At 38.7% G+C, this 288,358-nt stretch overlaps 4 protein-coding genes and 1 long non-coding RNA gene across 6 annotated transcripts; 3 read left to right on the top strand and 2 right to left on the bottom strand.

The window, feature by feature from the left end:
• Positions 1–86,471: 86,471 nt before the first annotated feature.
• CD96 (CD96 molecule) lies at positions 86,472–171,052 on the top strand. Its single transcript, XM_045540333.1, is given in 16 exon segments — positions 86,472–86,686; positions 88,630–88,980; positions 101,739–101,863; positions 109,278–109,324; position 109,360; positions 111,579–111,786; positions 115,942–115,994; positions 126,934–127,024; positions 128,916–129,104; positions 137,996–138,088; positions 153,449–153,517; positions 155,315–155,386; positions 165,330–165,395; positions 166,153–166,242; positions 168,788–168,911; positions 170,691–171,052. Coding segments are annotated over 16 exon segments (1,749 nt in total). The 5' UTR covers positions 86,472–86,625; the 3' UTR covers positions 170,800–171,052.
• Positions 121,560–122,702, bottom strand: ZBED2 (zinc finger BED-type containing 2). The gene is made up of 2 exons (XM_045540330.1): positions 122,473–122,702; positions 121,560–122,254 (listed from the first exon to the last, which is right to left on the bottom strand). The coding sequence occupies exon 2, from the start codon at positions 122,216–122,218 to the stop codon at positions 121,565–121,567; it is 654 nt and encodes a 217-aa protein (XP_045396286.1). The 5' UTR covers positions 122,219–122,254; positions 122,473–122,702; the 3' UTR covers positions 121,560–121,564.
• Positions 134,442–134,878, bottom strand: LOC123630559 (exostosin-like 2). Its single transcript, XM_045540332.1, is given in 2 exon segments — positions 134,442–134,845; positions 134,848–134,878. Coding segments are annotated over 2 exon segments (435 nt in total).
• A 16,287-nt stretch (positions 171,053–187,339) lies between the features above and the next one.
• PLCXD2 (phosphatidylinositol specific phospholipase C X domain containing 2) lies at positions 187,340–231,693 on the top strand. Its single transcript, XM_045540329.1, has 4 exons — positions 187,340–188,087; positions 218,855–219,315; positions 224,303–224,544; positions 231,273–231,693. Exons 1-4 carry the CDS (start codon positions 187,925–187,927, stop codon positions 231,430–231,432), a joined length of 1,026 nt encoding a protein of 341 aa, XP_045396285.1. The 5' UTR covers positions 187,340–187,924; the 3' UTR covers positions 231,433–231,693.
• A 10,923-nt stretch (positions 231,694–242,616) lies between these two features.
• On the top strand, positions 242,617–286,239 carry LOC123630556. Of its 2 annotated transcripts, none has more exons than XR_006732702.1 (3): positions 242,617–242,836; positions 246,762–246,831; positions 286,045–286,239. It is a non-coding gene; the product is annotated as an uncharacterized LOC123630556 (long non-coding RNA). The 2 variants fall into 2 exon arrangements; XR_006732701.1 differs by lacking the exon at positions 286,045–286,239 and adding an exon at positions 247,438–247,537.
• Positions 286,240–288,358: the final 2,119 nt, after the last annotated feature.

The following is a 288,358-nucleotide window of genomic DNA, read 5'->3' as shown; positions in this document are numbered from 1 at the left end:
AACAAGAGTCCATACTACTTTGCTCTTCCTGGAAAAGAAACTGCTAATGCATTATGCCTCCTAAGGCCCAGACCATCATGGTACCATGCCATTCCAGTGGCTAGAATTGCCACTGTGCTGTATAGCACCTTCAGGGTCCAAGCCACTGTGGTGCTGTGCCATATTAGTGGATGGAACCATCTCTGCACTCTTCTCTGTTCCCCAGAGCCTGAGTCTAAACTGTGCTATGCTGTCCCATAGGGTGGAACTGCTGCTACGCTGCACCCCAGATGCTAGCACCACACACTAGCTATAAGCAAGTGTGCCTGCACCTCAGAACCTACATTCTACAGTAGTTTCATGTGCCTCTGAACCCAGATCCTTACCTATGCAGCTGCTCTGAGAGCCTATGCCCCAAAACCCAGTGTTGCTGTGACTGCTTGCATGCCTGCATGCCAGACCCAGTGCCAAGAGAGATCTCCTCAACTAGGACTTCTCCCCAAAAGGTAAAGGAGAACATTAAGACGACTGCAGCCTTTGCCAGTGAGGTCCCCAACAACCCATGCCATCACTGCCACCACCACCAACACTCACAGCCTAGCCACTGAGGACTCAGGCTGTCTTCACTGATGTTGACCCCAGATGACAAAGCTGCAAGGAAACTATGCCACTGTCCTATACCCTGAACTGGAGCCACCACACTTATCCAGCCAGCACCCTTCCACCTAAGCAGATGTGAACATCTTTCCCCACTGAAAACAGTCTGTAAAGTCTGGAAGAGGTGACTTCCTCGTCAAATGTGCAGACATCAATGAAAGAAACAGGAAATAAAAAAAAACAAGGAAACATGACACCACCAAAGGAACACAATTAATTTCCAATAACCAACCAACATGAAATGGAGATATACAGATTGCCTAAAAAGAAATTCAAAATAATTATTTTATGTAACCTCAATGAAATACAAGAGAACCCAGATAGAAAACTCAGTGAAATAAGGAAAAGAATATGTGAACAAAACAAGAAGTTCAAGAAACAGATAAAAAATGAAAAGAACCAAATAGAAATCCTGGAGCTGAAGAATACAATGAATGAAATGAAAAATTCAGTAGAAAGCTATAACAACAGACTCAATCATGAAAAATGAAGAATCCATGAACTTGAAGCCAGGTCTTTTGAAATGATCCTATCTGGTGAGAGAAAAACAGGAATAAAAAAGATTGAAAAAACCTATAGGACCTACGAGAAATATTAAGTAAAACAATATATGCATTATAAGAGTCCCATGAGATGAGAGCAAAAGGGGCAGAAAGCGTATTTCAAGAAATAATGGCTGAAAACCTCCCAAATCTTGGAAGATATATGGACATTCTACTTCATGAAGCTCATAGGTTCCCCAAACAAGTATTAACTCAAAGAGGAGTTCACTGAGACATCTTATAATCAAGTCATCAAAAATAAAAGACAAAGAAAGAATTTTGAAAATAGAAAGAGAAAAGCAACTCATCAAATAAAAGGGAACTCTAAAAGACTATCAGCAGATTTCTCAGCAGAAGCCTTGCAGGCCAGAAGAAAATGTCATGGCATATTTTAAGTGCTGAAAGAAAAAAATACTCTGCCAACCAAGAATATCTGGCAAGGCTATCCTTCAGAAATCAAGGAGAGATACAGACTTGCCCAAACAAAAGCTGAAGGAGTTCATCACCACCAAACCAGCCTTACGAGAAATGTTAAAGAGAGATCTTTAACCTGAAATGATAGGATGCTAAGTAGTAACATGAAAGCATATGGAAGTATAAAATTCACTGATAACATCAAATTCAGAATACTCTAATACTTTAATGCCAGTACATAAATTATTTTAATTATACTATAAATGTTAAAAGACAAAATCATTAAAAGTAACTAGAATGACAATACTTTGTTAAGGGACACACAATATAAAAAGAAACTGTGACATCAAAAACATAAAATATGGAAAGGGAATAAAATTGTTGAGTTTTGATATACAATTGAAGTTAAATTGTTACCATCAGCTTAAAATACACTATTATAAGATATTTTCTGCAAGCCTCATGGTAACCACAAAGCAAAAACCTATAGTAGATACACAACAGATAAAGAGAAAGAAATTCAAACACACCACTAAAACAATCAGCAAAGCACAAATGAAGGCAAAAAGAGAGGAAGAAAGGAACAATAGGACTACAAAACACTCAGAAAACAATGAATAGAATAGCAATAGCAAGTTCTTACCTATCAAAAATTATTTTAAATATAAATGGATTAAATTTTCAAATAAAAAACATAGAAGGACTCTAAATAATAATAATAATAATAATAATAATAATAATAATAAAAACAAGATAGACTATATGCTACCTACAAAAAAAACCCAGTTTAGCCTTAAGGACACACATAGGCTCCAAACTAATGGATGTAAAAAATATTATATGCAAAAGGAAACCAAATGAAATCAGGGTAGTTATATCATATAAAATAGACTGTAAGTCAATAACCATAACAAGCAACAATAAAGATCATTAAATAATAATAAAGGGGCCAATTCAACAAGAAGATATAACAATTATAAATATATATGCATCCAACATTTGAGCACCTAGATAGATAAAAATATAGTAATATTAGGATACTTCAACACCCAACTTTCAACAATGGATAAATCATCTCGACAGAAAGTCAATAAGCAAACATTGGAATTGAATTACACTTTAGACAAGATGAACCTAACACATATATACAGAACATTTCATACAATAACAGCAGTATACATATTCTTCTCAAATGCACATAGACCATGATTCAGAATAAATCATATGTTAGGCCACAAAACAAATCTTAACAAGTTTAGAAAGACTGAAATCATTTCAAGGATATATTTCAACCACAATGGTATGAAACTAGAAATTAATAAATGGAGGGAATATTGAAAAATTAGCAAATATGTGGAAATTAAACACCATACTGAACAATCAATGGGTCAAAGAAGAAATCAAAAGGAAATCAAAAAATGTCTTTAGGCAAATGAAAATGGAAACACAATATACCAAAACTTAAGAGTTACAGCAAAAGAAGTTTTAAGAGGGAAGTTTATAGTGTTAAATGTCTACACTAAGAAAATTAGAAGGACCTTAAGTAAACAACTTAATTTTCTACTTCAAGCAACTAAAAAAAGAATAATGAAATAATCCTAAAGTTAGCAGAAAGGAAATAACAAAGATAAAAGCAGAAACAAATAAAATAGAGACTAGAAAAACAATATTAAAAAAATCAAATAAACTAAGAGTTGAGTTTTTTGAAAAGATTAAAAAAATTGACAAACTTTTACCTAAACTAAGAAGAGAGAAAACTCAAAATCAGAAATTTAAGAGGTGACATTCCAATTCATATGACATAAATACAAAGCATCATAAAAGAATACTATGAACAATTGTGTGCCAACAAAGTGGTTAATCTAGAAGAAATAGACATATTACTAAAAACATACAACCTAGTAAGACTGAATCATGAAGAAATAGAAAATATAAGCAGACAAATAATAAGTAAAGAGATGACTCAGTAATAAAAAACTTCCCAACAAAGAAGAGCCCAAGATGAGATGGTTATACTGGTGAATTTTACCAAAATCTTAAGGAAGAATTAATGCGAATCCTTCTCAAAGTCTTCTAAAACTTTGAAGAGGAGGGAACACTTACAAATTCGTTTTAAGATCAGCATTACCCTGATACCAAAGCTAGACAAGGACACTACATGAAAATAAAACTACAGGCCAATATCCCTGATAAACATAGAGGCAAAAATCCTCAACAAAATACTAGCAAACTGAATTCAACAGCACATTAAAAGGATAATATACCATGATTAATTGGATTTATACCCAGGATGCTAGGTTGATTCAAGATAGGCAAACCAATAAATGTGATATACCACATAACACAATAAATGTTAAAAATCATATGATTATCTCAATAAATACAGAAAAGGCATTTGACCAAATTCACCATCCTTTCCTGATAAAAATCTCTCAACAAATCAGGTATAGAAGGAATGTACTTCAACATGATAAAGACGACATATGACAAGTCCACAGCAAACATCATATTTAATGATGAAAATTTGAAAGCTTTTTCTGTAAGATCAGGAACAAGACAAGGATTCCCACTCTCATGATTTCTATTCAACATAGTACTGTTAGTCCTAGCCAGGGCAATTAGTCAAGAAAAAGAAATGAAAAGGCATCCACGTTGGGAATGAAGAAGTGAAATTGTCTCTGCTTGAAGATGACGAGAACTTATATATAGAAACCGTAAAGATTCCACCAAAAATCTGTTAGAACTAATAAATTCAGTAAAGTTGCAGGATATAAAATCAATACACAAAATCAGTAGTGATTTTTTACACTAACAATGAACTATAAAAAAATAGAAATTAAGAAAGCAATCTCATTTGTCTCAACAGCCACACAAAAAATTAAATACTTAGGAATAAATTTAACCAAGGAAGTAAAAGATCTGTATACTGAAAACTATAAAACATTGATAAAAGATATTAAAGAATACAGAAAATATATCCCCTGTCCATAGATTTGAAGAATTAATATTCTTAAAATGTACATACTACCCATAGTAATCTACAGATTCAATGCAATCACTATCAAAATTCCAATGACACTTTTTTCATAGAAATAGCAAAAACAATTGAAAATTTGTATGAAACCACAAAAGACCCTGAATAGCTAATGCAATCTTCACTAAGAAGAACAAAGCTGAAGGCATCACACTTTCTGATTTCAAATTATATTACAAGCTAAAGTAGTCAAAACAGTGGCATAAAAATAGACACATAGACTAATGGAACACAAGAGAGATCCCAGAAATAACATACACAAATACAATCAATTAACCTTTGACAAAGGCACCAAGGATACACAGTGGGGAAAGGATAGCCTCAGTAAATGGTGCTGGTAAATTGGATATCCATATGCAAAAAATGAAACTGGATTCTTATCTTACACTGTACTAAAAAACCAACTCAAAATGTGTTACAGATTTAAATGTAAGACCTGAAACTAAAACTCCTGGAAGAAAACATAAGAGTTAAAGCCCCATGACATTGGTCTTAGCAATGATTTTTGGATAGGACACCAAAAGCCAGGCAACAAAAGCAAAAATAAACAAGTAGGACTACATCAAACTAAAATGTTTCTACACAGCAAAGGAAGCAAGCAACAAAATGAAAAAGCAACCCACAAAATGGTAGAAAATATTTGTAATCCACATATAATACAATAAGGAGTTAATAATCAAAATATATAGGAACTTATACAACTCAATAGCAAGAAAAACCAAATAACACAATTTAAAAATGGGTAAAGAGCCTGAATAGACATTTCTCAAAAGAAGACATATAAATGGCCACCGGGTATATTAAAAGGTACTCAACATCACTAATCAGCAGGGAAATGCAAATCAAAACCACAATGAGGTATTACCCCACCCCATTAAGGATGGCTATTATCAAAATATCAAAAGATAGCAAATGTTGGTTAGGATGTGGAGAAACAGGAAACTTTGTACATTGTTGGTGGGAATGTAAATTAGTATGGCCATTATAGAAAACAGCATGGAAGTTCTTCAAAAAAATTAAAAATAGAGCTACCATATGATCTAGCAATATGACTTTCTGGGCATATATCCAAAAGAAATAAAATCACTATCTTGCAAAGATATTTGCACTTACATGTTTATTGCAGTATTGTTAACAACAGCCAAGAGAGGGAGGAAACAACCTAAGTGTTTGTTGAAAGATGAGTGGATAAAGTAAATGTAATGTGTGTGTATGTGTTCAGCCTTAAAAAAGGAGAAAAGAGGAAAAGAAGGAAATCCTGCTATTTGCAACATGGATGAACCTAGAGAACATTATGTTAATTGAAATAAGCCAGATGTAGAAAGACAAATACTGCCTCAGCTCACTTACATGGGAAATCTAAAAAAGTTGAACTCATAGTAACAGAGATTAGAACACTGGTTGCCAGGAGCTGGGTGGTGGGTGGGAGAAAATAAGGGGATGTCCGTCATAGGGTACAGACTTTCAGTTAGAAGATAAATAAGTTATGGAGATAAAAGTTTAGTATGGTGACTATAGTTAATGTACAGCTATGCATCATGTAGCATTTCAGTCATGATAGACCACATATATGACAGTGATCCCAAAAAATTATAAAGAAGCTGAAAAATTTTTATTGTCTAGTGACATCATAGCCATCATAAGGTCATAGTACAACACATAACTCACGTGTTTGTGGTGATGCTGGTGAAAACAACCTACTGAGCTGCCAGTCGTTTAAAAAGTGAAAAAAAATTAAAAATCTGAAAAACAGAAAAAAAGCTAATAGGATAAGGATATAAAGGCAGAAAATATTTTTTATACAGCTGTACAATGTGTTTGTGTTTTAAGCTTTGTTATTTCAAAGGAGTCAAATAAATTAAAAAGTTTTTAAAGTAAAAATGTTACAGTAAGCTAAGGTTAATTTATTACTGAAGAAAAATAATTTTATTTTTATCAGTTTAGTGTAGCCTAAGTGTACAGTGTTTATAAAGTCACAATAGTGTATTGTAATGACCTAGGTCTTCAATTCACTCACCACTCACTCACTGACTTACCTAGAGCAACTTCCAGTCCTGCAAGGTCCATTCATGGTAAGTGCCCTATACAGGTATATCATTTTTATCTTTTTTACCATATTTTTACTGTATCTTTTCTATGTTTACATACATTTAATTACTTAAATACTTACTATTGTGTTATGATTTCCTAGAGTATTCAACATGGTAACATGCTGTACAGATTTGTAGCCTAGGAGCGATAGCCTAGGCATGTAGTAGACTATACTACCTAGTTTTGTGTAAGCACACTCTGTGATGTTTGAGCAATGACAAAATCACCTAACAATGCATTTCTCAGAACATACCCTTGTCATTAAGCAATGCATGACTGTATAGTATACTTCAAATTTGCTAAGAGAGTAGATCATAAGTGTTATCACCAACAAAAAAAAAGGCAAATTTATGAAGTGATGGATAGGTTAATTAGTTTCATTGGGGAAATCATTTCATGATTTATACATACATCAAAACATAATGTTGTATGCCTAAATATTTACAATATTTATTTGTAAATAATTCTTCAATTAAAAAATTACATGATTTGTGCTTTCTTCACTTTCCTACACTGAATTTTAAATAAAAATAATGGATTGGGGCAAATGAAGAGTCAACCTCCCCTTTTCCAGAGCAAATGTAAGTAATATTTGTGTTTATTTAATTTATTTATTTTTCCTTTTTATTAAAAACAAATAAGGGTAAAATAAAGTGGCATTCATTACTGCTAATGTGATATGAGGACTTCATATTTAAACATGTGTATATATGTATTGTGCACATATATACAGTCATCCCTCCAGAACCTCCCTCAGGTACCAAAATTCATGTATGCTCAAATCGCTGATAAAAATAATGGGATAGTATTTGCATATAACCCATGCATATCGCCTGCATATTTTATTTATCTATTAATATCTATTTATTTATTTATTTTAGAGAAAGTTTCTCACTTTGTTGGCCAGGCTGAAGTGCAGTGGTACGATCATAGCTCACTGTAACTTCGAACTCCTGGGCTCAGGAGGACTACAGGGGGTGCCACCACACCCAGCTAATGTTTTTATTTTTTGCAGAGACAGGGTCTCACCATGTTGCCCAGCTCTATGGTCTCAAGCTATCCTCCCATGTTGGCCTCCCAAAATGCTGAAATTATAGGCATGAGCTGCTTCCCTTGGCCCCTTCATATACTTTAAATCATCTCTAGATTACTTATAATAACTAACATAATGTAAATGCTACATAAATAGTTGTTATACTATATTTTTAGGGAATAATGATGAGAAAAAAAGTCTGTATATGTTCAGTGTAGATGCAATTTATTTTTAATCTCTTCAATCTGCAATTGATTGAATCCATGGATGCAAAAGCCTTGGGTATGGAGGACTAAATATACATATATAATGTATTCTTTTAAAAAATGGTTAGCAGTCATCAATGGCTAACTTAATTCTACTTGACAATTAAGACTTTCATTTAACCAAGTCCCTTTTTACTGTATACACGGAAATACTCAAAACTTTCTTTCCCTACTGTGTTATACATGTAATATCTGAATTCGGGAATAATTTTGGTGATGCCGAAAATGTTTATCATAAATGTTATGAAAAGTTGAAGAATAGAAATCATGGCAACAATTTCTGAAGTTGTACTTTGTTTAGCCATTTTGTATATAGCATGTCATCAGATAATTAACTCATAACTCCTCAAGTTTGGTATTGTTATCTCCATTTTACTGATGAGGGATTTGAAACTCAGAGCGGTTAACTGATTTCTTCAAAGTAATAAAGATTATGATATTTTAATCCAAAACTCATTGGCCCCAATAACATCATTCTTTTTACTCTTCTACTATGATGCATTCAGTAGTCTATCTTTAAATGACTAAATAGTCATGGGCCTTGGAATGCCCAGTTTTAATTTTTCACCCAGTATTGTCTCACCTCTTAATTCAGTAAACATTTATTTATACCTATAGATACTGGGAAATGTAATAAAATCCAGTGTGGCTGGGCAAGTTGATTTTGTATGTACGCTTAGGTAAGTTAATTTGTTGGGGAGAAAACTTGATGGGGTCATTTGTTTATATCACCTAGTTCTGGCTGTAAGCATGTTTCTGGGATGGTTTTAGATATCAGCCTACTTAGACCCACAGGATAAAGTCCTGGTAAAACTTTAAAGTGTCTGTGTTCTTTTTCTCTCTATAAAAACAAAATGAAGTTATTCAAAGCCTGGGAGAAATTTTATGTTGCCAGACGTTGGGTGGAAACCTGTGTCCATTGGTAACCATCACAGCCATGCCCGAGTCCAGCAGCACTGACCATCTAGAGCAGTTCCGACATCGTCCATATCAGGTGATCACTGCCCGAGTTCACCCAGGAGAGAGCAATGCCAGTTGGGTGATGAAGGGGGCCTTGGAGTTCCTGGTCAGCAGTGATCCTGTGGCGAGGCTCTTGAGGGAGAACTTCATTTTCAAGATCATCCCCATGCTCAACCCAGATGGCGTCATCAACGGCAATCACAGATGCTCACTGAGGGGGGAAGATTTGAACAGACAGTGGCTGTCTCCCCAGGCCCATCTCCAGCCAACCATCTACCACGCCAAAGGACTCCTCTACTACCTGGGCAGCATTGGCCGGAGTCCCGTGGTCTTCTGTGATTTCCATGGCCACTCCCAAAAGAAAAATGTGTTCCTTTATGGTTGTAGCATCAAGGAGACCTTGTGGCAAGCAGAGTGCACGGTGGGCACATCTACTCTCCTGGAGGACGTCAGCTACAGGACTCTTCCCAAAATTCTTGATAAGCTAGCACCAGCATTCACAATGAGCAGCTGCAGCTTTCTCGTGGAGAAATCTCGAGCCTCCACGGCCCGGGTGGTGGTGTGGAGAGAGATGGGGGTGTCCAGAAGCTACACCATGGAAAGCAGCTACTGTGGCTGCAACCAGGGCCCATACCAGGGGAAAAAGGCTCCAAGTGGAGTCTGACCTCACTACCTTGTCTTGAAGAATTGGTTCAATGACTGCCTTCACCTTCAGCATTATCTGTGTTAATCCTGGAAGCAATGCATGTGTGCCTTCCAATTTGGTTCTTTTATCAGCTGCCCTCACCAGCAAGCAGCAGAGAGCCTCCCTTTGATGTGCAACTCCAACTTTTACAGAATCTCTGTCTGCCTGGCTGTATTCTATGCATGAAAATCTGTTGTTGCCTTTTGCAACCAGTGGATTAGTCCCATATGCATCATAAATGGCATAGCTTGGTCTATAAAAAAAAAAAAAAAAAAATGTTGGCACAGTAAATTGAGGGTAAAATGTGAATTCATTCATTTCCTACTCTCATTGAAAGGGCACCTGCAGGTTTTATTGATTAGGCATCTTAGCAATAACTCTGCTGCCTTAATTAGTTCTCTTACAATTATCTGAAGATTAATTTTCGCTCTGAGCATCAAATCCCAGCAATCAAATAAAAATATTTATTGAGTGTCTACTGAGTGTGAGTCATTGTAAAATAAGAATTGGAGAAACCTAATGAGGTTATCACATTTGTCCTCCATTTAAGAATAACATCATTAGTCTTTTCTAATATTTCTTCCAGAAACTTTCCTTATATAATTTGGACTATCTTATCCTAAATCACAAATTTTACCAAATAACTTTTTTCTTTCTCAGGTAACTAACCTGATTCTTTTTTCACCCATCTGAAAAACCCTCCTGTTCTTACCTGTAAAACTGTCTTGCTACTGTAAGCCCTAACATTAGGACTTAGTAAAGGCATATGTTGTTTTTGCTTATTTAGCTCTATTCCCTAATCTGTTAATAGCTCTCTGTTTTTTCTTTGGGGACTCTCTCTACATCACTCTCAGCCATGGAGTATAGTGGATCTGGCACTAATCCCAGGCTCCAGTAGAAACCATATAACCTAAACAAACCTGGGTAAAGCCTTGTCCACCATAATTGGTTTAGGGATGAGTACATGACCAACTAAGCCAACGAGAACACTTCCCCAGGATTTTTCTGGAATTACTGAAAGGAGAAATTCTCTTTAACCTTAGGAGATCTAAGTCTGGCTCTTCTGGAGGTCACTATGTAGATAAAGCCTGTCTGTGAGTGAAGCCAATACAGGAAAAGGTAGAGATCGGGATGTAGAAAAGAAAATGAGAGACCAGGTCTAGCCAATATCATTTCAGCCTTTGATTGGAACCACACCCACTCCTGGACTTTTCCAACACATAAACCAATAAATTACCATTCTGAAATAGTAAACTTGAGTTGGGCTTTGGTACTTATAACTGAAATATACATGATAAGTATATACATCCACCAAGCAAAATGCATCAACAGGAAGGAGGAATAAGCAGTTGCTCTCGTCCAATACTTGTTCTTCTGATCCAGTTTTGGCCCTTGTCATTTATATGATTTCCCTCTAACAAGTTTGCTTGCCTTTATCATCTTTACTAAAAGAATAAAGGGGAACTTAACTAGAAAAAGCCTCTTTTTATAATCTGTTCTAAATCTGAGCTACAATTAATTGAATATGAATTTGAGGCCTGTCCAGGCCACTGGAAATGAGGAGTGGTATAGGAATTGTATGTGTATGAGATCTTTCTATCTTGGAACTTTTGTCTTTAGTGCTTCTAAGCTATCTTTCATGTTACTTTGTTCCTATAGTTCACTGAATCTTGGCAGCTGTCAGGCAAAACTTAATACAGTGACAATACAATTAATTCATAGGCCTGCACAGGACTGGAAAGATATTGGATGCTTCCTAGCACCCAAGTTCACCTGTCTTCACCAAGCACTAACTAATTATTCTGTGTGGAGAGTACTCCCAAGACATAACAGAATACAAGGGCCTTCAGACAAGATTTTGATGAGGAGCTCTGTCTGGCTTGTCCAATTGTGCCAATATATCTCTTAGAGCTCTACCTTCCTCATGGGATTTGACATCACATCCACAGGCACAGCCAGATTCTATTATAACAGGCTCTCCTGGAACAGTGTTTCTTTCCTTCAGGGACCTTATTCCAGTTCGTGATTATGCACTGTGTGAATACTTGGAATGCTTAGCTACCCCTCTACACTGTCAGCTCCATGAGGCTAGCTCACCTTTGAATCAGCACTACCTAGCATAGTGCCTGGCATATGAAGACATTCCATGAATATTTGTTGAAAGAAGGAATGCACAAATGAATAAATGAACAAAAAGGGAATAAAGTCAAATTTCAGGAGATGCATTTATAAGAGCCAGGCCACAAAACTGGGGAGGACAGGAAGTAGAATACACATGCAGTGAAAAACAGAAGTCTCTTTCATTGAGAAAGAGTAACAACATCTCATCCATAGGACCCCATATGACTAGTCTTCTAAACTGGGTAGGAATTACCTCACATTAAAACTGCAATAGAGTTACAGTGCCCTTACCTCTCTGATAAGAGAGACTTTGTGAAAAAAGGAGGTTAGATTAGGCAAAAGGATAGTTTACAGATTCATAGGTCTTGGTGCTAGAAAAAGACTATAGAAGGACACCTCGTATAGCCTCCAGCCTTCAGATAGGGACGTTTGTATTTACAGATGTGGCATCCCTAGAAGTTTAGTGACTTTTTATGAAGTTCAGAACTACAATTATCTACAGAAAATGGTTTGAATCTATTTTAAAAACAAGCAAGTTTACACTTCTCCCAGAGTACAACCAGGCAGTTCCCTGTTAGCCCACAGAACTTCCTCTCCGAGAATGACCTAGAAGAGAGTGGAGCAAAGTTTATCCACTCTGGGGGAATTTCCCACAGCTGTGCTATGGCACTAATTGGAGATGTAGGGTAATCATGAAGGAAAAAAAGTATAGGACTCTAAGAGTCAAGTTGAACCCACAAAGGGGTTTCAGTCTAGGTCCAGTTGCTCCTTGCACAGAGATCCAATTATTGAGACAACGAGGATGCCAAGGAAAAAAGAATGTTTAATGTAACATGCATTTTCTCTCATCAGGAGAATGGGAGAAGCTGCCTCAAATTTGTCTCTCTGACTAATGGAGATCATAAGCTTTTTAACGAGAGGCCGCGTGCCTTGGATCAAGTGAAAGGGCATGGTGAATCTTGGCATGGGGAGTCTGCCCTGGGGCCTTGAAAATCTCAACTCCTTTGTCTTGCAGAAAATCCATCATTTCTCGGACACAACTCAAAAGGTCAAGTAGTTAAGGGAGAGGATTATAAGGGTCATTGAAAGCTGTTTATGGAGCCAGTTACAGTCACATAGTGAGCTCCAAATTCTGTCTTGAATCAGCAACAGCAACAACACCTGAAAACACAGAAACTCAGAAAACACAAACACAGAGACTTTCATTGCCTCAGAGAAAAGAGTTAAATTCATGTGCAGTAAAGTATGACCTGACTGGAGGGTTTCAACACTGCCGTGATGGAGAGCTCTCTGGAGGAACTCCTGGGGCCATGTCGCTGTTCCGTAAGATGGCTGTGAAAATGAGCTACATGCCATCTGTACCCTACTTCTGTGAAAGGATGCATGCAGCAGGAGGGGTACAGAAGCTTTTCTACCTGACTGAATCTTAAACAGAAAGAGCACATCCCAAAGGGAGAAGAGCAATGTGAGGACTATATGGTGAGGAACCGAAAACCTCTCTAGTCAGGAAAGTCAAAATTCCACAGGGGAATCAGAGGACTTACCTTCCTTTTTAACTCCAAGGCAATGTGGGTGCCAGAAACTGCCTTCTGAAGGGGCAGGAGGATCAGAGAGCTGTGTAGAGGGTCTGTCTCTGGGTCACGGGCGCAAGCAGTTGAGAGCAGCCCCCATGGAGCTCCACTCTTTCACCTGAGCAGGTCAGCAGGTCGAGTCAGCAGGTGGCTGATGCAAAGTGAAGAGAAATTCTACTGCAGTGCATCAACTTGCTGCTGTCCTTGAGGCATTGTGAAATGTGGCACAGCCAAGCTGCAGCTAATTAGGGATGGCCTCACCCAAGTGGGTCATCGGGCTGGTTATCTGTATTCAAATGGGCTCTAGAAGCAGGAACAGCAAGCGAAAGGGGGTGAGGGTACCACAGGGCCAGACCCACTGTTGTGGGAAGGGGTGAGGCCTGGAGGGCCCGTGGGGACAATGGCTTTCTTTCACTAGCTGGAATGCTCAGACAATAAATAAATGTTTTTTATTTAATAGTGACTATTAACATTCTTGCTCAAATGGCCAAGGGAAGAATTGCTCTGTACCCATCCCCTCACCATGCCACAATGGGACAAGAGACCAGATAAGCAACAAGCAGTGAAAGTGGACTCTTCTCATGGAAAGGCAGCTTTCACTGCAGGCCCACACCTGAAACTGATCACACCAGCCATGCCAGGGGAATGTGCTGCCAGCTTCCCCTCATCTCCACCTTCCAACTGCAGATTGAGTCTGCCTAGCTGCTTCTATTTCAGTGCTTCTTGAACTTTAATGTGCCCAGAAACCACCTGGGAACCTTGCTAAAATACAGATTCAGATTCAGTGGGTCCAGGCTGGGGCCTGGGATTCTGCATTTCCAAGTAGCTCCAGGGGGATGACCATATTGCTGCTCTGCAGACCACACTTTGAGCAGGAGTCTTAGGCTGCTGCTCCTCAAGGTTTAGTGTGCCTAAGAATCACCTGGGGAGCTAATAAAAATGTAGATTCCTGAACTCCACCCCTGGAAAATCTAATGAATGGTTCCTAGGAGTGTCTGGACATGCAAAGCTTGAAATTTTTTATTTCTATGAAATAGTCCATGAAAGTTATAATTAGGGGAGGAAACAAATGAATGTTGGATTTTTCAAAATATCTTTTTTAACTTACTCTATATTGTGACAATTTTTGCATACCTCTACTTTTTAACATTTTTATTAGATACTGGAGGTAGCCTGTCACGTAAGCAAAAAAAAAGTTGTCATTGGATGACATTACTGTCAATCATCTCAGGGTCAAGAGCAGGAAGCAAGTCACCTCAGCAGGAAGAGGTAGTGACCAAGTTGTGGGCTTTATTGAATAAAAAACTTTCTGAGTGATGAAACCCTTTGAGTTCTATTTTTTTTTTAATTATATAAGTAAAATTTATTTTATCCTTTAGAAGAACAGAGGGAATGAGAGAGAATGAAAGGGGGTGGGGGAGGGGGAAGAGAGCAGAGAGATGGCGTGGCATCCCAAAGAAAGAGAAGGGAGATGCCAGCAGCTAGGCCAGGTGGCTTGCTGCTTTTATGGGGACAAAGAGAAGAATAGTAATTGTTGTGAAGTAATTAGCAAGCAGTCACAAGAGCTCAAGTTGTCCACCTTTCCTGTTTCTTCTCTTCCTGGATACTTGGTTATCTCTGAGATGTAGTTGGGTCTATCACAGGGGATGTGATTCTTGCCCCTGAGATATAGTTTGGGGCAGGAAACAACGGCTTGGAGTTTATACACCGCCCCCACCCCCACAACCCTGCCCTGACTGTCAGTCTGGGAGCTTCTCTGGAACACCTTGAGGCTGTAAAACAAATTCTGAAGGCTGTGAGCTGGTGAATGTGAAGAGAAAGATTTACATTTCCTTTCTTCTGGTTCTTTTTGGATGTTTGTAAAAACAGAGTCCCAGCTGGTTGCCTGCTAGCTTGGAGGAGAAGCAGCCAGACAGTAGGGAGAGCTCAAGATCGATCTTTAGCTGTTATTAGAAAATTGGGAGATTCAAGGCCGCCCTAACACTAGATATATAGATACATATCTAAATATACAATCAAACTGAAATTAAGTTTTGTTCATGGAGTACAGAAAAATTGTTGGTTTTCTCTATTGTTTGTCCCTTTGTCTATTTCATGAGTTTCTTTTGTTTTTGTTATTGGCTTCCATTTATTTGTTAATACTTTGGGTTTAATTTACTCTTCTCTTTCAAGGTTCCGATGGTAAAAGCTTAGATAATTGATTTCACCCCTTTCCTCATTTTGGCTACAAGCATTTAAAACTGTAAATTTCTCTCTAAGCACTATGTTAGCTGCATCCCAAAGTTTGATGTATTGGGTTATTATAATTCAAGTGAAGACATTTTTAAGTTTTCCTTGTGATTTTTTCTGTGACCCAATTGTTATTCAGAAGAATGTTTATTTTCTAAAATTGGGGATTTTTTGGATATCTTATTGTTATTGATTTCTAACTGAATACTGTTGTGGCCAGAACATATACTCTGTATGTTTTTGATTCTTGGATGTTTGTTGAGACTGGTTCTATGGTCCAGCACATGGTCAATATAGGTGAAATGCCATATGCATTTGAAAAAAATGTTTTCTGCAGTTTTGGGGAATAATGCTCTATCAATGATTGGGTTTGACACCCTTTTCTGGGTCCATCCCTCACCACAGTTGTAGACATTCTCCTGTTCCCACTTGGAACCTGACTACCAGTGAGTCTAACGCACTTGCTTAAGAAAGACTGACCCTATGAACCAAGTGTAGCAGCTTGTTTTCTGATGGTATCTGTGCTAGCTACAGGCTCTTGACCTTGCTCAGACTCAGGGAGCACTGTCTGAGGCCACCCAGGTGCATCATACCCCTTTGGCTGCTACTGTGAATGCTGGAGTGTACCTTACAGATCCCCCATTGCCTATAGGACTGCAGTGCTCATTCCCTCTGCTACTGGGAGTGCTGGCGGCTGGTATATTTCAGCAAGTGTCTTTCCGGGAATTGCCTTCACCAAAGTGCCTATAGAGTCTGGAGTCTCTGAGTGGAAACAATAAATATGAACCCTAAACAAAGTGAGAAATAAAACAAGGGGTAAGGTCAATAAGGGCCACAATATCACCTTTCTTTCATTTTTAAACAGCTTTACTAATTGTTTAAATATGTTAGATATGATTTATGTGTCATAACATTCACCTGTTTAAATGTTTAATTATTTTTAGTAAAATCTTGGACTTTTGGAACCATCGTCACAATCCTGTTTTGGAACATTTCTATCACTCCCAAAAGATCCTTCATGCCCATTACCTGCCACTCCTTATTCCCATGCCTCAGCTCCAGCCAACCCCTGATTGACTTTCTGACTCTACAGATTTGCCTTTTCTGGACATCATATAAATGCAATCATACAGTATGCGGTATTTGGTATCTGGGTTCTTTCACTTAGCATAATGCACTTTCGACACTCGCCTATGTTGTAGAACGTATCAGTATTTCACCTATCAGTGTAGGTGCCAAATACTATTAAATTATATGGACATACCATATTTGTTTATTCATCCACCTGTTGGTGGATATTTGGAGTGTTTCCACTTTTTGGACTATTATGGATAAAGCTGTCATGAATATTCATATACAAGTGTTTGTGTGGATATGTGTGTTTTTTTTCCTCTTGGGTAGGTAGCTGGGAATGAAACTATTCGATCACATGGTAAATTTATCTTTAACTTTTTAAGAAACTGCCAAACTATTTTCCTTGATGGCTGCATGTCCCATCAGCAGAGCATTTCAGCTTTTTTACATCACTGTTTCTTCACATCCTGCAATTGTTATTGTCCGTCTCTCTCTTTTTTTTTCTTGTTAAACAGTCTTTTATTTTTTATTTATTTATTTTTTTTTTTATTTCAGCTTATCATGGGAGTACAAAAGCTCAGGTTATATACATTGCCCATGTCCCCCCCATCCCCCTGAGTCAGAGCCTCAAGCGTGTCCATTCCCCAGACAGTGCGCCTGGCACTCACCATGTAGTCATACCTCCATCCCCTCCCCCCACCCCCCCCCTCCCCGAGTCAGCACCTTCAAGCATGACCATTCCCCAGACGGTGCACAACGCACTCATCATGTAGGCATACACCCATCCCCTCCCCCCAGTTCTGAATCACTTTTTTCTCTTTTCTTTCTCACTCTGTTGCCCAGGCTAGAGTGTAGGGGCATGATCATAGCTCACTGCAGCTTGATCTCCTGTGCTCACACAATCCTCCCACCTTAGCCGTGTGTGTGTGTGTGTGTGTGTGTGTGTGTGTGTGTGTGTGTGTAAAAGCCTATGAATTATTTGTAACATGGCAAGAAATGGAAGTCTTCTAGATCTCTTTGGCTAATAGCTCCCCCAAATAGCAGGTGTGGACTGGGAAACAGGAATCCTCACTGTACAAATGGTTTATTTGATTCCTGTGCACACTTCGAGAAATAATAATTAATAAGTAATGCAGTAATTTTTAAATTCCTCCTAACAGCCTTATGGATCCATATGTGCGTGTAGAGCTACCCACCAGAAGCCAGCAAAGGGCCTAGAGGCCCTAGTTCTCTATTGTTTTCTCTTGCATCAAAATAGCTGAGCGTTTATTTATATACTCACTTAGAAAGGGGTAGCACATAATAGTGCACTTGAAAAAAAGCTACCATTGTTAACAGCAAAACAAAACAAAACATCACTGTGAGCAATAACTACATTTAAAAACTGCTGGACTAAACAGATTAATTGTAACCTCTCTCTGTTAGGCCCCTTTTGTCTTGCCAGCTGGCTGAAGGTAGGTTTTCTGTGAGTGTCACCTGCAGATCAGGCTGGCTGGTGCCACTGCCAATCCTGTCTGGGGCAGGGAGCCTCTCAGCTGCCTTAGCACCATCCTCTGATGGGACTTGGATCCAACATGCTGCCTGGGTCCTGTTGTTGCCAGCAGGTTGCTGTGGTCTCTGCTGATGAGCCTGGGTGGGTGCCCAGTTTCCTGGGGAGAGGCAGTGAGGCTTAAGGAAAAAAGGACAGGCTTTGAAGTCAGACTTAGAGTCCAGCCCTGACTATGCCATTTCTTAACTCTTTGATCTTAAGCAAACTGTCCCACATCTCAAGGTCTGCTTTCCCAATATGAGCATAACAGTATTTACTTTTCAGGGTTGTTACGAAAATTCAATTAAGCAAGGAAAGAGCCTAGTACCTGATATACATATTACCTGATATGTAGCAGGTACTCAATGAGTGGTAACTTTCTTTTTAATTGAAGGTTAAGGTTTATGCTGCCACAGTGTCCTTGTTGCTGGATATAACATCACTAGACATTCCAGACTTCCCAGGGGTTTCATATTTCATTCCAGATTGGAATATGAAGTTATTTGAAGATAAAAGATATTTTATGTGATGGCACTTAGTTAAGTGTCAAATATTTGACTAATGTCTCATCATAAAAAATCAGGAGGAAAAAATTAACCAAAATCTAGTTAGAGTTTAAGAAAAATAATGTAGAATTGTGGGGGAATCAGACAGCAAATAGGAGTTTATTGTCTATCACAAGTTAGAAAAACCTTTGCCTAAATTAGTGTCAATTTTAACTCTGTTGTGAAATATGTAGTGCCAATAATACTTCGTTTCAGTTTGAATTCACCGTTTTAAGCCCTTATAAGGAATTCTTCAGTGACATGAAACTTTTAGATCCAGATTGCAAGGTGACCTACTTATTATTGTCATTATCATTATCTAAATCTTATTGAATAGTTAGATCTGCTAGGCATTATGTTACGCATTTTGCACCCTAATTTCTTTTAAACACCCAGTGACTCTCTGTGTTAGGTGGTGTTACCATTCTTACCTTACAGGGTGGACACTGAGGCTTGGGGAGGTAAAGAACTTGCCCGAGCTGGCAAGTGGCAGGGTGGCGCTAATTCCAAGTCCACACTGGAAGTCAGTATATGCTGAGCCAACAAGCTATTAATACTTTCGGATGAGGCTCAATCAGAAAATGAAAATAGAGCTCTATCCTCCCCCCACCTCCCTCGCCCCCCAGCAATGGCCCCTCAGTGTCTCTCTTTTCTTTGGTTCATCTATTCTCCCAATTAGCAACAATTCAACTCTCAACGTTAAGGAAAGGCAAAACTATCATTAATCGATTTTGAAGGAGGAGAAAGAGTTCTTCTATTTCCAAGACTGAGATCAATTCCGTCAACATATAAAATAATAGCTATCATCATTGGATGCTCTCACCAAATAGCTGGCATGTGTTGTTGCATTGAGTACTCAAGTCACCCTGTGAGTTACCTTCACTGCCGTGGGAACCGAGGCATAGAAATTTTAGGTTCTTCAAAATGGTCACTTTGTTAGTAAGTAATGAAGCCAGGATTCGAGACCTGATAGATCTGATTCTAAAGTTGGTGCTTTTAACCACACTTTTTACTTTTTGTGCGGGGCTCATGTAATTTTTTTCTCTCTCTTTTTTTTTTATTCATATTTGTCTTCATTACAGAAGAACTTTGAAGACTCACTTTAAAAACAATTTCCTTTCACTTGCCTGCAGGATCTGGTATAAAGCAGTCCATGTGCAACTCTAAGGGACTCTAAGACCTTCCCCTATCCAAGGCTGGTGGAGGGACAGGCCTTTGTGAGCTGTGTAATACCATTAGCCATGTTTCTTTTGTCCTGCTGACTCTTGTTGACCAATCCTTTCCTACAGAGAAATCCCATAAATCTTCAAAGATGTGTGATCAATTCTTCATTGGGTGTGTAGTATATCAATCTGCTTTTCATCTTTTTTGATAAATATCATCCTGATTTGCATGATTATCTTTGAGGTTACTAAGAAACACAGAGAGTGACTTGAAGAGTTTTCTCTGAGTGGAAGCACTATGCTATGAGGAGGCTATGATCCATGTCATTTTGTTTACTCTTCATTATAAACATTCATCAGCTGAATGGCAGTGCTTTCGCTTTATACTGTACAGATGTTAGTGTCTCTGCATTCCTTAAATTCCTATGGTCCCGGTAAAAACACATGAGGCAACAAAGGAGGTGCAAAGTGTGAGTGCAACCCAGTTTCCTTCTAAGCTTTTGTTCTAGAAACTCTGCCTCCTCTTGAATATCTGTGTACAGTTATTGGTAGCAATTCATTCATTCATTTTTATTTCACTCAGCAAATACCTATAGAGTGCCAGATACTGGGCTAAACCCCAAGCTATTAATAAAAAGACAGACATGGTCCCGCCTTCATAAAACCCACAGGTTAGTCAATTCACTTGATAAACTTGCCTTCTGATGGCATTGAAACACACACACATATTTTATAGGGTTTATATTATTTTCATAGTGTTAGTAAAATTTGCTAAGGTTTTTGTACATAAATCATCTCCTGTAATCCTTAAAACAGCTCAAAAGTTAGAGATTTCTGTCAAACAATGTATAAATAAGGAAAATGAGGTTTGGGGGCAAATAATTCATGCAAGTAACATAGCTAGTAAGTGGGAGGGTCAGGATTTTTAACCCTGATCTTCAGCAGAAAAGGCCACTGTCCCTTCTCAATGCTACTGTGACATCACTTTAGTGTTGCTTTGAATTGCTATTTACATTTTTGCTTGACTTTTAAAATCTTTTCATCTTATTTCTCCATATTGTGTGTTTATAGATCTCTTATGAATAATTATTGACACAACACTGGGGAGCTAAAGCTTTTAGCCAGTTGAATTATCCTCTATTTTTCATACCAAAAATACCCTTACTGTAGCTCATCACAGCACGTCTTTGTGATCTATCAAATTCTTCTAGGACTTCTTGGATGATAGCTATGCTTACGACTATCTGTGGAAAAGATTTAAACCTTAAAGATTTAAAGTTGTTTGTTTAAAGTATGGCAAAATTCTCAGGTGAATTTAACAGTGTGATAAAGATGGTGGTCTTTTTTGGTTTACATTTGACTCATTTTAAGAATATTAGATTAGTTCAACAGAAAAAGGCCTTTATATATACAATAGAGAGGCAGGACGAGAAAATAGATTGGCAGATGATACTGTAAACCTTGTATAGTTTCTCTTGAGCCTTCTAACTTGACCATGTCTAGACAGTAACCATTATAGAGGATGTTAACATTAAAAAGAGATTTGTTAGCATAATAGTACAAATGTATCTGAAAACTTACTAATGATTGTAACATACTTAGAAATATAAAAGTGTTAACCTAATATAAATTATATGAAGTTTCTTACTTGTTCTTGCAATGGGATTTGATGACATTTACCAGGATTAGAATAAAAATATGGATTTCTTCTGCCTTAAATTCTTCTTGAAGCAAGATGGATATATAATAATTTTAAAAATTAATTTCTCTTGCAGTCAACCTGGCTAGCATAAGCCTGATTTAGAACATCCTTTGTTATTTTTGTAGCTCATGTGGAATAAATATTCTCTAATTGGAACTTGGCTTTTGAAGTATGTGATTACAAGTAACTGCTTTATAATACTTTAACTCAAGATCACTCTAGGTGATCTCAGTTATTGTGCAAATGCACGGCGTTTATTCAAAGAACATTTACTGTGCATCTACTATGGGCATAGATGTGACGTTTTAATTGTTTATAGTTTGGCTGCTGCCACCACACTCATCTTCCCATTGATTTGAGAGCTACTAACTTTAATCTTTCTACAGGATTAGTTCTTAGAACACTAACAAGTATAACCTATCACCTCTCTGGATACATTCATCTTCCTACTGGCATAAGTGTAATGTTCTTTTAAAAACATGTGGAGGACTTGCTATGACTACAGTTTCTGATCTCTGAAGGATCTATTGGCTCCATTCTTTCTCAGCAACTGTACTTTAAAGGAATCCAAACTATTTATGAGTTCTCTAGATACCCAGACCTTATCCTTGTTTCACTTCTAGTTTCTGACTTTCTTTAGTTCTGAATTATAGTTGGTGTGTTTTTTTTCTGTGTTGCTTCCCTTATTGCCATCCCTAGAGTTAAAGGGATCATTCATTCTTGACAATTGTCAACACCTTGGCTAACTCTGTGTAACCTTGTACCAAGAGTTACAACTAATGGCTACTAACCATTTACTGAAGGCTTATTATGTGCCAAGTTGTATACAAGGGAATTATAAATTTAGTAATAACATAATAATAATTTAAATTAATATATTATTTTATATAATTATCAAATATTTAGTATATATTAAATTACTAATATTATCATTAATTGTGAATTATATATCTAATCTACATAGTAATCTGGTGATGTGTACACTCATATAATTCCCATTTTACAGATTAGGAAACAGAGGCTAAAGAGATCAAGGTGACCAAATTTATGTCATAACCACTATACAAAAAGCACAATCTTTGTTTTTGAGAATCTCACTGTCTAAATTTAAAGAACTATGTAATTAGGAATTATTGACTATTATCCACAACAAAAATGACAAGAGTTCAGATGAGAGAGAATGTTTTGATCTTCTTGGTTTTGGAAAGCTTTTTGGAAGTGACAAAATTGAGTTGAGTTAAATGGTGGATATAATATATAGTCTTCATTAAAATTTTGCAGATTCATTCATATAAATCCTGCATATTTCTTGCTAAATTCATTTTGTTATTATATATAAATATAATATTTGTATATTTTATTGGAAATTTTTATCATTTTATCATATTTTTTCAACCTGTACTTGCTGGTATATAGGAAATCTATTGATTTTTGGATATTTATTTTATAATCAGCTAACTGAGCTCTGTTATTACTTCTACTACTTTTGATTACCTTAGGTTATCTGAGTAGACAACAATCACATAATCTGCAAATTAAGATATCTTTGGTTTCCCCTTTCCAAAATAGATGCCTCTTAATATAGAGATATCAAGTACAAAATTAAATAGTGTTGGCAATAGCCAGCATCTTCATTTTATTCTGACTTTTGATAGAAATAATTTTGAATTTTACTATTAAAATAAGGCACTATTGGTTTAAGATAAAGTCCTTCATCAAATTAGGGAAGAATCTACCCTGTACTAGATAATTAAGGTTTTTAAGCAGTAATGGATGTGAAATTTTATTTAAAAATGTATTTTTTTAGCATCAGATGGGTAAAATGTAGATAGGATAGAGTTGTTTGATTAAAGGCATACACAAAAGCGCTGCTGTGGAAATGCATGTGCAGGTCTGAATAGACAAGCCTGGTTAAAGAAGATTTATGCTGATGGGAGAGGTGAAGAGATGAGAGATGTGGACTTGAGTGGAAACCTTAAATTCTAGTCTGAGGGACTTAGACCTTATTGTATAGAATACAACACGGAAAGATAGTGGAGAATTTTGGAGGGAGGGATGATAGAAACAAGAAATGTTTTTTTAGAAGCTTAATCTCCCATTTTTGTTCAGAATCCACTGGCTGGGAATCTTGTGCAAAGGTCACTGTAATCACTGGGATGTGAGATAATAAGGGCCTGGCCAGGCAGTTTCCCAATCACCAGCCACTTGGGAAGAGCCTGAGCAGGAGACAAGTGCATTAATTCCATGAACATGGGTGGGTATAACCCTATGTGGTGCCAAAGCAGAAGTAGAAGAATGGTATCTGTTACATGGAAACGCCAACTTGAACCATGATAGGTTGTGATGGAAGCAAGGAGAACCTGGGGCAGGGGGATTACAGGAATACCTGTAAATATAAAAGAAGGTCAGAGAATCAAGGAAAATGAAACCAAGATATAACAAGTCAGAAGCAGAAAAATGAAAGGTGGTAACAAATGAGAAATCAAAATTTCTTAAACTGACTGAACTAAAACAGAATGGTCTTGGACAGAATTGAATAGAATTTGGCTGTGGCTCAGGAAAAAGGCACAGGCTGGTGATGCAGGTCTGTACAGGATCTAAACCATAGCAATAATTCAAATATTGAGAGTTAATGCACTTTCCAAGGGCCAGGGCCAGATAAATGAGCCACAAACTCAAGGACTTTTTCCTCGACAGAGTAGAAACCTGAACATTCTTGAAGATAAAAGAGAGAGTGAGGGTTACTAAAGAAATATTTTGAGCACATCAGGGATTATTGCTAGAAAAAAAATCTGAAGGGGTAAAGAGTGGGAGGGTTGGAAATGGAAAGGGGGAAGCAGGACCAGGAGGCAGATGTAGCAGTCAATCTGGGAAAGAGGATGAGCCTGTGGAATTATAAAGAAATATGCCCAAAGCATGTACGTAGATGTTTTCTGGGCTAGATAAAGAAAAATGGCCTCAAACTTCTCAGTGAAATAATAGATGAGGTTGTTGGTTCAAGACATGGAACTAGACATGAAGATAGAAGAAAAGCACAACAGCAATTATACTGTGGAATTTTCCAGAGAATTAATTAGAGGAAAATTTTCTGAACATTAATTAGGAGCAACTGTCTGAATCTATCAAGGGCTAGTGGTTAGAGAATGAAGTTCACTCAGTGTGTGACTGCCTCCAGCTGTTTTCCAGGGCATGGGTGACCTGGGGTGATGATGGCATGGGAAATGGATAGAAGTCAGAGGCAGCTAAGGAGTCAAGGGTCATAGCAATGCCTGCAGCAAAGGTCTGATCAAGGAATTAAGCCTGAGTAGAAATTCAACAATAATCCAATAGATTAGTATAAATTATATTTATTTAGCATCAATTATGCACAAATTAGCTGGACAGAAATGGATGTAATTGATAAAATCTTTAACTGTATACTCCCAATTTAGACACACACAAAAAGTCTGGTTTTGGGGCCACCCAATCTCAGCAGTAGCAGTTTAGTTAACCATGATTTATGTTTGAATATACTTTATTTTGTCATTGCTATATTTTTTTGTCTCCACCCATTGAAGTAAAAAGAAGAGCTAGAAATCAAGAGGTCTAGAGCTGTATGCCTAGGGGGAGACTGTATCACCATTTTGGATCTCAAGTCCCTCATTTGTTGAAGATAAGGGATGGGGAGACAGTGGGAGGGAGAAAAGTAGGGCAGGGGAGGGGACAGAAGGGAGGGAGACGATTAAAATGTATGTACTTTAAAGATGTCCGTCTAGTTCTAGCAGTGCACAATGATAAACCAATGAGCATTTTCTATGGTCTTAGAATGACTTTAGCATCCTTAGATCCTTTTCTTCCTCTTTAACTCTTCCCCATGAAAATTGTTCAGCTTGTCTCCAACCATTTTCTTCTTTATTTAAAAATATCCTTCTTCTCCTTGGTCTTCTTCACACATGCTTAAAAGGATTAAGACCATGATTTCTCCAATAGAAATCATTTCCACAATCTATCATTTTTCTTTTTCATGTTTTCCTCTTTGCTATTTTTAAAATATATAGGTATCATTTTATTACTACTATTATTACATGCCTTATATATGAAAATTATTATTATGTCTAATATCTCACTTAGTTAAGTTCCTCATAGAGACATTAGCAGAACTCTACAGAGGCCCCTGAGTTAAGTTTTTACTTCAAGAGTCACCCAATGAATGCTGCTGTTCTTCGATTAAGACAGAAAAAGCGAATTTGTTCCAAGTTCCAATTAAAAGCAAAAGAAATAGAACACTTATGCCCTATATGTGTATTTATTAAGGAACCATTGATTGATTGGTAATTTTATTATAGTGCATTGGGCAAAATATGTTCTATATCTTCAATGTTAAAGATAAATTGGTGACTATAGGTATATTCTTAAAGATTAAAGTTCTCAATGTACATGTGAAGAAACAGACAAAATATTTAGTCCACCTACAAAGTGCTAAGATCTAACCCAGCCAAAACAAGACCAAGGACCTGAATGCATTTTTTAATGTTATTTCGATGTATTTATTTATACCTTATGTTATATCCTCCTTCTCCCCCAGATAAGGCTTGAAGCAACCTATTAAGAAAGGTAAAAAAATACAGCATGATAAAATAAGTCTAGCTATTTATATACTCATACTGAAATATGTTAACAATGATTATCTGAGTGATAGGACAACCTTTAATTTTCTTGAAAAAAATATTGTCTATCTGCATTCTCAAAATTTCTCAACCATAAAGATCTAAGCAATATGATATAAATAATTCATATAAAGGTTAAAAGAAAGTAGTGATAACTTGACGTCAAAGTGAGATTAGAGTTTGGAATACATGCTATAAAGTTATATATACTTGTTAGATACCCAACACAAATTTAATTATGAGTTTTCTAGCATCCAATGCAAAAAGGGAAACACACCAATTTCATAATCCAACAGGTGCATACGGTTAAAAAATCCCATTTATTTCTCAAGAGAGGCACATTTAATCTTGTTGTTGATACTTGAGAAATATCCTATACCTGAATTGCATTGCATAATGTGAGAAATAATAAACTCCAACAACATTCTTCTAGAAAGCACAGTGATGAATTCCATAGAGTCCTTTATATATCTCTCAGTTCAGACCAATGGCATTTTATCAAAGAAGAATGCAGTATAAAGCAATTGACTAGAAGGTTAGCATGATAGCCATAACACACTGGACAGATCTAATGATCTGGCTCAACAAGACCTAGAGTTTAGAGTGCCTAGAAAAATGTATACGCTGCGTATCTTTCAAGTAATCCTCCATAAATATTTTTCCTTTATTTGAACTTTTAACTAACAAGCAATGATAAATGTGTTATTTTATCTTTCCTGGCAAACCTTGAGGATGCAATAATCTGATAAGATTAGTTAATACATATACATGCTTTTGTTAATCAATTAAGGTAGTAGAAGAACAAATACCCTTTTATAAAAACTTAAAGATCTCGGCAAGGACAGATGCTTGAATAGATAGCCATCCCATCACTCTCATAAGTTGTCAGAAGTACCTGTGGAGAGAACAGTGTTCTACTTTACAAAGTGACTTTGGATTTACTTTAACACCCACGAATGGGGGTTTGGCTTTATTTTGAATGTGCACAGACTTAAAACCTGAGTTTAAATATTTTTTAAAATTTAAACTCAATGCCATAATTTCATCCAGTTTCCCCTGATGTTAACTTCTTACATTACCATGGTACCTTTGACAAAACTAAGAAATTAAGCTCACCACATTATTAGCTAAACTACAGAATTTATTTGTATTTCAATAGCTTTTCCTCTAATGTCCTTTTTCTGTGAAGGATCTGCTCGGGGATAGTCATCATGTCATCTTAGTCTCTTCTAGTGTGTGACAATTTCTCAGTCTTCCCTTGTTTTGTATGTATCAAAAGTTTGAAAAGCACTGGTCAGATATTTTGTGGAATGTCCCTCAGGTTGGGTTTTTCTGATGCTGTTTCCTGATTAGACTGGGGTGTGGGTTTGGGGGGAAGATATGAGAGAGTAGAAGTGCCCTTTTTATTGCATCCTAGCATGTTGGGTACATATTATCAACATAATTTATCACTGGTGATTTTAACCTCAATCACTTAGTGAAGATGGGGTCTATCACGGCTCTTTACTTTAAAGTTATCATTTCTTTTTTCATACTCTATTCTTTGGAAGTGAATCATTAACTCCTGCTCACCCTCAATGGGAGGGATGTTAAGCTTTGCTTACACCGTCTAGGCAACTTTTGTATTCCATTTATTTCTTATTCAGTCCTTTGTTTACATTAGTATGGACTCATGGATATTTGTTTAATTCATTGAATTTTTATCCAGTGCTATAGTTATTTATTTTATTGTTCAAATTTCTCTAGCTTTGACCACTGGGAGCTCTATCAGGTTGGCTCCTGTGTCTTTTTCAAATCCATCTTTTTTCCTTTTCTTTTTTCTTTTATTCTTTTTTTCCTTTTATTTAAGAGCACCTTTTTTTCATTCTGTCACGACAAGATGCTTCATGCTTATCTTATATTTTCCCTACCCCAGTCCCCAAATGGGCCATATCTCCAAGGAGTTCTTTTAATTCACTAATTTTTAATTCATAAACTCTGAATCTTAAAATGAAGTTTATTTTCACTGAAGTGTCTGAAGGCTGGTGCAAATTTGCAGATGGTCCCTTTTATGCATATGCATCTCTTGCTCTTTTAGCTTTTACAGCATCAGAAATCATGTTGGACATGCAACTGAAGAACTTATCAGCTATCAGAAAGCTTATTGTGATTTTAACCAGATGGATGCCATCTATAGAAAGTCTGAAATGTTGAATATTATTCTTGTTCAATCAGATCTTTGGAGACCAGGAATGATTTAATTAAGATTTGCTGTAAGAAATAGTGCAATGGCAATTTATGTTTTTGAATCTAAAGGAGGAGATTAATGTAAATTTCTTAGCTTGCGCTTTCTAAATATATTTCCTAGTTTATCTGCCCTGAAATATGTTACTAACTTTGTTGAGTTCTGGACAGCTGGCCAGTGCTAAATGCAAGCTATTTTCCCCCATGAGCCATATGCTCTGGGAATCACTCTGCTGATAGATTTATAACCCTTTGCTGTGATCAGGAGAAAAGTAGGTATGTCTAAAATATGCTACACACAATCCAGGCACAACTAGGAAAAGCAACAATTTATTGCCACTTCTCTGTTCGTATGAATGCAAAGATGACAGAAAGTAGATTGTCAAGGTGGAAAAAGACAGACTATAGTGGTGTTTTTAGGAGATCACATTTCTCCTGAAATGTTCCTTTGTTTAATCCATTTGTTTCTTTAAAATATTACTGAAACTTTCCTAGACAAATTGAAATTTGCTTCTCTAACTCACACATCAAAATATCTCACAGGACAACATCCTAATATTGAAAAGTTAGGAAAAAAATCTTTTTCCTAATAAACTTTTTGTCTCCACGATACAATGTTTATCTGATTTAGTGCTACAATATGTTTCCTTTAATGATAAGTTGCTTTGGTAATGGTAAAAAAACAGTAGTTTCACTGTCATGTTTCTTAATTTTAATGGACCATATACTACTAGGTGACATAAACTGACATATATAATAGTAAAAATATGTTGGGAGAAGGAACTAATTCATGCTTATGTTTGAACATGGAGAACCAGTCTGGTCTTAAAAATCTTATTTATCAAAACCTTTGTTTCAACATTTCTGCTTTTGCATTATTGAAAGAAATCTCTGATAACCTCATTTCCTTTATAGTCTGAATGGGCCACACTGGTCAAGTTTCCATTCTACTTTATCACTCACAATGTCTTTAGCTCCATGGAAACAAGCAAACTAGAGAGAGGAGGAAAGGGGGGCTCTAATAATAATGAAGATAATATCACCAGTTGTTACACTATTACCAATTTCTCTCAGACACTGACTCAGGGAGAGCCTCTTGGGTGTCATTTCAAACACCTAAGTGCTTTCACTAATAGCAGCACTAGAGCACAAGCAGAGATGGATCTCCAGGTCACCTTTACACATCCAAGTTGTCTGAGGATTTCAAGGAAAGATAGCTCTCTCCTGACCCAGAAGACCTCCATAAAGTGCATTTAGTCAGAGATGCTAGAAAACAGGTGATGCACAAATATACTATAGGGTGTTGATGGGATGGCAGCAACTGCATTGAAGAACTCAAAATTAAGAATGGTCTAAATACAAGGATATTAAAAAGGCACAGTTTCTGCTATTGTTTCCAGTTTTATTAATTAGGTGCAGAGCCCAAAGAGAGATACTGACCATAGAACAGGTGGCAGAAATATCATGAGTAGCCAAGTGCCATCTAAACTCCCCCATTCCAACAGCACCAACTTCAGGCAAAGATACACTTAGTATGATAGAAGTATCCATTTTAAAAATTAGAAGGAGGCTCAGAGATTCTCCCATTTTACAAATGATGAAATGAGGTTAGAAGTTACTAACTTATTCCAGCTTTCTCCTACTTTAGAGCCTTCACAAAAAGATAACTGAACTCTTTCTTCTGTAACCCTTTCCAGAGCTTGTCATTGTTAACCATCATGATATTTCTCTTAATGTCTGGCTTTAATCACTCATATTGAAGGTTATGTCCTTCCCTCTAAGAAATAGGATGAAACAAAATACATATGTTCTTATTTGTGCAGTTACTATCTCAGAAACATTCTTGAACTTAAGGAGATGTGATTTGGGAGAATCAGTTTTCAGAACTGACAAAAAATTTTTCTTATTCACACACTCCATTAACCCTTCTTTTTAAAGAAGGTTCTATCTCCGTTTTTTCACTGAAGTTGAAGTACTGCTTTTTGAAAATTGTTCTACAACAATAATGTCATCTTTAAATGTTAAACATGAGTAACTCTTCATTTATGCAAGCTTTTGATAATCAAACCTATATTCAATGTATCAAAAAAGACCTAATTTTAAAATCTTTTCACAGCTTTGCTGATTATTGCTCTGCAGAATGACAACACTAACTTCATGGGATAATGAAAATTAAAACTCTACGGAGGAAATGTACCTTTGGAAAACTCTCCTTAAGATCACATCAGCACAGGGAATGCTTGGCAAAAATACATCTGTGGATAATGATGTAACACAATTATTACACACAGACTTGGCTATATAAGTTAAATTTCCCTTGTCAGAAATGTGTAAACCAATGAATCTAGTTATTAATAAGTTCACACATTAGACCATATGTTATTTAGAGTAGAAATAGGAGATTTTTTTTCCCTCCAGAGGGACTCTGCCAAGTTATAGAATGTATTTTAAAAAGTATATAATTGTTAAGCATGAACACATACAGTGCAGAGAGGACCTGTCTTGTGCACCTGCACACAGTAGGTATCCAGTGAAGGTGTGCTCCTCAAGTGGGCTTGTAGTAAGGGGAATCACATAGCTTTCAGTTACCAAATCATTGATGTATACAAAAGTGGCTACTTAAGCCCTTTGATGACTTTTTAATCCAAACTCAGGGTTATTGAGAACATCTTGTTGGCTAAAAGAATGACTTTGGAGCTTTGTGGGTGCTATTTCTCTCTTTGTCATTTTCCTCCTAGTAAAAGTTTAATATCTAGCATTATGCAGCCAATGCTAATTTAATGCCCAAGATGATGTGTTGAACATTTTTTGGCAACTTTGATAGAGTTCACCATTTTTAGGTGCTGCCATGGTTTCCTACTGCTGGAGTTGGAGAAGCCCATGGATGTCATTCAGTTCAGTCATCTCTTTTCTCAGATAAGAAACACAGTAGAGACAGATTGAGTTACTTGCTCAGGACGCCCAGCTTGTCAATGGTGGAGCTTCAAAGAAGTAAGCCAGGAACAGAAAACACTACATGTTATCACTCATTTGTGGAAGCTAAAAAATATTGATCTCCTAGAAGTAAAAAGTAAAGCAGAGGATACTAGAGGCTGGGAAGGGTAGGGGGTAAGGCAGGTATAGGGAGAGATTTGTTAAAAGAGTATAAAAGTACAGCTAGATAGGAGGAATAAGTTCTAGTGTTCTATACCACTACAGGATGACTATTGTTAAAATAACATATAGTTTCAAATAGCTAGAAGGAGATTATTGAACATTCCCAGCACAAAGGAAATGATAAAAATTTGAAATGATGAATATGTTAATTACCCAAATTGGATCACTACACATTATATGTATCAAAACATCACTGTGTACCCCATAAATATGTGCAATTATTATTTGTCAATTAAAAATTAAAATAAAACTATGAAATAAAAAAATTCCAGGTATTCTGACTCCCACCCTAGTGCTCTCTGGGTAGAGTTCACAATACTACCCCTTGAGCCTCTGAGCAGAAGGTGGGGGTGAGGGGAACTTCTGGTCCAAAGTCATGTTGTCATGGTAGCACCATGTAAAACTCAATGCACTATAGCCCCAAACACTGAAGGGGTGGAGTAGGGCCTGAGTCCCATATTGAATGAGTGCAAAAGGACTAGGGAGTGCTCTCCAGGAGATCCCATGGGGCTCTGGGTACTGGTAGAACAAAACAACTTCTCCGCCTGGGGAACATGTGACCAATTGCATTATACTAGAGGCCAATAAGGTCTCAGATAAGTCCTTCAGTGTTTACATTTCAGTGCCTTGGATGACAATTATAACAAGAACCTTATTACTGTGTGCCTATTATGTGTCAGAAACTATGTTAAACTCTTTAAACACCTTATTCAATTTAATAACCACGAAATTTCTGTGTAGAAGGTATCATTATTGCTCTTATCCACAGGCTGTGCAACCAACCTTCCATCCTAGAGTTTGCCTTCCCAGAGCTTCATATCTACTTTTTGCTCCTTTGTCTAGCAACTATATTGTGTTTTGTTCTGGCTCACCATGGACAATCATACTAAGGACACATCTCTCCCCAGTTCTGTATCCCACTCAAGCTCTACAAATCCTTCACTAATCTGGCCTTCAGATCAGATGGAAGTTTGTAGGTACATCCTGGAGAAAATAGCTTCTGGCCTTGGAGCTAGATTTCCATTGTGAAATTCCTTCTCCCTGAGATCTGGGAAAACCCATTTATCCCACTGTTCTTTGTAAGCCTTCATATAGGTGTGATTCGGTGTGAATTCTTAAAGTACAAAACTCTATGTCTGTTAGTGATGTGATGTGATGTGATAGCACAAAGTTCACTAGCCTAGGAGCTACCGCTTTAGGTTTGAATTTCTTAGAGTCCAAAACTAGCTATTTGAGCAAAATTCTGCAAATACTTCCTTCCATTTTACCTCTCTGTGACTTTGCACCTATTACTTTCTCTATTTACAACATCTTTCTTCCTTCATTTACCTGGAAATGTTACACTCATCCTTCAAGCGTCAGCTCAAATGTCCACTTTGTTGAGACTTTCCCAATCATTCTGTTCCTTTTCCACTGCTGACAGGCTGTATTTAAAGAGGAAGAAAAGATATGGTGAAAATATAGAATACTAAAGTTATGAGGGACCTTAGAGATCAATTAATACAAAGTGCTAATTTTGCAGGTAAAGGATTCAAGAAATATAGGAGCAGTAAGATGACTAATGAACAAAGGCTCTTTGGCGCAGAACAAAAATTATGACTCAGGTTTCCTTGCATCTAATCCAAGGCTGTTTCCATCACACTAGGTTATGGCTATATTAAATTCTGAATTTAATGTTCTATACAGAGGAGCTGCATTTGGTTGGCTACAGTGACAAGCCCCTGTGATCGCAGTGTATAGAGCAACAACTGCTCTTGATAATGAGGCTGAGATGACCATTCTACTTTGTGTTTCTGAGCTGAGGCACATTAATGGAGCAGACTGACAGTTTGATTGATATTATCAGAAAGAGGCAGCATAACCTGCTTTCCCAAGAGTATGTACAGCACTGAAGAATGATGAGAAAGAAGCAAGAACCAATGAGGACAGAGATAGTTACATAAGAAAAACAATGACATATTGGTCTTCTGAATTAAGACACTAAGGAAGGATTTTTGATATGCTAGTTCCACTATGGCTGGCAGTTAAATGTCTACCTGTTGGTAGAAAGGATATTCACTGGACAGCAATGTAACCAATAATGTTTGAAAAAATAAAAAGCTATTTAAAAGGAACAATAGCATCAAACAGGCAGTGAAAAATTCAGAGAACTCATCAGCAAAAAGCAAGCAAGCAACCTGCTAAAGACAACCCATTCTAAAATGTAGCTTTGCATCCAGAGGGCAAAAATTGAGAGCAAATCCTCCAACAACTGAATTTATGGTAATGGACTGTAAGCACATCAGCCCACCAGGACAAAGCACTCAACAAACAGAAGACAGGAAAAAAATAACTGTCCCCTTCAGAAATACATTTTTCAACTTTAGGTAGCAGAAGTGGAGAGATTTCTGGATGAAAACTGCCTGAAGTCCTGCTATCACATTAGCCTTTATGGCTGGGAATTGGAGGATTCGCTAAAAGCAGCCAGAGATCAAAGCAGAAGGTGAATGCCCTGAGTCTGATAGAGTGTCAGACACATGAGGAGAAGCAAAGGCAAATTTTCTGCAAATGCCAAGTTAAAAGGGAGGACAGCTGTTGAGTTGCTCCCTGATGGGGTTATCTTGACAAACTTTTTTTGCAGTTGTTTCATCTTTATGGCACCGTAAGATAAAAATAGTAATGTCTGTTAGGATGGTACAGTTTTTAAATGCTTCAAATTACAGGACTTTAATAGCCTATGCTCACAATCACCCTATTAATTAATGCCTTTTTATTGTCTGAGCTGATCTGTGGCAATTCACAGTCCCTTCCGCTTTGTCCCCAGCTGTCACCCACTTCCACATGATCCTAACCCTGTTCCCTCCTAAGTTAAGGCCTCAGTTGGTCTCTGAGCCTTGACTCTGACTTCTATTCTCTGATCTACCTCTGCTCCTGGAACTTTATAAAATGCTCATGGGTGCACAGACATTCCCAGTCCTCCAAAGCCTTGAAGTCACTCATCTAGTTCTTTATGCTTTTCATGCCTCTCCTCCCAGGAAATTCTCTCCTTAACCACTCCAGTAGGTTGGAAATAAGCCCTACTATTTCCCTGATAGGTCAGAATTCCAGCTGGGCTCATATTTTTAGATAAGGAAACAGAAGCTGAGATAAATTTCACTGGTCAAGATCATATACCTCATAAATGATTGAGTTACAACTCACATTCAGCCTATCAGCAATCCTCAATAGGCTAGCAATTAGCCATTCTTTTTTAAATTTTATTTTTTTTACTCACCATGTATCACTCAATAGCAAATGCCATTTTGGTGTGAATTAACTGTCTCTCCTTTAAGGATTTCAAGAGTGGAGCAACCTCTTGCTTATTAATTTTGCAGTTTTAGAGACAGTGCCATGGGCTCAGTTGTTTGGGCTTGGTAAAAGTAATGCAAAGGTCCAGATAGAGTTGCATAGTAAGACTATAACTATACTCTGAGTTCTATTAAAGTCTCCAAAATGGATTCAGTTGGTAGCAATGAGGACCAAGTCACTAGATACATAGGATGCATTGCGATCATAAAAGCAGTTAAAACACATGTCCTTAGAATTCTGGCTTTTAATGCCTTTGGCACAGACCAAGAAGAGTGCATGGCATAGAGATCCCATTGATGAAGCCTAAATGTGATGCCCAGAATAGATGAAGTCACAGTAGTTGTGTAACTTAGCCATAACCAAACACTCTGAAAATCTTCAGTTTGCTCTAAAACCTGGACTCATGTCGTCTCCACAATACATAAGATACATTGAATTTCTTTTTTATTTCTATTTCCTTTTCTATTAGGCACTTTGAGAAGCTAACTTTTATATTAAGTACTTTATAATACTGACAAGACTGTGAACGTATTTAATTTCAGCATCTTCCCATCTTTTGTCAAGTGCTTACTCTAATTTGCCTCCATTCCAGTCTCCCAGGTGACCGCCTCCCTCATGCTGCCATGGCTGTGCAGTGCCCTGTGATGGGCCTTCCCCATGAAGCTCACCTCCCTAGGACAACATCCCAGATGGTGGACTTACCTCTCCTAATCTATAAATCAAAAAGAAACTTTCCGCTGTCCCATTTCCTTCGGCTCTCTATTAGGCTATGTTAAACTGACTGATTCATTTAAAGTTCCAGAGTTCATCATGAGCAAATGTGATATCCTTTTCAAGGGAACTAATATTTCAACAGGAAATTTCTAAAAGCATGCCATCTTAAACCAAATGACTTAGGCTGAGCACGGTGGCTCACGCCTGTAATCCTAGCACTCTGGGAGGCCAAGGAGGGAGGATTGCTTGAGCTCAAGAGTTTGAGGCCAGCCTGAGCAAGAGTGAGACCCCATCTCTACCAAAAATAGAAAGAAATTAGCCAAAATAGAAAAAATTAGCCGGGCATGGTGGCACATGCCTGTAGTCCCAGCTACCCGGGAGGCTGAGGCAGGAGGATCACTTGAGCCCAGGAGTTTGAGGTTGCTGGAGCTAGGCTGACACCACGGCACTCTAGCCCAGGCAACAGAGTGAGACTTTGTCTTAAAAAAAAAAAAAAATGACTTAATCTCTACTGATGGAAATTTCAAGCACTGTGGCAGGTGGTTGGAGCAATAGGATCTTTCTCTTACCCAAAATACAAACACCCTGCTTAATCATAAGACAGGTCACGATCACGGTCAACAAATCTGTTACTCGTGCTCCATGTAATGCGGGGATTTTAGCTGAGAGTGTGTGTACTGATGTAAATTTTATTTTCACAAGACCAAAAAAAGCCCACCAAATTAGAGAATCTCTTTCATCTTCCCTAAGAGTAAGTGCAATACAATTATTCTTGCTCCATTGTGTACATAAGTATATATATATATATATATATATATATATGCATATAGGTTTTATGTGCAAAACTATATCTTTACAGAACCACAAATTTCTCCAGCACTCCAAAGAGAGAGATCACTGTCCAATTTAATTGCTGTCCTGGATCTATGTTCGCTCAACAAATGTCTGGGAATGGTCGTAGTGACATGCTACTTCTCCACATTAATGGTAATCTGTCTACTGACTTTGACCAAAATCAATCTAATTATCATTGGAGAGCAGTCTATATCAGTGCTTACACATTACCCTCATCTATCACCAACTCTGAATCGACTTCTGTCTAAACTGCATGGAGTGATCAAGTCCTGGGGCAGAAAAATGACTGAAGCTCCTCTTTATTAGAAAGTGTTCTCTTTGGAAAATGAGGAACTACTGCAGCACTTTTTGAAAGAAAAACTATGGTGTTCTGAACAGCATACCCTACCTAAAATTGCTATAATCTCTGATTTCAGCGTGTTTCCTATGCTGATCTATTATATAGATCACAGATTGGTCAGGGACTAGCTACTGGTTTTACTCAGTCACTTTTCATTGTCAATTGATTGATTGATTCATTCATTCATTCACCCATCGAACAGCTATTGACTGCCTCCCACAGTCCTACAGCCCAGATACTACCTTAGATCTCAAGATACGGCAAGAAAATTTAATTCCCCTACATTAATAAGGAGCTCACAGTTTAGGTGGAGGAGATAGATGAGTAAATCAACAACTACAAGCAGGATAATGAGTGTTATGGTCGAGATATGAATAAAGTAATAAGGAAGCACAGAGAAGGGACAAACTTGGGAAGTGATACTAGAGCTGAGTCTTTAAAGATAAAGAAAGATAAATAAACCATCTAGGCAGATAAAGGAGAAAAGGCCATTTGGGACAGAGAAAACACCAAAGCAAAAGGTACAGAAACATGATAGAACAAAATATTTCTGAGAAAATGTAATTAGGGTGTGTGTGTGCTCATCTGTGTGTGTATATGTGTATCTTGGAGGGGAAGTTGGGAAGTGGTGGTCAGTAATAAAATTTAAAAAGTAGTGAAGGGTCTGGATATGGTGGGTGTGTAGCACATTAAGAAATTTGGATTTTGTCTTGAAGATTAAAATGAGCCTTAGAATGATTTTAAGCAAGAGAGTGATGAAATCACATTTATATAGTTTATATTACAGTTTGTGGTTTCACCCTAATGTATACCACCTATACGCTCCCAACAGCTTTAAAAGCACGGACAAAAAGAGGTCTAGGTCCTGAGGGGCTTTTCAAACCATAAACAAGGCCAAAAGAATCATTTTACATCAAGCAAATTAATACCAGCATCTATGTTTTAGTCTTCTTGGAAATTTGTAAATTTTATACAAGACCAAGATTAAATTAAATTATATGCAGAAAAATATCTTAAATCAGATAACAGCTCCAGGGTTATTGAACCATTTTCCATCTCACTTTAGAATATAATTGAACAAAAGATATTCTGTGTGGTACACCATTTAATTTCTATTAATAATTGTACACTTTTGGAGATGTCCTTGGCTGACTTAGCATTGTCTCTCAAAAGCAGAAAGATAAATAGCAAGCGGATTATTCATCAAGTGACATTGCTTTTGTCTAGAAACATATCCCATTGCTGTCAGAGACTTAAAAAAAAGTTTAAAGTCCTAAATTGCATGAGTTGCAGTTTTCTCAGATGAATATATGATAAATCATCCTCAAAGCCTGAATGTATAAACAAATAGTTTCTGTTCTAAAAAGGGCTTGCTCTGAGGTCCAGAGAATCAAAACAACTTTCAGGAAAATGAAAATAATATTGTCAGCTTTTATAAATTATCTCTTGGATTGTAATAATAAAAAAAGCAATGCTTAGACCCAAGCAGTGGCATTTAAGTTGGTCTATACTTCTTACCAGGTCCCAGGAGTGACCGATAAAGCAAAATAATCGGCAAACCATGCAACCAATCCCAAAAAGGGAGAATATGGATAATTACTAGGAGCTGTCCAGCCCACAAGCATAGACACTTGACCCTAGCATAGGGAGGCCATGAAAAACTTCATTAATACTGAATAAAGTAGGAAGCCATCACTGGGTATGTCAAGAGCTATAATTTCATAAGAAACCTGAAGGACAGAGTTCACTATGTTAGGATATGAACCACAGAAATCTAAATTAGAACAAGTAATGCCAGGAGATGGGGATGTTCGAGAGCTTAGCACTGAAAACACTTGGCTCTCGTTGACTGCCCTTCTGTGTCACTACACAATTGAGGACTACTGTGATGATGACCAGATCACATCCTGTGCTTGTCCCAGACAGGATGTTGATATAAAACTGATATTTTTCTAAATCCTAGTTCATCATTTATTTATAAGGATGGCTCAGGTGTGGGAAGGAAGGAAAGGGAAAGAGAGACCCAGTGGCAGCCCCAGATTCTGTACTCCACTAGGCAAGTTAGAAGGCTGGAGTCAACTTGTTCCACCCTCCTTGGAAAGCAGTTTAGGGACCATTGTTGATACTGAAGCATATCCTTGGAGGGTCTATCCCTCCACACTAAGTGGCTTATCAAACTATTGCTCCCGAACACTCCCCATCTCTTCATACTCAGGAGGCCTGACAAAAAAAACTTTTTTTTTCTTTTTGTACATTTTATGTGACATTTCAGTGCTCCAGTTAACTGCCCAATTGACCTCCTCTGCTCATAGTTGGAAACCATCAATCTGAAGAATAGCTACACATAGCCAACGCAGCTTATTGCTTTATAACATATTTATAGTTTACCAAACTTATTCAAATACATTTCCATACTCTCCCGAGCATGAGAGAGAGTAAATGGCATGCCTAAAGTCATACAGGTCACAAATGGCAGAGCTTGAAGCTCAAATTCAAGTCCTCTGACTCTAAATTCCATAATCTATCTATTAAAGCATACTTCTAGTAGACGGGGCCTTCACAGCACTCCTCTGTGCCAAGTATTCATTGCAAAAAGTAAAAAGAAAAGTAGCTTTTACCTTAAGGAAGGTATTCTATAAGTGAAGGAGGACTTATAATACAGTTCCATAGGCATGGCATCTTTGATGATGTCGCAGAATGTGTGCTACAATCTAAAACAGACCCTATTATAATAAATATAATAACTATATTTACCTACAGGGCAACAGAACAGAGGATTTTGAATGTTTTCAATACAAAGAAATGATAAATATTTGAGGTGATAGTTATGCTAATTACCCTGATTTGATCATTACACATTGTATACGTGTATGGACATATCACTCTGTATCCCATAAATATGTGCAATTATTACATGTCAACTAAAACTAAAAGGGAAAAACTAGATCCTATAATACTAATTGTCATTACAGAATAGACAGATACTGATATGACGTAAAATAAACACTAAGATATTGGTAAGTAAAGTAGCAAAGACTGATAAGTAAAGTGAAATAAATTTATAGAATTCACTGTGTGATTTGGGCTCCATTAACCCCTGTATGTTTCTTGACAGTAGTGGAAATTTTGTAGTTAATTGGTTATTTAATAATATTATGATCACGCTGAATGTTTTACCATATGTTGTGAGCAATTTGGCACATTGAACTAAAGGAAACTTCATTTGTAGTTAACAAGAGTATAGCTTCTAAGTCTTTTTTAAGTCCCATTTATTTACATCAGGTTTTCTTTTAAAAAAATAGGAAATTTCAATCAGAGTAAGATTTGTACAAGTTAATAAAAATCTAAAGTATAGAAATATATTTTACATGTTATTTTTATCACTTTTATGTACTCATAGTATCTAGAGCTAGGCTAATATAAAGTTCATAATTAGCATACTAAAGTAAAAATTGAGGGCAGCTTAATTTTGATTTTATTCAGTTCTAAACCAAAACATGCATATTAGGCACTTAATAAAGAGCCCTGCAGATGATACATGAGGCCCTGCTCTCAAGGCACTTCGGGAGTGGCTTCATTATGTGAATATGGAGTTAATATGGTGGCAAGCTTGAAATGTTTATGACAGCTCTCCCAAATTCCTATTAAAATATTTCATAAAGACACAAAAACATTTTTTTAAAGCTGGAAACATCACTGTAAAGCTGAAGATAAGAGGAGACCATATGCCAAATCTGGGTGGAATTTCAACTAATTGCATCAGGCATGGGGGTCTCTTCAAGAAATACATTCTTTTTTTTTTTTTTTCCAAAGTATTATGGGAATATAAGGGCTTTGGTTACATAAATTGCCTTTTCACTGCCCAAGTCAGAGCTATAAGCATGCCCATCCAGACAGCGTGCACCACATCCATTAGGTGTGAATTTACCCATCCCCTCGTTCCTGCTCTGACCTGCCCGACATCCTATGAATGTGACTTCCCATATGTGTACATAAGTGTTGATCAATTACCACCAGTTTAATGATGAGTACCTGTGGTGCTTGTTTTTCCATTCTTATGATACTTCACTTAGAAGAATGCACTCCAACTGAATTCAGGATAATACAATAGGTAGTTCATTTGAACTGAACAACACACGCTCTAATCTCTGAACCAGAACAGACCAGATGAACCTAGTGAGGTTGGAAAACATTTTGATTCACCTTCTCTGTAAGTGCTTAACTCTAAAACAGCGAAGATTAACTAACTCAAAAAACAAGTAGCCATTCTCCAACCCCAGAGGAATTAATTTTATAGTTAGGCAAAGTCAAGGTCTTACCCCCTCCACATGTATTCCTATTATAGTCTTTTTATCATCACTTAAAAATAGCAATTCTCAGAACACGACACAGAAGAAAGAACATAGGGATAAGAAGAGACTCATTGAAACATAAGATGTTTAGTCCCCTAAACCTAGGCAGAGACAGGAAGAATGTTAGAAATGCAAGTTGGAAGCTATAGTCTTTCATGTAATTCCACTCTTCAAAAAATTATAAATTACATCATACCCTTTTGTTTAGTGAGAGAATCTGACAGAACAAGAAAAGATCTAGGAAACTTGCACTAACTTGCACCTGCCTTCTAACAAAAAAAAAATCGAGATAAGGACTAAACAAAGTTTATCTTTAAGAAAAATAATTTGGCCAGGCACTTTGTATTTGTAATCCCAGTACATTGTGAGACTTGGGCAGGAGGATCACTTGAGGCCAGGAGTTCAAGACTAGCCTAAGCAACATAGCAAGACCCCATCTCTACAAAAAATTTCAAAAATTTAGCCAGACATGGCGGTGCACACCTTAAGTCCCAGGTACTCAAAAGGTTGAGGCAAGAGGATTGCTTGAGCCCAGGAGTTCAAGGTTGCAGTGAGCTATGATTGCACAAGTGCATTCCAGCCTGGGCAATAGAGTGAGACTCTGTATCACAAAAAAAGAAAGAAAGATAGAAAAATAATTTCCTAGGCTCCCAGGAGATGGTGGTGGAGACCTAGAACATACCACCAATCCTTTGTGATGGCAAATTCTTAAGTGAATTGATATTTCCCCTGTCAGCAAGCAGAAAAAAGACCAACATTGAACTCATGAAAATGGAGCGGTAAAAAGAGCATTGCAGAGATTCACAAGGAAAAAGCTCTTAATATGATTTCCTATAATAAACCAAGGAAATTTTTTTTCATTTGCTTTGAATTTATTTTTCCATTGCTTTGAATCCTCAGAATATTGCAAATGATGAGTACTTTTAGTTTCAAAATGGCAGTAAAAGATTGTGGTTTCTCCTTTCCACTCTTAGATATCATACAAAGCTCAAAGAAAATAAGCAACTAGAGTACTATCTCTATATTCAACAAAATCAGGAGATAACTATAACTAACCAAAATTTCTGAGAAAGAACTACTGAATAAAGGTCTAACAGCATTATGGAAGATATGTAGAACATATGCTCATATCTATAAATGTCAGTCACAGCCATAATCCTGTCAGAGCACAGATCGCTAAAGTAATTGGTATGCCTATCTAATGAACTCTGGTTTGAATTATTGTAAATGAGAATGTTGCCCGGTAGCAATCACTTTTCTGGACTCATTTTGCCATAATATCTCAAGCAACAGGGAAATTAAGGATAAGTAAGAAATAGCAGAGAGAAGCTAAATTTGCTGGAAGATGTTTGTTAGTCAGGCAAGGGATCAAAGACTTTGCATGTCGTGAGCCACACTGCCAGGTTGATTAAATGGGTTAGGAAAAGTGAAGGTGAAAAAAGTCACACACATCCACATACACACACACAAAAAAATAAAAACCACACACACATACACACCTCTGGGTCATAAGGAGAACAGCCACAAGCTTGAAGCATCGTCTTTATCCTTAACCTATAGGAAGCTTCAAAGTGAATAGCAGGTCTAGGAAGTCTTAACTTCATTGAAATATGAATTGTAATAAAATCAAAAGAACTAACAAAAAACCATTACAAAAGTACTACAAAGGAAAGTAATATGGAAAGAACTGACAGATAAAATACACTCATTCTAAAAATTTTTGATGGGGCAAATAACAATTGTAAGCAAATGTATTACCATAAAAATAAAAATTAAAAATCAGAATAATTGCCTTCAAAGAATTTCTCTCTAAAATAAGAGGGAAGATATGATACAGCAATAAAAGGAGATAGAATTTGGTGAGTTTTCAGTTAGGCACAAAGTAAACAAAAACCAATTAAAACCATCTTGGAAATAAAGGACACATTTGAAGCAGAAATTAGATACACCAGAAAACGCAGTGAAAGATACAAATGATAGACTTGAGGAAAAGGAGAAAAGTAAAAGAAAAACAATACAATGAAAAATATTAGAAGATTAGATGGAAAGCAGACAAAAAAATCCAACACAGGTATAATTTATGTCTCCCTCTTCCCCTTTCCCAAAAATAAAGAGATCTGAACTAATGGGACAGAAAATATCTAAAAATATTTGTAATCTTTTTTTTTTTTATTTCAGCTCTTCATGGGGGTACAAAAGCTCAGGTTATATACATTGTCCATGTCCTGCCCATTCCCCTGAGTCAGAGCCTCAAGCGTGTCCATTCTCCAGACAGTGCGCCTGGCACTCACCATGTAGTCATACCTCCATCCCGTCCCCCCACCCCCCACATCCCAGAGTCAGCACCTTCAAGCATGACCATTCCCCAGACGGTGCGCAACGCACTCATCATGTAGGCGTACACCCATCCCCTCCCCCTACCCCCTGTCTCAGTCTGATATCCAATTGGTATCCTTCCCTGATGTGTATTTAGGTGATGATCAGGGAAACCAATTTTCTGGTGAGTACATGTGATGCTTGTTTTTCCATTCTTGGGATACTTCACTTAATATAATGGGTTCCAACTCTCTCCAGGAGAACCAAAGAGATGTCATATCACCGTTATTTCTTATAGCTGAGTAATACTCCATGGTATACATATACCACAGTTTACTAATCCATTTGTGGATTGATGGGCATTTGGGTTGTTTCCACATCTTTGCAATTGTGAATTGTGCTGCTATAAACATTTGGGTACAGGTGACTTTGTTATAGAATGACTTTTGTTCTTCTGGGTAGATGCCCAATAATGGGATTGCTGGATCGAATGGTAGGTCTACTTGAATCTGTTTAAGGTATCTCCATAATGCTTTCCACAGGGGTTGCACTAGTTTGCAGTCCCACCAGCAGTGTATGAGTGTTCCTGTCTCTCCGCATCCATCTGTGATCTATAGATAGTAAGGACACTTACTATGCTTTACTATGCCATGGGAAAAAAATGTTTATGTACTCATCAACACTAAGAAATATATTGTGGTAAAATTATCATATTCAAAGGTAAGAGAACAAAATTTTGGATTTAAAGCTAGTCATTTGTAATGGGAAAATAATAAGATTCATTTCAAACTTTTCCAAAGCAACTTTTAACTCTAAAAGTTGCTATAAAATCCTCAAGAGAAGAAAGTTTAATCCAAGGCTTTTATACTAGCTAATCTGTCATTAAGATATACAGACATATATACACACATAATGAGTGCGATGCATACTGTCTAGGGGATGGACACACCCGAAGCTCTAACTTGGTTGGGGCAAGGGCAATATACATAACCTAAACATTTGTACCCCCATAATATGCTGAAATAAAAAAGAAAAAATAAATAAATAAATTTATTTTGTAATGATAAAAAGAAAAGATATAAGGACAAATGACAAATAGTTTTCAACATGCTAAGTCTAAGTTCCCTTGAGCTTGTCTTGAAAACACAAAGAAAACTTTAGCCACAAAATATAAATGCAGACCCTACAACAAAAGATCTGGCAATGAGCATTCAATTCACTTAGCTATAAATATAAACCTAATGCAAATAGAGATATAATGGTATAGAACATAATATAGAGTTTGCAAGCTCAGACAATGTAGAAATTAAGAATCTAATTAATAAATTAGAAAATGAAATAGCCAACAAACAGAAAACTAACCCTAAGTAAATGAATAGGAATTAATGAGTTCAAAATCAGAATTTTGTAGAACTAATAAATCCAAGAGCTGATTATCTGATAATAAAATAGATAAATTGATAGGTCACTAAGTTAAGGAAAATGAAAAATAGGACAAATTTACAAAATAATTATAATAACTGCAAGGATGCTTTTATCAACTTTAAGAGAATACCTTTTAGGACTTAGATAAAATGGATAATCTTCTAGGAAATCATAAATATCCAAGATTGACCTAAATAAGAGAAAATCTAACAGACCAATTATCATAGAAGAAACAGATAAAGATGTTATAGAGCTAATTTTTAAAAATGCACTAGTTCTAAGATGGTATCACAAAGGAATTCTACTCAAGCTCTAAGGAAAATATAACTTCAATGCTGTTTAAATTGTTTACTAAAACAGAATAAAAAGGAAATCTCATTGTGATTTTGATTTGCATTTCTCTGATGATTAGTGACATTGAGCATTTTTTCACATGTTTCTTGGCCATTAGTCTATCTTCTTTTGAAAAGCTTCTGTTTGTGTCTTTTGCCCACTTTTTAATGGGGTTGTTTGATATTTTTCTTGCTGATTTGCTTGAGTTCTTCATAGATACTGGTTATTACCCCTTTATTGGATGCATGTATAGCATGCAAATATTTTCTCCCATTCTGTAGGTTGTTTATTTGCTCTGTTGATTGTTTCCTTGGCTGAGCAGAAGCTTTTGGTTTAAATAAGTCCCATTTTTTTATTTTTGTTGTTGCTGTGATTGCCCTTGGGGTCTTCATAAATTCTTTGCTTAGGCCAATATTTAGGAGACTTTTTTCCAAATTTATCTTCTAGAATTTTTATGGTTTCATATCTTATATTTCAGTTGGTGATCCATCTTGAATTAATTATTGTGAGTGGTAGGAGATATGGATCCTGTTTCAATCTTCTATGTGTGGCTATCTAATTTTCCCAGCACCATTCATTAAATATGGATTCTTTTCCCCAGTGTATATTGCTAACTACTTTGTCAAAGATCAGATAGCAATATGTGGATGGTTTTATATCTGGGTTCTCTGTTCTGTTCCACTGGTCTATGTCTCTATTTTTATGCCAGCACCATGCTGTTTTGGTTACTATAGCCTTGTAGTATAGCTTCAAGTCTGATAAAGTGATGCCTCCAAGTTTGTTCCTTTTGCTTAAGGTTGCTTTGGCTATTCAGGCTCTTTTCTGGTTCCAAGTGAAGCACAGAATTATTTTTTCTAGATCTGTGAAAGATGACATCAATATTTTGATGGGCATTTCATTGAATCTGTAAATCACTTTGGGCAGTATGGACATTTAAACAACGTTGATTCTACCAATCCATGAGCATGATATATTTTTCCATTTGTTTATATCATCTGCAATTTCCTTCCTCAGTGATTGATTAAATTAAAAAGCTAAGGGGGCCGGGCGCGGTGGCTCACGCCTGTAATCCTAGCACTCTGGGAGGCTGAGGCAGGTGGATCGCTCGAGGTCAGGAGTTCGAGACCAGCCTGAGCGAGACCCTGTCTCTACTAAAAATACAAATAAATTATCTGGACAACTAAAAATATATATAGAAAAAATTAGCTGGGCATGGTGGCACATGCCTGTAGTCCCAGCTACTCGGGAGGCTGAGGCAGTAGGATCGCTTAAGCCCAGGAGTTTGAGGTTGCTGTGAGCTAGGCTGATGCCACGGCACTCACTCTAGCCCGGGCAACAAAGTGAGACTCTGTCTCAAAAAAAAAAAAAAAAAAAAAAAAAAAGCTAAGGAAATAGACAATGTACAGAATGGGAGAAAATATTCACAAGCTATACATCTGATAAAGGGCTAACAACCAGAATCTACAAAGAACTCAAGCAAATCAGCAAGGAAAAAACAAACAACCCCATTAAAAAATAGTTAAAAGACATGAACAGAAGCTTCTCAAAATAAGATAGACAAGTGGCCAATAAACATATGAAAAAACACTCAATGTCACTAATCATCAGGGAAATGCAAATTGACACCATAATGAGATATCACCTTATGCCTGATAGAATGGCTTTTATTAAAAAGTGCCAAAACAGTAGATGCTGGTGTAGATGCAGAGACAAAGGAATACTTATACACTGTTGTTGGGACTGCAAATTAGTACAACCTTTATGGAAAACAGTATGGGGATTCCTCAAAGAACTAAATGTACACTTAACATATGATCCAGCAATCCCACTACTATATATCTATCCAAAGGAAAAGAAGTCATTTTATCAAAAAGACACTTCCACTTGAATGTTTATCACAGCACAATTCACAATTGCAAAGATGTGGAATCAACCTAAGTGTGTACCAAATAAAGTGTGGTATACATACACCATGGAGTACTGCTCAGCCATAAAAAGGAAGGAAATAATTTCTTTTGTAGCAACTTGGAGGGAACTGGAGGCCATTATCCTAAGTGAAGTATCTCAAGGATGGAAATTGGAAGCTAATAGCTCTCTAATAATTGGGAGCTAAATGATGGGCACACACAGGCACAAAGATATATAAAGGTCATTGGAATCCAAGAAGGAGTAGAGTGTGAGGGGGCTAGGGGTAAAAACTTACTTATTGGGTATACCGAACACTATTCTGGTGATGAGCATGCTGAAAACCCTGACTTAAGCATTATACAAACTATTCGTGTATCAAAAACATTTGTATCCCCTTAATAGAAACTTTAAAAAGTTTCTACAGAAATAAAGGAATTTCCAAATTAAAGAACATAGCTTTTCCTTTGCCCCCAAAATTTGCCATTATTTAAGAGAATTTTGTATTACTAAACCAACAGCAGAAAGCTCTGTTGAGGCAAGAACCCTAGTAAACCACCCAAACACTTTACCCCTTCGCATTGTGGCTGGTTGGAAAAAAATAAGACATTTCTGAATGAACAAAAAATGTCTGACAGTATCCATTTAAAAAACTGCTACAAGGAAAAAAATGAGAAGAAAATAATTTCTGTTGATGAAAATTCTCCACCGAAAAGCTAACTACAAAGCAGAGGAGATCTGTGTAGTGAATTCTTATAATTTTTATGTTGCCTTGGCATCCATTTTAAATTCAAGTCAAACTTTCTCATACCAGAAGCAGGGCTTAGTCATCCTTGACACAGTTTCCAGTCCTATACCACACCCAAATGGCTCAAGCCTGTGGCCAGAAATATGAACTTAGTGGCATCTTTCCTGCCTAGCATACCGGGCTTCCTGCTTTCCCACTGCTTCCTTTAAATGGACCTTTCAGGCATTTGCCTGTGAACTTAAAGTGCCCCACACCCTATTCCCTTACATATGCATGCGCTCTCTCTCTGTCTGACTCTTCATTCCGCCTTGCATGACCCGAGGACAGGACTGCTCTCCCAACTCATTACACCTCCTCAGCCAGGATCTGTAAGTAAAACCTTTGAACTTATTTCCTATTGTGATTGTATATTGAATTTCCACCTTCCATCTGAAAAACCAGGGGCTACCTCAGGCTGGGTTTTGTCCTAGAATGTGGCTATGAGGAGGTAGACACAAAGTCATAGTCCCAGCACCAGAGTGATGGCCAGGCAGACATAAACTGGAACAGGTCAGACAAGAAAGTCCACAAGGGCATGTGTTGGTATAAACAAGTTTCCTGTGTGAGGGACTCTCTTGGTCATGGGTTGGACAACTAGCTATTAGGCTGTCTGCCAGGTAAAAGAAACATCCCGTGAAAAGCACACTTTAACAATCACATTCAGCTCCCCTTCATTTCCAGTTAGAGCAGGGTTGCTAGCCACTCTGGTACTGGAACCCTACTTTAGCTGGAGGCTCTCAAAACAATCTGTACCACAACTCTCCACCCTGAATTAAATATTTTTAAACAAGCATTTTTCAGAAAGAAAAAGAATGTTGAATCAGAAAAGCAGAATTAAAACTAATAAACTAAGATGAAAAAAGGAATAAACTTTAGGAGAAAAATTGAAGAAAAAAGGGAAAATCATCCCCATTCCATATAGGAAGAATAATTTTTTTTTTGATCTTTAATACCACACAACTTTAATGGGATTGCAAATGTATAGTCTTACAGTTTGACTACATCCCTCTTCATTCCACATGCTATAGTTTATTGACAACTTCATGAATCAAGATACATATCATGTTCATAAAAGTTTATCCAAGCAAGAAAAACAGTTTTTGAAAGAAAATTTGGTATAATCAAAATTCCACTGGCTTAGGAAGAATAATTTTAAAGTGCTCAAGAGAAAATGGATTTCTCTGAAACTATAAGAAGAATTAGAAAAATATATTTTAAAATTTCAAGAAAATTAAAACAAACAAAAAGGTGAAAAGCATTAAAGAGAAAGAAGATTGTACATACACATATATAATTTTCTGAAAAAGAAAAACAATGGAACAAGAGAACTAATTATTAAACCCTAATCCAAGAAAAAATTCTTTAAAGAAAACTTAGATATATTTGAGTACCTGGGAAAACTAACCCAGAATGGTCAACTATGATATATAGACATACATCTAAGACATTGCCTACTAGCCTATTAGACATTATATATAGATAGGCAATCTTCTGGGCATCCAAGCAAAAAAGGCCAAGTAACTTACAAAGGAGGAAGATCATAATGCAACGTAAAGCAAGAAAATAGTGGAAGATCAGTTTTTAAAAACTCAAGAAAAGAAAATGTGAGCCAACGGTTTTATACCTAGGCAAGCTGTCTTTTTAAGTAACAAGCCTTTAGGGAAACAGTTTGATACAGATAAAACCCAGCAAACATTCATGAACTCTTCCTAAGATATTTACAAGATATAATTAAAGCAATGATTATAGGAAAATTCATAGCTCTACACACTTATGATACTTATATAAATAAAAATAGAAACTGAAAATAAATGAATTAAATTCCCAACTCAGGAAGGTATGTGGGAAAGCAGGACAAAGAAATTTTTAAAACTATGGAAGTAGAAATTACTGAGATAGAAAACAAAAATATAGTAAAAATAATATATCAAATTGTTGGTTCTTGAGGAAAAATTAACAAATTATATAAACCACTACCTAATATAACACAGAAAAAGAGGAGAATACACAGATATTTATAAGAAATGATGTAGGGGAAATAACCTTGAAAAAAAGTAAATTTTAAAAGTCATTAGGGACTATTTTGTACATCTCTATACAAATATATTTGAAAATTAAATTAATTAAATAGTTTCCAAGGAAAATGCAATATACTAAAATTGACCTCAGAAAGGATAAAAGGTTTAAACTTCTTTCATAGGAAAAATCAGTGATATATCAAAGGATTTCCCCAAAGAAGCACAAGATCAAGGTCAAGATGTATTCACAGGGGTAATTTAAAATCTCTGCTCCTGAGCATAGACAAAGAAGGGGAGATTCTAAATATGATCAAGTATGATTCATTTCAAGATGTTTTAATGTTAAGAAATCTATTAATATTGTTCACTATCCTTAATAGCTAAGGAAAAATAATATATTATTTCTATAAATACCAAAAAGGCTTTCTACTAAGTATCACAAGAATGGAAAAACAAACACCACATGTGCTCACCATCAAATGGTATTAACTTGTCAACACTTAAGTGCACATATAGTAGTAACATTCATCAAGTGTCTGGCAGATGGGAGGGGGAGGTGGGGATGGGTATTTCACACCTAATGGGTACAGTGTGCACTGTCTGGGGGATGGACACACTTGAAGCTCTGACTTGGGTGGGGCAAAGGCAATATATGTAACCTAAATATTTGTACCCCTGTAATATGCTGAAATAAAAAAATAAATAAAAACTAAACTAAAAAAAGGCTTTTGACAAAATTCAATACCCATTCCTATTAAAATTATACACACAATAAAATAGAAACTGATTTTACTCTAACACTAAATATGTATACTTCAGTTCTAAAGCCATATTTTTATTTAATAAGGACAATGTAGAGGTAATTCCATTAAAGTGGGAATAAGTTGAAAATGTCCACTATGTCTTCCATTGCTTAACAACATATTGCAGGCATTAGTCGATACAATTAGAGAAGAGAAAATGATTAGCCACATGAAAAACGAAAAAAGAAGAATCAAAACTACATTTTTTTTTGCAGAGACAATGATAAAATAGCTATAAAACTCAAAGGAAACCATGATAAAACTAACACAATAATAAATAACTTAATAAGATAGAAAGATACAAAATTAATATATGCAAATTAAAGATCCTTCAGATATACAAGTAATAACTAGTTAGATGATATAATCATATAATGGATGAGAAAATTCATTTTATATTAACAACAATTACAAATGAAATGCTTAAGAACAAGCTCTAAACGAAATAATCATACTGATTCCAATTCTGCCATGGTGGCATGTGTCCTCTACCGCCTACATTTCCAGCTGATTACAATTAGAAACCCTGGACAAACAAACAAACAAACATAAAACTACTTATGGTCCTAGAATTAAACAAAAGCAAACAGATTATGGAGGGAAATAAAAACCTGAAGAAGGAAACTACACAAAGTGAGTTTCCCAGTTTGTTTTCTGTCTCCCTTGCTAGGCCTCTCTCTGAGCACAGACCCTAGTTTGCTGAGCTGCAAGGTGATGAGGGCAGAGCACTGAAAGTCCAATAGAAACTCTATCTTTCTGGGCAGAGGAATCAGGAGAAAAAAGCACGGATGCTGGAGCATGAGGAAAATCTCAGATCAGAAAGAGCTACAGAAGGGTTCCTGTAATTATGCATATAAACCTACAGATCTCTGACTCGCCCCTGGGCTGTGCACGTATGGAACAGACCCAAACTAGCACAGCAAAACCTTAGAGAACTCAACTGAGATGTGAACACAGCCAAGGAAAAGTGAGGCAGCACTTAGGGTCAGAACATAAATGAGTTGAATGCCTGCTTAAACAAATCACCAACTTTCCCCAGAGGATTATACAGGTTTCAGGGGCTATACAACATGACATTCTGCAATGTACAGAACACAGTCAGTAACTACTCAAAAAATGTAACCAATTCTTAGGGGAGAAGACGATCTACAAGCATCAACTGCAAAATGACTTGGAGTTTAAAATATGAGACAAAGATTTTAAAGCAGCTGTTATAACTAAAATCCATGAGGTCATAGAAAATACATTTGAAAAGGACTGGAAAAATATGGAAGTAGAAATAAATGAAATAGGATATAAGCAAGAAGCAATAGAACCTAAGAAAATGAATGGAATGGAAGCATTAGACTTGAAAAATATAATTTCTGAAATTAAAAAATAATTACCAAAAGACCTCGATTAAAGCATGAAAATGACAAGAAAGAGTCAGTGAAAGATGTGAAGAAGAATAAGAGCAAACTTTGAAAGCAAATAAACAAAGCTACACTGACCTGTAGGACAACATCAAAAGTCAAATCCACATGTTACTGAAGTGCCAGAGAAAAAGAAATAGTGTGGCAGAAAAAACAATTGTTGAAAATTCCCAAATATGGGGAAAAACATAAATTTACATATTCAAAAATCGCATTGAACCCCAAACAGGATATAACACAACTAAAGGAAAAATAGCATGCCTAGACATATCATAATCAAATTACTGAAAAAACAAAGACAAAAATTTTTGAAGAAGTCAGCTTCAAAATCATGCACTACATACAGGAAAACACTGATTCTGATGACCACAAATTTCTCAATAGAAACTAGGGAGGCTAGAAAACAGCAAAGCAGTATCTTTAGAGTGCTAAAGGAAAAGAATTGTCAACTCAGAAGTCTATATCTAGTGAAGATAACCTTCAAAACAATAATATTTTAAGATGTAGGAAAACTAAGAGAGTTCATCACTAACCAACTATTTTTTACAAGAAATACTGAAGGAAGTTCTTGAGGTGGAAAGGAAGTGATAGCAGAGATGGACTTAGACCTTCAAGAATAAAGAATAAAATAAATGGCAATTATTGACTACATATAAAAGATTATTTCTCCCTTTGGGTTCTTTAAAATATGTTAATTCTGTCTAAAGCAATAATTATACCATTGTCTGGTTAGGTTTTCAAAATATCAAAATATGTAGATATAAACATAAGATTACTATTAACATAATATAAAGGTCAATGACAGGAGGAACATATGTGGTATAAGATTTATACATGTTATTTGGAGTAATACAATATTAACTCTAAGGTATAATCTGCAAGGTTAGGTTAGTATTGTAATCTCCAGGCCGGACGCGGTGGCTCACGCCTGTAATCCTAACACTCTGGGAAGCCGAGGCGGGAGGATTGCTAGAGGTCAGGAGTTCTAGACCAGCCTGAGCAAGAGCGAGACCCCATCTCTACTAAAAAAATAGAAAGAAATTATCTGGCCAACTAAAAATATATATAGAAAAAATTAGCCGGGCATGGTGGCACATGCCTGTAGTCCCAGCTACTCGGGAGGCTGAGGCAGAAGGATTGCTTAAGCCCAGGAGTTTGAGGTTGCTGTGAGCTAGGCTGATGCCACAGCACTCTAGCCCCGGCAACAAAGCGAGACTCTGTCTTTAAAAAAAAAAAAAAAAATTGTAATCTCCATAGCAACCAATATAAATATTATACAAAGAAACACAGCCATAGTAGGAGATTTTAACACCCTCTCTCAGCACTTCCTAGAACAATTAGGCAAAAAAAAAAGAGACATCTCTCATCATCAATCACCTTGATATAATTGATATTTATAGAACACTTCATGCCACAACTGCAGAATATAGTCTTTTTCAGTGTCTGTGGTACCTTCACTAATATAGAATACGTACTGCGCCATAAAATAAGTATCAATAAATTTGAAAGAATTGAAATCGTTCAAAGTACGGTCTCTGAACAAAATAGAATTAAATACAGAGCCAATAACAATAGGTAGAAAAGAGCAAATACCTAGGAATTGAATTTCTAAATAATTCGTAGATCAAAATAAAAGCACAAGGGAAATTAGAAATATTTTAACTGAATGACAATAAAAATTTGTGGAATACAGTTAAAACAGTGTTTAGATAAGAAAATATATAGTTTTAAATACTTATATTAGAAAAAAAGAAATATCTAAAACAATAGCCTGAGGTTCCACCTTATGAAACTAGAAAAAGAAGAGAAAAGTAAACCCAAGTTTAAAAAGATGAAATAAAGGTAAAAGAAGAAATCATTGATTTGGAAAACAGAGAGGCAATAGAGAAAATTATATCTGAAAGTTGATTCTCTGACTAGGTCAGGTCCAGAAAAGTACTTTGCATAAGATGAACCTGGCCTGATGCTTACTTTTTGTTTTGTTTTTTTTTTTCTTGTAGAGAATGAGTTGTTTCATAAAACAGCAACAATTTTATTGAGGTATAATTTACATGCTATAAAATTCACCCATTTACATGGATGATTAAATGATGTTTGATAAATTCTTGAGTTTTATAATCTTCAACATAATTATTTTAGACAATTTTTTATCACCCAACAATCTCTCTTGCTCATATATAGTTAATCCCCATTCCCACCCCCAGCTCCAGGCAAACTACTAGTATAATTTGTCTCTATGTATTTTCCTATTCTTTATACTTCATATAAATGAAATCATATAATATTTAGTCTTTTGTGACTTTGTTCACTTAGCATAATGTTTTCAATGTTCATTCATGTTGTAGCATGTGTCAATTTTTATTAATTTTTAATTGCTAAATATATGCATATACCTATACCACATTATGTTTATCCACTGAGGTTGTTTCCCCTTTGGGGATATTATGAATAATACTTCTATGAACATTCACATGCAAATCTGTGTGAGGACATAATGTTTTCATTTCCATTTCCATTTGCTGTGAGTGGAATTCTTGGGTTATATGGTAAATTTATGTTTACCTTTTAGGAAACTGCTAAACTATCTTCCAAAGTGTCTATAACACTTTGCATTCCAACCAGCAATGAATGAGCATTTCCCTTACTCAACAACAATGTGAACATTTGTTGATTTCTATGTTTTTTATTATAGCTATCCCAGGGGTTAGTCCACTCCTGATTTTGTAAATAAAATTTTCTTAGAACACAGCAACACTCATTTGTATGTGTATTGTCTGTGGTTGCTTTCATTTTACAATGGCAGACTGAGTAGTTGTAATGAAGACCATAAGGCCCACAAAGTCTATTATATTTGCCATTTGGCCTTTTATAGAAAAAAATTGCTGATCCCTGTTAGATCAACAAAATTTGCAAACTTATAGCTAGATTGATCAAGAACAAAGAAAGAACACATAAATCATCATTATGAAGAATGAAAAAGAGGTTAGCATTATAGATTTTTCAGGCATTGAAAGGATCATAATATAAAATCAACAAATGTCCTAAAAAATAGATCCTTCTAAAATTGACACAAGAAGAAAAATAAAACCTAAATAGTCCTACATGTGTTGAAGAAATTGAATTTATCAAAAACCTTCCCAAAATGAGTAATCTAGACCCAAGTAATTTTACTGGTGAATCTTTTCAAATTTTCAAGGAAGAAATAATGTCAATAATATATAGGTTTTTCAGAATATAGAGAAGGTGGAATTACTCCATGTTATGGGTTAATTTGTATCCCCTCATTCATATGTTGAAGTCCTAACCCTCCATACATCAGAATGTTACCCTTTTTGGAGATAGGGTCTTTACAGAGGCAATCAAGGTAAAATGAGATCATTAGTGTGGTTCTGATCCAATCTAACTGGTGTCCTTATCAAAAAAGAAAATTTCGAGACAGACATGCTCACAGAGAGAAGGCTTGCAGATATTGGGGTAATGCTTCTGCAAGCCAAGTAATACAAAATTGCCAGCAAACCACCCAAATCTCGGAGAGAGATGTGAATCAGATTTTTATTCACAGACTTCAGGAGGAACCAATCCTACCAATACCTTGAGGCTGAACTTCTAGAACAGTGAGATAATACATTTCTATTGTTTAAGCCACCCAATTTGTGTTACTTTGTTATGGCAACCCTAACAAATATTCTCTCCAACTTGTTTTATGAAGTTAGTGTTACCCTAATACTTGCCAAAACCTGCCAAAGCCATGAAAGAATAAAAGAGAAAAGGAAGGAAGGAAGGAAGTAGAGAAGAAAGAATGGAAGGAAAGAAGGAAGGAAGGGAGGGAGGGAGAAAGGAAGGAAAAAAGGAAGGAAGAAAAGAAGGAAGGAATAAAGATGGGGGGAGGGAGGGAGAGGGGAATGAAAAGAGAAGAAAGTTACAGACCAATATATTTTATGAATATAGATGGATGCAACAACCCTTGACAAAATATTAGCAAATTGGTTTCAACAATATATTAAGGAGACAATACATTATGACCAAGTTGAGTTTATCCCAAGTATACAAGGTTGGTTTAACATTAAGAAAATCAATCAATATAATTGACAATATTAATAGAATAAAGAAAAACTATGATTATTTCAGTAGATGAGGAGAAAGCATTTGACAAAGTTCAACAAGCCTATTCATGATTTTTTTTTTAAATCCAACAGATAGAAATTTTAGCAATTTCCTCAAATTAATGAAGGGCATCTACAAAAAGCTGAAATCTAACATTATACTTAATGTTGAATAAAAACTGTTTCCCCTAAGATGAGAAACAAGAAAAAAATGATCATTTTTACCTTCTGTTCAACATTGTACTGTAAGCCTAGTCATTGAAGTAAGTCAAGAAAAAAGAGAGCATAAAGATCACAAAGTAAAACAGTCTCTATTCATAGATAGTATGATTATTTATGTAGAAAATCCCAAAAAATCTTTTAAAACTCTACTAAAACTAATAAATTCTTTTAGCATGATCATATGGTACAAAGTTAATGTATAAAATTAAATGGCTATGTTCTAGGAACAAACAATTGGAAAATAAAATTTAAATAATCCCATTAAAATAGCATGAAAAAAATTAGAATATACAAAAATAGATCTAGTAAAAGACATCCAAAACCTCTACATTGAAAACCACAAAATATTGGTGAAATTAAAGAAATCCTAAAGAAATGGATAGATACACAATGCTCATGAATTAGAAGACTCAATATTGTTTAATTGGCAATTTATTCCCAAGTTGATTTATATGCAATCCCAATCAAAATTCCAGCAGGCTCTTTTTTTTTTTTCTTTCTTTTCTTTTCTTTTCTTTTTTCAGAAATTGACAGCTTGTTTTTAAATTTTATTTGTAAAGGTAATGGACGTAGAATAACTACAGCAATATTTAATAAAAGAACAAAATTGTACTTAACATATCAAATTTCAAAATTTACTATAATGACAGTTTGGTATTGGTATAAGCATAGAAATACAGTCAATGGAAGAGAAAAGTACAGAAATATCTCCATGTAAATATGATCATTTGATTTATATAATAAAAATGGTGCCAAGGTAACCCAATAGGGAAATAAAAGCCCTTTCATATAGCAGTCCTGAATCAACTGGTTATTTGTTTGGGGAAAAAAATGACTTTTATTTCCCATCAATGCAAAAATAACTAAAAATTAATTACAGACCTAAACAAAACTCAAACCTATAAAACTTTTAGAAAAAAATACAGGAAAAATTCTTTGCAATTTTGGAGTAGGAAAAAGACTTCTTAAATAGAACACAAAAAAGTAAAAACCATACCAAATGATTTGTATATCTCCTAAATTAAAAACTTGTGCCCTTTGAAATTCATAATCAAGGGAAGCCAAGCCATAATATGGGAGGATATATTTAAAATATATATATCAGACAAAAGACTTGTATCCAAAATACATAAAGAGCTCACACAACTTAATAGTAAGGCAAAAAACCCTTCCACTGCCATCACCAGTGGGTAAAAGGTTTGAATGGACACTTCACAAATGAAGATATACCAAAACCAGATAAGCACATGAAAAGATGGGTTCATTAGTCATTATGGAAATGAAAATTAAAACCACAATAAGATTCTATTACATACCCATTAGAATGACCACAAGTAACAAAACTGACCATACCAGGATTGATGAGAATATGAAGAAAGTAGAACTCTCAGACCCTGCTGGTGAGAATGTAAAATAGTAAAACCACTTTAGAAAATAGTTTAGTGATTTATGAAAAAGGTAAACACACAGCTACCATAAGGTCAAAGCCATTACACTCCTAGGTACTGACTCAAGACAAAAAGACGAAAATATGTCCACACAAAGTCCTATATACTTATGTTTATAGTACCTTTATTTATAATAGTGAACAACTGAAAACAACTCAAATGTCAATCAGCAGATGAATGAATAAACAAACTGGGGTATGTGGAATGCTACCCAGTAATAAAAGTAAACAAACTATTGATGCATATAACAATATGGGTGAATCTCACAACTATGTGAAAGAAGCCAGGCTCTTTTCCCTCCAAAAATTAGTACATACTATATGATTTTATTCATGTGAATTCTAGAAAATGCAAAGTAAACTATAATGACAGAAAGTAGATCGGTGGTTTCTGGTACCAGGTTGCAAGGATGGATAAATTATAAAAAGGTGTGATGACACACTTTGGGTGAGGGGTAATGGAAATGTTTTATATTTTCATTATGATCTTATTCTAGAGATCTGTACATGTCAAAACTGTTCAAATTATACATATTAAAGGTGTATAATGTATTGTATTCCAAGTATACCCCCATAAAGTTGTAAAAATGAAATAAGCAAAAACTATAAAAGGTGAACCTGAAAAGTTTCTTGAAAGACACAAAATGGATATAAATAAATGGAAAGATACTTCTTGTTCTTTAACAAGATGATTTAACATCATAAAAATGTTACTTATAAGTTTAATCTTATCTCAGTGAAATAGTGAGTTGCTTTCTGGAATTGCACAGTTTAATTTTAAAGTTTATATGGAAAAAAACATAAGGAACAACAGTTAGGAGAACACTAAACAAAACAATAAGGCAAGACTAGCCCTACCAGAAATCAAAATATACTCCAAATCCTCTGTAATTAAAACAGATGGTACTCACATATGACAAGGCAGGCTGACTAACAAAACACAGTGCAGAAATAAACACAAGCACATCTGGAAACTTAGTATATGAATAAATGACATCTCAAGTCACTCAGTTTAAGGTAGACTATTTAATAAATTATATTGGGACAACTGAATAGTCATTTTAAAAAAAGATAAAGACTGGGATTCTATATCTCAAATCACACACCAGCATAAACCCCAGATGGATCACATTTCTGAAGATAAAAATAAAACTATTCACATTTCTAGTATAGAACATTGATGAATTCATTTTTAATTTGGGTGTTGTTAAAGACTTTTAAAATATGATTCAAAATCTAGATTCAATAAGATAAAAAGTTATAATGTAATTACATAAAATTATAATTAAAACACCATAAGCAAAGCAAAAAAATAAATGACAAACTGGCAAAAATATATTTGAAGCATACATCTCAGATAAAGATAGGTAGGTAGGCAGATAGCTTAAAAACTTTGACTTTACAGAAAGCTGGTACAACCTCTATGGAAAGTAATATAGAGATACTTCAAAGAACTAAAAGTAGAACTACCATTTGATCCAGCAATACAATACCACTACTGGGTACTTACCCAATGGAAAAAAGGTCATTCTATAATAAAGACATCTGCACTTGAATATTTATAGCAACACAATTCACAATTGCAACTATGTGGAAACAACCCAGGTACCCATCAATACATGAGTGGATTAATAAAATGTGGTATATGTATACCATGGAATACTACTCAGTCATGAAGAAGGGTGACTTAATGCCTTTTGCAACAATCTGGATGGAAGTGGAGACAATTACCCTAAGTCAAGTATCTAAAAAGTGGAAAAACAAACACCATAACATTCACTATTAAATTGGAACTAATTGATGAGCCTACATGTGCACAGAAGGGAATAAAACTCAATGGAAATCAAACAGAGGGGAGGGGGGAGAATGGGATGGGTGAGAACCTACCTAATGGATACAGAGAACACTATCTGGATGACAGGCACACTTATAACCATGACTCAAGCATTATAAAGTTGATCCATGTAACCAAAAAGATTTGTACCCCCATAATACTTTGAAATAAAAAAAAAAGAAAAATCAAAAAAAGAAAAATACCCAAAGACCACAAGAAAGATAAGAACGAGGACACTAGAGAAAATTTTAGCTACTGACACCTACAGCTATAGCAAACCGTAAACACAGTTTAACTCCTTCACAATGAAACATAAAACCCCAAACTAAAGATCTTCACCGCAATTGCTTTTACTTATACATCATGTCCAGCTTTCAACAAAAACTTACAAGGCATGTTAAAAGGCAAAAAGTATAATCTTGAGAAACAAAGCAAGCTTCAGAACCAGACTTGGATATAGCAGAGATTTTGAAATTATTAGACCAGGAATTTAAAATAACTATAATTAATATGCTCAGGACTCTAATGAAAAAGGTGGATAACATACAAGAACAAATGGGTAATGTAGGAAGAAAGATGGAAAATATAAGAAGAATCAAAAGGAAATGCTAGAAATCAAAAACACTGTAACAGAAAAGAAGAATGCTTTTGATGGGCTTATTAGTAGACTAGACAAGGTTGAGGAAAGAATTAATGACCTGGAAGATAAGTCAATAAAACTTTCCAAACTGGAAAGGAAAGAAAAAAAAAAGAATAAGAAAAAAATAGAACAGAATATCCAATAACAGTGTGGCAGTTATGAAAGGTACATGAAATGGGACTACCAGAAGAAGAAAGAGAGAAAGAAACAGAAGAGATATTTGAAGTAATGGCTGAGAATTTCCCAAAATTAATGACACACACCAAGCCACACATCCAGGAAGGTCATAGAAAAACAAGCAGGATAAATACCAAAAAACCCATACCTAGGCATATTATATTAAAATTCAGACAATCAAAAAAAAAGAGAAAATCTCAGAAGAATTGAGAAGAAAATAAAACATACCTTACCTATGGAGGAACAAGGATAAGTATTACATTGGACTTCTACTCAGAAACCATGCGAGCAAAAATGGAGTAGAATGAAATATGTAAAGTGTTAAAAGAAAAAAAAAACCACCACCTAAAATTCTGAATCCAGTGAAATTGTCTTTCAAAACTAAAGGAGAAATAAAGACTTTCTCAAACAGGAATTTGTCACCAGTAGACTTGCCTTGAATGAAATGTTAAAAGAAGTTCTTCAGAGGGAAAGAAAATACTTTTTTTAACATAGACATACACACACACACACACACACACACACACACACCCCAAAAGGAAGCACATAAGAGCATTAGAGAAGGTAACAAGAAATCTTTTATTTTTCTTCATCTTAATTGATATAATATATAACAGTTCAAAATAACAATAGCAACAATGTACTAGGTGAATATAGCTTATAGATAAGTGAAGTGAATGACAATAGTGTAATAAGGGACAGGAGAGAGGAATTGGGAATGCTCTGTTATAAGGTACCTGCATTACTTGGGAAGTAATATAGTGTTATTTCAAAGTGGGCATGGTATTTCTGCTGTGTGTATTTATCTGCACTGAAAAGCTAATTCTTTTTCGTTTAGATGCCACAATGGATTTTATATCATGATGTCTTTTTTATTTTTATTTTTTGAGTGGGAGTAGTAGTAAGTTAAAATGTTATACCATGATGTCTTATTCCATTTGCTATACCAAAATGCCACAGACTGGCTAATTTATAAAGAACAAAATTCATTCTTTCACAGGTCTGGAGGCTGGAAAGTCCCAGATGAAATCACTGGCATCTGGTGAGGGCTTTCTTGCTGTGTCCTCACCTGACAGAAGGTGAAAAGGCAAGAGAGAGCAAATCCACTCCTGCAAGCCCTTTTCATAGTGGCATTAATCCATTCATGAGGGCATAGCCCTTGCGGCCTAAACACTTCCCCAAGGGCCCCACCTCCCAACACTGTCACACTGGGGATCAAGATTCTAACACATTTGGGGGACACATTCAGACCATAGCAGATGAATACAGCTATGATAAATATTTGACACATTTGAGTTTCCTTAAATAGAACAGTCTCTGCAATACCCTTCCAGAAGAGCTGACATAGATGATGTATGATTTCTTTTTTTTATTTTATCTTTTTTATTTCAGAATATTACAGGGATACAAACATTTTGGTTACATGAATTGTTTTTGTACAGTTTGAGTCAAATTTGTAAGTGTGTCCATCACCCAGATAGTGTGCACAGTACACATTAGGTATGAATTTACCCATCCCCTCCTCCCCCAGACCACCTGCTTTATTTCCATTGAATTTTACTACCATATGTGCACATGAGTGTTGATCTATGAGTTTCAAATTAGTAGTGAGTACCTTTGGTTTTTGTTCCATTCTTGTGATACTTCAATTAAAAGGATGGCTTTCAGTTCCATCCAGGTTGTTTCAAAAGGTATCAATTCACCATTTTTATGGCTTTTTTATCCATGGGAATGGTGAATTAATACCTTTTGGATCTATGATTTCTAACCTGCATTAAATAGATGAATGGCAGTGATTCTGTAACTATAATACTTCCCTCCATTTCATCCCTTCTCCAAGCTACTACTCATTCTTGACCAACTTCAACATTTATTCTACACAATTAATAGTTTCTATTACAGATTAAGATAATATATTATGATGTCTCCTGATACTACTGAAATTCTTTTCTTGAAGAAATAAGAGTGAAACATTCCTAATAATTAAACACACGTCATTGTCAACAAACCAAATTTCAGAGCCTCTGTTACAATCAGCACCCATTCAACTACATGTTTGCAGCCACTTTCTTCTTTCTGTACATTACCCAGTTGTTTGAATCTCAATATCAATAATGTCTCCCTTGCAGTAACACTGACAGAATTAAATTAGACATAAAAATAATCCCCACTACATTATCTTATGTAAAAGTGGGGTAGAGAAAAGATTTACAAGGACATTAAAACTGCTATGTGCTTTTTAGAATTTATTTTTCTTTTGAATTCGAGGTTTAGATCTTATACACCACTAGGTCAAGAGAGGACCAGTAAGCTACTCTGACTCAAAGTGCTGGTCATGTCTGCCATTAGGATTAGAAGGGAGGCTATGGCTTGGTACAATAGCATTGCACTGCTTAGAGAGAATGAGAGTATAATGATAAGTAACTGAGTGATGATAGAAAACTAAGAATTAGCTGATCTGTATTCCTACTATTAAATCCCAACCCATCTTGGTTTTACTTTTAGCTTCTTGCTATTGACAATGCATTTGGTTTAGAGACTTCTCTATCTATACCCAGGCTGTTATTTTAATGCAGAAAAATCAAACCATGAGTTTCTTCATGGGACGAATCAGGTATTACTCATTTTTTTCTTTCCAGCACTTAATAGTACTTACTACAGAGGAGCCTCATAAATTCTTAAGGCTTGGATGAATAAACAAAGGAAATATGTGAAATATAATGCAGAAAAATCTTTGCTTTTTTCACCAAGGATAAATTTATACCTAAAATCAAAATTAAAACAGTTTTACCCTATTTAAACAAAGTTGAAAATGAGATGGGATAAATTAAGTATAGATGAGGAATAAAGGGATGGTAACTCTCATTTGCAAGAAATGACATCATTGTGGATAAGTTTCATTTTTTCTATTCTTTATCCTTTCCTTTCAATGACTATTTCAACAACTTTTTCTGAAGAGTCCCTGATGGTACAGTCAGTTACAGCCTTGAGCTGTGCTAAATAAAGGAACAATTATAAATTTCATAGTGAAGGTCTCTTTGACATACTATTCTCTTGTGGGGAAAGAAGTGAGAGAGGAAGGTGGGGGAAACATCATGATTACTTTTTCCCTTTGCCTCCTTTCCCTTTTGTTCATCGTGTGTTTTACTACCATCCATCAGAGTTATGTCAAGAACAGTCTTTACCTAAAATAGCTGAAAAGTAGCATAGTCTCTTACCCCATCAATGAGTCAATTTGAAACTCACTGTCTTCTACTAGGTCAAAAAGAATCGCTCCTATTTTTCGAGGACATGATGGATTACAATTAGGATTCTAACAAAAGGGGACCAAAATAAAGCATCAATATTATTTTCATTTCTGAATTGGATAGAAGAAAGAGAAAAGCATAGATGACATTTTTCAGTCAACCTTATTTGCCATTGGTTTAGAAAGGGAGAGAGGGAGCAATGGGGATAAATTCCAAATCATCATTTAAAAATGTGGCCACAGGCACTTGGTATTGATGTGCCATTGCACCATGCCACTTGACAAAATTTTAAATGCATTTTTCTTTACCTGAGTCTGCTTTAAGTTTTTCTGCCCAAAATTCCTCCAGGGATACTCCCCTCTTTGTGTTTTCATTTTTCAAGGAGTGAGAAGTTGACATAAAAGTTTTACAAAATTTGGTCTTGAAATTATAGAAAAAAGAAAATTGGTGTTTTGTGGAATCAGTCTCTTCTTCTATAGAGTATCTCTCTGAAACTCTGATGATCTTCCTAGCTGACGCCTGAACTAACCAGAACTACTGGCACCCCTGATCTTGAGCTGTATTCAGGATTTGGCTTTTACTTTATCACTTCAAATCCACCTAGTTTCAAATGCTTTTGTGCCCCCTTTCCTAGCACAATGGTGTTCATAAATTAATGTCCAAGGAACACTTGACAAGCTAGCAGGACAATTTAGGAGAGAATCAAGAAAATATAAAATCCCCCTTTCACCCACTTCATTCATACAACTTCTGTCTATTTACTTTATATGTTAAGATTAATCCATGTATCATATGGATTAAGGACACCACTGATTTAAGAAGTTGAAAAAACATTGTTCTACCCTATTTAGAACAACACAAAAAAAGCAGGATCATAAAAATTTGGAGCTAAAAGGGGTAAGTGGCAATCTAATCCAATTCTCTGATTACATGGATGAAAAAGTTGAGTTGGGGAGAAGAGACATATCTAACAGAACATGGTGATCTCCTGATATAGATCTATTGATTTCTAGTCAATATTCTTCCTTATTATTCTATAATGTCAATGATACTTAAAGGATAAAGACTGAGGCAACATCTTTACAATGGCTAACTAACTCCATGATGTTAACAACCACTTTAAAGATCACATAGAATATTAAAATACATTAATCTCCATCCATCTTTTCATCGTCCCGTCTTTAACCAAGGAAATATAGGCTAATACTAAAATCTATTCTTGATTATATAGCTGTTACAGCACAAACACTATAATAAATCCATCTAATTCCCAAGCACTCAAAGTCTGAGGACTTTAGGAGCATGTCTTTAAGGGACTATGTGTAGGGCATGTATTCCAGATCCTGTATTTAAGAGAACACTGAACCAGGTAGTGGACACACACATAATATACGGCTTCTAATCACAGATTCCTGAAGACTTCCAAAAATAATTCAAATTCAAAAGAGCAACTTCCTTCCTAGATTTTGCTATGAAAACTGGATATCAGTATGTCAGGCTGGATTATAATATATGTGGATGTCAGTTTTTGTCACAAGCAATCTGTGAGTCTTCAAGCCATACACTCCTGTATTTATGTTACTGTTTAAAAGAACTTGAAACAAGGGAAACACAGTGACATTAATAAAATGCTTTGCCATCCACTTTAGCATCACCAGCTCCTTCAACAATCCCCCAGCTCTTAAGGGGGATCTCATACGTGCTTCAAACAATTCCTTTGGTGACCCAGGGAGTGTGCCCTTTTCATACACTCCTGTTCCAGACTCACTCAGGGATGTCTGCTGTCAAGGCCTTCAATGCATGTGGACCATGTGAAGGTGCCTTTCTTTGGCGGGCAGAGTCCACAATGATTCTCTCTTTCACTGGGTGCTGCTGCTTTCATGGATATTGCCATCACTTCCGCAGGGCACTGATGCTGCCACTGGGCAGGGCTGCTGCCTCTCTCTGGTGCTGCTTCTTTCAAAGAGTGCTGTCAGTTGCTTCTGCTACAATATGCCCTTCAATGCACCCTGCCTCCCTCTGCTGTCATCACCTGCACTGGGGCTGTTTTGCACAGGAACCCTCAAAGAACCCTGTCCAAAGTAGTATGGGGCTCTGTGGAAAACTAAAGATCCCTTCTCTCCATCTTGTGTTCTTCTCTTTAGTAATATCAAAAAAGGGCTGTTTGAGTCCCATGCTCTACAGAGTTTTTATTGAAACAGCTGTGATGAGATAAAATTGTTGAGACATAGGTATTCACAGTTTATTTCCTTCCTTTTGTCTCCCACTTAGATCCTTTGCCTTCCTCCTCTCTGAAGAGATAATGAACAAAATCTAAGTGGCTATATTCTTTTAAGTAAAGCAATCAAAGGAAAAGAATCACATCCCATGGGTGGGGGAGGCGTGTGGTAGAAAGGTATGCCATATCAAGTGCACACTGTGAATGCTCTGTGCAGAGAACAGGGAAGCTAATGGACCAGGATGGCAAGGACAAGACTAGGAAGATGAGAGAATACTATTAGGATGCAGGAATGAGGGACTTCCAGCAATCTGGGGATGCTCAAGAATTTGGAAAGGACAGCAGGTTTTCATTTAGACTGGCTTATATTAGGTTTCTCTACTTATATGATGCTTGAGAGATAAAGAAGTAAAGTCTTACATTTCATCCTGGACTGGTTGCAGCTTTGTACATACCTTAAGTATTTCAGTAGTTTTGTACTGTATCCCCCCTATCTCCACCATACTCCTTTCCCCTGCAGAGAGCAAGACATAAGTTCATAAGAACTATATCAGGAGACAAACAGGAAGGAGAGACGCCAAGATGTATGCAGAACTCCCACTGTCTCCTGAAGCTGAGGCTTCACTACAAAGCCAAACCTGTCTCTCTCTTCCCCAAGATGAATTCCCCCTAGGACCACTCTTAGTCACATAAGCTTCTGATAGATCCACTTCTGAGTCTGCTAGAGCTGTCCAGTTTTGCCTGAGCCACAGCTAAGCAGGAATAAAGTTTAGGCTCAGCTGGGACCCTCACTTTTAATAAAAAGCAGAATTGTCTCTTGGATCATGGCAAGTAACTCTTGCTCATACACTTGAGTTCTTTGGGTGCCAGCGTAGGCTGACACTTTCATTGTTCTTTCATTCCAAAACTCCAGTTTCATAAATCCAAAATGTAATTCAGAGCAGCTGAAGATGAATCTGCTTCAGAAGACTAGACACTTCCCAAAGTATCCCAGTTGACCCAGGGGCTGATTTATTACAGACTTGTGGGCTCATCAGTTTTTAACCTCCTTTTGCTTCCCAGATCAGCATCTGTGTTTGTTTAGCAGCCACTGGCTGAATTGCTCCGAGAATCATGGAAGCCAAGTGGGAGGCCCAGAGGCCACAAGGCCCATCTCCTGAGGTGACACTGTGGGTGTATATATTGCTCATCACGTTAGGACTTGTCTCAGAGTTCAACAACTGAGTCTACCAGTTCCCTGGAAAAATAAATCTGAGTTCTCAGTAACATCATGTCCTTGTCTCTTAAAGCCACAGCAGAATGATGCCACTTCCTGAGAGCAAGGAGGCCATATTTAATTTATGTTTTCACAGTATGGAGTTTCCTCAAAGAACTGAAAGTAGACCAACCATTCAATCTAGCAATCCCAATACTGGGTATTTACCCAAAGGAAAAAATAGTTATTTTATTAAAAAGACATCTGCACTCAAATATTTATAGCAGCACAATTCACAATTGCAAAGATGTGGAATCAACCCAAGTGCCTATCAATTCATGAATGGATTAATAAAATGTGGTATATGTATACCGTGAGGTACTACTCAACCATAAAAAAGGATGAATTAATACCTTTTGCAACAATCTGGGTGGAACTGGAGACCATTCTCCTAAGTGAAGTATCTCAAGAATGGAAACACAAATACCACATGTACTCACTATTAAATTGGAACTAACTGATGAGCACACAAAGGCACAAAGGGAAATAAAACTCAGTGGAAATCAACCAAGGTCGAGGGGAGTGGAATAAACCAACCTAATGGGTACTAGGAACACTATCTGGGTGACGGGCACACCGATAGCCAGGACTCAAGTCATACAAAAACAATCCATGTAACCTAAAACTTTTGTACCCCCTTAATATTAAGGGAAAAAAAATGTTTTCAATGTTTATTGAGTTTCTACCATGTGCCAGGCCCAGCACTAGGTACAGGGGTCACTAAAGAATACACCAATCTCTGTTCTCAACTCAAGAAGCTCAGTCCTAGTAAAGGAGACAGCCAGGGACTGCTACCAGGCAGAGTGAAATGCTAAACAGAGATGCACTCAAGGTGTATGCCTGGATCCTGGAGGCTGGGCAGGTAAGTTTGACTGTGGAGGGAGGAGTAGCTTCTGGGAGAGCAGAATGAGGGGAGAACACCTAACCATCCTCTTTCCCATCATCACATCTGTGCCAGGACGGGAGGCTCTTGCTTAGAAGCCTTCACACCTGCCATTTGTATCCCTCTATCCCTCCGACCTCTCCCACCCTGAGTGAATGTGACTGCTGTATATCAAAGCATTGAGGTACTTTTGAAAAATAGAGATACTCAAGCCTCGCCACGGGCGGACTGAGAGAGAATCTCCAGGGGAAGAGCCTGGCGGGCTCTATTTCTTAAAGCTCTGTCTCCAGAGGACTCCCTAGATGTGCAGCCAGCCAGCCCAGCAGGAGCCTTCAGGCTGGCCTCTGGAAACCTTGCTCCAAACCACCTCAATCAAAATCCTGTACAGCCCATTAATGGGACTGGGTGAGTATTCCCTGACGTGTGCCACATGACTTTATCTGCTCTCAAAGATTTGGCTGTGAGCCCAATCTGAAGAGGAGACGCCTTTGGGAAAGGTGGTGTATGCTAAACTTAGAAGTCCCCCAAATCTATTTTGATCCTATCCATCATGTCTAGACTCTCCTTTGCCACCATCAGGTAGAGCTATTTAGGACACAGTCAAGCAGACCACTGTGGGCCAGGGACATGAGTATAGGAGGCCAGATCTAGGTCAGCTTCAAGGTTAGCTCTGAGTTCCTCCATAAATTCCTGCAAGTATTTATTTGTGGGTCAGAGTGTGCACTCCTTTTTCTGTTGTGATTTGAGTACATGTCAGGTTTGGCCACTTGCTAGCACCAGTGAACTGACTAAAAACTCACAAGCTCCCCTGCACCTTCAGACTTCACAGCCACGTGCACTGCCATGGCTCCCCTGCACCTGGCCACGTGCACTTGGGCACAGCAGCAGCTGTACGGTGGTAAAGAAGGGAGGTGCCGGACAGAAGCAAGAGACCTGGCCCTGACTGTGCTACCATGTATCTGTGTGACCCTGGGTGTTTCACTTAACCTCTCTGGGTCAATTTCCTTTTCTGTAAAATGAGGGAACTGGACTAGAAGATTCTCAAGGTCAGATCTCTTTTCACTGGGAGAGTGCGTGATTGAAAGTACTTTGGAAGTTGTTACAAAATGACTTACATAGATGTTTCTGTCTATGCTATAAGTAGTTAGAAATGTGACTCCCAGAAATAATTTTTCAAAAGCCATTAATAAAGAATTATTAAAATGGAAAAAAGGAAATAGCCTAATATTTATTTGATGTCCACAGTGCATCAGGCATTCTGTTGTGTTTCTTTTTTGGTGAGTTCATTTAATCCCTCTAAAAAACATTGAAAAATTTCTCTTCCAGTTAAGAAGACCCTGGAAAATTCCCATTTTAGATACACTAGCAGACCCAGAGGGTAAGTTCACAGAGTTGCCTAAGTTCACAGAGTTAGTAAATGATAGAGCGAGGGCTCAAGTTCAGGCTTTGTGATTCTAAATCCAAAGTTTTGACAGTTCAAATTCAGTTTTAATTCTGCGGGTGGGAGAGGCCCTTTGTAAATTTTCTGGCTGGCCCACTGGGTGGACAGTGCCTGTGGGCAACAGCACATGAGAACACTGCTATTTGCCCTTCATTTCACACTTTCCTTCAGGGCCCCCATACGACTTGGGTTAGCATCCCAGTCACTGACTGAGTTACCAAATAAATGTCCCTGTCCCCCCTCTGGTCTCACTGACTCTTCTTTCTTAAAGAGCAAAAGTAAAAATAAAGCACAACTAAGTATTATGACAAAAGTAATGCTGTATTTTTAATCATCTAAATGCCAGCAAAAACCCCAGGTTTAAAATCCTAAGACAAACATAGCAGATCCCACTATACCAGCAGAGAAGGAATTATTAATAATACCATACATGCCAATAAAAAAATTTTAAACATTTGTTAGAGCATTGGATTATAGTAGCACAGGAAGTCATGGATTTATATTTTCTGACTTTCTATGTAATTACAATACCAATTTGACACTGTATTAATTTCAACCATAATTCACTTCCATTTTATAAAACATTCTTAAAAAGTGAAGCTTCTTTATAAAGACTTAAAATGTTAAAAAAGAGTTACGTAAAGGTGGTATTGACTCAATTATCATTCGTAAAAGATGACGAAACAGCTTGAAAGGATTCTCAGGTGATACAGCAGGGACTTTCGGTTGTCAAACCCCAGTTCACACTTGGCACTTGGCAACCATTTAAACAACACATCTGCGACCCACGTAGCCATTCTTTTGAGTAATCGAAGTGCTTCGTACAGAATCTACTTGGGCAGATGTGTGCACCACAACACCGAGGCCAGCATTTTCATGTGGTGTGGAGGAGGCACCAGCAGCATTTTCTAGCCTCAGCCGTCTCCTCGGCCCACAGTGTTCATTTACTTAATGTTCAATTTCCTTTTACCTCCCACCACCGCAATCATTTTCATTTCTTTTAGCTCAAAAAGTATAGATGTAATATTAACATCTAAATTGGACAATTCTGGAAGTTAACGGTCCTCTCCAGTCTTAACCTAAGGTAAAACACACACCCAAGCACAGATAGAAGATAGAAACATAGAGAGTGGTTGTGAACAAGGTCCATTCAATCTAGGGTCTGGGATCCTTAAGGTATTTTATTCCCTGTTTTGTTCTCTTTATTTCTCTGGTTTGGTTTCAATGTAGACTCAGGTCTGGTCAGTAAAGTAGATACTGTATCACTGGCTTGTGTGAGTAATTGTTTTAATGAGGCGTTTGATGGGCTTCTGTTGGCCCCCAGGAAGCATGGCAGAGGGATTGTGTTTAGAATCGACTGTAATCTGTTCTAATCTTCCACCTTAACCTCACCAAGAATTAAGTGATTGATTTTTGGTCTCTTGAAAGAAAATAAAGACCTCCTGAGATGAAAGTTGGCAGCTGTCCAAAGTCAGAGAGACACCCGAGTGCTGGAACTGATGGGGTCTAAGCAGGCAATTTCCCTCCTACCAGTTCTTAGTCTTAATTGAAGACTAGCATGATCCTGGGACACAGATGAGGCAGAATTTCATAATCTGCCTAATCTCATTTCTTTACCTCGAAGTCAAATACCCATAAGATACAACATGGCAGAAACAGCACAGGCTGGGGTATTCTTCAGCATCCTGCTCCCTCCAAGGGGCATGCCTCACTCCCTGCACTCTCAGTGCAAGGCTCGTGGTTTCCAGTTTACTGCTTTAAGGCTGAAGAAACTACTTTTTCCCCTCACTCCGCTTAGGAGGGCATATATAGTTTCCCTCTAAGGAAGTCCATTTTTCCCTATACATTGGTGTTAGCCAGGATGGCAATGTGCAGCAGGTAGGGAGCTGGCCTGGGTCCTGCCAGACACTGCTGGGCAGAGGGGACAGCCAGGGAGTCCAGCAGTCCTGGATAGAGCGACTGTAGGATGAAGGAATTTTATGGTTAAGTGGTGCGGTGTCCCCTCCCCTCTCCCTACCCACCCATCCACCCACACCTTCTAGCCCCAGGAACTTCAGTTTGAACAAAGCATTACTAATTCGCAGGTTTTGTTCTGGTTTAAGATTGTCTGTTCTTTTCTCACCACCCATGTCAAACAGTGTCTCTTTTATTTGAATTGATGCAAAATATTCTCGGTCTTCAACCTATCAGCAAACTTCAGGACCTATCATCAAACTTGCATTTATAAGAAGAATGGCTAGACCAAGGCTCAAGTATAATTCAAATAAAAGAGGATACTTTATTATTTTATCACACTGAAGCCTTGAGCTAGACAGATCAGGTTTATGTCACAAAACATTAAAGGACCAAGTCTACAACATGTGGATTTGGGGAACATATGTCATTTTTGATGTGGGGAAAAAGAATATCCCACAATTGGGCAATAAGGGAAATGTCAGAGGCAAGCATACTCAGTAACAACCTAAGAGGAAGTGAGAGAGGAAATCAGTGCAGAAAGAATCCTTGAGTCTTTTTTCAGCCAAGAGAGTACAACTCCTCACTCAAATCGACAATGGTGTCCCTGGGTAACTGTCATCTGTAGGAATATTCATCTTTGTGTTCCCACTTTCTTTGATGGTATCATTATTCTCGGCAAGGATCATTTCTCTCTGGTCCCCATTGAGCCCCCAAACGTCACCAACAGTAAACACTAACTTGCTTAGGGAACTCCACTGGCAGCAGAGCCCAGGGAAATTGTGTCATCCATTCGAGATGTCTCATGCCACAGACACACTGTTATCCCAGGCCATTGCTGGTTCCCCTGAAAGCAATAAGTGGACAGTACAGGAAGCTGGCAGGAAATCCAATATCTAAACACAATATGAGATTCTGGGCCCAATCTAATAAGAATAGATCCACTTTGCTTTATTCCCATTTTGCACCTGCTTTGTGAGGACAGTGAAACATGATAAATCAGAGCATTATGGCAACCTCTGAGTACATATTGATTCATCATGTCCTGAACTTTTATGCCAAACATTTGGTATCATGTAAATTAGTGGAGATTGAGTTTCTTAGCTGTACCCTACCTTTTATCACAATGGAAGCTTAGAAGACTTTCTAAGGCTTAGTGGAAAAGATTTGATTGTTGAATGATTTGAGGCTAATTTAAATTCACAAATGAATCTGATGAAAATATCTACATTCATCTGACCTACATTAAAGAATCTAGCACCAACACCATTCCAAGAAGTAACTGGTGCAAGTACATTGGGTAACTTGCCTACAACTTCCATGGAATTAACAGTTTCAATAAAACTTAAATTTGATTTGAGCAAAATTGCTAAGGAAGCGAAAGAATAGACAATCTGAAATTTCAGCTTCTTCTGGTTTAGTAAATTTTTTTTCAGCAGATGGATTTATTAAATGTCTTTTATAATGTCTGTGTGCTCCAACCTGTCGATCTGTACATTGGGTGGCTGTTTACTTTAGATCTTTATGTAAGCCCTAGCAGGATCTTCCCAGTAATCCATTCACAACAGCAGGCTATGATTAATTTACTGTAGCATTGATTTTTAAGGATCATTGAAAAAGCCTTCTTAGTCAGGGGGAAAAAAGCATTAAGGGATTACAGGCTACATCTGCCAAAACTAAGATATTTACCCTTATAACTTACTATAAATTTCTGTTTTACATCACCTATCATTTTCTATATTAGCAAGGAAATATTATATTTTATAACTTAATAGCAGGCCAAGTCATTTAGTGATGACCATTAAACCTGTCTTGAATCAATGAACTACAAGGTTATTTTCATTTGTGAAATCTTTAGTAGCTTACTATTTTATTAATGAGGAAATGCAAGCTCAGAAAAGTTAAATGACCTATCTGTCCAACATCACTGAGTTGGGGAAGAACTGTATCTAGAAACCATATTCCTTCTCTGGACTTTGCTTCTTACTTGTATTAGCATTATTGTGGCTTCGTTAACTATACTATGGGCTAGATGCTGTACCAAGTACTTTCACATACGTGATCTCATTGAATTTTCACAGCAACCTTGGTAGATAGGTATTGTCATCATCCTCATTTTATATGTAAGAAAACTGAGGCTTAAAGAAGTTAGTTGTTTGACAAAGGTCATTTAACTAACAGCTGGGTGAATTCCAGATGTTCGATTAAAGTTTGTTTCACCCCAAACCCTAAGCTCTTAATCATACCCTGTACATAACATTGCTTAGAAAGATGACATTGCAATACTCTCTCACATTTTTCCCATTTCCCCAACGTCTCTCTTGGAGCAAAAGTTGATTTCCTAAATCGTTCATACTTTGAGTTCAAATCCTGGTCTGAAAATCATTCTCTTTGACCGCACTTTGCTCCATATATGACTGTCTGTGTTAGGGATCCAAAACAGAGCTGGGAACTGGAGTTAATGACAGATGGCACTAACCAGAACACAGATCACTTTTCTCCAGCTCTTTTGACTCTGTAGAGCTGACACAAATAGAGAAAAATTAATTCAAATTTGTTTTTATCAAGGAAAGAATCAGGCAATAAATACAAAGTAACATTTTGGCAAACAGTTATTGTTATCATTAGAAGAAACAATAAAGAGCACTGTGTAAGTCATGTTAATAATAGCTAGTGTTGCAGCTCACTTACTTTGTTGCTGGGCACTTGACATGTCATCAATCCTCACACTTGCCCATTTTACAGATGATAGAACACAGAGGCTCAGAGAGTTTAAGCATCTTGTTTAAGGCCACAGCTAGAAAGTGGCAGAGCCAAGAACTAAAACAGATCTGATTTACCATGGAGCCGTGTTCTTCATGGGATTGCCCCACTCTATGCTGAACAGCCCAAATTAATACAAGTATTTTTCTTTATATCTCTGTACCGGCTGAGGTGTGATTTTCATAAATAACTTCAGATTCTAACATGGCAAACCAAGCCCCAGTGGAAAGGTTTCTGAGGGATCTCCACCAATTACATTTTCTTGGAGTGTAGACAAGAAGTGTTTGAGGCCAGGCTGGGCTGCCCTGCTCAGTAGTCAGTACTGAGACACTGTACCCTTTGAAAGCTTGGCTGTTGGTGCAAACCAGTGAGGAGGAAGACTACATCCTGCATGTCTCCACTGTCATGAGAGAAGACTTGACACTGCGGGAAACTTGTTCCATCCCGAGATTGTTCTGGGCTCATTACTTCCTTAAGCCCATTTTCCTTTTTCTTTAACCAGATTTAGATTTTTTTTCTCATTCTCTGTCCTCAATATCGAGGACCTTTTGCTTTCATTTTCCATTTAAAAATATATGCCTTCTAATCTTTTATAACATGATAAGATCTTTATTTAATTTCTCTTATTAATACTCAATACCCACTAACCTTAGGCTTCTGTCCAATTTTTGGAAAATATTACTTCTATTTTGAAAAGTTTTTCCTCCTTCTCATTTTTGTATTTATCTTCTTACCTCATGTTTCTAATTACAGTGGCAAGAAAAGGGCAGAGAGCCCACACAATGGAGAATTACTATGTCTTTCTCACTTAGGCTCTCCTTTGATAACACAAATTGCTCTCCCACCCCATTGGGAAGCCTTCCTCTGAGCTACTTAAAATATTTATGGTTTATCTCATGTTAGGGCATGTCTTAGGTCAGAATTCTTGGGTAACAGACACTCTGGTGAGATTTGCCTACAGGAGGTTTATTGAGAAGTGCTCTTGGGAGCAACACTTCCAAGAGATGAGGGAGGCAAGATGGGGCAGACGGTTGCAACAGAGGCTTCAGCCCATTCCACATAGGAGCTCTGGAGCTGGGATGTGACCCTTCAAACTCATCCAGAATTGAGGCACAAGGCCAGTCCTTGGTGCCTCCCCCTTCGTCATCCACTCCTCACATGTGGGCTATTCCCAGGGAGGAACCATAAACTTGAAGAGGAAGTTCTCTGTAGATGAAGGAAATTCTTGGAGAGTTACTCAGCTATAAGCCGTCAATGGGCAACACTCCAGCAGCAGGGAAATGAGCACTCCAGTCCTGAAGGCGGACGTTGGACAACACACCACAGCATCCACTACAGGGCTGTAATTTTCTGTGTCGATAGCATGCTTGGTTTTCCAAAAATGATTTTGCTTCATGATATCTTTAATGGGTTGAATAGTGGCCCTTCAAAAGATATACGCAAAAAGTATCTGTAAATGTGATCTAATTTGGAAGAAGGGTTTTTGCAGATGTAATTAAGTTAAGGATCTCCATATGAGATCATCCCGGATTAACAGGGTGGCCCTAAATCCAGTGACTAATGTCTTTATAAGAAACAGAAGAGATGTCACAGGGAGAGGAGGAGAAGGCCATGTGCAGACTGAGGCAGAGGCTGCAGTGATGCTGACAGCCTCCAGAAGCTGGACGAGCCAAGCAACAGGTTGTCTTCTGATCCTTTGGAGGGAGCGTAGCCCTGCCAGTAGCTTGATTGTGGATTTCTTGCCTCCATAATTGTGAAAAAATGAATTTCTATTATTTTAAGCCACCAAGTTTCTCCTAATTTGTGACAGCAGCCCTAGAAAACTAATATTATATCTTACACCATTTAATCTTTACATAAAAAATTATATTTTTAAAGCCAGTAGTAGAAAGGAAAGTGATGTTGAGATATTTATATCCCCAGCTCCCTACCTGAGGGGTTGCCAAGGCTTGGCTGCACTTCTGTGCTGAAGGCCATCACTCCCTGCCCAGAGCTACCCTCTCTGGTGGCATTGCCCACCTTCCCTCAGGCCCTCTCTGGTGGCATTTCCCACCTCCCCGCAGCCCCAGGGGAGGAAATGGCTTCCCAGTGTTGCTAGCCACTGAGAGCTATGCCATCCCTTGTTGTTTCCTCTAAACCCTACTGCATCTTTATAAATAAACCCTGTGTTAAACTCTATTCAATTATCCCTTTTGAGTGTTCCTTCTGTTTTCTGCTGGGACTATATTGGCTTGCCGATTCTGGGGTAATTTGGCTCCCAGGGAGCAATAACATCAGTAAATGCTAAGCCACTAGTGACAGCAAAAGTCATATTGGGACTTTTGTAAGGTTTTTTAATATTATGTGCCTATATGTAAGAGACCTAGATTTTATAAAATTCATTTTTTTCTCAGTTTTAGCATTAGATCCTTTATCTCTCTGGCTTTCTGAGAAAAGCAACTTGCCATTGGTAGAGGTAGGTTGGTCACCCTTATTTCTGTGCATCTTAAGTACTGACTGCTATTGAAGTCCATGGCTCACGTAGCAAAAATTTCTTTATTTTCTACAGTTGATTTGAGCACTAGGAAAGTCAGCCATTATATTCACTCTGTCAGGGCACATATTGCCTGCTTTTTTATGTGCTGCTAATTTCCTTAGTTTTATCCACTCCACAGGAGACCTAAGGGTGACAATCGGTAGATCCAATGGGCTCCTAGAACCGCACACACTCACAGTAGTCCCCTCTCCTTGGTGAGGCTGAGATGACATCAGGGGAGAAGAGAGATTCTTTCTGTATCTCCTCTGTCCATCAGTCTTAGTGCCTGACAGGTAGGTGTAGCCCTGTATTTGTCGAGAAGCTCAGCAGAATGAAGTGTATACCTTATTTTTAGGACTCCTTAACTATTAAATAGCTTATTTCAATTTTGTGGACCTTATGAAATGAATATGCTATATTATTCCTACTGATGGGAAATGGCAGTATGTACTGAAGAGAATTTCATCAAAAATAATCATATAGTATCTGCTATGTGCCCAATACCCTTCTGCGGGCTGGGGAAGTAGCACCGAGTAAGTAGACAGACTTAGCATGTATTCCCCCAGAAGCACAGCCTGAGATGAGGGCCTGCCTGCAGCTACTTTGGGATATAATCCCCTGGACAGGAGTGGGGCTAAAAAGAGTGAAACAGGGAAGGAGGAAAAGTCAATCCAACGGTGCATTACCAAGCAGCTTGTGCTATATCCAACTGTGTCTGGGTCCCTCTGGGCACCCTCTTAGGAGATGTGTAGAATGTACCTTAGCATCTTTCACCTGAGCAACAGAAGGAAGATTTATCCAGTAGCTCCTGGTCCCCGTTGGTGGAGGGCTGCCCGCTGAGGTGTTAACTCCCTGCACTTCCAAGATCACGCATGTGTGTGGAGGGATGAGTGAATGAGGCCTCCCGTGCTGTGGGGGCAGAGACGCAGGTCAGAAAGTGAGAGATATGCAGGGCAGCAGAGGAGATGGGCTTTCAGGTTGTATATGTGAGCAGTCAGTTGCTTCCACAACAGCGAAAGTGAAAAGGTGGTATAATAAGAAATATATATGTGGTCTCTCCCCCTGGCTCCTGGCACACAGCTCTCAAAACCGTTGGAATCTCTTAGGTGATAAGTGTCTTTTTGTATGCTAATGAGGTGACTGCATAGTGGGGCGCGCAGGGCCCGAGCTGCAGTCAAGCACGCATACGCCCTACAGATGTATGAAAAGGGGAGCTTGGACATTTACAGAGATGACATTTGAGGTTTGTAATTTTCAGGATCTCTGATGCATAGTTCTGTGACTTTTTATGTTACCAGGTGACACATTTGAATTATGTGTGTCAGTAAATCGCTCTGCTGGGGAGTGAGCCTAATTAAGAGCCATCCTGGATGGTCTCAGGACGGGGGGGGGGGGGGGGGGGGGGGGGGGTGCAGCCTATTACCAGGGGAACCAACCAAGGTTCAACCAGAGGGGTGAAACTTTCAATCCCATCCCCTGACCTCTGGGAAATGGAGAGAGGCTGAAGCTTAAGTTGATCACCAATAGCCAACAATTTAGTCAATCTTGCCTATGTTATGAAGCCTTTATAGAAGTCAAAAAGGACTGGGTTCAGGGAGCTTCCAGATCGCCGAACAGGTAGCAGTGCCTAGAGGGCGGTGCACCCAGAGAGGGCATGGAAGCTCCACGACTTTTCCCACACACCAGTATCATTTGTAACATCCTTTGTAATAAATGGGTGAACATAAGTAAAGTGTTTCCCTGAGTTCTGTGAGCTACCCTGGCAAAGTAATCAAACCTGAGGGGGGGGTCATGGGAACCCCGATTTGTAGCCAGTTGATTAGAAGCACAGATCACAACCTGGAACTTGCAACTGGCATCTGAAGCAAGGAGCAGTCCTTGGGGACTAAGCCCTCAATCTGTGGGATCTGACATTACGTCCAGCTAGATAAGTGTCAGAATTGAATTAAATTACAGGACACCCAGTTGGTGTCTGCTAGAGAACTGAAAAACTGCTTGATATGTGTGGGGAACAGCAAACAAACAAACAACAAAACCGGACATCTGGTGTCAGAAGTGAAGTGTTAAGTGACTGTGCAAGAGAGTAAGAAAAACATTTTGGTTTTTTGCTATCTTTAACAGTGAGTTAAGAGACTGGTGAGGCAAAAGAGGTGACCAATACACCAAGCCCCTGTCCTTCCCGAGCCTGCATGCAAGTGGCAAATGACAATACGCCAACAAGGAAATAAGCAACCTAACTTCTCGTAGTGATAAGCGCTAGGAAGGAAATACAGCTGTTGATGGACAGAGACCCATGGCAGGGCCCCTTTAGATAGTCGTGGGGTTCAGGAAAGGCCTCTGAGGTGAGGACATTTGAACAACCCCAGAAGGAAAGAATCCAGTCCTGTAACTAGTCTGTGGAAGAGTATTCCAAGCAGAGCAAATGCAAAGGCCCTGGGGTTGGATGAACATGGAGAAACTGTGGGACAGAAAGGAAAGAGGGGCAAGGTTGTGCTGAGTGAGGGAGCATGGGGTCTGGGAGCGGGGAGGGGTAGCCGGGGCTGACGGGGCATGCAGGGCCCCGAGCTGCAGTCAAGCATGCATATGCCCTATAGATGTATGAAAAAGGGGAGCCTGGACATTTACAGAGATGACATTTGAGGTTTGCACCTTTCACAAGCAACTTTCAGGGTCTCTGATGCATTGTTCTGTGACTTTTTATTTCACCAGGTGACACATTTGAATTATGTGTGTCAGTAAATTGCTCTGCTGGGGAGCAAGCCTAATTTACAGCCAACATCCGCATTTCAGCCTGGTTCCATGGCCTTTTACTCATGGTCATGTAAATAGTAACATTCATGACCTGATTAGTCTTTGTTTCTTTATGGAAAAACAAAAAAAACAAAAAAAGCAAAAAAAAAAAAAAAAAAAAAAAAAAAGAGTTGACGGTAGAGCCAAACACTTTAGTTTAATATTTTTGGTATAAATAACTCAGTGACTTGAGGACTAACCATCATTTCCCTTTGTTGGGCACCAGATTCCTCATTTATAAAATAAAGGAGTTGATTCTCCTGAGGTTCTGTGCTTCTGTAACTATGGCTAAAATGTGAAACTGATACAAACTTGTCCTATGCCAAGTAAGTTCTAACTTTCTCCAAAGCAATCTAGGTATAATTTTGTTTTAGAATAAAAATCTGTGGGGATCTTCAGCTTACTTAAGAGGATGCTTCACACACAGTGTTTTCTGTTGTTCATTTCCTTCCATCCTTGTCTAGCTTCCCAAGAAATGTGGCCTTTTCCGCTAGGTGCTGGGCAATTAGAGAAGTTTCCCCCTTAAGCCACCAGTTATGTGTATTGGGAACAGAGAAAAGGCTAAAAAGAGAAAGAGAAATGTTTGGAAATGTAAATAGGAGACCTATAGTGACTTCTCTGAGCAAACCCAAAGGAAAAAATACATAATTAATGGCTAAAAAACAGTGAATATAAAATAAAATTGATGCTGAGTTGTTATATAATGCTGGGATGAAGCTAACTCAATACTTTTAATTAAAAAATAGCATTCCTGGTTTCACCCAGAGTTGGTCAGAAGTCCTCCAAGAAATTAAATTTAAAAGCAAACAAGAGAACAAACAAATATACAATAGAAACTTCTCAAACATATATGATATGGTTATATTTATACAGACCTATTTATTGTACATATATAAAATATATAATGGAATATATATAAATACCTATTTTTTCCTCTGTGACATGTAAGTACAGGTTGATTGAGAGAAATGTCATGGGAATAAAAACCATATGCTTTATAGATTGTTTCTTATTTGTCAAGATTAGAGACAATTTACATTTTACTTTGAAGAATACTTGGTTTCAATTATTAGATATGTTACAAAGCTCGATGAATTGCTTAATGGTATAAAATAAAAACTCAGTATAAAATAGTACAAGATTCTTTGTAAAGAGCCCTTTGATCTTGGGCAAGACACTTTTACCTCTTTGGGTCTCAATTTCTTCATCTGTAAAATGAAGGGCTCTGTCTGTATTAGATGATCAATACAGTTCCTTCTAACTCCACCATTCTATGGGTCTTGGCAGGAAACAGACAACCTCTGTAAGCATGCTCGTGACTCTGTTTTTGACTCTTTCACAAAAACAGCAAATCTTTAAAAAGTTAGACCTCTTTTCTGGAGGAGGTTAGCATGTTTTTATACACAACTATCTCCTATATTCTTATGGTACACCCTGGGGACTGAGGTTCAGAACAATGTCTCTGATTTCTGCAAGATCCTCAATCATAAAATAAAATAATGTTCATTATAAGGTTTTCATTGAGCCAGAAATGTGAAACACCACATTGTTAAAAGATGTTCAGCAACAAGACTAATTTTCTATCCTATTAATTTCTCCTCCCAATTACAACCTTTCCTATCCCAAGAAAAGAATTAGCATCTCTCTCGGTTACCCAGAAAATGCTATTAATCACAATCTCCTATTCCCTGATAGCATTACTTAATTGAGGATGTATTGAGCTACATTGTTACTAAAAGCAAAATATACACAGTGTCCTCACTTTCTCTCTTTTGCACTTGTGCATGTTATATTGCTCTCACTCTTGTTCTCAAACTCAGGACTCCATTTAAAAGGAGGAAATGAGAGGGGGCAGGGGAAAGATGACAAGGGAAAGGTCAGATCCAGTCTGTGGTTGATATTACCTAGCCTATTGTTTTCACCAAGTACAGAAACACAATATCTCTGTGAGAATGATGGTTGTAAAAACACAATGTGGGTAAGAATATGATTGTAACAGGCTACTAAAGGACCACAGTATGTGATTTTGCTCCACCCTTTCTATTTTTAAACTCTAAAATCAATTGCAACACTTCTCAGTATTTCAAGGTGTTCTTTCTTTTTCGATTGAATGTGAAGAGACATTTAAAATGCATTTCAATGCTTTGAAACCAGATATAATACAGAATTTAAAATATTTTTCAATTCTAGCTATGTTAACCCTAGAAATATTAGTGCTTTTTTCCCAATGTACTTCTGAAAAAATCAACATTAAATTATTACTGAGTCAACATTAAATTCTCATGGCTTTAGCTAAATCAGAATCAATTACCCACCTTCACTCTTTCTCCATCTTCTTCCCCTTTCTCCCTGTCTTTCTCTCCCCCATCTCTGGCTCTTTCTGTCTCTGTCTCTCTTCTTGTTTCAGTTATCCATTAAAAAGAAATATCCAAAGATTACTTACTATAATTATTCAACTGAATTTTATAATTCTATTTCTCAAAGTAAAATATTATTTTTATATTTATCTTACTTAAAATTATTTTTCTATACATCTATACAATAAAATATTATGAGACTATTTTAAAAGGAAGAAGTGGATCTTTGTTTTATAACATGTACATATGTCTACAATATATTATGAAGGAAAAAAGTTCAGGTTAGTATGCATGTAGTAAAAATCCATTTTGTTCATACATATGTTTATGTAGAAGTCCAGAAAAATATACAACATATAAGTCTTGGTAGTCTTTGGGTGGTTAGAATTCCAGCTGATTTTCTTTTCTTTGTTATCCTTTTAAAATGTTTTCATGGAATGAGCAGATATTGATGTTGTAACTAGAAAAATGTATTAAACTAAAATTATTCTTTTATGTATGGAATTGAGCATGGTAGAAATGGTGGTGATAAAACAGATGGCTGTGCTGAAAGTCTCATGAAATTCTTTCTTTTTCATTACATAGTAATTCATAAAACTCATAAAATTTGATTGAAAACCAAAAGAAGGAACTCTACTCTCATGAAAGTAAGGCTGCTAGCTGTACCATAATAAGTTATTATATCCTTCATTCCCACTTAAAATCCATTGATCCTTTGACAATTGCTCCCTGATTAGAGTGGCTCTTCCAGCAGGAATCCAAACTCTGTTATAGATTTTTCTTTCTCCTAATTCTGACACATGAAACTTCAGAGGAGATTTCAGTTCCATGCCCAGTTGGACAACAGGCCTTACCTCCTCTTTCTTGCTGATGTCCCTGCTCCCATCATGCTTTGTGATAACCACTGCCAATCAGCAGGCTTTCATCCTAAAGTACCTAAAGAAACATGATGCTCTTAACAGGTCTTCTGCTTCCCTTTTCTCCCATTCAACTTATATGTATTCACCCAAATCATCCTTTTAAAATGTTACTTTAAATATGTTACCCATATGCTGAAAAATCTGTAGCAACTCTCTCTGACACGAAGAAAAAATCCACAGTTCTTAGCCTAGAATTCAAAGTTCTGCATAATCTAAGCTCACCTCTTGGACAACTTTGTCTTCCCCAAGACTCTCAATATAGCCTCTACTCCACCAGAACAGCCTCCTCACTAAATCAGCCTTAAATTTCAAAACTCCCAGGTATTGGCTCCTCTTGTTTCCTCTGCCTGGAATGACTTACCTTGTGGTTTCCACCGGGCTGACTTCTGTTATATAAGGCCACATTCAGGTTCCACATTTCAGATGTGTCTGGCCCACTCAATCCCTAAGACATCTCTCCCGTTCAGTCAGGCTACTTGACTTTTTCAGTGCACATGGATGCTTTCCCCCACTGAAATGATAAGTGCCTTAAGATTAAGGGCCATGTGTTATCTTTTGTATTTTAAACTTACCTAGAACTATATATCGTCAGTAATCCCTTAGAGTTGACGCTCAATAAATATTTTTAATTAACTGAAACCTTAGGCATCATGTTTTCTAAGCATTTTGGACAACATGTGCAAAAGTATAACACTCTGCATTTTATATTTGTTATGTAAGTAGTCAAAAAATAAAATCCAAGACAAGTAATATTTGAGTTAACCACTATGAAAACCACAAAAGTAAGTTTTACCTTTTTGCTCACCTTCCTATTTCTGAAAACGTCCTTTTCTCATTGAGTATAAGTGTTTGTAGAGCATTTAAAAAGTTTGTCCAAAACATACAATCATGGCTTGCCTCTAGCAGAAATAATGTGTGCTCCTGCTTCTCTTTGTAAATAATTGAATTTGCCTCTGAAGTTCAAGATTTCTTTTTGTGTGTGAAAACCCTGCTTCTGTTTTCTCTATATATGCAGCAGACTATAATCTAAGGCAGAAGAAACGCTGTGCAACTGGGATTTGGTGAGTAGGGAGGATAATAGAGAGATTGACATGACTTTCATAGAAGAGTTATTTTTAAGTATAGAGAATACCTATCCCTGTGCTGAAAGGGCCTTTAGAAAATATTATCAGGATTGAAAAGTGGGTGGGGGGCAGTTCCCAGCACCCGATAGAGCCGTGCCGGTCTGTGGGGTGTTGCTGCCACCTGCTGCATGCAGACAGCCATAGAGAGGCTGTTGTCGGGGTCTTGCAGCTGCAGGACACCAGATGTGTAGTCATTCAATTAAGTCTGTGAGCATCTGAAATTTTTCTTCTCTCAGAGAATGGGTGAATCCCGAAGGAAAGTTTGTCAAATCTGATAACTTTAGACCACAGAAGTTTCTAGATATAAGAACCATGGACCAGGCCCTGAATAATACCCAGAGAGGGCAGATTTGCTGAGTGGGCCACTGAACAGGTGGCTCAGGTAGTCCAACCCCAATGAAAGGCAAGGGTCTATTAAAGTAACTCTATAGCTCTGGAAAATAAATGACAATTTTCCTTTTTCTGAGTTGAAGATTTTTTTTAAGAATTGCTTCACTTTAATGCAATAAGAGATAAGAGACCTCTAAATACTCCAAAAGGGCCGTTGTTCTTAGAGGATTTAATAAATTTAGATTTTTATTGGTTTCTACTTATGTAAATTCCTCTTAATATGAAAGATGGAGTGAAATAATGGAATCCCTTCTCCAGGCTTGTAATGTGTCCCAATTTAATAGCGATGCCAACTTGCAGATCAGGGTGTTCGCAGTACCTCTCCTGGCCTGTTTTTGCTGTTATGCGCCAGCACTTTGACTCACTAGGAATTCCAGGGACGAAGGGAAGAGGTGAAGGTGTGCAGAGAAGTTATGCCTTTTCCTGCCCTCTATCAAGGACTTTGAGCCCCCAGCCCTCTCTGAAAATCACTGTCAGCACCACCTGACCCAACATCTCCAGTGATCTGAAACTTGTGGCGAGGAGGGAGAGGGTGAGCATAAAGGGTTGAGGAGCCCTGAAGGAGAAAATAAGGAACTCCATCTACTGGCCTTTGCAGGAAACATGGTTTGCTGAGGAGTAATGAGTAAGTATGACAACTTTCATGGCAAGTATGTGCAGTGGGTGCAGTGTGCAGCCTGGACAACTTGGAGGACAATAGCCTTTGTTTCATCACATGCAAATTTCTCTTCTCCCATCTAAATTCTTTTTTTTTTTTTTTTTTAGTTTTTTGCTTTTTATTTTTCATGAATCTGTCATAGGTCATCTAAATTCTAATCTCCTGAATGGCAAGGGTGATTCCCCATGTTTTAGCACCCTCCATATTCCCCACACATCCTTGCACAGGACAGATCAGTGTATACATTATGACAACCTGGCCAAAATTATCTCCACCTGACCTCAATAGAATTACCACTCAGGAACATAATTCAGACTTTTCATTGGTCTTCAGTCTTGCTCAGTGGTGCCTATATTGTAATAATGAGATTAGGGTCACAAAATATTTTACCAATCATTCATATGGTCGTATGGAGACACATGTATGTATTCATCGTTGTTATTTGTTCCTTAAGCTCATACTGTAGTATTCTGCCTAATGCTTGTTTTCTTAGGGTGAAGACAGACTATTTTACCCCAAGCTGAAAAAGCAATACAATTTTCTCAGGGAATCATAGCAGGGAAGAGTCATCATGTCCTTCCATGAATAATTAGACATTTTTATCGAGAAATTACGTTCCTGAAACCCACCTGCAGTTCTCTGTAAATTTTAACGGGGCAGATTTAACAGGCCTGGTAGGTCATTGAAGTGGGAAATTCTCTGCCTTTGGAATGTAATTGTTACTGCCTTGCTCTACATAGTTTTTGGTAGGCACAGATAAACTTCTGCTGTCAACCGAAAAGGCCTCTAGCGAGCATGGTGAGAAACTTCCCAGTCTGACCGCTAGCCCTATCCCAGACAAGGGGTAGAAGAAGGAGCTCTCACTACTTCTACCCCTAGGAAATGGTATTTCCCTGCAAGAAGAGAGAGACAATAAAATTCAGTTTGGTAGCTGACTCTACTCCCTGTTACTTTTCAGGATTTTATTAAAATTAAATGTGTTAATTATTTGTTCTTTCACCCTAGAGCAATTCTGGAAAGAAAACATATCTTAAGATTTGAACAGAAAAGCTATTATGGAAGACACCAAGCTCACGTTCGTTAAATGACTTTGTGCTCTTGAAGAGAAATGGACAAAAAGCACATTGTGAGCTGCTCTGCATGATTTCCTGTGTTCGGATTTTAGAAGCAGCTTGACTGACACAGAAATCCTGAACGAGAGAATCTTTTGATACTGAAAAGTCTTTTAAAGAAGGTGATACACAAGGTTTCAAAGAACAATTTCAACATTGTTCTGTTGAAGGTTATACTTAGCCCTGAACCACAATACTTTCCTGTCTACGTTTCATTTCCTGGGGGCTTGCCAAGCGATAAACAGACCCAGGCGTTGTGGTAGATTTGGGGTTTTTTTAGCACGAAGAGGGTAGCTGGAGTTTGCTTTAAGATTTTAATCGACTTCTGTGATCATTATGGAAATGATGGTGTAAGGTCTTCAGGAGACAATGGAGAAAAAATGGACATACTGTGCTGTTTATTCCATCATCCAGATACATTTTGTCAGGGGTAAGACTTCCAGTTGTCCTTTCTTGTCAGATGGGCCGCTGTAGGGGCACAGGGAGCCTCTGTTCATCTAAAATGCCTTGCGACTGCTGCTGAAATAGATCACCAAAGGGCGAATCGTTACTAAGGTTTTAGGTTATGTATTTAAGTGGCAGCTATCGGAGAGATGTTAGAGTCTAGAAATGATTACTAACGAACACTAAAACCAAGAAGAGAATGGGTGGTTTGTGCCACTGCTCTGAGGCATTTTCACCCATTTCCTTCCTAACAAGATCTCTGGAGTAATTGGGAAATTGTGTTTCTTGGAAATGAAATGCTCTCCAAATGGTAGTCAGAACAACTCCGGAAAACCAAAAAGAATCACAAAGCATCAATGCTCAGAGATCCTTGCTCAACTTTTTTTTTTTTCTCTCTCCAGTATCCTTTTTCTTTTGGCTATAACAAGCATTTCTCCTCCAAACACTAAGGTCTTTGGGAGTTAAACACATGTTGAATTTTAATAAGGCATGTGTAGGTACAGACCTGGAAAGCAAAATGGAGTCCTTGTGACAGTGGGAACAAGATCCTAAAGGGTCTATTTAAAATAGAAAGAAGAAAGATTAGTCCTGCATTCCATATTATGACAGTATTACAGTGAGCCTGTGTGTCTTAAGAATTAACTGTGCTTTTCAGGTATAGTTACAAAAATTTTAAGGAGAATTTCTAAATCAAAGGCGACTTTGAATATAATGCTGTAGATAGTATCAGAGCCATATTATCAGACAAAGATAGCTCACAGGAAGTTACATTAAACTGTACTAACCTCTGCCTACCCAAACTTTTGCATCCATAAAAATATAATAATTCCCATTTGTCAAGTACTTTGGAGAGCCTTGTTTCTTCTCAGTTGCTTGTCATCTTTTTATCTTTTCCCTATGTGAGCTTCAGTGGTACTTGTCACAGCAATGTATCATTTCTGTAACAGTATTCCATTGTTAATTCTAAAGCTCAGACCAGCGCTATTGAAGGCATGTCAAAGGCTCAATGCTTCACATATTTTAAATGCCCTGTACCACTTGGTCAGATTGCTGATGGGAGAAACAATCTTCTTTTTTTATATCTAACATTTCAGAGCATTCATTAGAGATGATACTAAGTGGAATCTCTACCTGAGGTTTTTTTCTTCTCTCTTCTCAGAAGATCTAACTACTTGGAAATGAAATTCCTTTCAATTCTCATATATTGACTGTCAAATTTCTTACTCTATTCAATCAGACTGAATGTGGAAGGCAGTTTGGAGGTTATGAAAGTTATAGAAAGAGCATGGGCTCTGGGCAACTGAATTCATGTTCTTTTACTGGAGATGTGACTTTGAGCAAACCACTTCATCTCTCTGTGCCTCAGTTTCCCCCTTTATAAATAGGGTTAACAACATCACTTTTATGGTACATGAGGAGAATTAAACAGGATAGCATGTATAAAAAACCTCTTGTAAACATGCATTCTTAAAAGAACCTGCTATGCACATATTAGTTATTTTTGCAGTTTTAGAAAGCTTCACTTGTGTGTTATATGTAGCTATTGATTTATAACCCCAAAATGCCAATTATATTAAATGTAAGAATAACTGTCATACTAAGTTTGCTGGTATGGTTCAATTTCTAAATAGGCTTAATTTTATTCACAGGCAATCAAAGACCTTAAGTTATTTTTTGGAAAGACCAACAAAGAAATAAATATTCAGAAGTAAATAGTTTCCTCTAGTTTCCCTAAGTAAATGCCTCCTCATATATATTGAGTCTTATGCTTCTCCATCTGAATTGTATATAAGCTCTCTTCTATTCCTGAAGAGTCCGGGGAGAAATTTCCTCAGTTTCTCCCTCACCTCACTGAAGTGACCAGAGTTGCTAATTTAGAGTCACGCCAGGTGATTATGCAAACTGATGGCTCATGTTTTTCTTTTTCAGGAGTATGGAAATTCAATGCAGAAGAAGACATTTATGCCGTACCTGGCTCTGATGTCAATCTGACCTGCCAAACACAGAAGATAGGCTTCTTGGTGCAGGTGCAATGGTCCAAGGTCACCAATAAGGTAGACCTGATTGCCCTTTATCATCCCCAACACGGCTTCCACTGTGCCCGTGCGGATCCCTGTGAGTCACTGGTGGCTTTCACAGAAACTCGCAGGAATGTGTCAAAATGGACTCTGCACTTGAGAAACATTTCTTCCTCACTCAGTGGAAAGTACGAGTGTAGCTTTACTCTGTATCCGGAAGGCATTCAGACCAAAATCTACAATCTCCTCATTCAGACACACGGTGAGCGTACCTGGTAGAGGGAAGGAAGTGCATGCTTTCACTCAGCTCTCATTCAGTCAGCAAATATGCATTATGAAACAACTGTGTGCTAGGCATGGTGCTACTAAGCATACAAAAGTTCACCAGAAAGAGGTACTGTCTGGTAAGGGAGACAGAAATTGATCAAATAATTCCACAAATAAATATAAAATCACGACAGTGATAATGGCTACAACAGCCTGTGAAAGAGTATATCATAGAGACCAGGAAAATTGTCTAAAGAGTGAATAGACATTAACACAATTTAGGAGGTGGCGTTGGGATGAGGTGCAGTTATCAATGATCCAAAGAGAGGAGACAGCTTGCATGAAGGGCTTTGTAGTGTCTGAGGAAATTGGAAAATGCCAGTGGGACTACAGTGCAGACATTAGGGATGAGGCAGGTAAGGACTAGATCATGCTGGACCTTGTCAGCCATGTCAAGGTTTCTATTTTCATCTCAAAGCCACAGGAAGACATTGAAGCATGTCTAACAAAAGAATGGCATCCATTTATAGCCTGATCGTATTTGTATTGTAAAACAGTCATACTAGCTTTTGTATGAAAACAGGGTGAAGGTGGACAAGAAGCAGAAGGTAGAGACAAGTTAGGAGAACATCCCAGTAGTTCCAAGGAGAGAGAGTGGTAGTTTGGGTAGATAAAGAATGAAAATGACACAGTTTATGTGTTGGGCATAAAACAGATATGACTTGATCACAGAGCATATATAGGATAAGGGCAGTATACGTGAAGGAGACGGAAAAACTGAAGGTACCGTCTGGGCGTCTGGCATGTGCACCTGAGTGCTGGTGCCCTTCACTGAGATGGAAGGCAAAGGAAGCTTTGTGGGTGAATTCATGGAAGTGGCTTTGGATGTACTGTATTTAGTTCAGGGCAGGTAAGGGGGACAAGGAGGCTGATAGGCAAGTAGCATTCATACCATACATACTTCAGAGGCCTGCATTTGGAGGCAGGAATTCTGAGTTTAAGTTCTAGCTCCTTTCTGGTTAGAAATCAATTTGACTTAGGGCCTGTCACATAAATTCTCTGAGCCCATTTGGAAAATGATGATAATAACATGTGCCCTAAATTACCTTGTCCTAATGTAAATGATTTCCATTTCTGCTAATGGAAAAGAATGAAAATGAAAGCCAACAAATGCAAAATGTACTGGAAATAGACTGTTTTTAATGGAGGGGCAAAGAGACCTGGTAATATAAGAAAAAACAACAAAAATTAACTCTTGAAGGCCTTGCTAAAGGAGGCACAGAGCTACCCCAGAACAAGCAACAGGTATGGATTTATTACCTCCTCTGCATTTCCTATATCTTACCTGTTCTAAGACTATGATATTGGAATCACCCACCTGTGGGCCAAGATCCCATAAACTACTACCTTACAACGTTCTATTCTCTTGCTATTTTCCAGGAGGAAAAAAAAACCCAAAAACTTCAGTTCAGTTGGGGATGGAGTAGAGTGGGTTTGAAGTAAAAAGATATATTTAATAGAAGACCCATATAGAACAATGTTTAGCTCACATACTTTGGAATCAGGTAGCCTGGCTTTGAACATTGGCTCTGTCACTTAATATATATTTCATTGTTGCCAAGTTATTTCAGTTTTTAAGCTTTTGTTTTCCTACATGACAAATATGAATAATTATAGTACTTCTTTCATGAGTATTCATATTTTGATGATTTAATGAGATAATCTGTATAAAGTATTAGTATAGTTCCTGCCTAAGGGTAAGAGTGTGGCAAATGTTAACTTTCAATTAAGAGTAGTAATAATTATACTGAGTGAATTCTACTTCTCAATTCCTGTTAAAAATAAGCCCTCCTCCTTCTCTTTATATATTGGCCTAATTTGGAACCCAGTGGGATATTTGCCATACATAAACACAAGTACACATTGACTTTGACTTCAGACATAGATTTTAGCATCTTCTGCCTAAACCAGTAAACCTATAGTATTGCCTAGCTGAGGACCTAATGTTTCCATGTCTCCACTGAAAATTGGCAACATGGATTGATATACCCCGGAGGAAACAGAATATATGATGACTCAAAATGAAGACAACAATAGAGAAGAGATAGTATGTTATCCACAAAGGAGAATGGTGTTGCCTTTAAGGACAGTGTATTTCTTAAAGGAAAGAAAAGCAAAGGAGCTAGACTTATAAACGCTAAAGCCTGTGAATGACTGGAGAGGAAGAAGCCATGTTGGAGAATTCCCAATCTTCTGATTGTGACTTTGTTGCTATCAGCTGAATCAGAGGAAAAGCAATGGCCTCAGTGCTAGAGAAATGGTTCTGATATTGTGTATTTGGGTACAAAGGGAATACAATAGAAAACAGCAAAACAGAAGGGGGAAAAATCCTTCACCACAGAGTGACCAAAAATGCAAGGCTGGTATGGAACTAAAGAGAAGGCGCTTGACTCAGAGGAGGCAGTTGTCATCAGAGGGCTCTGCCACTTGCACCCCTAATGGCAGAGCCCTAGGATCTTTTGATCTCTTGCTTCTCTTCTCACTTGAGCCATTTCCTTCTTATGCCCCTGTGGGATCTTTAAGCTTACAAGCCAGTCCGGTAAGCAAAGCACATCTGAAGTGCAAACATTTATAAAGTACATATACAAATGCAAATTGAAGTAGTGTATAAGAATCTAAATTTGAAAATGCGCAAGGACTAGAGGTGGTTGGGTTAATCATCTCTTCCTGTTTCCTTTCTCTTGTCATCTAAGTCATTCTCCCTTGTTGGCTCACAATACAGTGTGTATCTAAATCCTGTCCCCATGTTCCCCGAGGGCCTGGCTGAGAAGGGATTCTGTTCTCTTTTCACAATATTTTGTCCCTGTGTGTGTCTCAGTGCTCCGAGTCTGTGGACGAGACTGGAAATATAATGAGCAGTTTCATGTTTGCTTCTTTTTTATTGTCAATTGACAGGGTTTCCTCCCAGGTTAGAAGCTTTTGAGTTATTCCAAGAAAAGCAGTTCTCTAAGTTAAGCCTTGCATTATTATTATCTAGGTTTCATTGAGTGCTAATGGATCTCATAATGCTTCAGATTATAAGATTTTGATGCATTTAAAAATTTGTAGTTATTAGGATCAGCTACAAGAGTACAACATGGCTTTAATTTACCAGATTACAGCAAAAGTCTTAGGGAGCTGTTAATGTTATTACTGGAAAGCAGTAGGAGTAGTGGCAGTGGTTGCAAGAGAAGTACTGGTCATTGAAATAGTAGCAAAATAATCTTGATAATATCATGTTAATAAGCTCAGTCTAAATCATGTGATTATCTGGTCTAGTTTGTTATTGAAACTGAATGCTGGTTCTCCTCAAATTCCTGTATTTAGTCTTTATCCAACAAATATTTTTTGAGTGCATATAGTGCCGGGCACCAGAGACACAGTGGTGTATAATACAGGCATGACTCTGCCTTCATGAATCATGAAGTCCAATAGGAGGAAGCAAACTTTAATCAAATAAACAAACTAAGGTCAAATTTGAACAGAAAGAAGTGTGCTTATGGTGAGGAAGTAGACAGCATATGAGAGGGTATAATAGGAAAATCAAGAAATATTTCCTGAGCATGTTGGTACTTTGAGACAAGAGTCTGCCAACTTCCTCATTTGCTAGGAAAGAAAGAAAGAAAGAAAGAAAGAAAGAAAGAAAGAAAGAAAGAAAGAAAGAAAGAAAGAAAGAAAGAAAGAAAGAAAGAAAGAAAGAAAGAAAGAAAGAAAGAAAGAAAGGAAGAAAGAAAGAAAGAAAGAAAGAGAATAGGGAAGGGGAAGAGGAAGAGGAAGAGGAAGGGAAGGGAAAGAAGGGAAGGGAAGGGAAGGGAAGGGAAGGGAAGGGAAGGGAAGGGAAGGGAAGGAAAGGAAAGGAAAGGAAAGGAAAGGAAAGGAAAGGAAAGGAAAGGAAAGGAAAGGAAAGGAAAGGAAAGGAAAGGAAAGGAAAGGAAAGGAAAGGGGAAAGGGAAAGGGAAGGGAAAGGGAAGGTTCCCTGGGGAAGTGCTGCTTCAGCTGGAGTTAACTAGAAGAAGGTGAAGAACATAGAGCTTTACAAAAGACAGGACATGCCAAGGCTCTGGAGTGAAAGGAAGTTATGGCAACTGTAGGGGATTTTAAAAGGTATTATGGCAGAAGCAGAGGCATTGATGGGGAGGCAGTTGAACATGAGGCTAGAGAGACTGATAAGCCCAGTTAAGTAGTTTTTCCTTTATCCTAAGGGCTGTGGAAACTAATTGAAAGGTGGTTTTTTGGTTTGATTTTTGTTTTGTTTTGTTTGCATTTCAAAAATTCATCTTTGTGGCCAAATGTAGAGAATGAACTGAAGAAGGGCAGAGAAGATAGTGTAGATTATTAATAGTTAGAAAACAACAGCAGAAATTTAGGAGAGATGCTGGTACCATTAAGCAGAGCGGCAATGAGGTAGATGAAGAGGAGTGTTCAGTTTAGAAGATTCACCCCCACAAGATTTAGGGGCGGATTGCATATGTGAAGGGAGGAATAAAAAGTGGTGTCAAGGATGATGCTTTTGTTTCTGGTATACAGAATAACAGCAAAAAAAGGAGTGAATTACTCATTGTGTTAGGGAACACTGGAAGATGATCAGATTGTGCAGGGATTATTTTGAGTTTGATTTTCTGCATGTTGAAATAGGAGTGAAGTTGAGACACTCAGGAGATGTTAGGCAAACAGCTGGATATACAATTCCTAATCTAGGAAAGAGGTTTAAACTGAAGATACAAATTGATGAGTCATATCAGTGTGGGTGCTAACTAACGTTCTAGGACTAAAACAAATCATCTAGGAAGAGAAGATAAAGTGAGAAAAGTCATGCGACACTTCAACAGAGTCCATGGTGATGGGTGAAGAAAGATACTCTTTGAGAGGTAGCACAGAGTAACTGAAGAGGGAAGAGTAAAAGCAGGGATGAACTGGGTCACAGAAACCTAGAAGATGATATTGCATAAAAGGAATAGCCACCAATGCTGAAGTTTCAGAGAAGATAAAGTAGGTATTGGATTGTATTTTGGGACATGGAAGTTTTGATCACCTAACATGAGCTGTTTTGGTGGCATTATGGAAGGGAAGTCAGACTGGAGGGAGAAGAGGAGTAAGTAGGAAGACAGACAAATGGCCAACAAAGATATGAAAAAATGCTTCACATCACCTATCATTAGGGAAATACATACTACATTTTCTTCTAGAATTTATTTCATGACTTACATTTAAGTCTTTAATACATCTTGAATTAATTTTTATATATGGCAAGAGATACGGATCCTGTTTCATTCTTCTGCATGTGGCTATCCAGTTTTCCCAGTACCGTTTATTGAATAGGGCCTCCTTTCCCCAATGTATGTTGTTGTCAGCTTTGTATGAGATCAGTTGGTTGTCGGTAGATAGTTTTATTTCTGGGTTCTCTATTCTGTTCCATTAGTCTATGTCTGCACTTTTATACTAGTACCATGCTGTTTTGGTTACTCTACCCTTGTAGTATAATTTGAAGTCAGGTAATGTGATTCCAGATATGTTCTTTTTACTTAAGATTGCTTTGGCTATTCTTGGCCGGGCGCAGTGGCTCACACCTGTAATCCTAACACTCTGGGAGGCCGAGGCGGGTGGATCGCTCAAGGTCAGGAGTTCGAGACCACCCTGAACAAGAGTGAGACCCCGTCTCTACTAAAAATAGAAAGAAATTATCTGGCCAACTAAAATATATATAGAAAAAATTAGCCGGGCATGGTGGCACATGCCTGTAGTCCCAGCTACCCGGGAGGCTGAGGCAGGAGGATCGCATAAGCCCAGGAGTTTGAGGTTGCTGTGAGCTAGGCTGATGCCATGGCACTCTAGCCAGGGCAAAAAAGTGAGACTCTGTCTCAAAAAAAAAAAAAAAAAAAAGATTGCTTTGGCTATTCTGGCCATTTAAATTTGTAATTTTAGATTTGTTGTATAACAAGTGGCCTAAATTTATATTTCTATAAATCTCAAATACATTTTTCTATATTTTCTACTTTTTTCCTTTTCTGTGGCTCAGTTTAGATATTTTCTATCTTCTAATTCATGAATTCTGTCTTTTATGATGTCCAAATTTCTGACCTCATCAAATTCATTCTTAATTTCTGATATTGTGTTTTTAAATTATTATTTTTGATAGATTTGTAATTTTTTGTTTGTTTGTTTGTTTGTTTTGAGACAGAGTCTCACTCTGTTGCCCGGGTTAGAGTGAGTGCTGTGGCATCAGCCTAGCTCACAGCAACCTCAAACTCCTGGACTCAAGTGATCCTTCTGCCTCAGCCTCCCAAGTAGCTGGGACTACAGGCATGTGCCACCATGCCTGGCTAATTTTTTCTATATATATTTTTAGCTGTCCATATAATTTCTTTCTTTTTTTTTTTTTTTTTTTTAGTAGAGACAGGGTCTCACTCTTGCTCAGGCTGGTCTCGAACTCCTGAGCTCAAATAATCCGCCCGCCTAAGCCTCCCAGAGTCCTAGGATTACAGGCATGAGCCACCGCGCCCGGCCTCTCTTTTGCCTCTCTTTCTATGACTTCTGTTTCATACGTGTTAACATACTTGATACAGTCCTAAATGGCCCTGCAGTTCTGTTCATTTTTCTTCAATCTTTTTTATCCTTGTTCTTCAGATTAGATAAGTTATATTGATAAATATTCAAATACACTGATTCTTCTGTCACCTTAAATTTGCTGTTGAGCATCTCTAGTTATATTTTTATTTTTGTTATTAACTTTTCAACTCTAGAATACACATTTTGCTCATTTTATACTTTCATATTTCTCCACTAAGATTCCTTATTTATTGAGTCATTGTCATCATATCTTGTTTTAATCCTTTGGACGTACTTATAATACCTGCTTTGAAGCCTGTTAAATCTGTGTCTACTCAGAGTCAATTGTAATTAATTGCCTTCTTCTTAAGTATGGGTCACACTTTCCTGTTTCCTTGATGTCTCATAATTTTGTTGAAAACTGGAGAATTTTTATATATATGTGTATATATATAAACACACACACATATACATACATATATAGTGTGTGTATATATAGTGTGTATATATAGTGTGTATATATAGTGTGTGTATATATAGTGTGTATATAGTATATATATTATATATACAGTGTGTATATATATTATGTATGTATATATGGCAACTCTATATTTTGACTTTTTTTCAGTTTGTGTTTTTTTTTTTTGTTAGTTTTAGTAACTTACCTGTACTTAAATTGTTAAGTTTGTCTCCTTTGCAGTGTGGCCATTGATATCTCTGCTGAGTTTTTAATACTAAGTCTTATTTTTTAATTTGGCTCCTAAGGAGTTGCCCCTGCATTGGCAAAGCCCCCTTATTAGTCAACCAATGATTTTGGCAAAAGTTGTGTCCAAATTAGGCCTCCATCCTCTACACATGGATTTGCATGTGGGTTAGGGAGTGCATTCAAAGTTGCAGCCAGTTACCCACACCCCCTTGGAGTTTACTTTTTGCAAGGCTCTCTCAGGTCTCCCCCACTTGTGTTTATAGCTTCCCAGTCAGGCCACAGTGAGTGAAGAACTTATCTCAGTCATTCTATGACTCTCTAATTGCCAGGATCTCCGTGTTAAATGTCTATGTGGTCTGCCACTGTCTTAGTTCATTTTGTGCTGCTATAACAGAACACCATAGACTGAGTAATTTATAAAGAACAGAAATTTATTTTCTCGCAGTTCTGGATATTGGGAAGTCCCAGATCAAAGCACTAACATCTGGTGAGGGCCTTCTTGCTGCATTCTCTGGAAAGGAGAAACACCATGTACTCAAATGGCAGAAGGCAGAAGGACAAAGAGGCAAAAGGGAAACAAACTTGCCCTTTTGTAACAGCATTAATCCCACCCATGAAGGCAATGCCCTCATGTCTTTCTCACCTCCCAAAGGTCCCACCTTCTAATCTAATACTGCCACAACAACAACCAAATTTCAACATGCATGTTGGAGGGGACAAACATTCAAACCACAGCAGCCACTCATCCCAAATGGAAATACAAACTCAAACAAACTAAATTTCAGTTTTTGCTATTTGTTTCCTACCAAGTCTGTCCTTGTTGGGTGAAAAAGTGAAGAGTTTTCACTTCTAGACTTAATTTAAGTCTGCCCCTGTTGGGGGTTGGGGGGAAACCTGCTGGTTTTTGTAGCCAGCTCCATTGTGCTAGAACTACATTTCTCAATGACCAAGGTAGTGAAGGGAGTGGATGGTGTCATAGGCAAAAAGACTGAAGACTCCTGCTGTTTTTACTGAAGCTCTAGTGGTTTTTCAAGAAGACATGGTTCTCAATTTGATGTTTACCTTTGATCGATTTCCAGGGCCCTGAAATTGTTGTTTTTAATACTTTTGCCCAGTTTTATACTTGTCTTTTTTCACTGACCTCTTCATGGCCCCATAACCAGAAGCCCCTCTATTCTATCCCCCAGATTTTGATATTTACATTGTATCTTTATTTTAAAACACATTTATACTATTCCTTTCCTTATAGTAATCATGTATTGTTAGTGCTAAAGGTAAATACATAATCAATATTTAACACCAGTCTTTATGTAAATGTAATCTCCAGTCTGAAGTGTATTCTATTGGAGAATCCTCAGAAAGTGCTCATGAAAGCAATATTTTCTGAGTTATTGCATGACCCTAACACTTTCCTGTAGTCTTTATATGAAAACGTTAATTTTGCTGAATATAAAATCCTTGGCGTACATTTTCTTTCCTTGAGTATATTAAATGTGTTATTCCATTATTTTCTGGTATAGAATTGCCATGAGAAAGCTAACAATCCAATTTTCTTTCCACATAGTTGACATTGTTCAGTACTTTCAAAAGAATATGTTTAATGTTGCCCATTCTCAGTTTATTTGCCTACTTTTGCAGTATAATCTGTTACTATGTATTTTCTAGTGATTTTTGGTTTAAGAAATTTTTCTTGAATTATATGTTTTAGTATTTGTTCTGTTTCATTGCTTTGACTTTTTCCGTTAATGCCTTCTATTGTACATATACTTTTGTTTTCTTTGCATATCATTTTCTTTGACTCTCTTTTATCTCCTTTTTCTTTTATTTTAAAATTATTTATTTATTTTCTTCATTCTATTTTTTTAATGGATTAGCTTTTGTGTTTGTATGTTTTTGGTTTTGTTCTAGTTTGGTCTGCATTTCTGGAGTGATTTTAAGACATTGCCCCACCAGAAAAAAAAAATTTTTTTTTCCTTGGGGTTGTGGTGTTTTATTACGAAAATAGAATAAAAACTTTGAAAACAGAGTGATCCTTTCTAATTTAATGAAAAATTTGTTATTTTTTGTTGTTTTCTGTACATGAGTTATATACATTTAAATTGCCAACATTAATTGTAAGAGACATGTGAGATGTGTGAGCTGCATATGCTTCACAAGGCCCCAGGCTCAGTACTAGCATGAGTTAAATACAACTCACAGGCCAGCTAATGTGTTAAAAATTATTTCAAACGCTTTCCTGAATTCTGCCACCTATCTTTTGTAAGTCTTCTTTTTTCCAACGAACTCATTTACCAGTCTTTCCAAAATTTTGCACATGTTATATTGTTTTCTTTATTCCTTTTTGCTCATTTTGAGTAATTAGGCTATAGTTTTTATTTATGTTGTGGTCCTGTCTTGTTACTTGGCTGTCATTGTTGTAGGAATGTTATTTTGTTCTCCATTCTTTTTTTGCTTATAATATCTTTATATGTTGTTCTACCTCATTCCTTTTCTATTGTGCATGTTTAAGTTAAATGCATTGTTATTCTTATCATGGAATGTTAGGCCAGGCTACCTTCTCTAGAGTGTTCATTGTCTCGAGAGCCCCCTCTTCTGTTGTTTTCAAGATAAATAATTTGTCATTGTACTTTCTGAGTGTATTTCCTTTGCTTCTGTGCCTTACTTTTACCTATATTGCCTCTTTGATTTCTCCTCTTGGGCCTGTCGTATTTACTTTGGATTCTGCTTCTAGGTGCTTCTTGTTGGTGTGGTATATGTCCTGAGAAGCCCTATCTGCTCCAATACTGACAACCCTTTTCGTATTTCCCTTGAAGACACTGATGGTTTGGTGCCTGCAAATTCTCTTCTCCATTTCAGCTGCTATGCTCAGATTAGTCTGCTGTCTTTTCAGTGATTACCTGTTGTTGGGGGCAGGGTTCTTTAGTTCTAAGTGCCAGTTGATCTTCCTGCTTCTTTCTGCACAGTTGCTGATAGCACAGTGGTCTAGTGGTTGTCCCACATATTAATGGGGATGTATTATTATTTAGTATTCTTACAGATACTGTCTATGTGGTTTTAGTTCTTCTGCCCTAGTTACTTTGTTTTTATTGAAGGTTTCAGGGATATTCAAAAAGTATTGCCATTTGTACTTTCAACTTCCCAGAATCTGAACAAAGTTTACAAAAATGTAATACTTGTGTATTTGGATAAAGTACATTAAAATATAATGAACATATTGGGTGGATTTCATAGACTTCACAGATATTGTTGCCTAGATCAGTATGTTTAAAATAAATTTATGTAAGTAAAACAATTATAATAATTTCAAAAATAAAATGAAATAGTAGCAATGGTAGTATACAAATAACTACATTTGAAAGTACTGTTACAGCTAAATGCCTTTAACCATAAGTGATGGGGCCCTTTTTCTTAAATTGTGGGGTTGAAGCAATATTTGAAAGCAGCAATGGCAGGAAAGAAAGGCAATGATCCCACCTCCTGAGCTTGCGGAATGCTCAGGCACAAGAAAATAAACAACCACTATTTGAGAATGATGCAGAGAAGATGTGTCCTAATGGGAAGATCTGGTTTTAATTAGATAAAGGAGAAGGAAAGAATTATCAGTAAAGAGAATAGCTGATATTGATGAGAGATTGAAGTACAACAAAGATCTAAAGGCTAGATATAATATTCTTAAACTGAGAAATATTCCATTTAAAATATATATATATATATATATATATATATATATATATATATATATATATATACTGTTGGTAGCAATGAGAATGTTCATACTCAGTGACCAATTAATTACACTTCTGAAAATTTATCTTAAGTAGCTGAATGGTCAGAAAAAAGCCATTATCATAATGATGATCCTTGCTATATATCGTGTAATAGATTAAAATAAAGTAAAAACCCAAGGTGAAAGAGCATAATGATGCAATAATTGGAAATGACTAAACAAATCATGATGTGTATAAATAACAGAATAACATAAAGCCTCCAAAAATTTCAACCACAAATAGTTCAAGAGTCATGCAAAACATTTTAAAGTAACAATATACATAACGTTCATTGGTAAATAGGACTGCAAAGTATAAGAAAACATAGATGCTATACAAACAAGATTTGAATAGATACAGAAAAAAAGAATATAAGATTGTTAGGATATTAGGATGATATGGTTGTTTTCACATATAAATTATCCTTTGATTTTAATATAGTTTAATTGTAAATGTGCATGTCTGTGTATACAACTTTCCCAAAAAGAGGGACCATAAAACAGATATTTATCTCATATCACCTTTAAAATGAAAATAATTCATTAAGAATGATTCCTCAGAGTTTCCTTATATATATTTCTGTGTTATTTGTTATTTGGAGGAATGTTTATAAACTCTAAAAAGACCATTAGATATAAAGATCAGTGTTTGCTAGGGGTTAGTGGGGGGGTGGGGAGGGATGACTAGGCTGAGAACAGAGGATTTTGAGGGCAGTGAAGCTAGTCTGTATGATACCACAATGGTGGGCACATATCATTACACATTTGTCCAAACCCACAGAATGTACAAGACTAAGGGTCAACCCTAGTGTAAACTATGAACTTTGGGTTATGACGATGTGTCAATGTAGGTTCATCGATTGTAACAAATGTTCCACTGTAGTGTGGGATGTTGACAGTGGGGAGGCTGTGAGTGGGTAAGGACAGGGGATATACTGGGAATTCTCTGTAGTTTCTGCACAAGTGTGCTGTGAACCTAAAACAGCTCTAAAAAATAAAGTCTATTAAAATAGTACTTTCAAAACGACGAAGGCCAGGTTATAAAGTTTTATATTCTATCTGATCAAGCAAATGTAACCTAAAGACCAAAGCACCAACCGATCTGGGGCTAAAGCAGAGGAACATGCCAAATGCTGAGTTGGATTGTGTTAGGGTAGATTCCCTGTAATTTTCCAATGCTAAGCAACTCTCTGTGCTTCTCAGTGGCTCAGTTTAGCCATTTATACAATGAGGACTATCAGGAGGTTTTGCCTCTTGCTTCATAGGTTACTCTGGGGATAGATGACTCTCTGTACTAAAACTATTCTTGCCAGGCACGGTGACTCACACCAGTAATCCTAGCACTCTGGGAGGCTGAGGCGGGAGGATTCCTTGAGCTCATGAGTTCGAGACCAGCCTGAGCAAGAGTGAGACCCCGTCTCTACTAAACATGTAAAATTTTGTTGGGCATGTTGGTGAACGCCTGTAAGTCCCAGATACTCGGGAGGCTGAGGCAGAAGGATTGCTTGAGCCCAGGAGTTTGAGGTTGCTGTGAGCTAGTCTGATGCCATGGCACTCTTCTCAGGGCAACGGAGTGAGATTCTGTCCCAAAAAAGAAAAGAAAAGAAAAGAATAAAACTGTTCTTGTCTTTTCTATAAAAAGCACTTTATAAACTAATCAAAGATCCATGTATTTTCTGCCTTATGTTTGTTACAGATACACAGGATGAATGGAGAAGCAACCATACAATAGAAATAGAAATAAATCAGACTCTGGAAATACCATGCTTTCAAAATATCTCCTCAGAAATTTCATCTGAGTTCACCTTTGCATGGTTGGTGGTAAGTGTTGCCTTTTTCAGTGAATAACTGCAATGATCTTTAAATATTAATGAAGTAAAATGAATATCAAGTAGTAATAAGGAAGGAAGCATACTTGATGAGAGGCAGGCATTATGCCAGTGGTTGGGGGAGGGATAGGAAAGGAAGGAAAAGACACTCTCAGATTCCTTCTAACCGGGCAAGCCTCCGGGTCTATGAATGCAGTGGGTTAATTTAAAAATTAGCTCCTAATGGTTAATTTCTATTTCTGTCTATAAACCAAACCATGATTGCAGAGAAAACAAAGTATTAAGGTGCCCTGGAGAGGAGCCACATGCAGCAGAAGTCCCTACTCATAAATATTTGTTTTAGAAAAAACATATGCAGAGATATGTTTTGTTTTGTTTTTCCACAGAACTCTTATTACCGCATCCTGGGACATATCCAACATTGCTTTAGATCAGGGAACACAAACTCTAATAATTCTAAAATATAAGCAGAAAATGTGCAGGAAATCAGTACTTGTGTAAGAAACAGTCACTACTGAGCTCTATTAATGCCGCAGGGGGCTGCATGCCCATAATTGCCTTGCCTTCAAACTTGCAAAAAAAAAAAAGCCAGAAATCTGTATCTTTGAGAAATTTTCCAATTTTAAAAATAGTGTGTAGGGTAAAAATAAGTACTAGTCTATTATTTTGATGGAATAAATTACTAGGGCACCCTAAAATATAACACTGATATTTTTAAATTATCAATTTAAAAAATTCCACTGAGTATTCACTTTAGTAGTTATAGTTAGTAAACTATTTAGTTGCTTACCATGTCCTGTGTGATGACTAAATTCTCCCACTATTTTTCTCTACTTGAAATATTGCAGACTTCACCTATTTAGATCTATAATTTAATTTTGCCTGCCCCTTAATGTGAATGTATCATTTACTTGCTCTGTCTGCCTTTGTTATTTTATCATTAGTCTGCAACACTATTCTGCCCTACTGTGTCATTTTATTTTTAAAATCTAAATGTAATCTTAAAAACTAAAATCCTAGTGATTTAATATATCTTTCAAATAGGAGTTATCACAGTTTTTTCTCATAATAAGCAAACAAAATCAAGATGAGCATAATAAGAAATGTGAAAGAATTGTGTGCAACCAAATGGCAGCCAGCTATTAACCAACACATATAGTAAAATCTAAAACTGTTAAATCAAATGGTAACAAGAGACTAACACAATTATAAATATAACCATAAAATGATTTCAAGAATCACATAACAGAGTATTTATTTAGGTGTTCCAGAATATGATTACTGTATATTAATTTTTCAGGTTGGCATCAAAATGCAAAACAGGATTTTAAAATTCTTACAAAATTCATAGATCCCTACGAATGTAACAGCTGACACAGTTTGGAAAATATGATTCACATGACTGTTTATTCACATTCCAAATTATCTAGGTTTTTGTGGGCTGTTCTAGAAACTAGACCCTACACATAAAAAGATTTTTCTGGGAGTGTGACAAATCCAAAATAACTGTCTTCCATGAAGACCTTAAAATACAATCTATTGATAATTTTTCACTGTCTAGATATTTTTTGGATAGTCAGTAATATGAAAAGAAAAATATATTCTAAAACAAATTTCCCAAATTGCTCTGAAATCTACAATGACTCTTTGTCATCTGTCACAAAACATGTTTTTCCGTTTATAAGGTTTGGTCTCCAAAGAGAAAAGCTTCCTTGGCATCATGCCTACTGTTAGTATAAGTCAATTGTTCTTAACAAACATCATGCAATGTAGTTCTTAGAAGAAGGTTAAAAAGCGAAGGTGATCTCAGAAGGGCAGAAACATACTATACTAAACATTACAGTAATGAAAATGCATTGTTTATATCTTATGTTATTAATATTTTTCACCAATAGGGCAAAAAGTCCCTATCGTAATTATCACAAATTCACTATCAATGGGAATTGGCTTAATAAAACTTTCCTATAGAGATTTTGGCTGTCAGGTAAATTAATCTGTAGTGTTCTTATCTCATGGGTGTGCAATCTATCTGTTTTTCTAAGCAAATGTAAAGCCTTCAGTCAGTCTGTGCCTTTTATGTGACGTTTGAGCTTCTTCAGGGCAAAAATGCAGACCATTCACTTCAGAATTCTCTGGTATCAAGCATAGAGCCTAGAACATAGGCACTCATAAATAATAAGTGATCTAATGAATTTGTTTCCGTGTGTCCCCTTTCCCCACTGTTTCATTCATTGTCCTCATGTTAAATTGATGGGCACTAAATTCATGCTGTTTGATTGATTAATGAGCGTCAGCTCATTAAGGATCGAAGACCAGATAACTGATAAGGCATCTTTATCAAGTAGTTTCCCTCAAAGACACCAAGAAGGCTATGTAGGCATTATCTTTGGGTCCTGCTGGGACATTTAAGATAAATGAGAGCCGGAGGGAGTGCACGTAAGATCACACAGTGAGAGGGTGAGTGCCAAACATCTACTAGAACGTCAAGCCACTCAAACGCTTTAAAGAATGCATCATGATATAGACAACTTGAAGAATCTTTTTGAAAGAAACCTCTCTTCAAAAGGAACGTCATGTTGGCAAATGTGCTGCTTAAATTCCAACTGTGCATTTCCTTTTTAAATGTCAAAGTCTGTTTGCTCCTGTGATTTACATCCGGCCCCACACTGTTGATGGCAGTGGGATTCAGTAAGTCTGATGTGAAACCCTCTAGTGTCTTTTCTACAGAGGACATAAATATTTTCTCCAATCCATGTTTTCGGTCTTTAATCTCTTGTTAAACTAACAATAATAATCATAATTATAAGCCAATTGTCCTTACCAACATGGTATAATGTAGCTTTTAGAAAGAGGTTAAAAAGTAAAGATGATGAAGATGAGCTCAGAAGGGCAGAAATCTGCATACCAAACTTGGTAGCTCCAGGAAGCTGCAAGGCTGTCTGCCCCTAGTGCTTCAGGAAAGCCTGGAAACAATTTTACAAACTAAAATTATCAAGGTCACTGGGAAAAAAAAATCATGTCTTCCTGTATGTGAAGTTTTATCAAATCTAATTAATTCAGTTAGGATCCTCATGGGAAAGGTTATTATTGAGATTCTCAATCTCATAAAATAAACCCATTTGCTATACGTACCTGATCCCATGCTAAGGCTGTGTTAAATGTGTTAGTGGGACAGAGACTTCGTGTTTGGGGAATTTATGTTTCCGGATTGTGACTACACAAAGGTAGACCAGCATCAGGTGCAAGTAGACAGTGAATCTAACATTGTTCTAGAATGAGGTGGAACTAAGTAAACACAGAGGATTAACCTTTTAATAGAAACTAAGAGTCTATGTAAATGGTGAGGTGATATATAGGAAATCACAGACTATGAATGTTTAGATGAGATGCAGTTGATAGATAAGGGGAAAAGTGATATTTTTCCCATTTTATGCAGTAGGACACAAGCATACTGTCATCACAGAAATTCTACAGGCTTATTCTGGAAGCTTCTAAATACATTCTAATATTCTGTTTTCATACCAAACTATTATCTTGATTTCCCACAGTATAAATTTCAATTCAATCTAATAAATATAGGTGAATCTGCTTTGAGTGCTAAGTCCTGCAGGGTTACATATTTCCTATGATGACATACACCTTTAGTAAAATGTAAAAAATGGCAGCATGGTGGGAAAATAGTTTGATTCTGACTAGATGGACCTGGGAAAGCTTCTTAGAAAAGGTTATGTTTGAGCTGGATAATTAAAGAGCAGTTGGCTGGCAAAAGACAGACATATACTATATTAAGATCCTGGGACCTGTGAGTACAAATTGGTAGTGAGATGGGAAATATTTATCCCCAAAGTCAAATAAAGAAATCCACGATTTTTCTCTTTAAAGTCATGAAGAGAAGGACAAGAATATTTCAAATTCAAACCGTTCAATATTACTAACAAAGGCACATAACTAAATTCTAGATGCTTATATTTCTTAAAATTTTTATCTACAAATGTATCCTCAATACGTTCTTCCTAATATTTGTGCTATTTTATAATTAAAAGGTGAAATGGGACTATAAACAGTGTTGGCTTCTCATACTTATGGGATACCTCAATATTCAGAAAACAAAACTGTAACCTCTTACCTGATGGCAGCTGATCCTAATTATTTTTAATCAAAACTAAAATGCTAGCCAAACTGCAAAGTGTTGACAACCAAGAGAAATCATAAGAAAAATATTGTTCTGGTACTCTAGAAAATGGACTTGAGGAGCTTTGCAAGCAGCCTGCTCTGACAGCACTGACTGGATGGAGAATAAATGGGGGAAATGTGAACACAGGAAACAGTTTGGAGATAAAGAAGTAGCAATCGATACAGTTAACAGCCGCTATCAGATGAGCTCTGTACACTCAGCACCTGCCACATGCTGTGGTCAACACAGCCAGCTCTGGCATGGAGCTGGCTCCAAGGAGCTCAGGCCAGCACAGAGATGAAATAGCATCATTAAATCAAATTGGTTGAGCATCCCAAATCTGAAAATCCAAAATCTGAAATGCTCCAAAATCTGAAACTTTTTGAGCACCAACGTGCTCATTGGAGCATTTCAGATTTTGGATGCTCAACCAGTAAGTATAATGCAAATATTCCAAAATAAAAACAAAATCCAAAATCTGAAACATTTCTTGTCCTGTGGATAAGAGATACTCAACCTGTAGTACCAAGATGCCTCTTCTAGATTAAAAATTCTGAGTCTAGTACAAAAACAAAAAAGCCTCAACAAATTATTTTAGGATTTGTAAGGTCTTTAAAGGGCATATAATAGCAGTTTTTCATGATTCTGTGTGACCCCACTCAGCCCTCATCACACTAATTATTTTATCACACTCTTGTATATAATTTAATTATACATTTCCTTTTTATGGGCCTAGGTTTTGTATTTGTTTTTCTTATAAATTTATTCTTTTCCTCAAGTAGCCTATAAGCAGAAAAGGCAAGGACTGTGCCTTCTACTGCTTTTGTGAGGCTGTATATAGCAAAGTCATCAACAGCATGACTGTTGGAGGGAAATTGTTGTTTTCAAGTCCTGGGTCTACCACTAGCTGTGTGACCTAAGGGATAGGGTTAGGGTGAGTTGAGTAAGGCTTTCAAATTTGAGAGCAAATAATTTAAGGCAGTGCAAAATATCAGTAATCAAGATAAATATTTTAATACAATATTTTTAAAAATCAAAAGCTAGGAAAAATTCATGATGCACAAAATATCAAAATTTTAAATAAAGGCAGGCTGTTGTTTGTGTTGAGACCTTGATATATTTGTATTGTTCAGGAAACAGTATTTTCCAGTTAGCCTGCAGTTCTTGGGCTTCATGGCCATCATATCCCCCAAGGGTAGTATAAGGGTTGCCAGTGGCAGGAGAACAGATGGCACAATTCATGGCTTTATGACTGTCTTAGTCCGTTTTGTGCTGCTATATATAACAGAATACATGAGACTGGATAATTTATAGAGAACAGACATTTACTCTCTCAAAGTTCCAGAGGCTGGGAAGTCCAAAATCAAGGCACCAGCAGGTTAGAGCCTGGTCTCCCTGCTTCCAAGATGGCACCTTGAATGCTGCATCCTCCAGAGAGTGAGAACATTTTGTCCTCATACAGCAGAAGTGTAGAAGAGAGAGCCCAATTCCACAAGCCCTTTTTATAGTTGCATTAATCCATTTATGATGGCAGAGCCCTCTTAACCTAAACACCTCCCATTAGGTCCTACTTCCCAATACTCTTGCATTGGGGATTAAGTTTCAATATGAGTTTTGGAGGCGATAAAAACATTCAAACCATAGCAATGATTTTCCATAATTTCTCAGTTTAGCCAGGCACATAGTAAATACTTATGAAATAGCAGCTTGATCAAAGGTGAGACTGAAGGATAGTGAGCTTGTATTAGTGAACATCTATTAAGCACCAGGACTAGAACAGGTATATCATATATGTTAGCTAGTTAAATCTACATTCTTCCAAGAGTCTACCAAGGTGTGAATCCATAAAGTTTTATAAATGTTTTTTAACATTTTAAAAAGTGAATAATTTTTTTCTTTGAATAACAGAAAAAGAAAAGAAAAACAGGTAGAAATAAAGGCTCTGTATAAGAACCCCTACCAGTCTGTTTCCTGCAGACCAGGTTACCTAAGATCACTACTGTCAGGTAGCAGTTGAGGTATGCTCCACAGCATCTATCACCAAAGGTGGGTCAATATACCAGAAAAGGATCCTTTCAATCAGCAAATTGCCCACATCCCTGAAATCTATAATGTATATAAAGGCTTCTGGCTTTCTGACATTTCTTTTAAATTTCTTATTCCAGATATTCCAGAAAGTTCTTTTAGACTTTTTATGGTTGTCTTTGATTAGTACATGTTGTCTCTGAGGCATACTTATCCCTGGTTCTGGGCATTCTTGCTGTTTGATGCTGTGACTTAATACCTTCTTGCTTTGTGTGACCTTTGAGCAAGTCATTTAACCTCAATTTATTCCAGATAGTTGTAAGGAGTAAATAAGATAAGACTTGAAAGAACTTTGCAGAGTGCCTAGAACATAGTAGGTGCTACATAAATTTAAGCTGTGACTAATAAGAACACAAAATGTTAATAGTGGTCACAGCATAATATTAGTATGATTCCTAGCTCTCCCCGCCCTAGGTGTCTCATTGCTTCCCTGTGCTAGTTTTTCCCCCTCTCCTCCCATTTGCTCCATGAAGACAGCCACTCACATGCAGGCTCTTTCCATGCCCCCCTTTATAAATGGGGCCTCTAGAGTCTTTCAGGATCTCCTTATCTTGTAGGTTACAAGGCACTCTTTGCAACTGAATCCCATCTTTCCCAGTGAAGGAACAAATTTCTCCCTCTGCAAAATTCAACTTCCAGAAAAGCAAATCTTTGGATAAGTTGGGGTTTTTTGTGGTTTTTTTTGTTGTTGTTGTTGCTTGTTTGTTTTGTTTTTGCATCTTTTCTCTATCAATTAAACCACCTCGGCCAGTCACACACCCTGCTACATAATAAAGAAAAAAGTGGTTTTTCTCGCCAGTCTCTAAACTCAGCATGTGACTGCCCTTATTCCAAAAACCAAGTGACAGAAATTTTTCAACTGTCCCGTCATACATTAAATGACCAAAAAGCATTTTAAACTCCAAAATCCTCACAAAAACAGTCCCCATGCATAAGGCAAAGCTGTCAAATATACCTTATTGTGCCAAAGGACCTGCAGGGGCGCCTGCTTATTTATTGACCTCTAGACCAGCTGCTGAGGGCCATGCCTCCCACTGTCTTGCTGTCACCACCCAATAGTTAGGGCTCCTCTGGGGACCCCCGAGGAGTATTGTATTTTGCGATACAATCTTTCTCCCTGAGATTTTCCAGTACTCCTCTTCATTAGGAAGACAGCAGCACAGACGCTTAGGTCTTTCTTGAAGAAGGTGTAAAGTAATGTACATTGCTTCAGGGTGAGACTTTAGCAGGGTGTGATTTGTTGTAGGCTACAATACCATCTGCATATAAGCCTGACACAAATCCTAGCCAGATTCTGCTGAAGAGTTGTGTCTTACATAAGCGTTTCTACTAAGTATATTCTGGAATTATCTATATAATTAAACTATTTAAGTTCTCCTCTTTGTTTCCGCTGTTTCTGCCCATACTTGAATTCACTCACTCACCTAGCTTCCATTGCTTCCACCCTGAATCTGCCTAATTTTTAAAACTAGAGAATCCAAGTCACAGATCTTTACTTTCATTTTTATGACTTTTTCCCCTGTTAAATGTATTCCTGTTCACCCTTCTCCATTTTAGTTCCCTCCATTTCCTCTGACACCTGTGCACGATGATTCATCTGTTGTTTCACATTAGGCCAGTGGTTCTCAGCCCTGGCTCCCCTGAGAACCTTTTTTAAAAAGCCCCAACCTGGGCCTTAGCCCAGGTCAATTGAATTAGAATATCTGGAGAAGGAGCTCGTGCATCATAGTGTTTGCAAAGCAGCTCAATTTAGAATATTGAATTACACTAATGGGGTCTGAGGACCTAACGCTTCCTCTACCCTCGTGCCCCTCAAGAATCCCCTCCTCACTGCACCTTACTGACACTGACCAACCCTGTGGCACCCCAGGGAGTTGTCCAAGGAAGTTATGGGTTGGAAAGAATAATGGGGGCTTTTCATCACAGACCCAAGAAAGGATATGAAATAGAGGAACCAAGTGTTTCAAATAAGCTCTGATCTCCAAAATTCAGATTCATATTTGCAGCCTGCTCTTCACACATCCCCCTTGAAGCTAGCACAAACACGGAAATAAGGACACAGGACTGCCGTATAAGTACCGCGCGCTAACCGATTGCCCACTGGAGCACGCTAAGTCATTCTTTAACAAAGACACCTGTACCCGAATGTTTATAGCAGCACAATTTACAATCGCAAGGATGTGGAAACAACCCAAGTGCCCATCAATCCACGAATGGATTAGTAAACTGTGGTATATGTATACCATGGAGTACTACTCAGCTATAAGAAATAACAATGATACGACATCTCTTTGGTTCTCCTGGAGAGAGCTGGAACCCATTATACTAAGTGAAGTATCCAAAGAATGGAAAAACAAGCATCACATGTACTCACCAGAAAACTGGTTTCCCTGATCATCACCTAAATGTACATCAGGGAAGGATACCAATTGGATATCAGACTGGGATGGGGGGTGGGGGGAGGGGATGGGTGTATGCCTACATGATGAGTGCGTTGCACACCCTCTGGGGAATGGTCATGCTTGAAGGTGCAGACCCGGGGAGGTGGGGGGGGGGGGAGGGGATGGAGGTATGACTACATGATGAGTGCCAGGTGCACTGTCTGGAGAATGAGAACGGACGTGCTTGGGACTCTGAATCGGGGGGATGGGTGGGACATGGAAAATGTATATAACCTAAACTTATGTACCCCCATGATGAGCTGAAATAAAAAAATATATATATAAAAAATAAATAAATAAATAAATAAATAAATAAATAAATAAATAAATAAAATTATTATTAGATTTAAAAAAAAAAAAAAAAAAAAAGGACACAGGACTAGGAGCGCCACTGGGCTGAGGGAAGGAGATAAGGAGGTGCCCAGGGCACAAAATTTAAGGAAGTACTCACTCTCAGGTGCTGACTCTTCACTTGCAAGACCCTGAGAATGAGTGCCTCCTTAAATTTTGTGCCCTGTGTGCCCCTTTACCTGATCCTACTCCAGGCTCTAAGAGGAACTGAAATGAGACCTTTTCTAGGGGATCTGGGATGGCTGTAATCATCCATTCCAGGTAAAGATGTGATAAACACAACTAAAACAGTCTCCTCAGTGCATCTTAGCAGTAAGATGTCAGGACTTCCTAAATGAGCATTAGGATCTGCCATGAGCCCCCATTTCACTTCTCAAATCCCACCCCAGATATGCATCCTGTGGAGGATTACGAAAGGCAAGCTCTAGTTAAGAGAAGCAGCAAATTTCCATTTGTGTTAAAAGAGGGTGACAATAGTTTTTAATTTAAAGTCAAATGTAATGATACTTTCTCTAGTAATATGCTAAAATATCTCTTAATTTCAATTCTTCATTCTTCCTATTTTATAAAAAATAAAAGAATTAATGCTTGTGAAATATCTAATCCAGAATCTGCCAGTTGAGTGCTCGGTAATCCGTAACAATGTTTCTCACCAGGAGAATAATGGAACTCAGGAGACTCTTATCACCCAAGATCATCGCATCAGCAATTCCACGTTGTTCAAAGACAGAGTCAAACTAGGTGCAGACTACAGACTCCACCTCTCTCCTGTTCAAATCCTCGACGATGGACAGACGTTCTCTTGCCACATCAGAGTCAGGCCTGGCAAAATCTTGAAGAGCTCTACCAGGGTCAAGGTTTTTGGTGAGGATTTTTGTTCTGTGGACTCTCTGCCATCCTCCTGTCAGTTTGTTCTGCCTTGTTCTCCCCTAGAGAGGAAGCACTGCTTTTCTGGAAAGCAACCATGCAAGGGTAGCAATTCCGGAGTTCTGTTTGCCTTGATACTTGTCATTCTGATTGGGGTTGGGGACTAGGGTAGAATGACACTAAAGAATGATGATTCTGGCCGGGCGCGGTGGCTCACGCCTGTAATCCTAGCCCTCTGGGAGGCCAAGGCAGGTGGATCGCTCAAGGTCAGGAGTTCGAGACCAGCCTGAGTGAAATCCCATCTCTACTAAAAATAGAAATAAAAATTATCTGGACAACTAAAAATATATATAGAAAAAATTAGCCAGGCATGGTGGCGCATGCCTGTAGTCCCAGCTACTCGGGAGGCTGAGGCAGTAGGATCGCTTAAGCCCAGGAGTTTGAGGTTGCTGTGAGCTAGGCTGACGCCACGGCACTCACTCTAGCCCAGGCAACAAAGTGAGACTCTGTCTCAAAAAAAAAAAAACGAAAAAAAAAAAAGAATGATGATTCAGTTACTAGAATAAAATCACACAGAAAGCCATAATTTTCAGTATTCATCCATTTGCTGTTGCTTATAACAGAATACCTGAAACCGGGTAATTTGTGAAGAAAAGGAATTTATTTCTTACAGTTACGGAGGCTGAGAAGTCCAAGGTCAAGGGCCCACATCTGGTGAGAGCCTTCTTGGTGGGATTTTCCTGAAGAGTCCCAGGGGTTCTGAGTGCCCCAACATCCTAGCTCAGGTCTCTCTTCTTCTTATAAAGCCACCAGTTCCCCTCCCATGATAACTCATTAATCCTTGGACCCATTAATCCATGAATGGATTAATCCCTCCAGTCACCTCTGAAAGTCCCCACCTTTCAATAATGCCACCTTGGGGATTACATTTTAGCATGGGTTTGGGAGGGAACATTCGAACCATAGCAGATGGGTCAATTTCCTCGTGATCACTGTCTTATTTACAACTTTAATGTTGCCTAAGAATGCTGGAAATCTCCTTAATTATAACTGCCAAAGTCTAATTGCTTAGTTGCCTAATTGTCTTAGTTGCTTGCTGGAGCAAGGTGGAATAAGGCCAGTGAGAAAAGGAAGGTGATAAACACAGCTCCAGAGATACTCTGCAGAAGCATCTTCCCCTCCGCACCATACCAAGGCCAGCTGGGGTGAGAGGCCGTCCAAGTCCTTCCCTTCCCGCAAAGGAGCCTGCAGGGATGGCCCTCTGACCCTGTGTTCTCAGCAGTGTGGAGCTGAGCTGTGAAATCCACTGTGGCCCCATTCAAAATGCAGAGACTCTGCAGGATACAAATTTTGGGGGAAAATATGAAAATTCTATTTTGCCTGATGGTACAAGAAAATAATATACAGAAGCTTTGGATGTTTTTCCATTTTTGTGACAAAGACCTGTGTTTTTGTTAAAAAGTCAGTTTTAAAGGAAGGTAAAGAGAAAAGCAGTGATGTGGATGGACAATTAATTGTTTTTGAAAATGAGGTAAACAAAGAGAAAATAACTGCAGGAAACCTAAGGGCATGGGCTGCTAAATTGTTCCTCAGTTCTCTGAATAACAGAGAAAGGAAAAAATCTTTGTTTTTATTTAGAATCTTATTGCATTATTATTGGAGGTCATGCAATTTAGTATTCTGAAGAAAACGCAAAGTTGTTTGTAAAGATGAGGATGGCTCCAGCCAAGATTTATCTAGTTTGAAGTCTCATGCTTATAGCCTTCTCCTTTTCTCTCTCTGGCTCTTACCCTTCCTCCCTCCCCCTCTCCTCCTCTTCCCTTCCCTCTCCCTCCTTCCCTCCTTCTCTTTCTCTCCAGCCATCAGGAGTGACCTAGGTAATAATCACCCCTGATGACCAGGTTCTTTACGGAGCCTAAGCAATGTCCTGTGAAGAGTTGGAAACACACTGCTCATCTCTTTTATTGATATCACCATTTGTTTACTTACCAGGGTGTGACTGTCTTAGCACAAACATGAAACTGCCTCATCTGGTCTATTGGCAAACCAGTGAAGGCAGCTATCCTGGGTGTGGAAAGAAATATCAATTTTAAGTTAGGCAAGCTGTGTCCCCATTTGATCAAGATTTTTTGTGCCATAACTTGATCTAATTGCCTTGGCAGCATTTACATTGTGTCCTGCATCTCTTTGCTGCATTAAACTATCTTCGTCTTGGTCTTCAATGTTTTACACTCTTTTATATCTCACTCATGTCACCCTATCTTGCTCTACGTTTGTCTGTCTCTATATTTGTCTTTCTTCTTTGAACTCCTTCCAGTGGATGCTTAAAAATATGATGCTCTCTGCCTGCTTGTTCAGAGAATTAGATTTTCCCTGCCTTCTCGCTTTCCCATTTAGTAAGTGGGCTGGGTAGTTTGTGTTTGGACAGAGTCTCATCCAGTGTTTAGGCTATTTCTGGGTATTACTTGAGTATATATTATAGTGGACCCGGCACAGAGGTACAATACATATAAGAACCCACTTTGCATCCTTTGGTGATTCCCCATATAGAATGAGCCAAAACAAAAAAAAAAAAGTGAAAACCTGAAATAAATGCCCAAATGTATCACAGACATATTGTACATGTCCAGCTTATTTCTTCTCCCCAAACAATGCCTCATTACCCAGCTCTTCATTCTCCAACAGGTCAGGGACCAGAGCACCCCAGCTCTTTTGCCTCTTCCCCCATCTCCTTCCCTGGTCTCCTTTGGCTTTCTTTCCCTTGCCAGGGTGTCCCCTGTCCATCACAGGTTTGCTGTCCCCCACTCCTAAGTTCCAAACCTGATTGTCCTGAGCCTCAAAGAGAACCTGTCTCTCCCTATCACTCCTGAAACCTGTAGTAATTGTTCTTTCAGGACCTTCATTCTACTGGTATTTTTCTGCTGGTAGGAGGTCAGAAATACCCCTCCCCCATTAGTGTTTCAGGGTTGTATCTTGGTTTGGGTTCCCCTGAAAAAAAACATTGAGACAAGGATTTGAGTTAGATGAATTTTTTTGAGAAGGCATCCTGGGAAACATCAAAAGAAGAATGGGAAAGTGAGTCAAGAAAGGGAAGGAAGACAATAAAATGTACATAATTAAGCCAAGAGCTCAATCTCACTGGGAAACTCTGGGAAACAGTGTAGAACATGCATCAGAGTTGTCCCAAATGAAGGACAAGGAAGCTGGGGTATTCATCCACCATCTCCCCATCTGTTATCTCCATTAACTCTCTGGAACTTCCAGTTTTTCCAACTTGTGGACTGAGCATGTTCTCATAATTTTTATAAATCCTTAGACAGAAAATCATAGACATGCCCAGGAAGAGGTCTTCGGTACGTGGAGGTAAATGCCGTGTGGATGTAGCAGGCACTGATAGCACCTGTGACAGGTGTCTCAGTGTTCTTTCCACTGGTTCATAGAAGGCTCTGTATGCTATGCTCAAGAATTTACTTGATGCCACTTCAGTTCAACAAATATACTCAATGTCTACTTTATGTTAGACACTGCTAAGTGCTGGAAATGTAGAGACAGATAAAACACTCTGGCTTTGAGGCACTTAAATTCTAGCAGGACAACAAAATTGCTGAAATATTCTCTGACATTTTCTAGTGTTAAGAAACCAAATAAGCATCTCTGGTCCCCTTCAGGGGCATGAAAATGAGACTTTATTTCTAGGCATTTGGGCATGTAGAACATGCCTCTCTTCTCTCTTTCCCAATCCGCCTGCCCTCCCATCCTACACATTCCCGATTTCACTTGACTCACCACTGATCACCACTCAAGTATTAGTTACACGTCGCATCTTCCAAAATCCTCCACCTATCTCCCAAGTGAGAGTTAGAAGCTTTTGTTAAACACTACCTTCAAATTCTACATGTCCTCAATTGTTGTACTTACTTCAGCATATTGTAACTTCTAGTTTATTTATCTGCAAAATGAAAGTGTACATTTCTTGAGGACAATGAATGTGATTTGTTCACCTTTATTTCCTGGGCATCTAGTATACTATTTATAATTATTTGATGAATGATAAATCTTTCTCACAGATACAACCACCCCCACACACACACACACTAGTAACAGGTAGGATGACAATTCAGTGCCACTAACTATGTTTTATTTGCCTTTAAGCTAAGCCAGAAACCCCCATGATTGTGGAAGACTCCATGGATGTCTCGGGAAAGGTTAGTCACATTAAAGCCTTTGAAAATCTGTAGTATTACGTGCCAAGGTGTGTCACGTTGCATCGTTGCCAGGAACTCTCTCAAAGGACATTACTCCTTGGCCTTCGGCCGATTAACTGGCCATAGAGATGTAGGGAAGCGGAGTCGATTCTAGAAACTGAATGGGAAATTTTACTCTTTTTTTTTTTTTTTTTTTTGAGACAGAGTCTCGCTCTGTTGCCCGGGCTAGAGTGAGTGCCGTGGTGTCAGCCTAGCTCACAGCAACCTCAAACTCCTGGGCTCAAGCAATCCTTCTGCCTCAGCCTCCCGAGTAGCTGGGACTACAGGCATGCGCCACCACGCCCGGCTAATTTTTTCTATATATATTTTTAGTTGGCCAGATAATTTATTTCTATTTTTAGTAGAGACGGGGGTCTCACTCTTGCTCAGGCTGGTCTCGAACTCCTGACCTCAAGCGATCCACCTGCCTTGGCCTCCCAGAGGGCTAGGATTACAGGCGTGAGCCACCGAGCCTGGCCTGAATGGGAAATTTTCACTTTTAGACTTAGGACCTTCAGAAAGTTTGATCTGCATCCTTGGTTCTTAAATTTCCCAGAAAAAAACAGTTGTAATTATTTCAACTTCTCTCTAATAAAAATTGAGGTGGATAGTGAGGGAAAAGTAGAGCAGAAAGCAGTGTGAATCCTGGTGTAAGGAAGTTTTTGCTCAGCTGAAATTTATAATACTTTGTTCTAATCATTTCCTGTACCAGTTTTCCCATTGTTTTTATTTCAAAGTGACAAGGCGAAATTTACTCTCCTATACCCCTTCAGAACCCTGGCCATTTCTTTGGCAGTCAGAGGAAGGGCAGGAGAAAAACAGAAGTTGAATAGGGCCCTGTGACTTCAGTTTCTCGTGGGTGGTAGTTCCCAGCCTCTAGTCACTGGGATCTGGACTCACTTCCCAGCCCTTCCTCTTGCTGGCCATGACCTGGGGCAAATTACTTCACATCTTTATAGTCAGTTACTCTGTCTATATAAAGAGGATAATACTAATATCTACACATTGCTGTTCTGTGGAATTTAATTAAATAATATTTGAAAAGCCCTTAGTACAGTGTGTGGCATATATTAAGTGTTTAACAAATGTTATTGTTTTTGTTATTACTATTATCTATTTTAATCGGCTATATTGTGGCCTTACAATTTCATCCAAGCTTTTCAAAACCCCATATAAAATAAATATTCTCATAAATTCTCAAACATTTCCTGTTATATAGGGGACAAGAGGATTATGTTTATATACTAGTTTCTTCTCACCCCAAGACTAATAACTTATGATTTCTTGTCCTGCTGAATATCAGTCATTTAATTTGACAGCTGCATAAAAATTATAGCTCAGATTCTTTGGGATGGTTTTTTATGACTCTCTCCTTCTCTCTCTTTCTCTCTCTCTCTCTCTATATATATATTATATTACCCAAGTATTTGTGTTTTTTACCAATTTCATGTATTAGTCTCGCAGATAACTGCCACTGTAATCCTGAGTATATAGCAAAAGATTTAAGCATTTTTATGCCACTGCAATTTAATTTCTAAGTTTATTAGTGGACTTCATTGCAACAGTTTAAATTAAAAAACATAATCTAATGATACAGCTTTTGGTAACTGTTTTTGTTTCTAGTGCCAATGTTTACAAGTAATATGGGCTCAATCCAGATATGGAACCATAAATGGAATCCAAGAATCCCAATTTTTTAAAAAAGGAACTTTGCCTTTCCTCTTCTGTACCCAGGCTTGCCGAAGGGCTGACTAGGAAAACCAGAGGACTTTACTTCCTGGGGAATAGATGAATAATCTCTCTCCAACCCCACACAACCAGCTACAGGACATGGCTTGTTCTGGGATCTTTCAAGATCTTGCCAAACATTAGAAACTCCTCACTCTAATATTCTTATAATCCCTGCTGTATTTCAATAACTTATTAACTCTTCAAAGCCCTTTCACCTACTTTTATCTGGTGGTGCTCTTAAATAGGTCAAACATCTGTCATTTTACAGATGACAACTTGGGGCCTGGAAAGAATAGACAGCTAGCTGAGTCCCTCATAAAGGGCGAAGGTGGGGTGCATATTTAGCTTGCCCACGTCCGGGCAGGATAGTGGGATGAAAGGGAATCACGCTTTAGGGTCAGATAGCACTGGTGTCAAATCTTAATTCAACCACTTACTGGTTACATATCCTCATCAACTAGTTAACCTCCATGAGCCTTAGCTAATTCGTCTCTAAAACTAGGATAATAATAAATACTTCACAAGTTTCTTAGGAAATTAAATTTATGCACGATAATGGAGTACCTAGTGCATAGCAGACAACTCAGGAATATTTCTTCCCTGACCACTACTTATCATTCACCCACTTTCTTTCACTCATTCTTTGCTCTGCACTTACACTCATAAATCTGCTATGTGATTGATTCTAGGAGACAGTGTGGGATAATGAAAAACACAGAACATAGATTGTAGAATCTGACAGAACTAGGTTTGAATTTTCTTCTGTCGCTTATTAACTTGGATCCCTGGGACCTCAGGTCTTTAACTGCTTCTTCAGTGAAGGGGGACAATGATTCCCATCTCACAAGGGTGAGGTAAGGATCCAACCAGAGAGAGTATGCAAAGTACTTACCGTCTGACAACCACGAGTGTTTGATAATGGCACTTCCCTACCCGCCCTCCTTCATTCCTTAGAAAGTCATTAAGGCACCATACATGTATTGGATGCCTGCTCTGTGCTACGTACTCACTATACAAGCAGCCCTCAGTGTTGGATTGTCATGTAGACTCTGTCAGTTGTGAGCTGTCTTCCAGTGTTACTTAGTTAAACTTGAAAACTTTGTGGCTAATTTAGTTTTTCTGTAAAACAGAAAAGACTCAAAGTTATTCTAACAATGATGCCTCTCAGGTGTGGACATGCCTAAGGAGAGTATCATATCTGTGGATGTGCATTCCTGAGGGTAAGACTTCTCTAGGGCTCCAACACAGCATGCAACTTCACTCCTGCAGCTAGGATGGGAAAGGCATCTTTAACCTCAACCTCAGGGCCCCTCCATGTGGCAGATTTTTGCATTAGAGCAAAAGATGTTGAGCCAAAGAGCCCCTCAGCCCACAGTTGGTGACGCAGCATAAGAAGGGACAAGAGGGATATATAAAAACTCCAGTGTACACAGTCTTTCCACAAGCCGCATCTCTCTGATGCTTGTGCTTTATGTTTTAACCCCATCATCCCCATGGGTCTTGTCCTTGTGACTCCTTACCTTTGTTATGTTTGACAAAATTTAGGAAAAAAAAAATCTAAAGAAAACTATTTATCATGAAACAGGAAACCAAAGTAGTTTGGAGTTAAGATGCCTAAAAAGGAAGACAGGGTACTATAATAAGAACCATGTAAAACAGATAACTAAAATCTGAAAACCGCACTGTGGTTAGCCTCGGTAGGAGAAGGCTGGTAGCTTTTTGCAGAATTCGACTATTTGTGTTTATTTGGTTTTGGTTTTGCAAAGCTTGAACACTTGTGGATTCCTGGAGCTTCTTAAGCCCCTTTCCAAATGTATGTGTTGTTGGTTTTGTTTTCTTAAAGGATAGATTTTACAGCCTATTTTTTTTTCCCTCTCTCTCTAACATCTTTTGTGATACAATAAGGCTCTGACTCCAAACCTCCACGCACGGGGCTCTCAGCAGCCACCTCCGTCTGCACTGGTGAGACCTGAGCTCGCCCCGCAGGTGGAGAGGCCCCGTGGCGGGCACCACAGCCTGTGGGGAAACCACATGGCAACTGAAATCTTTACTATCAGGCAGATTTCTAGAAAAAAAAAAAAAAAATGACAGGACTGCAGTGTAGCCTGGGTGTTTCATAAGCCTGGTGTTTGGGCTTCTGTTTGTTCCAGAAACGGCTCACGGGGAAGACAGGTCTGGCTGTCAGGGCTGCCTTGCAAGTCTAAGAAGCTGTAGGAGTGAGCCAGGAGACAAGATGCCATCATTACACCAGGATCTCCTCTGCCTTCAGGGAGGTTGGCAGCCATAAATTACTTGGGTGATCTATGGGATCATGGGACACTTTATCTCCTCTTCCCTTCAATAGCTCTCTCCATTCCACCCCCTCTCCCAACTCAGCTAAAAAAAAAAAAAACAGGGGTGTGGGGAGGAGTTCTAGAGGAATCTTCCGAAAGAAATGGCAGCTCCAGTCCAAAGGCCAGGATGGTTTCCAGTTTGGTTTTATTCTATTCCTAAGTTAACATTTTAGGCATATCCTCAGCAGCCCAGGAAACTTTTCTCTCCCTATGGGCTGTTAGGCTCCCTATTTTCAAAGTATCTCTGAACACTTAAAGATGAACGGTTTAAAAAATAAAACAGAGAACAATGGATTGGCACGCAGTTAGCATTTCAGAGGTACAAATAAAATCCAAAACCTACTGCTCAAATGAATGACTGGTCTGTGAGCACAAAACAAAACCAACTCAACTCAAGAAAATTGACTTCAATATCTAAGAAAATATTCTTTGTCCTTCACTCACCCAGACAGTCATTTTCTGTTTCCTGGGTAGATTTTTCCTAAAGCACTATCTCTCTCTTCCACATCTTCACATTTCTTCCCTGTGCCTTTGCTGTCTTTTTGGCTTTTCTTCCTCTGTTCTTTATTTCTCCTTACCAATCCCATCTCTCCGTTTCCTTTTTCTTTTGGAGTTTCTTTCATCTCTTCCTCATTAAGTCCTTCTCCCTTAACGGACCTCAACATGAAATCAGATTATAATTTTAAATACTTGAGATTTTTATATTCTCTATTCTTAACATTTAAACCAAGTAAGTTGAAGAGTCTTTAATTTTCTCTGTGCTCATTACACATTAATTAGTTTACGTGTTAGATTGTTGAAAAGGCTCTCGGGACTCAGACAGCTTATACTGATGAATCAGCTTTAATATCAGTAGACGGTACAACAATGCAAAACAGGAGGAAGATATGCATTGGAAGGGTCCAAAGATCTTGGGCTCAAGCTTCTTTGCCCTTCCACTTGCTGGATCACACAGAACAAGCTTTGTATCCAGGTCTCGAGGCACCACCAGTACATGCGCAAACACCTCAGTCAAAGGAAGCTAAGCTCTGCTTGTGACGGGGTCCCTGAGAGTGAGCTGGTCACATAGGCACATTCCAGATACCTGACTAGCCTCAACCGTCAGAACCTTCAACTCTACCAAACCAAGTGCGAGGCATAAATCCAATTATTTGTACTAAACCGTGCTGACAGGCTGGTACATTCTGCCCTGAAACAACTCACAGATCCATGGTGGCAAAACAGCATTTATCTTTAGTCGGTACATTTTAACTTTTTGGCCAAGGGTTAGCACAGCTCTAAGAACCATATATAAGCATTTGTTCCATTCAGATCTGCTGAGATTAACTCATACTGGGCATGCTTTTGCATATAAACAAAATGTCACTAAACTACTTTGCTTTACAGTTGAGCTGGAACTAAAATGGCTCTTTGCTATGAGTTTAAACCCGGTATTCTCGGAATGGATTCCCCTCCCCCAATCCCGATTTAAACGAAATGGAAGGGATGCGCCGCTGCAGGCAGGTCCTCGTCCTGCTGACGTGCCTCCTTCTCAGCCTTCGCCTTCCACTTCATCTCCAGGATGGCCCTTTCTACCTCCTCCAGGGCCCGCTCTCGCCTTTCCACTGCCCTCTCCCTCCACTCCACAGCCCTCTCCCTCCTGAGCAGCTCCCTTTCCCGCTGGCTGGCCCACAGAGCCAGGGCGCCCACCTGCTCCAGGAGCCTGCCCCAGTCACCCTCAATGGCCACAGTGGGCGGGGGCCCGTGGGGCCTGGGGTCCTGGCGCAGCCCTGCCTGACCATGGCCACTCTTCTCCAGCTCCTCCCTGTGCATGCTTTTCAGATGCTTCCACAGGGCCGTGGTGCCCACATTGACCCCAGGGCCACGACTCACCTGCCTGCCACACAGGCGGCAGGTGGCATACTGGTTGGGGTGGTGCCCTGCACGAGCAGGGGCCAGGTGGAAATACTCCCATGCCTCAGAAAACCGAGTCCCCTTGTTGTGGGACATCGGGATGGGTGTGGCACTCGCCAAAGGGCCAACCAGTTCTCCAGGCTCACTGATCTCTTCCTCCTCCTTCATCTCTAAGTGCCCTTCGGCCTTCATCCTGGTTCCCTTGTCGTCCTCCTCTTCCCGTCTCATTGTGTCTCCTCTTCTACAGCTTTCTTTATGATGTGCCTAGATGTGAGCCAAAAGCTTTAGTCAAGCCACAAGACTGAATGTGTATTTGGGAAGGGATTGCGGTGACTCATGGAGATTCACACTAATGGTCAAAGTCTGGCCGCACCTGGGTAGTGTGATGTTTCCTCCTTTCTGCTTCACTGGAGAGTCAGGGGTGAGTCAGGTACAAGCAAAATGGCCTACAAATGCATTCCCTCCGTGCCCCAGATACTTACCAACCCCTCCCTGGCTAGGCCAGAAAGACAAAACACATCAGGTCCTGTGGCAAAGGTGCTCCCTGGTCCAACAATTACGAAGCTCTTTAGTAAACTCAGTGTTTTCTACATCAACCACCACAGCAGGTATTTTTGAATGTTGAAAGTTTTAGGTTTTCTCTTGATTCTCCTCCTAGATGCTTCCACTGTTTCCGTGCTCCTTGGTGCCTATAAAATGCACCTTAGGAGGCAGGAGGAACAGCCTCTGGGTTCAGGCTCTTCAGGACAGTCACGGCGGGGGCCTCAGTGGCTCTTACAGACAGAGGTTGATGTATGAGACAATCCTGCTCCCTAAGAACTGTTGCAACAAGCAGTCCGGAGTAGGCGAAGCCTGCCAAGATCTGGATAGTAAAGTTTCCAATGTGGGGTCAGTTTGTCCTTAGAAGGCGTGTCTCTGTGGCCGGGATTCTAAGAAATCCAAACAGCAAGCCCAGCTGTTCCGGCAGGAGCTGGCATGCACAGAGGAGGAAGAGGGGGAGCACACAGCCACAGATGGTGTTGCCTGGTTGTCCTTGGCAAGCGGCTCACCTTACTCCACCTTCCCCAGCACGATGACCTGCAAAGCTAACAGCAAATAGACCTTCAAATAGGAAGTAACACTTTACTCCAGATATTTGGCTTACTTACTCCATTTTAAAAATAAATAAATGGATGGGAAATTATATTACATTTTAAAAACAGCCTGACTTCACTCTCCTTTCTTAGGTCATTTCTTAAATGAATGAGAGCTTTATTCATCAAGCTTGGCAACCCCAATAGTTAGGAAATCCCCCAAGCGACAAGTGGGTACTTACAGGCAAGCAAGGTTCTGCACTTGTCTCTGATCTCTCCCTGCTGAGTGAATGCTCACCCTGATGGCTGCTAGCTGACTCCCACCCCTGGGAGGACGGCACCTCCAGTTCCGGTCTCCTCCCACTTCCAGGGGAGCTTTGTTTCCAAGAGGGTGTGTCCCTGTCTGTTGGCTTTTTCTGCAACTCCTAGACACAAATGCAAACCTTCTCTCCACCCTCTCCAGCACCAAACAAAAAAAAAAAAAGATGTTTCTGGCCAAAGTCATGCAGCAAAACAGTAAGTCAAGCAACTACAAGTCTTAGTTCTGTTTCTCGATGACTAGATCATCTGGCCTCTCAAGCAAAGAAAGATTTAAGGGAGTGAGGGGTGGGCAAAGCTGAAATATGTCTCTACACAATATGCCTCAAGGACACCTGTGGTTTCAAGTATTTTGTCCAATTGTCAGACCATGAGTCTTGATTTTTGGTTTGGCAACTATGGCTGTTGCAAATACAGTCAGTAGAAAAACCAAAGAACTTGTAGAAAAGGGAAGATTCAATAAAAGAAAACCCCTAAAACTCAATGGCACAATGAGAAACATTTTGAATGCTTTTTATTATGTTATGTAACTAGAGTTGGAAAAGCTGAAATTCTACTGGCTTCTACTCTCAAATAAAGGTATAATCACAACTTAAGCAAAAATATATATTTACATATATATTACATCTATTATATATATGTGTTTGTGTGTATATGTGTATGTATATCTAAATTTGGGAAGGAAAACTTGCCAAGAGGAGACAGGTACATTTCAAAGAAGGTATCAGTGGAAGAAAAAACTTTGCATTATAGAAGAAAAGATAGAAGTGGTATAGCAGAAAACATGTAGAAACTGAAAGGTAAATTCCAAGTAGAAAAAAGAAAGATGGGGAGGAAAGATTCCAAATGGGAATGCAGAGTTGATAAACAAATATGGAAATTTTGTTTTTAAGATTTCCAAATCTTAAAAAAAAAGCTAAATGTTTTCAAAATGATTCTAATGGAAAGCTGTTTGGGAAAGGTTCTGTTCAAACTTAGGCAAGGTGACCAGGGTTTAACTTACAGATGGTCACCACTTCAGTGTTTTACCTGTGGAAATAAGGAAATGATCAGTCTTACAGTCAGATCTGGATTGTTTTTTTCTGACTTATCCAATCTCATTATGCCCCAACTGTCCACTGGCTTCTTTCTGCTTCCAGGGTAACATCCCAACTCATGGCAGACCCTCAAGGTGCTCTGACAAGCACCTTGTCAGAGGTGACAAGCACTACTTTCCAACATAGATCACCTGTAGAGTTCGGGCCTATCTCTTCCCTGTCCACAGAATGTGACTCTGTTCTCCAAGTTATTCCCAGATTTCACTCTTCCTTATACTCCTACAGAACTGTCCAAATACGTTTTCGTACTTAATACCAAAATTTTTTTGCTATTGCTCACTTATTCCTTATGTACCAGAATAATGCATTGGAAAAGTCAGTAATTTAGCTTATCTCTCAATGCAACAGGCACACAGAGTGAGTGAACCATTTTTGACATCTTGGCCAAGGAATGTGTGTATTTGCATATATGTGTGTGCACATACACTCTTGTACATATTGACTTTGTATTTTTTCAGATTTAACATATTTTTCTTCTTGCTCATTTAAGCCAAGTGAAAGTTCCCAAATACAGACAGCTCTGCTTATGCAGCCAAACCCATAAAAGTCGTTTGACCTCAAGTTGAACTGTTTTAATCTGTGGCTTTTCAATTTTAGAGACATTGGAAAGAGTTTTACGGCAAGAACCATAATCCTAAACCAAATCTTGGAACATAGAGTCTAGAGATAGTATAGAATATTTGAAATCTAAATCATTCTAGAAAATCTGAGTCTAGAGTATGTACAGGAGTCAACTCTTTTCAGCTTTTTTAGGAGCTGATAAGAGATTCCTTCAGTGATCCAGGTGCCTTTGTAAAATAATGGAACTCCCCACTTGTTCCTGATGTTGCCATATCATCATCTTTTGGTGAGTTAACTGAACCTGGAAGAAATGAAGCATGAAAATGGTTAATGGCATTGGATTTAGTACAAACCTTTACAACTTTTTTTCTTCTTTTTTTAACATTTTACCTCCTCTACCTCTTATATCTCTTCCTGGACCAACCGGAGATAAAAATCAATTTTTGGCATCTACTGGATTAAATTAACTGAATTCTCTTTCCTTAATAAGAATATATTTTAGGGGACTTGGTTTTACTTTTGGTTTTCTAGGGGAGAAAATGACATAATTTCATGGAGTTACGTCCCTGACACATGCATGTATCCCCATTATCTGGAAAAAGCAAGTGTTGCATAAGTGGAAATGCTAGGAGCTGCCGTGTTTGCCATTTACTGTCTTTGGTGTGATAGAGTCTCCTCTGAAATTCTTCTTGTTTCCATGGGATTTTTGTAGCAAGGTACTGAGGGATGGTAAACAGCACCTCTGTAGGCTCTCACCAGAAAAATGTTACTTAGTATTCTTGAGCTTGGTTTCTCAGCTCTGTAGGTTCTACACTTTTGGGGGGGCAACTAATTAGTGGATTGGTACACAAAGCATCCCATACAGTTAATTGTTCTTTCCTAGTTAACTAGTATATTCATCAATTGTCAAAAATGCTTAGGATCTAAGAACTAGGGCCAGTCATATGTAAAATATGTACATCTCTTGATGAGAAAACAAGTAATTATAAGTGGGTGTAATTTTGCAGGGTCTCAGATAAAATAATGGGGATCTAATAACCTTTATTGGATATATTCACCAAGCTGTTGAAGAAAATATCATTCCTTAAAGAGCAAACTGTTGAAAATAAAATATAACTAATATACATGTACATTTTCTGCTTTTGTAACATAGCTACCTGTTGTTCCATTTCTTTCTTATTTCAATACAATCTGTTTTACCAGGAAATATTTTGGACTGGGATTGAAGAGACATAGTTTCTAATTGTGCCATTAATAACTATTTTCCATTCCCTTTAGCCACTTGGTGCTTTGATTTCCCCATCTGTCAAATGTCAATCATAAGGCATGCCCTACCTACTCTATAAGATTAAGACAAAAATTTTAAAAATTAGGAAGACTCTTTACAAGTAAAAAGTGGGATATTTTTATTAAATGGTTTTTGTGATTGTTGCTACAAATAGTATTTTATTTACATTATTGGAGGAACAGAATCAAGATGTAGATCCCTTTTAACTTTTAATCTATTAATAACAGAATATTCCTCTTTCACCTCTCCGGTTATAGCTTCTTAATTCTATTCTTTAGTTTCCATTTAGGATTATTTTATTCTATGCAGAATTATGATTTCTCTTTTCCATAATACAGACTTGCAACATTAGTATAGTCCTAGGTCTTAAATTGACCTATTAGTCCAGCCATAAATTTACAACATTTCTATAGTAGATAGCCCATTTACAGGCCACATTTTAATGCAACCTATGTTAAAGGTGGATGCTGCCTTGTAGTTATCCAGTTAAAAGTAGAGAAAATAATTTCTTGCCAGTTTATCTCATGTGAATGTTGATGAGATGTAAGGAGCACCAGGTTCTTCTGAATTTGCAAATAATCCTTGTTCTGTCTGTCTTAACCCCAGAGAACATTTACCTGCTCACTAAAGAATGTATTTCCCAAAGCAAATCTCACATGGTTTGTAGATGGAAGATTTCTTCAAAATGAAAATAGAGGTAAGAAAACTAAATCAATGGAAATGGGTCTCATACAGAAAGAAAGAAATGTTCACAAATAACATTAGAAATTGTCATTGCCCAAGTTGAACTTGGCATTTAAGAATAATTATCATTCCAAGAAAAACATCATCTTGCCTACCAGTTGTCATTTTCTGATACTTCATCTGGCTCCTTACAAGAGGGTGGAGTGTAACATTTCCCAGAAAGAAAAAAAATACAGTTGGCTTTGTCAAACCACATACAAACACTTTTACTTAACTTTTAGTAAAAGCAACTCTCACATATGAGGGCAAAAAAAGTTTAATTCAACATACATGTATTAAAAAATTCTCTGCTTTTGGAACATAGCCATCTGTTCTTCCATTTCTTTCTTATTTCAGTGCAATGTGTTCAATTAACTTAGCACCACTGCTTTAAATCAGTCAATAAATAATTTCTACTTTTTCTTGTACAGATCTGGGGTGGGGATTGGAGGGCCCTGGAGGAAGTGTATGTAAGGGAGTTGGCTCCTTGACAAATAGCATGTTCATCAGGAGGATTAAAAGTTCCCGAAGCAGGAACACACATTGAGACAAAGCTCCGGTGATAATACACAAAGCCATATTTTTCATAGGCAATAACCATGACAGCCTCTTTCAGAATAATCTCAGCATCTCCTGCCTGGACAACAACCATTCTTCTTCCTCCCGAGTCATCATTATTCAAAGCTCAATACATTTTTAGTAATAACTAAGTCACACAACTCTTGCTACATTATTATTTTTAATTGATAAGTTAAATGTTTATGAATGATTGCATTGATCACTTGACGCATTTTGAGACTCCTGTTGGTTTCATCATTAGTTTGCTTGATAAACAGTTCACCCACAACAATGACAGAATGCAATCCTAAAAATATGTGTTAAGAGTTATTATAAATATATTCTTCTGTTATATAAGCCTTGCACAGGTAAAGCTCCCAGATTTTGATGTGCCCATACTTTCCCAAGCAATAGGCCAGATGGCGTGGTCAGAATTCCACCAGCACCCCACTTCATTTAGCTATTACTTTGACAAGTAATAACTTCAGAACTGGCATTAATAATCTTTAATGTAAAGAACCTGTGAGAGTCCAGAAAATTCTGAACTATGTTGAAAGATAGTTTTACATTAATTTTCTGCAGCCACGTGTGCTATTTGGAGGTTGTACTAATAGTGGCAGAGTTTTATTTCTAAAGAAGACTCACAGAAACCAAAATGACAATACTTATAAAAATACAGTTTCAGGAAAAGGATACAACATAAGAACACAGTTAAATATGCACCATATGTTACACTTACAGTAAGGAGTCAGGAGAAGTCAGATTTGGGCTTCTTTGTCCTCCCTCTGTAAGGGCCACAGCCAGACACACTTTCTCTCTCAGATCAGGAACCACTGATACAAGCGCAGAACGACTCAGAAGTTGGAAGTCCAAAATAGAGTCTTGACTGAGCTTATTTTATATTCTACTGATCATTTGGGTATATTCCTGCTATATAACCAGACTCCACAGCAGAGCTCTCCCAGGGTCTAACTCAGAACAGGTTCATTAATCTCACAGTTATCAATAAACAATGCTGATGGGCTGGAACAATTTGCCCAAAACCCCTGGACCCTGGTCACAAACAAAGCTACACTATTAATAAATGCATTTTATACCTTGACCGTGGATCAATGCCATGCTGGAGCTTGAGCAAATACCTCAGGTTAATTTCAGGACTGTTAAAATTGACCCTCACTACAGAGAAGCTACAGTTTGACCATCTTGAACTCTGCATTACCATAAATTGATAATGTCATACCTTTGCATTATTGAATCGCTCATACAGAAAATGTTATTGACTAGCCGTGTTCTTATCTGTCTTGTAGGAATAAACATTACTAATGAAGAGAGAAAAGGCAAAGGTGGATTGTTGGAACTAAAGTCTGTTTTAACAAAGGTGCATAGTAATGATCCAGCCCAATCAAACAATCTGACCATTTGGTGTATGGCTCTGTCTCCAGTCCCTGGAAATAAAGTGTGGAATATCTCTTCAGAAAAGATCACTTTTTCCTTGGGTGAGTTGTCTTTTTAATAAGATCAAGAATGTTTGGCTAAGACTGCAATAAATTCAGAGCATGTCTAATTGGAACAATAGAATATTCATTATTTCTATAATATTTTAATCACAGAAAACTTTCTACATAAGTAAAAACTATTAAATTTCAAATTATAGAACATTCTTGACAAATTGGACTTTACTAAACATAATTTCTTCAAATAAAAATAAAGCAGATGATTCCTGTTTCCATTGTTGAATACAACAATTTTCTGTTCAAATTCCATTAATCCTAACTCTTAATTAACTAGCACTTTTGTTAATCCACTACATAATGGAAATTAATGCTAATGTTAATGATCAAGAAAGATTAGAAACATCCTAAAATTTCTTCTAAGTCATTGAAGACTTTCAATTATATATAGCATATATAATTTTAGTGCTTAGGAATTGATAAGCCACGTATACAATATAAATACCATAAAAAGAGGGACTGTATCTTAATGATTTTAGTACTCTTAATTTAAAGCACAATATCTGGCACATACAAGACTTCTATGATTTGAAAATTAATAGATAGGATCACTCTAATTATTAAAACATTTGACTAACCAGAATATTTGCTACCCTGAACCAAATCGACATTTCACTATGTAAAAGATGAGAACAAATGTCTCAATAAATATGGCAATAACAGATATGCCTATAAAAAAATAGAAGTTTGTAATGACAACTGTCAAATATGCATATTTAACAGTGATCTTATGAAACTCAAACAGATTTGCAAATCATTATTACAACTCTGTAGGATCATTAACTTCTTTAAGCACCGTCCTATTTTCAGAGATGCCATAGTCTATAACATACTCATAAAAATACAGAATAATTGATAAGGAAAAGAGTTTTCCTTTATTCCAAGGACACAGTCTGCGTCTTGTGTCCCGCCCAGCTCCCTCACAAACGCAGTCGTTTGTTACTGGGACCCTTGGATGAAGGAGAGTGTATGTCTCAGCACTGGTCCATCTCCACTGCGCAGAAGCAGGTGCCATTCTGACTGTGGGACAGTGGCATCATCCCCGTAGCCCTGCCTGTGTGTCTCTGTACCTGTATGGACACATCAACTTGTGAACTTTGAATTAATAATTCAGAAATGGTGATGGACTTACGCCAAAACAGCATTATTCAACCTAAAACAGCCTTATTCAACTTTGCCTAATTCCCTCAGGAATAAGGACACCTCCTTCCTAGGAGGCTGGACACGGGTAGGGCTGCAGTCTTGGAACAACATGAAGGTAACTGGTTCTCACATAGATTTGCCAGAAGCTTTGGCAGAATCTAAGGACATAAACTAAAAGTTCCAAAAACCTCAAATTCCAAAAGAGACTTCTAGTCTCATGATAGGAGGAACCATGTCTGTCTGAAAAAACAGTATTTTCTGTTGCTAAAACTGTGCTTGATTTTAAGATCAGAAAATACTTTTAGGGTGATAGGAAGAAAATTGATTCTGACACCCCAAACACACTGTAATTCCAATCTTGTAGGGCAGTGTAATTTTAGGCTCTGAGTAGGTGGCTAATTTGAAATTGCCAAATGACTCTTTATTCTTTATGATCAAATATTAAAGACAATAAATCTTAAGAGTTCAGTTTCCCAAAATTACAGCTTACGTTCTGGTTCCATTCTGAAAGATTTAGAAGATACAGCCAAGATTCTGTAAAGCCATCGCTGTATCATATTTCCCTATTTGCTGAACATTCTTAGCATTAACTGCCATGTGAGTTGTATTTAACTCACACTAGTTTTGAGCCTGGGGCCTTGTGAAGCAAAACCTAGGCAAAATCCTGCAGTTGGTTCATGAAAATCTTACTTGTTGATGTTCTCATTGTTACAATTAATATTGACAAGTTAATGTTAAAAATGTAGATTAAATGAATAGAAGTCAATAAATTTCATTTTTCCTTAAATTTTTCATTAAATTAGAAAGGACCATTTTATTTCCGAAGTTTTTATTCTACTTTCGTAATAAAACACCATGACCCCAAGGGAAAAAAATTTTTTTTTCAAGTGCAGCAGTCACTGTGTTTAACATGTACTTCCAAACATGCCCTGTGCCTGTGGTAGTACTGTTTCTGGTCGATGCTTGCAAACTCTGGGGTAAACTTCTGAGGCATGGTGCGAGAGTCATTGCCTTGTGAACAAGCCATTGTTGTTCACAAGATACTGAAATGAAAACACAGAAAAAAATCTGTTGTCTCTGAGGGCTAGAAGAGAAAAATTCTGAGAATATTACAGAGCAGGATGGAGATTTAGTTAAAGAAAGGGAGTTCTGCTCCTTTTTGTTCCCAGAGAAGGATGATAATGTTGGAGGCTGCAGGGCAACAGTCTCTGAGCTGCTCCCTTCCCCACCTATGCTCAGTCTCCCAGGAAGTTCAAGTGCTCAGTGATTCCTGCTCTAGAGAACTCAGAAAGGGGAGGGGGTGAGAGTGAGGTGATCAGTGGCTCTTCAAGCACCTATTTGAGCACCAGGACTTGCACAATTTTCATGAATCAACAGTAATTACGAAATAATAAAATAACAACAAAAAAGTCTTTCTAAAAACATCCTGTCCTGCTAGCCTGTCAGGATGCCTAAAATTGCAGCACTGCTGAGTCTGCTTTGGGCATATTCAAAGAGTTGGGTTTTGTGGGGGGCTGGAGGGTTTTTTGAGGTGGAGGGGAGACATTTTGTTTTGTTATACTCTGAAAGTTAAGTGTAATACCCCCTGGGGTGGGTAATATTTTGGCTATCATCAGCCTTGGCAGAGATTTGTTTATTAAATGGATTTCCACCTGTAACTGTTGAGATTCAAGACCTTTGGGATAGAAAGAAAGAGAGTTAAGTGCTGACAGCTTATGTGTGTGTGTGTGTGTGTGTGTGTATGTGTGTGTCTATGCATGTGTGTCCTGGGATGTGGAGAGAGGAGTACGAGGAGATTTCTCAACAGTGGGACAGGAGGACCACTTAATATTGAGGTGGAAGATGCCAGACAAATACTTCTTGTTTCATGACTTCCCTCAGCGCAGCAGGCCTCACACCTGTGACTGACCCTGGGGTCCCTGAGAGTATCAACAGAGAACGATAATATGCATATAAATCACCCTGGGGCCTTGTTAAAATGCAAATTCTGTTTCAGTAAGTCTGGATGGGACCTGAGATTCTGCATTTCTTCCTCCCTTCCTTCCTTCCTCCTTCCCTCTCTCTCTGTCTTTCTTTCTTTCTTGTAAAAGTTTATTTTATATATCTATTAAGAAAATCCCAAGAGGCAAAAAAGTACTACCAAGTTAGACAAAGCAGATAATTGACATTTTTAGTGAGATTCCATGTTCTTTTGTTTTTGTTTTTTAATCTGACTGCATTAAGACACATACACACTCTGATATAAAGAAGCAACATGTACTAAACTAACTACACACAAAGATCTCGTTATTGGCACATTAGCCATGATTATTTTAATATTCTCATAGTTTTGTAATTTTGAGAATGTGCCGGCATTATGTAAGAAGAAGGAAGACGAGAAGGGGAAGGAGGAGGAAGATAAGGTGGTAGACAGAAGCCTAATTAAGAATTCTTTCCCACCAGGCAATGGGTATAACACAGATACTAATTCACATTACAAGAGCAGGCTACCTTAACAATTAACTTATTAAGACTCCCTGTAGAATTCCTCTGCTGACTCCAGTCTTATTTTTTCCTATATTTATGTAATTTAAATTTCATCATGATGAATAGTCCCTTGGATCTTTTTTGGGAAAAAGAGTTCTGAATGCAAATGTTTGGCTTTGTGTGTAATACACACAACTTTTTAGTATCCATGAGATAACCTATGCTCTAACAATAAAGATCTTTCGATACTAAGGGTTTTAACTTCTGCCAATCCCTACTTATTCATTCTTTCGAAAGTTAGTTTACACATGTTTCTTAAACAACATATAATTTATGTAAAATATAAGAATTAATATACATTCTCAAGGTCAGATCCAGTGACAAAATGCACTGCCTGAATCTAGTAACACATTTATTCCTTGCTGCATATAAGTTGCGTATGAGAAACATGTGCTGCATTGTTTTGTGATCCATGCAGTAAATGTTCACCAAAAAAAAAGCAAAAACTAGACGTCCTTCAGCTACTAAAATTAACCCTCCTGGTCACAAGAGACTTAGCGACAAAAGTAAAAGCACTGATGGCTGCATCGAACGCATGCTGGGCTGAGTTAGTCTTGGAAGAGTTGGTTGGAAGGGCCACAAGGGAAGCACAGGTAGCCGCAAATTTTCCTTTTGTTTTCGTATGGGACTGAGACTATTCTCACATGGCTTTTCCCTACACCACAGGCTTTTGCTAAAGAGACATTTCAGGCCTCAAATTAAAACAATCGTTTCCTTTAGTGAAGAAGCTGAGAAATGCGTCTCTTGAGCTTCTGATCCTAGAAACAGCTTGCTATAGGTCCTTAAGGCAAATGCCAGGAGTCAAAGAAATTGCAGAACAGTCTCAGAATGTAAACAATAAAATCGCTGACTGAAGAGTTATAACCCTGGATGAAAACTCTTCCTAAGAACTATCTGGATAAGCCCAGCTTCTTGGTTTTTGAAGTTAATGTGAATTTTATATCCTAGAAGCATTGTACTTTTTTCCTATTGTAGAAATTTCTGGAGTAGATAAAAGTTTATGATGTTGCCTTAAAAAAAATACACAGCATGAAGAAGCCACTCAAATACCAAGCAATTTTCAGGTTTGTTTTTGTTTGATTTACTTTTACATTTTACTTTCATGGTTGACATATAAAAAAAACAAACTGAAAAATCATAATGTTGGAGTAGTTTAAGGATATACTGTCAAAGATATTAATGAGCTTACTTATACCATAAGACCTCTGCAGAAAGTGCTCAGCTCAATGCCACATTCCAGGATAGCCACTGTTGGTTTCTTTTTTTAAATTACCCATGTTTACAGGTTTCACAAATATCCCTGAAATCTTCTTAATGTGCTTGACAATAATAAAATTCATGGCAATATCATCACAGTTTTGAGTTTTATCTATCAAAGCATGGATGGCCGCAGGTTGCCTCTGGAAGAGTTTAAGATATTTGCTATTGAAGAATGAGGCTCCAGTCTGCCCCATAGAGTACTGGTCACCATTTCCAAACCCTAGAAATGGTGTTTGGTGTTTGTAGTTCAAAACCTCCAAAACTGTAGATACCTGATGAAGTAGAGACATGGTTTCTAGGAACAAATCTTACAGTTTAATCAGCAAATTGCTGCCAAACCGAGAAAGCAAAAACAAGGTCCTGGGCACTAATGAGTGTGTCATCATCTGCTATTTATACTGCATTGTTTTCCAGTTCAGGGAAGACCTGGAGTTGATTTCTCATTCCGTTTGCCATCTGTTGCTTGAAGATCACAGGGACAGGGTGAGACCCTAGAGAATTCCATGACTCGTCTCGTCCCTCCTCCCCAGTATTGCTCCACACAATCATTTTGTGCAGATGTGGTACTGCCTGATAATGATTTACAAGTCTCAATAAAAGATCCGTTCTGTTGTACATCTGCATCATAAGAGTAGAGGCGTCCAGGGTGGACTTTCCCTGGAATTTTATGTCCCTGTGCAACATGGGCATCTCGTCTTTTTTGATGTTGGGAAGTGAACTGGTCAAAGCGCCAGCTACCAGTAGTAACATGAGGATGACCACCGAAGAGAAACAAAGCACTCAGGTCATCATTACTCTCCAGGAAGTTTGCAGATGTGGTAGCACCTCATTGTGTTAAAGTTTAATTTTTAAAAAATTTTTCTTTATGGCTTCAGTGGTTGATAGGAACAGGCTGTGTTGGCACTAGAGTACAGAAGATTGCAGTGGGGCCAGCCAATTTAGTTGCCTGAACCTTGTTATGGTAAAACGGAAGGGTGGGGCTGGTGCGGTGGCTCACGCCTGTAATCCTAGCACTCTGGGAGGCTAAGGTGGGAGGACTGCTTGAGCTCAGGAGTTTGAGCAGGAGCCTGAGCAGGAGTGAGACTCTCGTTTCTACTAAAAATAGAAAAAATTAGCCTTGTGGGGTGGTGCATACTTGTAGTCCCAGTTACTCAGGAGGCTGAGGCAGCAGGGTCACTTGAGCCCAGGAGTTTTAGGTTGCTGTGAGCTATGATCACACCACTGTACTCTAGCTCAAGTGACAGAGTGAGACTGTCTCTAAAAAAATAAATTTTTTTAATTAAAAAAAATGGAAGGGCAAGATTCTTCATTTCTAATGAGATCTCATGGGTCTTTGGACCACATTTTGAGAAGCAAGAACCTAGCAAGCCCTAGGGTTTGGTTCATTTCTGGGTGGACCACATAAGGGCTGAAACAAGCTCTGAGGAAGCCCCAGAATGCCCCAGCTGCCCATGAGAGCGGTTCTGAGAGCCCTGCCAGGCCTGCCCCAGAATGGAGACATTCGGGAACAGGTGAAGTGGCTTTGGGCAGCAGCTCATCCTCTTATAACACTATGGTAAATGAAGTGATCTGAAGCCTGACTGAGCTGTTCTGCTAAATTCTGCATTTGAGTTTCAGTAAATCATCCTTCTGTTTTATGTTTTAACCACTTCTTTTTACACCTCCTGAGTTTTGTTTTGACCAAGGCGGAGTTTCTACTTTACAGTCCAATCTAAAACCAGACAGATTTTTGGGGGGCCTCAGATTTCATGTTGAAAGCTATGTGTATCCCCTTTGTCACAAGACAAAGAGTTCATCTCAAAATGCAAATCTTGTAGTAATATCTTCCCAATGCCCTATGAGGCTGAATCCTCACCTTATAAAGACATTTAATGATGAAATATAACAGAATAGTATCTTAAAACACAAATGTTCAATTGATGACAGATAAAAGTTTCCCATCATGGAAATCTGGATTTGAGCATAACCCATCAACATCCTCTGTTCCAGGAGATGGCAAACTTTTTCTATAAAGAGCCAAATAGTAAACACATTTTAGGCTTTGTAGACTATGCGATCTCTATTACAGTTACTCAACTGTCATTGGAGCACAAAAGCAGTCATAGACAATATGTAAAAAAAAGGGGGGGGTCATGACTGTGCTCCAAATAAAACTTTATTCACAAACATAGGCAGTTGGCAGGATTTAACTGTGGAACATAGTTTGCCCATCTCTGTTTTAATCAATCTACAGAGAACAACATGCAGGCATTTAATTTCCAGGCCCACGTTCTTTCTGTCTTACTCAGGTACTACTTTAGAAGATAATGCTTATGATCCACCAGCAGTCAGATGCACATCTAAAGTTGGTCTTCTTTCTCCCAGTGTTAAGAATGAATTTGCATGTATTACATCATCCACTTTCCTTTGCCAGGACCCATAAATACAGTGAAGAATAAAGCAATTCCTTCTCTCGGGGGGCATATCCAATGACGCAGAGTGGTAAGGCTGTCACTAGGGTAAACATTGCGGGGTGAGCACATCACAAAGATCCCCAGGCTTTCTCAAGCTTGAGAAGGTACATACAGGGAAGTTTGGGGATGAGAAAGCGGCAGGCAACATCATGAACAAAAACACCAAGAAGCCATAGAGAGCGTTTTGTGTTTGAGAAACTGGGTCGAAATATTGGATAGAGGGTACGATTGGAGAGAGATGGAAAAGGTAACAAACAGTGTCAGGAAATGTAGTTAGGAGTGTAGTGAAGCCAAATCACCATCAGCATTGTCTGTCATGCTGCAGAGTTCAAGCATATTTGGGGTGGTGTGGGGAAAGAGGATGGTCATTTCAGTAACCAGTGCACACACTTTCCAAGAACTGTCCCCTGCCATTTCAGAGATTATTAGCGCAAAATCACTTATATGATAGCAAGTCAGAGCCAGCTGTGAGCACTCCCTACAGTCAACAGAAATAACGCTGCTACCAACGAGAATAAAACATGGATGCATGTAGCTTAGGAAAACAAATTCCTTCCCCTGTGCTATTTGCTATCAAGTGACATAACTTAAATATTATACGCTTGTTCCTTAAAGTAAATTACAGAATAGAATTGATAATATAAGTTATAATTAAATATCAAAATAATTGACATAGCACATCAGATATGTGACACTATATCCAGTGACATTATGTCTAAAAAAGATCACAAAATCCTCTAACCTCAGAATCATCTAACCATATTTAATCCACATGTTCCTAAAGTCAGTAGATCCTTCGGGCATTTGTAAATTGTTTTTTCTAATAGGATTATTTTAAACTACCATCATGGAGGCTTAAGGAATTAACATGAGTTTAAAATATAGGTAAAACAACATATTGTAGCCTCTATTTCAATACCCACACACAAAACAGAAAAGTTGTAGCTAAACAAAAATGTTAGGACAAAAGTTGAAATTTTAGAAATAGCAGAATAATACCATAAATCTTAAGTTCATTAATGTTACAACCAATTGGATTGTTGTTTCATTGTTTCTACTCTTGCCAATTAAAAAAAAATTGTTGTGGGTTTATGGATTTTGTAAACTGCATGGTTACTTTTCAAATACTCCAAAATATTAAATGCTATAATGGTTTTACCAGGTCTTGGTTAAATGTCACTTTCTCCGGGAGGCTTTCCTGGGCCTCCCAACCTTGATTGGTGCCGTTTCATTGCATGCCTGTGGCACCTCGTGCTTCCACCTCACAGCACTCAGCACAGTGCCTGGCTGCCTGCTTGCTAGGTTGCAGACTCTTTAAGGACAGTCCCACGTCTTCGTCATTCACTGTTATATTCCACTGCCTTGCACGTAAGAGGCCCTCAATATTGATTTGTCATATGATGAAGAAATAAAGTATACTTAGAAACTAAGTGAATACTTTATCTTTCTATTACAATATTTTCTTCATTATAAATATCTGTTTGATCCTTTCAGGTTCTGTAAATCCCCCAACAGACCCTCCACTGAGTGTCACAGAATCTACCCTTGGCACCCAACCTCCTCCAGCCGACAGTGTATCTCCTACCAGTAAGAATGTTTTTATATTGTTTATCTTTCCATAAGCTATATTAATCCTTGGACTAAGCAGATTAATAAAGAAAAATGTCAGCAAACTTGCATGATTCATGCCCGTTTCTTAGCTAGCCTTTTTTTTTTTTTTGCCTAAAATGAAGCTTTTATTTTTTAACAGCTTTATTGAGGTATAATCCGTATATCATGCAACTCACCCACTTAAAATGTACAATCCAATGGTTTTTTGGTATGTTCACAGAGCTATGCAACCATCACCGCAATCAATTTCAGAACATTTTCATCATCCTGTAAAGAAACTCCTAAACATATTATATACTATTCTTATGACTTCAAAGAGTTAACACAACTTTCAAAGTCCTTCATTTGATGCCCTGGGTGAAATCAGGGTTAATAAATGTTCAGCAAGGAATTTAAATTCTGTATTTATTATTAAATAGGTTAATAAATTTACAGTCCTTCTCCACAACTATGTGCTCAGTAGGGAGTTTAAAAAATTGGTTATAAATAGGGATTCCTTGGGCCAGAGGTAGTTAGATCATTTTGAATTTAAATTTGTTCTGGTTCAAATTAATTTTGACAAAGTTGACTGGTGAGAACTATGAATTCGGCCCTCCCATTTGTGGCATCATTAATAATGGAGGTCAGCCTGGGTCAGGGATACTGTGGCAAAGGAAGGGCAGTGACTCTCGGAAGCTGGCATCGACGCAAACAAATGTCTGCAGCCTTTGTGTTTAACAAAGAACCATGGTGACTTCCCTAACACAAAAAGCTTATATGCTATGTAGAGTAGAAGTGTGGATCTCATTTCTTATTTAATTAAAACTATCAATTTTAGCTCACAATGAGAACTGAAAATGGAATAAAACAAAGGCAGTCAGTAGGAATGAACAATTCCTTTAGCCGGTAGCCTTTGGCATTTTAGCCTACAGTCACTGTCACAGGTTGATACCACTCAGAAAATGAAGCAGGTGGCAGAAACACTTGTAAATTACCCATCAAAAGTTTTACATCCATTTGGCTTTTTCTTGTTTTTAATGTTTTGTAAGTTTTCTTTTTCTTCTACTTTTTGTTTTTTCTTGAAGCTTCTTCTCTTACACTTTTAACTCGCCATTCCACAATAAACCATAGTGGACTATGGCATTTTTCATTGAACAAATGTTAGCATATTCAACAATGGTAATACCTTAAATCTCTCTAGTACCTTTGTATTAGTTATCCATGGCTGCATAAAAAATTGCCTACAAATTTAGCAACTTATAAAACATATGTTGTTTAATGGGGTTTCTGGGGATCAGAAATCCAGGAGCAGCTTACATGAACGGTGCAAACCCAGGTTCTTTCGTGAGGTGTAGTCAGGCTGTTGGCTGGGGCTTCAGTCATCTAGAGGCTCGACTGGAGCCAAAGGATTTGTTTCTAAGCTCAGGTATGTTGGTAGGAGATGTCAGTTCCTCACCACATGGGCCTCTTGATAGGTCTACTTACAATATGGCAACTAATTTCCCCTAGACCAAGTAATTCAAGAAACAGAGTTACTATGACAATCGTTGTGGTACCTTTCTATGACTTAGTCTCCAAAATTGCATGCCATCACTTCTGCTTTATTTTGCCTATTATAAGTAAGTCACTAGGTTCAGCTTATATTCAAGGAGAGGAAAAGTAGGCTCCATCTCTTGGAGAGAAGACTACCAAAGAATGTGTGGACAAGTTGAAATCACCATTCCCTGTCATTTAGAAGTGTTTGCACAAAAAAAAAAAAAAAATGAGATGCAAGCATTATCATTCCCATTTTCCAGATGGGAACGCTGAGACACTGAGAGCTTAAATCATCATACACCTAGTAAATGATAGAGTTATTAATATTTATACCAAAGTTTTCTGACTCTAAATCTAGTTTTCACCCCATTAGATACCATTTTTTTCTCCAACTGGTCTAAACACTTCATAAGGTTTGGGAGCATATTTGTTTTGTCTCCTAGCACATGCCTAGCACAGAGTAGGCAGTCAAAAAATGTTAGTTGAATAACTGAATGAATCAAGGAATTAATGAGAATAATGTTCTTTCACTATGTCAATGTCATTTAATAGACTCTATGGTGTTAATAAAAGATAACAATTTGTTTCTGCCTTCAGAAAGGTAGCAGTCTACCTTCCTGAAGCAGTCTAGAAGAGATGACATACACACATGAAAGTAATAATTCAAAATAGTAATGTGAAAGGTGGCATACCTTATAGAACTAAAATGCCCAGAGAGAGGTATAGACCAGTAAGTGCTGAGCTTTGAGTTAGGAAAGTTCATGAGGTCAGAAAATGTTGCCTAAGAGAGATGAACTAACCTGATCTTTGAAGTGTGTATTGTATTTATTTGACTCCGTGGAGAGCTTGTAAGAACACTTGAAACAGAGAAAACAAAGTGAGCAGTTGTGCATTAACAAGGATGTTCATGGGCACTTGAGAAAACATCATAGATAAACCTGGGTAAAAGAGGTAGGATTCTGTATCAGAGAAGCAGGAATGAAGATTGGAAAATGCAGACTAAAGGGAGCCTTGACAACCACTGTAATTAATGTGTATACTTCAAGTGATATTTCATTTATATGGGAGCAAATACTGTACATTTAGTGTACATATATTCCATTTCCCCCTCTTTTACAAAAATGGTAGCATACAATATTCATTGTTTTTTACTTATTTTTATTTAACAATATATCTTAGCCAACCTTTCCATATTAGTACATAAAGTACATTTCTCTTTTATTTTAACAGCTGCATAGATCTGCTATAATTTATGTAACCAATACCATATTAATGGACGCTTGTTTTTCTATTATAAAAATGCCATAGACAGTTAAAAAAATAAAGAAAGCCTTAAGCCCCAGCTTAAGGACTCTAACTGTTATTTTTTAGGAAATGAGTCAGGGACCTCATTAAATAATTTTTTAGAATGGAAGTGATATAATTCATTCACCAAATATTTATCGAGCATCTGCTATGTATGAGTACTCTTATAGATGCTGGGGATACAACAGTGAACAAAACTGGAAAAAAAAAAAAAAGCCTTCATGGCATTTTACATTCTACTAGTTAAAAGCAGATACAAATTTCTTCTATTTGAATTTTTATGGGGTTAATCTACATACATTAAGTGCTTATGTCAGACCAAATTCTTACTTCTATGAAGAAATTCAGAGCAAGAGAAAGCCCATAATTTAATATAGGTCTAATATTAAAAAAGGAAAGAAAGCACAGCCAAGTAAATATATTTGTTGAAAAACAGGGAAAAATGCTACCCAATCTACTATCAAACTAAGATGATATAGTTGGGAAGTTTCTGGAGAATCAAAAGACCGTTTTAAAATAAGATCCCACTGCATTGGATTTGAAGACTGTTTTAGATTGCTTCTCAACCAAGGTGATTTTGCCCCCCAGAGGACATTTGGCAGTGTCTGGAGACATTTTTGGTTGTCACAATGAGGGTGGGAGGGTGTTACTGACACCTAGTGGGTAGCACCAAGAATGCTGCTAAACATTGTAAAACATGGGACAGAATAGCCCTCTCAACAGAATTATCTGGTCCAAAATGCTGAGGTTGAAATACCCTGTTTTAGATGAAGGCTGAGGTATAATTAGAGTAGGCATCTCTCACTTTACAAAATCAAAACAAATCTGGACCTCTGTCGAGATGATAACAATAGATTATGTTTGGAACAATTTTCTGTCTGATTTTTGTATGTCAAAAAAAAAACATGTTAAATCAATGGTTGATTATATCTAAATAAAACTTATCTTCTTAGAATAATCTCTGAATTATTACTGAAAAATCCAAATTTTGTCTTGGCAAACTGGAGGGTAATTGTGAAATCACGGGATGATTCACTGCCTCAGAAGCTGGTAGCCTTCACTTTCGCATGGTCTTTTAAGCAAGGGAGCAAGATGGAGCATGTCATGGAAACCAACTTCAAAGGCTATGGTTTCATTCCAAATTCTACAATGTGATGAACTTCATAATTCAGTTATAATTATTAAGCTGCATATCTGGCTGCAAGCATCTATTTCTTATTCTTTTTCCCTCGATGAAAGGATACTTTTTAAACAAATGTAGGAGGTCCTTAACTAGCAGAGGAGAACTTTATAACTCGTAACAAGCTGCAAGAGTTACCCAGGGAAGCATGGCTCAATTCAACCAGAACCAATTTGTGTTTGCTGAATCCCAGCTGCATGCCCAGCACTGTTCTAGGAAAAGACAAAAGGCTGACAAGGCAAGCAGCAAGATGAGACAAGCCCCCATGGAACAATCAGAGATACCTGACAAACCTAGGGTGGGACTTCTGTTGCCCTGACAAGAGAGCCCTATGCCTTTCAATTGACTGGCTATGACTTGGCTACTAGTTATGTAGCCTGAGAGAATAGGCCTCAGAAATGCCAACCCCGGTTGTGGCAGTCATCCAAGACATTTATTCATTCAACAAATAAATACTGAGTGCCAGGGATTTTGGGAGGGTGCTGGGATCCAGTGTTGAGCAAGACAGGCCAAGCTCTTGTTGCACGGAGCATGCAATCCTGTGTGACCCACTTGCCTTGCCTCCCATTTACTGCCCACCAGGCCACAGTCCCTTTGGCCCTTCCTCCTATTTTTATGTCTGCACATGACCCTTAGACATGATCATGTTGATTTTAATATTAAGCCCTTTCTAATAACTCAGCTAGTCCTCACAGTAGATCCTCTGGATCTTTCTACCTGTAAATACTTGGAGTAAAATACCAGGTCCAGTCTGACACTAACCCTTGGCCAGATCCCTAGGTGGACACAACTGATCCTTGGCCAGTGGGTGACCAGACATTGAGGGGCACAGTCTAAAGGAAGCAGCTGCCCAGGGGAAGGTGATGCGAATAAACTGGTGATTTATGAGTAAGCATGTCAGAAATGGGTGGGAGATCAACCTGGAAGACATGTCATTGGATGAGATTTGGAGGAAGTAGAGCAGAAGAGGGAGGTCAGGATATTGGGTTCTAAAATTAAGAGGGGGATCCCAGAGAGAGTCTGCAAGGCAGCAAGAAGACACTGGTGATTTGTTTGTGGCAGCAACTTCTGACCCTTTTGCTAGTCATGCCATGCCTGTCTTCAAGTGCCAGCAGGACACCTCAGTTGCTGATCAGTAGTTTCTGCCTTTATCACATGTACCTGGGTACTGAAAAATAAGAAATTCATTGAGTGCTGGGGACAGAGGAGTGGAATCAAGGAAGTCTGCCCAGGGGATCTGGAAGGAAATATTGACTCAGGTGGAAGAAACTCAGGAGATGGATCTTCAGATTATTGTCTTAAGCAAATGAGTGAAATAAAATGAGTGCAAGATGTGAGAAGACAAGCAGGAGGAGGGCTGCCATTGCTTGCTGTGGAGAGGGCTGCAAGGTTGACTAAGTGAGGTGGAACCAGATGAAGCGAGCTTCAATTAATGGGCTATAGATTGGGGCTTTTTTACCCACTTTGGCTTGTTTAGTATGTGGGGAGATGTGAGTAAAACAGAAGCTGTGATATGGTAAGGGATACCGCAAGAGCAGGGAGCAAGAAGACAAATGTACGATAGATTTAGAGTGATTTAGATTGATGATGGTCTGAACTAGGATGAGCATAGGTGTCAGTGGAGAGTACTGTGACAGAAAACTCACCAGGATTGTCTGCTTAAATATGGAAGATAGCGAAAAGGTTTTTAGGCTATCATATAAGTGCCTTCCAATTTTTTTTCCTAACAATTACTTAAATTTTTTTTTTTACCAAATATCATGATTGTATTATAATACTAAGCAATAATATTAATATTTACTGAGTGCCTCCAATGTGCCTAGACTGTCCTAAATTAGCAAGTCTATTATCTCATTTAACCCTCCCAACAACGCAGTAACTTAGGTACTGTTATTATCGCACTTTACAGATGAAGGCACTGAAGCACAAAGAAGTTAAGTAATTTACCCACAGTCATGCAGAAAGTAGAAGAGCAGGGATGGAACCCAGAGAGTCAGACTTCAGATCTTGAGTCCTACTGCCTCTGACGGTACATAGCTGGTGCTCAGGACACGTCTTTAGACACTGAATAAATCCCTGCTAGTGTGAAGCTATTATAGCTCCTGTGGAAAGGTAACACATGACAGCTATGCCTATATTGATCTCTCCCTTCTCTCAACCAGTGCTTTCCTGAGAAATGCAGCCTCCAAGAGTGAAACTAACATTTTCTCAGTAGGAAATAAATCAGAATAAAGGACTCTCATTCATTACCCCTCCCCCATCAACACGATTATTATAAAATTCTTATCATAGATATGAGTCTACAGAATCCGTAAAAAACTCCAATGCTCTTCCTTGAATCCTAGGAAATTCTGTTCATCGTATCTTTTTCATCAGCTTTCATCTGGGGCACACATTACAGATTATTGAAAATTTTCTAATTTTGGTTCATACCTGTCACCCATGAGTCAAGGTTAGCCTTCTTGATGACTGGCTTACTTTGGGTATTCGTTTATTCAGTTTTTCCCCTTTGGGTGAGGTTCCTCGGGGGAAAAGCTATCAGATGACCTATTTTTCAGTTTATTTCACAATTATTGAGTGTCTACAGGCTTGCCACATGATGCATGGTGAGCCCTGTCCGGCTATCATCTTCCCCAAGGGAGCCCTGGAATCCTTTCTGGACCAGTTATCCCGCAATACACGTTCCTCTTACCAACTCAGACAGCACGTGCCCCAGGCAATCTGCTTCCCACATGAAAACAGTTTTGTGCAGAGATTAGGATTCCACACCGCATGTCTCCTTCATACTGGGCTGAAGGTCATGTCCACCGTATCCTGACCGCGAGGATTGATGAGGCTGATTCGAATGTGTTTAGATGTGGGTGACGGCCTGTGTTCTCTTAAGTGCAACTCTCCAGTTAATGTCACTACGGTTTCTAAAGGCTCTTTGTGCTGCAGGCGGATTGATGGAGAGCAATTACACATTTGTCAAGGAGTCTAGGGGATAAGTCTGAGTTTCTGCAACGCTGATGGATGCTATGGTGATGGAGTGGAAGGCCAAGAGAAAATATTGCTATTTGAGAAAGTAAGTTAAATTTTCAGGTTCAGTTTTACACAGGAATAAGGCAAAGTATTTAGACAATTGAGTCTGATCACTCAAACAGCAGTTCAAACCTACAAATAACTTTTACCTTTGTACTCGGTTGATTAAATAAGCTAGACTGGGTAAGTTAGCAAAAAAATTAATTTTATTTGTCCCCATCATTCCCTGTTCAAGTGAGCTCTACTGATAATTTCTTTTGGGCCTCTGAAAGAAATTTCAGACAGATTACTTGACTTTTTTGGTGACTTTCATATAATTAATGTTGTCTGGTCCTTTTCAGCCACAAGAACAGACTTGTGTCAATAATTAAAAAGTCTTGTCAAATGTAATGTCAAAACTTCCAAAAGTTAATTCAGTCCAAAACTTCCTTCCTCTCCCCTCCCCGCAGCGTGGGTCTACCTCAGCTTCAGAAGGCTGGCCTGTGTGAGGTGGGCGTGGGGAGGGGGATGTCTGTGGTTCCCTGGCCTGGCTCCATCCTCCCCTCTACTCCTAGTTGCTGGCTTGGCCCCCACTTTGGGGGACATGGGGCAGGGAGAAAAGGGAGCTGTAGGTAAGGAAAGCCCACAGGCTGCTGTAATCTGATTTAGGTGCCCCCTGGAGGAGGAGAATGAAAACTGCCCTTGACCTCATGGGCACTTTGGCAGATTTCTCAGAAATCCCTGCCTGTGCTGTGGCTGCCCTTTCCTTGGTGCAGGCCACGCCTCTCTTCTGGTCTTCTGCTCACTTCCAACCTGCAGCCTCTCAACTTCTGGAGATCAGCTCCCCTAGGGGCTTCTTTGCTCCTCTCGGTGTTCTTCCTAAGAAAAAGTCTTTTCATGGCATCCTATTTTGTCTGGGAAAATATGCACCTTTGCCTACTGTTTCGGGGAAGGCTCCTCTTCCACAAGGTGGCCCTGTCTTTACTCTCTGTTCAGAGCTGCTGACCAACCATGGACTCCTAATAGCTTCTTCAGCCTGACTCAGGCACCTGTCCCCTTTGTCCCAAACTCCAGGACATGCAGGCCAAGAGCTCTGAGTGGCTCTCTGGAAGCCACGCTTCACTTGGGCTGAGGCGAGGAGTAGATTTTCTTCCCTTCCCCCATGGGGGCCAAATTCACAGGATCCTGATAACTCTCTTCAAAGAAATCCTCCCCCAGGCTGCTCCCACCCCTCCTACAGCTGTGAGTCGATGGACCAGAGCTGCCAGGCCCCACCCCACACTGTCTCACGTGCCCTTCATGGGTGGTAGGACCCTGCTTTCAAAGTGAGGCTCATCTTGCCTTGTAATGTGGTTCTTAACCTTTGAGACCTCATCTGATTCCCCCTCCAGGAATTCCATTTTAAAATTCTGCTCTGCACTATCCCTCAAAATGCAGAGTTAAAAGAAATTCAGCGAAAATGAAGCAAACATGATGAGGTGATAGTTTACCCACTGAGATAATCCATAGAAAGCTGTAGTGCTTGGCAACAGTGTGATAGGCAGAAAATGAAACACAGAGTTCTAAAAGCATTGGCCAAAGAAGGCTCCCTAAAGAAAAAGACATCTAGTTAGGGCTTGAGGGTTGGGTGGCCTTACGACAGGAAGCTGAGAGGTGCTGACAGGAGCCAGGCAAAGGGAGGGGCTCTCAGAGGCGTTCTGTTCCTGGTGGTTGTGTGCTAGGGGGGCCACGAGTGGGCTCCTCTGGGCCCAGACCCTGGCTGTGATTCCACGTGCTGCCCCAAGGCTAGCCACACTTTATAAGCCCAGCAGAATGGAATGAGTGTGGTCTTCAGGGTCAAACAGGCTTGGATTCAGTTCTTGTCTCTGCCACCTACCAACTCTGTAGCCTGGGGCAAGGCATTTCGTCTCTCTGATACTGTGTGGTTATCTTAAAAATGGGAGCAATGTTATCTAGTTCATATGGATACTGTTGAGTATCAAATGTGAAAATGGATAAAGAGCAACTATTCAGCTAAGACCCACAAGGTCCCATCTGAGAAGGGATGCCTGGATCAAAAAAAGAGCCTGAGAAGCAAACATCAATCTCAAAATGAATCGAGATCTTTATTTGTATTTTTTAATTCCTTGAAGGGAGACACAATGATCAAATCATTATTTCTTTTTTTTTAAGTTTCCATTTTATCCTTTATGCCCCTCACTTATCCCATATCACAACCATTCGTTCACCTGTCTCTTTCATTTGGCACATAGTAGGTCCATATTAAATTGTCTTTAAAAACTAAATAGTTTGGAAAATATTTCTGTATTTCCAAAAGTTAACTAGCCATGGGACCTCTAGCCTTCGCCTGCCTCTCTCTTCTCCAGCAGTTAGATGGTCAGTCCCTGAGAAGATGAGCAAGAGTATGGATTAAGAGATTTGGTTCTGTTAATTCAGAATTAGTTCTTCTAGAACGTGTTTCTGTCTCCTCCATTCAACTCTGCACTGACTGGTGCTGTCTTCTGACTTAACTGAATTTCTAGTGATAGTATAAAAGGGTGGTTTTTAATTTTAGTGAGAAATTTTTTTAAAGAGTTAAAGTAGAAACGGACTAAGAAGGTTTCAAACCTCCTCATCAAACCTCATGACCGTTTCTGAACTATTATAAACAAGACATGTTGTATGAAGTAGAGTTTACTCCTAAGCCCCTTCTTCTTTCCTGGAAACAAGGGTCATTATAATGTATCTCTGAATACTTACAAGATTTAATAACAATAAGCAGTCACATTGAGGAAGGAATAAACAACCAGCAAACAAAGCAACCAACTCTCTATCGCTGGCTTTGGCATACTGCTTGCCTATATAGTATGCATAATATAGAACCTACTATTGAGTATTGAAGAGGTTTTGCTGTGTTGTGAAGTATAAGCTTAGCCTTGAAACAGAAAAAAACAAACCAAGCTGCCTTATTCACATGCTGAAACATATGATCAATATGAATCTTTCAAGAACTTGGCTAAGAGGAATACAAATAAAATTCTTTTAAAATGTCATACTTGATATCAAGAGACAGTCAGATATGTTCTCTTATAGTCACAGAATCTCCAGGTCAGGTTCTAGGAAGGAGTTTCTTTTGAAAACAGAAGTGAGAGAGAAGCAGTGTTGCTGCACCAGCATGCCAGTTTGACCGCTGTTCTCTTGCTGCTGCAGATGTCTTGGACGTGCAGAGACAGGCAGCCCCAGCCAGAACAAACACTCCTGCGGGTCTGTAAAGACCCAGCCCTAGAATGGACAGGTGCCAGATATGACTATCACTAACCCACGGTGTGTGAGACCACACGCAGGGCCTTTGCACTGGCTATGCCCCTGCCTGAAAGCTCCTACTCCCCTCCCCTTGCCCCATTCTCCCACTACATTCCTCAGGAAAGCCTTCCTGGGACTCCAACTAGGCCATCCTCCCCATTCATGTGTTCCCGTATTTGGACTGCCATATGTGATTCTCTGGTTGAAGTTCAGTTTCTCTGTGAACTTAAACTGCAGGGAAGCAGTATTCCCAATGCCAAGCACAACGCCTGGAAGATAGAGGCTCCCAAATGTTGGTTGAACAAATAAAAGAATGTATGCAGGGAGTAGCAAGAGAGGATGATGTGGAGATTGTTAGAGGTCAGGTCATGGGCAGTGAAGGAGCCTTCACCTTGAACTATGTTGTAAAGTGGGAGGGAGGGGTGGATTTAATTCATCTAGGAACTACATAGTTCTCTAAGTGGCTTCAACTCTGACTTCTATGCGATGAATGAGGTCCCATAGTAAAGGGATCAGTCTTTCTATAACCTATGCAAGTTGGTTCAGACCTTCAGGCCAAGGCCTAAAAACTATTCAGCTAGAAACCAATAAAACTGAAATAACCTCCTGTTCCCTGGGGGTAAGTCTAGGCATCATGGATCCTTTTGTTCCCAGCCGTTGGCAGTATTCAGCCCTCAGTGAACTCCACAGTCCTTCCTGTGAGAAGGAGGGTAAAGGAAAACAGATGTCTACCTGGGGGTAGAGACACAATAACACAAGAATTAATGCAGCATGCACACCTGAGTCGTGTCCCTCCGGCAACGTGGTCCTTGAACATGTTAGTTGGAACTGAATGAATGAATTCTTCCCTTGCAGTAAACCTTGAGAAAGAATTTATGTCACATTATTTTCTGACCTCCAGAAGAGAGCATTTAATCAATCATTTTAATATAAACGAAATTCCCAGTCAAGTTATACTGTATCAGGATTCTGATGATTCCTGCCAGAATTAAATCACATGGCCCCAGTCAGTGTCAGCACCCAGTGTGGGAGACCCAACAGGCGAGGAGAAATGTCTGTTTCTTGAAGGCAAGAGATGTTTTAAAAGCAACATTTTTAAAAGGGATTTTAAAACTGCTGGCAGTTGCTTATTAGACTGAGATTTCTACGTAATGGTAGTAGGGCTTGCAAATAAATATGAAGTTCTCTAATGTTTGTTTCCTAGTTCTTTTCCATCATCATCATGACCATTGTTATCATATCATGACTGTTAAAACCATTCCTTTACTTTTATTTACTAAGTCTCTGAGTAAATACTTGTGGGTGTCAGTTCTCAAAGTGAGAGAGAGGACAGGGGAGGGAGGAAGAAAGAACCATCTTTCTCTTTTAATTAGGAAGAGCACATCATAACTCTCAGTATCTCACAGTGTCCAAAGATGACCTATGACTGGTTGTTTATTTTCCTCTATGCATTTTTTACATTGTCTTGTCCCAGAAAGGATATGAGGTAACTTTAAAAATACACAACAATACAAAAATTTAAAAAGAATCAACTGAATAAATTGCTGCAGAGAGAAACAAAGGTAAAGCCAACTCAATGAGAGAAATAAAATTCAAATGCACTCTGTGATCAATAGGTTACTCAAAGTGACAAACCAGTTGTCCAGAAGGGCAGCTGCTCTTAGTGCAGAGACTGCCTGGGCCCTCCTCTAGAGGGCGTGGTGGAGCACAGCCCCAGCGACATGCTCACAGCAAGTGAACAATGGCCGACCCCCTCCCCCAGCCCAGGTATTAGACTGTGATTGTCTAGTATGAGTTAGAGTTGATAGCAAGAGACAGGCTCCCCTCACCAAAAAAAAAGAGAGACAGCCTCCTTAAAGAAAAAAGACATCTGGTTATGGCTTGAAGGCTGGGTAGCCTTATGACAAGAAGCTGGAAGTTGATGGAGGGAGAGAGGCAGAGGCTGTAAGAGGCCTTCTGTTCGAGGCTCTCTAGGCTTAGTCGACAAATGCATCGTATCATATATTCTTTAGGCAGGCAGTCTTGTGCGCTTTTTCTCTCAGTAGAGCCTTTGATGAATGGTGGGAGGCATTACAGAAGTTATAATTACTGCACAAGAATCTGGTACTGGTGGCTTAGTGGGGTGACAGAGGAGGAGAATTCTCACTGGTGACTCTGCCAGTGAGACATTACTATCCCACCGTAAAGCTAACGCTCCAGTCAACTGTTTGTCATTCTCTTCACCCCTGACAATCAGCCCCTGTCTGGTACAATCCTTTGGAATGTAGTACTTGGCTTGGGCGAGTCTAGGGAGGAAAGGATTGGTTACCTTGCATCAACCTCCTTCTAGAAAGACCAAGAGAAATGGGACAGCTGTGGACTCATGAGGAGATTTAAGTGGCTTGTTGCTAGAACGTGCTTGTATTATCAACACCTGAACTAAACTGCAGATGACTTGTATTACAGCTTCTAAGATATACTTTTTAGCATTGGCCACAAGCCAGACATTCTTTTAAGTACTTTATATGTAGGCTCTTTTAATCATGGAGCCATGGTGTAGTATCTTATTGGAGTTCATTGGTAGGCTGCATTGCAGATATGATTATTGTTGATCATCTCTGGATGTGAACCACTTGTAGATGTCTAAACCACAACACCAATTTATTTATTTGAGTTGATTACTTCTGTTCTCTACTTAAGGCATGCCCTTTCCCAGAATTGAGGTAACCTGGGAAGTTGGGATACTATTCATTACTATTAATAACTAAAACTTGAGCATGAATGAACATACCGACTATCATACTGTAGGATATTGTTGAGGATATTATACACATTATGTACATTCTTTTTTTCTTTCTTTATTTTTTATTTCAATGTATTATAGGGGTACAAATGTTTAGATTATGTATATTGCCTTTGCCCCACCTGAGTCAGAGCTTCAAGTGTGTCCATCCCCCAAATGGTGCACACCACACCCATTAGGTGTGTATATACCCATCTTCTCCTCCCCACTCTCATCTGCCCGACACCCGATAAATGTTACTACTGTATGTGCACATAAGTGTTGATCGGTTAATACCAATTTGATGGTGAGTACGTGTCGTTCTTTTTTTTCCATTCTTGTGATACTTCACTTATTAGAATGGGCTCCAGCTCTATCCAGGATAATACAAGAGGTGCTATATCACCATTGTTTTTTGTGGCTAGGTAGAACTCCGTGGTATACATATACCACATTTTATTAATCCACTCACGGATTGATGGGCACTTGAGTTGTTTCTACATCTTTGCAATTGTCAAACAGAAGAAAGAATCTCAGGGGTTGAAAATATATACATTCTTTTTATAAAAATCTGGAGAAAAATTTCTTTTCAATTACAATAAAAAGAATAGCCATTTCTCCTGAAAACTGACTGCTTTTATCTTATGATATCCATCAATCACATGACCTATAATCTTTATTTCTTAGCATTTACTACTAGGAAGTTCAGATCAAATGTGGAGCTTACATCTACTAAAAGTACAGGACATCAAGAAATGCACTTTGTGTACTATCCCCACTCTGATTTCAATAGGACTCAACATATTCTTTCTAGCTACATTTTCCTTGTTCTTATTTTCCCTTTCTACCCACTGGTTTTATCTTCTTATATTACTTATTTCTGTGAGGCATCTTATTTTTTTGTTTGTTTGTTTGGTTTTTTGTTTGTTTGTTTTTGAGACAGAGTCTCACTCTGTTGCCCAGGCTAGAGTAAGTGCCGTGGCATCAGTCTAGCTCACAGCAACCTCAAACTCCTGGGCTCAGGCAATCCTTCTGCCTCAGCCTCCCGAGTAGCTGGGTCTACAGGCGTGCGCCACCAGGCCAGGCTAATTTTTTGTATATATTTTAGTTGTCCAGCTAATTTCTTTTTTTTTTTTTTTTTTTGAGACAGAGTTTCACTTTGTTGCCCGGGCTAGAGTGAGTGCCGTGGCATCAGCCTAGCTCACAGCAACCTCAGACTCCTGGGCTTAAGCGATCCTACTGCCTCAGCCTCCCGAGTAGCTGGGACTACAGGCATGAGCCACCATGCCCGGCTAATTTTTTTTTTTGTATATATATTTTTAGTTGGCCAGATAATTTCTTTCTATTTTTAGTAGAGACGGGGTCTCACTCTTGCTCAGGCTGGTCTCGAACTCCTGACCTCGAGCGATCCACCCGCCTCGGCCTCCCAGAGCTAGGATTACAGGCGTGAGCCACCGCGCCCGGCCTGTCCAGCTAATTTCTTTCTATTTTTAGTAGAGACGGGGTTTCGCTCTTGCTCAGGCTGGTCTCGAACTCCTGACCTCAAACGATCCTCCCGCCTTGGCCTCCCAGAGTGCTAGGATTACAGGTGTGAGTCACCGCGCCCGGCCTGTAAGGCATCTTAAATACATTTTGGAACAACAAATATACACAAATATATTACATAAAAATTTATCTTTCCAAGAGACATAAACATGATTTCGCTAGAGTGTTTGGATATTTTTTTTCTTTAATCTACCTTCATCTCCAGAGATATTTTCAAAGGAATATGAATTAGTCTTTCATTTTTGATGGTAGAGGGGGAGGAAGAGAATGGGAAATGATGGATTATGAAGATGAAGGTAACTCTGCAAGCTAACCATTGAAGTAAATATGAAATCATATTTAGTGTGTAAAAATGTTACATACCATTGTGAAAATTCATCATAAGGTAGGTTTCATGAGAGCAGATATCCTGTCTTTATTGTTTATTGCCATGTTCCCAGCATGTAGAATAGAGTCCGGCACACAGTAGATATTAAAACAATATATTTGGAAAATGTGAATATAATACATTTGGAGTTAGGAGAACTTGATTAATAGCAAAGAAATGATGTTAAATATCAGTTATGTAACCAGAAGCATATACCTTTTGGATTCAGTTTCAGCATTTATAAAATAAGGCTATTAGACTATATATTCACTAAGATTCTTTCTAATGCTAATAATCCTTGCTCTTGTCAAATCTAGTGGCATAATTAAACATGTGAATGTAAATATCTATAACAATTTGGGAATTTTGTTTTCAAAATAGGATATCCAGCTACATTTTCAAAGGCCCATGTAGATATGAGTACACCAAGGCCAAACACCACACCTCAGAGTAAGTACAAAAAGGCTTTCCTTCTATAATTCAAAGGAGACAACATGCACAAGTTTTACTACAGCTTCTATAATGTTAAGGTTTGGGCAAAGGTTGTATTTTTCATTTGACGTTGATATTTTTGTTTTAAGTTACTCTGTAGTGACAATATATTTAATATGACAATCCCCGTAATCTTAAAAATAAGGGTTGGGGATTTGTTATTATATTGTACCTTTCATTTGTAAAGGGATTTTAAGGCAGTATTACAGAAATCTTCCCAATACTCTCAGTGATCTGAGTTGACAAGAAGAGAAAAAGAAAGCAAATCAATGACAAGTTGACATTAAACATAAACTACACCACTTTTGCTTAATATGCCAGCTAGTGTTCCTGCATAGGGAAGCACATTTTCAATTTCAGATTTCCCCAAAGTCACATAGATTAAAAATTCAGTGTATCAATGCAAAGTTAAATTAGAGCTTTCTAAAAAAGTTGGATTCTGAAAATAATTTTGTCTTTCAGCAAGCAATTCCAATGTGACTACCCAAGGCTTCGACTACTCCTGGACCTCCAGTGGGACAGATGCCAAAAAACGTTGAGTATAACCATGGGTCCCTTGGAGTCTTCTGGGCTGCATTTATTCATCCAACCCATATATTGAACAACATCTATGTTGCTTTGTTCATAATCATTCACAAGCATTAACAAAGCATTTATCACATTTAAAGCATTGCCGTAGGTGCTGGGAATACATTTGTGAACAAAACAGATCTAAGTTCCAAATTCTGGTGAAGGGGAGACAGACAAGTGGTGATAAGTAAGATAAGTAATATGGAGGGAGTCAAGTGGTGGAGGGAGACAGAATCAAGGGCAGAGGTGGGTTGCTATTTTAAATGGGGTGGTCTTGAAAGGTCTTATCAAGGAAGGTGATATTTGAGCAAAGATATAACGAATGAAGCTGAAAGAGCAAGTTGTGAGTATACCTGGGGAAAGAGCAAACTAGCCAAACAATACATATCACCAATAAAAATGCAAAGAGGGAGCCCAATGTGAGGTACAGAAATGGTTTTATTATTACTTTTAATCTGGCCCACTAACTACAGAGTCTGCGGGTGCTGTTTTAGCAGGTATGGACGGGAGCTGAAAAGGAAATACACTGCCTCTTAGTGGCAGAAGACAAAGATTAGTACAGTGGGGAAGTGGCAAGGAAGGTGGCTAGAGCGAAAAAGAAAGAGGCTGCTGGGTGCCACACAGGCATCCAGAACGCTGAACTTAACTGCTAGGCTCTTTGCCACAAAAAGTAAATGTAAGTGTCCTTTTGGAAAGCAATTCCAAAGTTGTACATTTAAAACCTTAAGAAGTCTTTTATACCAACTGGCTCAGTCATCTCACTGCTGGGAAGTTATCCTTAGGAAATAAAGAGCAAAAAAGAATGTGTATAATACCATTCTTCGTAGCATTATTTATTTTATCTCTTTGATAGACCTCAGGTTCCAGATTTGGACCTCAGATTTGGATTAATCATAATCTTTAATTCAAGACACGCTTTCATCAGTAGTCAGTGAATGACTCTCTATAATTTAACATATTTCTTGTAATATATATCTTAATAATACAATAGATACTTGTGAACTCAAGTACCCAAAGAACTGAAAAGGCACTATTCAAGGGAAGAGCATAAAAAGAGATACACAAATAAATGAAACTTAGGTGTCTGTGAAAGGCATAGCAGATTGCTGTGAAAAGAAGGGACTGTTCAGCAAATGGACCTACTAAATAGTGATTGTTTATTCTGAAAATAATTTTGTCTTTCAGCAAGCAATTCCAATGTGACTACCCAAAGCTTCGACTACTCCTGGACCTCCAGTGGGACAGACACCAGAAAATGTTGAGTATAACCATGGGTCCTTTGGAGTCCTCTGGGTCCCGTTTATTCATCCAACCCATATATTGAAGAACATCTATGTGTTTTGTTCATGATCATTAACAAATATTCACAAAGCATCTGTCATGTTTAAAAAGCATTGTTGTAGGTGCTGGGAATACATGTGTGAACAAAACAGATCTAAGTTCAGATCTGTTTTTTAATCATAGAAAAAAGCATTAAAACATACCCCTGCCTTGCACAATACACAAAAATAAACTCTATGCAGTGTAGGATATTTATGTCAAAAGAAAAACATTAAAACATGTAATAAAATAAAAGTGAATTTCTTCTTTCTTTGGAGTAGGGAAGAAGGGCTTCACAAAGAGGCTTATGGTACTAACCATAAAAAAGATTTAAAAATTAGGATAAAATTAAGAAACTGTGTTTGTCAAATGATACCTTAAAGAAAGTATTAATAAAACAAAAAGTATGCTATAATCTGGGTGAAGACATTTGCTATACACATAATTTTAAAAAGGATCAAGAATATATAGTTGACAAAATTTTATATCAAGAATATATTAAAAATGCCTACAAATCAATAACAAAAAAGACAAAAAAATACAAAATAAACAAAAAGGTCGCATCACAAAATATGAAACACAAGTATCTAGAAACATCTAAAGAAATGCTCAGTCTTTCTAGTAATCAGGAAATGTAAATGACTAGAATCAGAAAACCATTTTACATGAAATCAATTATTGAAAAGTAAGAAGTCTGGTTGCCAAACATTGGATAGGATTTATACAACATTCTATCAACATAATTTCTTAAATGTCGCTTGTGGTAGTGTAAATTGGTATCATCACTTTTCACCATACTTTGGCAAGATGAACTTGTGCATACTTGGAATCCAACAATTCTATTCCTAGATATATACCTCCTCCATAATTAGTACATGTTTGTAGGAAAAGGTACGCAAATATTGAGAGGAAATACTGTTGATATAGCAAAAACTTTAAATAATCTAAGTGGCCACAGTCAGGAAGATAGATAAATCGTAATATATTCATATAATATAGAGCAATGAAAAATGAGTGAATGACAGCCACGTACAACAGCATGAATGAATCTTAATAATATTGTGTTGAGTCAAAAAGTGAATATCAGGTGACAACATATGATGTGATATTTTTAATAAAATTTAAAAACAAGTATATCCAAACACCATATGGTTTAGGCATCATATGTGATAGAGAGTTTTAAGCTACATAAGTGAATAACAAACAACATTCAGGATGGCATTTGCTTTTGATGGAGATACGAGGTACGGGACAGGGAGAAAATATTTATGGTGTTATTTATAGTAACCCTAAATCCGTGTGTATGAGTAGGAGTGAGGAGGTGTTAAAGAAAAATATGGCCAATAATAAGAGAATGTGGAATCAGGTAAGGTAATAACTCAGTGAAATATTATGAAACCAGTCACAATAGCCATAATGTTACTAACCAAGCCAATTAATCTCATTATATAGACTAAGGTTTGAGCAGGGAAGTTTTTACCAATCAAATATATAGAAAGTCCATACTTAACAGATTTACATTTATACCATATGGTGTTAACATAAAATTGAGTTGTTTGTAATAAACTCCACTGAAAATGCCTTACTTTACCCACACTGGTTGTTTGTCATCCTTCATCCTTGTTACCATAATACAAGTAAATTCTGTAAGATCTTTTTTGGTTTACTTGTATCCCCAGTGCCTAAGATAATGCCTGATATTTAGTTAGTGCTCAAAAAATATTGTTGAATAGATATATTAATCAATACTTGTTGGTTTTAGGGTAGAAATTTTGTAGCAATGGGGACAAAAGTTTATTGGAAAATGTCATAGGAAAAAGCTGAGCTTCAAGTCAAATTTATGCTATGATTATTTATAAATTATCTCATATTTTAATTCTTAGCATAATACTGCTGTCTGAAATGTTTCTTTTATTTTGTGTATTTGATTTTTTATTGAAATTATACTAGAATGTAAGACATACAAGAACAATAACCTAAACCTTTTTCTCTCTTGCTCACTGCAGTATCCTAATGTCTGTAACAGTGGCAGGTATACAGAAGGTGCTCAACAAATATTTATTTACTGATTGAAAGGATGAGTACATATGAACAAGGACAAGAAAGAAACACACACGCACATACATAGTGAAAAGAAATGACCAACTTAATTGGAATTTCTGAACTTTTTGTTTGATTTAAATTGTTATTACAATATTATGCATGTCAGAAATTTCTTAAAAAAGGAATCTTTGACATCCTTTGTATCAGCGTGAAGCATAGAGGTCACCCAAAGTACTTTTTGCCCAGGGAAATTGAAACGGTATTGCTCAAAAGCCTTGCTTTGTAATTTACACAAGTGTAATCCTGGTCTTTTTAATAGATTTAATAATAATATAAACTACTGTAATTCATCACATTTTCTGTCCTTCCTCATTTGAAAACTTCATTTATCCTCAAACATCTCTTTACCATTCTTACCATAGAAATAGCCTTAGAAATTGTGAAATCTAGAAAGGGACTCTAAAGCCCAACAAACAGTTTTTCCCTGGCAGTGTAGACCCCACATTCTTACTTATGCAAAAATAAGAAGAGTTTATAAACTAGTTGCCATTTTTTATTCATAACCTTAGAGAAAAAATTCCCTGCAGTAAGTTGTTCTATTTGTAATAGTTCACAAAAACACATTAGGATCCAACAAGTTAATATTGATTGCTCACTCCCAAACCATTTTTGAAACATGTTTCTACACGTTGGATTGGATTGTAATGTGACATCCAATACTGGATGATGCATTTGGCAAGATTCATGACAGGCATTGGTAATGGGATTTTTTTCTCTCCCCGTATGTTTATTTCAGTAGATTAATGAAATGTTCAGAGGCAGCAAAAGAATGACAATGGATGCATTTCCGGTGAAATAAACCCACTCTCAATGTTTCTAGGGCCCTTACTATTTGTGAACAAATTCCAGGGGATATTTGGCTTATGCATACATTTTATGTAGTTTATATATATTTTGGATGTCACTACAAGATTCTGAGTACATTTACTGACATTTATAAAAATATGTTTTGATATATTCTTTTGTTGTCATTTTGTTTATCACCGTGAAGAGATCTAGGCTGGGATGCAAGAATATTGGAATCTAATTCTAGTTTAGCTTCCAAGTTTCCTACAATTTGGAACAGAAATGCATGTTTTACTTTATTCACCTATGAAATGGGAATACTTAATCTGACCATCTAAATACTCAAAATGTATAAGGTTAATGACATCCTGGAACACATTTTTATCCTGACACTCAGGTGATCAGGCCATGGAGCAGAAAATTGAATCTTAATTACTTTTTTCTTTCTCATTTCCCTTGCCATCCATCTGGTCCAGTGCTTAAAACCACATTGAAACCAGTCATTGTGTCAAAGTTACATAAACAGAAAAATGGCATAAGTCTCCATGGACCTCTGTGCCTCCAGGTTACCCAGTTACCAAAATCAACAAGCCCAAGCTCACCATCAATGCGTGCTCACATGTGCACGCACACACACACACCCCTGGGCCTCAGAATACCTCCTAATGATCTCACAAGGAGACTTCATTCTGTTATTTGACCATGCATTCCTTATCCTTCAAAATGGATATATCCTTCTTCTTAAATCTTACAAATGCATTTCTTATCCTGCCCTTGGTCCTGGATGATTCTTCTCAAGCTCTTGATAGCTGTGCCTAATAATTTCATAGCAGCCCCTTGTATTTTTCGTAGACAGAGAGAGATTGAGAGACTAGAGTTGAGGGACTGAGAGTCAATGGCAGGAACACAGCAATTCCAAGACCTATGGCAATGCTGGGCCCTGCTTCTATTTTAGGCTACATGGTAATCCCTGCAGTCCCTCTATTCCCTGCTGGCTGGGATGTTGGTTCTCTAAACTCACCATTTTTCTCCTCAAATTATAAAATCCCAAATGTCTTGGCTCACATCTCGTTCTATTTCTTTGGTCTCTAAAACACTGTTCTTCTCCCATTCTGTCGTCTGTTAGTGAAGTTTCAAATTAAAGATTTATTCCCCTGATTTAAAAATTCTGTCTTCCATTAAAATACAGGCATACCTCAAAGATAATGCAAGTTTGGTTCCAGACCACTTATTGCAAATAGAGTCTTTTCCCCAGCATATGTTTTTGTCAGCTTTGGCAAAGATCAGTAGCTGTAAATATGTAACTTTGTTTCTGGGTTCTCTGTTGTGTTCCATTGATCTATGTGTCCATTTTTATACCAGGACCATCCTTTTTGGTTACGATAGCCTTGTAATATGATTTCAGGTCAGGTAATGTGATACCCCCAGTTTTGTTCTTTTTGCTTAGTATTGCTTTGACTATTTAATCTCATTTTTGATTTCATGTGAATTTGGGGATTGTTTTTTCTAATCTGTGAAATGTGACATTGGTATTTTAATGGGAATTGCATTGAGTCTGTAGATTGCATTGGATAATTTTTAAAAATAAGACAACAGTGAAGTTTGCCACATCAATTGACTTCCTTTCATGAAAGATTTGTCTATAGTATGCCATGTTTTTTGATAGCATTTTACTCACAGTAGAACTTCTTTCAAAATTGGAGTCAATCCTCTCTAATTCTGCCGCTGCTTTATCAATAAAGTTTATGTAATATTCTAAGTCCTTTGTTGTCGTTTCAACAATGTTCACAGAATCTTTACCAAGAGTAGATTCCATCAACTTTCTTTTCTCATCCATAAGAAGCAACTTCTCATCTGTTCAAGTTTTATCATGAGCTTGCAGCAATTCAGTCATATCTTCAAGCTTCACTTCTAATTCTAGTTCTTGTACTATTTCCACCACATCTTTAGTTGCTTTCTCCACTGAAGTCTTGAACTCCTCACAGTCATCCTTGAGAGTTGGAATCAACTTCTTCCAAATGACTGTTAATGTTGACATTTTGGTCTCCTTGCATGAATTATGAATATTTCTAATGGCATCTAATAGAATGCTAGATCCTTTCCAGAATGTTTTCAATTTGCTTTGCCCAGTTCGATTGGAGGAATCTCTATTTATGGCAGCTATAGATTTATAAAATGCATTTCTTAAATAGTAAGACTTGAAAGTAAAAATTACTCCTTCATCCATGGGCTGCAGAATGGATGTTGTGTTAGCAGACATGAAAACAACATTAATCTCCTTGTACATCTCCATCAGAGCTCTTAGGTAACCAGGTACATTGTCACTGGGCAGTACTATTTTGAAAGGAATCTTTTTTTCTGAGTAGTGGGTCTCAACAGTGGGCTTAGAATATTCAGTAGCCATGCTGTAAATAGATTTGCTATCATGCAGACTTTGTTGTTCCATTTATAGAGCACAGGCAGAGTATATTTAGCACAATTCTTAAGGGTCCTAGGATTTTCAGGATGGTGAATGAGCATTGGCTTAAACTTAAAGTCACCAGCTGCATTAGCCCCTAACAAGAGAGTCAACTCGTCCTTTGAAGCCAGGCATTGACTTCTCCTCTCTAGCTATGGAAGTCCTAGGTGGCATCTTCTTCCAACAGGAGGCTGTTTTGTCTACATTGAAAACCTGTTGTTCATTATAGCCCCCTTCACTGATTATCTTAGCTCGATCTGGATGACTTGCTGCAGCTTCTTCATCAGCACTTGCTGTTTCACCTTGCACTTTTATGTTGGAGAGGACTTCATTCTTTATATCTCATAAACCAACTTCTGCTAGCTTCAAACTTTTTTTCTATAGTTTCCTCACCTCTCTCAGCCTTCATAAAATTGAAGAGAGTTAGGACTTTCCTCTGAATTAAGCTTTGGCTTAAGGAATCTTGTGGTTGGTTTGATCTATCCAGACCACTAAAACTTTCTCTTGTATCACAATAAAGCTATTTCTCTTTCTTATCTATCATTCATGTGTTCACTGGAGCAGTACTTTTAATTTCCTTTAAGAACTTTTCTTTTGCATTCACAACATGGCTAACTGTTCGGCTAAGAGGTGTAGCTTTTGGCCTATCATGGCTTTTGATATGCCTTCCTCACTAAGCTTAATCATTTCTAGCTTTTGATTTAAAGTGAGAGACGTGCAGCTCTTCCTTTCCCTTGAACACTGAGAGGTGTTATTAATTGATCTAATTTCAGTATTGTTATGTCTGAGGGAATAAGGAAGCCCAAGGAGAAGAAGAAACATGGAGGGATGGCCAGTGAGTGGGGCAGTCAGGACACACACAACAGTTATCAATTAAGTTCACTGTCGTATTTGGGTATGGTTTGTGGTGCTCCAACACAATTACAGTACTAACATCAAAGATCACTCATCTCCAGATCACCATAACAGATACAATAATGATGAAAAAGTTTTAAATATTGCAAGAATTACCAAAATGTGACACAAAGACAAGAAGTGAGCACATGCTGTTGGAAAAATGGAGCCAATAGACTTGCTTGACACAGAGTTGCCACAAACCTTCAATTTGTAAAAAATACAGTATCTGTGAAGCACAATAAAATGAGGTATGCCTATACCAATTTCTGGGAGCTTCACTGGTTTCTCCACAGCTAGGGCACAGGCCCTGTACTTGCAAAGTTTGTGAGTGTCATTTCGTTTTCCTAGTCAGGAAGAGAATAAAGGTCCCATCTGTGGACCAGGTAGTCATGGTAAGAGGGGGCACAGTAGCTAGCACCAGCATGTGCATCTTGGTGGCAGAGGTAGGGCTGGCTCAGTACATATTCACCTTGAAGAGGAATATGGGACAAAAGACCAAGAAAATCAAGATTCCTCTAACCAGGCCTTGTATCTCTGGATAGTGTTTGCCATCCTAAGACAAAATCAAATACAGAAGAACTCAGAATGCCTTAAAGAAGATCAGATAGCTAAGAAATGACTCATCACAATCTGCTGTACATGTAAAAATGATGACAGAATTCCAGATTTCCAGATAAGATCAGTTTGGATAAAGAACTGTGGTTTTATCAAAGGAGGAGCTGCCAAACTTCAGATAATAATGGACTTTGACATGATACTAAGTAGATTTCCTACAAAAGGGAAAAGATGCCTAATGTGTCGAAATATCTTTGAAAATTATAAACCAGTCACAGGAGAATGTCAAAAAAGTTATTGCAACTAAAGGAAAAATATGATGCTGTTGATGTAGATTCTGTTCTTACCATAGAAGAATCCTTTTATGCTAGAATAGCATGCTAACTTACATAGTTTCTTTGATGAACATGCTTTACCAAAAGCTAAATTTGAGAAAACTGTGGAAGAATCTGATGTTATGCTCAAGGAAGGATATAGGAATTTACTTGAGAAGCTCCAACAACACAGCATCCTTGTGTTCATATTTCCAGTGGATATTGGTGCTGTACTAGAAGAGGTTTTCTGTAAGGCTGGTGTTTATCATCCAGATGTCTAAGTAGTGTTCATTCACGGATTGTGATGAAAACGAGTGCTCGAAGGATTTGAGGAGAATTAACTCATGTACTTAACAAACATCATATTGCCTTGAAGTACACAAAATATTTCAATCAATTAAAAGACAATAGCAACAGAATTCTGCTAAGAGACTCCCAAGGAGACTTAGAAAGGACAGATGGAATAACCAAACCTTCCCATTCTGAAATTAGATATCTAAATTATAGAGTGGATAAGCTTTCAGCAAAGTATTGTTTTATCAAGAGATGAACCATTGGAAGTAGCCAACTCTGCCTTATACAGGATTCTATAAACAAGCATTTTTCAGGCTGTTCTCTCCTATGGAAACAATTGATGCAAGAACTCTTCCTCTCTTCGTCTTGTTGACTTTTATTTATAATACATTTTTTGGCCTTGAAGTTTTTCCTTTATATATTTAAGTATTTTCAGACATGTGGAATCCATCAACTGGAAGCTCCATTTTCTTCACCTGTCTTACCACTCTCCTCATTACATTTTTTAACAGATTTAAAAAATTTTTTAAAAATCTCGTAAAGTCAAGATTAGAAAAATAACTCCCTACTTTTCCAAAGTAGGGTTTGTAGTTTAATTTTATCAGGCATTAATTTGAGGAGTCTTTTTATACTAGGAAAGTTCTTAGAAACCTCAAAAGAAGTTCTATGAAATGACCAAATATAATCTGCATGATTTTAAGTATCGGCATGTTTGTAATTTATAATTGTGCTGATGGTATCATCATCTCTTGAAACAGTGTTATGTTTGGTTATTTTGTTTGGGGAAAATCAATATTGACCAGAAAAGCCTGGGACTTTATATTTGGTGAAAAAAACTATTGGTGTACACACGTCACTAATCATTACAAAATGGTCTATCCTGACTCACATAATAAACATGAAATGGAAAATCTTTTTTTCAAAATACTCATTTTCTTTAAAAGGATGGCACTTACAGCCATTTATACCTTAGCATAAATTAATTTATCCCATTCTTTCTTTAAAACATACTTTGAAGAGATACAAAATAAAAACATCAAGCTCTAAAAGTTAAGCAGTTAAAGGAGACACTATATTGAGCAAGAAATCCCTATAAAGTTATCCAGAACAAACTGCCTTCTTCATAATTTTGCCTAAATCCAGGCTTGGTCCTAATAGCTCTCTAATCATTTGTTGCTCTGGGTCAATCAAATTCCTGGCTAATGGCTTAACGATTACAAATGGTCACTAAAAGTGCTTAGTCTGTCATCATCTATAGTCCTTGGTATTCTGTCTGGAACAAATCACGTGTGCAGGATCAAAGAATTGTATTGAAGATAAGAACATGTCCCTAACCTAGTCAGACTCACAATAGCTGTATAGGAAACCACCCTTACCTCTGGGGTGACCTCAAATGGAAGTAGCTATGACAAATTACCCTGTGAGCAAGCCCTAGAAAGCATTGGTCACTCCTCTTCTGAAGGTCCTGATCACATACCTTTGTCAGCAGCTGCAGCTGCTGCCGACATCTAGGGAGAAACCGAGAAGGTGGATGGGGTAAGGGATATGTGTGTGTGTGTCTGTGTGTGTGTATTTGTTTTGTTTTATTTTGGTTTTGTTCATTTGTTTTCTCTTGACACACAAGAAAGCATTTAACTGGGAAAATCGTGTGAGCTAATACTTAAATAAATGGGTGTAATATCTTTCTGTTGATTGCAACCATCTACTACTACAGTTATTTTACTTTACTTTGTGCTGCAGGCCTTTTGTCAAATACAGATTTGTGGGGCGTACCAAGAAGTGGGTCTTTCTGGCCATAGGTGAAGCAATGAACAAAATGAGTTGATAGATATATTTCAAAAGGCATGTGTGCTGACTGAGTTTGTTGCCATCAACTCAAAGGAAAAGTTTGCCGCTAAATGCCTCAAAAGGACTCATTCAGCAGCTAACAAAGCCTGTGAACATAGAGGCCTGATAACTGCTGACATGGTTCAGTTTTCACAGTTGAGCAAGAGCATCAGCCGTCCTACAAGTACAAATTATTTTCTTCCCTCATACATGTTCTACCAGGGTAGAACATGTTCTACCAAATCCTCTTGGCACTTTTTCTGACTAAAGGTGTCCATAACACACCTGGGCTTTCATTTTCTCCCATTTTTTTGGTTCATCTATAGGGTGGGTATGAGAATAGTCAAAACATACTCTCGATGACTGGAAGAACCTCTCCTAGTGTTTTTCTTCCATTTTTTTTTCCTGTTTCTAGGTGGCTATAATTAAATGTCCCTATTAGAGACATCTGGGCCACAAGCATCCTCTCAAATCTGACTATATTTGGGGACATTCTAGTGTATACTGAAGAATGTTTCAATGATCTTGCTTTAAGTTTTTATTAATATCCTTTTATATAATTATTAAATTCAATTAACAGTCAAGAAGAGATAATAGAATAGCTAGTCATATATAGATTAACTCTTTTGATATCTTCTTCCTTTAGCAGTTTCATGGATACCCAGTGAGATGTACAGTTCATCCCCCTCAGGCACAGGCTCGACACTTTATGGTGAGTAGCTGTGGAAATTTACAGACATGGAAGGTAGTGGTTTGCTTTATTTAGGCAGAGGTGGAAAAATAACTGATAAGAAGCCAATCTCAGATAGGTATTCAAAAGTGCACCTCGATGATGACAATGCATGGAAACAAAATTCTTCTGAGCCATTCAAAGAAGATAGAGACTAAGTCTTAAATTTTTCTCTATTTTGTTTCAAAAGGAAATCTACACAATAGCAGTTACATCTATGAAAAATAGATTTCAAGTTTTAATTTTCTGTTGGAAAATAGAATGATTAGTCAACATTGGTTTGTCTAGACTAATGCTGCAAAGGAATTTTTATTAACCTTATCAAACACTCGGGGGTGAGGAGACTCAGTATTTTGGTCAGCTGAACCTCTGGTAGCCTGAGAGAATAGTGGTAGGGTTTCTCTATCCATGACCCCACCTTATGGCATTTTCTCATACCACTTACGTTTCTCATGGAGATTCTTTAAAAGATACTGTTTTGTTGTTTGAAAGTCTGCAACTTCCTTTTTTCTTTAAACCAATAAGAAATTTCACTTCTTTGGTAGTTATTAGTTCCCAGGATTCCAGCCTTGCTCTAAATTGGTCCATAGTAAACTTGACACACAATATTTTAGGGATATGCAGACCAATTAAATTGAGTTCCCTCTAATAGCACATGAAACCCAATCATGATTTTATACCACTTGATCACTTGAGATGGCTATTAGAATCAGTTCAGATATACCCTTTATATCCCTAGATGACGTCTTTAACAGCACGACTACTGCATCTTCAGAAGTCCCCACAACTATCAATGGATCTACTAAAAAGAATCACGTCCACATCACTGGTGAGTCATTTGACATATTTTTTTTTGGGGGGGGGATTTTATGTTTTGTTCACTCAACAAATATTTATGGAGTACCTACTGTTTACTAGGCACTGTGTCAGCTGTGGGTATATAGTGAAGACACTGGCTTCCTGAAAACTACAATCTGTTATAGATTATATATAATAAATAAATAATCACATAATTAAATTTATTTATGACAAGTACTATAGGGAATTGCTAGAGTCTAACAGAAAGACCTGATTTTAATTGAAGATAAAGAAAGGACTCTCTGAGGATATGATATTTAAATTAAAATCTGAAAAATGAATAAGAATTAGCCAGGTAAAAGGTAGCAAGAAACATTTTAGGCCTGTGAAAATATAGTCTGAGAAAGAGACTCAGACTCATTGGAACAAAGAGTATATGTGTAATTCAACTAATAACATTTTGTCAATGAAAAATATAATCCCTTATTTTATGTCATAAAAAAGCAAGGGATTCAATAAAGTTAGGACCCTCCCAATGCAGGTCATAATTGTAAGTTCACAGGCATAGTCAACTCCAGGAGTGCTCACTTGGCTATTGAACTCTCCACCTGGGCATGTGCTTATTTCGTATCAAAGGTCATACCATCTTCACGTCATTGGAGCATCATCCTGCATATCATGGCAACAGAGCTGCAAACTGAGGCACTATCAATATTTTAAGGTATCAGTGGCCTTAAAGAACTGTGTAATTTAGAGATGAGTCAAGATTTGAGCTTTGCTTTTCCACCCAGATATTCCCGAAGGCAGTGGTCTCATTTTCTGTAATATATTTGGTTGGAAGATAATTTATAGGCATTTATGTAAGACCTACTTAAAACCTTTTGTTCTTTTAGTTCTGTAAAACTTTGGAGGTAAAATGTTATATTCCACCATATTGCCAGTGTGGAGCCTGGTAAATTTTGACTTGACTAAAATAGAATTCAGTCCTGAGTTGACCATCTGTGCAATTGTTTCTTTTATGATCAAGCTACTCTAGTGGTTTAAACTACTGTGAACTTTCTAGCCATCTGTATATACAAAGTACCACTTGGTTATGTATTATATAGAACAACATGAGCTTCTAGGGAGTCCTAAGTGTCTACTTCCACAGAGTTGAGGTAAAGTGAGCATCAGGAAGACCTTGAAGCCCTGGGTATGTGTTGTATGAAAAGGAAAAATCTTTAGCACTGCTAACCGATGCTAACATGATAGCATTGTGGTAGAATCCCAAATTCAAGTTCAGGTACCCAATGTACAGCTAAAGCCAAATACCGTGACACTGGTGTTTGGAGATACAGAAAGGCTTATTCAATTTGGCCAAAGTGAGAAGATAGGAGAGAAAAATCTCTCTGATCTGCCTTGTCATGAAGATGAGGTAGTGAGCTTTTATGCAGGGTGGAGGTAAGGTAGGGGGAAGTCTGTGCTGCTTTTAGTCTCAGATAACACCTCACTGGAGTAACCAGACTTCTGGGCCTCACCAGCTAGTTGCAACTTTTCCAGGGGCATTCACTCCTTCTGCAAAACAAACACATAGATTCTTCTCGTGACCCTGGAGTTATCTATCTCCTCCTGCTTGACAAAGACACCATGCATCAGCAGTTAATAATTGCTGTGAGAACAAGGGATGCTGGGCAGGAAGCAAGCAATTAACATGTGCCAACAACCAAGGGCCTAGTCCAATTTTACATTATTTTAGTCATTAAAAATACTGGGATACTAAAATCTCAAGGGGTCCAGCTACAACGACACGTGGCTGCAGTCCTAACTATGTAAAACATAGAAAAGATTTGGTAGCTAATCTTAAGCTATTTATTTGGAATTAATTAAAAAAAGATTTGGTAACTAATATTTTAAATCCAATTCTTTAGCATTCATTTCTTGAGATTTTGATGTGTGAAAACGGTGTAATAAAAACTGGGCAATAAAACAAATTAAAAACCTTGTATCTACCTACAAGCAGTTTACTATCTAGTTGAAACAATGAAAGAAAACCAATCTAGATAACGTTTTTTCCCAAATGATCTAAGTAATCTAAATATCTATTTATAATATATAAGGAATTTCATCCAAGTGTTGTTAGAAATAATAAAAGCCTAGAAACTACTTAACCATGTAACATTATGGACCAATTAAATAAACTGTGGTAAATCCATTGAACTATCCAGTCATTTAATAGAATGAGGTAAACCTCTATGCACACTATGGAAATTTACCAAGAATGTTTTTTTAAGAAAAAGAAGCAAGGGACAGAACAGTGTGTATAGTACGCCCCCATTTGTAATAAAAGAGATATATATATTCATGATTCATATATATGCATAGATATCCATAGAAAATGTCTGATAGGACACATAATTAACTATTAAAAGTTCTTTATTGCCTCTTGTGTGGGTGACAAAGCTGAGACGATAGCCAATGTGCACCCCTGTGGCCCTTGGAGAAAATATGTTTCAGGTAGGAGAAATGGTTCAATTAATCCTGTTTTCCAAATGCCAAAGTTTGGCATTAAAGTTCATCTCTCTTTATGCCCTTTTCAGGTACTGTGGTTAATAAGCCCAAAGACGGAATGTCCTGGCCAGTGATTGTAGCAGCTTTACTCTTTCCCTGCATGGTATTGTTTGGTGTGGGAGTGAGAAAATGGTGTCAGTACCAAAAAGAAATGTGAGTATAATACTAAGATATGTAGAAACTTACAATCTTTCATTACAAAATATTTATCAGCACAATATATTACTACTATGTGGAATTCCACAGAGTAATATTACTATGGCTGTACTGATAAATATATTATTTCTGTTTTATTGTATTGATAAATATTTCTGTGAGGACATAAGGCTCATAGAAGCTCAGAGAGGCTAGACAGCTTTCCCAGCATCACACAGCCCCTGACTCAGCATCCTCTCTGTGTTGGCCTAGTCAGGCTGCAATACTCATTGGATGGAGCGAGTCCTTAGGCACGAAACGGGAACCTCACCTCACCTCAGCTCAAAACTAAAATGGATTTTTTTTTAATCTTCATTATTTTTTCATTTTCATGCATCTTTGAACCACCTGGGCTCAGCTGGGCCTAGATGCTCAAGTGTGAAATTGAGTTAGAAAGGTAATTTTAAGAGATTTCCAGCTGCTTTTTATCACAGTGGGCTTTTACTGCCCTTTTCCTTTTTCCCTGAACAGAAAAGAAAGTAAGTTTTTTGTGGGGTTACCTTTTGTGTTTGTCTGACTGAAATATTTTCCAAAACTCTTCTCCAATCAGCAGTCTGAAATGGCATGTAAGGTTAAGCCTCGCTTTTCTGACTTGATATTTTGGATCAGTCTAGATCAGGTCATGACTAGAGGAGACCCTAATACACAGAGGCTGATCTTCCACATATCTTACTACCAAGATAACACTGAGCATTGTGCCATATGGGCTTTCATAGAGAATCCTTAAAGACTCCATAACCATATGCAGGGAGTGTTTCATGGTGAATAAAACACAAGCCAGTAGTTAGAAATCCTGGGATCTTACCTAAGGACTACATCTTAGCCACTACATGATTTTGAGAAATTTACAACTTTTCTAAAAATCAAAAGTGCAAGTTTCTTAGAATTGTATGGATTGCCAGGGCATAGAGGTGTTTAAACAAGTGATGGACATAGAAGATGCTCACAGATATATTTCTGTTTCCTAATATCAAGATAACTGGAGCATTTGTATAGCTAAATCCCACACTAACCCGGCTTCTTAATGCATTTCAGACAAAGAGATGAATTGTGCTAACATACAATAGTGCTTCATACAAAGATGACTGCAAGAATGTTCACTGATTCAAAGAAAAGGGATTTAGGCATTATCCAGCCAGTACTCAGGGATTGAGAAGAGCTTTACTTTCCACCTCTGTGGTATCCCCACAGTACTCAACGAGTGCGTGGGTGCAGGTCAGGGTTACAGTTAGCAAAGGCGCTATGTGAAAAGCTTCAGTCTTAAGTCCCAGAATTTTAAGATTTTGTCCCTGGAGAAATGTCTTAATCCATGTAAGAGAAACACTACTTCTATTAGGAGGCAGTTGTCCTGGAGAATATCAGTCCTGGTTAAAAGACTTCAATTGCTGGTCTGGTTCTCTTGAGTAAGAAGTTTAAAACCTCTGAGCCTCAGTTTTAGCTGTAGAATGATGACAATAATAGTCAGTTCCTGGACACAAAATAAATAATGCTATGATAAAAACGTTTTACAAATTACAAAGTACCATATAAATATTAATTAATAGTATGATCATGATATTCAAATGGCTGATAGCACTAACAAAGTTAAGCCAGCAAAAAATTTCTGAAAGAACTAGGAGAGTGTGTCTCTTTCTCACCAATCTATCTTCTCCTTAAAAAAAAAAAAAAAAAAAAAAAAGTGAAGAACTATGACCCCCTCACATTCTTAGCATTGAAAGAGCAATGTTTTGTTCTCAGCATGGAGAGACCCCCACCTTTCAAGCCACCACCACCTCCCATCAAGTACACTTGCATTCACGAGCCCATTGGAAGTGATCTGCCTTGTCATGAGATGGAGATGCTCTAGTCCTGTGAGGCTTCACCATACAGCAGAACTGTGCTGGAATTCTATTGAGAAGGTAGACACTGTGCTTTATTAATATAAGTTCCCTTCAGCCAAGCCTCTGCTGCAGCTGAAATGGATGTTACAAGTGAATGAACTGTCTTCTCAGCAATTTTCCCTCTTTGATCTGCATATGCCTGAAATTTAAACAAGAGTGAAAGGATATATCATGCTCACACCCAATGCAATCTGTAGGGGTTTTCTTGCTTATGTAAGAGGTGCACATTAGACTGTTGTCATTAAAAAATAAAGTGTTTTCATTTTTCACTTTAATTCTCTGATTAAGGAGACAGTTGTGGTTGCCAGCATATGCCCATACTACATCCTCTTCTTTTAAGGTCCTCTGCCAATATTCTAAACTATTTGCCAAAATTATGATAATCTCACAGTTTTATTGCATCCCTTAAGAAAATTGTAAGAAGGAAATGTAAAAGTTCTAGTAAGAGTTCCAAGTAATGTGGAAGCATGGCTAATCTTTATATTGAAATTCTGTTGTTTCTTTTCACTGAAGGAAAATAGAATACCTTGCACAAGAACCACATTTGCATCCTTCATCCTTCTTCCCATCAGGTTCGGGCCAGGCTCCTGCCACAGGGACAAGGATGCAGAGGGATCATAAAGTTAACTAGCCAACAGCCAAGTAGCCTGTAGATATAAGACTTCACTGACCTCTAAAATCATATGAGCTAAGAGCGGTTTCATTCTCGGCTTTGCCTGTCTCTGTATGTGTGTGTGTGCTTCACACTAGCACCGAGCTGTTATGTAAGCAAACAGGCAGCCTAACCCCAATCCAACCCATCTCATTTCAGTTATTCTCTTATTTATCTTGGGACTTCCGTGTTCATCCAACCTGCCTGTTTCAATCTGTTCTGAAACAGCCAAAGAGCCTCAAATCAGACTAGCACTGATGAATTAACCCTGCTCCTACCAATCTTTTGCAAAACAGCTTAAGCAGAATGTAGAGGTGACAGAAGAGAGCCCTAGTTAGCCAGACGCGCTCTGTATTCACCAACAGTTTGTGAGTGAATAAATGATCCCTCTTGGCCCCCTAAACCTTCCCACGCTCCCTGACCCAGGAGGGAAGCACAGATGTTGTTGACAGATGTAATGATATCAAATTCTGTGTGGACTTTAGTCCCAGAAGGAAACTTTAGTTTATGTGCAGGTACTCCTCCCTGATTGTACATGAGAATAACTTGGAGAGTTTGTCTTTTTTTTAAATACAGTGGCTGTCCCACTCTGGTTGAATTAAAGCAGAAATCTGAGGAGTGAGGCACAGATATCAGCACTCTAGATGATTCATGTGTTCATCCAAAGTTGAGAACTGCTGAACCAGTGAAAGTTCCTTCTTATAGACCAGAATCTTGGTTAGGTGCTTACGTCTTATAGAGGCCAGCCTCCAAGATGACCCGCAAAACTTCTTGCCTCCTGCTGTTCACACCCTTATGAATTCCCCTCGACATTGAATATAGATGATTTGTGTGACTCAGGGCCAAGATTAGAGTGAGGCAAGCAATGAGCCTAGGGCACAAAATTTAAGGACATATCACCCTCAGGGTCATGTACTTCCACAGTCTTGAGAGTGACTGCCAGTCCCATCCCTGGTGTAGCCAATAAGATACTGTGGAAATGACCAAAACTGGATCATAAAATACATTGTAGCTTCCATTTTGAACTCTCTTTGTTCACTGGCTCTGGGGGAAGCCCACTGTCGGGCTGTGAGGATGCTCAGGCAACCCTACTGAGAGGTCTACCTGCTGAGGAACTCAGGCTTTCTGCTAACAAGCATCAACTTGCCAGCCACATAAGCGAGCCATCTTGGAAGTGGATCATGCAGCCTCTGGTCAAGTCTTCAGATAACTGCAACCTCAGTTCATCTTTTGACTGGGACCTCACAAGAGCCAAAACCACCCACCTAAGTCTCTTCTAAATTTCTGACCCACAAATACTGTGAGATAATAAACGCTTATTGTTTAACACCACTGAGTTTGGGTATAATTTTTTATATTGCAATAGATAACTAGTACAGCTTAATGAATGGAAAAATAAACTGTTTGCCTGCTTTAATTCTCTTTAATTCCTCATTGGTTCTCAAGAAACAAAGACTAGCTTTGTATATATGACTGTGCTTCATGTGCATAGTTATTTTTATTTAATACAGCTTAATCATCAGTAATTTGTGTAAAAGGCATTGTGGTTTTACTTTACTATTTCATTAGGAGACATGAATACAAGTAGAGGCATTAGGGTAAAAAGTGGCAGATTTAGAAACTGTCATTTAGTTTAGAGATGTTTAGATTGTTTCAGTAAAAGGAGAGACTTTTTACAGTACAACATAAATCCATGTAATTTTTCAATCTATCACATAACACGTGTTTCACAATGTTTTTTATATTAGTTCCTCTTTGAAGTTCACTCTTTTAATCTTCTAAATAAGTTCTGATCGGCATTTGTAAATTCATCTACCGCTCGAATAGAGTAGTTGCTTATCTATGGAGGGATACTCAGTCAGTGGGTCAGAGGAACTTTTCATAAACCTTCAAAACAGAGGGACACCAAGTAGGTGACTCTTAGGTGGTTCTGTAAGCTTGACATCTTTCATGTGACTAAAATGATAGTTTCACCTGCACCTTAAATTGTGCACAAGTAAATTCATAGCACCTGTCTCAACCAGCAACCCCTCTGACTAGAAGTGGATTTAGTTCTGTCCCCCATAGGTGAAGTAGCAATACTAGACTTTAATCCCTAAGGTTTCTGCATGTCCTCACCACCTTCATTTTCACTGAGAAGAACTCATACTTAAGTGTTTTCATTACTCCTTTCCAAAGCACTGTGTGTTAGGTAACATTGTTATTTAGAAATGTTCACTTCCTCACCTACCTGCACCATGAGCACAGCTTGACTTTTGGCTTGGCTGTGAGACTTGTTTAGGGCAAGGGAATACTAAAGGAATGACTAACCCAAGACTGGAAAAGTGCTGGTATGATTGGACTCACTCTCTTGTTCTCTGCCATTGTCATGAGAACATTTTCAGACTAGCCTACTAATGCCAAGAAGAAGATCAGAGTCTCATGGAGTAGCGTAGAACCAAGCCAGGCCCTGTCTAGATTAGCAGATCCTCAGCAGACCTCAACAGGTGCATAAGTTCAGTATTGTTGCATGCCACTGAAATTGTGTGATTGTTACACAGCATTGCTGTAGCAATAGTTAACCTATACACATAGGTTCAGAGGTAGGCATATTTTAGCTCATAGGCAAGGGCCTAGGCTGAGAGATAAAATGTGTGCTTTAGTACAAAAAGAGCTTTTCCTTTGGTTGCTATGGGTTTTGTTTTAACTAAAGAAGATATGATTGGCTTCACCAAATTAATTTTGCATTATAGGTCTTTAAAATCACAGAACATTTGACTAGGATGTGTATTAGAGGTCATTGTACAAATAAGGAGTTAAAGGTTCCATGAAACTGACTTACCCAAGGTCATGCAACTAGAAGTGGCAGAACCAAAATGATGACCCAGCTCTCTCATTTCCAGTCTAGGGTGTGATCAATCTCTGATTGCTTTGGTATCTTCTTTTGCTGTAGAGAAGAGCTATTTTGTGTACATTTAAGTTAACACTGATTTTTTCTTTAATGCCCACTCTAAATTTTGTGACAGAAAACAAAGAAAAGTAGAAATAATTGATCCCTGGGGATGGGATGGCCTAGAAAGTATGAGAAAAAATGAAAAGATCAAGATTAGAGGCTGGAAAGAAAGCTTAGAGAAACTTACCAAGGCCAGAGATAACAAAAAGGATGCTGTCTCAGAGGCTCTGAGCAGGGAAAAAGTTCTTGAGGGCACCTGACTTAGGAGAGTGGTTTTGGCTTGAACCTGAAGGTTGAATCTTCAGAAATACAGAGACTTTGTTCTCTCTGAGACAAGGGCTGAAATACACAGTCTAACTGAGTTTAGGACAACAACAATCATGGCTATGCCAACCAGCTAAAGGAGGGATGTTCAGCAGAGACAGCTGAAATAGTGAGTGAAAGTTACCACCATGGGAAAAAGAGACATTGACTGGCACAAATGGGCTGTTGTTCTAGCGAGAGACATATGGTGAGACGGTGGAGGCAGGGCAGTTTATTTCCCAACTCCTGCAATGGGGGAATTTTTGCTGGATTTCCTGGATTACTAACAAAGGGTCCATGCTGCATCCAGGAAGCCTTGACCAGAAAATAGGAGAATATGACCTTAGTCAAGGTCAGGGATAAGGGAACACTTTTACAATTATTCTTAAACCCTGTCTAGTGCATCTGTGATAGTATTGACATTAGTTGAGTACAAATTAACACAGGAATGGGAACAATAGAATCTAAATTTTTCTCCCCAGATAGCATCTTTGTACCCTTCAATTTCTGTTACAGTCCTTGCCTGTTCTGTCCATTCTTATTCCCCATATTTTCTCAAAGGCTCTGTGGGATTGTGATTATAGGGAGGATACTGAGGAGATTAAAGGGGAAGAGCAACAAACTCAATGTCACAACATAAAGAAGAGAATATGGATGGGGGAGCATCCAGCTATTCTTGCTAAGTGTCAGGAACTTGTGCACATTTGCCCTGAGTTTTGTCAGACTAGTCCCCATTTACTGTCCAAAGAAGACATATCACCAAATAAAACTGACTACAATATTATGCCATTCAGCTATCACCAGAAAATACTCAAAATTGCTGGGAAGGCAAGATGGAGGGGATAGAATGAACAACAGTTGCATGTATTCTGAAGAGAGATTTGATAGTGGACCTGATAACCTGAGAACCATGCACAAGAGTTAACCTCTATTCTGCATTTGCTCCCTTCAAAATGTAAGTATCTGTTAACGATGAGTGGGAAGATGAACAGAGATCTGAGAATTCCATCAATGGTACAACCATTTGTGCATCACTAGTTTGGAATAAGCATAATTCCACTCTTATAGGTAATTGGGTCATATTGGATTTTTTGCTACACATAAAGCTGTTGCACTGATTCAAAGGGACATGCTTTGATGACTAATAGATCTGAATCTAACATAATTATAAATAGGCATTGATTTTAATTTTGTGGCTAGTTAATAGAAAAGTATGACAAACACTATTCCTGTAGACCTCTTTTGGATGGCCATTTAAGGGTTTGTAGAGTCCACAATCAAGGAATTGATATAAAACTTATCTAAGAACTACTTTTTGCCTCCAGTGAATATAAAGTTTAATGGGTGAAACAGATATTTAAATAAATAAATACAGTACAGTGTAATACACATAAAAATAAAATTATATACAAAGAAGAGAAAAGAATAAAGAAGAAGGTATTGTATCAGGGACGGAGTGTGAGAAATATTTTCAAGAGGCTTCAGAGAGGAGGCTGTCAGTAGCAGCAGGGGCGTTGCAGTGGAGACGCTGATGAGAATTAAAAACTTTACCTAAAGATTACACCACCAATGCCAGAAGGATTTACTGACAGAAAATTTCTTCTAAAAATAAATGAAAAACAACAATAAAAAAGAAAAAAAAAAACAAAAAAAATGAAGAAAAAAAGGAAATAGTTTAATACAATTCGTCATTAAATAAGATAAAAGAGGAAAAGCATAGGATTAATGTTCATAGATGCTTAGAAAGCCTTTAGCAAAATTCAACACCCATTCCTAACAAAAACTCTTGAGAAAATGGGATATCCTTAGCCATGTATATAAAAAATATGTGCATGCATATCTATATCTATCAATATACAGCTGTATTTATAGATATAAATACATACACACTATTACAGTGTATAGATACTATAACTATATAGTTATATATGTATACATATATACATATACTATAGTATATACTATATTATATTGTATACAGATATATACTATAGCTACAACTAAAACTATACAAATATGTATATTCAGAGGCAATAAAAGGAAAGATGGATAAGTTGCACTACTTAAAACAAAAACAATACGTATGGCAAAATAAAAGCAAAGGCAAATGATAAAGCAGTTGAAAATATTTACAACATATATCATGGATAAAGGGCTAACATACCTAACTGATAAAGAACTCAGAAATATTGAGGATAAAAAGTTGAAAAATCCTATGGAAAAATGGGCCAAAGGCATGAATCAACAATTCACAAAAAAGGTACAAAAGTAACTCTTAAACACTTGAAAAACTATCAAATTTATCCATAATAAAATAAATGCAAATTAAAAATTTACTGAGACGTCATTTCTTCTCCATTTAATTGTGAATAAAAGTTTAACAATATTCTTCATAATTAATGCTTTGGGGAAACATGCACCCTCATATATTGACGAAGAGGTACAAAATGGTGCCACCATTATGGAGAGGAATTTGACAATATCTAACAAAACTATACATTCATTTGTTCTCTGACCTAGTAATTTCTTTTCAGGAATTTACCATGAAGCTCTGCCTGCAACAATACCAAACTATATATGCACAAGGTTATTCATGGCATCAATATTTGCAAAGTATCTAAATGTCCAAACATAGGAGGTTGGTTAAATAAACTATGGTAAATACACAAAAAAGAGTAATGCACAGTCATAAAAACAGGAAAGAAGAATATCTCTATCAACTGATACAGACTAATTTCCAGAAGATATTATTAACTGAAAAAGGCAAAATGCAAAGAACATCTAATATGCTATCTCTGTGTAAGAAAGAAGAAAAAACAAGAAAAAATAACTAATGTTGTATGTGCCTATTTTTACAAGAAGAAATACCAGAAAGATAAATCAAGGAACAGTGCACTTGAGGTCAGGAGTTTGAGATCAGCCTGGGTAACATGGCAAGACCCCATCTCTGCAAAAAAATAGTTAAAAAAAAATTTTCCAGGCATGGTGGGGCATGCCTGTAATCCCAGCTACTTGGGAGGCTGAGGCAGGAGGATCACTTGAGCTCAGGAGCTCAAAGCTGCAGTGAGCTATGATCACACCACTGCACTTCAGCCTGGATGACAGGGTGAGACCTGATCTCAAAAATAAAAAAGAAAGAAAGAAAAGAAAAAGAAAAGAAACAGTGGAGTTGGTTATCTATAAGGGGTGGGAATGAAACATGGTAGAAGGGACATGGGAGGAAGTGACCTTCTCTGTGTATACCTTTCTGTATAATTCTGTGTGAAAAAAGTATGCTAATGTTGTACAGATTCAAATAATAAAATTAAACGAATAAGAATAGGGAAAAAAAATCTAAAACTGGAACCACAGTGAAACAGATGAAACCATTTGTATTTCAAATAAATAGTATACTCATGCTGAAAGAGAAAGAAAAAAGAAAGAAAAAAATCCAAGTAGCTATGGACACAAAATGTGGTTATATACCCCCAGTCTTATGTAGCAGGGGGGGTAGGGGTAGAGGGAAAGGGAAGAATTGTGAGTAAATCTGGAAGGCTTTTGTAGTAATTTTTTTTTAATTATAGTGATACAAGCAAAGCAATTTTGAAACTATTCCATATGTATTATAAAACTGAGTAAATGTGTAAATTTGTTGTCATTGGGAGCCCAGGTTCTCTCTGTAGGAGAAGGAACATATAAACATGGAATAAGGGAGGATGGTGTGAATTCAGGGATGGATTCAAATTAGAGGTATCAATGTGAATGCATGATTTCCTCAATATATGTGTGTGTAAGCGTGTGTATATGCACAGATGATAGTGTCTCCTGTGTATCACTTATGGAGGCCCATAATGTTCACTCAGTCCTCATTCGTAATGTTAATTTTAATCATGGCTCTGTGTGTGCACCTGTGCACCCGCACGCGTGTGTTGCCTTGGAAGTATGTGTACATGCCTATATTTCCCAGATGTATCTTTTGAAAGGAACAAGAAAAAAGATAGCCCAGTAGCAACGAGCATACAAAGCGTCTAGATCTTGGTCTCCAATATAATTTTCTGCTGAAAGGAACAGAATTTCTCAGAGAAATACCTGATTAAGGGCAAAGTTGATATAAATGATCTTAGAATATCTTGTTACATCAGAAAATAACAACATGGTCCAAAACATACTAAGGGTATTTCAGAAGGATGCAGAAGTCCATTTGAAGGGACTCCCACTGGATAGATCTAGAATAATTTGAGTACCAATACAAGTAAGCATACTAATGAGATAGAAGCTATAATGAAAAGTAGGAATTTATGAGTCCTTACCAGTAATAGGTGATAAATATATAAGTAGGGAGACGGGAGTCGAAAAAGAATGGGTCTAAAGATACTCTAGATTAAAGGAGTCTAAAGAGATATGACAATTGATTGCAATACTTAACTATAGACTGAATCCTATACTAGAGGGGGGGAAAGGCTATAAAGGACATTATTAGATCAGCTGACAAAATTGGAATATGGGTAGAAGACTAGATAAAAGTATTTATAACTCTATTGTGGTTATGTAAGAGAACATCTCTATTCTTAGGAAATATACACTAAAATGTTTAGCAGTAAATGGCCATGACATATATATATAACTTACCCTCAAATGGGTGTGTGCACGTGTGTGGATGTTTATGCATGCACATATACATAATGCATGCATGCACAATGCACACAGACATGCATATGCATACACAAAGAGATGGAAGCAAATGAAGTAAAGGAAGTAAATTGTTAAAGACAGATGAATCTAGGTAAAGGGAATGTGTGTGTGTGTGTGTGTGTGTGTGTGTGTTTGCTGTTTTCACTTTTGCAAACTTTTTTGTTTAAAATGATTTCCAAGTAGAAAGTTTAAATAAAAAGTGCTTAAGTAAGACCCTAATGAAAGATGTTCAACTTGACTCAGAACCAGCCTATTTTGCCAACATTGCAGCATTTATACAGAATGACAAAATCCAAAACTCTGTTTCTTTGGGGGGCAGTTTTCTTTCTCTTTTCTCTGAGCATTGTTTAATCTGAAAGTTCAGAGAAAGAAACCAAGAATTCATCCTGCAATTTCACTGTTTTTGTTTCATTTCTGGGTCTTATTCTGCCCTAGGTACTGGCTGGGATCCACCAAAACTTCAATCTTCAGGAAATGAATGGAGCGCTTTGATTTTCCCAAAACTCCAGGGCAAACTTATCCTCTCACCATTAAACCATTTCATATCAAAGGAGACTAAGCTGTGTTTCTCTAGACATCACTCAAGAGAGAGACTTGGTTCCTCCTCCAAACCCTTGGGCAGGGTTTTCTGTTGCCACTTAGTATAAACTGTAAACGGCTCACACAGTTTACAGCAGTCACTGCTGCAAGACCTTACATGCCCGCAGCAGCAGGTGCAGACTCCGATTCAGAATTCTCACTGTGGACTCCCCAAGGAGCTGGGGCAGAAAGAATGTGTGACCAATACAAAGGCTTTATTAGAAAACTAATCCCAAAACCACAATCTCAAGCTTTTGCTGGTGGCAGCAAGATTTTAGAATATCAGCTCCATATTGATATAAAAGAAGTCCTGGTAGTCCCAGTTCCAACAAGAGAAGTCAAAGATTTGAGTGAGGAAGATAACAAGGAAGAGAAGAAGAAAAGTCTTAACTGTGTAAAGGTTTTTCCCAGCTGACAGAACGAGAAAACAGACTGTGGTTGGAGAGATCATAAAGCTCATGTTGTTCAATCTTGCATCATGTGCTTCAGTCCCCTCTACCACATTACTGTTTTGTTGTTGCCACGTTTGGCTCAGATGCTTCCAGTCATAGCAATTCACTTCTGCCTCTACTTCATTCATTGTATTAGCCAACTCTGAATTCTAGAACATTCTTCTATACACTTGGCCAAAACAGAAAGATGTGTAGCATAAACTTTGCTTTCTCTTTTACTTCTACTCAAAGGAAGAGGAAGCTGTGGGCACAGATGTTGCTAAGACAAACCATGACTTCCTCCACGACTAGCTTCAGAGGTTTAGGAAAGGTGGAACAAGACAGGTGGCTGAGTTGGGGGGCTAGCTGCAGAGACTTAAGCAGATCAGAATCCTTTGAAACCAAAATCATCAAAAGGCCAAGGAACATACTAAGGGCTTCTGACTACAACCTAGCATTGAGGGAGAGTCAATCAGGGAAAAATATTAAAGATTCATTATTTTTATTTAAGTTGAAATTTATTTTCTTTGTTTAAAAAAACAATTATTTTCATTGGTCAAAGTCGTTTGCACAAACTTGTAACTTTAATACTTAAAAAGTTGGGAGAGAATGATCATTCCTATTCTCAGTTACCCTGGTGTTTATTCCACGGAGGATGTACTACCATGCTACTTCCAACTGATGGTGGCAACCCAAAATGCAGGGCCAGGCTGTTAAAAGGAATGCATTCCTTTATAAGATTAAATTTGCTAAACGGTAACAAATATACAAAAGTCATTTTAATTGTGCCTGAAGTTCAAGTGGTTACTAATGTATGCTTTAGGACAACAAAGTCTCCTAATAATTGATGTAATTCTTATAATTCCAGGACCCTCGGGGTGGGGTATCCTGTGGAGAGGGGAGGCAAGGAGGGTAGAACAGTTGGTTTTCCTGCCAGTTGAGATCAACTATTTCTGCCAAAATATTCTTCTTTAATTGCATGCATTTCTATGCAACATGGGTAAGAATTATTTACTCTGCAATTCTACCTTTTCCAACTTCTTTTTAGAAGAGAAATTTTTTGACATTCCAAAGCCTTGAGCTCAAACATTTGGAATATAAAAAATCCCCCGAGGAGCTTATTTTAAAGGCAAGAAAAAAAGGTGCCCCCCCCGCCCCCCCCCCAGAGGAGCTGATTCAGTAGGGTCGGCATTTAACCCAGGAATCTGTATTTTGCCTAAGCTCTCAGTTCTTGGTGCCGGTGATCTACAGACATTTTTAGGGTAATTGAAACAGAAGGAAATTTTCTATGTGCCTGAAATGAGCCTTTAGTACCAGCAGGTGGCTCTATAACATCTTAAATCAGGAATTTTTTGCGGCTAACTAGCTAGCTAGCTGGAAAACAAAAGCTCTGAGGCCTTCCTTTATAGTTTCTCAATTACCTTTTGGGGGGTTAAAGGTGGGGTAGCAAGAGGGAGTGGAAGAGAGTACAGGAATATGGTGTGGTAGAAGTAATAAAGGAATATGAAAACACATTTTACAATCATCACTTGTTAGTAGCTCCTCTCAAAAGTATTATAGTGTTAACTGAGTTGTTATAGGAAATTTTCTTTAAAGTACACCAGAAAAACTTCAAGTCCAATAACTTTAAAAGCGTAGAGGTTCTTCAGGTGATCCTGAACACTGAGCTTTCAAAGCTGAGAGAAAGAATCTTATGGCCGGCCACTGCCACCATTCACTTTTGTCTCGTTACAGAATCCCCTCTGTGGGTCCTGAATACAGGTGAGCAGGAGGTAACATCGATATCACTACTTCCTGTGTAAGCTGCTGCTTCTCCCTCACCCAGTTTCTCAAGCATACACCACCTGGGTTTAATCAGGGAATGTGTCACAATAACTGACAAAACAATGGTCTCTGGCTCTACCCTGATCAACAACATAACTGGATCCCAAACTCCTAACTCTGCTTCTGATGTCAGGAATGTGTGAGGTGTATCATGTTCACCAGACAGTGCACTTTGGTACCTCACTTTCTTGGGAAGCTCCTGAAGGTCCCCAGTTGCTGCGGTGATGTCACTCTTCCTGGAGGAATTGCTGCTGCTGTCATCAGGTCCCCAGCACCACCTATGCTGGTGACACTTCTTTCTACTCTGGTCCTTATAGCACAGTTTTGGTTTGAACTGGAAGAAGGAGGCTGGGAGTGATGAAGAATAAATTCTGCTGGTAGGAGGCCACAGAATAAAGCAGCTTATACTCCATCTCATCTTTCATTTATCCCCTCCCCACCCACCCCTCTTCCCAGCCAGAGAAAGACAAAAATTGTGAATGAGACATCACTGTGAAACTCAAAGCGTTGTATAACCTCGCTCAACTCCTGGCAATGTCCCTGGACCAGCCACATGCCTGGGTCCTGATTCTGTGTGGGGTCTGCTCCTTCCCCATCTGGCACAAAGCCTGGATGGTAAGGCTGCACAGGGTCTTAGCTCTGGGGGCCAGACACAGCCCCAGCCCCGACATCATTAAGTCAATATGCTGCCTCTGAGTCTCTTTAGGTGCCTTCAATCAAGTACAATCTGGGCCAGCTTATCCTGCCAGCCAGACATGCCCAAATGGCAAGCTGTTGAGGCACTTGCTCTGGGACCCCTACTCTTCCTTTACGACATGAATCCAAACAAAAGGAACCATTTTTAAAATATAGACACTCCATTCTACTCAGCTACAAAAAACAATGGTGATCCAGCACCTCTTGTATTATTCTGGACAGAGCTGGAGCCCATTCTACTTAGTGAAGTATCACAAGAATGGAAAAACAAGCACCACATGTACTCACCATCAAATTGGTATTAACTGATCAACAATTATGCGCACATATAGTAGTAACATTCATTAGGTGTCAGGCAGATGGGACCGGGGAGGAGGGGATGGGTATATACACAGCTAATGGGTGCAGTGTGCATCGTCTGGAGGATGGACATGCTTGAAGCTCTGCCTTGGGTGGGGCAAAGGTAACATATGTAACCTTGACATTTGTACCCCCATAATATGCTGAAATTAAAAAAAATATAGATACTCCAAAATATAATGGAGTCTCCAAGGAGAGGGTAAAGGCGGTAGTTAGTTTTTCAGGAATTCAGTGGGGTCTTTGATGAAGTAACAGGGAAAACATTCCAGAAAAGAAAACAAAATTTATACATGTATTTCTAGAAACAGATTTGGTTGCATGTAATAAAAATGGATGAATGATTTGATAAGGCTTTTAAGTGATGAAAAATAATTTCAGAGGTCGGCAAGCTGCCCACTCAGGCCCTAGAATTCTAGGTCCTTGGAGGTAGGAAGTGAGGATGGGGAGGTAAGTGCCAGAGTCAAGAAAGGCAGTGTATTCAGTGTCTGTGTGCCAGGTCCTTTGCGTGCTTTCTCACTTGTTCCTGTTTAGATAATTGATTTCAGTGATTTACCTGAAAGACTTTTGTTTCCCCCAACCATTCTCCATTCTGCCATAGTTACCTTGCTAAAGTACAATGTGAGTCATTTTACTCCCCTTCTCAAAAACCTGCAATGGCTCCTTTTGTCAACAGAAAAAAAAAAATCCAAACTCTTTAATATACTTTGGTTATAAACAGCCTTTTCCAGGTGTACAATAATAGGTAACATGTAATGGGAAGCCCCTGGAACAGTGATCAACAGCCTTGGAGTCATAGCTATGCCACTAACTAACTATGAGATCTTAGACAGGGTTAGGTAGCCTCTCGGCCTCGATGTCTTTTGCAAAATGGGAATAATAATAGCACCTAACTCATTGGGTTCTTGTGAAGATTAAATGAGAGTAAATGAGTTATATTTCCCACTTATCCCACATGGCATTCAAGTATTCCGTTTCTCATATCTACCATTCATTATAATTGCTTTGCTTATGTTTTCTCAGCTACATATGCCTCTCCCATTCCAACCCTCAACCCACTTTTCATGGGCAGAAACTTTTCTCAGATTTCAAGACCTGGCTTGAATGCCTCCTCCTCTAATAAAACATCCCTCCCCCATCAAAATGTATACCTCTTTATTGTCCTCCCCATATACCTCTGTTTTCCCTTCATTCTGCCTCATATTACAATTTGTAATTTACATATTTGACTCTCTTTCCTACTGGATTATACACTATCTGAGAATCCCTTAACTGCTCTTCTGTTCCTAGCACCTACCAGAATGATTTATACATGATAAACACTCTGTTTAGTAGTAATTCATCATTAAAATTAAATTGGAACTAATTGATCAATACCCATGTATACATACAGTAGTAAAACTCAACAGAAACCAAGCCGGTGGGAGGGGAGAGGAGGGGATGAGTAAATTCACACCTAATGGGTACAATGCACACTGTCTTGGTGAAGGGCATACACATAACGGACTCAAACTGCACAAAAGAAAATCATGTAACCAAAACATTTGTACCCCCATAATATTCTGAAATAAAAATAAAAATAAATAAAATTGACTGTAAAATATCAGTCATCCTGTTGACTTCTCTCTTTTTGATAAATTTAATAATATAGTGTTATAAAAATATTAACTATTCAAATTCTAAATATTAATTTTCATCTAAGAAATTATTTTTCCTAAATATCTGTGACATAGTAGAAAAATCCCACTGATAATTTGATTTTCATGACATAATATAACAGAAAAATTATTCTCTTAGATATTTAGCTGAGATTATTAATGTAAATGTATTTTTAATTATAAAAGTGATATAACAATATTATAAAACCTTTGAAAAGAGAGAAAAAGCAATGCATATTCCCAGCTATCAAACATGGACCTGTTCTTAAGGCCTTGCTACTCGTAGTGTAGTCTGAACAAGCAGCATCAGCATTGGCTGGAAGCTTGCTGGAAATGCAGAATAGCAGGCCCATAATAGAACAATTTAATCAGAATATGACTGACATGTCCATTAAAATTTGAAAACCATTGTTCTAAGGCACTGTGTAGAGCCCAGCAGAGCACAGCATTTACCAAGAGCATTTACCAAGCATCTTCCTCCATCCAACAAATATTTATTGAGCACTTGCTATATGCCAAGTGCTACATCAGATGCTGTGCTTCAATCTGCAAGATTTTTTCCAGGACTGAGTCAGAAATATATGGAGAGGTTTGTTGCCTTCCTTTTGGACTATTTTCTTGGGTAAATCAAGTAATTGTGAATGAAAAAGCTGCCAATTTCATACAGATGCAAAACAACTCATTCTGAGGTGGTTCCACTTCTCTTGTTTTCAAGTTCTCGGTGACATCGCTAAATCTCTGAAGTTTGATACTTTCTTATTATAATATTCTCACTTTTTCCATTAATATCTGAAAAAAAAGGGGGGGAAAGCATTAAAATTAACATTCACAGTAGAACTTAAAGAACACATTTTATTTGTCTTAGGCAGCTTCCATAAAACTTGTCTTTGGCTATTTAAAATATACATATTTTACAAGTTGAAAGGAAGCTCAGAAAGGTGACACTTCAGAAACAAATCTTAAGATACTCCTTCACAAAGCGATTTTTCTAGGGTGGTGAGAGAAAAACCAAAAACTTCGTTTGTTTACTTAAACACCTAGTGAAAAATTTCCAATATACTGTTATACTTGAAAAAAAGAACTGTATTGAAGTGCTGTTTAAGTATCAGAAGATACATGATAAATATTACACAATTAACTGACAAGTGATATTCCTCTAGACATCCCCCCAAAAAAACCAAAAACAATAATAACTGACTGGTAATATTATGCAGCAAAGTAGGTTTAAATAAATGTTAAGAATAGCCTGGAAGGGGAAACTTTAACAGGATGTCAAAAGGGGCCAATATGCAGCAGGAGTTATGTGTACAGAAAGGTGGCATGGGGTACAGGAGATGAGATAAAGCCATTTGGTGATTAAATGTCAGCTGACCTACACATCTGTATATGAGCCTTCAGTCTTCTCTTAGCTCAGGTAACTGTCTTCTTTTCCCATAAGGCTCTTCTGAGTCATTGAGGATCTGCCTGGCCTGAAACCCTTCAGGACCACAGGGTGCTTTTCTTGATTTGTCTGTTTGCCAAGATATTCTTGTGATTTTCATTGTGCAAAGTTCTCGTATCAGCAGAGACCCTATGGTTTTGACCATGGAAAAGTACCATTTGAAAGCATAGGAATCAGTGCAGAAAGCAGGGAAATGGGTTTGTGTGCCTGCAAGCCTCCAGGCTAGAGGACCTCATTCCAAATTGGGATTTCCAAATAGTGCCACCCTATGAAGTGCAAGACTCCATTTCATGTATTAAAGGGAATCATATCAGCGACTGTCCCTGGCTTGTGGGGGTACTGTGAAAAGCAAATGGGACAAAGAATTTGAAAGAGGGCTCCAAACAACAGGGCAATACAAATGTAAAGTATCATTATTTCCTCCTCTGTAAAGCGAGAATAAGCAAGGAACTGCTGCACAGTAGCGTGTAGGTGAATCCTAATTATGTAATGCTTGAAACACAAACCGTGCTTGATGGTGTCATCCAAATATGCGGTACACCACCTTTCTCAGCTTCTTTGCCGTCCATATTTCTGCTGCTTCTGCGGTTCACGGAAAATGTAACGTTTTCTGTGTAATTGTCACAGAGCGTGTGTGTGTGTGTGTGTGTGTGTGTGTGTGTGTGTGTGTGTGTACGGGAAAGAAGGAAGGAACTCTAGTGGTTGCGCTGAACATCTGAGTGCACACTGGGTGGAAGGATGGAAGAAAGAAGATCCACCTGAGGATCGAGGGGCCGAAGCCTGCCAGTTTCCACGGACCCAGCGTTCAGGCAGGCAGGAGTAACGGGGGGAGGAGCCTGCGGAGCAGGGGAGGCGTGGGAGCGGGACAGAGGGGCAGCCCCGAGCCCGCCGGCCAATCGGAGCGCGCTCCGCCAGCGGCCAATCACGGGCCGCCTAGCGCGGCAAATCTGCCCGGCAGTGCTGGGCGGGGCGGCCGGGAGCCCGGGTGCCGCCGGCTACACTTCTGAGCGCCTTTCAGGAAGCCACAGGGCGGGGGGCGTCTGTGCAGAGGAGCCGGGGGAGTAAGTCGCAGGCAGGTCCAGCCTATGAACCAGCGCAGTGACATATATGGAAGCATAAATCAGGCCAGAGATGGTGCGCCCGGCCGCGCACATGTGTGTAGACTCACAGGCATGTCTGCGTGCTGTCTGGGCACCTGTCGTGTGAGTGGCTCCGGGCGTGGCTGCTCCTCGGACGCTCAGTTTCTGTAAGATTTACCTCTAGGGGCCTACCTGCCCCCGTCTCCAGAGGGGAACGTAAGAAGTTTAACGAAGCTGGGACTGAGCAGATTAAGGGAGGGAGTGGAGCAGAGGCTGGGCCAGAGAGGGTAGGGACTGCGGGTGCTGGGGAGTAGGGAACCACCTCTTTGCCCCCTCTCCCAGCCAGAAAGCCGTTTTGGAAAGACTGTCGTGACAAAGGTGGCTCTGAAATGTCCACAGAGCCCGAGAAGTGATGATCACTGAGTGAGTGGCACTGGGCTGAGACTGGCCAATTTGTTGACAAGAGGGATGCTAGCACTTAGGAAGGCAAGGAGGAAACTAAGAATGGGGACCATCTGCTCCCCCAACCCCAGCGGGACAAAGACATCATCGGAGGTCTGCAATGCCGACTGGATGGCCTCGCTGCCCCCTCACCTCCACAACCTCCCCCTTTCCAATCTGGCAATCCCAGGTATTCTTCTATTCCTACTTGTTCCCACTGTGTTTAATTCTGCCATTTTAGTGTTGTTAATGGGTTGAGTTGCTTTTCCATTGTGCTGAGAAATTGTCAATGACCCCTTTTTATTTCCAAACCAAAAACTTAACACTGAAGCAGCTGCTTTAAAGAGATTTAAGTAGACTGCATCATTGGCAAAGGGACTCAGGAGAATGGAAGCACCGCTGTTTTTGCTTGTGATTTTTTGTTTGTTTGGTATTGTTTATATTTGATAGCCTCATTCTAAGAATATTATCCTTAATGTTGGGGCCAGGGTACGTGAGAGGTGCATTTACTTGAATCACTTAAAGGAAAAAGGAGAAATCAAGGGTAATGAATAAAAAGCCATTAACACTTTTAGATCTAGATCAAAAATAAAATTGAAAAATATTTCCTTTCTCATTTATCTGACCTTGTATATGGGAGAAAGAAACAAAAAATGAATAGGGAATTAGAGAATAGGTTCAAAATCAGAACTGATTATAAAGACACATATTTTTGTTGTTGGAAAAGCCAGAAATAGAGAATGCAAGATCTCATCACAGGCAGTCATTAGGTGTGATGAGGTTGTGGTGTTTGAAGCTTTGTCTATATATATACAGGTGTCTGCCTGACTGATCTAGAACTGCAGCCTTGAAAAGCCTTGAAAAGAACTTCTGCTCCAGCCACTGTGTTAAAACCTCTCTGCTGGAGCTTTTCTACCTTGACATCATTTGTTAGATGTGCTTGCTCTCTTCCTTCCACTCAAAAGGTAGTTAAAGTATGGTTTCTAGGGAAGGATATTAGGGCAGTGAGCTTGGCCTAGTGTACTGAGTAAAGTCCTATGGTGCTGATACTTGGAAAGCACTCCTAGAAGCAGGGGATGGAATACTTCCAATTCCTTCTCTCACTTGGAGACATAACAATTGAAGTTCACCTCTAGACTGCCAGACAAACTCCCAAACATTCCTTGGACCAGTCTGTCTTTTTGGTGGTTAAAATGATGACCTCATGCAAACCCTGATCTTTGCTTTCTATGCATGAGGAAGAGCAGTGCTGGCTTCCAATGCAGGCTTTTCTTTACTCTCCTCTTTTTTTGGAGATCTTCCAGGTTCATTGTCCTCATGGGCCCTGGTTGCTTTTAAGCAAAGAGAGGGCTGCTAAATTTCTTTATAGATATGGTCACTTACATTGTACACATCATTGACTACAGCTCCTTAGGAAATGCCAGATGGGCATGCTTCAGAACAGGTCTTTTGCATGTTTAATTGATGCTTGTGGAGCCATCACCGAAATGATATATGGGCCACCTTTGACATTAGTCATTTGCCTTCAGGCTTTCTGATGGAATTATTTTGTTGAGTGATATGGCAGGTATGTGTGTTTTCAAACAGAATGGCATCTTAGGCAGGCTCTAAATGGCTGTCATTCAGGTCATGTGTGGGGTAGGTTGGGGCTTCCTCCTTCCTTGTACTTTGGACAGCCCAGACCATAGCAAGCAGCTCTGCTGGTGGCTTGGCTGTGTATTCTGACTCTGTGACTCCAGAAAGGAGCCAGGCATTTGTTCTGTGATCTATAGGGTATCTCACAGTTACTAGAATATCTGGGGCAGGTGGGGATCGGGGGGAGGGAGCAAATAGCCAGGGTCTGCTGCTGCAACTGGAAATTCTATGATTAGCCATTGTTGGGGACACAGGAATTCACCCAGCTTTGTGTAGTCCAGCCCTGCTAAGCAAAAAGAAAAAAAAAATGGTCTTGACTCCTCAAAAGATACTGAGTTCACCACTGTGAAATGCCCTTTTCCCAGCAGTGGAAGTGACATTAAGTGTATGTACATGTAAGCTAAAGACAGGAAAATCACATATTAAATGCTAACCATTCATGGACTCCCCAGAATCAGCTAGTTCTTCTATCTCCACCTCGAGCTTGATACTCCCCAGATAAAGACTAGCAGTCAAGTTCTGCCCAGCCTTGCCGAGAAATTCTGAAATATAGAAGGCATTCAGGCAGTGGGGGCCACCATCTTCCTCCCCTCTCCCCTCTTCCTCCTCCCTCTTATAGTCACCGTCATCACAATAGCTATTATTAACTGAGCACTACCATGTAGCACCCATTGGCATACATTACCTCAAACCCTAACACCTCCATGGAGTAGATATTAACATCCTCCTTTTAGAAATAAGGAAATCATTGTTCAGAAAGGTTAAGTAATTTTCTGAAGATCACATAAGTAGTAAGTGGCAGAACTAGTATTCAAGCCCCTATGTATCTGCTAAACCCGTGCACTGTCCCTATGCCCCAGAGGGGTCCTTGGGAGGTGCAGAGCAGTGGGAGTGTTCTCTAACAGACCATCCTTTGCAGTGAATGAGAGAATTTTTAAAACTAGGCAGTCTTTATCTGAGTAATTATATATAGGTAGACACTTACATGTATACATATTATATATCTGGCACATATGTATATACACATTTAGAGTTGGAACCCAGTAAGTTTTCAATTCAAATACAGTGCATCGACCTGCTCTGGGTTTGTGTGTGTGTGCTCACGTGCTCAACTAGGGCGTCTGTAAGACTAGGTCAGATCTGTCAGGATGGGGCAGGGCAGTAGGACATGAGAGAGGGCAGGGAAAAGCAGGGTGTCAAGCAACAATAGCAGAACTGGGATGGAGTAAACTATGTCAGATCTGAGTGCACCTGCTGCATTTGCCTAAGTCCTGATGGGAGAGAACATGTGTGAATGTGCACCTCTAAACAGAGCCTTGAGGTATTATTTTACTTCCACAACTGTTACTAACACCTGTTAAAGACCAGTGTCACCCAAAAATATTGAAATATCTGGGAAAAGAACCTCAGAATAACGCTAATTGCTAACTTTATAGAATCATTTGATGTCCAAAGGGTAAAGGATCTAGAAACTACAAAAGTCAGATTTTTAAATTAAATTTCTAAATCTCTACAGACATTTCACTGATTTTAGTGAAAGCATAATTTTCTCTGTGGACAAATGAACTGATAGGAAAATTTTTTCTATAATGTATATTGCTTTTCAATGAATTCTTTTTCTCTGTATATTTTAGTGTTGTTCCTTTTTTTTATTAACCATGCTTTTTCTTTTTTATTAAATGTAAACTATTTGGTCTATTGGGAAGAGCCTTGAACTTAAGGGTCTTTAAATTTGTTGTTGATTCTTGCTGTGTGATATCAAAGAAGTATGTGAATTTCTCAGGACATAGTTTCTTCACTTGTAATTAAGATGTTGGATTAAATGAAATACAGAGTCCTTTCCAGATTAAAATTATTTAATTAATTTGAGGTTTTTGTTTTGGCTTTTTGCCTGTTCTTTGTTCAAATGTAGAAAGAGATGGAAAGAATGATTGGATCTTAGAGGCCTAAAGGCCATTTCTTTTATGCCTTTTCAAAACAAGAAATTATTTTTGGCATGTGCATCCAAGGACTCACGATTGCCAGAATGAAGCAGAGGGCACTCACTTCAGCATCCTAAAAGGGGCTGCAGCTTAATGGATCTAAATGAACTTGTACCTCATTAGATTCTAAGCATGTGTTTTAATAAACCTCCATACTCAGGCCTGTGGGAGCCTCAAAGATGAATCAGGTATCAACCCTACTGTCAAAGAAAGCTATGATCTAGTGATAATATATATATGTATATATATATATCTCTTCATCGTACATATTTTTAAAAAAAGAACTAATTGAGAGAAATGTTGAAACACAGATATAAATAATGTGTTATAGAAGCATATAGAATGGAAAGATTAATTCCAGCTTCTAAGATCAGGAACTAATTTGTTGAGAAAATGGCATTTGACCTAGGATTTGAAGAGGGGTCAGGACTTCAATGTTGTGGCTTGGAGATCAGGGCTGGGAAAGGGGCTTTCCAGGTGAAATTAACCAGCTGAGCTAATGAATGAGGGTATCTGTGGGAAATGGCCAGGGAGTGCCCTCTCCTATACCTCCATATCCCTGTTATAGTATCTTTTTCACAGCTCTTCTCAGCACATTGTTATTTTTAGGTGTCTGTCTCTTCCGCGGTCTCTGAACAACTTGCAGACAGAGAATATGACTTATTTCCCTATATCCTAAATCCCAGTAGAAGGTAGCAGTTCAGTTATTGGTAACTGCAGAGTAAGCAAGCTGGAAAAGTGGCCAGTGGGCACCACCTTTTCCATTGCGACTAAAGCTGAACTGCGTTGATCGGTTAGGTTCACCTTTTATAAACAGCCACATGAATTTGTATGAAAATCTTCCAATCCATTCTTTGTTTTTATGCATAATATTCCTGAAGCCCTCGGTAAGGCTCATCACTGAGCCCCATTAGAAATGAAAATACTGAGACAGAGTGAAATGATCAGAAGACTCAGAAGCAGAGTAACTTCTTTCCTCGAAATAATTCCTTCACCCAGCATCCCTTCTGCCTTCCTTCATCCCTTGTCAAATTTGAGCTTCTTGAGCTTCTTGTCTTTCCTGCCTGGCTGCTGCCTCTATCTGCTCTCATCTTGTGTCCCCGCTTTGCCCTCCTTCCACTGACCTGACCTATTCCCCAGCCTTTCCTTTCCAGGGTCAGCCTTCCTCAGGTGCTCCTCGCTGCTCTCCAGTTCCCGTTCTCATGTTGCTGCTGATCATTCCCTTCTCGTCCTTTCTACCTTTCTGGATTCCTGTTTTCTTCCCATGCAGTTTTACCCTTGACCACTTGGTGATTTCTATAGCTCTTCTCCTGGTGGCCGCACACTCTCTTCCCCCTTGTGTGACATGGAGACAAACTCCCTAGCAGGGCAGGATGAAGGGTTATTACTCAGGTCCTGCTCCTGGAAGTCGGACCAGGTCTGGTGCCTCTAGAGGAGATTTGGGGACCACTCTAAAAGGGTGCAAAATAAATTGTGTAACAAGAAGTTTTGGTTGGCCCGTGAGGGTGAGGTGGTCTTAGAACAAATCTATTCTCCTACAGGGTTTGAGGTTGTGGAAAACCAAGGACCAACCTGAATCTACCATGGCTGACTCGATCAGGAAAAAAAAAATCATATGAAACCAAAATGGTCACTTGAATGGGAACAGTTTATTTTTGTTTTGTTTCTCTCTTTTTTCTCTGGGTGGCCATGGTTAAGCATAAAAAGAGGCTATGACTTTGGTGTTCCCATTACAAGGTTTCTCTCCTAAGAAGGCTCATCATTTCCCTAGCCCTCCCCCTTCACCAAATCACACAAAAGCTACAAAGAATTCTGGAATCAAACAAGTCTAAAAAGAAGGATCATGGATTGATTAAGAGTATGAATGCTAGAGCCAGACTGCCTGTATTTGGATTCTGACTCTGCCCTTCACAAGCAGTGTGACCTTGGGAAGTTGCTTAACCTCTCTGTACCTCAGCGTCCTTCTCTGTAACATAATCATGGCACTACCTCACTTGCTTAGTGTGAGAATTAAATAAACCAATTCATATAGCATGCTTTCTGCACAAAATAAGTACTATATAATTATAATAATTATTATTATGTATCCTTTTAAAATTCAATCACAATATGCATCTATTGAAAGCCTATGCCCGGAATGGACAACAAAAACAAGGTGTAAGATATAGTTCATACCCTCAGGTAATTTACAATCTAGTTAAGGAACTGCCTGTCCAATTAAGCCATGTGACTCAGTGTTCTCTGTCTGATCAGATTAGGGTAACTTGAATGGTCACCCCCTCGAGGGGGCTTTAGAGTTAAGGGACGTATACATAGAGGATTGGGATGTGAGTACCAAGGGAGCCTTAAATGCAATATGATGGCGGCTGATCAAGAGAGCCAGAAGATCCTCTGTAGTTATTTACTCTGTCCATACATTCCAAATCCAGCTGTCAAACCTTCTCATCTCTGGACATCCAAAGCCTTTGGGAAAAACTCAGCTGTCTGTGACAGGACCATATTGTTACTCTGCTCTGCTCTCCTCATTTCCTGATCACTTGTCCTCCTGACCCAGTCATTTTGTTCCCAGCTCAAGAGTAGAAATATTACAAAATGCTTGCCTTTCAACAAGTCTGTGTACGTACTTTATAACTCTTTTCCCAGCTATTGGAATAGCTTCATCATCCCTCCGAACACATACATTGGCCCGCATGTCCTCACACCCAACACACATATGCACAGAGGCTTAGCTACAACCTTAGCCACACCCTAAAGGGGGCCCAAATTCGTAGTAGAATTGCTATTGTTTGCCCTTCATAAATAGCCTACAAAATATGCCCACTGACACTGCAGACCCTAGGAATGTGTTGCTTTCACCTGCACACTCCTCTCTCAGACGTGCTTCTGAAGCTGAGGAGTTGAGTTGGTTTCCAACACATGACCAAACTCCACTAGATATGACAGGTCACCTCCGTAATGCTTTCCTGCCTCTAGGAGTTTAGGAACCCAGGCACGGTGGAATGTAATGTTGGTGAAATGCTTTAGCATCCTGTAACTTTGCCTCTGGGAAAATCACAAACTACTTTGCAAATGCTGACTAACCCTAATTAGAGTTTTAAACCAGGCCTGCAGAGGAGGGATTATTTATAGATGTTGTAATAGGTGGGTGTATTTGTGTGTGTGAAAAAGAATTTGAACACACATCAAGAACCAAATTTAGGTGGAGGAGATCTATGACTCAATTTGTTATAGTATTTACACATGTGGTTAAGCAGGAGTCCTTCCACCTTCTCTCTCGTGTTGTTAAACATCAATAGGAATTTGAATTATATTGCAGAACACTGTGAGGATCAAGCAGTACATGGGAGGATTACATCAGTAGATCTCTAGGTAACTCCAAGATAAAATAGGTTTGGCCGCGGAGGCCTTCATTGCTCTAAGGGGGATGTCAAGGTTCTATCATCTATGAAATATAGAATGTCTTTTATGCATTCATTGTCTACCAAGCAGCTGAAATTTCCTAAGAAAATAACAGGTTTTGTTTTTTTTTTAAATTACTCTAGAACCGCTGGCTGTAAAGTATCATTTCTTCTCAGAGAATATTCTGTCAGTATTTTGTTTCGGTACAGACCTGAGAAGATAAAAATAAAGGAAAAATTATGGACTGTAATGCAAATGTCTTGGAGTGTAGCAGTAGTTTGCAGTAATGGTGGAACTGAAAAATTCCTAGACCCTGTCAGACTGAGATGAATATTTTATGAACATGTATAATTTGAAGGCTTATATATGGAAAGCAGTATTTTTTTAAAGTGCAGCTGAAACCAGATGCCCTTTCCCCCCCAACAGTGCCACACAGATAAGGGTGAAAACAGCATTCCCATCTGTCCTCCCTGGGTATAAGTTTAGGTCACCGTCCTGGCTGGAGGTGCCCACAGGGATCGCCACAAGAATTATATGAGCATATTGCGTTAATTTAGCTAAAAGAAAAAATGAGTGCCTGTGTTGGTTTTTTTGGTTCTCATTTCCTATATAAAAAAAATTATATTCATTTAAAGGAAAATCATTAATTCAAAAGATATTTACTGAATATCCTTTTATGCCAGGTACTGTATTAGAGGATTTGATTGCAGAGATGAATAAGATTCTTTTCTTTACTCTTCATGAAGCTATGATCTTAGAAGAAAGCCAAAATTCAGACACAGTAGAGAAAATGCATTGGGTACTGTATCACTCAAAAACCCGATACTCAGTACTGTTACTGGAGGAGGGAAGCTTGGTTGATTGGACTTCCAGGCAGAGAATGACCCTTGGGTTGAGTCATTAAGAGGGGGTAGGAGACAGCTAGGTTATGGGTGGAGGGAAGAGTGTCACAATGCAGGGGAACTGAGGCAAGAGAGATCATGGTGACCCTGAGGAAACCTGGGCAGTCTGATGTGACCAGAGCACAGATTTCATTTAAAGAAAGGAGCAGAGAAAAGGCTGGAAAGTAGGCAGGAACTAGATCCTAATGGGCCTTATAATATGCCATGTCATGATTGAACATTATCCTGAAGGCAAAGTGCAGCCATGGAAAGACTCGGGCAGGAGTGGGTGGGAAGCCCTTCAGATAACTGCACAAGAGTGAAGTGAAACAAAATGACCCATGGGTAGTAGGAACACTAATGGGTGAGATGAGAAACTCATTATTTCTTTCACTCTGTTCAGCATGTGTGTTGATTTTTCTCCCATATGCCAGGCCCTTTCCCAGACACTGGCGATTCAGTGATGATCACCACAGACATGGTCCCTGCCGTCAAAGAGCTTCCAGTCTAGTTGGAGAAATGGACATTTAATCAAGCTGTTATAGCACAATATGCTCTATAGGATGAATCAAGAGGGATGGGTTACTGCTGGAAGAAGAATATAGGCAGAGGCATCTTAACGAGACTCAGGAATCCAGGGAGGCCTTCTGGAGGAAGTGAATAAACTAAACTCTGAAGAGCACATGGGAACTAGTTCTCAGGGTAAGAGGAACAGGGCAACGGTGTTCTAGGAAAGGAAATAATGTGGATGATGATCTTGAAGAGAGGGAATGGCCCATTTAATGAACGAAAAGAGTTCATTATAGTTGTACCATAGGTTGCCAAAAGGAGAGTGTCAGGGGTAAAGTGCCCAGTTACTTGGAAGTCTAATAAGGCATGTTAAAGTGATTTGACTTTGCCTGAACAGGAGTGGAAAGGGTTTTAAGCAGGCAAATCGCAAGGTGAACTTGGTGTTTTGGTGGCTCACGCCTGTAATCCTAGTACTCTGGGAGGCCGAGGCAGGAGGATTGCTTGAGCTCAGGAGTTCAAGACCAGCCTGAGCAAGAGAGAGACCCCGTCTCTACTAGAAAAATAGAAAGAAATTAGCAACAACTAAAAATAGAAAAAGTTAGCCGGGCATGGTGGCGCATGCCTGTAGTCCCAGCTGCTCGGGAGGTTGAGGCAGGAGGATTGCTTGAGCCCAGGAGTTTGAGGTTGCTGTGAGCTAGGCTGATGCCACGGCACTCTAGCCCAGGCAACAGAGTGAGACGATGTCTCAAAAAAAAAAAAAAAAAAAAAAAAAACTTGGTGTTTTGGAAAGATCTCTCTGCCTGCAGCACAAAAGGTACTGGAATTGGTACCAGTCAGGCTGCTGCTGACGTCATCAAGTGGGAGGTGCTGCTGCCCAGAAGGAGAGGGGCAGTGGCAGTGTGGACAAAGGAAAAGGGACAGACTCAGGAGCTCTTTAGGAGGGAGCAGTCAACAGGACCTGACAATTAACTGGAGGGTAAAAAAAGAGAGTGCAACCAGCTTAGTAGGGGAGAGGAAGGGGGTGGCATTCCCAGAAATATGGATGCTGGAGAGGAAGCAGGTTTAGGGGTGGTAGAGGGTGGCAGATGTGCTCAGTCTGGGGCGTGCTGAGTTCAAGGTACCTGTGGGAGAAGGGGAGATGATTTCAGAGCTGACTCTCACATTTCACACTCAATCTTCTGTCTTCACCCACAGCTACTATTATATTCAATATCATATGGTTTGAGTTAAAGATATCCTCATTTTTTTTATTTTTTTAGATTTCAACTAAGATTATACTTTTTTTAGGAAATATGTCCTGAATTTCTAGTCCCTGGGAGGTGACCCCTCCTGGGCTCTCCCAGTGTCTAGTGTTCCACCCGTTCTGCATGAATTCTCTCATTTCTTGTTTAAGTGTCTCCCCAGCCCTGTTGGCGGCTCAGGATATGTGTAGTGTTAGCTGTGTATGCTATACCACAAACCAGCTGTAAAATGGAAACTTCTAGTTGCTTTACCACAATCATCAAACACCATTTATTTCACATACTGTCAATGCCAGGTTGTTCCAAGAGGCTCAATAAAAGCCAGAGAATTTTGTAGTAGAATATTCATTTTAATATAACTTTTTCCTCTACCCTAAACATTTCCCTGGTTTCCCCTGAATCTTGGCATCATTTCTTTTTCTTTTGTGTTACGAACTAAAAGATTGTTAAAGGAAATATGATTATCTGAGAGCTCATCAGGGGGTAATTAAGTGCCCCTTGTGAGGGGTTTCTTTACAAAAGATGATGCCATCTGTTCAGAGACAGAGCAGGATGCACATTAGCAGAATGGAGGAAGAATTTCTTACTAATGAATTATCTATACAATACCTTTAGGGGTAGGTATTGGGGTCTATTGGACACTTGAGGAAAAGAAGATCCTTCAAAAGAGAATAGATACCCATCCATATGAAGAGGCCTTTAAAATGCCTCCCATAGATAGGATTGAAAACCCTTTGACTTGGATAATATCCAGTGCAATGCAATACCCATGGCTCCCTGCAGAGTCGTGAGGAGGTACTCCCTTAGTTGCCCCTCCAGCTACATCAGGGCCAGGGGTGGAGATGGTAAAAGAGAGGCTTTTTACTAGAGAAGCTCTCCTTGCATTTGTTTTACACATAAGCACTTTATTTGAAAGCACCCCAGGACTGAAAAGCACCCTAAAAACCTCTGATTTACTCTAATTCTCTCTAACCCACCCAGCCAGTTGGGGGGGGACCAGGACCAGCTCTCTTGGTTTCCAGGCCAATGTCTGCCCTCCCCTGGGCTTCTCACCACATAAAAAAGAGTGAGTTGATCTGCATCCTCTGTTTCCAAGCGTTCTGCCTAACACAGTTGCTTTGTTGCATTGTGAATAATTATAAATTCAAAAGGCAACTGATTAAAAATTAAATTGGCCACATGGCCCTCTCAGATTTTGCAGGCAGTTTTATGGTTATTATTAACACCCTCCCATATGCCTCATGGAAAATAATCAGGTCTCATAGGTGAATTTTATCCCCTTGGGTTAGCAAGAAGGTTTAAAGATGTTATTATCGTAGACTCATGTTGGCTAATTTTGTATATCGTAGAGATGCCTCAGCCTTTCTGCACTTGCTACTATGGAGTCAAGTTCTTCACAGATGTTGCATTTTTCCCAAGGACCTAATTCAGTTGTGTGAGATTGGAGGCCCCAAGGAGATAATTTACGCAGGCATGAGTTGCAGGACATCTACTCTCTGAGACTTTTCTTTTTAAATTGTTCAATGCAGTATTTTATTACAGTTGCTCCATTAGCCATCCTTTCTGGCTAACATTGTCCTCTTCATTTTCTGACACATACCTGTTCATTGACCCAGATAACTCAAGCTAGAAGGACAAATGGAAATAAATGGAGCTGGGGGTTAACAGGTACTAGGGGTGAAGAGGTACAGAGGGTGAACTCTACCTGTTTAAAGAGGATAGATGGATGGGCCAATGAGAAGTTTGGAAAAGGATCAGGAGACCTAGGTTTACTAGCCTTAGGCAACTCTCTAAACATCTGTTCATTCAGGTATTCATGCTTGCATTTATCTATATAGATACATTCAATTCCTACTAAATGCCAGAAACTAAGTATGGAGATATGGACAGGAATTACACATGATCCTGCCCTAACAGTCAGATGGCAGAGACAGATATAGAGATAAATACCATCCAGTATCCTAAGTCCACCAAGGGTAAACGAAATGCCGTGGAAACACAGAGGAAGAGCAAGTAAGTTTGCTTCAGTCAGGTGAGCTCACAGACTAATAATTGTGAGCTGGGTCATGTACAGATAATTAAAATGGAAAGGCAAGAGATAATAACATTGCTCCCGAGGACTATAAGAGTTTTTTGGGTTTTTAAAAGGAAATTTTCCACTATATTTAATAACCACAAGGGCCACTTCTCATATATAACTTTGTAAATTATTATGTTCTTAGCTCAGGCCTCAAATATTTTAACATACATAATTGTCATCTGTTCATATCTGAAGTATTTGTAGAGACTGTAATATTTGTAGAGATCAAATACCTGAGTTGTAATACAAGATGTTTTTCTATAAAAGCTGCATTGTATCTTCAGCATTTAAGGACACATGTTCATTGTTACGTCCGCTCTTAATACTTTTTATCTTTTTCTTTAATTTTTATTCACATAGGAGGCAGGATAGAAAGGAGTTCAGAGTATGGGTTCTGCTGTTAAGGTATGTAGGATCAAATCCTAGTTACTAGTTATGTGACCTTGAGTAAAATGCTTAACCTTCTGTCCCTTACTTTTCTCATCTGTAAAATGGGGATAATTATAGTATCCACTTCACAAGTACAAAGTTAGAGGAAGAGCAAGCCATAAGACTGCACTCACTCTGACACCAATTACAAGTTTGGGGGCCTCAAGATCATCCTTACATTCGATAATTTGCTAGAAGGATTCACAGAATTCACTGAAAGCTGTTATACTCATGGTTACTGTTTTTCACCACAGAAGCCTACAGATTAAAATCAGCTGAGGGAAGAGGTGCCCAGGGCACAGTCCAGTAAACTTCCAAATGTGGAGTTTCCAGTTGTCCTCTCCTCGTGGTGTCACAGACAGTGTGATTCTCCTGTGTTGATGTGTGACAATACGCATGAAGTATTGCTGACCAGGGAAGCTCACCTGAGCCTCGGTGTCCAGAGTCTTTACTGAGCCTCCACATAGCTGACCTCAGGATCCAGCCCCTTCAGAGGTTAAGCCCTCATCACAAATCACATCCTTAGACTTTCTGGTGTGGCCTCAAACCACCACCCCCCCGGGTAAATAAAGATACTTTTATCAAGCAGAACATTCCCAGAGCTTAAGAGATTACCTCCTGGGGGCCAAGGGCAAAGACCAGACCTCTTTTTGGGTAAGATTAAATTCTTTGCTACACACAAAAAATTGTTTTAGAATTAAATAAAGTAATATACGCAATGTGATTAGAATATTGCCTAGCACAAAATAAACATAAAATCTTTATATATAGCTGTTATTATCAACCACCCTTTCTGATTACCTAATATGTACCTAGTATTGTGGTAGATACTGTAGGAATTTTTTTTAAATGAATAAGATGTTGTTTATATATCTTGTAGGTGATATACAAGAGTACAAATAAAGCCGATAAAAATAGAATGAGGTGAGTGCCATAATCTGTGCTGGGGCCTGGAAAGGGAGAGGTTACTTGCAGATGTGAGCTAAGGAACAGCTTTGCAGAAGAGGGCTCCTGCGGGCTGGGCTGTGAGAGGTGGGTAGGGTTTCACCAAGAGCAGGAAGGGCTTTCCAGAGAGGGAGAAGCAAATGCACACAATTAGAGATGGGAAAACGAGGGCACCTTCAGGGAACAGAGAAGGGCTGCCATAGCTACCTGTAGAAGTGACGGGAGGAAGGAATGGAAAAGGTCTGGAAAGATAAACTTAAACCAGGTTGAGAGAGGTTTTCAATGTCATGGTGAGCGCTTGATGCTTTGTGTTGTAGACCATAGGAAGCCAGTGACACTTTAGGGCCCAAAGAAAACCCTGAGAGAAAATACATGGTCTTTTTTATGACCTCAATCTTTGAAGATGCTGTTTCCTCCACCATGACACCCTCCTTCCAACACACACCCTCCACTCTGCTTGGCCTGTGCACGTCTCCATTATAGGACACAGTATATCCCATCAGGACTGTTTTGCTATCCCTCTGCTATATACAATTTTGTTTTGTCATGTCTGTATACTTGGTGTCTGGTTCAGAATAAGCACCTTACAAAAAGGTGGAGGGAAGGAGGAGGAGAGAGACATGGAATCCTGAAATATCAAACAATTTAACCATAAAAAACAGATTATTAAAAAATAGAATAGATATTTCTAGTTAAGAAGAAACTAGGACATGCATGCAGGAAGTAAGTAATAATGCCTAGGGTAAGACCAAATCTTATGACATTTTATAGAATTGCATTACATTACAGCATTGCAAAGTCTTCTCAAAGTCTTCCCCAGACTTTAAAATAAGAGCAAATATGATAATAATAATAATAGATACAGAAGAAGAATAGCTTACTTATGCAACATTTATATAGCACTTAGTAGGTGTCCGAAATGATGCTCTACTTATTTATATTAACCCGGTTAATCCTACAACAACCCAGTGATGCAGGTACTCTTACATAGCCCATTTTTATAGATGAAAAAAGTAAGGCACAGAAAGGTTAAGCAGATTGCAAAAATAATAATAATAAAATTGTAAAAACTAGATCTTGCCAAATTCATTTAACTGCATTTGAATAAAAGACATTTATAGAGTTGGAGATTGACCCAGTGTTCGGCTGTAACTTCAGTTTCTTTTGTTGGTTATAATAAAGCATGGTTTTCCATCTGAGGCCATTTGCTTCCATGCCAGGACTGTAATGCACAAGCACCCATGAGGACGGTTATGTTTGAAGGACTGCCTGCTGACCTGTTCCGGCTGAACAAGTCACTTTTATTTTTCAAGACCAGACATCTAGGAGGCTTTTTATTGACTCAGAACAAAAGCAGCCCAGTGGTTTAAGTGGTCTGTGTAGTAATCACCCAGCAAGGCTCTGTCAGAAAAAAACTCTTTCTGCCTCTATTCTGCCTCTGTACAGAAAGACCAGCATGAGGCTTTAGCAGGCGCGTAAGCTCTCAGAACACTGGTCTTCAGGGGTGGGGTGTGTTTTCATTCACTTTCCCTGCTGTGTGTAATGTACAAATTTCTTTTAAACCTATCATTTCATGTAATTTAGACTGCTACTTACTGGATTTTCCCTCCTCCTTTTTCCCTTTTCTCTGTCAGAGCACCTGGCTTAGTCCTCCATTTACAGGAAAGAGAAAAGACCCTTTCTTGTCCTTCAGGGGATCTCGCTGAGAAGCTTCCCTGCATCTCAGCCATTCTTCAGTTTGTCAGATGAATCTTAAAACAGCCCTACCCTGTGAAAAACTCCACCCCAGCTAGGTGACTATGAAGGTGGTCTTTTATTTTCCACAGTCCCCACAATAAATTTCATAAAAATGCCCACAAAGCAATGAAACACCGGCCTTTGGAGCAAAGGGAGCTGTCACATAAATGCTAAACAAGAAGTGACCTACCAGCCGATGCAGAGCAGACCCAACCCCAGCTGACAGAAGATGGTCCCCGTGAGTCTGGGTGAGGGGAAGAGTATCTCCAGAAATTTGATAAAATTCCCAGATGAGCCAAAAAGAAATAAATACCACCTCAGGCTTAGGGGGGATTTGCTCTTTGCAAATACGATGAGTTAAATCTATAAGCACATTTTCTGTTTAAGTATAGTAAGTATGAAAAAAACGTATTATTTCTTTGAAATGATTAATAGTCTTTGGTAAATAGCATCATAAATTCCTTTAATGAGCTGCTAATATGTGGAATTATACAATTCTTAAGATAGGAGAGACCCTAAGTCTTATTTCACCCACCTTCCTGAGTTTACAAATGGGGAAACTGAGCTCCACGGATGAACTTGTAAGCCCAAGTTCACACAAGTAATGAGAGCAGAACCGGCCCTGGGATTCAAGGCTCCGAACTGTGGAGGTACAAAGAAAATATTTCCTCAACTGAGAGAAGGTTAGAGTGCCCTCGTGTGTCCCTATATAGAAATTCTTTAGGTCTTTACAAAATCTAAAATAGCTTTCATGTCTCCATTAATTTTTCTGCACTGGGGTGAGGGCCAGGCATTTAGCTCTGAAGACAAACCCTGTGATCACCATATCAGCAGTAAATGAGCAATGCATTTGACTTATTTAATCAGTAAGGGTACAGAAGTAATAACAGCATTCCTAAGGTATCTTTGTGTGGATTGGAGTCTGACAGACCTGAGTTTCTGTCCTGGGCAGCCACATGAGATCTTTGCAACCCTGAACTAGTTGCAAAACCAGTCTGAGCCTTAGTTTCCTCACCTGTAAAATGCAGGTAATCACCACCCTGCAGGATTGTGGCAGAGATCAAATGAGGTCACGTAAGTAAAATGCCCAGCTTGGCATTTGGTACGTAATAAGCACTGAATAAATTGAAATTGCTTTAGTCATTTTCAGACAAGAACCCTCACCAGAGATCACCAGCTAGTTAGTGGTGAAGGAGCCGAGGTGTAAACTCTGGGGAGGTAAACAGAATATCTTCAGGATGCTTTTAGTTCCTGGATGGAAAGGTTTCCATGAGCTCCGGGGGCAGAAGACAAGGAGAGAGAATTTTTAAAGAAATATGTACTGAATATGGGATTCCTCCAAAATAACTTTCTCCTTCAGATGGGGAAATCTAAATGGACCTAAGCCAAATAGCTTTCCCAGAGATGGAAGCTCTTTCAGAGGTAACAGCTGGCACTAAGGGTCTAGCAGTCAAAAAAACAAAACAAAAAACAACAACAAAAAGCCTCTACTATGAAAGAAAATATTTGAAAACCAGAACCTATTGTCATTGACCCAGTTCTTGTAGAAGTCTTTATTTATTGAGAGGCTAGCCATATTAAAATTAATAAAGAACAGAGGAAAATAACAATAGCTGGATGAATTCATCCTTTGATTTTAATTTTCTTCAACTCTTTATGAAACAAGCAATCTCAGCTGAAGTGTTCAGCAAAACTGCAGTAAATCAAGATCATTTGCCCCAATGATCTTTCAAAGGTCCCTCTTCTCCCAATAATTCTCAAAGCCATCCTTTTCCTATGTGTGGGCGGGAGATATCATTATTTATGATACAAGGAGACTTGACCTTTAAATGTCAGTGGAAGTGTAGAGTCTGTCTGTACCTCCAACAGCTTATTGGAGAATTAAGGGAATAGTCTGACAGTGTGCAAATGGGGAAGAGGGAGAGGTGGAAGGAACACATCATCCGTGCCTCCATCTTCTTGTTATATAATCAGGGAAAAGCGAAGGAAGAATTGGTCTGGCCTCTCGTTATCTAAATGCTTACTCTAAATGGAACAATTGCTACAGCAAGAGCTGATAAAGAGCACTCAGAGTTTGTGAGCCTCACCCTTTCTGGTAATCTGTTACCTTTAAATAAGGCAAGTGCAGCACATGAGGCTGAGGCATTTATTATTTATAGAAAGTTTCTCATCAGACTCATCCTTGGTTGTGGAGGAAGAGTCGGAGCCGCTGCGCGTGAGCAGAGGTGACCTGCTGCATTCTACCCTGTTGCAGGGCTATTCTGGGCAATGTGGAGCTTCAGCTGGACTCTTTGTGGTCACAAATATTTAGTCCACTAATGAAAAATTTCCTGCCTCATATGTGAAAGTCTTCTATTTTTGTGAATTATCTCAACAATACCTTTTCTGGCTATGGTAGTTACTTCAATAGTATTTGTGAAACACTCTATTCCTGGTGTTTGTCTCATATTCTACTTTATGCTTTTATATATCATTTTTCTCCTTAGAATGCCCCCAAATCTATCTTGCTTATTGAAATATCGATATAAGCGACATCAATGGTGGTACTGCTAGCCCTTGTAGTAGGGTTTAATTCTAGTATACCAAGAAAAAATTTATTCATAAAGGGGTCTTTCTTCAGGGGTCCATCTCAATCAAAGGGAAGCCTCCTTTTGTACTTTTCCACCTTCTTCTCCCCTTTGTGTGGCACCACTTCACTCCCAGCCAGCTCTGCCCTTGCCTGGGGACTCTGGTCCAGGTACTAGCTGAGACGAAGCCAGGAGGGAAGGCCCCACGGAGCAGAGCCCTCGGTGGGATTGGGCCCCAAAACAGAGCTGGACCAAGACACATCCAATGTGTGCTTCAGACAGCTTAACAATAGGGCACCCCTGCAACTGTCACTTTAAAAATATCCATTAATCATTTAGTAAGAAACGTAGAGGTGAAATTGTACCATGACGTTTGTTTCCTTTCCCAAGTCCCTTTCTCAGCCCTGCAGCCCCTCTGATCCCTTCTCCTTCCCCTTCGATTCTCAGCCTCCTCAGCCCTCTGGCTTCTTACTCTCTCTCTTCTTCCTCAGTGGAGCAGATGAAGCCCTTCCAAGCGTCTGTCCCCACACTTGCATGCCCCACCCACTGCTTCAAGTACGTCAAAAGCCATTAATGCCAGCAATGAACATTTCAGCTTAGCAAACAGAGGATGCTACAGTTACCAGGATTCACTCTGCTTAGAGGAGAGTGGGGATTAAAAATAACGTACTTGCCTTATATGTTCATATTCAAGATAAAGAGTTTACTGTGTGCATTGAAGACAGTTTTTGTTCCTCAGTGTCTTGCCCATTGGGTAAGGAGTCACTGTTGAAAACCCTGCATCAACTGGCACCAAATTTGAGGTTTATTCCAGCAATGCTTTGGCATCCTTGTAGACTGGTCCCCTCAGTCACAGCTCTGCTGGCGTACCCTTCAACATGGCTACTACACCTGGAAGCCCAAGTCCTGACAGAGCTGGCTGCTGTCCTGAGTTAGGAAAACGCCTGAAAGGCAGTGAGCTGGTGATGGCCTCTAAGGGAAGTCAGAGTCGCACAGCAGGGGATCTGGAGTGCTGCTGGGCCATGGCCTCTGAAGGGCCAGAGATCTGTTCCTGCATATTCCTCATCCCATCTGACTCTGAGTCTGCCAGTGGATATTCATGCTGAGGAATGAGCAGTTCCTAAACGACTGTTCCTTCAGAAACTTGTCCTTGCTGATAAGCTCCATATGCATATTGAGACATATGGTTTTAGTCATTTGTAAGATTAAGAGTGGTTTCTCCAAACCTCGGAAAAATATGCAGAGTGTTCAATCAAATGATCTTGAGTAGAAATGTTTTGACTGCCTTCATTTTAATATATTTGAAAATATTTTGAATTTCTTAAAAATCACAAGTCATTAAAATACAGGCACTTTTAGTGAGATAATGTGTTTGAGGGCCTAGACTTCATTTTTAAGCCCATTTTCTAAAAAAAATACTGTTGAGAGATTTCTTAATAGAAATTCTATAAAGAGAGTTCTCCGTGATATCTGTAAATTTCTTTGGTTTAAACACTTACATCTTCTCTCTCTCTCTTTGTAAGCATGATGCTACTTTCTCTTCTGCTGTTTGCACTGATCTACATAAAATCTTACAGTAGCCCCCCCTTATCCACAGAAGGTGTGTTTGAAGACCCCCAGGATGCCTGAAACCTCAGATAGTACAAGCACTGTATATACTATGTTTTTTTTCCTATGCATACATACCTTTGATTTATAAATTAGGCACAGTTAGAGATAAACAACAATAACTAATAATAAAATGGAATAATTGTAGCAATCTACCACCATCACTACTCTTGCACTTTGGGATCATGGTTAAGTAACATAAGGTTTAGTGCAATACTGCAACACAAGCACTATGATACTGGACAGTCCATCTGGTAGCTGAGGTGGCTACTGAGTGACTAACAGTCAGGGACCTTCCACAGCATGCCAAGTAAAGGATGAGCAGAATGGCACAAGTTTTCATCACACTACTCCAAATGGTGTGCAATTTAAAGCTTATGAATTGTTTGTTTCTGGAATTTTCCATTTAATATTTTTAGACCACAGTTGGACCTCGGGTAACTGAAACCTCGGAAAGTGAAACCTCGGATAAGGGGGACTGTATATTCTCAGAAAAAGTCAACTCTTTAAAATTGCTTCACAAGTACCAGGTCTCCATCTCTCAAACCCTCAAATAGGGACTGACAGAATGAGGAAGAGCAATTGTTTAGCTGGGCCCCTTGACTTCTGATCCCCGTTTCACTTGGAGTCTGTTCTCTCCCTTTCCTCCTTAAGAGATGGGAGCAAATTACTCTTTCTCTTTGGCTTAAACACATAATCTCTTTTCTGTCTCTCTTTATAAGCATGATGCTGGTTTCTTTTCTGTTGTTGGCACTGATTGTCTTCTGACCTAGTTGAGCCTTTACTGCTGCCCAGACACTTTCTGGTAGCTAGCATCCTTTATTAAGATAAAATGTGAGCAAGGGTTTTTTTGATCTTTTGTGTTTTGGCACCTTTAATATCCTTTTGTTGTTGCTGTTGTTTTTGGACAGGAAAGAGTCTTTGCAGCTAAGATCTTATTAATTCACCCAGAACATTTTTTGTTCATGTATTTCATATTAATTTATAAAAATAAATTTGACAGTCAATGCAGTTTTGTGCAGCATCAGCTCCGGTGGGTAACTGGGAGAATGGCTGAACCTGTTTTTTGTTTGTTTGTTTTTTGCAAGCTGCCTGCATTACTCAGACCTCACTTGACAAGGTATAGGTTAATAGTCAGAGAAAGAATATGCAAATTGCATACATGTGACCGAAAATTCAGACTAAGATAAAATAGACAAGCCCTAATTGAACATTCTGACTATTCCTAATAGAAAATACATGCACCTTCGGTATATGCTTTCAGTCTAAGCTTACAATGGGCCAGACCATCTTAATTTTGATAGAAGTAATATGATGAAGTCCTGATAAAAAATTAGAGTTTACACAGAGTTTAGATGACTCTTTCAAAAATGATCTCAAAATAATATTTTCTTTAAAATAATTTTTGGAGAATGATTATTAATATCTATTAGAAGCTGTCTATTGATATTAGTAAAAATATTTCAGTGAAATAGATTTTTTTCAATTGTTTTAAACGTACTTTTCCAAATAAATGAAAGGTATTTTTCCACCCAAATAAGAGCTTTTTCTGGATTTCATTCAGATCGGCCAGTTTTAGTGCCAACATATATAGATACACAAAAATACTTTGGTGACTAAGGACATAAGTTCTAAACACTTCTATAGATATCCTTTCCTATCCAGACTCTTGCTATCTAAACAGGCTATAATAACTTAAAAGATTTGTTTTACCTGGAATTCACTATCTGAATCAAAAATCTCATGGTAGTGAGTTCACACATGTGAGCTAGCGAAAACATTTAAGTTGTCAGTATATCCAGTCGAAAAGGTGGAAAATGTGTTGCATCCATGGCTCAGCTGCCCTCCCAGGAGACTCGAGCTATGCATTAGGGCTCTCAACTTAGCACATTATGGAGTGGAAATGTCTTCTAAAAAAAAGAAAAGCCTGTGAATAAAATAGGCAAACTCGAGAGGCCTAAAAAGCCCATACATGCGAAGAAATATAGGAAGTGATAAAAGCATATTGGAAGAGGCAACCTAACATAAGCTGGGCCATTCTCATGTCCCTAAGCACTATGCATTAATTTTTTAAGTGTGTAAGAAAATACAGAAAAACTTCTGAAAGTGTTGTTGATTCTGCTGTTTGGTGTTTAAAATATACTAGGGAATGATTCTTTGTGGATGGCTTTGCAGGTATTTGAGTGTTTTAGTGATGTTTGTAAAACCTGATAGGTTTTTGTGATGGGTTGGGAAAGCACTGCTGTTGTATGTTTCCATTTCCAGTAATGGATTGTATAGGCTTTCACTCCCAAAAATCTGCTATTCAACATGTTTTTAACAACAGATTGGATCTTTTTGATTAATATTTGTTTTTCTGTAGAAATCACTTGAGGATGTCTAATTCTGTGATGTTAAAAATAAAAAGTTCAAGAACATCCTTGGAATTTTCTTTCCTATTCTTTCAAACTATGTAGTCACTGTATTCATGTATTTCCAGGTGTTGACATAGGAGCAAACTAGAGAAAATCTATAATTTTAATTTTAGTGCCAATTTAAATTTAAACTTTAAAAAGCTGCACTCTGAACTTACTCCTTTTGATGTTGGTTTGGGATGTAACCTAAAGTAAATCACTTAAACTGAAGACTGTTTTTCCCAGCTCTAAATATTAGCTGCCATGGCAGATTCTTAAATATTTACTAAGATTTCACGGCATTATTTAAAAACCAGAATTATTTGTCTCTCAGATAAGTATCATCCTTGTAGGAGATGACACAAATTTCTTAATAATAAATAATAACAATAATATGTTTAAGCTCTTTCTGTTGACCAGGGATTTTTCTAAGTGTTTACCTGAGTTAACTCATTTAGTCTTCGCAAAAAACCAATGAAGTTGGTATTGATGTTGTTCCCATTTTACAGATGAGGAAACTGAGGCACGGCATTTCAGTCACATAGCCAGCAAGCAATAGAGTCCAGGTTATAAACTCAGCCAGCCTGGCACCAGACTCTATGCTCTTATCCAATGTGGAAATACTCCATTTAGCTTATTCAGAGTTATAGTAATTCACTAGGTTGGGTCTCAGGACTCACCTTTTGCAAAGTTCTTCTTAACTGACACCTTGTAAACTGCAAGTTTGGGTCCTTTAGGGCTGAACAGACAGAGAAATGTCTTTTTGGTCCTGGAGGTAGCAAGTGAGAATACTTAAAAGATAACTGGAAAAGAGGGAATTGAATGGCTATCAACCCTTTAGTGTTCTGGGGGGCAGGGGATAGGAATAGAACCTTCCAATGCTGGGTCACCTTATGGATGGGTGGGCAGCAGTTGCTGGAGGCACTGATGCCAATTAAGGATGAAAAGAAGCACAGGGTACTAGGTCCAACTCAGCAAGCAGAAATCTCAGTCTAGATCAATGTGTCCACGTTTTGCTCATATTGCCCCCCTAAGGAGTCTTTTTAGACATTTCTAATTTTACCACCCCGTGAAATTTTAATACTGCAGATATATCTGTGCTTTATATATGAAAGAGTAAGAATTTTTCACCGTCCAAGAACCAATTTTTGTGCTGTCAGTGCCTAGAGGCACAAATACCCTGGATGGTGTGAGAACCCACAGGGTGGGGATGGTGGAGTCAGGGAACCAACCTGGAGGGGCCATTGGGCTTCAGAGTTAGAAGGGCTCACCAAGGGCCGAGGAGTACGGAAGGGAGGTTAATACTGGAGTTCTCTTAAATATGTGAGATCAGAAGTTCTTTGACATGGCGCCACCATCTCCATCTCTCCAGATGGGGAGTTTCTTTCTCTTTTTCATATGCTTCATCAAATGTTGTGTCATTCTTCCCTCCACAATGACAAGTGTGATCACCATGTAATCTGAAATGCCATTGAAATGTATCATTTCAGTATGTGGTTTGAATTCTTTTTATTTAGAAACCAGGTTCCCAAGAAGCTTGCTTTAAATTCATTTTGATTGAGTTCAGAAAATGGATACTACTCCAATTTGCAAGAAATGGGTAATGAAAGTGCTTTAACTTTCATTAAAAACTGCTGTGCGCTCACTTGAAATCTCTAATCCCCAAATAACAAGCCTCAGAATTAAGCAGCAATTTGTGTTTCAGATAAAGAGCAAACTGTTGTCCCTGGTCTTCACAAGGCCAGCACATTTTTTCATACCTCGACTCTCAGATTATCTAACACTGTCTAGGAGGAAACAACCATAACACTGACCAAAAATTTTACTAACCTTTTTCCACTCGAATCTCTCTCTTCCCTTGTGATTTCACTGCCACAGTGAGTTTAATCTGAAATCTGTAACCCAGTGCACATCCCAAAGTTCCTAATAAACCTTAAGTAACCTTATCTAATCACCAGCTAGAGGCATGATAAGGAAAGCAAGGCCTCCCAATATTTTTCTTCTTCACAAACAAGGTGCGGCTACTCAATTGGTCAAAGGCTAAGGGGCATTCCTGGAACAAAAGGAATGGTAAAGAAAGCATCTGCCAAGATAGGGGAAGGCAGTCACCAGATTATTATTTGAAGACTTGAAAGTACTAGAAGACCAACTGGAGAAGGTCATGCCCAGAAGTCAAAGGACTTCCTGGGAAACCATCATCTTATATTTACGGCCATAAGTATCAAGCCTGGCTGTCCAATAGAATAACCTAAGGAGCTTTCAGCTTCCACCCCAGAGAGATTCTGACTCAATGGGTCTGGGGTGGGATACTGGGAACTGGTGTTTTTTCACAGACCTCCCACCCCAGTGATTCTGATGTGCATCCAAGGTTGAGAATTACTGCTTTAGATTATGAAGTGCTTCCACATATATTTTCCAGAGTTTTGTATATACAAAGAGAGGGAAAAGAAACATCATTAATGCTTGTTGACTATGTAAGAAAATAAGAAGAGACAGGAGTAGTAATTGTGAAAATGAAGGGATTGCAGAAAAATAAGTTTCTAGAAACTAGAGGGAAAAAAACCTCCACATTTCTAAGGGTTTAAATTGGTCCTAGGAGTGTAGAACATTAAGGAGGGACTTGCATGTCCATATTTCCTGCTATATAAAATAGTTTTGAGATGACAACAGAATTCTCTCCCCAGAGAAGTCCCAAACAGTCATTTAATATTTGATGCCAATTACTTCCTAAAATTATATCTAGTCTATAAATGAAAAATGCTGGAGAAGAGGAGAAAAACATTTGTTGTTAGTCAAAAAGTATGTTAGAAATGTCATATTAATATTTCTATGCTCATTCTGGGTGGTACACATGTTCTACATATATAGACAGGCAATGTGCCTCAACAGAATCCTGCCAGCTTTCAGATCATTATAATTGTTCATTTCAGAGGTGAAAGTGGCAAGTGAATGACCTTGAGTATAGCTAAGGATGAAGTAAAGCCAGTGCTGGGCTCTCAGATTAGGGGTAAATACAGAGGTCAAGTTGCAATGAGGCAGAAGTAAAAGAACTTGTGATTGAAAAGTAGGAAATGACATGTTAAGATTTTAGAAGTGGGTGATGGCAAAGGTTAGGCTGCGACCACGAGATTGGTGGCTGCAGTGAGCTGTCACCTGCATGTCAACCATTGAGATGGAGAGGAACAATGGATCACATACAGAGAAGAAAATCTTCCAGACCTTCAGTATTTAAGATAAGAAGCTTCATTTAAGCAGCCCTTCACTCTGGTTTCTAACTAATAAAGAATGGCTAATATTTAATAAAAATAATTATAGTTCAGCACTTACTAAGTGTCAGCATTGTTCCAAGCACTTTGCATACATTTCACTATTCACAGCGATTTTGTGACAGTAGGCAGTGTTGTACCCCTTTTACAGATGAGGAAACTGAGACATAGAGTAAGCAACTTACTCAATGTGTGTTGTAAACGCTGGGGAGAAGACATAGACCGATTTGGGGTGAGAGAACATTTCACAGAAGGTATCAGCAAAAGAAAGTGAATGGAGTCCAGAGGGAGGCCTGTCCACCTACGTATACTGCACACCGACAGTTGCCAGGCTACACGTAGGGGCCTGGTGAGAGATGCGTCTGAAATAACGCATTGGAGCCACATCAAAGAGAGCTCTAAACCCCAGTGTTTAGAGTTTGAACCTCATATGTGAGGTGGGAGCAAAGTGTCATCATCGGAGCTGTATCTTAAGAAAACTACCTTTTGAGTATGAACAAATCAGAAAGAGGCTAGAGTGAAAAGAACCAAGTTAAGGGTTTTTTGTCCTGATTATTTGACAAGTCATGAGTGTTATCAGTGAGAAGAATGGCAGTTAAAGGTTAAAGGCAGAGAAAGGTTTGATATGTGTTGCAACGGTCAAATGTAAATTCTGGAATCTGTTGGGTGAAGGGGGTGAGGAAGAGGGAAGAATTTAAATAGAATCCAAGATTTCAAGTTTGAGGGACTGACTGAACTATTGGCAGAAATCCAGGAGAAGCAATTTGTGGGAGTGAGAGGGCCAGCAGGAGTAGCCAGGCTTTGAAAATATGCAAGGTGCTGTGTGAGCAGGCCAGCAGGTGGGCAGCAGGCCACAGCAGGAAGGTGGGAACCAGAGTCTGGTAATTAGGAAAGTCTGGGCTAGAAATGAGGCTCATGGTGTCATTTGCATAAGAGTGCTGCGGTAAACTGGGGGGGGGGAGAATGAAGTCTCTGACAGCAGGCAAAGGAAGAGAACAGACAACAGATCCTTGGAAAACATTTAAATTGAGAGACAAGAAGGAGGAAGAGGAACTAGAAAAGGAGACGGGAGGAGAGTCGTAAAGGAAGGATGGACACACTCTAGGAAGTTTGCAGAAATATGTGAAGTATGTACTAAGCACGAGGGAATGCAAAATTCCAGAAGAAATCCGCTTTGGTGAGCCCTCAGAGAAACCAAGAATAAAGCCATTTGGATTAGAAGGTTGTCAGGATAAGAGTAGTGATAGAAGGGTAGGAGGTGGATGGTAAGGAATGAGGAGGTCACAGCAGACAAAGGCAGCAGGACTGGCTCACACTTTCAAGAATTTGACCACAAGGAGGAAAGAAGATAGTAGAATGTAGGAGTAAGACATGAGGAAAAGGGCTTTGTTTTGTTTTAAGACAAAGGGGTGCCACTTAAATCTACTTTAGACAGAGATAAAGGAGCCATAGAGAGGGGTGAGTGATGACGCTTAAGTAATGCCAAATAGTAGCAGCAAAGAGGCTGTCAGTGGCAGAAATCAGAGAGGGGTGCAGTTCTAAACCGTTTTCTGACCTTATCATAAAACAAACCAGAATGCATGGAACTGCTATCCCTACCAATTCCCCTGCAGCTATTCTCTTAGAGAATAAGGCAAGAACCCATGGGGCAGAGTTTTTTCCTCCTCATCTGGGAAGTGCTTCAATTTTATTCATACATCCCAGTTCAGAAAGGGAAAATAACTGTTTTCAGAGAATAAAATAACTTCCATGAGTTGTGGGGAGAAAAAGGGAGGAAACTTTGATAATGAAGAAAAAAAATTGGATTGTAAAATATTAAGATTTTCTTCTTGTAAATACCATTTGCAGATTGCATAGCTTATTGCATGTATGGAAGAGGGGAGGACATTTTTAGCCTGTTTTTCCAAAAAGAAATAATTAAATGCACTTAAGTACTTGAATGTTATTTCACCTGCTCCATATGAGGCAAAAGCTTTAAGCAGAAGGGCAAAAATATTGATAGTGGTTAATGAGTGATGGTTGGCTTTGACTGCTGTAGGGCTATATAGGGCAGCCGCTATACAACATTCAGCAATCTGCTCCATTGTCCTGTCCTGTCCTGGAAAGGTGGAGGGGGGAGAACGGGGTGGGGATGGTGCTGGGCACAGGATATCAGAAAGGATAAGGTGGGGCCAGGGAAATGAAAAGGGGGCAAAGAGGTAAAGGACAACTCAGTGTTCTCAGGGAGTGAACATATTCTCCTTTTTCTGTGGGATGAGCTGGGTACCATGTATGTCCCTGTGTATTCAAAATGGTCCCTGGGGTCCCATTGCTGTCACATTTCTGCACAGTCCTCAGACACGGAGAAAAGTGTTGGAGGTTGTTAGCACATCTCCCTCTGGAGATGAAACTGGGCTGAGCACCAACAAGAGAACACCAGAGGGAATTTGCTCTCCATGCTTGGATAATGGTTATTCCCTGATGCCCAGGGAAGAATTAAGTTCAATATGTGCCTTGCTCTATATTACACACTCAATCCTGAACAGCTGGGCTGTTAATACAATTTTTTTAAAAAGAGAGAACTGGCTGTTCTCTATCCATATATAATGTATGCATAATAAATTTCTCAATGAGGAGGTAGAAAAATTTCTTTTTTCTGTATAGCCAAAGGAAGCAGAGCATTAGGCAAATGCAATGAGTCTCATTAACAGAGAAAAACCAGTGTGGAAAATCCAGCGGGACTTGTTCCACATTTCTATTAGTAATGGCAATTTTTTTTTTTTACCTGAAATATGCTGGTAATATTCTCACTTGCAAAATTCAATTTGCCTAAGGATTAATAAATATGCTTTTTCTTAATACTTAACTGGATATCCTCCATGTTCCAGATGCTACATAAAAATAAAGCATTATTTTTTACTTTTTTCTTTTTTTCACTTTATTTCTGAGAAGATAAAATAGTAAAGCCATCACAAAATGATTTTCAAGAAAATAGAAATAGTGTCATATAAAACAGAATTTTGTAAAATTCAATACTATGTATGAAATGCCTACTCTAAAATATAGTAAAATGGAAAACTGGTGACAATAAACTAGTATGGATACGAGAATTCTGACTGCAATATGGGTGTAGTGGTTAAGAACAAAATCAGTAGTATCAGAACAAAGGCATTTTCCTCCTGGATTTTGCTTGCGAAGTGCAGCCGCCTCTGTGGAGTCCTCAGCCTCAGAGCCAGTCCCAGCACTAACCAGACTAGCCTACTGCATGAGTTAGTGCATAGTAGACATAATGATGACTGACACTGGATAGAATCCAATGACAAAATGAAAGAGACTTGCTAAAGATGATTTTCACCTAAAAATAGTTACCACTGAAATATTTTCTCACTATAGTTAAAATGTACCTATTGTGGTCACCTGTACTTCATAACAGGGTAACCTCAGTGTCCAGGAGGATACCTACCCTCTGCCCTCCACCTTTTATTTTTCAGTTGACACATAATAATTGTACATATTTATGGGATACAAAGTGATATTTTAATATATATATACAATGTATAATCAACTCAGGGTAATTAGCATATCCATCACCTTGAACATTTATCATTTTTTTGTGTTGTGAACATTCAAAATTCTCTCTTTTAGCTCTTTGAAAATATATAATAAATCATAGTTAACCATATTTACCCTGCAGTGCTGCAGAACATCAGAACTAATTCCTCCTATCTAGCTATAATTTTGTATCTGTTAACCAACCTTTCCCCATGCTCAAAATTTTTTTTTAGCTCCAACGTATGAGTGAGAACATGCAGTATTTGTCTTTCTATGCCTAACTTATTTTGTTTAATATAATGTCCTCCGGGCTTATCCATGTTGCCTCAGATGACAGGATTTCATTCTTTTTTATAGCTAAATAGGATTCCATTGTATATGTATACATATATATATATATTTTTTAATCTATTCATCTATTGATAGATATTGAAATTGATTGCATATCTTAGCTATTGTGAATAGTGCTGCAGTAAACATGAAAGTGCAGGTATCCCTTTGATATACTGATTTTCTTTCCTTTGGAAAAATACCCAGTAGTGCAATTGAAGGATCACAGGGTAGTTATATTTTTATTTTTTTTGCAAAACTTCCATACTGTTTTCCATAATGGCTATGCTAATTTGAATTACCACCAACAGTGTTTAGGAGTTCCCTTTTCTTCACATCTTCACCAGCATTTGTTATTTTTTATCTTTTTAATAATAGCCATTCTAACTGTAGGTAGAGATAATATCTCATTGTGGTTTTGATTTGCATTTCCTTGATGATATGGTGATGTTGAGTATTTTTTCATGTGTTTCTTGGCCATTGTATGTCTTCTTTTGAGAATGTTTATTCAGTTCCTTTGCCCATTTTTTAATTGGATTATTTGTTTTTTATGCTTTTGAGTTCCTTGTAAATTCTGGATATTAGTCCCTTGTTGGATGAATAGTTTGCAAATATTTTCTCCCATTCTACAAGTTTTCTCTTCACTCTGTTTATTGCTTTCCTTGCTGTGGAGAAGCATTTCAGTTTAATATAGGCCTATTTGTCTGTTTTTGTTTTTGTTGCCTGTGTTTTTGAAGTCTTAGCCATAAAATCTTTGCCTAGACCAACATCCTGACACATTTACTCTATGTTTTCTTCTAGTAAAGGTAAACAATAAAAGAGGAAAAAAGGAACAAAAGATATACAAAACAACTAGAAAACAATTAACAAAATAACAGGAGTAGGTCCTCACCTATCAATAACAACCTTAAATGAAAGGTTTGAATTCCCCAATTAAAAGATACAGACTGGCTGAATGGGAAAAAAAGAAAGAGATAGCTATTTGCTGCCTATAAGAGACTCACTTCATGACACACGTAAACTGAAAGGGAAGGGATGGGAAAAAAATATTTTATGCAGATGGAAACCAAAAATGTACAGATATAACTATACTTATATTAGACAAAATAGACTTTAAGGCAAAAAAAAAAAAAACATTAAAAGAGACAAAGAAGGTCATTACATAATGATAAAGTTATCAGTTCAACAAGAGGATATGACAATTATAAATATACATGCCTCCAACCCTGGAGCCCCCAGATATATAAAGCAAATATTATTAAAGCTGAAGAGAGCAACAGACTTCAATACAATAATAGCTGGGGACTTTAATACCCCACTCTCAGCACTGGGTAGATCATCTAGACCAGCAGTCTCCAACATTTTTGGCACCAGGGACCAGTTTCATGGAAGGCAATTTTTCCATGGACTGAAGGTGGGGGTGTGGGGTGTTGGGGGTGAGAGGGAGCTGGTGGGGAGCTCAGGCCCATTTCCTAACAGGTCATGGACCAGTACTGGGCTGTAGCCCCAGGGTTGGGACCACAGAAAGAAAATCAACAAAGAAACATCAGACTTAATCTACACTATAGACCAAATGGACCTAACAGACATTTACAGAACGTTTCATCCTACCATCTTGTTTTTTAAGGCAGAGAAACAGAATGTGCATTTGGACCACTGGTAGCAATTTTGGGTCATTAAGATATGAATTTAAAAAGAGGAACGTATTAACTGAATTGAGCCCATCAAAATGTTTATCTGATCTGTCAAGAAATCATTCCAACTGACTCAGATTTTTACAATAGTAAAATAGTATGTACAATTATTATTTTTAATTTTTATTTACTTATTTTTTATATTTTAAAAGCATAAAAAGGGGGCACTCTTTTCTTAATTCTGCCTTTCCTAAAATTTAAATGCCTACCCCAGCATTATTGAGATAGGCACAGTGTTTTCACACCCTTTGTGTCAATGACAGCATGAATACATGCATATGCCACAATTAAGCATTCTTCTCTGAGGGGCAACCTCTGGTTTGTCTCTATTATGAATATTTTTCAGCAAATATCTTTGGTTTCCAACCGTTAGAGTTTATTTCCTCAGAATAGCTTTCCCGAAATGAAATTACTAGATCAAATGATATGAATATTTTAAAGCTCCTATTTGTAAGCATATTTCAAATAGCTTTCTAAAAGATTAGTTATTAATTTACCTTACACTAGCAATATATTAATATGAGAACTGTGGTATTACCCCAGGCTTAACAAGCTAATAAGACTATATTACTTTTGTGTTTCATTCCTAGCAAGCTTGAAAATTTTTGCAACTACTCATTTACAATTTTTTCTGTATGTATTTGGTTCTTATTTTTTTTTCTTATGAATTGTTTTATTTTTCTCAACTCCTGTCTTATCTTATTTCCCCACCTCTATTCCTTTGCATAGGCTCCCATGATTCATTCAGCTACTGGGTAGACGAGAAGTCCCCAGTGGGGCCTGACCAAACTCAGGCTATCAAACGCCTCGCCAGGATCTCTTTGGTGAAGAAGCTAATGAAGAAATGGTCTGTGACTCAGAACCTGACATTCCGGGAACAACTAGAAGCTGGGATCCGCTATTTTGACCTTCGTGTGTCTTCCAAACCAGGGGATGCTGATCAGGAGATCTACTTCATCCATGGGCTTTTTGGCATTAAGGTGTGGGATGGGCTGATGGAGATTGACTCATTTCTTACACAGCACCCCCAAGAGATTGTCTTCTTGGATTTTAACCACTTCTATGCCATGGATGAGACCCATCACAAATGCCTGGTTCTCCGGATCCAGGAGGCCTTTGAAAACAAGCTGTGTCCAACCTGCAGTGTGGAAAGTATGACGCTGAAAAACCTATGGGAAAAGAAGTACCAGGTAGGAGGCAAGGAGAGATGAGCTTCTAAGGGGAAGACTTAATTCTTTCTGCTATTCCTGTATCACCAGCTGTAAAATAGTCCAATCCAGGGCTCTTAGGCCAGAAGGTGCAGATTGTTGGAAATATTAAACATGCAAACTGATTCCTGGGCTCTAGAATAGCTTCAAGGGTTGGGATTAACACTTGCCAAATATTTAAAGCTTGTCTAGCAACCTGTTTAATACCTAAATTAACTTTGAATGGCCTGGCAGAACCAACCCCAGGGAATGTTGTGAAATTGGGCCAGTTGGTCATTACCATTCTATCTGTATAAGGTCCATTTCACCCACCTAGTTCCCCTCAGGGATAGTCTGTTCCATTTTGCCTTCAATTCAATGGATAATCCAAATAATCCTTGCCAAGATATTGCCTGATAAGGAAAAGCGTTAGCTGGCAAAGGCATATGAAGTGATTCATCTCAGGAGAGTTAATATTTTAAAAGGCCTTCTTTGTAGAATCTGGGTCACAGAGGGAGAGAGAGTGAAGGAAGGAAGAGCTTGCTGAAGGGGCTCCAGCTGGGAGAGCATCCCCCGGACTGCTGAAGTTGAGAAGAGCCTCCAAACCTAGGCCCATGAGGGACATGCCCAGGAGAAGGAATGTGGGCCCAGACGTATCCCACTCTGATCCAAAATGATAATCGTTCAGGGCAGTACCTTTCATATAAAGTTGCTCACTTGCTCAGTAGGTGCATTAACCAACACAGCTTAGAGGCAGATATTTTTGAACTCAAGGAGGAGCTTTTGATTAAAAATAAGTTAAAGATTATTCACTTGAAAATATTTATTAAAGACCAAGTATGTGCCAGCAACCTTCTAAGGACTCGGAGTAAATCAGTAAATAAAACAGACAAAGATACCTGGCCCTAATGGGGCTTTTATTCAGGTGGAGGTGATAGGTCGCAGACAATGGGGATTTTAGGTATACATAATGATACAATGCTATAAAGTGATAAGAGCTGTGGAAAAAGAAAAAGTCAAGTGTGGTAAGAGGGAACCAGGGTTCTGTGGGTCAGAGAGTTGGCTGAAATTTTAAATAGATTGATCAGAGAAGCCTTCATTGAAAAGATGACATTTAAAGGAGTTAATCACATGGATCTGTGGGGGCGGAAGAAGCAGCCAGTGCCGAGGCCCTAAAGCAGGAGTGCCCTGCCGTCCTTGAGGAATAGCAGGGCCAGGGGCTGGAGAAGGGTGAGGACAGAGTAGAAGAGGAGATCAGAGAGATGACAGGCGATCTCGTGAGGTTTGAAGGCCAGCAAGGACACCGGCTGTCACTGGGGTGAGGAGAGTTCTGAGCACAGGGGGCTGTGGCCTGACTTGGGTCTTAATGGGATCCTTCTGGTTGCTGTGCTGGGAAGAGACCAGGAGCAGGGGAGCAGCCAGAAGTAAGGAACCCGGTGGTTGTGGCAAGTGGTCGGATTTTGAATCTATCAGAAGGTAGAGCCAACAGGGTATCCTAATGGATAGGATTTGGGATGTGAAAGAAAGTGAGGACTCAAGGATGACTCCCAGGGTCAGCCTGAGTACCTGGGAGCACCAAGTTGTTTTGCACACCCCTAAAAGTGACTCCATAGAGGCTTAATGAGTTAACTCTTAGTATCTGTTAAAATATAGTCAAGCCATTTTCCATACTAAACTTCTGTAAGTAATATTTTGCCAAATATTTATCACACCTTTCCCCACTAAACCTAAGTTTATATCTGTTCAGGTCTAATTTGGAGAGACTTTTTTCCCCATGAATTTTCTCTTTTACAACATTAGATAATAGTAATAACAACAACAACAACTACTAACACTTCCTTGAACCTTTACAATGTGCCAGGTATGTGGCTTAATTCATGTAATCCTCTCAACAACCCTATGAGATAGGCACTTTGTTATTATCCCCATTTTATAGATGAGGAAACTGAGGCATAGAGAGATTAAGCAACTTACCAAGGGAAAGCTGGGCATGAATTAAAACTCCGGTTAGTGAGAACCAGGACTCAATCACAGGCTGCCTGGCTCTCCAGAGTTCCTGCGGCCTCTGATACTCCTGAGTGCTGTTTACACATCTTCATGATTTTCACAACTGGTGTCGTAATTAGGCCAATGAAACACTTTCTTTTCCTTAATGAGTCCCTGTTATCGGAGGATCCCAGAGAGCAGAATGGGGGGAATGGTAGAGATCTGTAAGAGGGTTTTGGGATTCAGGTAAGGTTAAATTTGAGCACAGATATAATGTTATGGTTTAGTACACTGACAGTATCCTGGATGGGTTGGCATATTGCATACTAAACTGTTTAGAAATCTGCAGGAGTAAAAAGTATCCTCAGGAATAATAACTAATGTGGACAGCGAATTTCTAGCATCTGAGTGATGATCTGTCATAGTTTTTGAGTATGGGCTAATTTAACCGTGTCATCCAACTACAAATACTCCTAAAGTTATGAAAGAAAGACTGTGATGACATATCAGAAAAAAGGAGTGTCACCGATTTAAATCCTAAAATCCCTCTCTGCCCCTTTCTTCCCCATGTTTCCTAGCCACATCTCTTCTTAAAAGCTAAACAAAGAGATCTCAGAGTTGCCAGCCATCTCCCCCTGCTGGGCCAGTGTCATAGTGAACTTTAAATATTTATTATGTAATGAGCAGCCTTGCATGGAACTCCCTGAGTATTTTATTACTACAATTTAATAGCATGAAGTGCACTACCATTCTATCAAATTTCATTGACTTAACATACAATTACATCGCAGCTCACAGGTATATATTTATTTGTACTTTAGTGGCTATGGGTTTTGACGGTAGAATGAGTTAGAAGATTTAATCTACATCTTGGAAGTATTTACGATCTTAATGAGAGGATAAGAATACATAACGCTAGGGATATACAAAACAACTGATGGACAATTACAAGGTAAAACTGCCTCAAATGATCTGTACTATATGAAGAAAAGTGTTCTATAATAAATCAATCGAATGCCAGAACATAGCATAAGCCTGTCTCCCAGAGGCCCCCAATAAAGGAATGATCAGCATAAGAAGAGATCCATCAAGGAATATTTCTTAAAGGAAATAAGATTTTTAATCTGAGTTTCGAGTGAAAAACTGAACACGAACTGCTGAGCAGGAGGAGAGAGTATTTCAGAGAAAAACACAGCAGAGCGAGGTGGGGAGGCAGATGCAAAACAGACCCTGGGCAAGAGTCACTAGATCCTCATAGACTAGGAGCTGGTTTGCAAGGCCAGCCTCCGCTGTAAACAAACTCTCTCTGTAACCTTCAGGATCGGAATGCTCAAGAAGACTTGAGAAAGGCATAAACCCCCTTTTGGATAATTTGTACTTTGTGCACCTTTTCCCAGGCAGAGTAAAGAACAGCCCTGTCCTCTCATCCCCTGACACGCGGCCCAGGGCCAAGCCACACGGGTCATGGTCCGACAGGTGCTGCCCCAGGGCCGCGCAGCCTCCCGCCTCCCCAGGGCCCATCACACAGGCCGGCTTTCCCCACAGGCCCCGGCCTTCCAAACCAGCCAAGCACAACGCCAGGAGGAAATCCTCCTGGCTCTCCCAGGCAATCTGCTTATGATGAGCCTGTGATTAACCTCATTAACACACGTGTTTACCTCAGACATCATTAGCAGTCAGTCAGACATTACTCAAAACCATTAAGAACAGCAAGAACAGCCATTACCCAGCTCAGTGCATCCGGCCTGGCTCTCCCCTTCAGGAGCAGTTAGTCAGGCACCTTAGTCACGCGCTAAATGCACCCTGGAAACAAGACTGGCATTCAGAGCCCTTGTTCTTGGGTGCCCAGAGGATTATGCTGTGTGTCCAGCTATCCGCGGATTGCGGTCCAGGCAGCATGAACACGTACAGGACATTCCTCCAGGAAAAGATCACTGGTGCCCAGGAGGGAAAAAAAAATTTACTTTTAAAAACCGACACAACAGAGCTCTGAATTGGGACAATCAAAATAGCAATTCCCTGTCCCACAGCTGCCTCCCAGAAACTAATTAATGCTGTGAATGTGGTTTGCTAATTGTTTTCAAAATCGCCACCGTCCTGAGCAGTCCCACTGGAGGCCCATTGCCTCTGCGAAGTCTTCCCTGTCTCCAGTGGCGCGCCCCTCCCCCTCCCGGGAAGGGCAGTTTCATTCCAAGTCAGCGTGCACAATTGAAAATCTATTTGCTCACAGATTATTTCAGTGTTTTTTCCTCAATTCCAAGACCTAAGTGTCATTTCATGAGTATAGGAGACATAACTTCTAGACCTTACTGGCCAACTCAACCTGAGAATTCTCAGCCTGAAGTTGAAAGATTCCCCGGGGCGTATGTATGGGTAGAATTTAAGAAGTCTGTGAATTTGGATGGGGAAAATTACACATTCATTTTTACTAAGATTCAACTGCAAGTTGGTATACCCATTGTTTGTGAGAGCAGGCAGTGATCCACTGGCTCTGTTCCTTTGTCTCCACAGATGTGTCCGTATCTTATTTCAGTTATGGCAGATGTCTTAAAATACCATTTATGCTCATCACTAACTTACAAGACTCACAACCAAATATTTTTATTTAATGCATTTATCATGAAACACATACATTCATTTATTACGTATTTATTTAATACATAAGCTATATTTCCATATTATTGACTTCCTTTCTAATCCTATCGATTTAATTTTATGCATTCATTTAAAATATAATTCTGAGAAGGGGGTCCATGATTTTACTATACTGCCAAAGGTGTTCATGACAAAAAGAAAAAAGTTAAGAAACCTTAAGTCAGAAATATTGTAAGTGCTCAGTAAATCTTTGCTTAATTATTTTCTAAAATATATATATAACAATTCTTGAATTTTCACATATGATTATATTTGCTTGCCTTTTTCTCAGCTATCAGTATAAAACCAAGGAGTTAAGATGTAGCTTTTTCATGAATGGTTCTCATTTTTTCTGTCTTGAATGTTTCAGGTTCTTATTTTCTACCACTGTCCCTTCTACAAGCAATACCCCTTCCTGTGGCCAGGAAAGAAGATTCCAGCACCCTGGGCAAATACCACAAGTGTGCAAAAACTAATCCTCTTCTTGGAGACCACTCTGAGTGAGCGGGCCCCACGCGGCTCCTTCCACGTCTCCCAAGCGATTCTCACCCCCAGAGTGAAGACCATCGCCCGAGGCCTGGTGGGTGGCCTCAAGAACACTCTGGTTCATAGGTAAGAATTCGCTTCCACCCCTACAAGCAAGATATTTTTTAAAAAACATTTATCTTGATTCTATTCTGAATAAATAGCAGTAAAACCACATAGTTGGAGGATTTAGAAAAACAACAAAAATAAAACCCTTATATTTGAAAAAGCTGTGCATTTGAGGTGGATTATATTAACAAAGGATCTCTAAACACTTTATTAATAAGTACACATTATGCCACAAATACCGTACTGTCTATATTTGATACTGAGATCAACCACTTTTAGCCAGTGCCATTTCTGTTCACTTCTGACACATGGCCACATTTGAACTGGCCCAGGTGCTCACTCACTGAAGAACCATTAAACACAGACCACTGTGCTAGGTGCTATGGGTTGGTAGATGGCTCTTCAAGCCTTTCCCAAAAGGCTTCCTTGCTGACCATGAGTCCTAAGCAGAAGCTTAGGATGCTACCCACCATACCATAGCTTTAAATACTTCTTCAGGGCAGAATTGAGCCTGACTGTACAATTAGGCAGGACAAGCTCCAGTAATTTTGTATTAGATGGTGTTCTTTATCTTGGACACCAATGAATGATAGATGTTTAGGATAAGGATGGTTTATATATATGTATATATGTACATGTATGTTTATATTATAAAGGGAATGTTATAAATACATTTGGATAACAGAGCACCCCTTGAAATCTAAGCCAAGGAAGGTAACATGTTCAGTTAACAAAAGATATTTACAAGAATCGGTTTGGTTCCTGAGTTCCAGGTAGTGAGCAGATTCAAATAGTGAAAGAGTCATCCAAAAACTAGTCCCTGTTTATATGGTTTTGAGTTTGGATGACGTGAGTTCAGATAACAGGAGTTCACCTAGCAGGAGTTTAGATATCAAGGAGCACCGGCATTTTTCCTTCTTGGTGAAAGTTCCTGGTTATTTCAATCATAGACAGAACCAGAAACCTCTTTCTGTGTGGCTCTGTTAAGTCTTGACTGAATTAATTGCACTGAACTTGGAAAAGAGAATTTTATAAACCAGTATTATATCTCTTTGAGAGATCCATAGTTATAAACTTTCTTTTTTTATATAATATATGTTTGTGTATCCCCACCATTTTCCACATGACTTTGGTGAATTTGTAGATTAACATCTTTATTTATTCATTCAACAAGTATTGAGTACCTAGGAGAAGCTAGATGCAAAGATTCAAGATAAATAATACACTGTCTGCCCCCATGGAACTCACAGCATAGCAGGTAAAACTAACATGAAAATTTCTATAAAGCAATATGAAAATCACTCTAAAAAGTCCGTGCAGAGAGCTATACCAATAAGGGAGCAGTATTTAAAAATAAAAATAAGTTATATCTGTATACTGTAATCTGAATATAGAGTGCCCTTTTGTAGATGATTTCATTTGATTCTTAAATCAAGCCAGCCTCTAGGAGGGCACATTGTCTAGAGCACAATATCATCCCCACTTAAGATGAGACTCCGTGAGCTTAAGTGACCCAGATCCACACAGCTAGTAAGAGTCAATATGTCTCAAACTCTAGACCTCTGATCATTGGACCACTGCCCTTTTCAGTGTTCAATGCTGCATATTTTAGTGCTCCACAGGCTTGCAATTGTCTTACTAGTACCTGAATCTCACTGGTTACGTCTGGTAACCCGCAATGTCACACAGCTTTTCATACTTGCACATTCCTAGAACTTAGTCTGGCTGCAGATGAAATACAGGCGCTTTCATTTACTAGTAATGACGGTGGCATGAGCCCAAAACCAAGGTATACTAGCATGCCAGAGCCTGTGCCCACCTGTTAGCAAGCAGATGTCCCTAAGCTTGGAGAGATACTTTGACATCTCCACCCCTGCTGGTCACAAGAATATCAGAGGGATGCATCATGCATTCCCAGGCCTGCACGTCAGCAGAAGGAGGAAATGCAGCTCTGGCTGAGTTTGTTCCCAAAGGCCAGTGTAGAGTGTGACTGTCATTTCCTCTGGGCCATTGAACAAATATAGGGCCTCTCCCTGAGTACCAACACCCAGAGGGTCTGTCCTAGCAGATAAGCCCCACAGGGATGCTGTCAGACTGGGCCTGGCTAATTTATCAGCTCAAACCAAGAAGAAAAAGGCAAAGTATATTTTTTTACAAAGGCAGAGGTGGTTTTCTCAGCAGAGATTTAGCCTCCGCAGCTCTTAGGTAAACTTTGGATCTAAGAATCTCGTTCACCTTGGTTCATCGCCCTAGAAGGAAGCCACAAAAAAAGATAGCCATCTGGCTGCATTTCTATGGTATTTTCCCCAAGATTCAGGTTCATAACACTTCCACTAAAATCAAATGAAAATGAATTTTTTCTGAGCCTGAAAAGTGGACATCCATGAAACTCCAGATGGGACGTGGACTGAGATCAGAGGCTCTGAGGTTGACAGGGTCCCGGTTTTGGACTGAGTTGTGCCCAAATTCATGTGCCTCAGCAAATTCACTTGCTGAAGTCCTTACCCCAGTCCTTACCCGAATGTAATTGTATTTGGGGATAGGGCCTTTAAAGAGGTGATTAAGTTAAAATGAGGCCATTAGGTGGGCCCTAATCCAATCTAACTAGTATCCTTAAAAGAAAAAGAAATTTAGACACACAAAGAGACACCAGGGACGTGTGTGCACAGAGAAAAGGCCATGTGAGGACACAGCAGGAAGGTGGCTGCAAGCCAAAGTGAGAGGCCTCAGGAGAAACCAAACCCACTGAGACCTTGATCTTGGACTTCCAGCCTAGAGAACTGTTAGAAATAAATTCCTGTTGAAGCCACCCAGTATATGGTATTTTGCTATGGCAGCCCTAGCAAACTGATGCCATCTCTTAGCAACAGGGTGGCCTTGGACAAGTTTTCTGAGGCCTCTGAGCTGTGGGGTTTTTTTATTAGTCAAGTGGGGCTAATAATACTTCATGAGACTGTAGAGTCTTAACATGAAAATGCCAACCACAGTGCCTGGCACAAAATAGCTCTGCCATCCCTATTTGTAAGAAACCCAGAAACACAGCAGACCAGCATTGTTTTCAGGTGGGCCTCAAGGTCGAAGGGAAGTTTTTAACCTACTGCTTTGTAGCCTGTGGAAATTGTCATCTCAGGGGCCTGTCAGCAACATCTGGCTCAGCCTTTGCAAGGATCTCTCATCCCGGTAAATGCCAGGAGTTAAAAAATAAAGTGGCTCCTCTTCACAGTGGGTTCTACATTTCCCTTTCTTTGTATATAATCCTGGTTATTCGATCCTTGCCTTGGCTAAGGTTGACACATGCAACCAGAGGCTGACACGGAGCTCTTTGTCACCGGAGACCACAGATACACACCTTTCCCACATTTCTCTGCTCAGGCTCCAAGGGATCCTGCAAGGTTTGGCTCTGGCTGCACTTGGCCAATTCCCATTTCCCCGCGATGACCAGCAGATGGCGCCTGCATGTCATACTTAAACACCGACTAGGGACTTGCAAAAGAAGTCTGGGACGCCTCGGGCTCAGTGTCCTTCATGTGGGTCACTGTGTATTCCTGGTCTATCTTTAAGGGAGGTCTGTATTTGCAGCCCCTCATTCTCAGGCCACAGCACTTTGTAGCCTAAGCAGCAGGATGTGACCTCTTTCAGAAATGAGTTTCTTACCCCAGCCTGCAAACACCTTTACCTTACACTCTCCCATTTATGATTCTTTCTCTAGTGCCAAACATTTACCTAGACTTACTATATCCCGGGAACTGTTTTAAATACTTTACATGTATTATTTTATTTAATTCCCCAAAGTCTATATGAGGTATTATTATTGTCCCCATTTTATGGAGGCAGAGATTGAGGGAAAGTGAGATTCAGTAAGTTAAGGTCATATTGAGATTATTATGTCTTCAGGAGTTCCAGTTAACAATGAAAATACCCCTGGGAAGGTGCCCTATTAAGTCATAATCAGCTATTAATATCAAAATGTAAATTGATTTGTGAGATTTGTTTTAGCCCATGGCTTCTAGAGCCCACTGAGTAAGGGAAGAGACCCAGGACCAAGTGTAGCTGTCGTGGTAAGAGAAAAAGAAAGAGTAGAAAGACAAAATGCTGCCAAGGCCTTAATAGGGATGTCTAGCAGACTGAGAAGTCAGAATGTATGCTTAAAGAAGGGAGCACATCTTCAAAGGAGAGAGAAGATGGCAACCAAAGAGAATGTTACCAAAAGAAGAAGAAGGACCAATTAAGATAATGAACTTCATTTTATTTTCAATTTTGGCCTAGAGAAGATCCTAAAAAAATCTCCATTCCTTAACCGAAACTTAAGCCCTAGTTTCTCTCTTCCTTAAAGCAGTTTCAACCTATTGAGTATTTAGTGAGCTGTTTTTACCATGACGCGAAGCTATGAGACATATTATTGCTCCCTCCTCTCTACTATCCATGGTACTTTACACTCACTGCTAATATGGAAATTATCACATTATGTCACTAAACAACTAGCTGTCACATAGCAAGCCTTCACTTCATAACAGGAGACCGAAAGACTGTTCATGAGACAACTGGTTAAGCATTGGTCTATTAAGAAGCCCTACATAATGATAGAATAACTGTATATCCGTACAGGAAAAGTGAACCTTCACTCCTACTTTATGCCATGTACAAAAATTAGTTTGAGATGGATCTTAGAGCTAAACATAAAAGTGAAAACCATAAAGCTTTTAGAAGAAAACATAGGAGAATATCTTTGTGAATTGGCAATAGACAAAAGTTTCTGAAACAGATCACAGACACCATAAAAGAAAAAACTAATAAATTAAGCTCCATCAAAATTAAGGAATTCAGCTCATCAAAATATGTCATTGGTGTAATTAATAGACAAACTACAGGCTGGGGGAAAATATTTACAAAATATTTGTATGCAAGGTATATAAATAACTTCTACAACTCAACAACCAAACAACCAAAAAAAGAAAAAGAAAGAAAGAAAGAAAGAAAACCAAAGAAAAGGAAAAAATAAGTAAAAGAATTGAACAGAGACTTCCAAAAAGTAGATAAGCCAATAAGCACATGACAAACTGTCCAACATTGTTAGTCATCAGAAAAATGCAAATCAAAACTTTGCAAGGTATCTCTACACCCCCCCCCCCAGAATGGCTAAAAGTAAAAAGACTGATAACATCAAATTTTGGGAAGGCAGTGAAGCAACCAGAACCTCACACTTTGTTGGTAAGAGTATACAATGGAAAAATCTTTTTAGGAAAATGTCTGGCAGTTTCTTATAAAACTAAATGTAAACCAACCCTATAATGCAGTAATTTCGTTCCTTGGTACTTATGCAAGAGAAAGGAAAACAAGTGCCCACAAAAAGACTCATGTAAGAATGCTCATAATAGTTTTAGTCATAATATCCAAAAAACTGGAAACAGCTTACGCATACATCCAGCTGGTGTAGCAAATGGATAAACAAACTGCAGTATATTCATACAATGGACTACTATTTTGCAGTAATTAAAAAAAGAGCAAACTACTGATACATGCGACAACATGGATGAATTTCAGAACCATTGGGTGAATGAAAGAAAGCTCACAAAAAAGAATACCTTTTGCATGGCTAATATGAAGTTCTAGGACAGGCAAATCTAATCTATGGTAGTAAAAAAAATCAGTACGGTTGTTGCCTCTAGGATGGGGCAGGGACTGAGGGGGAAGGGGCATGGAGGAACTTTCTGGAGTGCTGGTAATGTTCTATACCTTGATAGGGGTTTGGGTTATGTGTATATAGTTGTCAAAACTCAGCAAGTATACCCTTAAGATTTGTGCAATTTGTTGAACGTGAACTTTATGTCAAAACAAAAGAAAATTGAAAATAAATATTGAGCCCCAGTTAATCATATGCATGCTGAAGTACTTAGGAGATATGTATAATATGTTTGCAGTTGGGATATGTTAAAAATATAAGATGGATTGATGGAAAGCTAGGGGTAGGTTGATAAATATGTGCTAAGAAAGTACAGTAAAATGTTAGTGGTGGCATCTAGGTGGTGGATTTATTTACTGTAAAATTCTTTCAGTGCTCTCATATGTTTGAAAATTTTCATGATAAAAAATTTAGGCCGGGCACAGTGGCTCACTCCTGTAATTGTAGCACTCTGGGAGGCCGAGGCGGGAGGATCGCTTGAGGTCAGGAGTTCGACACCAGCCTGAGCAACAGCGAGACCTCGTCTCTACTAAAAAATAGAAAGAAATTAGCCAGACAACTAAAAATATATGGAAAAAAAATATTAGCTGGGCATGGTAGCAAATGCCTGTAGTCCCAGCTACTCAGGAAGCTGAGGTAAAAGGATTGCTTGAGCCTAGGAGTTTGAGGTTGCTGTGAGCTAGGCTGATGCCACGGCACTCTAGCCTGGGCAACAGAGCGAGACTCTGTCTCAAAAAAAAAAAAAAAAATTAAAGAACCCACCAGTACTGAAGCTCTCAATTTTAATTTTTTGAAGTCCTATTGACGTGGTATTTCTTTTGGTGCTTGGAGCAAATAATCTCCTCTTACAGCAAAGAAATCCTGGAAAGTACAATTCTCTGATAGAATAGAGACCACCTCATCCCTGAAGGAGATGTAAAGCTTAAATAGACATAACTCTGGAGGCTTGTGCTTCTATTAACATGCTTTTCTGATATTGATGGAAATGTTTTCTTTCCATTTCTGGAGGAGTGCTTGTAAACTCTACTGTCTGTTCTCTCTTCCCTCAACACCTTCCTCTGCATAGGAATCTTCCTGCCATCCTGGACTGGGTGAAAACTCAGAAGCCTGGAGCCATGGGTGTCAACATCATCACGTCTGACTTTGTTGACCTGGTGGACTTTGCCACAACTGTCATCGAGTTGAATGACCTCTTACAAGAGGACAAAGCTCTGGCTACATGCTGATTTAATTTTTTATTTAACTTAATGTTGAATTTGTTGATCCAGGGTAGAGTTCTGAAGGGTTTCCTATTAGGATGGCCCCTGGGCAGTGATGGTGAAGTAAGAGGAGGATGGCTTTTTTCTTTTCCTTCCTCACAGGGCAATTTGGATAAAATTACAGGGCTTTTAATTGCATTTTTCCCAAATGAGACTTTTTAAAAACTGAAGTCCAAGGGAAGAAAGCATGTTTCTTGTGATCAAGGTCAGGACCTCCCCAATGGCTTCTGGTGGTGAATGGAACACAGAAATGGTCTGCAAGTTCCACTGGGGTATTGAGCATCCCCTGGTTTGCCCAGTTCCCTATTGTCTTCAAGGGTTTTGTTTTTGAGCCAGTGGGAAGGTTGAACCAGAAAGGGATTTCTGGTCAACAGAATGGCTTGTTCAGGTGTGGACTGCCCTGTGGGGTGGCTCTAACACCAACCTGGGGCTCTGAGCAGGGAAGGAGCCAAGCACCAGTTCTCTCTAGGATTGTTGAATGTCACCATTTCTTCTCTGAGAGAGTAAGACTTACTTATCACTGAGGTGTTTCAACCACAGCTGTTCTTGCATAGCTTGTGCTGGTAACTGGTCACCTTCATTTTTCAGATAAACAGTGCATACTGCCCTTGGTATCAGAAATATGTTTCCCAGTTTTAAAACACCAATTCCTTTCTATTTCTTTTGGCCCTTTTCTAAAGGCAAAAGGAACAATGATGGGAGATCTTTTCAGCGTGGGGCCCAACAAGAGGTAGACATGCATGTTGTTGCATGCCAGACTTCTTTGATTTAATTCTGTAGCTTTTTTCCAAAATGGCTGCCAGGTAAGTACCTGCATCATTTTGGGAAAGTCCTCTTTGGAGTGCGATCTTCAAGCCAGATCTTGGAATTGCATTTCATTGTTGTCTACCTAGGACTTGGGTCTGCGCTGTGTGGGACACAACACTAAGTGGAAGGCACCTGGTCGGTGGTACCAAGGAGGCAGACACAGGATACATGGGAAAGTGCAATGGCATTAAAGGAGGGCGCTCCAAGTGGGTTTGGAGCCATTCTGTAACTCCTTGAAAACAAGACTACCTCGGGGACATTTAGGATGACTTGTGTGTCATCAAGTGAGAAATACCCAGCGTTGGAACATTTCCAGTCCTTGTCTCAATTGTTCTACTTTCTGCAGGTTGTTTTGAGCCTACAAATCACCACTGCATGAGGGCTCTGAAACACAAGAGGGGATTTTTTTTTTTAAAGATAAGAGGTGCTTATCTATAAAGAGCCCTCATGTGATTTAATTGATTGACTTATTAATTTATTTATTTATAGATTAAATATCTGCAGTGCTTCTTACTTCAAGAGCACTCACACAGGAACTTACTGAACTTTTCTCACCCAGGACAGATGCTGCTATGGTCTTCCTCCCCTCAACAGGACCATGCATCTCAGGGCTGTGAGTGGCCTCTGATTGCTGTAGATGTCCTGGCTCCCCCAGTCCTGCTGGGGACAGTGTATATGTGTGCGCGCAGCCCAGATCTGAGGAGTCACTACCAAGCCACGCCCTGGGACAGAAGATGAAATGGGTCATGAAGAACTCTTAGCTCTTAGGTAGACCCTCCCAAAGAGTGCTGAAAAGGAAGGAGCTAGAAAGAAAACTGGGCATGAGAGCGTGTGCACTTTGCCGCTCCTCAGCACTATCTGAGAATCCCCAAGGAAGTGTCAGCTTCTGGATTCTTAAGGAGGAAATCTAAACATGAATCCAGAATGGATGTATGCATTCATAAAGATTGATTCCTCCCAGCAGTTTCCCATTTCTATCCTTTGATTTTCATAGATGGATTTTGCATGTTACCTGCAGAGAGGGGTGTCTTAGGTGAACTACTAAAAGCACATACACACCCCCAACTCTTGGTCTTCCAGCCTTTACTTTCTGTAATGTAATTTAAACCCTGACTTTTGGCTTCCACAAGATTGAGGAGGTTGTAATACAAATGATTCTGGGAAAATCTGGTTGAACTTTCCCTTTTCTTGCATCTGAACCCCTCCCCAGAGAGATTTCTGGGATAGTACTGTGGAATTCTGTAGGGCCTTCTCTGGATAGGAGAAAGAAAGGGGATCCCCTTACTGTCTTAACTTTCCCTCAATTCTGGTGTTAAACCCTAGTGGCAAACTCTTAAATCCCCAGTCCACCCTCAGGGTTTTATTTTTGTTGTTATTGTTTCATTTTGCTTTTGTTTTTAAACCTTAATCAATTACTAGGAACTAGATCATTTCCCCTCTTTTAAACCTTTGTTATCAATACTTGACAAAGAGGTAAGGAGGCAAGAGGAGAACTATTCTGCTCTGTTTTGTTTGAGCCTCAGCTTTTGTCTGGGTGCTTGGTGCTACGAGGCCAGGTGTGTTGACAAGTTATCTACACAGGATGCCAGTAACACCCAAGGGCTGCTGACTGTTCCGTGAAATGTTTACTTGATTTTCTCCTTTAGTTTTTAAATATATAGTTGCACTTCACTTGGGTTCTAATATTTAAGTGCACCTCAGCGTTTGCATGATAAAAGGCATCAAGCATGACCCAGAAACACAGAAGACTGTACCAAGGTTGCATGCATGGGATCGTGCTCTGCCTGGTGGGTGCAGGTGCCCACTCCTTCGTGCTGCTTGGGTTCCCAGACTTGCTTCCATTTTGAAAGTCTGCACTGGAGTTCTGGGAAGTAGGAAGAGGATTATTTTCAATTTTCCCTTGATAAACACCCTCGAATTGGCAGAATCTCTGTCTCAAGAAAAAATTGCTTAACATATTGTAAAGGGTGTGTGCCTTCTGGTCCTTGATTTCACGGCCAGGGAGGAGAACTCAGGCACATGGGACAGAGAGAAAATAGACTTTAGGACGGTGACTCATTCTGCAACTGCCAACAATATAACTGGTGACCCAACCACATTACTTATTCTCACAAGTTCTGGAGAACTTTCAGAGCAAAACAAGGCTCTTACTTACTTAGAATTAACTTCAAGATCAGCTAAGAAGCTACTGGACTGAGCCACAGAAGACTTTCGTTTGACAGAATTGGGATCATATTTATTCCAAATGTAACTGAGTTTTTCATGAGCTCCCTGGACCATTTTCGCACATGGCCACATTTCCACGGCTTTGTAGCAAAGGGGACCATCCCAGGTTTCAGTTAGGTTAGAGCAGAGCTTACAGTCTTGAACTTTGAGCCTGTTAGAGGTACTGCTGTGGTTCATGAGTATAGAAGATATTCTTAGGACTGGAGAGAAAGGTCAAGATGTACTTGATGGAAGAAATTAAAGGTATTGAAGATTAAATTTTAAATTAATGGCAGCTCTCTAAGAGGTCATGCCAAAAAAACTTTTTTATATTTGCTGTATTAGACTTGATAGTGATTAAGTTTAGTCATTCTCCTTAGAGCTAAATGCAGACTCTAGAATTCTTGAGAACAGTTAAGCCACAGTCCAAACCCAGGATTTTATATAAACTCAAAGAAAAGCACAAGATCCGAGCCCAGGTAATAATAGATCTTAAGAATCCTAGTTCTTCTTTCAAGACTTCATATTCAAATAAAAAAACTTATGTTTCTGTTCCAGAAGACAATGTAATGGTGTGTTCCAGAATTAAATGCAGTTTTGTGGTGTGTCAGGATTTTCTCTCTCTAGTTTTCGGAATCTGTTCATCAGAAAGTGCTCCCCAAGGAAGTATTATTACAATCCAGCTAGAAGGCTTAGCACAGAGCTAAAGCAACAGAAGAAATGTGGACTAAAATGAAACTATATTTCTTTTTCCTGGGAAGCAAAGAGTCTACATGAAATCAGACCATCTAACAGATTTAGTTCATGCCACAGCTGATGTTTTTGCAATGTTCTTTATTGGGTGACTGCAGATTTTTACTGTTAAGTTCTGGGAAACAAAGTGGGCTGATGAACACAGCCATGAGACTCCCCTTCCATAGCTGAGCAAGTGATTCTGTGCTACATCTTTCCTGGTTCTCTCATCTGTAATAAAGAGGCTGTCTGCTACTTTAGTGCTGAGTGTTTTTGCAAACCTTGGTTGACTAGCTCCCCAAAATATAAGGTCCCTAATGTTTAGATTAAATGTCTTATACTCAGGGAAGGTACAGTTGTGGCATTCTTCTTTCTGTGACATGTGTGGAGAATGCTACTTGGGTTTATTTCCCAAAAGTGTAGTGTAGGACGACAGAACTTATCCAGGAATAGCACCTTTGGAGATCTGTAAAATGAAATGTGTAGGGTTCAAAGAAATCTTCCAATATGTATGTGGGCTCCTGAGAGGTGGACTTTCCCAACACGTGCTGAACAATCTTGTTATGCCAAGAGGAAATGAATAGAAATTTGATAGCATCAAGCATCCAGACTGACAGGAAGTTTGTTTTGTGTGGCATAGAACATGGTTGTCACTCTAAGTTCCACCAACTGTCCAGTACATGTTGGCCTTCTGCCTCGGGCTGCTCCCTAGTATTAGCTACCATAGCTTTGTCACTCACACACATCACTTTGGAATACACAGGAGTGAAGTGACTGGGTGATAAGTGTTTACTAGAAACTTTACCCTTAATTCCAAATGATACTGAACAGCTCTTTCCTGCCCCAAGAGATCCACTATCTCCTTAGTGTCTGTATCCCCCAGCTTCCTAGAATACAGACTATTCCACGAGAAACAGTGACAATAATGGTACTATATCTCTGAACTGGCCCTAACCCAGAAGAATGCAGTACAAAATGCTATTGATTTTCTTAAAATAGCACAGTCTTAGACACTATAAAAATATTCTAAGATAACTCTATCCTGCAGTGGATATGGTGTTCTGGTATCTTCTCCAACAAAACCTCTTCTTGGGACTTTCAAACTCATTTCTAAGCCAAATAGTTTAGATAAAATATTTCCCTTCTCTTTTCTGGGAATTCAATCTCACAGTCTATGGAGGCAGCCCCATCAATCGTCTGGAGGCATTTTCTAAGTCATTCCTTCTGATCTCCTTCATGGAATACCACTTTCTCCTCTGGTCTCCTGACCTTTCTCTGCCATCTCCTGATTACTGTTAATCATAGGATGCTGGCAAATTACAGTGGAGCCACTTGTATCCAGTGCTGTCCAACATACTCTTACTATAGTGGTCATTGCTCCTTACTCTTCTCAAATGCATTATTGTGCCCCCATCATTAGAACTATACCTGATTGGGGCCCAGAACTTGGGACCAATACTTAATTCAAGTAGCAGGAGCTTGCTCACAAGCTCTAAGCCCAACACAAAGCACAGCACTTTGAAAAGTCAAATAGGCCTTTGGTAGCTTTGTACATTTGCAATTTTACATTTGTTATTAGTTTATAGCACTAATAACACTTCAGTCATGAATCTATAGTATCAATATGATAAATCTTAGAACATATTCTAGAAATAGTGGTACCTTGCTGCTATTATACTTACTAATTTATACCCCAGTATTAATAAGTATTAAATGCAGATTGTGTATGCATTATTTATATTGTGTATATGCCAACTGTAATACTTAACCTCACTGATCAGCAATTAGAAAATACAGAAATTATCATAGTGAAAATAAGTCTTGGTCAATTCAGATGACATGTGAATCTGATAAATGCTCTAATAGGTATTATATTTTATCCTGTATTGCTTGCTTTACACTACAGTGCATGCTGTTTGCTAAGATAAGTAAAAATAATAATAATAAATTATACCAATTTTAAGGTTAGGATTAAAATTTTGCATATATGCTGCTTAATACTCTGAAATGTATTTTGTGGCTTAATTATCTCATTCACACACATTTCATTTGGCTTTTTTCCCCTAGGAAGTAATTGTTCGATTATCTCTCTCATCTTCTTTCTTATAACCTTGATTAAACTGCTTACTTCAACCTAGAACATTGTAAAGCCAGAATACCTCATTTTGACAGTGAAAACATTTAAATAGATATGGTGACATTGATGTGATTTCTTGTATTTGATTTGAACTACATAAATAGACTTAAACCTAATAATAAATATAAAACTTTGGCAAGCACTTTTCCTTTGTTTGATGAACATTTTGTTATTGGCTACTTCTAATTTTGTTTTAAAGAGCTATAGACTCAGCATCAATAAAATACTTTGTTATACAGCATTGGATGAAAACCCTCTCAGGCATGTCTAGCACATATTGGGATTAGCTAAACGTGCCTGCAATTCACAAGGTAAGTAGTGCATGAAATATGTATGTACCCTTGTCACACATGCTTTTCCAAGCTTCATCCTTAGCACTTCAGTTATTTCTACAAAGCTTAGACCACACCTTATTGACATCCATACTGACATCACATCTCATCTGACCACCATCTCTGCCCACAGTAATTTGAGTGATTGCTGAATGCCCAAAAATAGAGCAATGCAGAGATTGTGTATTTGTGTGTACAAAGAATAGATAAGGGTGGAACTGCAGTTTCTGTTGCAATGAAGATTCCAATATTTTCCTTCTTTCCAATTCTTTTTAATAGGATATCTAAAGCCATTTAATTTCTGTCAGTTCTTTTGTTCCCTATCCTCTATAAAAATAATAGGTTGAGGTGAAAGTCCTTTGTATGCATTTAGCAAAGATCAGATTAATTCTAAGTAGTTATCCATTTTATATAGTCAAATGTTGGAACAGGCAATTAAGGATAATTATATGTCCATTCAAGTTACCCTATAAATATAAAAACATAGTCATAATCAGGATTTTCTGCCTGTATTTATAGTTTCTGTTTAGTAAATCTACCATACTATCCTCTGATTGGCTTTAATAAGCACCACTTTCAGTCATTCCTGTATGGTTTTTAATAATAAATGACATGGTGTAGAGAGGGCTAAATCCAAACATAAGCAAAGCGTGTTTGTACTTAGTATGCATAGTGCAATTGCAAAGATACTACTGGTGTGCCTCAATTTCTGAACATATACTTGGGTTGAGACATTGCCTCTATACCAATGGAGCTCTTACATTATGTATGAACTCTTTAATATCTAGTTACAGATTAATTTATCATATTGAAACTAGATCATAAACATTCTGTTTAGTACAGAAGCTAAAAATAGGTATTTCAGAAATGCACAGACCTGGGTTTTTATCCCAACTCCATCACAACCTGACTGTGTGTCCTTAGGCAAATTAACATCTCCACGTATATAGAATATAGCACTAATAATACCTAGTATGAAGGGTATTGAGAAGACCGAATAAGAAAGTATATGGAAAGCATTCTAGCGCAGAGCATGGTGCATAGTAAATATCCAATAGTAGCTATTAGGCTTAGCAGTAGGGGAAGGTACTTTGCACCCACTTCCTCCAAATGGCACCCAGCCCAATCCCTTTGACATGATTGAATGCTAACCTTTGTGTTGATTGGTAAATGACTTAGCAGGAAATAATTAATGAGAGATAAAGCAGATAAATTTGGACAGTGAAGAAGATTGTGAAAGCTCTTTGTGTGGCAAATTCATGGGGGCTCTGCAGCTGAAAGTCAAGACAGCTGGGTGCTTAGACTGGATCATTCATTCTAGACTGGGCACTAGAGACAAAGTCTTTGGGTTTAGCTATTGGTGGTTACCATCTCTGGAAGCTTCCTAATCTGGAGGTGCTCATATCAGTATATATTTCTGGATCTAATCCCTGGAGATTATAATTCTTTATATCTTAAAGTATATCTCAGGAAGTGTGGCTAGAAATACCATGTATTTTCATGTGTAACCAGTTGGAGAATTACTGGACCAAAAATATATTGTTCAGAAAGTGGAATTCATGCCACTGGTGGTATGCAAGAAGATGTGAGGTGGAAGATGGCCACATCCTTAAATAGTATTAATATTATTAATTACTTAATCAGATCTGATTAGTAAAGAGGGAAGTCTTAGTTTAGTGATGAAACATCTCTATCTTTTGCTTATCAACCAAAACCCAAAAAGCAATAGTATCTAGCTAACTTTTAATCTCATTTCATTTCTATTGTATTTATTTTATGTTTACCTTCTCTTTGTAGCAAGTGGTCCTGGGTTTTCAATAGTGATATAAAATTCCCTTTCAAAATAAATTTATTTAAGTTTTTTTAAGGAGTCCACTGTGGAGAAGTTATGGGAATGCCCTAAGTGTATGATCCTTTTCAGGCTGACAAAAATGCAATTGATTCTACCACAATTTTTTTGCCTGGAACTGGGTTTGGTTGTGCTCCCTCTAAACATTCTTTACTAGCCAACTAAATGTATAAATAAACTGCTATTTGAGATTGCAAATCATCTCTTTTATGCATAAGGGAAATTTCTTCATGTTGCCTGTAGAAATCCAAGCTCAGATCATCTCTCTCCATGTTGTGCTGAGGAGCAGGAAAGAAAGGTCTTGGAGTCACTCAGTCGTATATATGGCTGAACTTGGTAAATGTGGAACGCAGAGACCAAACCCCATTTCTTCAACTTTGAAGTGACATCCTTTTCTGTGAATCCCTGAGGTTAAGAGGCCTGAATGTCCTGGATTTTTGTTGTGGTTTTTTCCAAAGGAATTCTTCCTGATCAGCAGTATGTTTCTTTGTTTACCCCTCTGCAAATCTGCTCACTATAACCAAAGGCATGTTATTATTTTCAAGACTTGAAACCTTTCATTCTCAGAGAGGGTGGGAGGTTGCAAGGGAGGGACAGTGGCCAAAGCCCATGTGCCTGAAACCTCACCCAAGGTGGCCTGGACAAGCGCCAGTAGGACAAAAGCACTAGTCAGACCAGCGTGTTTTCACAGCTGGGCAGTGTTTTTGGACAGCATGGGTGGGGAAGAGGAACACAGAAGTATCAGCCTCTGTCCAGTAGCATCATGAGATTGAGGGAAGCCTTAGGCAAGCAGATGGCTTTAATCTAAGGGGCCAAGCATCTGAAACAGTAAGATTTATTGTATAGAGAAAGGCCCCAAGAAGCAAAGTTCTTGTTGCAAAAGGAGACCACTGAAAGCTGCTCTTTGTTTAACCTAAGAACTTAGCTGCTTTTTGGCCCAGACACTTTCCTGCCTTGATCTTCACTGGGCATTTACTCAATCCAGTCCCAGAGGGTCTCTTATTTAGGGCCTCCATGAATTGTAAGGGGATACAGAAGAAGACATTAGGCTGCCTTTTGCAAAAGCTTCCCCCACCAACAACTTTGTGAGAGGCCTGTGGACTACTTCGGGGGGTGCAGTGCCCCAAAATAACATACAAAATTTTAGATGTATTTTTGTCTGGCAGAAGAACCGTAACTTTCATCAAATTCTCGAAGAATCTATGGTCCTAAAACCATTGCCTTTCTAATGCCTGTGAGAATGAATTATTTAAATGTTAAGCAAGCAAGGATGGCTAATTTAGGCTAGCACTAGAAAGCTTTGGTTCTTCCTATTTTAAAAAAAAAATCTAAATTAAGACTCTTGTGGATTTGTTCACTACGGTGCTCTCTTTCAAGAGGTAAGATCAGATAAAGCAAGACAAGAAGAAACAGACTTGGCTAAGTCCAAAGTGTCCTAAGGAGTAGTTAGATGGGATCTAGCAAGAGAGGGTGTTCAGAAGCCAGAGGAACCAGGCAGGTAGACAAGGGACAGCAGGGGCACGATGTGCAGATCTGGGCACCACATGTCAGAGGGAAATGGGTAAGCTGGAGCCTTCCCAGAGAAGGGCAACCAGGACAGGGAAGGGTCCAGAAGTCATGTCAGAGGAGAAGCTGGAAAAGGTCAAACAGGAAAAACGGGGAGAAAGGTAACAGGGATATCTTCAAATATTTGAAAATTGTTACATGACTTGGTTTTAGAATATTATGATGTTAGATGTGGAAGGGATCAAAGAACATTTCTGCTAGGAGCTAATGTTATAGGAGAGAAAACTGAAAGGCAGAACTGACTGACGGAGACAGAGCTGGGACTAGAGTCAAGATTCTGACTCCCACCCGGGCACAGTTTCTCACCATTTCCAGCTGCCTCGCTGAGTGCCTCGTGTGCAGGGAAGAACTAGGACCCATGAGTTGCCATTTCGAGAAGGTAGAGTTTAGCCAAATCAAGAGTATTACTATGTGGAATGGGATGCTAAATGAAATAGTGAATTCACTAACAAAAAGTATTTCTAAGGGAATGTTTAACTGTTTTCTATTGCTCATATAACAAACTTGATAGCTTACAACAACACATGTTTATTACCTTGAAGGTCTAAAATGAGTCCTCAGGGCTGTGTTCCTTCTAGAGACCTTAGAGGAGAATGCATTTCCGTGTCTTTTCCACTTCTAGAAGCTGCCTGCACTCCTTGGCTCACGGCCCCTCCCTGCATCTTCAAAGCCAGCAGTGCGTCTTCGGTCTCTGACTCTGCTCCTGTCACCACACTCCTCGATGCCAGCCTCTCATAAGGCCCCCTGTGCTGCCTGGATAGTCAGGACAATCTCCCATCTCGAGATCCTTAACTTGATCACATCTGCAAAGTCCCTTTTGCCACGTAAGGTAACAGTCACAGGTTCTGGAGATTAGGACGTGCACTTCCTTGGGGGACTAATTAAACCTACCACAGAGCGTGTCACAGAAAGGATACTGATGCTGGCACTGGTTTTAGAGTAGAACTGGGTTCAAATCCTGCCTTCAGCACTTACTAGTTGCATGACTATTAGCCCTTTGAGCCTCAGTTCCTTCATCCATAAAATAGGGATGCAATCCCAAGGTTATTGTGAGGACTTGTGATAACATATAGGAAATGCATAGCATATAATGCATTCTCAATGAATGATAAATATATTTATTCAAAGAACTTCCAGATGAGTCTCACCCTATAAGAATTCAATAGAAGAAACTCCATGATTAAATGGGAGATTTGGTAAAGAAACCTCCAAATTCCCTTCTGAGATTGCTAAAATATAAGGGAGGAAAATTTCCCTCCCATATGTAAATTATTGTCAGAAGCTCTGGTCCACTTCCCAGATCCAGTTACAAGGTAACCACTTTTCTGGGTAGTCGGTAGCGGTCAGACTGTGCTTTCTGCCCCCGACAGTCCTGCTATCTGATTTTGTCACCCAGCCCTCTGGTTGGATTTGAGCAGGACTAGCAGCCTGTCCTGGTGCGTGATGATTGGCTAGACCAGGCTGCTGAGACCGGCGCAGACTCCCTCCTTCACATCTGTCAATATACCTGGCTTCAAGCAAGTCACTGCCCACTGTGCCACTGTCTGCAGGGCCCACAGAGAGCAGGGAAGGAAACCGAGGGGAACACCTCACTTTCATGCTGCGGGAAAAGTAGAAGCCTGTGTTGATGCTTCTTCCCAACATCCCAACCTCTTCAGCAAGTGTTGGGACAGCCATGGACTATCACTGCTGAGTCAGAAAGAAAGCTGAGGGAAGAGCTGGGACGGAAAAGCAGCTATCAAGGTAAGTGGTCTATCTGGTCATGGGCCCTTCCCTCAAGATTATGAAACAAGCACCTTGCATAGCCTTGTAACCAGAGTGTCTCTGAGGATGGGCTGCTGAAGGCGAGGTGGTAGGTGTGAGTGTGTGTCGGGAGAATTCAATCATTTGCCCATTGGCATGTTCTGGAAAGCAAGCTGTATTTTCCTTCCATATTCTCTTGTTGTTCCTGTACACATTTCAAAAATTTGGAAAGTTTTTTTAAAAAATCTCTCATAACAACTTATATTTGTGATTTATTGAAATTTTCCCATTAGTAGTGGCTCCACAAACGTGACTCTGTTCCAGAATTTTGCTTGCATGAATTTTTTCCACTTTCAAGATATACCATAGAGAACAGTGTGCATATAATTCAGAGGGCTGTCAACCTATCATTTGAGGGAGTAAACTGCATTTTTCAGCTTTGGAACCTAGAGAGTTAAAAGTCCTAAAACTACTGGAGCAGAATCAAGCCTATTTACCTAAGCTTATCACACTGGGCACCCAGGTCAATCATTTACTGAGGCCAGGCTGTTTCCTGCCTGGAACAGAAGACCCCCAAAGCCTCCTCCCGACTGAGACTCTTTATGGAATACAGGCAGGCAACTTAGAAGGAACCCTTCTCTGAAGCTATAGCCCCTATTTTCTTCTGACTAGACTAAGTTTTCATCCTACCCAGAGTAGTAAATGCCCCAAGGTCCCTCTAAGCTCAGTGATAAATAAATATAAGCAAGACTCATACACAAACCTGATACCTGATTTCACCTCAGGAACAAGAGCTGTGGCTTTAGAGATAGCTTCGCCTGTCACTGGAGGTCTATAGGGAAGAAGTAGACTAACTAACTACGAAACAAATGACTAAATGATTCCTGAGGAAAACTAGGTTATGAAGTAATCACCAAAAGAAATACTTGGAATTTTTCCCCTTTACATCTACATATTCTGGAAATATGTTATTTTTAATGAACATGATCCATTCTTCTTTAAGTCTGAATATAACTCCTCTAATTTCAGCAACATTGTCATACTATCCCTACATACACCTGTCAGGCTTCTGTGGTGGTTTCTGGTTCTTATAATTATTAATATTAGTTAGAAGCTTGGTGATACGGAGGCCCTATTTTTCTGAACTCCCTTTAGGGAAGGAGTTGGACCATGTATTGGATGAGGTAATTTTTGACACTTTTTATCAATGGTTTATGGAACTGAAGTGACTTCCCTCAGGTAATGTTTGTGACTTGAATGTTTAGTGGCTGAAGCAGTTAACTAGATGTGAGAATTCAGGCCATTGTGGACACAAACTTATGTGTGATTTGGGGTAAGTCTGTAGATACCTACCAAGAATGTTGTGCAGAATTATGGAAAACTGATAAATTTCCGTAAAGATACTAAGTCCTGTAAAATGGGTGGGTGTGGGTGTGGCTGTGGTTGGTATCCAGAGCATGTTTGTAGATAATGCAGTTGATGGAGGTGGTTTTGAAGATGCCAAAGGGTCTCGGGGTGCTCAAATGCACTGACCAGACTTACCCACATTACTGTAGGCTGGGGACAGACACACAGGTTTGACCTGTCCTTCCTGGGCAGCATCTGGCTCAAGGCCTAAAAGCACACTGGAAGCCCCTGAGGGTATATCCAGCTTTTCTTTCCATTCCAAGTATATTGGATAGTAGGTAGAAGGAGATTATTCTCAAGACTGACTAGATTAGAACAGGCATTGTTATTGTTTTTATGTGTTAGGAAGTTAGAATACAGAAGTTAATTAGTTTGCCCAAAATTATTCAATTAGGGAGAGTCTGAGCCAGGATTCTACTCAGCTCTGCCTTGTAGTCAATCCAGTGCTTCCCCCATAAAGTCATGGAGTTGAGGACATGGAGAAGCACAAATTGGGAGGTCACCCAAGTAGCAAGGCCGACTAACACTGTCAGAGCTTCTCCACTGGCCCACTGCTGTGCCATGCCCGAGGCCAGGTGGGTGCCACAACAAGCAAAAGGCCAGCATTGGACTGGACTGGATCTTCTTTGACGGGACATAAAAGGACAAACAGGCAGGGAGCAAAAGGGGGTGTTTCTAAAAGTGGCAGTCACCAGAGTCTTCTCGGTCCTAGATATTCCCTAAGTAAACCCAGTTAATTCTCACCTAGATCTCCACCCCTTTCTATTCCGTAGACTCAAACCTATGTGCCCCAATGAATGTTCAACATCTGAACTAACTCCAGAGAAAGAAATGACCCTATCCCAATCCTTCTCTGGGAACTCCAGATTTTATTTACTATTTCTCCTCACCTCAGCTAATACCCACTCATCTAAACCCAGGAGAGCTGGGCACAAAGAGGCTTAAAGCAAGAAGAACCATCCATCAACATCCATCATATCAAGGCTCCAACTATCTGCAACCCAAAGAGACCCACATTGGCCTGCAGTACGAATGGCTTGTTGGTGTCATTTAAGCAGTAAATGAGTAATGTGCAGCAAGAAGCCTTCCTCTGTATCCCTGCCTCTAGTTTCATTTTTGTTCAGATGTCTCCTAAAAATTCCATTAGCTGTCTAGCATAAATTCCAAAGCAGCAACAATCCTTGAGCATTTACAAGATCAAGATAAACAAACGCCATCATGAAATGTGGTTGGCTAAACATCTTTGAACAAAGGGTTTCTTCTTTTTACTCACCCGCCTCATGCATACCTCAAGGGTGTGATAGCAAAGGCATTACAAACAGGGATTGCATCACCACGTCTACCACTATTCTTTTCTAAACTGACGCCACTTGAACTATACTCACGTGCTATCATTTTTGTTAACTAAAACACTAGGAGAAAAAGTTGAAGCTAAAACACAAGAACTCATAACAATATTTTACTTTTATCAAGTGCTTATTATGACTAGGAAATGAACTATTGTCTTACTATCTACACTTTTTTAAAAAATTTAATTTTCATAACAAAACTATGCAACTTGCCCAAGTCACAGAGCTAGTAAGATGAGGAGAAATTTGAGTTGAGGTGTGTCTGACTCTAACGCCCATGTTCTTTAGCATTCTGTCCTGGGAAACATACTCAATGGCGTCTACACTGTTCACATTCTAAGTGCAAAAGCATAAATAGTCCTTTCTAGATTATTTGATTGGATCCTCGGAGTATATGTTTATCCCCTCTTCCTCCCCTCACCAGATGTTCTTGATGCTGTGCAGGCATAAAACTGAATACCACAGTGGTTTTCCTCTCGGAAAGCAACCACAAAACACACATACACACGTGCGTGCGCACACACACACACAATAACAATTGCCTACAGGTCAGTGCTTTGATACCTTTCTGAAGCTGTGAGAGCTTCAGGATTGTTCTTATTTCCTGGTTTACAAACATAGTTTTCATTGTTTGGTGTTTTTTAAATTGATTTTAATGTAATGTAAAAGAAACAAATTTTTCATTTATCATACAGAGATTTTTTAAAAGTTTATTTCTGCAGTGAAATTTCAGTCTTTGAGAAAGCTAAATTTTTCAAGACTTTCCAGCAAGTCAGTAGTTTTATTTAATCTTTATCACAGGCCTGTAAGATGATATCCTTGTAGATAAGGAACCTGAGACTCAGTGCAGATGAGTGCCCTTCTCAATCTCACTCGTCCTAGGACTCCAAATTCTTTGTTCTTTTTGTCCTAATACACAAGCAGTTCTCTGGATTCCTAAGGCCTACAAATGGTCGGAATGGGGCCCACAAGCTATTTACAGAAATTAAAAACGTCAAATGACTAAACAGCATGTTCTTGGGCTACAGGGACCCACTCAAACATCGGTTGCTTTGCTTTTGGCTGGAATTCTATCAGGTCAATGTGGTAATGCTGTTACTCTAATTAGATTTTCATAGAATAATGAAAATGAAGATGCTAATTGTTACTTAATAAAATCTTTCTTAAAGGCAAAAATCTTTCAAGCCCATGTGCCCATGAGCAAAATAAAATATCAAAGGGGTTCCTGCTAGGAGAAAGGTAAGAAACCACTGTCCTCTAATCTGTTGTATGCATGAGTAGGGGTTACAGCCTCCATGGTGTCTCTTGATAATCAAAACACAAACCCTCTCTTGGTTAATCCTATAACCTGATGGTTGTCTCTTGGGTCAAATAGTTGTCAAATGGTGGGGAACCTAAGTTAGTCCTTCACAAATTAGGACTCCATTGTGAGTATAGATTCAACCTCTGGAAACCAGCTATACTTACCGGTGAGTGGAATTCTTGTGCCCTGTGAATTCTATTTCAGTCCTAAGAAGTTCAGAGTGGTCAGGGAGCCCTGCCTTAGCAGTGCATCTGGATGAGATAGAATGTTTTCTTATTCCTAATGCTTTCCTGGGAACTGCCCCTGGCTGGCTGCCTGAGTCTCCACCCCATGTGACAGTTTTGTTGTCCACATCCTTGCTTTGGTGATAATGTGCATCTTCATTCTACTTTTTGTCATCATTTCTGTGATCTCAGTGGGTCTAAGGTTCTTGGTGCAGGAGAATTCATGGTTTGGGACAAGGAACAAACAGAGAGAATGAAACGTCTGCCCCTGCCCCGTACCAACTTGAAAATTTTCCCCTTCCTCTCTACAATTCCAAGGTCAAGTTGCCCATGGGAGCAGTAAAGGAACTGAAGGTCACAAAAAGCTGGCAAATCACCATCCCTTGGAGGGATTCCCAGAAAGCAAAATGAAAATGAGATTGTTTTCACATAAGACCTCTGTATTTGGAGGACAGGATTCAAGCAGTTTGAATTTGCAGTTTCACTGTGCACTGAGGTAACCCCCACAAGGTCCGTTTTTTTTTTTTTTTTTCTAAAGCCAAAACAATATCAGAAACACTTCCTGCAGAGAATTCTAACTAGGCAGAATTCTTTTTTGTCATCACTGGGCTGATGTTTTCAAGGATTCATTTCTTAAGATAAGCCTTATATAGCGCATTTGGCTGGAGTTCATGTGTATTGCTGTGGAATGATGGCTTTCATCCATGGGGCCTACTTTGTGGTGATCTCATTAGGTTTCATAAGGTAAGCGGCTTAAAACTCGTGGTTAGTGCATGAGCAGTCTGCAAGAGAAGAGAAAACCCAGAAACCAACCAGAAGACATTGCAGTGACTGAGCAGGTGGCAGACTTCTCTATGACCCAAGGACAACCAGTACCCCAATCTGAGTCTACAAATTCCAGGGAGATGTACCCTCGATTTCAAACATGTGTTTTCCACAAAATTTAGCTTTCCTTCCTACGTAGGAATCCTGAACAATGGCTAGACTTCCCCTAACATGACTGTTGTCTACCCAAATTCATCTTGTTTTGCTTCTCTTTGCAAAATGAAAATCCCCCATTTTTCATAAGAGGTTTTGTTATAGAATATAGTTGTCTGGCAACTTGAAGTTCAACAAGTTGAACATGAAATAGCCCAAGAGGTATCCTAGTCCTGACTTACTGCTGTCTTTCTCTGTGGGTTTGTGCTAATTTTTACACTTCTTGGTGTTGGCTCAGTTTCAGTTCTTTATTCATCTTCATCCTTGCTGTGAATAACCACAAACATTTATTGATGGGTTACCCTCAGTTCAGCAACAATCATCTACTCCTTCCCTGAAGTATATTAGACACTGTTTTTAAAACAGGATTACATAATCTTGCCACTTCTCAGAGACAAGAAGGTTTTAAACTTACCAAGTGGGCCAAACCATAGCCTCCCTAGAATCCTCTGTATGTACATATGTGTGTGCATGTGTGTGTGTACTTTTAATCATTATACAGTATCTTGAAGATTATGAGTCCTCAGTAAATATTTGTCAGTGATAATAAATTGGTAAATCAACTGGGAATTTAGTATAGAAAGTGCTTTTAAACAAAAAGACTTTGGAATTGCCAAGGAAAACTAAAGATAGGACTAGAAGTACCATTGGTGTGCACTGAGGGTCTACTTGCTCTTCTGCCATCCAGTAACAGAATGGCACAGTAGATGGGACATTTGGGTTCTGTTTGATTCTCCTGCTATTACACGCCAATCAGGCATCTGAGCACGTCAGTTCAGCTCTCTGAACCTCAATTTTCCCATTTTCAAAATGGAAGCAGGGTTTTGGGAGTATATAATCTTTAAGGTCTCCTCTAGCTTTAATATTCTGTGTTTTATGAAAAACTATAAAAGTTAAGATCAGAAAGTTCTTTAATGAAAATACAGAAATGATTTTAATCCCTTTGGGGTGACTGTCCCTATCTCTTAGGTAAATAAACTGAGAGGAATAAAAAACTGCTCAAGAGATCCCAGGTATGTAATCTTGAGGATGGTATAAATTGGAGGGGCTGGAGATCTTTGCTAGAGAAAGAGCACACTTAGCTGGGAGAACACAGGGAACCACAGATGAGTTTTCTTGTCCATCTATAACCCTGGCACCAGCACTCAGCTCTGCCTCATCTGTGTGTTGCTAATGGGAGCTCCAGCGAGCAGGTAGTCATGACTATTATGCTCTCTTTATAAATAAACAGAAGCCCTTAAAGGTGACATGACTTGCTCAAGGTTACAGAAACATGGCAGTGACTCAGATGGAACGGTGTGTTTGGAGGAGGGGGAGCAGATGACACTATAAGCAAAGAGTGGAAGAGGGAGGGACAGATCCACAGCTCCTCTAAAGTACACAAAACAATGGTCAAGGACTGTGGAAGAGATTTAACTTTGCTCTGGATCCCGAGACCAACCCTCTCTGCCCCTCCCTGAGCCACCCAGACACCCTGCCCAGGGTTACTCACACAGGTTGCTGCTAACTGGGTGCCTGCGCTCATGTCCCTTCTTGTAAGCTTCATGAAAGGCTATTTGTAATGAAGAGAAGGCACATCAAGGAAGTGAGACTGCATCAAAGATCTTCCCCAAGGCCCTGAACTAAAAGGGCAGTTTTCTTTGGAGAGAGTCCCATTTCCCTCTTAAAGTCTAGAGAAGTGAATGGCCATCAGGATGACTGGCACAATTATGATGTTCCATTTCAAGCATGGATTTTTTTTTTTAATTTTTTACCTCTGGGGTTATTTCACTTCTCTCTGCTCTACTTCTTCACATAAAAAAGAAAGAACAAAGCTTGCTCCCTGTGACACTGCATGAGAGAAAACAGCCCCGGGCAGTACTATTCAAAGGAATCTACTCATTGCAACAAACACCAAGGCATGGCTAGACATTTCAATAAAGAAAGTGTGATAGCCATTGTGGCCCATACTGGTTGACTTCATCCGCCCAGACCCATGCCCAGGAGACTCCAAGGTCCTGAATAACAACAGTCACAAGTGATGGCAAAGAACCTCTGGTCTAACAAGAAAAGCACTGAAAGAAATTAGACATCAGTAGTCTTATGTCTTAGTAGCAGTTAGAACCTGCATCACTTTGCTGCCTTTTTGTCCTTTTTAAAGATTAGAAATGGCAGGCAACATTACTTATCATCACCAAGGGATATCTGATAATTTTCTGGGGAGGGGAGTAATGCCATGAATTCAATAAGAATAGACTGGTTTCCTGGAAGGGTCTTCAAGTGACTTTCTGCTGTGCACAAAAAAAATCAAACTGGGCATTCCCACTTCTCAGTTTTCACTATATTCCTAACAGCTAATTGACTTCTTCTTAGGTAGTCTCTTGGAGAGAGGCATTAGGTAACAGGCAACACAATAAACAATGCTTAGTCGACACTGTACACAACCATATAGGCTACACTCACTATTTAGAAGCCACAAAACAGTCATCAAAATTTACCTTTGGGTTGCCCACCATATACATTCAATTAAGGCAAGATAGGAAGAAGATAGTCTCATTATTCAACATGTATTGTCTCTTAATGAGGCCAGAGAATCAGAACAGCCCATGATGATTCCAACAATCATTATCAATGTCAAACTAAGCTCAAATACAGACCTCAATGCCTCAGTGAATTCCTATCAAGTTATAAAACAAAAACAAATGGACATCAACTAAAACAAAAAAACAGGCAAGGTGCTGAAACATGGGACAATCTCATACATCCTCTGACGATCATGACCAAGAACCAGCTGGCACCTTCGTGAGTTCTACAGTCAGTGGACACATCACAGCTTCTAGAATTGAACTGAATTTCTGTTATTGGACTGGATTCTCTAGTCCTGATAGCTTTCTAGCAGGAGAAAAGGGGTTTCAGAGCCTGTTGTAAAATGGAACTCTGTTTTCCTACTTTTCAAAAAGACATCTGGCCTTTCATGTACCTACTCATAGCTCTCACTAAGCCCACTGAAGCCCAGGAAGCTAGAGTCCATGCACCTCCCTTCTGTGCCTGAGTGTCTGCCCGACAGTGATGGGAAGAAGGAGCTTATTCGGTAGAGGCTTTCCAGAAGATGCAGGACTATTCCTGATAATCCCACTTTTCATTGCCCACTGGGCAGAAAGGGAGTGAGGCAGCATTTTGAACCAAGGAGATTTTCATGCTATAAATCTTCATGCATTTGGGGGCGCCAAGTGTCTTATTGTGATTGAGGTGGAACTAAAATAACTTACAAGTAGTATATGTGTGTGTGTGTGTGTGTGTGTGTGTGTGTGTGTGTATGATACATGGAAAGAATTTTAATATGAGAAGCGCATTGGATCAATTTTGCGACAAGAAAAATCTTTTGTCTGGACTATTTCTGGGTGTGAGTTACACAAAATCTAAATACTTTTTAATTTCTGGAATTAATTAGCAAATGTCTATTTAAAACACTGGCTTCTATTGACAACATATTCCTTTCTCTAAAATTGCCACAACACATTTTGATCATTTTTAGAAAATGTATACTACAAGAACCTTTGGCATATAAAAAATTCTTTTGTGATGTCTAAATGAATCTCAAGGTTGGTTAATTATACTGAACTTTAGATGTCTTCAAGTAACTCTTGACATGCTGAATTTTATATCCGGTTATCATCCATCTTATTTTAGTGGTGCTGTAAGTCATTAGCCAACGAAATTCAGGTAAACTGATCAATGAATACAATAGCCTGCACATTAGTTACGTTGTGTGCTTAGCCTACTCTCCAAACATATTTTTTCTCCTTTTCAGCAGACACACACTCTGCCTATGTCTGGTTTTGCTTAATCTTTGGCTGTTCCCATGAAGGGATTAGCTGAGGGTCACCATATTTCCTCTTTTAACCACTATCTGATAAGCTTCCACTGGGATACTACTATTCTTCACAAGCATTTATATCAAAAGCTATTAACTCCCACTTCCCCCAAGCCAAGGATATAAGCATGTTGGAATCCAATATTTTCCATTGTTCAAACACAGATCCAATAAGAAGACATTTACAGAGTGACTAACATATGTTTGACATTGTGCTAAGGGCTATAGATTCAGATATGTGTAGTTCACAATTCCACCCAAAAGGAAGGCCAACATCTCATAGAGCAGATGAACCAATAAAGGAGCCAACACAACATCATGTGAAGCTGTCAAGGCTGTGATAACTGAATACAATGTAGAAAAATTCCAGATGGATGCTCAGGAAGACTATCAGAGGAGCTGGAATCCAAGCGGTGTTTTTTAAAAAAGGAAATTAGGATTTGCATCTTTCCTTTTATCAGAATTTAGACTTAAAAAAAAAAAAGCTGCTTCCTTTTTAAGAATCTGTATGAATACCCTAAGGAGAGGAAATGACAAGAGTAGAGACAGTTATGTTAGCCATGGCTAAGGAAGTTTCGCTCCCTGGAGAAGGAAGGTAAGAGGAGAGTCCAGAGAGATCCTTCTAATTAAAATGTAGGAACAAGAAGAACTAGACCTTTGCCCTGAACCAGAGTCTGTGCCTAAATCACAACCCTGGGACCTGGAGCCTTAATTTAGAAGCATTCTCTGCAGCCCAGAGCTCATATGCTCTTCCATACCCTAGGGACCCCTGCCTGATAGACAGTCTTGTTATTAATCTAATCTCCACTTAGTTATGACTTGAATTTCATTTATTCTGGGAGCAACTTTAAACAGAAACAATGAACAAAGGACAAAACTGGAGAAATGGCAGTAAGATCTTCTGATGTCAGCAGCTGGCACCAGGTAAGAAGCTCAAGGTTAAAGAATAAAGATGGCCGACCCAGCACCCATCCCTGCACTAACATCCAAATCCAGCTTTGACTTTAGTACTGCACATTTTAGCAAGACATAAGTCAGAATAATAAGCTTAGTAGCTCTCAAGCTAGCCTGGCTGGAAGTTCTTCTTAAGTTGACTTGGGTAAACATTCAGTGTGTAAGTGAAAACTTTCACCGTCTTAAACAATTTGCCTGTTTCCTGAAGTAGGGCCAACAGATTGCTGAGTTGCCTGATTCCTTTAGAAACTCAGATCATAAATCAAACTCCTAATGGACCAACTTTCATGTTGGCTTCATTCTTTCATTCACTGAAAAAGGGAATATATGTAAAAGTTAATTAGGATAGATTTGACTACATAAATATTTAAGACTTCTTTTGTAAATGCTATAAACAAAGGTAAAAATAGAAATAGTGAACCAGGAAAGTATATTTGCAACATAAATAACAGGCAAAGGTTACTGTCCCTAAAGAGTACTTACAGATCCATACCAGCTACAGACATTAACCCAGGAGAAAGGCAGAAAATGAACTGGCAACTCACAAAATAAGGAAAATACATGACCTATAATCGTATGAAGGAACGTTCAGCCATGTTAAAAATGAAATAAAAGCAAATTGAAACAGTAAGGTAGCATTTCATTTCTATGAGATTGGCAAAAATTGAGTGATAGGTATTGTGAGCATGTGGGAAACAGACCCTTCCACACATTGCTGCTGGTGGAAGCGTCAGTTCTCGACAACTTCTTTTTTAAGGACAGTTGGTCAAAACATATTTTACAAGTTGTAATGTGTGTAACTTTCGATTTAGCAAATCTACTGCTAGGACTTATTTTAGAAAATAGTGAAAGTGCAGTGCATAAAGAATTTCCTATAGTACACAAATATTTGTGTAAGGTTTGTTTATGACAACAAATTTTGAAAACAGCTTATGTGTTCATCAGAGAGGGCTCGGATATAAATACACACACACACATACACAAGGATACTGTGCAGCCATTTGAAATGATGAGATCCATGTAGCAGTAGCTCAGAGCCTGAACTCTGAAGCTAATAGATCTGTATTTTAGCTCTGCCGGTTACTAGCTGTGTGACCTTGGGCAAGTCACTTGACCTCAGTCGTCTCATTTTAAAGAAATGGGGCTAATACTAGTACCTATGTTTCAAGATTGCGGTGAATTAGATGAGAGTATGAATATAAAATTCTTAATACACCACTTGACATGCAGTAAGGGCAGATTAACTGTGAACTGTTGCTAGTGAGAGAGCCTGTTTCAATCCTGCTAAGTGTGGAAAATTGGGGTAAAAACAGCACCGTTGGCTTCTGCACAAGATGGCAGACCAGCCCCAGGGCTTTGCCTCTTGATCCTTCTAAGATATTACTGAAATAAAAATTTTTTTAAAAAATATAAAGAATAAACCCCAAATAGATAAGAAAAAAGAAGGGGATTATCAACAAATTGCTGAAAGAAAACAATGGGACAGAGGAACAAAATACAAACAAGAAGAACTGCATCGTAAAACAACAAAGACACTATAAAAAAAAAAACAATCTGAGGCAGGGTATGGTGACTCACGCCTGTAATCCTAGCACTTTGGGAGGCTGAGGGAGGAGATGGCTTGAGGTTGGGAGTTTGAAACCATGCTGTGTAACAAAGTGAGACCCTCATCTCTACAAAAAATAAAAAAAAGAAAAAACTGGGCATGGTGGCACGTACCTGTATTCCCAGCTACTTGGGAGGCTGAGACAAGAGGATCACTTGAGCCCAGGAGTTTCAGGTTGCTGTGAGTTATGATGAGGCCACTGCACTCTAGCTGGGGCTACAGAACAAGACTTTGTCTCAAAAAAAAAAAGAGTTCTTTTAGTGACTAAAATTATTAATGTTATAAAAAAATTGATATACTGGAAAATAATGTTAAAGAAGCTTTTTGAAATTTAGAGCAAAATGACATCAGTGGAAATGTGAGGAAAAAATAAGTATATAGTATAGTGTAGCCAACATATACTAAAAGTGCTTGGATATATGCCAGGCATTGATTTACATCCATTACCTGTATTATTGCAATCAGTCTTCTCAGCAACTCTGTGGGGTAGGTAACAATATTATTACAGTTGGAGAGAAGGAGGCATTAAGAAATTAAAAAACTTGCCCCAGACCATATGGCTAATATGGGAAGGAGTATGGTGTGGCTCTGTGCTGGATTGTCTCTGTCATCTTGGCATCTCCAAACCCCTGCTGAGGACTTCTTCACAGGACTAAGAAGCAAAAACTACATTTCCCAGAATGGCCACCTCTCGTGGTTTCAGATTGCAGCCTTAAGACAGTCACAGTGATTGGGAAGGTAGAAGACAGATCCTTATTCTTCAGAGGCAGTTGTAGGCAGACACATGGCAAAAGTTGGATACGAGGTTTGAAGCAGCTTAAAGTTGAGCATCTAGAGAATCACACAGATTCGGGTTGTGAACTGAGGTAATCAGTGACAGTTGAAGACACTTCACTTTCAATGCTTATTCCTTACATCAAAACACTTCCTGTGGGGCACACAAAAAAAGGCTTTTGTTTCCCAAACCAACTTTGACTGACACAGTCTCCAAAGGCTGACACCTAATCCTGGAAGTCCAATATCTAACTAATAAGTATCTCAGAAATAACATGGAAAATTGAAGGGAAGAAATCATCAAAAAGTAGAATCTTAGAGTTCAAAGGACACAACGCTTGGATGAAAAGTGTCCAGCACAATGAATTAAAAAGAAAAACAAGTAGGCAAACTTGTGATATTTTAGAATGCTGAAGACTAAAAGAACATAAGAAACTTTGGTGAGGAAAAAAAAAGTAACCTACAAGGAATCCAAATTAGCTAGTTCTGATTTCTCATCAATATCATTAAGTGATGCTAGCAGATATTTGGGGAATGCCTTCAAAGTTACAAGGGAACATGATTTCAGCCTAGAATTCTATACCCAGCCAAACTATAAATCAATTGTTTGAGCAGAATATAGACATTTTCTGGTAGTAAAGACTTCAAAATTTTAGCTTCTATGTACAATTTTTTAAACAAGGATGAAGTTCACTTGATAAACTTTCAGTGGATTTACTTCCACGAGTATTAAAAATCTGTAGCATAGCAAGCTTCCACATTTGCATATATTATTTAGAAAAATATTAGAGGTATTTGGGTATAAAAAGGCAATATAAAGCACAAGTAGGTAAATATGGCACATTTGAGAGTAGCATAAGAATAACTGAAATTTGGGAAACAATTTGCTAAAGTAAATGCCTTAATGTATTATCTCTTCCAAATATATTTAGATTGTAAAAACAAGGACTTAAAAGACCGGCAGAACCAAAGGCAGAAACTCATCAGTGGCAGCAATAACGAGGGCAGAGGAGCACAGGGACTGCTATTTGGTGGCCCATCCCTGACGGTGGCCCAGTTTCCTTTGTTTAGACTGCATAGTCATCATTCTTTCTCCCCCACCCCAGAAGCCTCTCACTGTTTCCTGAGAAGGCTCTCTCCCAGAGAAGGGAATGTGAAGACACGTTAAACTGTGTGTTCTTGTTTGCCTACAAGTTCCATTGCTCATTATAAATAAATATATTTAGAAATCTGGCTTATGCAGCAATCTTTTTTACTTCCTCCTATTTTTTTCATCTTATTTTTTCCATTCTTTTGGGTTGTATCTTCCTGTGTAAGTAATCTCAAGTCTTCTTTGGGGTGAGAAAGAATTTAAATAAATATCATTGATGACCCTAACCTCACTTTCTTGTGAGGTGCAGCAGCCCAGTCCCTAGAGCCTGACACCCTGTAGGCACATGGACACACTGGAGTTTCTGGTCTGAAAGAGCTGGGATTAAACTCTGATATTGTATGCAGCATTCTTGGTTCTACCAACAGACTGACTCTGGCACTGTACATAGAAAATGAATTTATTGAAAGGAGGTCAAGTAGTTCACAGAAGGGGTGGGAAGGCTGGAGAAGGAGGCCTGGCATATGGGAGAGAGCAAAGGAGGCAACACAGGGCCAAGAGGGCGTGTGAGGAAGAGTCTGTTCCGGATGGTGCCACTGGAGTTCTCGCCACAGACACCAGCTATGGTTTCACCAGCCACACCTGACTCCACCCTCCGTCAGAGGCACTGACCATAATCTCCAAAGTTCCCCCGGACATCTGCGTTGCTCAGTGAAGACTCAAATCCTCAGGCAGAGGCACCTGGTGGCCTGAGTGACCAGGGACTTGAGGAAGGAAACATACACCCTTTGGGCTTGGGCTTCCTTATCTGTATTTCCTGAAATAAGACGTCAGGGCAGGCAACAATGACAAGAGTCCATCTCACTTGTTGACACTCCAAGGCCCTACCAGAGTAGCCAACTCATGTTCCTCTTTATTGTCACCTCATTTTTCTTGTTAAATTCAGAAATTTGCAAATCAGGATATTTGTGTTAGATTAGTTACATTTGCATAATATATATTTCCTACTTCTTTCAAAATTAGACTGTAAACATGAGCTTCTCATTTAAATTTTTAGTGTCTTTCTACTTGTACTTCTAAATAAACACAGACAAGGCTGAGAAGTCTTTCCTGTTAAATTCTGTTGGGACATAAGTTTCAGATTACCTGTGAGCATTTTTCATTAAAACACAAAAATGCATTTTGATGATAAGTTCAAAGAGGCTGAGCGTTCTAATGTAATTAACCACCAACAATGTAAGATGCTTATTTTGTGAATTCTTGAAAGAGATCTTAAACTATGATAGTGAAAAAAAACCACTGAACTGCTTAAGTAAGAACCAGATAGATGCCTCTGCTAAATTCTTAGCAAAAAAATCTGTGAGGAAACAAAGACATCCATTCTAGTGGTATATGAAAGATGATGTAGGAAGATAAATAAAAAATAATGAATACCAACTGTCGGTTGATACTCTTTGCATTAAATTAAATTCATAAGCAAGATTTTTATGTTTTGTTGGCTCTGACTTCACACTACCCTGTTACAGTAACATTTCCCATGTTTGTTTTAGTCTCCTTTACATTTACAATGTCCTGGAGGGTGGTGGTGTTAAATTTAATTTGTCACCCTACGTTTAATTTTACAAGAATCCAGATCAAACTGCTGTATAAACAAGAATTGCCTTCCAGAAGCTTCTTGGTGATTAGGCTGCAGAAGTCACAGCTGAATTAAAAAATATGCTGTCAGGAGTATTTTTTTCATTTTTCTCCCCTGTAATTTTAATGGCTCAAATGAAAGAGCTGTTTTTCTTTAACAATAGTATCCTTGTTAAAAAGTACTTTAAAGAACTGTTCGGCTACACTGAAACAGTCTAATTAAACCGTTAATATAACAGAGATGCCAACAGTTGCTGAATTAAGAGAATGCACTTCCATCTCATGGTAGAAATTAAAGGTGATTTTTTTCAGCTTTCCACTTGATTCTCAGTTTGGGAACTCCTGCCCATTAGACATTTCCATCACTAATCTGTGAGACTTACTACAATAGCATATTATTTTTCCCAACAGAGGTTGTCATTGAAACTACATATTATCAAGGCAGCTGTCCGATTAAGTTTTTACAAAGGATTAGGGGGTTATATGAGTCCCTAACAGCTGCACCAGCTGAGATAAAACACTGGTTCCCAAACCTTATGCCTCTTGGTATATGGAATGAAATCATATATTCTTTACTCACACAACAAGATATTAGTATTTAAGGGGAAAATTAAATTAAAAACAAAACCTCATTTGAGTGTAAAGCATTGTGGAAAGACAAATGAAGAAATACAGAAAGGAATATAAAATATCGCCCATTCTCTCGAAGAGTCTACCAAAGTCTCAGTAGGGACAGAAATAAAATTTAAGATTTAAATAAAAGTTTGAGGCACTGAAGGGATTCTACAAGTTCATTCTTGCATAAGTACTGAATAGTGCAGATGGCTGCTTTGGAAGTTCAGGCAGTGAGAACACTTCAGGGCCAGAGGTTAAAGGAGAAAGTGGACGTAATTTATCAATTAAGAACTCAAAGAAAAGTCATTGAGATTGTCTGAAGTGTGTGTGTAAAAGTTGGAAGTCACCTGAGAGACCACTTTCTACCCCAGTGTTCCCTAAACTTACCTGTGGAAAAGACTTATATGAGAAAACTTCTACATATAACACTTCTTGGTCCTTTTCTCAGCTCTATTGAGTCATGTATGCCAGGGAAAGGGCCCTCCAAAATGGTAATTTTAAATGCTACAGGTGATTATTTTCATCTGAAAGTTAGGAAAAAACTGTTCTAAGTAAATTGGTGACCTCAGCAAATAAAACATTGAACAATTACCAAATGTAAAAAAAAAAAAAAGTGGATAGAGACAATGGCCAAACGTTGTGTGTGATTGTGTGTGTGTGTGTGTGTGTTAGGTATCACATGTGGGTCCAGCAGGGGGAAGACTTGCACAGGGTCCAGGGCCAAAGAACTATGGCCCAGTGTTTTTCACATCGTGGGCACTCAAGAAATCCCTTGCAATGACTGAGTTAAAAATGAAGCAAAGAACAAAATAAGCTGTAATCCTTGCATATATAATGACCTATTTATGACTTTTTACCATTTTATGTTCTGTTTATTTTGTAAAACCTCTACTTGGAGGCACAGACCATGAATTTTAAAGTCTCCTGTGGATTGCACAGCAAGACTGAGTCAAAACATTCCGCGCCTGGGAAAAATTTAAATACCAAGGAGGTAAAGAGATTTTGCTGCAATGAGGTAAAAAGTTGAAATTCAAGAAAAGGAGCCTCTTAACTGCATTGCAGAGAACATATCCATATGCTTATTAGATTGTGGTAGATTTTGCTAACGCATGTGATGCAATGAATAGTTCACAAAAATAATTTTAAACTGGCTTAGAGGACCTTGAAGAAAATTACTGAAAACTAGCCCAAGCCCTGAGCAAACCACAGAAACACAAACTACCATATGGGGGATAATGTCACTGTGGCAGGGCGGAGCCAGTGACTTAATGTGTTTCTTCACCATCCCCCACCATTAAAGCTCCAGTTCTTAATTCTTCTCTGTCTGCATTCCTCTAGTCAGTGGGAGTTTCTAAATTTCAATGTGTGTGTATGAGCATTTTAAGATAGAAATGTCTGTACCCGTCTCCTAATAAATACTAAAATCCCCTCATTCTCTTTACTCATAGACTCTCCACTTTTTAATATTGAATTTGAGAAGCATCTTAATAAAAAGTTGATTTATAAAACAAATAAAAGTAATGTTTTGACATTAATAGTTTATTTCTGAACTCATTGAGTACATATATTTTAAATGTCAAAATGAGTTAACTTGAAATATAAAGTTTTTATCAAATTATTTTCTAACAAAATATCACAAATGCATTTTTTTGCTGTTAGTGTAGCTTAAGGAATCCACAGCTTGACGTTTTTTTCATAGGATTGAATCAATAGGAGGGGTGAATTAACAACTATGATAGAATAAAACCATGGAAGTGTTTTTATAGTCTACTGGATGCTTGACCAGACAGAGGCAACAAGCTGTACTTTGCTAATGGGTCCTACCAGTGTGTGGCCCAGGCCATCTTTAGTCTGTAAGCATCACCCGGGATGCCAGGAATAAGTCAGTAGATTTCACTGTGATGTTTTATGGAAAGAAATAAAGGAGAAAAATTACTGCTTTTCAGAGCTCATTACAGTAATAATGTAATATGTGTGTGTGTGTGTGTGTGTGTGTATACCCTAGATATATCACTCTCTACATATATATTTCACAATGATTATGTGTCTTAGTCCATTCTGGCTGCCGTAACAAAATACTATAAACTGGGTAGTTTATAAACAACAGAAATTTATTTCTCATCATTCTGGAGGCTGGGAAGTTCACGATAAAGATGCCAGCAGATTTGGTATCTGGTGACAGCCCACGTTCTGTTTTATAGATGGCACCTTCTTACTGTGTCCTCACATGGTGAAAGGGTGAGTTAGCTCTCCAAGTTCTCTTTTATAAGAGCACCAATCCTATTTATGAGGGTTCTACCCTCATGACCTAATCACCTCCCAAAGGCCCCCTTCTCCTAATACCTAATATTATCACATTGGTGATTAGGTTTCAATATAGGAATTTGGGGGGACACAAACATTCAGACCATAGCACTGAGATTATATATATATATAAAATCAATATACATATATATCCTATGCATGTGTATGTGTATGCAGTGAGGAATTTGTGCTTAGTGTGTAAATTTACTGTTTGCACCAATTGCGTTTAAGATAGCAAAAAATAATAACACCCACTAAATGCCAGCATTGAATATTATCCAAATCAGTCTTCGTGTAACTCTATGAGGTGAGAATTTTTATCCCCAATTTATAGGTAAGTAAACAAATCTCAGGGAGGCTAAGTAACTTGCCCGAGGACACACAGCTAATAACAGATAAAGTCAAATTTTGAACTTGGGTTTATCTCTCTCCAGAATTTTTATTCTTAACCAATAGGCTATAATTGAATGATGATCACGAGTTTGCTGGGCATATTGTTGGTTCATAATAGCAACAGCATGTAATTTGTAGGACAACGGTCTTTGGGGCAGAGAACTTAGTGGATCTATCAAATAGGGAAGGCTATGTGAAGTCCCAGTTTCTTCATTCCTTCTTATTAAATTCAGGTTGTAGCCACAACAATTCTGCAAAAGCATCTCAGGAAAGATATTGCTAGGCGGTCTCCGCTTCTACGAGGTCAGAGTTTAATGCACATAATATATCTTGCCGTCATTTGTATGTTCCTAACCCGTGCTCATGACTTATAGTCTTTCAGTGTGTCTGCAGTGAATTAAAATAAGACCAGATAGCAACACTAAGTGCTGAGCAAAACTCTTTTGAAACTCAAAAACAGTTTCTGTCAGCAGAAACCACATTTACATTTTTTAAATTCCTATTTTACTTTATTCGAAGCTGTAAGATGGAATCTAGAGACCCCTCAAACCAGAATTTAATGTCCGTGAATCTTTGTTGAGATAAAAGAGAATGTTGTACTCCAATGATACTAAATGCAGGTCACATCAATAATAGCCATAGTTTCCGTTTTCTGACAATACCAAATAAAATTTCTCACTATTTATAAATTAGGAAAAGTAGCATCTCAGATAACAAGCAAGGCTTTTGTAACAAACTAGCAAGGTTGGAGTAATTTTTATTGAAAGTTATGTTTGCATGGTTATTAAATGGCAGATTTGTGTTAGACTGCAGGACTCACCTAACATCGACCTCTAGAGAACGAACTAGAAGGTAGAAAATTTTTCTGTTTTTTTTTTTTTGGTCTCTGCAATGTACATACAGTTTTAGTTTTCCCACTGAAAGCCATGTGGGACCGATGAGGCTGAGAAGCACAATTTGAGTTAGCGTTTAGATTAAAAAACTGAAGCAGTAATTTTCTCCCTTTCTAGTTTTAGTTGTTTTACTCATGTTGATAAATTGTAGGTGGGAAGTTGGGGAGAGGAGGCCAGGATGCTGCTTGGCTCATTCACAACACTTCTTGGAACCTTTAAAATCAAGCATATTTGGATGCTAATCTCAGCTTTACCATTAGCCCATTCAACCTAAAACTACAGTTTTATTCAATTTTTTTTTTCCTTTTCCTCTCCTGGCATGAAGGTAGCTTGAAGCTACTCAACCACACTGGGAAATGAGCAAGTGGTTCCAAAAACAGAGGTGGCCTGTGGATACACATGGGAGTGTATAAAGCCCAGAGTCTCCTCATGCACACCCTCAGTTCAGAAAAGAACTGACACTGTTGATGAAATGTATCGCACAAGATGGGATCGAGCAAATCCTTCATCCTAAAAAGGACAGAAACTCAGAAGGGAATGACTAGGGAGAATGAGTCACTAGCAGCTGTTAAGAATCAGAGTGAGGTCTCTAGTCCTGATTTAACTCTCTCCTTTGTCTACCCCAGAGGCCAGTGAGTCTTGAACTTTAGCTCCATCAGAATCACCTCAAGGCTTGTTAAAACTCGGATTATTAGGCCCCAAGCCCAGAATTTCCAATTCAGTAGATCTGGGTGGGACCAGAGAATTTGCATTTCTAAGAAGTTCCCAGGTGATGCTGGTCTGGGATACCATAGTAAAAGAACTACTGCTTTAGGCAATATCAGTTTCAGAATTAAGCCAGAGAGACCAAGATTAATTTAACTACCTGGAAAATCAGCCCAACATCTCTTAAAAATAGGTACCTCTGTGTTAACCTGAAAAGGGTCCTCCTAAACGTCAGGATGAGGGGTGTCAGAGGAACATAATTTATCCAACATGGAAGCTCTGCCCACCGCTCCTCCTCCTCCCCATCCCATCCACCAGATTCAGCGGAGGCCCAGACCAGTGTGGGCCAAGGCTGGCCTGTCCTTAGGCTGTCAGTCCATTGCATGGGTTTTGGTAACGCATTAGACTTAGATTTGAGATCCAAGTCGACCACCTAAGGTGATGAACTTGTTCAATTCAGGTCATTTACTTTTCTAAACTGCAGTGTCCTCACTATAAAATTGTAAATATAATACAATTGATCTCACTGGGCTGTTGTGAGGATTAAATGAGATAATGTTTAGAAAAGCTTTAGCACAGTGGCTTATGCATACTAAGGCCTCCATAAAGGCTAACTAAAGTATTGTTTAATAATTATATAACTAGCATTACCATATTATATAGCCAATACATGTAACATTTTTACTACTGTCAAATTTTGAGGTGTTTATTCCATTTTTGGATATTAGAAACTGAGGCACTGAGGGGTTAAGTACCGTGCCCAAGGACATCCTAGGGAGCTCTCTGAAGTTATGCCCTGTGATGCCACTATTATCATCATTCCAATCCCAGGCCTCTAAACTTGATCTGCTCCAGGCCTCCTGGATAGCCTTCCCAAGAACCTGGCCACACTCCTCAGGATTAAAGGAGAAGGTATTATTTCTTCAAGCCCTCCTGGAGTCTCCCTCAGCCTTTTTTTGGCCCACGTACTGCTCTATGTAGTTTGTGTCTGAAATGGAAAATTTCTGTAACACAATACCCAGCTCCAATCCCCACAGACTCTCAAATAATCTTTTTTTTTTTTTTTTTTGGTTTGGGTTAAAATATGACTTCATGAGCAAAAAAGTAGCCTCATTTCCCAGCGCTCTCAGCAGATTCATAAAGGTTACAGATTCAAAACCCTCTGGTTCCTAAGAATTCCGAAGCAAAGAATTAATTTTACTTTTTTAAAAAGGAGAGCAATGACCAAGAAGTGAGAAGAGAAATGGAAACATTAAAACTAGCTGCCCGTTTGATGCAGGGTGTACAGTTCTGTGTGTCCGTCCTCTTCTCATGCATCCTCAAGAAGGTTCTCGTCTCCAGCACGTCCACAGGCAGCCCCCAGAAAAGGCAGGAAGCTACAGCTGCCCTTAGCTTTACGATCCTGTCGAAAATTGAATGTGTTAGGCAATTGGGCAGTGGAATAAGGACTTCAGAGATTTGATTCATTGACTCACTAGCATTCTTCTCTCCTGGAGAGCCAGCTCTTCACACACTCTATGTATGCGGTCTTGGGCCAGTCTAAGCAGCGCAGTGGGCTTCCCTGGGTGTTCTATGACAAGCTACTCCAGCATGATAGTGAGATGCACTGTTCTGCCAAAGGGCCTAGTTGGTTGACTTTGATTCCCAGCTCTGCTACTTTCTAACTGGGTGACCTTGAGCAAATTTCTCAACTTTTTCACATCTTAGCTTCCCTATCTGCAAATGGGGCTCATCATCAGCCGCACACCGTGAGATTTTACAAGCAGTAGGTTGGTTATTTAATGAATTATTAAGTGTTTAGGGCAGTTCCTGACACCTAGTAAGCTCCACATGTGTTGCTGTTACTACTACTACCTCTACTACAGCTACTGCCCTGCTGCAAGTAAAGGAGCAGTGCTATGGTCTGAATGTTTGTAGCCCCCCCAAATTCATGTGCTGAAATCCTAACCCACAAGGTGACGGTATTAGGAGATGATTAGGTCATGAGGGCAAAGCCTTCATGATTAGGACTAGTGCCCTTATAGAAGAGACCCCAGCGAGCCAGCCAACCCTCTCCACCATGCGAGGACACTGCAAGGAGGTGCCGTCTCTGAACCAGGGAACAGGCCCTCACCAGACACTAAATCTGCCAGTGCCTTGATCGTAGACTTTCCAGCCTCCAGAACTCTGAAAAAATAAATTTCTGTTGTTTACAAACTACCCAGTCTATGGTATTTTGTTACAGCAGCCCAAACAGACTAAGACAAGCAGTTATGGCTATATTTGCTCAAGAAAATATAATGCCAAAATAGAAAGGAAACAATTTGTTGTTCTGGTGATGGCACAACAGAGTTTGGCATCTGACACGGCTATTTAAGTTGTGTGACCTTGGGCAGGTTTTAAACCTCTTTGAAATCAAGTTTTTTGTTTATAAAATGGTGATAACAACACCTACCTCACAGGGATGCAGGGAGGAGCTAATGAAGTAATGTTTGGGAAGCACTTGACTGTGGTCAGCAGCCCAAGAATGGTAGTTATTATGTGGCAAACTGGTCACATGAACAAAGAAACCTGAAAGAACTTACAGCCACCCTACTTGATACGACTTAGATAATCCAACATCTGAAATTCTTACCAAAAAAATATTTTTTAAAGACAGAGTGCACAGTATATTTTTCTGCCTCTTATGTTAAACTTGTTTTGTTGTTAGATTTATAAATTGTCCGTCATCCCTACCCCTAAACTAGCCTTCTTTATCAATCATATTCTTGTCCCAGAATTTGCATGCTGATGCTGATATGAGGTTTGGCTTCATAAGGGCACTATGATGAAAGTACCTCACTGACTGTCACATTTCAATTTACAGAGGACATGGAATTTTGTGTGATGAAATGAAGGTGCTTGAGGTATCACAGGCAGGGCAGCAGCATCACTCAGTTCCAGAGGGCACTGTTTCCATCATATTGTATCAAAGCCGGGCTCCAAGGGGTGCCTTTAACAGAGGACACAATAGGATGGGTGCCCCCTGGAGTTGTGCAACAGAAGAGCTCTGATCTCAAAGCACAGGAAACAAGGTCCAATTGCTCTGACTTGGACCCTAACCTCCCATCTTTCTGATGAGTCAGACTCTCTCTTCCAAGAATTAATTGATACTTGCTGAGTGAGAACATGCTAATCCCCCAGTGATATCATGATGAGGAAATGCACAATCACAGATTCTGAGAGTTGAAGGACCTACACAGGTCATCAGGCCCACCCTCTCCAGTGCCCTGGGGGAACGTGCCAGTGCAGTTCCAATTTGCCTTTTGTCAGCAGAGAAAAAAAGTCTGAGGCTTGGCTTTAAGGAGTGTTGAAGTTTAGCTTCTCATTCTTAACTGGAAGACCTGACGCACCCTTACCCCTTGGCTCACCTCACAGTGCCTGTGTTTGAAGCTCCTTAGTTCTGACTAATGCATTTCCTGAAGAGGCAGTAGAAGGTACGAATGTCAGCACTCAAGGTGTGGTGAGAAAAAGATGGATGAACTCAACACCAATGCAAGGAGATGCTGGAAAGTAATGACTCCAGGAACGCCAACCAAGTGGCTGTTCTTTTTGCTTTTATACTTTCCCTTCCCTCCACCTCACTGGCTTCTTACAGGATAGTGTCATAGGAAGAGCACTTTAGAGCTAAAAGCCATTCACTAAATATTTTGTCCTGAGGCACTTAGTTTTCAAATGAGAAAATGAATCTCAGATGTCAGGATGTGCTAAGCTTATAAGACAGGTGATTGATGCAGAAAACACTTAGGTTTTTAGCTGCCTTACAAAGGAGAGAGAAATGCATTCTGGTCAGAGCAAGGGGGATTTTTAACTCCATTGCACTCATATAGAAGCTAAGGCTCAAAAGCAAATGGTGATGATCCTCTCTACCTGATTCTTAGACTCCTCTGCTGTGGAAGCATCATGGCTTGAAGTAAAGACCTGAACTAGCTTCTATCCAGCAGCTCCCTAAGAATGGAAGCTGAGAGGTGAGTGGGAAGAAATGGTCCCATTCTGTGGATGTTCAGGCGTGAAAAAAGCCAACCTCTAATCAGTAATGTGGAATTTACTTTATCATTTCATTGTGGGCATTTCTTCCTCCACACACACGCACACACACTCACATGCATACACACCTACTGCAGATGGGAAGAACAGAAGTCTGGAGTCAGAACACCAGGATTTTTTATTTACAATCTGCATCATCTTTCTCAGTTTCACATTGTCTACTTCCATAAATTAAGAGTTATTATAATGTCTTTCTCATAGCATCATTATATGGGTCAAACAACACAATGAAGTGTAACTGCTTTGTATACCATGAGACAGTGATTCCTAAATAATTTGGTTCAAGAACCTCCTTAAGAAGCTGATGAAAGCTAAGGACACTTGCCAAAATTCTCACATGTACATACAAAAGTTTTGCAGGTAGTTTCAGAGGGTTTGCAGACCCTCTGAAGACTCCAATTTAATACCTGTTTTGAAAGTGCTTGCCAAATGTGGAATGTTCTAGCCGGGACAAATGCATTATTTTTCTGAAGAGAGAAAAATTAAAATGAGTCATTCATTTATTTGATAAACCTTTACTAGACTCTCATTAGGTATTAGGGACTGCAGGGGCACAGATATCTTTTAAGAGTTAACAATTCAAAACAACTATTAAAGCAAAGGAATCTCTTCATGTGTATTGTATCAATTAGGAAGATCACCTCACTATGGCATCTGACCTCAGAGCTCCTTTGTCCAGCTACTCTGGTCAGAGAGAGGGCAGTGTGGGGCTTTTCCCAAGTCTATAAAAGTGTTCTTTTCTCCGAGACTTGCTGCACAGAAGAATTTGGGTGCAGACAAGTAGAGGGAAGCCGTGTGCAGCTTTGACTCCACACAAATCTCCTCACTTGAACCTCCTGTCAGTGAAAAGACATCTGTAAACATCTGTCTTTCTTCCACATACCACTAAGTATGCCTCTTGTAGACTGTTGGCACCAAATCAGCAAATCAAATATCAGGCGCTATAACTCTGAATTGAAAACAGGCATTTTCACCATAAGCAGAAAGTTTTTAAAAATTCCTGCAATCCAGGGTTCAAGTCACTCCACTACTTTCTAGCTTTGGGAAGCACAAAGAAAAAAATGTATTTTCATTATCTGAAAGTGAGAATAATAATCATGACTTCTACATTTAGTTGAAAAATTAAATGAAATAATTCATGTAAGTGGTTAAAACTATGCCTGGCACATAGGGAAAGCTCAACAAATGGTACTTATAATTATCATTGATCCCATTCCCAACAATTATATCCTTAGCCATTGTCAGAGGTCCATTGGCTTTACTGGCAGTGGGAAATATGATTTGTTGTAGATGTTATTCCCTGAAATATCATGATTTTTGAAAAATATCTGTCTACAGAGACGTTACATTTTATAATGACCTTATAAATCAAGCCTAACGTACAACCTGATTCATATGCAACCCAATCAGGAGGCTGGAAAAATGAATTTAGTTGTATAAGAGAAGCAGGTAAAAATTGGTAAGAGCTAGTGGGATGTGATAAAGGTTGAGATTCAGAAGATAAATTTGGAAAAAGAGAATCAGAAAGAGAGATAATTGAACCTGACTGGGATTGTCCAGAAGAAAATCAAGAAAAGGCAAGAATAGATAGCAGCAAATGGGAGCACTTTCCCGTATTAGAAAAGTCCAGGGAAGCTATTTTTGTTACTAGCCCAAATAATATTCAGGCAAACTACCTAATTTAGTTTTAGGTGACTTTGACAGAAACTGGATTATAGGAAGAAAATAGAATTTCTTCATGAACCTGAATTAGCAAATGGTGGTATATACAGAGGAGGACTAAAGAATTTAAACAAAAAATCCTGTTGAGTCAACCTGAAATCAATGGCTGGGTTACCTATAGATAGGTTGTAACAAATGTTTTTCAGATTTAAGTCAGGATATTATTCTCTGTAAACAGCAGACTAGTGTTATAATGGGTTTGTAGAGGAGAAAAATATAAGAAGACAACTGGTGAGAGCCGTAGTGCTAGAACCATGGCCTTGAAGGACCTCTTTTCTATCTGCAGACCAAGCCCCAACCCCTGAATGACAACAACAGAAATGATCTGCTACAAGAATTCGGGGAGTTTAGGGGAGCTCTGGAGAGCTGTATGTGTACCCATCAGCTGGCCGGTCAGTCCTCACTCACACTTTCTGATCCTGCCACAAATATTCGAGTCACTGCCATGGCGATGTTAATGGACCATGCAGAATAAAGGCCCATGTGACTGCCCAGGATTTAAATGTCTTCCGATGCAATCTCATCACCCAAATCCACCCATGGTCTTAGAGCTTGCTCCGCCTTGCCAGCTTCTCCTGCATTGTCTAGCTGGGCCTACGTCAGAGGTCCTCAGAGACAATGCTTGGATTCATGTCTGGAATGCTTCAGCATAGCGTTGAACCCACTCCCACTCTCATCTTTGCCTGGGGAAGAGATTCACAAGTGCCCAAGGAGCCCTCTGGCTGCCTGTGAGCAATTTCTTGAGTCTTTAATTGTAGGCCAAGGAAAACAATGCTTTTAGTGAACTGCTGCCTCCCTCTCACCTCTGACCTGTGTTCAGACACGTGGCTTTGAGTGTTGCCAGATGGAAATTGTTAGTAAAGAGCCACATTTAACAGGACTTTTATTTATGATCTAAGAGCAATACTCATCAATTATCCTGTGGGCTTGAGTTGTGCTTAATATGTAAGTGACCTCAATCTTGCCATGTGAAACCCTATGTATTTGGATGAGGCTTGGCCCATGAAAAAGAGAAGAATTTGTCTCCTCCAAGTTCCCTTACCAAGCACTAGGACTATGAGGCAGATGGGAAAGCCAGTCCAAATTATTAGGTAATAATGGTCTGGGAGGGAGCCCAAAGCCCAAATAAACATTCTCACTTGGGTCCAAATCCTTGCTCGGCAGCTGCGTCAGACACCGTCCTGTCCCCATATGCCACCATCCCAGAGATTATAAAGACAGACTCTTTTATCTCACAAACCCCTGCCAACCAACTATTCATCATCTGTCTTTCCCTAATCTGAACACTTTGTAGCTCAGATCAAGTGTGTGTTGGAGTTTCATCAATCTCTTCCTAAATAACAGAGCATATACCTAAATAACAGAGGAAAATGCTGATAGCTTGTTTAAGAATGTTCAACCTCAGGGCAGAGGAATGTTAGAGAATTAGAATTCCTCATCTCCAAGGTTTCCCAGGTCAAAAACTGCACTTGTAAAAAAAATGTATCTACATTCTTAGCTCTCTGTATGTGCAATATTGTCTACAACCAGCAGCTTTAGAAAGTTTTCCTGTCTGTGTTTTGTTCCATCTCTAAGCTGTGTGATCTTTAGCCACTCTATTAAGTATTTGGGCAGATGGATGCAAATTGATGAAACACATATGGTTTAGATGGACAGAGATTAAGAACCCTGCTGGGTTGGATGTATCTGTGTAGTGATCACCACAAGTATCTTAGCTGTTTAGACGGTATGGATAAATTAACCCACTGAATCTACTATTGAATTTTAGTTGCTTTACTTTTTAGCTTCTAATATAATTTTACAAAATGTACTTTGCTTTCCAGTATTCCTGTAAAGTATTTTAGAGAAAGTTCAGGATCTCTAATTCATTAGTGGAAAACTGAGGTAATGAGAAAGACAGGCCAGAGTCACACAGCTGAAAGCCATTGGTTGCGTCCAGGCCCACGTTTCCCTCGGTAGAAGGTGCTTCCTCTGGGAAGGGTTCTCATTACATCATCAGTGTATTTTTCCAGATACCAGGATCCCTTGGGATGTAAAAGCTCTGCCTGGGGAAACATTTATTATCCCTAAGCAAGTAGTTAGATCTTTACAGAAAAGCTCATTATTTTTTTTCCCCAATTTTCCTGGTGTGTGTGTGTGTGTGTGTGTGTGTATCCCTTTCCTTAGAGATTACCAATTAGTAAGACTTTGCAAATTTACTTTCACATTTGATTTACTTGTTACTGTTTTTAATGCAAATGTTATGTGGCTGTCCTCTGAGAATCTGTTATTTTCATGCTATTTTTTCCCCAGAAACAATTCTCTTGTCCAAGTTAGCACACACACACACACACATAGAGCAGGTTATGAGACCATAGAAACGCATTTGGGAAAATGCTTTGTAGTGTACAAAGTACTTTCACTTATATTATTACAGGAATACTGTGAGAGAACTGTTATCACTGCACCTATTTCAGGAATGGAAAAACTTCTTCAGAGACGTGAAATGACTTCTCCAATAGTACATAGGTCCTGCGTCACAGAGATAGAACTGGAACCAAGAGTAGAAATCTCAACCCAAGATCTTGCCAGGATATGCTATAAGACTCCTCTCGAAGATGAGCAAAGGGAGGCAAAGATAAAAATCCTAGTCCCAGAGGGCTAGTCCCAGAGATCTGGTCACCTACAGAGAAGAGTGACCCCAGAACAAACAGGGATTGGTACAAAGCTGGTGAGCTGGAGCTAAGCAGCCAGGGTGGTGCAGCAAGGTGCTAGTGCGTGAGGAAAGACGTGTCACCGGACCGACAGCCTCATGGCGCCCAGCACGTTCTCCCCAGGCTCTCAGAGCTCAATTGTGCAGCTGCCCTTTTCTTTGATGGGAGTTATGGTGCATCTCACCCCACTTAGATGAAATGACCAGCATCTCAGCAATCACAAGATTTGAGGAAGAAGATGCTACACCTAGATACATGTATTTGTTTCCCAGGGCTGCCATAACAAAGCACCACAAACTGGGTGGCTTACACAAAAGATATTTATTTTATTGTCTCAGTTTTGGGGGCTAGAATTTCAAGATTAAGATGTCTGCAGTGTTGGTTACAGCTGAGGGCTGTTTGGAAGATTCTGTCCCATGCCTCTCTCCGTGGCTTCTGGTGGTTTGCTGGTATATTTCGGCTTCCCTTGGCTTGTAGATGCATCATCCCATCACTGCCTTCATCCTGACATGGCATTCTCCCCGTGTGCATCTATGTCTCTGGGTCCAAATTTTTCCTCCTTATAAGGACACTCATTATATTGGATTAGGGTCTGCCCTCATGACCTCATTTTAATCTCATCATCTGCAAAGACCCTTTTCCCAAATAAAGTTACATTCATAGGTACTGAGGGTTAGGACTTCAACATCTTTTAGGGGGACAAAATTTAGCCAATAACAAAAAGCAGATTTTTTTTTTTGCAAGGCACCTTCTAATTCAAAAAGAGTCATCCCTGACATGCCTATTTTAGTGTCACCTACTTCAAACATAATGATTAAATCGTTTTTATAAAGTTCAAATTTTTCTTGTTAGGTTTTTAAAATTTTTTGTATACTGACAAATGAACCTTTGAATTTGAATACTCTCCACCACCACCCCCCAAAATATAAATGCTCTACTGAAATGGCATGCTGCAATCTTTATGAGAATTTATTACTTCTCTTACCTGAACTATGAACTTCCACCCATTTGCATTGTTGAGAACAAATAAAATACTTAAAATGGCTCAAAATCAATGATCTTTTTCTTGTTATTATTCCAAAGGAAATCCTATTCACAGGAAAGTCGTTTCCAATGCAGTATTGGAAAATTTCTACAAGTTGTATTTACAAAAGGATTTAATTTTATATTTCTGATTTATTTTAAAAATAAATTATATTCATATTTTTTATAATTAGTGAAAGATTTTTTTAAGTGGGGTTGGGGAGAAGGGAAGGAGTAAAAAGAAGAAAGAACGAGGAAGAAGGGTAAATTGATGAAAGAGAGCAGCCATATGAATGACTAAGGCTACAGGTTTCTGTTTGGGTTAACCACAAAGCTGGTTTTTAAAGCTCTGTCTGCTGTCTGGTCTCTGCACTCAGAAATGTCTAGATTAGCCCTGCCTTGCTAGACACTGGGAATGACACTTTTTTTGTAGAGAAGTTTGTACCAAGGACCCAGCCAAGTCTAAAGTCTCTTTCTGGGTTTGCATTAACAATTTTCTTGGTTCTAATTCACAGGTAAGAGTTCCCACAAGAGAACATCTTGGGTTGCTTTCTTTATTAAAGGGTCTATACCCTGAGAGCTTATCTGTTTGCCTGGGTGTCCACTGGCCTCAGAAAAAGACAGCATTTCATAATGGAAACACCTCCCTGAGCCTCTCCCTGCATACTTGCTTCATAGGCCCCACAAGCCTGCACCCATGAGGAGGGCTGGAGTTAATGAGGAATGCAGTTTGGGTTTTCTCCATAGAAAGGTGAGAATTCTTGTTTGAGGCCAAGAACTCCTTGACTGTCCACTCCCACTCATGTGCAAATTAGACACTTCTGATTCCCAGCATAACTTCCCTGGGGTTAAGCACAGAAGCAAATGACCTCAGTAAATAGGTAGGTTAACTATTTTAATGCTCTAAGGATTGAACTTGTAAAAGTCTGAGACCAGTCCTTACTGAAAGAGACAAGCAAGAATTTCAATGCTGTAGCAGCATTACTGAAAGTGCAGTCTGAGAATCACTTTTAGCAGCATCACCTGAAAAGCTTGTTCATAAACATTAACAAGGTTTCCCAGGCTCTGCTCCAAACCAACATAATCAGAAGTTCTTGGAGTAGGTGCTCATGAATCTCATTTATAACAAGTTTCCCAGGTACTTTCAATGCACATTGAAGTATGAGGGCCATTGCAACACCCAAATGTATGTGGGGACAGCCAAGGTTCATGTGAATATGGATCCCAACTTGAACTTGGGGGTCCCTTGAGGACCAAGAAAATAAGTGATTTGTCACACTAGATTTATTTTCTTTTTTGTTTAAAGTTCAAACAGCCACATGCAATGTCACACCAGCTTTAGAGAGATTTTAGATAGAGTCTTCCCTGACCCTTGATATCTTTGGCAAAGTGTGTTTCCACAACCTTGTATTCTCTCCAGCACTTCACATACACCCATGCCGTTGGGTTATCAAGATCTGTTTATCTGAATTTCTTTTTCAGGCAAAGACAAAAGCTTAGCATTTTTCTGTCTTTATATACCCCTTGCCTTGCAAAGTGCCTGCACTGAGTAGGTGCTTAATAAACTTTTGGTGATTAAATGAATAATATAGCTGCTTTACTCATCAGGAATTGAGCGAGCAAAGACTTTATGCTGATTCTCACTAAACTATTGAGATTTATGACACAGGTTTAATATGAGTCCAGGTCTGGTTGGACTGCTATCTTTATTCTTAATATCTTAAAACAGTAGTTTTTTTCTCAAATGCTACCCTATCACCTCTGAGTTTGAAATTTGTTTAGGCACTCTCTTCCCACCCCGCAACGGAAAAGCTACACTGACAGCAGGTACAGAAAGGAGCCAAACTGGCCCAATTAGAGAGAAATTTGCAAATAGCACTCAGTTTACATATATTCAATACTAAGGCATACTCTCATTGAGCCAAGATCTACAAACACCTGTCTGTGGCATTATGGGATGCAATCCTGTGCATTTTGCTGTTCCAGATTCTTAGAGACTGACTACAGGGAAAAGAGAGCCAGTGCCACAGAGAGCTCCTTCGTTATTGAGACCTTGTCCCCCACCCCACTCTGCCTGAGTACTCTGGGGAGCTCTAGGTAAGGAGGTCTGTCAGGTAAGGCTGTGCAAAGCATGCGGGTGGTGGATGTGCTGCAAGAAAGGAAAGCATTTCAAGGCAGGCGTTTTTCCAAACTTGCTCTTTAGAATTACCCTCCAACTAGTGACCCTTCAGGGAGGGTTTAGTAGTTTAGGAAATTAATAAAATCAGAAAGAAAAAAAATTGATCATAAGTCCTGGTGCGTATGTGCACTCTATGTCCTGGAAACTGAGGGAATTCAGAGAGCAAAATGCTGGGGATGCGAGCACCAAGCGGCTTGGCACATCTGGCTTTGGATGCACTGACTGAAGATGTGCCAGAACTAGAAATGTAAGACATGCACGTCCTGGGAAAGGGTACCACCAGGGTTGGGGTGGTTTTATGGGGTTTTTGTTTGTTTGTTTGTTTTCATCTTTTTAAATAATGCTGAAATAAAATTGACTTGAAATAATTTTGGTCACGTGTGCATCCTCAATGTGGCACATTCTCTGTCATGCTAACTTCTTTTGATTTCAAAGAACACTCTCAATTTACCAGGCCCAAAAGTTGTGATGTTTTTAATTTAAACAGAAGGTTTTGCCAAACCTAGCACTAAGAGAAATATTTTCATAATCCAGCCCTTTTATCAGCTCCACAGCTCGGGTGTGGTTTCGTTCCCCAGTTCAGCATCCCTCTGTGCTGCTGAGAAACCAAACACAATGGCCGGGAAATGTGAGAATGCTCTTGGTGGATCAGATTCCCCTGCATCTCATGGGAGGGATGTGCCATAGGGAATTAATTGGAGAAACAAAAGAACCAAATTAAGATTTATATTTAACAGTGTTACATGTGACAGAAAGAAAATATGAGGGCTTTATCATAAGAATTCCTAATAATAATGATATTAATCATAGCTATCAATCTAACAATTATTGAGCACTGACTTGATTGCAAAGCACTGCACTGGTGGCTTTATGGATATCTCATATCATCCTGTCAACACCCTATAAGTAGATACTATTATTTTCATCGTCATTATCATCATCATCATCATCATCATCATTCATAGATGCAACCGAGGAGCAGAGAGATCAAAGAGAGATGACTTAGTCTATCATTTTGGTAGATGCGTGGTTGGTCCACACCCTTAGAAAACAAACCTCAAGAACCCAGCTCTAATCTATTCAGTTGAGATGATTTTCCCTATAGATTAAGCAGTGAGTAACCATGGAAGGGCATGCAGATTATATTTTAGAAAGACTAGTGAGTTAAGAAGAGTGGAGCTGGATACAATGACTCATGCCTATAATCCCAGCACTTTGGGAGGCTGAGGTGGAGGATTGCTTGAGGCCAGGAGTATAAGACCAGGCTGGGCAATATAGCAAGACCCTGTCTCTACAAAAAAATTTTTTTTAAAAATTAGCTGGGTATGGTGGTATGTGCCTGTAGTCCCAGCTACTTGGGAGGCTGAGGCAGGAGAATCGCTTGAGCCCAAGAGTTGGAGGCTTCAGTGAGCTATCGCACCACTGCACTCCAGCCTGGGTGACAGACCAAGATCCTTTTTCTAAATAAATAAATAATAAAAAGGAGAAGTAAGAGTGGGAGGATGCAGAGTGTGTGTGCTACACTTGTGGTGCTGAATTTGGTTTGGCCAAAGCACTCTGCTAGCAGAAAGGATATTTAGAAAGGTGCCTGGAAATAGTGAGATGATAGTTATTTCAGATTTTTGGCAGCCCCTGGCAGCACTTCTTCTAATTGTACATTTTTGAAATGTCATCCAATTCATGTGCATAGAATCTGGTTTATTCTGGAGGTTAAATAAAAAGGAAAGTAGAGTAGAATAATCAAGAAATGTAACTATAAAACTAGAGATAATAAAATTTTGGCTTGACATTTGACCCAGAGAGTAATTATTTTAGATATGCTTTTCTCTCATAAATAAATTAGCAAAATTTTTACATTTTCCTATAATTGCACACCTGGGAACCTACTTATATCTTATTGCCAAATTAGTAAGAGCCCAGAATTTTCTCTGAGTTTATGGAAATGTGCACTCATTTCTCAAATAAGTTTTTAAAGTATGCCTCATTGCTTTGCTATAAAACTAGCCCTGAAGTAGTCTCAGAGCTGCTGGTGCAAGCTTTGGAACATATTTAGCTCTTTTTCAGAGATAGCGAGCTCCTCACAGCAATGCCAAAGGCATGAGATTCTGAAGCACAGTGTGATGGTGCACAGCCAGCTCGTGCGCTGATGCTTGTGAATGACTAGAAGGAGAACCCCTGATAACTGCTATTTGGAAAGCACTCTTGAAGATTAGGTCTTATTTAAACATGGATATTTGGGGGGAATTACCTATAGAGTTGGAGTATACATCGAACTGGGAAAGAATCCCCTTTATTATGTAAACTCTCCTTGGGTTTCATCCTAAATCTCTTTGTCAATTAAGTGGGACTAAAACAGATGAAAGGAGATAGGAAAGGAATAGAAAAGCAAAATATCTTTCTTTAGGATTGTGCATAGGGTGACATTTCAGTATGAGAAATTCCCTTTCTATTTCTGTAAACTATTTCCAACATATTTATGATTTATGGGCTTTGATATCTACTTTACAAATCAAATATTAATTTACTATCTGAGTGCACATTCCTACAATTATGCCTCACACTCCAAATTAATCCAATTGGAATCTCCCTTCAGCGTCCTGGAAAGTCCAGCTTCCTGAGGGCAAATCTTTCCCTGCTGAAATACTAATCAACTGCACCCTATCCTGGAAAACTGGAAAATATAAAGGAAGAGATTTATAATGATTCATGTACCTAGAACCCAAAGAATCTAGGCCTGCATAAGAGTACGAGGAAATTACAGTTCACCCTTTATGTTGCATATAACCTTTGCCTTCCCTTCGTCATCAAGTAGTTTAATGATGTGCATTTCCTTTAGACTCAGCAGTTGGTCCTAAGGTCAATGGTAATGATTATGCTTGCTCCTTTCTAACCTTCCTCAGGTGGAGAAGATAGAAATACATTCTGTCCAAAGATGCTTAGGCTGAAGTCATTTAAGTGTATTGCCAAGGAAATAGAAGATAGATTCTTATCTTTAAGGAGCTTATGATGAAGCCAAAAAATTTGGAAAGTGTGTACAGTTAAGGAGCCAAAGGAATAAAGGCCACCAAGCAGCATACAAAGAGAAGCCCAAGGTAATCTGAGTGCCAGTCATAGGAGAGGACACAAGAAGCTGAGACAGAAGGGCTTTGATGAGAAGGCAGCATTCTTTGCCACAGGAAGTTCTAAGAAAATGAGTCCTCTATGAAGAAAGTGATTTTTTCTAGAAGGAGATAATTGGGCACCAGGCATCTTCTCAAGGGCCAGGGAAAACAATTTTTTTTCTCTCAAAATGTCAAAAGGGGGTACTAGTTTCTTCACTGATAAGATGGGTGTCTATCTCCACTATACAATAGTAATAGGAATCCATTATTGAAATTGAACCATTATGCCATTATGATTTGCTAAATAAGGATTAAGTCTTTCTCTTCTTTCTTTTCTTTTCTTTCTTTTTTTTCTCATAAGACAGTCCAAAATACACAGAATATAACTTGAAGCTAATATCCAGCTCTAAAATTTAGGTTCAGAATTTATGGTATTTCTTTTGCTCTTGTTTTCTAACAAACGGGCATTTAGTATAGCATCTTAAATTAAACCAGTTCTCTCCCAAATTTGAATATTTAGAAGCACAGAAAGACTAAAGGCATTTTAGCTCCAGATTATGAAACAACTCTTCATTCTCTGTTCATCTTTATGTGATTTCCTTCAGCTATGTGCCACATTTCTTTCTTCCAAAAGATACTAGCTTGTGGTAACCCTCCATACATCATATTCTCAACTTGTCTGATGCCATCTGTTTAATACAATAGAAAATAATTAACAGTCCTAATGCATGAACTGAATTTTATCTGATTCCTCTTCAAAGAAATGTGAGGCATTATTCTACTGGGCAAAACTCATGAGTGCTAAATCCTCCAACTAATTTTAGAGGTAAAACACGTTTTACCCAAGTATGGATGTTACATGTTATTCAACGTCATTGCACTCCCTTTTTCTTGCTGAATAATAGACTGACTTCTAGCAAATCCAGACCACTTAACAGACCCCAGCAGATATATTTTATATGTATAGTGGTCAACAGAATCCCATGGGCAGCTCCGGGTTTGCATCTCGTCACACGATCGACCTACTGCCTTGGGACAGTCATATAACTTTTCTGAGGGTCCTCATTTTCAAAATAGGGACACTGTTCTGGGTTGAATTGTGTCCCCCAAAATGCATATATGAAATCCTAACCCCCAGGACCTGAGGATATGACCTTATTTGTAAGTAGGGATTTTACAGAGATAACCACATTTAAAATGAGGTCATTTGAGTGTGCCTAATCTACTATGAATTATGTCATTAAAAATGGGGAAATTTGGACACGGGCATGCATGTGGGGAGAACACCATGTCAACACGAAGGTGATTATCTACAAGCCAAGGAGAGAAGCATGAAATGGATGCTTCTCTCACAGCCCTCAGAAGAAACCAACTTTGCCAATACCTTGATTTCAGACTTCCAGCCTCCAGAACTGTGAGACAATACAGTTCTGTTGTTTCAGCCACCCAGTTTGTGGTACTTTGTTACGGGAGCCCTAGCAAACTAATATAGACACTATTATAGATCCACCTCATTAGGCTGTATTAAGGATTGCAGAAAATATGTAAAGTGTCCAATTCAGCCTCAGGGTTATAACTGCCCTTCCTAGAACAATGCACTTAGCCATTGTTTTAGCGAACTTGGGAGGCAACTCATGCTCTCACGTGAAATGTGTTTCAGTTCTCATTACAGTGTCCACAGCTTTAGAACCTTGCACAGAACATCTCTACTTACTGCTTAGGGCTCAAGTCAGGCCAATTTGGTCCCAAGAAACCAAGGTCAACTTTGAGTCACTAAGGAAAACACGGCAATTGATGTGTAGACATACAAACTGAAACTGACAGATCTATGGAGATCACACTTTCTCCCCCGTTCTCTTCTGTCATCTAATCCATTCTCTTCTACCTACAGTTTTCCTCTGTTCATATAGAGTTCCTTAATGTCTTCCTTTAGCTTCCATGTGGTCTATTAGACCACTCATGTAGGCTCTTTTGGGATACTTTAACAATAGTTGTTCTCAAAATTTTAGCAGCATCAGAATCACCTACAGAGTATGTGAAACTCGGATTGCTGGGACCTACCCTCAGAGTCTCTGATCCAGTAGGTCAGAGGAAGCACTAACAGGTTCCTAGGTGCTGCTGATGCTGCTGGCCCAGGGACCACACTCCGAAAACCACTGTTCTCTAGTATGATATTCTGCTTCAGTTTTCACTGATTACTTATCTATAACTTTCTGGGTTCCCAAAATGTGTATTCTTAGAGGTATCTGACCTAGATCCTCTTTTTGCCTTAGCTATACAGATCTCTGACCATCCCATATATGGGAATACTTAGAGTAGGTAGCACAATCAGTTGTGGCCAATGAAAGAGTGAATCATGCAGCCCAATGCTTATCTATTTATCACCTCACGCCTTCTTCAGATTTTATAGGTGGAGCAGAGTCAGAGACCCTGACATGTGTCTACTCACAAAATGTGGGCCAAAAGTTCACTTATAAGTCAGATATTTGTCACAATGAGTTCTCAGATGTTGGTTTCATTCCGTGCATTATTAAAAAGGCTAATGTATAACATCTGCTGTGGTTTGAGTGTCCCAACCAAAACTCATGCTGAAATTTAAGTGCCATTGTAACAGTATTAAGAGGTGGGACTTTTAAAAAGGTGATTAGTTCACGAGGATGCAGTCATTATTATAAGAGTGGGTTAGTTATCGCATGAGTGGGCTCCTGTTAAAAGGATGAATTCAGCATAATTTTCTCTCTGTCTCACATGCTCACTTGCCCTTCTGCCACAAAATAACACATCAAGAAGGCCCTCACTTCATGCCAGTGCCATGGTCTTGGACTTCCCAGCCTGCAAAACCATGAGCCAAAATAAATCTTTCTTTATAATTACCCAGTCTGTGGTATTGTGTTATAGCAGCAGAAAACAGATCAAGAAAGCATCTAGGAATCATGATGAAGAGTTTTATGCTAATAGAAAAGCACATTCAGAGTTCTAACTCACATTGCCTGAAACTCTCGTCTTAGAGATTTTTCAGGTAAAATTATGATGGACCATGGTGGACTTGAAGCTTTGAAGTCCAGATGGATGGATCCAAATGCATGAACAGCATCAGAAGGAGAAACAGGATTTTATAGCAGGTCTTAATAGGTGTTTTCATATGTGGGCATATTAATTGGGTGTTTACCAAGGATTATTTATGTGTCTTCACAAGTACATTTTCTGTTCCTCTACAACATATTGAATCTTGGTTTTCCCCCTGGGTCAAGCACAGAGCTGTATATATAGTAGGTGGTTAAGTGTTTGATCAATGAATGAATGCTCATCATCTATTCATGGGATGATTACTGGATCATCATCCATGGTATTTGTGTAGAATCTTTCCTTTTGCATTATCTCCCTTAACATCAAAATTTGGAGTTTGTTCTGAAGTTATTTTTCAGCTTTTATGATTCAAGCTGACATCATTGTGGGCCAGTCATAGAGTGATTTCACAATCCAGAAAAATCTAACTGCTTTAAAAAATTTTAAATATAATTTCTTTACTTATTTCTGAAGAACTATGAAGGGGATCTACTGACCATGGAGATTACTTCTTTAACATCTCCTTGTCTCTCTCCACCTACTTTCCTTATGCCCCAAACCTATTTTTAAACTCACAAGAAAGCTCCTTTCCTACAGCTCTAATCCACATATCTCATCCCTTTCTGTCCCTCTCCTTTTCTCCCAAATTCCATATAAAATTCTGTATCAAGAGCCCTCCTGAGTCAGGATTGCCGGGAAAGTTTCGAATACTCATGTTATGCCCTGATACCAATATCAAACTTAATTTAGGGGCTTTTATCAGCATCTCCCCAATAATAATGGCTTTATCACAAGAGCTTTATTCCTCTAGAATTTTTTTCTTCTACTTTCAAAATACTTTTTTCGAGTCACAGTTGAATCTCTCCTTTGTGGATATTCACAAAAAGGTCAGGCTCACATAGATGGTAGAAATGATCATTAGTTTTCCCAAACATGATTCCACTCAAAAGCAAGAATGTTCTTCTGTCTCTGCTATGTAGATGTGCTTCTTTCTCCCCATACTCTCAACTCTCAAATCATTAAGCACAATAAGGACAGTTTGGGGAAAAGGGCTCTTAAATCTAAAAAATAATCCAGAGAATTTTGCAAAATTTTATCAAGTGGTTTCAACACTCTCTTTAGTGCAGATGAAATGCGGTCCTCTTCAAAGTATGAGAGGGCAGCTATAGACGAAGCCAATATTACTTCTAGCTTAAACTTCTAGCAAAACTACCTTAATCAAGGAGCCATTGTGTAATCTGTCTGTTTTGAATTCTATCGAGCAAGGAGAGAAAAACTTGGTTCTATCTTCCTCTGTCAGAAACTCTGTTTATTTATGTAGTATCTCAGAAACAGGACAGGATCCAAGGCCAGGATCAAGACACGGCGACAGGACGTAAAAGAGAAGACTATGAAGCCAAACTTCATTATTTGCATCCAAATGTTAAAAATAATCATAGAATGTGGAAATGGGCATTAACTAGTTTTACAATCAGTAGCCAACATTCAGGTTTCTATTGAAAATGACTGCAGTCATATACAGAACCTCCAAATCTGAGTTAAATGTTCAGTCTTGAAAAGGACACTAGGTTCCCAGAAACTGTGTCAAATCTTGAGCTAGCCTCATAGTTCAGTATCCTCATTACAAAATTTAAAATGAGAGTAGAAAAAGGAGAGATGCTCTGTGCCTGCCATGAGTCCCCTAAAATGTTGGCCACTTTCTTAGCCCAAGCTTGAGCTTTTATAGTCAATCAATTTGTTGAGTTCTTGTTCTTACTATTCCTTCAGTCTGGGGTGCTCTCTACTCTCCTCTTCAGCTTGGCAAATTCTTGCTTATCTTTTTGGCTTAAGTTTAAAAATCATTCATGCCAGAGATCCTTCCCTGGTCCTCTTTATTCCCCTTTAAACTAGGTGAGACTCTGGCTAGAGCTTCTCTCTGTAGCACCAAGTGCTGTTCCCAGCAGAGTACTTATCACACTTCTGTCCCTGCTTAGGAATTGTCTGTCTTTCTGCTCAACAGTAAATCCCATAGAGCACCAAGCCTCTCTACTTTTCTTACCATTTTGAACAAGTGTTTAGCACATATGAGGTGACAAATAGAGCTTTATTTTTTTCCTCAGGCTATTCAGAGAGAAAAGAAGTTTTGCAATATTTTTATATATAGTGTATTCTTTTTAAGGATTATCTATATATGAATTTATATGTTACTGCATAGTTTGAATTAATCTTACACACTAACTTTATGTCACATATAATTTTTACTTCCAGTTTTTTGTTTTTCTTCTTAGTTCCTATCCACGCTCCCCTCTTCTATCCCCAGTTGTTATTTAAGGACGGCACTTTCTAAAATTCCAAGGCTCTCTGCGCTTCAAAATTTGGAGAATTCTTGCTTTGCATGTCTATTTCTAGAAACTGTGCTTGCAGAAGTTCTGAGGTCTGTGACTTCAGCACCAAGGTCATGGGAAAATCCTTACTGTTCAGGAGGTTTCTGGAGCCCTCAATGAATATTTGCAAATCCTCTATAGGGCAATAGCAGAAAAGCCAACACTTGATTACCTTTGTTTATAGTACTTCTTTCTGAAATGGGTAGCCTCAACTGGCAATTGACATCTAAAATATTCACTTTGGTTTGGAATTTCTATTTTTCTTAGTAGTGGCAAGTTCTTTAAAATGAAAGAATTGAACAAGCATTGCTAGGGAAAAACAGAAATATGAGCAAGAGATCGGGGGAAAAAAAATCTCCTTTAAGTGTGTTCAAGTCTCCAGGTCCAGATTATTCAGAAAAAACTTATAGATCAATCAGTGAACAGCCAGAGAGAGAAACATGTTTGAGAGAAATATAAATAACTGTAAATGTGCTTGCACTCCAGAGACAGAAAAGTGACCTTCTGATTTAGAGATAAATAAGTTTGCTGTTGATTACTAGCAGGATTCTAGAATGAATATTAAACAGCCAATTTGTGAACATTTAGGCCAGAAAATCTTGACTTGATCCCAAAGGAGTTTTTTAAAGATCAAGTTATACCAAACTTAAAACACTACATCAGATGAATACCAAAAAGAAATTCAATTTCAGTAAGATTCTTGACAAAGTTTATTATCATTAAAAGCTGGATGGTAAACTGAGGACTACATGAAAACACAGTTGACTGAGTTTAGAGTTGACTGAACAGCCATATTAAAGGCAATTGTTTAGTAGATCCACTTCCTTTGTCCTTTGGAAGAAATAGTCTCTCTGACATGTCAGAATGCTCACCCTGCCTGGTGTCATGTTGATAATAATCTAGATGACATTTTTCAAAATTTCCAAAAGCCCCAAACTGGGAGGGAAAATATGTTGGCTAATAGGATCAAGATCAAGATTGAGAAATATTTAATATTTTATCAGGCAATATATGTAATAGCCAACATTCCACAAACTCATGATTAAGGACATATGTCTGAACAGTAATTTTTATTAATCAAGTGTAATATATGTTGATTTAGAAAAATCAAAACATACAAACAAACAAATAGAAGAAAATACTTTCAATGTGGTAGTCATTAGGGCTGTCTGCAAACATTGCAGTTCTTCTGAGCTTGTCGTATGATTGTACTTCCTTGCTCCCTCTGAAATGAGATATGGCCTTGTGATTTTCTTTGAACAACAAAATACCAGAAGTTTCACTCAGTGTGTGTAAGTTGCTCCATCCTTTCTTCCTGCCTCAGTGGCCATGGAAACTTCTGTAGCCTCCATCTCTCTGTGTCTCTCCGCGAGTCTGAAGAGCAGGTGGGGACCTCTCATAAATTATGTCAGTAAATAGCCTGATCAAGAATTAATTTTTTGTCACGTTAAGTCACTGGAATTTGGGGATTATTTCTTACTGCAGCATAATCTAATCTATTTTGAGTGATAAAACTAGTATTTCTGAATATAGAGATAAGAAATGTATTTGTGGTGTGTTAATTCCCAGATTTTTAGTACATAGGTATACTATTTATATAAGTTATGAAAATGTCATCTATTTTATAACATACTCGTTCACTTCATTATACTATGAAGCAAATATATTTCTACAATATCAGTTTTATAACTGAATAAAAATGATGGTACATCATTTGAACATGTCACACAACACCCAAACAATTTCCTATTGCTAGAACTTTATTTTTCCTATTGTTGTTATTAAAATGATGACACTTTTTGTACCTGTCTTTAATATTTCACTTAGAATATTAATAAATTAGGAAAGTGATATTTGGGGAACAAAGTTTTTTGCTTTCTTAAGCTTTTATCATATATTTCCAAATTATCCTAAATAAGTAATACAAATGTATAGTCCCACCATCTGTCTGAGAAAACCTGTTTTTCCAGACCGTTTTCAAACTAGTCTGTACATGATATTGGTTATTATTTTTATTTTTACCAGTTTAATTTTGCCAGCACCTTTGATATCTAATTTGTTTGAATATTTCATCATATATTTGTGGGCCATTTTATTTCTTGATCTGTGACTCACTTGTTTATGTTCTTTATGCATTGTTCTACTGATATTAGTCTATTTTTGTTGATTTGCAAGTGCTCTTGCAATATTAAGTTTGTTAACCCCATCATATATTTTGCAAACATATTTATCAGTTTTCAGTTTACTTTTTAATATTATTTATTATTTTTCCATATTAGAGCTTTAAATTTTAGTTAGCAAAATATAGCAGTCTTTCCTATGTGACTTATGTCTTTGGAGGTTATGCTTGGAATATCTTTTCAAGTATCCAAATAAAATTGACATTTCAAATATAATATTTTCCTCTAGTATTTATTATTTTATTTTTACACATACATTTTAATCCATCTGAAATTTATTTATGAATATTAAATACTACATGAATCTTTTCTCCTCCCTCAAAAAAAGACCTACTATTTTTAACTGACCTTAAACTCAACAAAAAACACTAGTGCATCAAAGTAATGCAATTTTAAAATTTTTAAAATTTAAATTTATAGCAATGCTTATTTCATTGAAATTAAAAAAAAAAAAAAGAATTTTCTATCCCTCGGTATCTGTTGTGGATTAGTTCTAGGACCACGAACACTCAAGTCCCTGATATAAAACGGTGTAGTATTTGTATATAACCTGTGAATATCTTCTTATACACTTTAAATCATCTATAGATTACTTGTAATACTTAATACAATGTAAATGGTTGTTATACTGTGTTGCTTAACAATTAAGGACAAGGAAAAAGGTCTGTACATATTTAGTATAGATGCAGTGTTTTTCCAAATGTTTTTCATCCATGGTTGGTTGAATCCACAGATGCAGACCCACAGATACAGAGGGGCGATTTTATTGACATCCTTCTACTGGAAGAATTCAAACAATGACTAAATGTCATTTTATGAGGAAATTTGTAGAAGAGATCCTTGCCTGTGTTGGGATGTTGGACTGATGATCTGTAAGACTTCTTCTGAAATCTGATTCTATGATTCCAGATTGTTTGACTTACCCGAAGAAAATGACCTAATAAATAACCATTGTTACTTTCAAAAATTTAGGTCTGATGTCTGAAAAAGGCTTAAACTGGGAGAATAAGATAGAGCGTCAGCATAGGGGAAAGAAGACTAACTAGGGGACTGGTGTGCTAGCCCTGGCCCTACCACCAAGTAATAAGCACTAGAACCTCAGGCAGATCACTTATCTTGTCTGGGCTGCAGTTTGTCATACTAAAATGAGAGAGTTGAACTAAAATATCATTACTAGATGATCTAAGAGTTCCCTAAAGCCCAAGATACTATAATTCTAAGTTTAATAAATAGGCAGAATAAACTATATAATCAGGTTTTCAAACAGAACTGTATGCCTATTCTAATAAACCCTGCTCATTTCAGTGCCTTATCTTATGGAGAGCCTCTGGAAGAAAAAAACAGAGGTTAAATCCAAGGTTCACATTCATCATTCATTAAAAAAAATTTTAAGAAAGGTTTTGTGCCAGGCACTATGCTAGGTACCAGAGATTCAAGGGTGGTTAACATGAAGATCTTGCAGTTTAGTAGTGATGACAGCCTAGTAGACCAACAATTATGCTACTACGTGGTAATTGTGTTGGATGTCTTTAACTGTTGTAGTATCAGAGACAGGCAGCCTACTTGGCCCTTAGGTATGTAACCCAAGAGACTCCAGTTTACAATTTGTATCCTTATGACATCACGCTACCGAAGGTGAATGTGTTCTCTGTTTAAAAAGTTTAATAATTCACGATTTAGAAGTATTTATTGTCTCTCTATAGCATGCTGTGTGATCAGAATTTCTTTAGAGAGCAGTTAATTTTAAATCAAATGGTCCTTATAAGTGAGAAATTCTTGTTTCTCTTTGGATACTTTTCTGCACTTGGGTTTCAAACGCTGAAAAGAGGGTTCTATCCATGGTGTAATCCACTGTGGCCTAACACCTGCCACAGATTAGAGCACTTTCCAGCTAAAATAGGAGTGCTCAGCCCATTTCCAAAGACACGGCTTGTGGCCTGGGCTAGCTGTAGGCTTCTTTTCCTTGTTCTCTGGGGCTCTGCTGCTGGACCCTGCCTTTTTCCTTCTGATCCACCTCATCTCAAAGACAGACCTCCACGAGAGAAACAGGAGGCATTCCACAGCCAAAGCCAAGAAGAAAGGATCACTCTAGGGTCAAGTTGCTGGCAGCCAACCCAGGCTATTTGGGGGTGGATCTAACCTGATTGCATATTTCTCTAAAATAGAGCACCAAGTTGAAGATACATCAAATATTTTTTCTGTAGTTTTTAAACAAATATAGACTTGTAGGCCCAAAAATAAACCTTCACAAATAAAGCAGTAAAGTACATATTATATATTAGAAATAGATGGTAAGAAATCCTCTAATCTGGTAAAGGCTGGAACGGGAGCATGAATGGGAAATGGGTCAATACTGCTGGTCACTAATAGGCTCTTCACTTTGACCAAGATGATCGCCTCATGCTTCCTGACCCAAGTGGGTCACTAGTTTCCTGGAAGAGAATTGGTAGAATTTCTCAGCACTAAATGTGCTTCAAAGACAAAAGAAAGAAACTTGAACATAAGAACTAGCAGGTGGAGAGAACAATTATGCTATTTTCTTTTTCCTGTCATTTCAAAGTAGTAATTTAGATAGATGTCCCTATGTTTGTTATAAATGCCATAGGGGTAGATCTGCATGTTCACCTCCCTCTGACTAAGTGACATAGTGATAGACTTAGTCCAGGTCAGAAGTAGAGTCTGGAACTCCTGGATGTCAGTCCTGCTCTTTAATGCTAAGGCCTTCATTCTCTGAAGGTGGAAAAGTCCAGGAGGAAAAGTATGTGTCATTATTATTTTAAATGACATGAATTTGACACTCCCTAAATGAAAAGAAGACGCTTCTAAAGATTCGTTGACTCTTCTCTTGTTCACTTCGTCCATCTTTTTCTACCTTTTATTCTTTCTCTCTGAAAAGAGTCTAAGGTGAGGTAGTAAAATTGGAATGGCTAAATCTACCACACAGGGATGCTTTAAGGATTAAAGGGACAACTTACAGTAAAGCATCCAGCATCAATGTATAGGGGTCCAACAAAGAAATATAGCTTTATTTTCTTTCCCTGTTGGCA

The sequence above is a fragment of the Lemur catta genome, chromosome 1 (genome assembly GCF_020740605.2).
Source record: "Lemur catta isolate mLemCat1 chromosome 1, mLemCat1.pri, whole genome shotgun sequence".
NCBI lineage: Eukaryota > Metazoa > Chordata > Mammalia > Primates > Lemuridae > Lemur > Lemur catta.
Note: the sequence above shows the minus strand (reverse complement) of the source record. Positions and strands in the feature narration are given on the sequence as shown.

Bases quoted from the DNA above. Each gene is read 5' to 3' on its own strand.
- ZBED2 (XM_045540330.1), bottom strand. From the start codon at position 122,218: ATGAGACGGGAAGAGGAGGACGACAAGGGAACCAGGATGAAGGCCGAA.
- PLCXD2 (XM_045540329.1), top strand. From the start codon at position 187,925: ATGCTAGCACTTAGGAAGGCAAGGAGGAAACTAAGAATGGGGACCATC. The intron at 219,316-224,302 runs GTAGGAGGCAAG...TGAATGTTTCAG, and splicing joins TATGGGAAAAGAAGTACCAG to GTTCTTATTTTCTACCACTG. The intron at 224,545-231,272 runs GTAAGAATTCGC...TCCTCTGCATAG, and splicing joins AAGAACACTCTGGTTCATAG to GAATCTTCCTGCCATCCTGG.